Source organism: Falco rusticolus, chromosome 5 (genome assembly GCF_015220075.1).
Source record: "Falco rusticolus isolate bFalRus1 chromosome 5, bFalRus1.pri, whole genome shotgun sequence".
NCBI classification, from domain to species: domain Eukaryota; kingdom Metazoa; phylum Chordata; class Aves; order Falconiformes; family Falconidae; genus Falco; species Falco rusticolus.
This window is the reverse complement of record NC_051191.1, coordinates 49,885,345-50,173,702: the sequence shown is the minus strand read 5'-3', so window position 1 is coordinate 50,173,702 and position 288,358 is coordinate 49,885,345. Positions and strand designations below refer to the sequence as shown.

The 288,358-nt window shown below is 36.2% G+C and overlaps 3 protein-coding genes and 1 long non-coding RNA gene across 19 annotated transcripts; 3 read left to right on the top strand and 1 right to left on the bottom strand.

Moving 5' to 3' along the window:
• The first annotated feature begins 157,376 nt into the window (after nucleotides 1–157,376).
• C5H12orf29 (chromosome 5 C12orf29 homolog) lies at nucleotides 157,377–166,772 on the top strand. Of its 3 annotated transcripts, none has more exons than XM_037388184.1 (7): nucleotides 157,377–157,522; nucleotides 158,558–158,675; nucleotides 159,304–159,399; nucleotides 162,690–162,806; nucleotides 163,191–163,385; nucleotides 164,532–164,701; nucleotides 165,282–166,772. In XM_037388184.1, exons 1-7 carry the CDS (start codon nucleotides 157,433–157,435, stop codon nucleotides 165,468–165,470), a joined length of 975 nt encoding a protein of 324 aa, XP_037244081.1. In that variant the 5' UTR covers nucleotides 157,377–157,432; the 3' UTR covers nucleotides 165,471–166,772. The 3 variants fall into 3 exon arrangements, with proteins under 3 accessions (XP_037244081.1, XP_037244082.1, XP_037244083.1); XM_037388185.1 differs by having other exon boundaries at nucleotides 157,378–157,462; XM_037388186.1 differs by lacking the exon at nucleotides 157,377–157,522 and adding an exon at nucleotides 157,580–157,800.
• Nucleotides 166,209–220,995, bottom strand: CEP290 (centrosomal protein 290). 11 transcript variants are annotated; one of them, XM_037388171.1, is made up of 55 exons: nucleotides 220,892–220,995; nucleotides 218,650–218,713; nucleotides 217,916–218,034; nucleotides 217,699–217,776; nucleotides 216,859–216,928; nucleotides 216,601–216,647; nucleotides 216,085–216,228; nucleotides 215,824–215,877; nucleotides 214,729–214,881; nucleotides 214,178–214,360; nucleotides 213,729–213,818; nucleotides 213,532–213,654; nucleotides 211,619–211,742; nucleotides 210,920–211,092; nucleotides 210,233–210,395; nucleotides 209,468–209,568; nucleotides 209,288–209,375; nucleotides 208,707–208,819; nucleotides 205,612–205,696; nucleotides 204,112–204,254; nucleotides 203,360–203,524; nucleotides 202,252–202,401; nucleotides 201,114–201,229; nucleotides 198,775–198,877; nucleotides 194,567–194,797; nucleotides 193,836–194,009; nucleotides 192,248–192,359; nucleotides 191,114–191,319; nucleotides 189,485–189,636; nucleotides 188,852–188,963; nucleotides 187,678–188,133; nucleotides 185,843–186,007; nucleotides 185,494–185,601; nucleotides 185,272–185,406; nucleotides 184,385–184,651; nucleotides 183,188–183,295; nucleotides 182,395–182,594; nucleotides 181,503–181,716; nucleotides 181,170–181,307; nucleotides 180,862–181,083; nucleotides 180,179–180,292; nucleotides 178,637–178,782; nucleotides 177,590–177,745; nucleotides 176,861–176,984; nucleotides 175,672–176,322; nucleotides 174,508–174,642; nucleotides 174,167–174,253; nucleotides 172,340–172,504; nucleotides 171,880–172,002; nucleotides 171,410–171,570; nucleotides 170,197–170,338; nucleotides 168,442–168,515; nucleotides 168,206–168,309; nucleotides 167,267–167,373; nucleotides 166,209–167,013 (listed from the first exon to the last, which is right to left on the bottom strand). In XM_037388171.1, exons 3-55 carry the CDS (start codon nucleotides 218,015–218,017, stop codon nucleotides 166,825–166,827), a joined length of 8,046 nt encoding a protein of 2,681 aa, XP_037244068.1. In that variant the 5' UTR covers nucleotides 218,018–218,034; nucleotides 218,650–218,713; nucleotides 220,892–220,995; the 3' UTR covers nucleotides 166,209–166,824. The 11 variants fall into 11 exon arrangements, with proteins under 11 accessions (XP_037244068.1, XP_037244069.1, XP_037244067.1 ...); XM_037388172.1 differs by lacking the exon at nucleotides 220,892–220,995 and adding an exon at nucleotides 220,524–220,882; XM_037388170.1 differs by lacking the exon at nucleotides 220,892–220,995 and having other exon boundaries at nucleotides 218,650–220,882.
• Nucleotides 220,996–221,078: 83 nt separating this feature from the next.
• LOC119148251 lies at nucleotides 221,079–224,849 on the top strand. Its single transcript, XR_005104345.1, has 3 exons — nucleotides 221,079–221,196; nucleotides 222,000–222,152; nucleotides 223,768–224,849. It is a non-coding gene; the product is annotated as an uncharacterized LOC119148251 (long non-coding RNA).
• A 3,853-nt stretch (nucleotides 224,850–228,702) lies between these two features.
• Nucleotides 228,703–265,343, top strand: TMTC3 (transmembrane O-mannosyltransferase targeting cadherins 3). Of its 4 annotated transcripts, none has more exons than XR_005104343.1 (16): nucleotides 228,703–228,753; nucleotides 229,592–229,704; nucleotides 230,293–230,509; nucleotides 232,082–232,300; nucleotides 237,037–237,136; nucleotides 237,811–237,926; nucleotides 239,616–239,788; nucleotides 240,640–240,892; nucleotides 246,290–246,438; nucleotides 248,545–248,665; nucleotides 249,252–249,363; nucleotides 250,105–250,208; nucleotides 251,296–251,465; nucleotides 252,229–252,455; nucleotides 253,974–261,251; nucleotides 261,751–265,343. XR_005104343.1 is itself a non-coding variant. In XM_037388181.1 (15 exons), exons 3-15 carry the CDS (start codon nucleotides 230,321–230,323, stop codon nucleotides 254,792–254,794), a joined length of 2,754 nt encoding a protein of 917 aa, XP_037244078.1. In that variant the 5' UTR covers nucleotides 228,703–228,753; nucleotides 229,592–229,704; nucleotides 230,293–230,320; the 3' UTR covers nucleotides 254,795–265,343. The 4 variants fall into 4 exon arrangements, 2 of the variants coding, with proteins under 2 accessions (XP_037244078.1, XP_037244080.1); XR_005104344.1 differs by having other exon boundaries at nucleotides 253,974–261,841; nucleotides 261,985–265,343; XM_037388181.1 differs by having other exon boundaries at nucleotides 253,974–265,343.
• The last annotated feature ends 23,015 nt before the right edge of the window (nucleotides 265,344–288,358 follow it).

Genomic DNA, 288,358 nt, shown 5'->3' with positions numbered 1-288,358 from the left:
GTTTAGACAACACATTAGAAATACTTACATGAAAACACTTAAATTACCAAACCCTAGATATCAGCTCCATTAAATAGTAGATGCTAATACTAGTTAAGGGATTCAGACTGCATTTTATAAGATTTGCATTGTAATAGAGGGAAAACCTCATAAAGAAAACCAGACAGGATGCTTTTTACACTGAAGAACATGGCAAAAAATTCTCATACAACCATTTTACTATACTGCGCTAATATGATAAACTGCTACCAAACTCTTAGGCAGAAAGTTTCAAACAAACCCAAAACAATTGGCTTGGAAATCAGTGATAAAAACCAGTTAATACCTCCAGCAAAAGAATAATTATATTATGAAGAATAAGAATAAAAATAAAAGTAATAAATAAAAAGAGAAAAAATAAAATACAAAAACAAGTATAGCCATACTAATTCAGGCAGGAGGTTCCTTCAGCTCATTAGTCAAAGTATAACAAATTGGAGGGGGTGGGGGCAAGCCATAGAGGAAAATGTGGTAAAAAACCTTCTGTGCTAATCCCCAGTAAATCAAGTTTAGTTTAAAAGTGGAAATATGATAATTAATAATTTTTACATGCTTGTGCCAGCAGCTTAAATACTGCAATCATGAACTGCCTGACAAAGTATTTATTTCCATCGCTTCTGAATTTATTTGTCTCTAATTTAACTGAACAACCTTTTGTGTTCATATTTTAAGAAAAACAGGTTACCTAAGTTAATCTTTTCTGCAATTCATTATTTTATGTATTTAACAGTCTTTTCTCATTCTTCACCTTTCTAAGTTACGTCCTTTACCTTCTTCCTGGGAGAGTTTTGCAATATCATTGGCCACATGTTAAAATTCCCTGCATTCTGTGTAATGATAAAGTATTGTTAAGTGTAAATGTACAGTGTAAATTGGTACAGCATATATTATTTCATATGAAACTATACTGCTGATTTACTTGTCTTTTTAATACTGTTCACATTGTTCTCCTTGTTCCTGTACAGACAATCTTTTTTCTTTTCAGCACCAGAAGAGACGTTATCTGAGCTCTCCCCAGCGGCATCTTGATCATTACCTTGTATTGGTATAGTCACTGTAAACCCATATCAAAGGTAGTGATAGTTCATATTTTTCCTTACAACAGATATTATTTTGCATGCCACCTGGTAACTTTATTTCCATTTTCTTGCTTGATGAAAGTTTTCATAGTTTCCACTTTCTTAACAAATCTAGTAACTATTTTTTTAAAACATAAAATGTACAATATAGATTAATTTATAAAGATATAAATTTAAAAATGTAAAAAAGTATGTTCTGGACACTATATAGTGTAGAGATACTTTCATGCTAAAAAAAAGAGAAATATTAAAGATTTTAAAACTCCTTCCTTCCTAGAAAAATGGCTCACTCAGGATAAGAGATAAAAGAAAGCCAAAGATGTAAAAGAAGCCATATAATACTTGCCTACCTCACAGACAGCTAATATGACAATAATGTAACTACCATTTTCTAAGGGTGAAAGTCATTACCATAAAACAGATTTTATAGCCACGCAAAAAAAGAAAGTGGATAAGTCAGGATATGAAACAGGAATCATGACATTCCAGAGGCAATATATGTATTCAAAAAAGTAATAAGAAATATCTGGATTTAAAAAAAAAATCTTATTTTTCCAAAGTTCCAGTACACATAAACCGACAGAGGATGCTTTTTTCTCCATCAGTAAGCCCACAGGTTTCAGGGAAGCATCTGAACACACAAACCTGAAAGCTCTTCTTCAGATAAACAACTTTAAATTGTCTTAATTTTTCTTGTTAAAAACCCCATACATCCATTTATACATAAAAATTGTAGCAAGTAGAGTAAGACTGAAATTTGTGAGAATAATGCCTGTCTACATAACAACAATTCTCAATTTAGTAAGCATAACTCCTAACCGTATCTGTATCTTCTGGAACATGCTTTCTAAAATTCAGGGACTTGTAGTAATTGTGAGAACTAAAAACACCGTGTTGTATTCATCCTCACCCCTTAACAATCTCTGTAAAATGTCACTTCAGTAATAGTATGTGCAAACTCCTAGTTCTCAATCATTTCATTCATTATACTCTCAAGTAATTAAATTTGTTTTAATCAAGATGGTAAATATACTTTCTAAACTCAGACAGAGTATATTTCAATATTTTGTCTCCATTCATCTGAAGGAATTTGATGTTATCTAATTAAAATTAATTTTGCTACTAAAATAAAATCAAACCATTGGTTATATTAAAAACTAAAACCTTGATTCTGAGAGAAGTATGAACTCATTGTTAAAATTAAATTTCAATTTATATTTAAAGCAATTTAAAAAAATAGCCCTAATATCCAGATGCAATTCCACCACTGATTTCCTAAGTAATCTTGGTAAAACTTGACAACAAACTACCTGATAAAGCAAAACACATATAGCTGACTTTAATATAAGTAAGAAATTGTAAGTCAGTCTCATATTTTCTTAATAAGTCATTCAAATATTGATGTACAGCATCTTGCAAATAAATTGTATAGGGAAAATAATATTTCTAAATATTTTGAGCTATTAGAAGGAGTCTATATCATTAGGAATTATTGATAGTACCTGAAATACAAGATTCTCTCTATAACTAATACAAAGGCAAATGCTGCTGAATATCTTATTCTCCAAATTTATTTGAGGCACTAGCAACACTTTGCCAGCATGAGAGAAATGATAGAATTCGGGGGGGGTGGGGGGGTGGGGGGTGGGTGGGGGTTGGGGGTGTAGAAGAAAAAAAGGAACTGAAATAAAGTACTGAACATATATCACATTTCTACCATAGCACTCTTTGATACTTGGATGAACAAAAGCAGAGTATAGAAACTGTATTTCATTGCATCTAGCATCATTCTCTCTCTCTGTCAGGAAAGGAAAACACGCATTAGCAAAAAGTGGTAGGTATGAAGTCGTATTTTTGAAAACATAAATTGAAAATGCAAAGATATCCTAGTTAAGCAAAAGGTTGATAATGAAGTATTTGGTAGTATTAGAAAGCACAATAGGTGACACCCACAAGGCAAAAATAAATGCTTAACATGTTAGCCCTTTTCTTCAAGGTCAACTGAAGAGTTTATGCTCTGTCACAAAGAAATAAAAAATAATCGAAAGTAGTAGTCTTATTTCCTCATCTCATTTAAAACAAACAAACAAAAAAAGGTCTAAACCTAACACTGTGTTCATGCTAAGGCAAGTATTTTAATAAACTTTCAGTTGATACCTCAAACAAAGGCTTTTGAATCAAAAATAGAGTTGAGTGGACCAAATACTAAATCTTTAAGTGAACTTTTTACTGTAATTGGGAAAATGAAGAGACTATCAGCTTCATCCTGCTTCTGCTTTCTTTTTTTTTTTTAAAAAAAAAAAAGTAAGATCATATGTTGTCAAACTGTCTTCATAACTCACTTTAGTGAATTAGACCTTTTACGATACATTGTGGAACAGGAGTTTTGAAGCTGAGGTACCTTCTGCTGCTTTTAGTACCTTCCATTGTCATGCAAGGTAACCAGTGCTCGACTGGCATGTCTATCCTATATTTTTTAGGATTTATCAGAGAAATTATGAGTCATAAAATTCAGTAAAGACTGGCATGATCATCCTGAATGGCTTTTGGAGAAGTCATCAATGCTGAGACCAGCTTGATAGCTTAGAAGAGCTTGTAGTAGCTGGTCAAGGTAGCTGGACAAAGAGAGTCAACAGTTTATTATTTAAATGCCTCATTTAAGGATGAGTAAAGAATTCTGAGGTTTTCTTGCAGAGATTAAAACCTTCAGTGATCAAAAGCTCTCTAGCTAATGACTGCAGCAAAAGAATAATTATATCATGAAGAATTAACATGAATAAACAAGAATAATATGTTTAGGCTGTACTAGAACTGCAGAACTCATGTCTTCCATGAAAGCAGACAGCACAGTGACTAGCCTTACTGAGAATAGTGGTGAACTAAAAAGTGAAATAAACCTTCTGAACTGACCTCTGTCTTTGAGAAGCGCCTCTGGGACATGGCACTGGGAACCATGAAAGTATCTAAAATCACCATCTGTGGCAGAAGCCAGTTGCTCTCTTACAGAATTAAAAGGCTGGTGCTAGAGAGGCTGAAAAGCACTATTTTAGGAACATTTATTTATTGAAATCTTTATGTATTTCAAAACCAAGTAAGCCAAATCTTATTTGGCTTCTTTGTATTGTCCATAGATAGGACAGGAAACTACAAAAAGAGAAGCAGCACAGACCAGGAATCACTTGGACTGACTGGAGGAAGGAAGGATGTTATGGAATGTATGAATATATACAGATAGGGAACACCTATGCTGACATGTGTGTGCTAACTAATGGTTTAGTTCAGCGCACTTTCTATCTGTTTAGATATCAAAGTTAGACTGTTACATGTTAAAGATTTATTTTCCACTCTTCCCCCTCCCTGCCCTCCTTGGGGAAATGTAACTTTATTATTTATTGAAAACAATGGAATTGTTTAGAACAGGAAATAGTGGTTGACTGTTTTGAAAAAATCTTGCTTACAAATTCAAAGTGCCTACAAAATAAATACTAATAACACTAATACATGGGTGACACATTTATAAACAATAGTTACTGTTATACATCCATAATAATCGTTAGCACTATTGTATGGTATCATGGAGTAAAGAGAAGAATGGTGATTTTTCAGTTTCTTTCTGGAAGGGTAGCAGGTTTTTGCACTTACAAAGGACCTTTGAAGCTATATATCCTGGAATTTAGTTGAAAATAAAAGGGCGTGATTTATTTTTATTTTTATTTCTTAAGCAGGACATTTCTAGCTCATTAACAATATAGCTGTGAATTATTCTTAGATCGTTCTTTCTGTTTACTGAAGAAGATGTAAAGGTTATATCTAACAAATTCCTTCTTGCAATGAGGACAGCAATTTAGTGTTGCACAGGGATAGATGTAAAAAGTACAAATAATTAGAGGTAGTGATACCGAAACCTAACTGCATGAGGCCTGTTTACTTCAAAGAAACTGTGTATCACTACAGTAAGGGGGAGTAAAGGAGAAGGCAGACTGCCAAGTCGAGTTTCTGTTGGATGACAGTCAGTATTCCAATCTAGGAAAAGGCTTCTGTTATTTAAGCAAATTTGACAATGGGCAAATCAGGCTGCAAAGTACTCAGTAAGCGGTACATGTGCCATTATACAGCCATAGCCACTCTCATTATTAAAAGAAGTTTTCCTGGTTCATAAGTTCAAAGACTGCTATAAAATATTTATATGTTTTGGAAAACACCTTGAACTGTGTTTCTTTTGAAAGTATTTTGAAACAGAAATGTTGTGATTCAAATGTTTTTGAATTTTTTTCTAGTACTGAAGTTTCTGTTAAACTTTTTGAGAGTCTATGATGTCTAGAAAATGTGTTGAAGGCAAATCTTACATTAGTGAGACAACAGAGACCAGATAGTAAATCTGTAATTAGTGTCAGAAAAAGAAAAAGGCCAAGACTATGAAATGTAATACTTTCTCGCAGCTTTGCCTGATCACTTTGAAAAATAATGACTGCTGCTCCTCCCCTTTACATCCCAGGGAAAACTGACAATCACTACCATCTGCAACTCCTTCAGAAACAGAAAGAAGCCATAAATCAGGGTGTTCTCCCTTTCCCTTCTCAGCAGGCCATGAAATGTAAGTTTTTCTTCCTGATTTTATTATGTTTAGTCATCTAATTATATGATCTACTGATCAAGCTGCATATTTTACTAATCAACAAGTAGGCTTTCATGAGTTGCTTATTTTAATATTTGAGAACTTACATATTTTACTGATTGAGTTACACAATTCACTGATTCAATTGAATATTTTATTGATCCAGCTTCATAATGTGAAAATCCAGGTAGACACAAAGCTGATTGGCTTTTAGTGATACCATGAGGAATTTTTTTATTTTTAAATGTTTAGATAGAAATACTCTGGGTTTGGACAGATTGTCTCTTCTTGACTACTTCAGAAATTATCCCTGCACATTCTACTGTATCCCCCTGGCAGGATGAAATAGCCAATACTGTTCTGTCAAGCCACTGGTGCCCATGATAACTAGTATGAATGGTAGCTCAGGGAAAATCTTTCTACTTTTTTATGATGGCAGTCTAGCTAATCTGAGGTTAAATTACCCAATAACAAACCAGGTATACCCCAACTGAAGAGATGAAGACCTGAGTAACCATCTGATACTTGTAAATGAAGAAAGGAAGTGGAATGGGACTGAGGCATCTGTACAAGTTCCCTGAAATGGGAGCTGGGGAACAGTCTTTCGAAGCAGAGCTCAAACTTTTATTTTTCTTAGGACATTTATGTATAGGAAACACTTACTTAAAGGATACTGCAATGAGAAAGATGGAGAGAAAGGTCAACACATATTCCCCATCAAACACATTAACCAGAAGGAACTGAAAAGTTTTGAAAAGGCCAACGTCATGAAAGTGCCTACTGGCTTCTATGAGAACAAAGGACTTTGAGAGTCATCATGAAAGCTTTATTGGTATGTACTACCATCCTATGAAAGCTGGAAACAGATAGGAGAGTACAGGCCAAACAGAAAGCTGGGGAGAGAGAAGGAATCTCTGTCCCTTGAAGGATCAAGAGGACTTCTTGCAGGGAAGAGCAATAAGACATTCCACTACAAAAGTCCAAGGTGACTGATTTAGATACTGAGCTACAGCTTGTAAGAAGAAAATAGCAGTGCTAGGCAGTTTTCTGCAAGAAATAGGTGGTAAATCTCTGAAGGCTATGAGCACAGGCAAACAGGAGTATTGTGTGTTGGGGAGTTCAGAATAATTTTTCTGGGTAAATAAGTGGAAGTTTTAATTCTGAATGCTCCTGGTCATGTGCAGAAAGAAGGATTAATGAAAACATTGCAGCTGCATTGTTGCTATACAGCACTAATCATAGTGGGTTATACAGAAATTATATTTTGTAATGCTGCATTTTAGTTCCTAGTCCTGGAATTCTAAATTTGGCATCCTGCTTTCCTACACAAGATTCTATGTTGTTGATTTACCATGCTTTGGGAAATGTATGGAAATGCCTGCATTCTATTTCTACTACTGCTGAACTGCTATGGTATATTTGTTTTTTCTGAGTACTAAACAACCATCATATTTTTAGTTACACACACACATGTATATGTATATCTACCTTAAAATAATTGTGTGGGGACTTTTTTTTTTTCATTTAACCTCTCCCTCATTTCAAAACTCAGTATTTCTTTGTTTTCATAACATCTTGGTCTGAGTACAATAATGCAATACCAGTGTCCATTACCAAAGAAATATTTCTGTTAGCTTTGTTATTAAAAAAAAAAAAAAAAAAAAAAGTAGCAGTAGGCTAAAATGTAATCTATTCCTGACAATACTGAAGCAAATAAACCCCTACATGAATAAAGTATTGGAATCAGGCCCTATGAAAGCTAAGGTTTAATGATTATACGCATAACATTGATACATTTCCTTACACACAGCATTTGAGAGAATAGATTCCATGCTGAGTGTTTCTGAAGTGCTATTTTAGTTGGAGCAAAGCAAAAATTGGTATCTTTTTATGACCCCTACCATTTCCTATGGGAACAAATCCTACCTTTGAGCTAAGTATTAATCTGTGCTCATAATAAGCATCACAAGTGCAAGCAAAGAGGAAAGTCAGTGAAGACTTTAAAAAATCTGTCCTTAGTTTCTTTCCATCCTAATGATAATAAAATAATATGTTGAAAATTTAGAATCATAGAATTGAGTTGGAAGGGCCTTAATGATCAGCTAGTTCCAATCCTTCTGCCATAGGCATGGACAGCTTCCACTAGACCAAGTTGCTTAAATAAATATTTTAATATTAATTAATTTTCAATTTGTACAAAATTCACCATACCACTTGGCATAATAGAGACTGAGGAAATAAATTTTATTTGAAATTCCACTACCAGGGTTTTTTTTCTATAGAAAGATTCTTTGTTTTGAAAGAACTAAGAGCTATGTCGTAGTTGTCAAACCAAGGTTATTGAGGTGATATTGACTATTAAGTAACTGACCATGTGTCACTCAAAAGATATAGGAAATAGGTTCCTATTCAGCATAGGGCTTCATTACTGTAGACATATGTGTATTTATGTAGCTCACACATGTAAATATATCTCACCTTGTATAATTTCATCTTTAAACCTTTTAAAACAAAGACATCACTCTCTTTCCCTTTTGGTTGTCCAGCTGTACGAAAATATTATAAAATAGGATACAATTTTTTCATATAAAGAGTGATTTCATTAAGAAAATCTTTTTACATACAAGCTTATTCTATTCTAACATTTGGCTAGTCAAAGTTAATGGAAAATTTTTGCTGAGTGCAGAAGTGGAAAGAGAATCCTCAGAACACAGTGGAATTCTAAAAATAGTTTCTAAAACAAATCTTTAAAATTTGCTAAAAATACAGGTCTCTAGCAACTGAATTAAAGAAGTCTTAAATGTTTGACAATTTAAGCACTTACAGAATTTATTTCAGAGTCATTATATAGTGGTGATTCAGAAACGACTCTAATCACATTATGTAATAGGAAAGAAAATATTTGCATTAAAGTGTTTATATATAAATCACATATTGATCCATGAAGACAAAGCCAAAAGATCAAAATAACACTGAAAGATACCATTCATTATCTTTCTTTTTTTTTTTCCTCCTGGGGATTATACTTTGAATAGGTTTCAATTAAATAAAGGTAAGGGTAGATCAAATGTATTTAACAATGCATAAAAATAATATAATAATCATGCTTTTTATGTAACTTATTACACAGTTATTAAAAATAGGTTTAATATTTGTTTTGTATCATAAAATCACAAATCCTGAACATACTCAGGAATCACACTGTAATCAAAGACTCAAAAAAAATATTCTTTTTTAATGTGATACAACTATTCTAACATGGAGTTAAAAATGACAATGGCTCTTATTCTAAGGATTTTAAAAATATTTTTGCTTCCTTACATGCTCTCTTAAAAGTGACGTTTTCATTCAAACATGAATTATTTTGCTAGAACCACCACAGGTATAAGTGAAAACTCAAAGTCCAATATAAGAAGCTCAGTTAGAAGACAATTTTAAATTACCTCTGTATAAACAAGATATATTTCCTATTTACTTTTCATTTATGTGCAGAGAAAGAAAGTGAAGGATTCTTATTAAAGACTGCTCCAAAAAGTGATATTATCTCTGTCTCAGCAGGGCTTGCAAGAACCAAAGAAAAACTCACATATTTTGACATAAAAAAGCTATTAATTGAGAAGTGTCCCACTGTTTCATCTATTTTGACAGCATGTAATATATTAATCCACTTTTGTTTATAGATGAAAGTACTCAGCAACCTTCCAAGCCACACTGTTAGAATGTTATGCAATCTGCTCATAAATAACCCTTTCTTTTCCAGTTTCCATATTTCCATCTGAACCAGTCAGTATGGTTCCTGAATTTTTTTTAAAGTAAATAGAGGAGACACAACATTTAGGTATCACCTCAAAAAGCAAAAGTGAGGTTTCAGCCAAGGCCTTTTGCAAGTATTACAGAGCACCAGAAACTGTCCCTTTAATCTTTTCTAACATTAAGTCTGTCTGTGATAGAAGTTCAAAACATGTTGTTGACTTCAGTACCCTTACAATTCTTTTTCATCGCTACAATAGGACCATTTTGACCATTTTGTACCATTATAAGATGAAAAAACACACTATACAGAGAAAGTCCAGGAGAAACAATCCTGGGTGGTCACAGTTCCTCCCAACCGCTATGGAAAGCAAGCCAGCTTCCAGGCTTAGTGTGGAATATTAATGTTTTGCTCCAGATTTAACTCCCCTTTCTTTCTACATCTTTTCTTCAAAAAGCTACCAATAATTTCTCCACACACCTTAAATAAATAGTCCAGTATTATCAACAAGACCACAGTATGAAGGAGGACTGCCAGTAGGATTTCTTGGACAATCACAGAGCCAGACAGTCTGCCTTACCCTGTGATATGTTACATGAATCTTCAGTGTCAGCTTTATTTTGTGAGAAACCACAAACAGATTCCTCCTGCTGACGTGAGCACTTAAAGGTCTGGTCTTCAGTATGGCTGAGATGAAGCTTTCATTGGGAATAACATGGGCATTCAACTGTGGGAGCAGTGTAGATGTTAGTGTCTCTGGATTCCACCTCACTCATGCATCAAAAGAAATGTCATGTTCTGGAAAGTCAGTGAAAGCACCAGGATAATCCTTATGTGTCTGATATTAGGGGAAAGGCAAGCAGATGGCTGATAAATATTATCAGTGCAATTGGTATATTTCAGCATTCTAAGTTAGTTCTAAAATACAAAGTGAATATTGTAAGTTGTTTGGTGGTTAAGATTCATCATGGATAAAGGAAAATAAAATGTAGTCCCTTCTCCTGGTCCAGAGCATTGCTTTAAATCAAAGTCTGATTGTAAAGCTATCTGTCAATGGGTTATAACACTGAACTATAAACAATTCTATAGTTTCTCCCAGAGTAAAATTCTATTTTGTGACTCATCACTTGCTGCTGCTTGTTGTCCTTCTTTCCTACATCATTTTTCCATTTGCATACTCCTGAACCTTTTTTTGAAGTGACTGTGACACTCCTCCAGCCTTGTCGTGATCTGGACTAAAAAAACCAGAAAAATAGCCTTTGTCAGGTTACTTTTTGGTCACTTTAGCAAATTCATTCAGTGCAGGGTCATAAGCTCCCCAGAAGAAAAAGGGTCATGATCAGAAGGGAATACAGAGCAGGGAGTAAAACTTTGGTATTGATAATCTATCAGATTGACAAATGGGACATAATTTTATCCTTATTATTTTCTTCAAAGCTGTTCCACTCCCTGTAAAGCAATTAAATCTCCATCCAGCCAAAGAAAGAGAATGACTATTGCTGGTGCTTATAGTACTCGCTCCATAATTGATCCTTATCGAATACATATTTCAATTTAAATTAATAGATAATTCTACTATCATATGACTTTTCATATTTACCATTCATTGGTCATATCCATTCTCAGACTAGTATGTCCTCTGACCAATTCAAAAGGCCCTCCTGAGTTTGTGCCAAATACCCTCCCCCATATCTCCTGAACTTCCTCAAGATACACCTCCACTTTCCTGGTCTTTAGTTCCTACCTCCTTTCTGTTTTCCCATGCAAATTTCCATATCTTCACACTCATTCTCCTCTTCCCAAACACAGTCAAAATGTCCACATGCCTCGCCTTTTGATACACATCTTGTCCATTCTCTGACGTCTGACTACTGAACCCCAGGATCCTGCATCACCAATAGGCCAGTGCCCCACAGTAACCACATCGCTGCTACCAAGCACAGCCCCACTAAGCACCATGCTGACAGCTGAGCACAATTCCCTTGTTCATAGATTTTTTTCACAACAGTATGCTTGTCTCTTGGTTTTGACTGCCTAAGTTACAACAGGCTCAAGGAGGAAAAGAAATGTAGTTATCCAGACTATTGCAGTCACACTAAGGTGAACAGTTGTAACGTATCCTCTTATCTCAAGCTGTCTTGGCATCTGCAGCACCCTAAGCACAAGGGCTCCTAGGTTAGCAGCAACTACTAAAGTCACAGGCCTCTTGGAAAACTCAAAGGCATACCATGTCTGATTCACTATCTGTTAAATACTGATGATCTAAGATAATGAGGGAATTATCAAATGCTAATGTAACAGTTTTACCATAACTGCTCACGATGACTCAATTCTATAGGAGGTAATAGATATAAATAGCAATGAATATTGTTTGTTTTAAAAAAAAATGACGTGAAGGATTGCAAAGGATATGTGTGAATAAACCTAAGGATTTTTTTCTTTCCCCCTATGGTTCCCAATGTAGCCTTCATTTATTTACATGTTACACATGTTTTACCACTTTCCAGACTTTCTTTAACTAAGTGTTAATACATAAGCATCCTCATAGCCAAAGTTCTTTAGGGACTTAAATTGATTTTTACACACACAAAAAAATGTGTTTCAGAGCTTCTATAAACAATTTATGAAAAACAGCTTATTTAAGAAGCAGGGTTCATGAAGAACTAGGAGAATAAAGAGAAAGTGATGGAAAAAAGATTCATCCTGAACTGGATATATGGTCACCTTTCCCATCTCAGTGCTACTAGTGGATATCCAAAACTCAATACAGCAAGTATATTATCTCAAGTCTTAAAGGGCTCCTGACAAAGAAAAAAGCTCTCTTTCATGAAACACATGGGCTCAGCTGTTACACAGTTAAACGTGTATTGACTTTCTACACCCTGGACTTCGAAACTCTAAATTAAATATTTGATGTTTTTGAGGAAAATAATCTAGACATTCAAAAAGCACCAGCCTGATTATGCAGTAATTTGAGCAATCTAGGCTGTATATGTCTGACACCATCAAGTTCAGTGCTTCATGAGTAAGCCATAGAGTTTACCCTTCAGCATAGCCTGCAAAAATTCTTTCTCCCAACAGGGAAATTGTAAAGGGCATGGGAAAATGAAAAAAAAACTTTCTTCTAGAAGTCCTGTTACTTGCAATAAGGAGGTTAAAGTATGCTCCTACCATGATTGTTATTGTCTTTTTATTCAAAAAGAAAATGCTTATAACGCAGATATAGTAATATTACTTCAGCAGAGGAAGATGAAGTTCTGTAGGGTACTGCATGTGTTTGGGGTGAGGTTCCCTGACAGCACTATGAGAGGCCTCTAACATTTTCCGCTTCAGAGGAATACATTAGTCAGTTGTGGCCTCTGTTTCATGTATTAAAGGGAAAGGGAACACTGACAGTAAGAATAATCTATGTGCAAAGAAAAAGGAAGAGAAGGAAAGATGATACAGGCAGCAATAAAGGTACAACAATTCTAACATGAGTAACGTAAATAACGCAATATATGACTTGTCAAGACTATGCTTTTATATGCCCATCACTGCAACCCACCATTCTTTCCTAGTGCTCATGGCCTTAGTGTTTGATGCATCATAACATTAAGATTATTTGTCAAAGATTTATCTGAGGATTGAGAAAAGAGTGCAGCATTATTTTTTAAACTATATTGGCAGAATGATCTTTCTGTTCTCTATTTGCGCAGCTCCTGACAGAGAGGGCCTCTTGCCTATAAGTGTAGTTCATAGGTGCTATGGCTATACAATAATAAATAACAAAGGAACTGTTACTTTTGGAGTCCCTTTGATTTAATTTCTAGTGATTTTTTATCTTCTGCACTTTTTTCATTGGAGTTGGGAAGAAAAGACCTAAGCCATAAAGCCAAAGATTCCATAACCCCTTAACTGACAGCAAATTTAAAAAAACCCCTGCATTAAATGTTCAGGTTTTATGGAAGGTCGGTTTGGTGGGTTTCAAGAACAGCTACTTCTCAGCTTCCTTAAGACATGAATTTATTTCAGGTAAAAAAGGAAAAATGGCCATTATCAAGACACATTCATGAGATATGACAGTGGTCCTGAAGGAAAACATACATTTGATTAATCCACTCCTCAAAACATTAATATGCATTCAGTAACTAACCTTATGAGTTTAACAGTATGTTTCCCCTTAGTGTATTTTCACGCTTTCCAGGGAATGACTTTAACAATATATCTAACTCAAAATCATAGGCATCAATTCTTTACTTTTCAGAATCTGTCTTTGCATAGAGTTATAAACCACTGAAGGTGAATCCACAATATCAGGAGGCATTATCTTCATACAAGAAAACAATTGCTCATTTCTTGAAAGAAGTGCAATCATTTCAGATGCAATTCCAGCTACCTTCTTCAAAATTTTGAGTTCTAATCCAAAATTCAAAACCCTTTTATAAAAAGACTTTTGGAATAGGTCTGAGAATAATAAGAAATATGTTATAAAAACAAGTTTCTGGGTTTTATCTTGTCACCTGATTTTATACTCTCAAAACCACTGAAGTCTATTCTGGTAGTTAAACTATAAAAAGAATATAAATTAAATGTTTATAGATCATGAAAAGTTTAAATTAATTTATTTAAATTAATTTATTTAAATTAATTTAAATTTTAATCTAAAATTATTACTTCATTGACACTGTTATTGATTCATTATTTCATAACTTGCATATTATAAAAGCTATAAAGAACACTATGGCTGTCTTTTTTTTTTTCTTCCTGATTATTATAATGTAGATATTTTAGAGAATTTTGTTATACAAATTATTTTCACATTACAGATCAGGCAGTAAATCAATAGCATAACTGATGAAGAAACTTTGGTGTTCCAAATTGCTATTCAGGGCACAGTCAGCAGATAATGTTCTTGGATTCAGTAAAGGATCTCTATTAAGTAAAACATTTTAATTTGTGAGTATAGAATAAATAAAATAACAGAAATGCTATATACAAAACCGAAACTGATTCTGTAGCTAGAGTACCTCAGAAAGGAACAGGTGCAAAATTAAGATGTGGATGGCAACTAAAGGACATGCCACAGAGGGGGATGCTGTATAAATTATACAAAAAGTATTGGGCATGAAGGGAAAGGGGTATCTTTTTTATGTTGCTGTATGTTTTATAACCAGATTTGAAGAATAATACAGAAATTTATCAAATGTATTATATTGACTTCTTTAAAGTTTAGTCAGGAAAATTGCAAAGAATAATACCAAATAGAGAATCACATTTTTAGATTACCATGTTACTCCTTTTCCTCAGCAATATGGCACTGGGGCGGGGGGGGGGGGGGGGGGGGGGGGGGGGGGAAGTAATTTCAGGACTGTATTACTACCTTAGGCAGTTTAACCATGAAATAGTTTCCAAACAAGCTCCTGACTAAAGACTGGAAATAAGCCAAGTACTTAAAGCAACATAAGAAAAACAGATCTAAATCTGGGAAAATGCTAAATATCTAAATATCTAGAATAATTTCCATGTTGCTGGATATGAATTGCTGAAGGTTTGTGAGAAGGGAAAAAAGCTAATATGCTGGCTTCAGAAATGTGCATCATAAAAAAGTATGAAATAAATAGTTTGGGTTCAGTATAGCATAAGGAAACAACATCGTTATTAATCACAAGAAAGTGCCAAGAAATTTACACCAGAATTCTTGTTTGTGACAATACTTTTAGATAGTACTCTCCTGGGAAACCATCCAAAGGGTATGTATTAAATGGAACAGTCTGCCAGCACAATAAAAGGAGACAAAACCTTCAGTATTTAGGAAAAAAAAATAACCCTGACACTAGAAACAGTATACAGATGCAGATAAGACAAAAGTTTATGTTAACAGGCATAAGTTATAAAAACAGAAGTGACATGATCACTATACAAAATTTTTTTGAAAATACCCTCCTCCAACTGTTTCTGTAAACAGTAAGACAGGTAACTTTGGTAAATGAAAACAAAAAGGTGAAGAATAGAATGCATGCATTGCCTTTTAAAATCTGTCTCTACAGCACAGTAGCAGAGCAGGCAACTGAAATCAGAGGTCTGTATTTACTTCATCAGATAGGGACTATTAATTTTCAGCAGCTTTTGTAGTGAAAGTCATATGAAAATAAATATATTTCACTAGTTTGACTGCAGAAAAGCATGTTTGTACCATAGGAGAAATTACACTGATCAAAATATCAAATCAAAAACAGTTAATAATTTACTGCTATAATAGTCACTAAAGTTTAAGGAAAGCCAATTCTCTTACATTTGTGAATATCTGTGATTAACTAAAAGCAACTGTGAACTGACCATGTTTTCTGAAACCATGAATTCAGGAGACTTCGTCATCTAAAAATAAAATCACAATGGTCTTTCTTTTTAGTCCAGTTTTAGCAAAAGTTGTATAAACCTAATTAGGCAAACAAGCAAGCTTGTTGATAAATTTACCTGGTGTCCTCCTTCTGCTGCCTGCTGTATTTAAATGTGGTCCCTGGTACTTCCCTTTGCTTCTGAGATATGCCATATTGCTTAGAGACACTGCAATTTTTTTTAAACTTACTGTTTCATTGCACTCTTCTGTAAACACATGTATTAAAAAAACAGTAATTGCAACTATATATATATGTCCTATAAATTTTCACCAGGGCTATTTATTCAGCCTCACAAAAGGTTTGGTAGGGATTCTATGGGGAAATTTATTACCATTCTCAGATAGAAAAAGAAATTTGTAAGAGCTCACATTTCAAGTAGAGTCTTTGTGGTACCTTCCACTCTTATGAAGGATTACCTGCCCTATCATGCTGGATTATTTACAGATAATGCCTGCATAAACAGAGCCTGGAGGACTTCTGTCCTGGTTTCAGCTGGGATAGAGTTAATTTTCTTCCTAGTAGCTAGTATAGTGCTGTATTTTGAATTTAGGATGAGAATAATATTGATAAGACACTGATGTTATTGCTAAGCAGAGTTTACACTAAGTCAAGGACTTTTCAGCTTCTCACCCCACCCCACCAGTGAGTAGGCTGGGGTGCATAAGAAGGTGAGAGGAGACACAGCCAGGACAGCTGACCCAAACTGGCCAAAAGGATATTCCATACCATATGACATGATATAAACTTGGGGCAAAGCTGGCCAGGGACCACTGCTTGGGAATTGGTTGGGCATCAGTCAGAGGGTGGTGAGCAACTGCATTGTGTGTCAGTTGTTCTGTATATTCTAATTCAATGATGATGATGATGTTCCTTTCCTTTTTTGTCCTATTAAACTGTATCTCAACCCACAGATTTTACTTTTTTTTTCTTCTGATTCTCTCCCCCCTCTGACTAGGAGGGGCTATATTGTGTTCAGCTGCCTGCTGGGTTAAACCACAACACACAGGATGTTCTGTCTGAACATCAGGAAACACTTTTTTACTGTGAGGGTGACTGAACACTGGCACAAGTTGCCCAGAGAGGTTGTGGAGTCTCCCTCCTTGGAGGTATTCAAAAGCTGTCTGGACACAGTTCTGGGAATCTGGCTCTGGGTCACCTTGCCTGAGCAGGGGAAGTTGGCCCAGATGATCTCCAGAGGTCCTTTCCAACCTCAACCATTTCTGTAATTCTATGATTCTGTGATACTGGCAACTAAACATATAATAAACCTTTTTTAACATACTTAGCCTAATTTACTAATAAATACTTTGCCTAATTTAGTAATATGTTGTAACTTCTAAAGCTCACCAAAGTGTCACTTGATTCCATCGTTATAAAATACACCAGCACTCTTGTATATATTAATTCCCATAGTTCTCTAACATTTCAATTCACAATTTAGTCTGCTGTTGTTAGTTATTTGTTTACTTTTATAGGTAAAGCTCATGGTTAATTTCTATGCATAGAGAAACCTCTCCCCCAAAATAGTCTCAAAAGTTATTGTGCATAACACACTCCTTTAACACACAACTTTTAGAGAAAAGTATTGGTTCTTCAACTACAATTTCCATTAGTAGTTATATGATATTATTCAACCTTATCTGGGAATTAAGATTCCTAATTTGATCTGAAATTATATGAATGGATAAGATTATTACTACATGGTATTTGAACCATTTCATAGTTTGGGAAACTGAAGTGCCGTTGGATTTGAAGGATTTGGGTGTGATCACAGAAAATCGATGGCAGGGACAGAATAAAGGACTAGTCAATTAATTTCCACGTGAGCTGTGTTTAGTCAAAGACTGCTCATTCATTAGATTTCTCTATACTCTCCCCCTCTATTTCACCACTTGGTAGTCAATGAAAGACCAAAAACTGTAAGTAACCCTAAGCTGAAGAGTAAGTTCATGTAGGAAATCTATACTTCCCAGAAGACAATCAATTAACGTCATTCTTAGAATCACAAGAACTAGGAATCACAGAATCACACAATGGATGAGGTTGGAAGGGACCTCTGGAGGTTATCTGGTCCAAAGTCCCTGCTCAAGCAGGGCCACCTACAGAGAGTTGCTCAGGAACATGTCCAGGAAGCTTTTGCATATTTCCAAGAACGGAGACTTCACAATCTCTCTTAGAAACCTGATCCAGTGCTCAGTCACCTTCACAATAAATGAGGGTTAATGAGTGAACAATTTTCTTAATGTCTAAACTTCACAGAATGACTCTTTCCTGAGCATTTTTAATATTTCACATTGCTTCAAAGAAATGTTACCATTTTTGCCAGTCAGGAAAATTAGTGTAATCTTTTTGTTATCTTAACTCAAAGCTTCTTTTCTGCTAACAGCCAACATAGCTTTTCACTATCTAACATTCTTCTCAAAAGTTTCTCCTATCCCACACACTAACAATTCCAGGACAAGTCTAATTGGATTTCCAAGTCTTAAAGGCACTATTTTTAAGTCTCTAACACTCTTATTATATTTCTAACAGAGGCAAGCATTGCAATTTCAGATGGGAAAGCATCATAGTTCATATAAACAAAATGTTCAAAACACTTTGTAAAACCAATAAAAACTATATCACTATGGATTAATCATTAATATTGGCTAAAAAGCAGTGAGATTCTCAGAAGAGCAATGCTTAGAACTACAAAGGAGAGGACTTGAAAATCTTTTTAAAAGAAACAAAAAGCCTAGGAACATATCAGAACAATTCACTAGTAAAAAGGGGAGGGACTTGCCAAATAATTGATGTCCAGTTACAAAACCAATACTGGCACAGCAATTTTTTGAGATAGCATTTTTTTTTAATTATTGAGCCCAGATATCTAGGCCATGGAGTGGTTTCTCTGTACAACATAGAAAAATATAATTTTTTTTTACAGAAATATAGCAACCCTGACTGTTCACAAAGATGCTTTCTCAAGCAGCTGAGATCAATTGCATTTGTGGCTGTTAGAGTCATGAAAGTGATTGGTTTCCATTATATTTAGAATTTAAAAACCCCAAAGTAACAAATAGTAAGGATTAACTTAATTGAACATAACGTAAATTTCAAATTGTGTCCAGTCATCAGGAAAAGGCACCATGATGGTTCTGTTTGGCTTTTTTGTTTGTTTTGGCAAGGAAGAAATAGTTAGTTCCAGTCCTTTGGTTGAATTCCCATTTAGTAATTAATTACATTCTGTCCACTTAAATGATCTTTGAAATTTCACAGGGAAAGTCAGTCCTCTTTTCTTCCTTAAATTTAACATATTGCTGCTTTTCACTGTTCAAATACCAAACACATGTGAGTAAACAGAATTAATTCTAAATGAAACTGTTTTACAGGGAGTGCCTAGGGATTTCTCTTGAAGGCAATGTTCTAGACATACAGCATGAAACTTTTATCATTAGAAAATAGGAAGGCTTTAATTTCAAAGACATCTTCTTAGTTATGTTCAAACTGTCTTCTAAAATGTATTTACTTGTTTATTAAAAATAGAAAAAAGCTTAAAGTATGAGAAAAAGTAAAAGAAATTTTGATTTTTTACTTTTCTTACTAATCTTTTTTTTCGGTCATATCACAGGCTGACAAAGGTGCAGGTGAACATTAACTTACCTTGTTGGACTAGTTTCAGGCAAGTGCTGCTTTTTAGTTTTTGTCATTCATCAAAAAGAAATCTCTGATTGTCACTAATCTTCTGAGGATCAAAATGTTGGTGAAGTAAATTGAGCTCAACATTAAAACAGACCTGTGAAATTTTATTTTCCTCCCTAAGAGTTCCTTTGAAACTTCAGGAATCTCACTCCTCTACTCAGTTCTGTGTCCCATACTGAGATTAGTGATCTTCTAGATGTCAAAAGATAAATATCTAACGTATAACACATTCCCAATATTAAATAACAGATTAAATCCTTCTCAGCAATGAAAGAAACATGTTTTGAGACTACAGAATTGCAAAACATATTTTTGCTGAGCAGAAAGATTTTGTTCCCTTTCCAAATGGAAAAGAACAATTGTGTACACAAAGGAATAAATTAATAGGAAATCATAGGAATGCTGATGTTCTAAAAAGATACTGAAGTTTAAGCATTATCAGTCCTCAGAATTGCAGTGCTGACAAACCAAATAAATTTTAGAAAACCACCGAGGCCAGATACTACAGTTATTTTATGCCCCAAAATCCTGGGAATCCAGTATTATGACAATTTCAAATTCAAGCCTTGAGAACGTCTTTTTTAAAAGAGCAAGCTATCCCATGGATCTTTACAATACACTTATGCATAAACCTAACCTTATCATCCTTTGAAGTAAAATACTACTGTCATCAAGATCCTTCTAGGACTTGCATGTGTCAGACAATTTTTGCACCCATCAAATCACATGAACTGTTACTTGACTGAAAGACCATGTGATGCTGTCCATTCTTCCCAGGCCTCCTTTTCCACATATTCCACTATTTTCTTTCTATTTTTCTTTTTTTCCTGTTCTTGTCTTCTCTTACGTTATTTAAAACAGAAAGGAATATTCCTAAAAGTGAGTTTTAAGTCCACAGATTGTCCTAGGTAGTATGCAGGTACCCAAATCTAAGAAAGTAATATTTGAAACAGAGTTTTTACCAATAAAGATTCCTAGCCCCTTAGAGTTTTATTACTGTACATAATACAGTTATCTAGTCACAGATGACTAAACAAAACCTCTTCTCACCAACACACTAAGTATTCCTTGCCAATCCAGCAAGTTGTCAGAGATTACCTGAGTCTTGGAATTAAATTCTTTCTCAGACTAAGGCTTTCCAACTCCTTTTCCTAAGAAAAGTTTCATAACTTTCAGCTACAGGCTAGTCTGAGTTTACAAGTTTCGTAGTTTAACTCCAATCAGTGATTAAGCCCTACGCAGCCACTCGCTCACTCCCCCCACAGTGGGATAGGGGAGATGATCAGAAGAGTAAAAGCAAGAAAACTCAGGGGTTGAGATAAAACCGGTTTAATAGGTAAAGCAAAAGCCGCACATGCAAGCAAAGCAAAACAAAGAATTCATTCACCACTTCCCATGGGCAGGCAGGTGTTCAGCCACCTCCAGGAAAGCGGGGCTCCATCATGCGTAACAGATACTGAGGAAGACAAATACCATAATACTGAATGCCCCCCCCTTCTTTCTTCTTCCCTTAGTTTATGCACTCATCATAATGTCATATGGTATGGAATACCTTTTTGGCCAGTTCAGGTCAGCTGTCCTGGCTGTGCCCCCTCCCAGTTTCCCTTCCCCTCCAGCCCTCTCACTGGCAGGGCCCAAGAATTTGGGAAGTCCTTGACCTAGTATAAACATTACACCAAATCCAAAATACATCACTGCATCAGCTACTAAGAAGAAAATTAACTCTATCCCAGCTGAAACCAGGACAACAGGACATGCTCCATTTTTACCAAGTACAACTGTATAATCATGTAGAATTCAAAATTAGGCTCATGAGAAAAAGGTTCATTACTTTCTAGCCCAATGATCCATTTATTCAGAGTGTCAGGGATCCAGGATTTTGCTTCCTTGAGCTTTTTGCCGTTGTACAGTTTTAACAAAGCTGTATTGGTTTCTGAACTAATACTTCTGTGTGGAAAATAGATGATTCCAAAGGTATATATCAGCTGAGTACAGGCTTTAGTTAGTACTGTGAGTATCAAACCGAGGCCAATGCGCCCAAATTCAGTATTGCAGCATGAAATACCACAATGTCTCTGGAGGTCTAAGCTAAGATACCACTGAAACCCAACAGTAAGCTTAGACTCATCCACAAAGAGGATGTAGTCAGGACGTTAGCAAATAATTAGCAGTAACCTGGGCTGCATTAGGCAAAATATTGCAAGCAGGTCAAGGGAGGGGATCCTTTCCCTTTACTCAGAATATGTTAGTCCACATTTGGAGTGCTGGGTCCAGTTCTGGACTCCCAGTACAAGAGAGACACGGGCACACTGGAGAGTCAAGCAAAAGCAAAAATAATGAAGACGAATAGAAGACTAGAGTACCTCTCCTAGGCTGAGAGAGTTGATATTGTTCTGTCTGGAGCACAGAAGGCTCAGGAATCTCATCAATGTGTACAAATACCTGAAAGGAGGATGTACAGAAGGCAGAACTTGGCTTTTTCAGTGGTGCCCAGTATCAGGGCAAGAAGCAAGGGGCACAAAATGAAATGCTAGAGGGTCCTTCTGAACATCAGGAAACACTTTCTACTCTGACACAGGCTGCCCAGAGTGGTTGTGGAGTCTCCACTCTTGGAGATACACAAAAGTGATCTAGACACAGTTCTGGACAATTGGGTCTGGGTAACCTTGCTTGTGCAAGAGGGGGTAGTACCAACCATTCGTTCTAACTTCAACTATTGTGTGAATCTTTGCAAACTTTACCTAATTTAAATAATAACTAACACATTTTTCTGCTTTCATCTTTTGCTTTTTTCCACCATCTAAGAACTAGATTTATTCAAACATTGTTTAAAAAAATGGCCTGCTGATAAAACTCAGAAAACATTCCTAACTCCTGTATGATAACATGGTCATATACTTCATAGATCTTAATGAGATCTGCATCAATAATATATTCTGGCAAATCTTAAGTACAACATATCAGATAATACATTGGAAATCATCTTGACAATTGTTCTAAACGCTTTATTAGTAGTGATAAAAAATACATACCAGACCCCTGTAGCTTTACTGTTTATCTGTAGAATTCCTGTTGGGTAGTACCCACATTACTATTTAACAACACTAAAACACTTATGAACGTCCTTTGTAAATTATAGAGAAGAGAACTCCTCTCTCACACATTCCTTTTGGCCCTTTATGTACTCTCCTCTTTAATCCTTCTCACTTTCCCTTTCTGTTATTCAGTTCACTGCTCACTTTCTTTCACTATAAAATTGTTTCAGATTATTTCTTTCCTTCATGTTCACCAATACCTTTCAGAAAGAGAGAAACATCTGAACTAGATTTTTGTTCATCTGAAATATAACATTTTGGTTTTAGAAAGTGGAATCAGATCATTTTTGATAGTTCTAAATGCTTTTTAGACATGGACTTTAATTGGTTCTTGGCACTTGTTCAGTGTAACAACCTACATAAAATAAATGAAAGTGTAGCATTATAATTTCCAGGTCACTTCATCTGCTTTTCTATATGACATATTGAAACAGTTCACGATATATATTTTTGTATTATCCACAGGATTCTTATATCTTCATTTTTTGCTGAATACTTACATATATACCATTTCACCTAAGAACACCTTACTATTCACTTTTTTTCATTGTATTATACCATTGCAAAGCAATCATGATAGTCTCTCATCCAATGTTATCAAACTGTAAATAGAGATGCTCTACTCAGTTTTTCTCTGCTCATATGACATTCCTCTTGTTCAACTGATGCTTCCATTCTTCCTACTTATTTTCCACACTATTTCCCCTGGGTTCTGCTCAGCTGAATTTTGTATCACACACACTTTACATGGTCTCTCTATTTTCTTACCAAGATAGGAGTCAAAAAAGCCATTCCTGTGCTGAGCAGGAGATATAACACAAAACAGAGTCCATGAGGGAAAGTTCTGATGGGTGAGAACCTACTGCTGCCTGAACTAATAGAGAAGAAGAATGTGTTCAGACAAGCAGAGAAGATAAAATGCAGCAGATTTGTTCAAGGATGAAGTAGCACCAAATTGCTTTGCATCAGCTGAAACAGAACAGAATTGAAGCTGCTGGGAATGAAGTAGCATGGTTGGGCAAAGGAAGTGAAGCCTGATGAGATTAAACACATTTTTTCCCCAACACAAAATGAAAAGGGGTTTCTTTTAGAGCCCTTTCTAAAAGACACAGTGAACTTAGCATTTAAGAAAAATCACTAAAACCCCATTTCTTCACTTCCAGTACTTAATGCAGAGTCGTCATACCTTTAGGAAGATTAAGCAGAAGCCTGACTGCTGCTCATTTTGCTAAATACCATCACCATCATATTTTGTGAAACACTACCACCATCACATTCAGAGTATTTGATGTAATCTGTCCAGTTGAAATAAAGGATTGACCTGGCCTGATTTGACAGCTTATTAAAATTGGCAGTATCATTGATGTGCTATATCCTAAATAGTACTAAAATAGGGACAATTAGATGAAGTTTTCAACAACTGAAGCTTAACAGTGATTCTGCTCTTTCTTTGTTTCTACAAGGCATGTGAAGTCTGTCCCTTCTCTTAGGTGGCTGAATGCCACACCAAAATGAAGTTTTAGTCCTTTCAGCATGAGGGTGTGCTGCAGCACTGGATTTACTAACTCAGAACCACATTAATACAGTGGAATAGTTTTTCATGTAGAATTAGTTGAGAGTTTGCTCACATCCACAAGAGAAAATTCTAATGACAGCACCCATATGGACTAATAGAAATCTAAACCGATAGCCTCCCTTATAATGCAATGTAATGTAAATCACCCAGTTCACAAGCTGTAAAATTTATTTTTTCCTGCATACAGAGAGATCAACTGAAACCATCTAAAATATTTCACAGTGTTTCATAGAACAAGTTAACATAAGTTATGCTAAGTAATAATGCGAAGGGAAACATCATCAAAGGAAGTGTCAATACCTAAGAAAACTCAGCAGCAAGAAACACAGTAACGCCGTTCCTGAACCAGGTCGCCACGCCTACGAAGGCAACAATCTTGGACAAATTACAAGAGTCAAATGTATCTTGGTTGCAAAATAACAGCTTACTAAGATTGCCATATTTGAATGTTTACAGATTAATATTTATATAATAAAATATGGTCTTCACCTTTGAATCATATTCCTCTGATCTGACCTCCTATTAAATCTGAACTTTCAACCTGTAGGGATATACTGTAAATTGCAAACAGCCTTGAAAATTCAAATAAATTTTGTCCTTAAAAAACTTATTTCTGTATTTTTGTGTTGGAACACAAAAATATAGAAAACTTAGATATATAGTTTTTCTGCCACTTTCATGGAAATTGTACTGCATAAATGATTTGTCTTATGCACCATTTGGATAATATTAGTATAATTTGCTGCATTTTTCATTCAAGATTTCCAGCAAATTTCTTTAAACTTGCCCTTTCTCAAACATGTAATTGCTTTGGGACATACTTCCAGAATACCACTTCAGCCTCAGATTACAAAAAGAAGGCAGGTCAACAGTTTTAAAATTATCCATGTTTCTGTTCAGATTTGATTTGGGGGCAAAACATAAGAGTGTGATCTGTCATTAGCTTGCAATTAGAGATGATCATGTCTCAGGGTATTGTGTATTTGAAAAAGCTTTGCCATCAGTGCTTCCTTTCTGGCAGGTGTAACTACTATAAGAAAGGCTATTTGGTTGGGAAAAAATGACAAACAAATTCTATAGCACACAGCTCAAAAGATGATTGTGCTAGCCTTTAGAATACAACAGATCCTAAAGGGGAGAGATTGTAACAGCACATCTTTCTCAGAAGGCTTTCTGGGGAGTTTAACCACCTTAGATAATGAAATCATGGAGTAATTTAAAAAAGTAGTAGTGAGAAGCTGATATTATTTCTTGTTGAACTCATACAGTTCAATCAAAGGCAAAGGTACTTTACTAATAAAAGATATTTCAGTGTGGCTGGTAGCTCAGTAAAAGGCAGAGATAACTGGAAGTTTTTTCACCCAGCTACTGAATGTTTTACACTTGACATTGATTAACCCTCATAAAGTCTTTTCTAGTGTGGTGGGAATTGTTTTGTACTTGAATCATTTAACAGAAGTTCTTAGGTTTAACAGTGTTGGGAAAGAGAAAGCAGAAAAACATCTCTGAATTGCACCAATTGCGATTTGACCATTTTTTAAAAGTCTGCATAAATAGAAGTTCTACCTCATACTACAAGACTCTTCCACATGTTTAAAATTATAAGTAACACTTAAATAACCTCTAGAACTCAAAAAAAGATAGATTATCTACCTGATATTTTTCTCTGAAAAGCACTGTCTATGTACGTAGTCACTCTGTGGTTATGCATTTACGCGATCAAAGTAGTAGTAGATTTTTCTCTATTTTAGCTATACCCATCAGATGTTCTCTTTATTGAAGCAGTGGACCATGCCTTCTTTCTCAATCCCTCTTAACTGAAAACTGCTAAGAATTCTGCAGTAAAGGAAGAGATTGGGTTATGAGTGTGCATATAGGTGATACACTTTAAAGATGAACAGTTACAAATACAGTATTTGTATATCAGAACCCTATCCATACATCCTGCAGAAAAGCTCAGAGTCCCTCCTTAAAAAGCCCCAAGGACAGCCTTCACAAAAACCTGGAGGTTTCAGTACTACTGTGAGGCTTAGCAGAAAGTGTGAACAAAGCTTCAGATGTTTGGGTTTGTCATATCAGTAGCAAATACTCTACAGAGAAGGCACAAAATTGCCAGACATAGCAGAATGTGCCCTCACCCTAATAAAAGTTTCTTTCTTTGTAAAGAAAGATCCATATGGAATCTCACAAATCTTACAAAAGCTCAAGATATAGTCAAATATTCAGTGAGACAGTCTTGTGTCATCACTGAATGCTCTTTAGATAAGGGCCTAGAGATGCCTTCCTCTCAATCTTTTATTGCTAAATATAATGCTATAGATGCTCTACATTACTCCAGGATGACTTGAATAGATTTCAACTCAGAAAACATAGTGCCCTTATGTTAAAAAGAAGGACACTTTTTTATATTTATCCTCTACATTTGAAGGACGAGTACGGGTGCCAATATGAGTACTAATTTGGTTAGATGAAACCAAATTTTCCTGAGTTTCCTGAGCCAGAAGTGGGGAAGGACAACAATTTTTCTTGTTCTCACGGATAAAAAGAACTAAAGATCTGTCCAAAGCAGATCCTCCCCATTTCTCTCTCCTCGGGTTGCTTTTACTAGCCCAATTTCTTCATATTGGCCCAACATATGAGCTCCATGAGCTCGTTAACCTAAAGAAGATGCTTTGTTATGTTTACTCACAAACTTGTTTGATAAGCCCCCCCAAAAAATATATGCATTTACTTCTTATTGGTTACCTGTCTTTCTTAATGGCAGAAGCATCAGTTATGGCAGTTATCTGATAAGGCAGATTTTCTACCACACAGTTTTGGAAGTCAGTGGAGAGACAGAAGCTCCACACGCTTCAATTCACACAGCAGCAGCAACAGCAAGAGACAGCCTCTGCTCCAAGAAGAAAGAACTGGAATAGCACAAAAAATTATCCTCTGAAAAAGTTGGTAGACTTTTTTAAGAAATCGCAAGAAAAAGCTATTTATAACTTAAGACTGCTCAAGTTGCCAAAGAGTTGAGAGGAGATGAAATGGTTTTATGTGGTCTTCTTGCAAAAATGGTCAATGAAATATGTTCCAGCTGAAAAACAATGGTTTATGATGTTTACATATTAGTAGCTGGGTCACAATGTGGGTGCAAATATAAACACTCTAAAAATAACATTCAACTCCAGAAAAATATAAAACATTTCCCCACATTTAAAATTTACTTAGAAGATAAATATTTTTATTTTCTCACAATATGAACACCTTAGATCAAAGACCAACTTTTCTGAGTGGTTTCAAAATGTCTAGTGTGTAAGGATACTAGTATAAATAAAATAGAAGTATTTTTGGTTTGCATGCTGAACAGCAATTGTACAATAATGGATTTAGCATGCCAGTCAATGCACCTCAGGAAGGCAATAAAGAACTGCACAGTTCCCACAAATGCTCTATGGAATTGTTTATACTAGGAGTTACAACAAATTTTCATGTATCCAAAATTTTCAAGGTTTTCAATGAATATCCTGAAGATACTCATTTGAGCATTTTAAAAGAGCAATTTGTACAAATATTTGGTCATTGGCTTTGTCTTGTACTGGACTCGGTAAAGCACTTGGATATATTCACAGTCATGGAGTAGAGACTACTTAAAGATTTGCATAATGAAAAGCCTTGATTAAGAAATAAAACTTTTAACTGCACTGATTCAAGTGTGCTCTCAATCATCATGATTGTGTATCTGTAGGAGCAGTAAAAAATGTACTTCCACCTCTCCAATTTTTTTCCTGTAGTGCCCAGAAATGAATTGGATTCCTCGCTGACATTTGCACATAGGTTTAGCAATCTAGCATGTTTTCACAGCATGACTTTTTTGGGGACTTGCAGTAGAAAATAAGTGTGTGCTCTTCATATTTAGTTTGGACTATTTATCTATCTTTTTTGGAAAGAGACATTTCCTAATTTTATTCTTTTGACCTATGCCATACCAAAGTAATATAATTAGTGTCAATATTTTTATATGGTGGAAAATATAATAGAGCACAGCCAATGTGCATCGTTTAGAAAATAATGTGAACAAAATAGCTTGGCAAATATTTGCATGTAATAGTTTAATATCTCCACCATAAATGTGTCAGCTCAAACTAAAAGTGCATTGTATACTGCTGTGTTGTAAGGACAATGAAATTGAATTCATCTTCATTTTCATTGTCCAAATTTGCAATTAAACTCTGTTGATGTGGTAAATATAAACCTGCTTTGTTGCTTCAATGTGAGGTTGATTATTATATGGAAATGGCCTAGTTTGAGTTTAAATGAGAAATCAAATTGATTAGCATATAATTAGCGATAAACAAGCAGGCTTATATAAAAATCTAACCTCATGCTAGCATTTTCTGTTCGGTTAAGTAGGGCTCAAACTGAGCTTTCCATTTATAAACATAAATTGGACTTAGGAAGCTGAAAATTGCTCTGTCTCCTGGCTTTCAGTGATATGATTCAACATACTTGATACTCTGTCATTGTGTACTGACATTTAGAATGCTGAATACCAACATGTACTTTGACAAAGTCTGCTGAACTTTACATTTGTGATTCAAGTTAAAGCTTCTTGTCTACTACTGAAGAAAAACCTTGATGGCTTAATGGATAAAATGCTGGTCTTTCTCAGTCTACCTTCTAAGCAATGAGCCCAAGTGAAGTGCTGTTTTTGATTAATCCTACAGAAGCAGGACACTGTAGCATACACAACCAGCAATCAGTGTTCAAAGACTTGAGGAATGTTTACACAATGTCCTTATAGAACTATTTTAATGGCTTATAAATTTTTTTTTTAAACAAATGATCACAGACAACATCATTTTAAAGTGTAATCTGAAGTGTATTGAAAAAGAACCAGGAAGATTTTAGACTTTAATTGGAGCCTTTTTTTCCTAACTGTACTTCACCAAAAAAGTATAATTCAATTTAAGAGACATCTCCCATTCAGGCAAAGCTAGGAATGGAGAAATGGTATTTAAATTGTTGCAAAGACTGATCTTGCTTGGTGTTCTAACTGCAGTCAATTTTATATTTGTGACTTGCTTTGGAAAACATTAATTACAAGTGTCTTTGCAGGTTTTATTACAATATATGAAAAGCTTGAAAAATAATTTAAGTCAAAATATTTTCAAATATTATTGTTACTGCTTACCTGGGTCCCACTGGAGTTTGCAGTCCTGTATTTAACAACTATAAAGAGACAAGTAAATCATTCAGTATTTTAACTGGACCATTTTAATTGCTTAGAATTAAGCTAATCCTTTTTATTACATGAATAATTGGAGAGGGATATCTGTTAAGCTGTTCATGTTTTCCTTGAAGGTGTGTCAATCCTCAGCATGTCACACTCTGTTACTAGCCTCCTGTAGATCATCTTATCTTTATTTTTCAAGGGAGTATAACTGCAGCTTTATTTCTCAATCAACTAGCAATAGTACACTGGATTACTACTCAAGATGGAGAGTCACTTATATACCGAGTACGGGTGGACCATTTCCATTACAGGCATTTTACTTGCCAAACACAGTAATGCTATGTTTAATCATATTCAAATACCTTGCTTGTAAATTGAGTTGAAATCAGAATTCTTTCAGAGCGAGAAATGAGAAGCATAAGGGATATTCTTCAAACCTCTCTGCATAAATAAAAAATTAAGATCTCACCCTTGAAAACTTTTGGAGAGGGGAAAATATAGGCCTTAGGATTGATTTAAATGAAAACATAAGATTGTCTTTGCCAGAAAGATTTTTTATTCAAGCTAGATTAGATTACACCCAAATCTTTCTTGTTTTTGCAACAGATTTTTCTGCACCTCCATAGAGCATTTATTCCCTAGTGCCCCAAGAGGCTGCCCAGAGAGCTTATACAATCTCCATCCTTAGAGCTTTTTCCACATCCTGAGATTCCTTCTAGCCTGAATTATCCTGTGCTTTTATGAGGAGGGAATGAAAAGATAAACATAACACATCTTGTCCCCAGAACTGGAAAAATATCTGTCAGAATACACGGATTCTACATGCTCTCAGAAAAAGAGAGATTTTGTATTAACGTTTCTGTGTAACTGTAAATAAATGTGCCTGAAGAATTCCCTACTAATCAAAGACTGACCTGATGACAGGGATAGGATAGACCATTAGCAGTGGGGGAAAAAGCACACAAATGTCTGCCAGCTTTTAAAAAACACCTGTTAAATGAACGACAAAAAATCTGGAGTTTAGTATTTCATTTGAAAATTGCTTTTCAGCATAGTGAGGTAGATCTGACATCTCCTTGCCTGATCACATTGTAGTAGTGCTGTCTATCATAACCAGGCAGCCTGACCTTTTATGTCAGATAAAAAGGCCAAACACGCCAGATTCACTGCTGCCTCTTTTGGAAATGGCACTAACTTCACTGTCAGATCTCAAAGCTGAACCTGCATTTGGACAGTGAAATTCTTGCCTTTTGCTGTGTTTTGTGGTAGTGAAAAGAATGACATTCCCATGTCTTCCAATTATGTATCCCAGAGTTCAGGGTTGAAGACTTCACAAGGTCTTTATAAATTCACATCTATGTAGCAAAAAGTGGGGCAATAAAAGCACTTTTTATATTCAGCAGACAGTACAGGCAGGTCTAGCAAATGAAGCAATTGGAATATGATCTAAATCTCACAGACATGTTCTAACCCTTCTCCATGACTTTTTCTAAACATTTTTTTCCTCACTACTGGCATGTTTTTGAAATATGAGAGGATGGATAGAGGTATTTTTCTGTCATCTGAAGATGTACACTAAAGATATGAAGTTTCTGATTACATAATCATTTTTTGGAAACTTGTCCTAATGTAAAATGATTTACCTCTAAAACTCAATATTTGATGTGAGCTCCTGTTTTGGGGGGTAGGGGTGAGAGTGGGGGGAGGATTGGAGAGAAAGGTAAAATAAGAAAATGAGAAAAAGTCTCTTCCACAAAACTGAGCAGCTATTTCTATCTTTCAGAAAATTAAGACAGAAGATATTTATGTCTGCAACAGGTATAAATACTAAAGGGAATGACAACCTGCTGGAAAAAGTGGATGAAGATGACCTTAAAATTAGGCAGAATGAATTCTTTTCAGCATCTATTACTTGATGTTTCATTTCAGGATTCCATTCAATTTCTTTCTAGCTTTTATAAATAAAAATGCAAGCAGAGGTCCAAGGGAGCCAGGAAATACAAAATAGTTGCAATTTTCAGTACAACAGTCAAATTGACAGTCTGGAGAGAAAAAATAGCCTATGTGCAGCAGGAAATGAAATAAGAAAAGATGTCCTTTTGTGAAACTTGTTTCTTTCTCAGTCTACAGAAGTTTCTGAACAAGGCTGGTAATACAGTGAGGAAAAAAAAAATCTATCTCATCTGAAAGAAGTGAAAATCTTCTTTTCATTGGGAGAATAAATAGCCAGAAAACAACAGTAGACCAATTTATGGTTTTTGCCCACTGTCTTCAAAGTCAGCTTTGATTCTAAAGGACTTCTTTATAATAGAAAATGCTGTGCAATGAGAAAGAATAACCAAGCAGAAGGACTGTGCACAAAATAGCTCAGGACAGCTTGTATCACAGAGAAAAGTATCTAGCACAGGTCTTAAGAGCAGTATCACTAAATCAGCATAGGGTCACACTCATGCTAATAAGCTCTGCCAAGCTCAGCCTGGTCACAGACCCCTGACTACAAAGCTATCAAAGCTGTTGCTAGAGTATTCATTCCATGATACGATGCTTATGTAACTAAAACGTTATTTGGATTTCTTCTGGACCAAGCCCTGAAATCCAGACATAATTTCTTCTTTATTGCTTTTGTAGGTAAAGCTTTGAAACAGAAATTTCACTTACACCACTTCAAGACTCAGACATCTAAGAATCTTCAAAATTAAATAAATTTCCTTGGTATCTGATAATTAAGTGTGTTTAAAAATACATCATATTGTAGATATACGTGACCTACTGTTGCTAAATAAACAAGTATTTTGTTAGTATAAGTGCTTATTGTTCCCTTAGTAATTAATATTTTAGTAGAGCACATGATGAAAGGTGGGTTTTTTTCCCCACAGTCTTGATTTTAACCAATATGTACCCTATTAGCTGGGTTTTAGTATATAGATGCTGCATACACAAGTTCTCCCCAGAATTATGTACTTTAAAAATCCCAATTTTTATTTCATGAATGTAGTTGATCAACAATACTTGCTGATAAAAGCAGTAAGTGGTGTATTTACATATTCAGTAACAATTTCTCCATTGAAGTTGCCTGAGACACACAGCAATGGTATAGGGCATTCCAAGCTGTGTAACCCTTGTTAACTCAGAGTTCTGACATCTCAGTTTTGATGTGTATTTCTGACATGCCTCACGAGGGAGAGGTTAAAGCAATCCAAGCAGACCTGATGTTTTAATTATATTTTAGTACAATAACATAAACATAAAGATTTAGCCAATGTTGATTGAAAAATAAAATGCAAATTCTTTTAAATTATTCCTGAGGAGTTTTGTCATTTCTTTCATTTGCATTGGGGTTTGTTTGTTTGTTTTACACTTCCTTGAAATTATGTTATAATAGCCAAGGAATAAATGACAGTCAAGGAATAAAGGACAGTTAAGAAATTTGTTCTTATTTCTTGTTCAGAATTTTCTGAATAAATCTCTTCATTCTTATTTCAGTGAAAAGTCACAACCTAAGTTTTACAGGTGATTTTGAGTCCTTTTCCTCCCCATCCACCTACAGTTTTCTGTTTCAACAGAAGATGTTTTCAAAGGATGCAGAGCTCAAGAGATCGTATATTGGTAGACTACTGTTGTGTTTCAAACAGTTGTTCTTGAAGTGAGAAAAAGCAAAACAGACCAACTTCTGTCCTGTGTCTGCATTTCATTAGCTATTCTGGGTTCCCAGAACAGAAACAAGACACGGTGTCCCTTTGTCCTCTAAGTCCAGTTTGGAATGACAGTATAATTTAATTACAAAATGCTTGTCACTGGGATGAAATACTCAAGATATAATAGCTGAATAAAAATTCAGCACTTCTACACTTATGACAGCTGATTCATTGCTGCAAATTCTTTAGTAAAGCACTTACAGTATCTTCATATCCAAAAAAAATCTATTCCGGAAATACTTCCCTGATATTTATTATTTCCTCCTCTTCCTGAACTTCCTGTGCAGCCTTTGATATCACTTCCTTGCAAGCAAATACAGAGAAGTGAAGCAATGACAAGTCTCCAGACAAGTCTCCACACCAACCAACTTCAGCACATTGTGCTACCCATTCTAGCTCTTACATTAATTTGTTTGAAACCATGCAATTTCTGTGTGTTTATTTACAGACATTGTGCTCTAGGTTATTTATCTAAGCTTATCCTGCAGGTATAATTATTAATCACACAAGAATAAAGGCAAACTGGATTATATAATTTCCATGAATTGCTGAAATACTTTTGACAAAGGAAACTGATCAGCACTAGCATAAAAACATAGCACATCAGAAGCATGAAGACCCTTGCATACCTAAATAATTTGCTTAAAGGTGGGAATCAGGTGGTATAAATACATTTTGAGTCTCCCCACAGACAATTAAGAAACGTCACCAGAAGAGCTCTGTAGGGGTCTGGGCTGGGGTCTGTACTCATCTGTGCAGCCATGTGTAACATAGTGGAACAGACCAAGGAGCGAAGTCTGCTGGTGAGTCTGTCTCACATTCAGGATAAAGGCAGACTTTAAAGACTTGTCAAAGTATCTTGTAAGACTGACTGACTCAGCAATAAACCATCACATAAAGCTTAAGGTAGACAAATATAAAGTGATTATATGGAATAATTGCAGCTTCACATATTATCTTGGCAAGAGATGCTGAAATGACTGTTATTAACTGAGCAAATGGTCGGGGCAGGGAGGGGGCTGGAGTGGAGGAGTGCAGCTGATGACAGACAGTTCCATGAAAGCAGCAGCTCAGTAGAAGAAACCCTTTTCTAACATTTGATTTGCTATTTTAATAGACAAGAACAATGAGCCAAAGAAAATCTTCATTATTCCACTGTACAGATCCATGAGTTACTCCCACTTTGAACACTGCATGCAGTTATTCTCCTTCATATACAGAAATAATATAGCATGGCTAAACATAAATTTTTCAAAGAAGGGTGGCGAAGATGATCAAAGGTATGGAACATATGTTGAAAATTTTGGTGGTCAAAGAATTTTCAGCTTGGAAAAGAGATGAATTACAGGGTATGTGGTAGAAGTTCAGAAATCACAAAAAGCACGAGGGTGAAGACTGCTCACAGTGTATTACTAGTAAGAGCTTTGTTATCATCCATTTGTAAGACAAATCATTATGTTACTACTTAAGAAGTTAAAAAAAATACACTACATCAATCTGTTGTTTTCCTCTGTGTAATCACACTGCTTCCTATGCACCCTTCCATATTGAAAATGCTCTTCATATTTTGTTACATCGTGCTTCTTTAATTCATGAAACAGAAGGAAAGTTTAGGAATTGTTCATCACAGAAGTGGACACAGAATTGCAGGATGTAATCAGAAATCAGTCAGAGAACCAAAAATCAGAAAAGAGCATCAGTAATGAAAAATTCCATGCTTGCATTTTAATATCATTGTTAAAATTCATGTATTTTCCCAGAAAAATACGGTGTGCATAACGCATTTAACTACTCGTGTGGAAAGAGTTTTCATTGGACAGAAAATAATTTTCTCTAAGGAATTTTGAGGGAAAAGAAAATCAGTCTTTGTATACCATGTATTTCAGAGACAACTGGAATACATTTTTCCAGTAAGGATATTTAGGAGGAAAAGGATTTTTTTGTTGTTGTTGTTCATTTTATTTCAAGTTGGTTGGGTTTTTTTACCTAGTAGACACTATTACCAGTCTGTACTGGAGCCCTTACCATACCCAGGCCTGGAGTCATATTTTCCTATATGATATATAGGATTAAATCTCTTTTTGGAAGGATTTCAGAAAAATACATTATGTACATGAAACAGGAGAGAATAGGTACAAAAGAGGTAACTGAAAATTTTATGAAGTTTTGGTTTTGGTTATTATTGTTAAATCACTTTATGTATCTCAGTAGCATGCTACATATACCATGTAATGCATAAAACTGTATCCTATCATATTTTTTTCATTTTTTTATATTTTTTACAACATTACAGGCAGCTGCTACACAATAAAGACTGAAAGTTGCCATTTTATTTTCTGCTTACCATGCCTTCAGGATTAGGCTGTGTACAGAGACAGGTACAGAAACCTGTAATTTATGATTCCCACTGCAGTTTAGGCAGGAGATAGCTTCCAAACAGATTAGTGTTGTCAGAATTTCAACTATCTGTTCATACCCTGCAGTGGGAAATTAGATATCTATAGGATTTTGCTAGGAGAAATTTACATGGCCAAGGAATTGAGCTTCACACCAGACAAGGATTCTGAGGATCTACATTTTAGATGTTATTGCCTAAATCCCCTTGTAAATCTACATATAATGTTGCACTGTCATAGCGCCCCTGGGATTACAGAAAAATTATATCATGTCAAACTTCTTTACTTTTTCAAATTCCAGCTGTACTATACACCTAAATATGACAGTAAATTTCACCAAAGTTTTATGAAACAGATCATTGATAATAATTGGCAACAGACCATATATACTATAATAACTCTGGGATTTTATTTTTTTTTTTTTCATTTTATTACTTAGTTTAAGAGCACATCCTGGAAAAGATTTTGTCTTACTTAGCAATTATGACAAGAAATGATTTAGGGTCTGCTGTAAAAATCCCAAGAAATGCAATAGTTTTTCTTTGAGAGGGCATACTGACCTGCATGTTAACACCAAATGCTGGTCTTTTTCTATGACTCAGACTTAAAGCTATATTTTAAAGGACATTAAAGTAACTACAACTGTTTATAAAGAAGCAAACAAGAATGTTTAGTGTAAAGAAGCGATGATAGGGTTTACTAGAACAAAACACAACAAAGTCTGTGACTTGTTACAGGATACAGCTTATACATATGCCAATTCAATGCCAATTTGTTGTTGCTATTCAAATTTAAAAATAATTTGCAACATCTCTCTTGTTTAAAATGCCTAAATATTGAAGGATGAAAAGGTAATATGGGTGCTACACCTGACAAGGTACCAAGGTATTGTTAAATCTTGGTACTCTTATTACTACCTGTTAAGAAGAAAAAAAAAACGAGTTCAGGGACAAGTTGTCCAGACGGTATGAGAAGTTTATTTGTAAAAAGGTTATGATGGTTGGTAGAAACATCAGGTATGAAATGTTAAAAAAAAAAAGGGGGGGGGGGGGGGAGGAAGTGTAGAGGGATGAAGCTGGGTTAATTAGTTAATTAGCATTGATAATATACAACTGTGGGTTGGTTTCAGGGGTGGGGGGGGTTGGCCAATGCAGATAAGGTGCAGTTGTGGCTGGTTCTGTTAAGTGGTTGAGAGCCAATGAAGAGAGAGCAGCTGAGGAAGAGAAAGTGAGAGGGAAAGAAGCAAGAGAAGAGAGAGTGGGCCTTGGATGAGGTGAGGAGAAGGCAACAGAGGCACTGTATGAAGTGTATGCTGGTATGAGATGGTAAAAGACCTTGTTGCAGCTGGCTAGTTTGGAGAGTGCTGTGAAAGCTACCCATTGCTGCTCTTCCAAGTGGGCAATGATGAAGTCCAAATGACAAGAAGTCTGAGGGAAATCCAGAGAGAGTTCAGGGCCTTGGGACAACTGGTTGAGGGATCAGGAGCACAAGTACTGTTTTCTTCTGTTGTGCCAGCTGCAGGGTACAATAGTGCAGGTAATCAGATCACACAGATAAATACCTGGCTCTGGGAGTGGGGTCAATGGCTAAATTTGGGGGGGTTTGATCATGGGTTAGTTTACAAGACACCAGGCCTGCTGACAACAGGCAGGGTTCACCTTTCTCAAAGCGGGAGAAGCTGCAGTGGATGACTAAGAATACTTCAGGAGGGGCAGACAAGGAAGGAGTGGTGGTGGGGTAGCTTTGTATGTCAGGGAGTTTCGACTGCCTAGAGCTTAATGATAGCGACAATAGGGTCGCGTGTTTATGGGTAAGAAACAGGGGGAGGGCCACAAGGCAGATATTCTGGTGGGAGTCTGTTATAGACCACCCAACCTGGATGAAGGGGCAGATGAAACATTCTATGAGAGTCTGGGAGAAGTCTCAGGATCACTAGCCCTTATTCTCATGGGGAAACTTAAACCTACTGGATGTCCACTGGAATTACAATACAGTGGATAGGAAACTGTCTAGGAGGTTCCTGGAGTATGTGGAAGACAATGTCCTGACACAGCTGGTAAGCGAGTCAGCCAGGGGAGATGACCTGCTGTTTACAAACAGGGAAGGACTGGTGGGTGACTGGTGGTGGGAGGCTATCTTGAGCGTAGCAATCATGAGATTGATAGTTTTTGATTCTTGGAGAAGAAGGGGAATCAGCAGAACTGCTACCTGGGGCTTCCGGAGGGCTGACTTTGGCCTGTTTAGGAGTGTGGCTGACAGAGCCCTTTGGGACATAGTTTTGAAGGGTCAAGGGGTTCAGGGAGGGTTTCTTCTTCAAGAGGGAAGTCTTAAAGGCACAAGAGCAGGCCGTCCCCCGGTGCTGAAAGATGAGCTGGTGGGGAAGAAGACTGGCCTGGCTGAACAGAGAGCTTTGGCTGGAACTTGGCAGGGAAAACAGGAGAGTGTACCACCTTTGGAAGAAGGGGCAGGCAACTCTGGAGGATTATAAGGATCTTGTGAGGTTGTGCAGGATGACGGTTACAGAGACAAAAGCCCAGTAGAACTCAGGCTGGCCACTGCCATAACAGGTAACAAAAAATGTTTTTAGAAATACATTAGAAACAAAAGGAGGGCCAAGGACAATCTGCATCTTTTGTTGGCTGTGGCAGGGAACATTCAATAAAGCACTACAAGGTAAATAAATCCATTTATAAATGCTGTTCTGGTTTCATAAAATATACCAACAGTCTTAAATGATAATTAGCGTGCAAATAATCAAAAAATCATCCCTGGTGTAGAGTGTGTTTTTTTTAAAAAAATGTCTTAATTAAATTATTTAACATCAATAATAATTAGAAATAGGAAAATGAGATTGTATAGGTTAACAGAGCTGTTTCAGAGTTGCATTGTGCAAATTTCTTTTTTGACTTTTAAAAGGTAGATTTATCTAATTTAAAATTAAATCCATAACTGTTGAAATAGTTAGAAATGCATTCAAAATCAATCCAGTAAGCAATATTTTCTGCAGAAGAAACAGAGAAGAAATCAAAATGCCAGAGGCTTTATTCTAAGGGACAAGAGTAAGAACGACAACCCACAAATACTGAAAGCATGTTAATGTACCAAAAGAAGTTGTTAAGCTCAGGACAACCTAAACTTACAATGCCTGACTAATATTTGTATTATTTGTAATGTACTTCAATGGAACACTCACCAGTAAAGCTCTTGGTGTGATTATTGAACAAGAAGGGAAAAACCTTGAGAACTTGGGTTTTACAGATCAAATAAAGTTATCTTCCCATGAATGATCATTTTACAAATCTATCTGATCACAAAATGAAAGAAACAAAACACTATCTGGTGTAAATATCTGGTGTAAAACAGGTTACCTACTTTGTTTGCTGTCTCTATATTAAAGAGTTCAAACCAACAGCCAGTCTAGAGGGAGCTGGGAAGAATTAGTTGATTTAAAAACCATAAAAATTAACAAAACCCAGTGACAGTTACCATTTCTACTCTAGTGGTATAAGTACACAGGTCCATGTACCTCTTGTACTTTTCCATTCATACCAAGGGATAGTGAGGAATCTGCACTGTATTCTACATTCTTACACCTTTATGCTAAGATTCAAGGTGAGTTTAGTCACCATATTGATGAAGGATCAGTGGCTGTTGTTCCTGACTATGTGAAACAGTATGTATCCCAGACAGTGACGTTGAGCAGATTACAGCTGTGCAAGAGCCTCCAGTAAGTCTGAGATATCCCATTCAAAATTCTGTTCATCTTTGGAAAGCATAATGACAGGCATAATTACATAAATGCTGTCCCTCCACCCCATTTTTATATACACACATTTATGTACTGATATTTCATATGTATCCCAGCATTTGCTTCATTTAGATACTCGTATACATATGGTGGACAAAAAAAAGCTAAGACAAAACAAGAAACAAAAAAACTACAAAAAACTTTCTGATTTCTTTTATAGGGTAATTAAAGAAGAAAACTACATTTAAATACAAGATGAACTCAGATCTTCTGCACTTTAACCAAAACCATAAAACCACTTTGTGATATTTTTAGAATTCAGATGGTCTATCATGTTATCCTTTTGCCTTATACTTTACTCTTACAATATAGAGCATTCTGGAAACAAGAAAGTAAGAAGCACAGTGAGTCAAAAATCTGTATCTATCTCCTTTGCCCACCTATTTGATGATTCAGAGAAGCCTACTGATTCCAGCATTCTCTGCATTTCATTTATTTTAGCCTTTCCGAACCACACAACCATTTTCCTTGATATGCCTATCATCCAGTGTTGTCATCAGATATGTACTTTTACATCTTATACCATATATATATACTATATAGCTTTTTTGGAAGTGGCAAATAAATTGCTATACAAGTTTAGCAGAATGAATGTCAATTAATGTCATCAATTGATCACAACTGTAGGGATCAACCTCTCATGCCTCTAGGAGAAAGGAGCATGAAAACTACTATCATCACTGCTGCTCAGCTCTTCCCTTCTTGAACAAACACCCCAACGCATTGCAGTAGAACAGCAAGAATGAAGATATGTCACAATGGTTGCAAGTTAGACAGACAGCTATATTTAGAACCCCAATGACCACATCAGAGAAAGTAAAATTTAAAGTATCATTAGGAAATAGATTGAAAGGGGGAGGAAATAAAGTACACAAATGTTCAACTTAAGTTGCCAGTGTTCAGATGTTGTAAGACTCTTCAAGTGTCAACCATACATGGTAAATACAGACCCTAGAAGGAGCCACTTAACGCAGACAGATCTATAAGTGATAGAGATATTGAACTTCTACAGGCTGAGTTGCTCCTTATTATATCTCCATTTGCCTTCATAGGGAGGTCAATAGTTGAATCTTGTAAAGAGTTGGATTCAATTTGGAAACAAGTCTGGTAAAACTGACACCACAGTTTTATCATCAGCTAATTAACAGTTTATAATACCTGACTGCTATCCAGTAGTCTTAAGCAAGTCAACCCACTGGCCCTTAAAATTAAATCAAGTAACACTGAAAATGTGTGCTCTCAAATTATTCATGTACCGTTTTTCATTTTCTTAGATGCAACCTGATTCAAACCTCAGCAGGCAGCTAAGCCCTACAGAGCCATTCACTCACTGTCCCTGTGCAGGATGGGGAAAGTATCAGAAGAGTAAGAGCAAGAAAACTCATGGGTTGAGAAAAAGACAGCTTAATAGGTAAAGCAAAAGCTCCACCCACTCACAAAGCAAAGCAAGGAATTCATTCACCACTTCCCATGGGCAGGCAGGTGTTCAGCCACCTTCAGGAAAGCCAGGCTCCATCACGTGTAACAGTTACTTGGGCAGACAAATGTCATCACTCCAAACATCACTCCTTTCCTTCTTCTTCCTCCAGCTTTATCTGCTAAGCAGGACGTCATATGTTATGGAATATCCCTTTGGTCAGCTGGGGTCAGGTGTCCCAGCTGTGCCCCCTCCCAGCTTCTGGTGCACCCTCAGCCACTTGCTGGTGGCACAGTGTGAGAAGCAGGAGAGGCTGTGATGCTGCGTAAGGATGGATCAGCAACAATGCAAATATCATTTTGTTATATTATCAACACTGTTTCCAGCACAAAGCCAAAACACAGCCCCATACTAGCTACTCTGAAGAAAATCAACACTATCCCAGCCAAAACCAGCAGAATTACTAATATGATAGTTGCTAACATGTAATTCCTTTAAACAAATACAAATGTCGTTTGCAGTAATAAGAATGAGTGTGGTTTTATACACAGGAGAATTTCAATGATCAAGGCAGATCTGGATGCATATGAAGCCTTCAGAGAAACAGAAGCCCAGTGAAGAGCAGAGATCCATTATTGTTAAAGACAAGCCAGACATTTAGTTAAACCAAGAGTTTTACTTTGTCAGAATTCAGATAAATGTAATATCAAAGACCTTTAATATTTCAATTCAGTTGTCAACAAAATGCTTTATTAAAAGATCTAATTTATTTTAGCATATTATCTGGACAGAAATGACAGCCATTGTATGCCTTGAACATTTGTACATTTTACTGGCACAGGTAACAGGTAATAAGGGTCTGTTATTACTGCCAGGAAATGGCAAGAATCTTTTCCTGATTTTTTTTTTTTTTTCAGAACTATTTTGGACCTTGAAAGCTCAAACTGATGACATAACACCAGAAATGGCTATAGATGTTCATTTTAATATGATACTTGAAAGAACTGCTCTGTTTTAGCAGTACCTGTCTTCCAATGGCTGTCATATTTTTTGCGTCATAATCAGCAACGTACATAGAAGGCAAGTTTTTGTGAAATAGTGTACTAGAGTTTTTTGGATCTTTAAAGTGAGAATAAATATTTCATCACATATTATCATATCATATGTTTTAAACAATAATATCTGCATGTCAGCACTGAATCATTACCTTGTTGAAATGATTGCAATTGGAACATAAGGCATCCAACTTGTAAATTTTTTATTCAATTTGGCAGCTGGCAGAGATTAATTACTATGACAAGAAAAACAGACTTGAAAATTAACCATTCTCTAACTGAAAAATCTGACATTTCTAAAAGACATATCAATGTTTGCAGCAGGTTTTTCAAAATTGTAATTACATCAAGTATCACATGTTCATTTTGGATGAATATCAGTTCAATTTTCACACTGCAATATAATTTAAAAGTTACTTATTCCATATTAGTATATAACAGAAGCTATAATGTATACTTAGAATTAATATATTTAAAAATAAATATTATTTATTTATTTATAAGTATTGGCAATTTCTACACAGAGAAAAATGATGCACTGTTTACTTGACTGCTGGATAGTCATGCTTGTATTTTTGATTTGTGCATGAGAGTTTTTACCTCCCTAAAGAAGCATTTAAATAATTATATACCTTGGAACCTCACAGAGATGTATACAACCAAGAACTGTGATAGAGAGAAGCTAAGGGTTAGAGATAAATTAAATTATCAGAGTAGAACAGTAAAGTTTATAATATATTTATATTATAAAAAGTTATAATCCTGAATTTACACATAATTAAAAGACTCAACATTTTTATTTCTGATGTTTATGATGCCATTGCTTTTTTTAAAACCTTTTTTTGGTCCATGAATAAAGTTGAGGTAACCTAGATAATATTAAAAGAAAAATGACAGAGCAAGTTAATACTTCATGGTATTTTATATACTTTAGGAATTCAAAAACACTGGCATTTTGAACTATCATAGAAATCATGTAGTCTAGCTTCACTCCTATTCCAGAGAGTAGTTTAAGATTAAGAAAGCCCACCAGGGGACTTGTGCTGAGAATACTTCAAATGGTTAGAGTGCCTAAACTTAAGCTTTTAGCTTGTACCCAACAATATGATTCTAAAGGCAAAGGTTTAAGCAAATAGCAAGACTCATTTAGTATACAAATCTCTTAGGCAGAGCACATCTTGTATTATTGAAACGTAGTTTTTCCATACATTTTCTGGTTTATATGATCTATAAATAGAACGTTGTGATTGTAAAACAGGGAAGTGATGAAATCTTCTGCTATTATTAAATGTTGCACATGATACTCATTAAATCCCTGATCTTTTTCACATACAGTTAGTGAGCTATAATTTGAAATTACACTAGATGACACAATACGGTGAAAAAGGTGTATAGGTGTTTATGGTTCATGTACAGGTTACAGTCTGTTACTACCACAAACATACTGGAAATGTAGGAAAAGAAAACCATTATTTTAAAGAAACCAAAGAAGTAGGTAAGAACTACTGGAAGCCAGGCTGAATTAGGCATTTTGTAACATCTCAAGCAGATTAAAAATGATACCTTAGTCATAAAAACAAAAAGAATAAGAAAGAACTATGGCTATTATGCAATGAGGATGATCATAAACAAGACAAAACCATACATTGTCATGTTGTTGACAAAATTAGATAAATTTCACAAAATCCGGGATGTTTTAAATAATGAAAGATGAATTTCTGGGTTTGTGTCCCCTATTCCCCAAATTTTCTTCTTATTCTGAGCACAACACATTTTTTAGATGAATTCCATATGTACTGCAGACCCCACTAACACCCTCTACACAGTCTGACTCAGTGTAAGCATTAATCCTTTCTGAATAGAGCACCTATGACTGGTAGTTCAACAAGAGGAAAAGTTGACAGCATAGTAAACTTCTTGTTCAGCACTTGGAATCAGCAGTCAAGCAGATCTTTTGAGAACAAATATAATATTGTAGAGAAAATATTTGTATGAGTCAGAAAAATACACTTTTCTATTATATTTTCCTTTTCTATGACTTTTAGACTCAAATAAAAAATGTAGATCAGTGCATTCTTTAAACTTTGTGTTCTACAAACTTTGAGTACTTTTGGCCATCTAGCAGAGTATTTCCTTTCAGTTTTCCACTTAATAGGAAAAAAAGACACAGATACCAGTGCATATACTTGATCATTTCCAACCTTGAAAACACGTTTCTGCTACGTACTACCAGTTCAGCATTTTTCACTCTGCATGACTCCCAACAGTATCTGTCAGTTGAACCAAAAGCATAATTCAAAAGAATGTAGTCAGTGGAAGAGTTAGTTCTTATTCATCAATGCTGATGAATAATGTGTCTTTGGATACATTAATAGAAATCAGTCAAAAAGAGAAAGCAGTGTGAGAACTGCTAGAGGTGAACTAGACATATTTGAGATGGAAACTACTGGAAACTTCAAATTATAGAAATAAGAGCATAAATTGTAAGTTTTATTCTTAAAGGGGCCATAACTGACTCTCCTTGATACATCTAGAACTAGCCAAACAGTCCTAAACAAACACACACGTATAATCTAATTTTTATGCTGAAAGTATAACTTGACCAGGGCTTTTAACCTAATGAGGAAGCTATCTTTGAATAGGTTAAGGACATAAAATGAGTTGGTAACTTCCCTGTCAACACAATAATTCCCTTTATTCCCTTCTCTGAAACATCACTAAAGAAATTCTGTTAAAACTAGAAAAGACAGTCAAACTGTTAACAAAACCTTTCATTTCTGCATATATATATAATTTGTTACAAAAGCTTTTTATTCATGGCTTAGCTTTTCATTTATTTTCTCAGTATGCATACTGCCCATGAATTTTAACACTTTAAATAATCTTTAGGTCATTGATTTCTCAGCCAGTTGATGTAATGCAGCCTGTGTTATTGGCAATTAAAGCACAAAGTGTGTTCAAATCTTCATTTTTGGCACATCACTTTCAAGAGGAGTTATCCAGAACAAGCAGGCCTGTCTACCATGCCTCACCGGCGGCACAAAGAAAGACTGAGAAAGAAAAGACATCACTTTTGTTATTTTGTTCATTGCCTAAATACAGCAAACAATTATTATTTAGCACCTGAGCATTTCAGAACAGGTCTAAACAACTTATTAGCAGGCAGAAAACGATCGTAACAGATGGCATCAATGTAGCCAGCCTATTGACAATTTATTTTCACCATCACAGCTTCCCAAAGACAAAAATCCCAGCTAAGAAGATTCAAGATGCTTTACATTTAGCAGATACACAGCTGTGGCTAAAACTTAAGTTTATCTGCTGGACTAATTTTTACCAAAAAAAAAATATCTTTTAGAGTTGATCAAATAAGGAAAACTATACCAAATCAAATTGTAATTGTGAAGAGAGATTTTGTTTGCATTTTTCTTGTCTTTATAAAAATTATTATGTAAACCTACAAAAGTTTTCTTGACATTTTGGGGAAAAAATTAATAAATTGCTAAAAAGTACATTATTTAAATCAGAAAGAAATCTATGATGATAACCTGGGTTTCCATTGAACACAGAATTTTTTTTAAAAATTGATGGGAATTCTATCAAGATAAAGGCAACTAGATGTTGGATTAATATAAAAGCTAGGTGAGTAGATTTCCATTATAATTAGTGGTAAGCTCAGTACTAATAGATATGTGCTTTCTGGTCAGCTGAGTAGCTGTCTATGTAGAACTGAATTCCACCCAAAGTGTTAATATAATTTGGGTTTTCATTAATATGATATCTTATTTAAAAAATAGGTGAAAGTTAACAGGAGTGAAGTCCTCCCTTTTAAACATCAAAATTAGCATACTAAGTTCAGAGATATTACTTGAATTCACACTATAAGTTAAAAAAAAAATAATCATATAAGCATTGCACAGCATTTACTTATGTCAATTATGTCCCTAACTCACAGCAAACATTTAACTGCACTGAACTTTACATATTATATAGAGAACAATTATATAGAACACCATAAAATATTTGGTCAACTGTTTAAGTACACAAAAATTGCCTCTCTGTAGAAGTGACTCATCAAAACTACGTCCAGCAAACTGAAGTAATAGTTTAAATCTGGGTTTCTGTTCATTAAATCAAAGGGGTTTTTATGGACTAGTCTCTTTTAATGTATCATTACAGGAAGATACCATTATAAAAAATGTGTATTGTAAGTTGTTCACATTTAAATCATGATTATCAATTATCACTGCTGTCCTACTCAATGACACTTTGAAAAAATTCTGTTTCATTCTTTGGATCACATAGATTGCTTACTATAATCTTATCCTCATTCAAATGACCACAAAGCAGAGCTACTTAACTTTCAGAGATGAAGTGACTCACATTTTAAATCGTCGTTTTCAGAATTCTAGTTTTAAATCTGCAAAATTAATATTAAAAACTTTATCCCATCCTGTTAGAACCAGCCACACTTTACCAATTTCTCTTTAGAGATTTTTAAACTTGGAGCATGTAAAGCACTACATTAAATAAAGCAGAGAAGGCCTGAGGCTGGTAACATCACCATGATTAAAATTACATGGGATCCTCCCAGCACAAGGTTATATTTCCAAGTGCTTATACTTTCCCAGACTTCCAGTATTTGAACTGAAATTTCCCACAGTAGTTGTCTACGTCAGTACACTGCTTTATTTATGTCTTTGTATTTTAACATTTTCCTAAGGTGAGGTAAAAAAAATTGTTTTCTTTAAAAGTCCTTGATTTTTTACTCAAATAAAAATGAAGCAAGGAAGCAATGTTAAATCTTTCAAGAACTTTGGCTCTTCAGCCAGAAGTGTTGTTTTGCCATATCAATAAAAAATCTTGATTTTTTCCCCCCATTGTTTCCCAATTATTTTAACTAATCCTGTTTTAATTCCCCAGAGAATGAAGCAGAATGAACAATGTTAAAATCTCTCTTGTGTCTCTCTCTTGAAAACAATCAAGCTACACCTTAAAAAAAATCCAGATATAATTATGTTTACACAGTGAATTAATAGGAAAAAAATTCCAAACAATTGGAATTGTGGTCTCAGACAAATACATTGTTTGAAAATGTCCACAAATACCTATTTGCTAAACAAAAGGTTAGTTCTTTGTAACAGAAGAAAAAAAAATTACAATTAATTACAATATGTCTATTAAAACATTATTAAATTATACAGAGTAACCTCAAACTATTTCTTTGACAGAGAGCTCAATTAACACTTAAAATGTAGGTAGGCCATTCATTATAATCTCTTCACCATACAAGCAAGTTGTCCAAAGTAATTCTGTCTTTGATGAATGGTTTGTTGTAATTTCTACAGAGTTTTGCCACTGCTTATGTGTTATTGTTGAAAGAAAAAGTGGCTGCATGCATTTAAAAATAGAATTTCATTATTAAGACCTGTAACACCAACATAGATTCTCAGACAAACCAGAAAATTTGGTTAACTTGTTCTTATAAAACTATCTCATTTAAATGAACTCTCCAAACATTACTTTTTTTCTCCCTTTTGACCCACAGTATGCTGCTACTGAAAACTATCAATCTTTCATATCCACCTCCTAGAAAAAATCCTCTATTGGTTGTCACCCTATTTTTAATAACATATTTTCTTTAAGCCAAAAGGGAAGTACTTGTTTGTCAGTTGAGTATCTTACTTCCAACCTGAAGAAATTGCATAATCATGTATTGGTTTCTATAGTTTCAGTCCTGTAACAGACTTTGGAAATCTAGACACCATTATGTATACTTAGTTATTGCAGACATACAAAAGCCTTTTGCTCATTTGTCAGTGATTACAGTTTCTGACACAATTTCGGAGAGTTCACCAGATACCTTGAATTCTAACATTGTATTAGATATTAAGGCACAGTATAAAAAATGAAACAAATATCACCTTGGCTTTCCCAGCAAAATCATTCACAGGTTTATCCTAGCAAGTTTGTTTTTTTTTTCCTTTTACTATCTCTATACAAATGTACGCTATATTTCTGTCAGTGTCATTGTGTCAGCTGAAGACCTTGGCTACTGTGATTTTTACACCACGTAACTCACAGTTTGTTCTTATTATCATATGTCTCCAAAAAGAAATTGCATCTGCCAGATCCATCTCTAAGCTTTGCAATGTCATTATGACAATGCCCTGCTATTAGAACATCTTGTCATAAAGCAATAGTCTCTGCCATCTTGTACAGGAGTAACCCTCTATGTCCAGATCACTTCTGACTAAGCAGTTGCATTTAATGGAGAAAGATGTTATACTCTCATATTTTTCACTCCTTACTGTTCCTTTTTCTTCTCTAGCCTTCCACCACCTAGGTACATTTAGATTTAATCAACGGCTCCCAATTAACAAAAGCAGATCTTTCTCAAAATGTTGCTTCAAGGGAGCCCTTACAGTATGTAAGTATAACAAGACTTCACAGATTACAGTCTCACTATCACAAAAAAAAAAAAAAAAAAAAATCTCTGGTTTATTTACTACATGGAATTTATATATAACGGAAATTACATACTGTTATCTCTCAAACTTTCCCAAGTGACTGCATATGCACCCATGACAGTGCTTGCAAAACTCTAGCACAGAAATGCAGACATCAGCTTCAAAACCAAGTTTAGTGACACTAGAAGACACAGAAAGGAGTGTTCTCATTGGACTAACATTTCCAAGCATGTTTTCCTTTGGTAGGGGCATCTCCTTCACTACTTCCTTAACTATCCCATCAGCTGTGTCAAAAACTGTGAATATGGGATATAATTTCAAGTGGAAGCACAGACAATTTTCTCTAAGATGGCAATGTTTTTTAACCACCTGCCCAGAATTGTGATTGGTCTGGTTCAAGAGAATGATTTATTTTATAAAAGTCCACTCTACATAAAATTTGAATGTCAGAGTCCTATTAACTTTCCTTATGCTTCAAGCATTTCTTTATTGCTGCTTACTTTATCCATTGTATCAGAAACAGGTTAAAGCAAAGTATTAACAAAACACATTTTCTGAAACTGAGGTTAAAGAGAAGATAGATTATTATTCCCAGGCTGACATCGACAGTCATAGAGGTGTGGAAAGGAAGAGACTCAGAGTATATTATTTGGGTCCTTTCCACTCCAAAACCCCTTGATATGAAATGAAATCAAATTGTAGGCCAAACTTTTCCTAACTAGCATTCATTACATTCTATAATTCTCCCAGGTAGACAACGTTTCAGCAAAATTAGGGCAATCTTGGTTTTGTTTAAGAATAAAGGAAATAGAAAGGGTGTAGCCATTTTGGCTGTCTAAGAGTGAGGTGAATAAAAAGTTCTGCAATTTTCAAAGAAAGACTTGGAACTGATACCTTCTAAATATGGGTTTCCAGATAAAGATTACAATTTAGGGAAAACAAGTGACCATAAAAAGAACAAAGGCAAAAAAAAAAAAAAAAAGAAAAAAAAAAAGAGGGGAAAAAACCCTCTAACCACCACACAAAAGCCAATTCTTCCATCTCTTCATAAATCATATTCAACATCAACATGAGCCCTGTATCACCTTTTAATGAAAGCATACTATGGTCAGCTGAAGTATTCTTGTGTTTCTAAATATTTTCACTTTGATTTTTTTACATATGTAGCACTGTATTATATTTTAAAAATCCTGCAGTCATTCCCTTCTGCAGAGGGAAGAGCTTGGATCAGATTGCAGCCTATTATAGTAAAATTGATCTTATAAGTACATTTTTCTTGCTTGATTTTATCCATTGCATGAATTCTTCACATGAAAGGAAGTTATTGCTGATTCCTAACAAATTTCAAAATTCCACTCAGTGAGAAAATGTTTTTAAGCACTTATTTAACTGGGCAAATATTGTGACAGCCGATTCTTTCAGCAAACTCAATTCAGTCTCTGCCTACGTGGTTCATCCATTCTTCCAACAGCCCTTCTTTCACACCTATGGTCTCCAGTTCTGGCCATATATCTTCATTAAAGATTAATTGAGATTAAGATACAGAAAGGCTAAGAAAGGTTCGCCCACACAGGTGGACATAGATGTCCACATGCTTCCAGGCAGGCAGATTCAACCCAGGTGTAGCCCAGCAGCTGTGCAGCTGCAGTAGCATTGTTCTTATGCTAATCATACCCTGCCTCTCAGCAGGAGAATGACGTGTATCTTTTAAGTGGAGAATAAATGAAAAAGGCTTGTTTTGCCTAACAAAACAAACAGTGAGGGAGAATATGACTCCTATCTCCAAACACAATGTGTGAGCTAAACATCAGAAAGGAATAAGTTATTTAAACTGAGGGGCACATTTGGCAGAAGAGCAAGTGAGTAGAAACTCATCAGGAATGAATTCAAGCTGCAAATCGGATTTCTATCCAGTAGAAGATGTTTTTTATTTGCTTTCTGGCAGTGCTGCCCACTAATAGTTTTACTAGTTTTATCATAGAAATTCATAAGTTTATGAAAGACCCTCTGAGTTACCTACCTGTTGTAGCAGTGGTTGGACCGAATGACTCAAGTTCTTTGCTCTCATACTCAGTTGACAGATGTATGAATAAATATTTCTGCATTACCCCATATTCTCATATGTGTTTTAATTAGCATACCTTCCTATTTTCATATTATGGATCAAATGTTGAACATACACTGGAAGCCTAAGAGGTGTTCAAAGTAATGCAGTTTAACTGTAACCTGTGTCCCATTCCTACAGAAATGGCCATACGAGCTTTTTATATCCTAATTCATTCATATCATCTATGTAATTTTAAAAATCTTTTACCCATTTTTAGCTAAAAAAGTGCACCATTCAATCAAGCTAACAGTGCACGGTAGAAGTATATATCACTTCCACACAGCCAGAATATCATTTAGCAATGTGCTGATTGGTCAGGTTCAATTGCACTCATATTTAAAGCAAATGTAAGAAAAGTGCATCATCAAACTCTTTACGAAACCAATGCACTATTTAATAAAACTAATCACCTCCAAAGAAACACTGCAATTTGCACTCAAATGCTCCCAAAAATTTTGGCACCAATAGCTTTTTCAAAGAAGAATTCAGATGAGGAGTCTAAATTAGGTGTCCTAAAATGCCCTTGGAAGATCTGCCTGACACATGAAACACTAGAGGATAATTAGGTCTGGATACAATAATTTTAATAATCAAAGCCATTCTCACAGTCTTAATCCAGCTCAGCTCTTTTGGTCATGTTTACTTTTCAACTGCTGCTAGATCTGGTGTTTTCTGAATTCTCATGTAACTCAAGTACTGTGTTTGTAAGTCTTCCACAGTTCTGACATGGTTTAGCCCCAACTAGCAACCAAGCCCCAGACAGCTGCTCACTTACTCCCCCCTGGTGGGACGGTGGAGAGAATCAGAGGAGTAAAAGTGAGAAAACTCATGGATTGAGATAGACAGTTTTATAGGTAAAGCAAAAGCCCTGCATGCAAGCAAAGCAAAGCAAGGCAAGGAATTCACCACTTCCCATGGGCAGGCAGGTGTTCAGCCACCTTCAGGAAAGCCGGGCTCCATCACGTGTAACAGTTACTTGGGCAGACAAATGTCATCACTCCAAACATCACTCCTTTCCTTCTTCTTCCTCCAGCTTTATCTGCTAAGCAGGACGTCATATGTTATGGAATATCCCTTTGGTCAGCTGGGGTCAGGTGTCCCAGCTGTGCCCCCTCCCAGCTTCTGGTGCACCCTCAGCCACTTGCTGGTGGCACAGTGTGAGAAGCAGGAGAGGCTGTGATGCTGCGTAAGGATGGATCAGCAACAATGCAAATATCATTTTGTTATATTATCAACACTGTTTCCAGCACAAAGCCAAAACACAGCCCCATACTAGCTACTCTGAAGAAAATCAACACTATCCCAGCCAAAACCAGCACAAGCTCTTGTTAGACTGGTCCCAAGCCCATGATGCCAATGTGCAACCTCCTTCCCGTGTGATCCATAACTGGAGGTATGAAGCTTCAGTGCACAGGACCAGGAAGGTGGCAAGACAACAGTAAGGACACCAGGTCCCTCTGATGTCCCAAACGGTGTGATACCTCTTTGGCTCAGGGAGTCACACTGTACTTTGGAGGGAAGTATGTTATATAAGCATTGCTTATAATCTATACAAGTAAAGGGTCACCTATATACAATCTATATACAAGTACTCTATGTATACAACTACTAAAATTTATATGTTTGAAAATCCTACATTTAATCTAAACCCAATTGGTCAACCAGATGGTTCTTTATTTAGAAAACAAGGATTTTTTGATAGAGTTACACAAGTACACACATTTCTGGAGGTAACTTTAGAATTTATTTCTCTAATATTTATACTGTCTTGCATTTCCGTTTATAATTACAGGTATCCTTGTAAAATATTTCTGCATTATTTTGTAGCATCTTCCATATAATTTCAAAATTATTCATTGGTGTTCTTTGTAAATATTTTTTCATTCTTCTTTACTTTGTTCTAAATAATAGAATTAAAAAAAATTATATTATAAAATAATGACTAGAATTTTACTGTTATACTGCCATGATAAATTTGAATTTGAGAGAAAATATCTCTAACCATGCTTAGAGATCTGAAAAATGTTTTTTAATCACAATGCTCCCCAAAAATTCAATATACTTCTCATAATTATTTTTATTTTTCTTATTAGTTCTCATGTGTGCTACCAGCACCTACCTGAAGGATATTAAAGTGCATGAATCAATTTTCCATTCGTAACAGGCATGAACACGGTGTTTTGCATCTCTATAAAGAAACAGTGTATTTTTCAGCGTGACAAGAAAATCAAGATGGGGTGTGGTGGTGTGGGTGTGTGTGTGTGAGAAGATGCAACTCTTATTTGTGAAACAAATTTATTATTCTTTATAAAAGGGGTAATAAATCCACTTTCAGTTCCTATGCTTGATTATGTTTTCACAGCAAACCCTGACAGCTGAGATACAGTCATAGCAAAAGTCATTTTTGGTTTCTGTTGTCCAACAATTAAATACTCCCTTTACACCTGGGAAAGACATCTTCTCTGACATACATACAGGTCCCTACTGAGTATGTTCAAATCACAATGTTCATCCCAAATGTGCCAAACTGAAGGTTTTTTACAGTTTTTGTAGAAAATTTCTAGATGGAAAGGTGATGTCCCAGTTCTAATTTGTGTTTCTTACAAAAAATGTGGTGTACTTTCCTTAGACATATTTTTTTTTAAACTTCAGTCCGTCAGCTAAACATAAAAAAATAATAATTCAGATTATTATTAATAATATATTTGGTCTGTAATATTTTATCTCAAATAGCTACAGTTCAGTAAATATTTATAACCTTAACCTTATAATCAAAAGTGTAAAGCAATATTAATAGAAGTGTCAGTAACTGGACAATGAAATTTTTTATTTTGCACTGAATTTCAGTAGCGAAAATGATTTTTTACATAGGAAATGTGTAAAAAAAAGCAAAATGGCTTTAAGCAACCACAGTATGCATTGACTTGCCTTCTAAATTAAGTTGTAAAGTCTTTTGAAGTTTTTCCTAGGCAAAATACAGATAGGATCTACATGTTATTAATTTATTTTCCTTTGTGATGTTTTCTGAATATAACTTCCATTTTTCTATATGGGTAAATATTTGGTGTGTAAAATAGTAATTCAGTGGCTATACAGCGTTCAAGAAGAACTTCAAATTAATTTTCAAGCTATACATTGGTTTATTGCTTCAAAAGTATATGAAGCATTGGATTTCAAGGTAATTTTGTTCCAAAATACGCTAAGCTGTCACACAAAGCTATGTAGCATGATATAATATGGTTAAATTAAACATTACCACTCTGAGCTTATATGAAACTTCAATTACATTTAAAATACAAGTATGTAAAATATTAACTGCATTTTAGCTACTATTTAGACTGTTTTTCTCTCTTCTTCAGAGCAGTATACTTGAAAACTGTCTTACTTGAATTAACTTGGAGTGAGAGTACTTAAACACATAACCTAAAGCAGATGGCTATAAAAATGACTAAAAACCAGTAGAAAGATGTGAATTGCAAGTTTCACCAACAGAGTGTATCAATCATAAAGACATTGCCAAGTATTCACTTTAATAGACTATGTCCATTTGGCCTTTTTTCCAGATTTAAATTAGAACATTACTACATTGGAGACTACACATATTGAGACAGGAGGGGACACTGAGCCCATCCACTGTTCTTCCCTCTCCTGCCAAAAGGTAGTTGGAAAAATCTTTCCTTTTCTTTTCTGATTCTCTGTTTTGTTCTGCTTCACACAGTTCTTGCAGCCAGAGCTCTTCCTGCAGTTTCAGTCTATTGCAGCTAATGGCTTTTGGTTTGAGGAAAAATTCAAATGAAGATTGGCTTAGACCAGTATGGTGAAGTCTTGGCCAGAAGACTGAGTGCTGTTTTTGGCCTTTGGTGGAGTACAGCTTCATGGAAATGGAAGCTGGTAAATGATCAGCATTAGGAGTTTTACAGAAGTTGATAGCATTTTAGGAACATTGACAGAGAATTGTGATGCTGGTTTTCTGAAAGCTAGTTAAAGGTAGAAAGGTTAGTGGTGGAAAGAGAAATTAGAAAGTTTAGGTCAAATAATAATGCAATTCTAATTTAACTCACAATAATAAAATAACTTGCATATATTAAGTTTATCAGCAATTAACATATTAACATATTAACTAATACATCCGAGGCATTTTGCAAATACAGAAGTAAAATGCAAAAGATACAATTAAAGGGATAATTCTTTCAAATTTTCCCAAGACAGCTGTTTGTAGTCCTCATAATACCGTACTCCTGCCAGGACATGCCAAGATGAACAAATTGATTTGATTTTAGCAATCCAGCCTCTACAGGAAAGCTCTGTGATTTCTGCTTGAGCGATCTCCTGACTCTGATTAAGGATAACATCAGTTAATTGGGCCCTATGTTGTCTTTAGTGAGACAAATGTTACAGCAGGCAGCAATTCCAACTTTTGACACTGATTTTTATGGTAGTTGCTGAATCCTGTTTGGATGCAGCCAAGAGAGTATAATTCTGACATAGCTGCGTATTCTGTGCATGTACCTGTTTTACTCTTTATTGTCATCTAAACTTATTCTGTTCTCTCTGTGCTGCTGTTGAAGTCTTCAAAAGAATTTTACTGCTAATATCTGCCAGTCTAACCTAACTTTCATTGACTGTTCTGAAATGTGTTCTACTGTTTCCTAGCAAGATGTATGAAAAAAAGTCTCTTCAGTGGTGGACAAGCCACTCACCAGCTCGGTAAGAACATACGTGGGAAGTCAGTAGTGGCAATACCTGGCTGAATTGCCACAGCTTGTATCTGAACTGCCAAAACCCAAGATATTATTATGAAATCAGAAGGAACCAAAATAACTACTGAACTCAGTGTCTATCACATAAACTTTGAAGGCTTTCAGTGAAAGAGAAAGCACAGTGTGTACTGAACACGATAGTGGGTATAATCTTATCTGCAAATACCTAAAATGATTATAGGTGATTCATGTATATGACAAAAAAGATGCATGTTTCTCCAGTTTTTTGAGCTGGATTTTGAGTTGTATGTGTCGAGACAAGACAAGACACATTATTTTCTCATCTTGTCAGAGAAGAGAAACAAATAAATGTCAGGTACAAAACCAATATAAATCATGTTACTCACACTTGAGGCTGCAAGATATGGAATTGTGCTTATATTGAGATATGAAGTGCCAAGATATGAATGAAATATGGAGTTAGAATCTGCTTTTGCCCAGCACTATGTTTGAGGTAATTCTAAAATATTTCATAAACTGGTGCTTCAAAATTTTAAATATATTCATTCTTTTGAATCAACCAAAAAGTGATTTTTTTAACACTTGAGAAAAAAAAGAGACAGTGGGCCTTATAGCTGCTGTGTAATATAAAATTGTGTCTCAGGGATTTTTTTATTTTTTTTAATGGCCTGCATATTCAGGCAATAAAATTAGATTTGAGTCAGGATTATGAATAAGTTGATTTATTGACTGTTCTGACTGACAACATAAGTCTAATTCCATTACTGAGAGAGTTCTTTATTTTAAGGGCAGAATAGCTATCAACATGTGACAGAAGGCTCACTAATGAAATGTGTTGTGTCACCAATGTCAGTAACTGCCTATTGTAATCTCTGAGATGTATGATTATTTTGACTGTCTTTAAAATTAATAACATGCTGTTTGTCAGCTTGATGGACCCTCAATTAGTATAAGAGATTCACTGAATTTCACTCCTCTTGAGAGAAATTAGGATATCTTAATTAAGAAGAAAATTCGGCATTGTTAGTGTCAAACAATTTTAAATTTTGATATCTTCAGACTCTCAGAGTCAATTTAGGATTCATATGTCCTTCATGGAAGAAAATGTATGTGTAAATTGAATTTCTGCCCCTCTAAATCTTGTAGACACAGATGAGTAAGAAGGAAATCTCATACAGAAATGCACAGGTATCCAAACAACATGGCTACTGACTTCAATAAAATCTTCCATTTGACCTAAATGTATAAAGTAACATCTGCACATGGAGTGATGATGCCCTATTTGTTTTTTAGGGGAAATTAGAGGAGATGAAATGTTCATTAAGGAAATGTAATGGCTGCAAGCCATAAGTAAGCACCAAAAATTAATCCCTTAAACTTGTTTATGTTGTATGTCACATACACAAGACCATATTTTTAGATTTTTATATTTTAGAGGATTTGTTTATTCCTAGCAAACAAAGAGGGCATATAATGTTGTCATTAACACTTCTCATCACTGACTTAGATGTTTTTGTTCCAGTGTATATACACATGCAACAACATCAGCATCCACATCATTGTGTAGACACTCACAGTGCAGACAGGAATTCTCCATATGTTTGTGGAAATAGTTTTTTTTCAATATGCAATAATACAAACAATTTGATCTGTATATGGATTATGATCTCTTTTAAAAATATCTAGCAGATGTGGATGCCATTGTCTAGAATGTGGATGGCCCCTTGCTGCAAGATATTTATGCACACAGCCTTCTACAGAGAAGTTCCCCAGCTCCCACCATCGCCCCCAAATGGATAGCTCAAATAAGCAGCCTAGGCTTAAGTGGGACTTTCACTGGTGGGAAGGAGAGTGAAAGGTTTCGGTCTTTCTCTGGTATTAGCTACTGAGGAATCAGGGAGGTTGGGATTCTGTTCTAGCCTGTCTATGTTCTATGGAGTGTTGTCTCAAATAAGGTCATCCCTCCACTGACTTACTTAAAAATTAAGATTTTTTGTTATATTGGGTGGCAAAGATACTTAAAGTCACAAGCCCTGGAATATGAGACATTCTAATTAAGGGATCAATAGGCTATCTGCTGGCATTGCAACACTGTATAGCTGAACCATTCAAGGAGAGAAGAAAACCTTTCACCATATTGGACCATAATCACCCCAATAAATACTGCTTTCACTATAGGATTAAGAACTATGGTTTTACATTTATGATTAGACATGCATGGTGAATTACCTGAAAGATCTGCTACAATTTGTTTGTACTTGTTATCTTGACAGACCTTGCACTTTTTTCTTATCCAAGCAGGAAAACAACTGGGTACCTGTTCTGCAGAGACAACTAGTTATTGCATGCTGACAGTTCATAAACTCCCTATACTATAGAAAAAAATGACCTCTTACTGATATGGGAATGTTTAGAGAAAAAATTGTGAGCAGAATATGTAGAAATATGCTACCTGTCAGACAAGAGTCTTTCAGGTTTAGAACAGAATACCTAGAGATCGCTCTGTGCTACTTTAATTATATATATATATATATATATAAATGTCTTCTGATGCCCAGATTTGAACAAAGGCCTGTTTTTTTGTTTGTTTATTAAAAAAACACACCCACACGCACAGAAGAAAATACCTAAAATAGATTTCTTTTTTTCTCTGGTGATATGGTACTGATATAGCATGAGTACTGAAGTCACAAATATTATTTGCTGCAGTGCTTCCTGCGGAAGGAGTACCAAAATAGTATGTGCGTAAAGGAAGTAAGAAAATAATATTGTCATGTCATCCACTCCTGTTGAGACTAGCAGACTTCCATGTCAAGTGTATTTGGGCTGCTAAATGATATTTTTTTTTTTTTTAAACATGCACTTTTTCAAAACATGCACCTCCTTTCTCTGAAAAACTAAAAAAAATGTCTTAATTCAAGAAGTTAATTCATACCTAGGTATATTTATATATTTCTTACACAATTATCTGAGTTTACTACAATATTAACTTTAACACATTATAAGTCACTGCTCAGGAGATTATCTGAAAATTTAGTGAAGATGATTGCTGTATGTAAAGGACATTGAACAGCAGTTACCCTTTAGGAGAGATGCATGTATCTGTTTTATGATAAGGAAAGTCAGTTATAAAACATGACTATCTCCTGTTTTAATTCTCATTTTCATTGAAAATTGCCCCTTGCACAGGAAAATAAGCTTTTTAAAGTAGTGATGGGAAAAAGACAAAAAAAAGAAAATAAAGAAACAAAATTAAAAAAATGACTATACTCCATCAAGCATATGCATTCCATTGAAGAAAAAACTCTATAGATAGTCTAAATATATTTTATGGATGTAAATTCTCATACACAAAAAGTATAATAATGCAGAATTTTACATTTAAATGCAGACTATATTGAAACCAAGTGCCACATTATCTGAAAACAGCATTACAATGAGTATTAAGCAATCAGTCATGATAAAGCATACACTAGAAAAAAATGTTAATGGAAGTCTATTTTCTTCTGTGTCCTCAGGCAGACCCTTAGGTCCAACTACAGGCTTTGTGCTCAGAAAGGGGAAGGGATTTCTTGCTCAGCCAACATGCCTCCTGTGGTTTACAATGCCCCAGAGGAGTCTTATGAAGAAAGGTAGCAAGCAGTCATTAGAAAGAATAATGGAGCTAACACCACCTTTCCTGCACTCTAATAGGGAAGGTGCCTTTACAGCAGTCTTTCCCCAGCTCTTCCAAACAATACAGCTTTGTTTTGCCCTCCATTCAGGTCAGCCATTAAGCCACAGACTGTGGCATCAAATCTGTAAGGGTCTGCAGAGCCCCAGAGGACAGTATTTTTCACAAAATAATGTTAGCATATTGGAGGTCATTACACACATATAAACCCCAGAAGATTCATGTAGGTTTTTTATGAAGTCCTCTGGTCTTCATGTTGTGATCTCTCTTCAGTTCTATTATGTTTCAGAAAACAAAAACAAAGCAAAACTCCATAATGGGTTCTCAGATTCTTTCAAAATGCTGAAAATCTTTGTCATCTAGCAATCTGAAGAGTAGTTACATATATTTACTATACTAAAGCTCTTAAGTAGACCACAGAGACCACCCCTTTGTGGAGAGACCTCACCTAGTAAATTCTAGCACCAACTGCTAGTATTTCCACAAAACCCAGGTGTTCTCTCACTGTTCTGAGACTTTCAGAGTCCCTTGATCTCACCTATAAACTTGCTTCTGCTGCTGTGCTATAATTTCCCATGCATCTGTGAAAACGCCAGCAGTATACGTGCAAGAGGGCTATATGCTTTGGAAAGATTCCCAGTGGATCCATCACTCTAACTAAGTGGCATTTCGACCTCGCAGAAGGACATGAAAAAGTAATGTGGAATGACTGTACCTTCATTTTATAACCTGAGGGTTTGCGTAATAATTTAACAGCAGGTTGCTGGAGCTATTTGCTTACTTGTAGAAGGACAGACAGTTAATTGTCACTTTTCCCCCCTCATCTTGCTCTATCTGTTTAAGTTGATTTCTCTCAGATAGTCACTGAAAATTTACATTAAGGTGATTAGATCCTCTAGTCTTTGTTCAGTTAAAACTCATATCCACTTTGACATGGTCATTTAACAGTCCTGTACTGAAATTCAGTATAAGATAAATACATACATCCAAACATAAATGTTTTAGACGGATGTCTCCCAAATTTAACAAAATCATTTTGCTTACAATTGGTTTCAGTGGGACTACATATGGAATGATATACCATTGGCAGCAGATGCAGGTTCTGTGTATTTAAGAGCTTCTACATCACTTCATTAAACTGTCATTATGCAGCATCTTATCTCTAGAGAGTTATTTAATGGGTGCAGACTGTTGTGCATGATGTTTGTTGCTGTCTACCAAAGATAATCTGCAATAAATGTTTCCCTCAGGTTGTATCTGAGAATCTTGTAGGTTATTATTATTTTCAATGTCTCAAAATAATTTTAACAAAAATTATACAACACTATATCCAAAAACTTACATCAATTAATTTAACAAGTTCTAAACCAAATTACTCATCTTGGTTTTAGAAAGACGTGCCTATAGGAAAAAGAAAAAAAGGACCATTTTTGTGTATCCTCAAAATACTGTTAATAATTAAACCACTTCAGAATGGTAATTGCAGTGAGAAAGCTCTGAGGTGCCTCTAGCAGGTAGTGCCCTTCAGGTGCCTAGACTGACCACTGCAAGCCTTGACATTTTTGTCATTCCTCTCCTATTACTTAAAAATCTGTTCGCTCATTTGATAGTGAATTTCTTGACCTTGCTTCAGAGGAGGTTAACTAACATATAATTTTTACAGAAATTCTTCTGTATTTGAGATCTTAGATAATCCTACCCTTGAAAAGTAAATTAACGTGATTATCTAGTAACTGCTCTTTTCCTAACCGTCTTTAGAATTTTGTACCAGAAAGTAGGCTGTGGTCTCTAACAATGCTCCACGACTATCTAGCAATTTTGAAGAAACTAAAGGACAAAAAAAGAAGTTAAATTACTTTTTAAAATCTCAGATTTGGGAAAGACAGTTTAGAAAATTGAGGACTTATTTAATTTCATACTTACTTTTTTATGATCTATTACTAAGTGACATGGGAAAAGAAAAACCAGAACTAATTGGTAGAATGAAAAGTTTATGTTCTTCATACTCCCTACCACAGGTAACAAGATAAAAACTGTTGATGTGAAGCTCAGAAGAAAGCCCACTTGTAGCTGTCTGGTTTTATCTCATGATGTTTATGTCACTGTACCCTGCATAGAGAAAACTACCAACAAATACCTTTCTCCCAGAATTCCTGGTATGACCAAAAAGAATGTAACTATGATTGTTTCTTTCCTGAACTGTAAGTTTTGATTAGAAAGAGATGTTTGTAAGGGCATTACCTAGATTTAAAAAAAGAGGGAAAAAAAGGAAAGGTGTTACCTGAGAAAGGCAGTGTAGCTAGAGTCAGTTAAACTTACTATCTGGCGGCTTGTCAAAAACCTGACATATGACACTAAATGAGAAGATCAGAACTTGCTGACATTGCTGTCTCAGCAACTACAAGAACACACAATTTTGTTCACTTTTGCCTTATTTTCCTGTGTCCATTACACTTTGTATTGGAACTGCTGCCTTGAGAGTAGTCAATCATAATTTTCCCGGGGCATTGTCATATACACAGCAGCCAAGTACACAGAAAACAGTAATAAAGTTAATTTCATTTTAGTCAGTTTAGGAATGCTGCCATACTAGATTAGACCATTTATCCATTTAATCTGGCAGCAGGCTTCTAGCAAGGGGTAATGTCTGTTGTAAAAGAATGTTCTCATGCTGCATAAAGCCAAGTGTGAATTACTACATTCGCATGAGAAACAGTTCTTTCATTCAGTACAATGACTACCCTCTGTCTGAAAGAATGAGATTTTAATATCTTTGGCACAAACTCTGTGGTTCTTCATCAAGGAAAACTAATTTATAATTAGTGTTTGACCTAACAACCAACCAAAACAAATTTCATCGTCTAAAAGTATGAAAGTAAAAGCTGTGTTAATCGCAGAAACATCCTTAGTTACTAATCTAGTTTCTGAGGTGGATGAAATGGCCTCTACCATGCTTTTAGTAAGCTGTAACTCAGAAAAAGCAAGCACATGAAACCATATCAGTTAGATTTGAATAGGTTTGCGAGCAAGAATTCACTACAAAGCATCGAATTTATTCCCCTGAATAAAGAAAACTTCATTTTTCACATGTTTGAGGGAAAACATGTGTTCTATGTTAGGCATAAAGTGGAAACCTGATTGTCAGATTTCTTATTGAAAATAGCAAGAACACTGTCTTCTAATCTCTGCAGTTACTGCTGCCACTCTAATTGAAGGTAAGCAGTTAGCAACAAAAACTTTCTGCCATCAGATGCCCTTTTAATTTCCATCACTAGCCTTCCTACCACCTGCTTCTGGCATTCTTGCTTCTGCTTCCCAGATGACATAGTGAAACAGCTGGATGATGATGACGATGATGTGAAGAGTAAAACAGAAGTATGGGTAACGAGACTCTTTTCCACTTGGTGACTTCACCTGCAGCTTCAAAAGAGCCAGTATTCGGTGGATTCGGGAAAAAATGAGGCAGTACTATGCAATATGATTTTTAATAAGGAACCCAGGCTCTGAAATTGCAACACAAAAATTATATGGGATGGCTGGAAACTACAATGGAAAGACAATCCAGACAGGATTTTTTAAGGGATGTCTTAGTTGGAGAAAATTAGAAATCCTAAAGAGAAAGAGTAAGTTTTATAATCAAGATTTTTTTATAGTTTCGCAGCAATATATTAGATGGATAGGGAAATAAGCAATAATGAAAATAAAAAACTGTTTTCCAAATCCTAGCACTGCATTTATGCTTCTGAGTCACCACTAAAATAATTTTTAACCTACACAATAAAAATTATATCATGAAAAACATTAACAATTTTATCAACTATTTTCTGGCCAAAATAAACCTGAGGATGTATCCAAAACTGTGTACAACGACCTAAAAACTATTAAATTGCATTAGCTTTCTTTATACCAATCAGGATACACCATCTTAGTTGATCTATTTCATATAATGCCAAAAATATTCTTATAAAAATATTGTCAAATTCTAAAATCACTTTCTTTGTGAATGTGCATACAAGCATTAAACTGCCTGTAGCAGTGAACCTGGTATAAAATTTGTGAAAAACATCTCAAAGGCATTGTACTTCTGTAACTTCCTATCAAGTTTTTAAAATTACAAGGTTTGTGAAAGGATATATATGGCATTGTCTGACAGTTTCATCTTATTATAATGATCTTAAAGACATACTATGATTTTCTTTCAGCATAGTTATCAATATATGCCAGATTTCTCTTTGACTTTCTCCTATTCCTATCTAGTTATCTTTCTCCTTATTAAAGTACTGCCTCATGCTTCTTATACATGTAGGGAGTTAATCTTTACTGTTTCAAATAATTTTCCAGGGAAGTGCCATTCTTGAAGTAATGTACATAATCACAACACTCATTAATTTTAAAGGTTTTTACTAGTGCAACTGAACTTTTGAACTCAGATGTTGATTATTTGGAAATTATTTACTGAGGTAATTTAGCTTTACAAAAAGCTACCAGCAGTGTTTGCATAGCAAAGAATTCCTGTAATAGTCTGAACAGTTAGTTTTAATATGAAAAAAATGTATGAAAAACTAGGATGTCAGACCCATAGTTTAACAAGCAGTGTGCTGTCTGATGTTCTCTTTCTTTTTTGTTTTGCTAATACTTTTCAGTTCTTTTTGTAACACTTTTCTGACAGACAGCTTGCTTCTCATTTCTATGCTTGCCCACTCAAAATGACACTTTTTGGTAAACTGGCAATTTAAACACCATTATTATTCTGCATTGAACTGCTGCAGAATGCCAGTCAGGCATTACGATTTTTTTCAGTCCAGCTGTGCTGAGCTACAAGTAGATATGAAGTAATTGACCTTGTTGTTCACTGAATTGTACAATGCTTTGCTACCTACTGTTTTGTGCCACTCACTTCACTTCATGTATCTTCACAAGTCGTGACCTTTATGGTAGGTATTACTCTCCAACATAGACAAAACCCGCCTTTACAAAAGTAAAACATTAACCATGATCAGCACAATGTTTCAGCAACAGGGAGGCTAAGCAAACCTGCAGTACTAAGATTAGAGATTCTAAATGAGATTTTGCCAACAGAGGGAGAGAAAAAAGGAATTACTTCTATGAAAATAAACACTTGAAAATCTCCAGTGGAGAAGTTACTCATTCCTATTCTCTCAGAAAGACATGATTCTTTCTTCTGTAGCTGAGACAACTAGGCATATTGAATGTACTACTTAGGCTAATTAAAAAAAAAGGGGGGTGGGAGAGTCTTTCTGTAAAGAAGAAAGAAAACAAATTTGTTTCCCAAAATTAGAAACATAGATTGTCCAGAGTATTTTCTATTATAAACAAGAAGTGCTTCAGAGTTTTCATGAAGGCAAAAGGTTTTCTAAAAATTACTTGTATTTGGAGTAAATTAAATACATTTTTTAATATTTAGTAGTTTTTATAAGTTATTTTTGAAAAAATGTTTCAAAAGAAATTAATTTAATCATAATATTTTGTTATGAAACAATATAAGTAACAAAGACTAATAAAGCAAACATTATACTGCCATGAAAAGAGAAAAAAAATATTTTCCTATCTTTTCAGGATGGTTCTACAGAGCTTTTTTTTTAAAAAAAATCACCTTGCATGATAATACAAAGAAAATTGTCTTAGACTTCTTTTTATAATCAGTTTTGTTCATCATCTTTATAAACTTCATGTTAAAGGAAAAAAAAATACTTTTCTTGAAGTGTATAGTATTTGTTATTGCCCTTTTCAGGTATGTTCTAATTAATTCTATTGCATTGGAGATTACAGATAAAGTCAATTTAGTCCTTCATGAGGTGTTGAAAGACCCATCTTATACGTCATATGCTAGGCACATTCATGGCTCCTCATTCAAAGAGACTTGAGGGAAAGTCAAATCATACATGTAGCTGAATTTTCTTTTTTATTATTTAAAAAAGAAAGACACCTAAAAAAGAACTAAATATCTACTCTTCAAAGTGACTTTGCAAAATGCATTTTGAGACTGCATACATGCTGGTTATTTTAAAACTGTGTTCATTTGGGTTTTAAAATGGTTTTCCCAAATTTCATCTGATTGAGACTAAGAATGTGCTTCAGGAGGCCCACCAAACTGCTGGCTCATGAAAAATTACAACCAAAGCCATCAAGCCCAATCTCAGTAAAACCTGTGTACAATGAGATTATATTTGTAAAGTCTACATATGGATATTGAAGCATTAGTAGCTTGATAAAAGTGTCAAATAGAACTGTTAAACTTCAAGAATAACTAAGTAATTCATAAGATTATGGAGGTGTGTAGATAACAAGAGTGTAACATAGTAAACACTTAGAAAGTATACGAGGATAACTGTGACTGAATAGAACTCGACTGCTATTTTCAGATGATTTGAGGGTTTTAGGGTAAAACGGTATGATAGGAATGGATGAACAGATAAGATAAGCAGTGATCAAACTACTTTTCTGTGGATTACATTCAATTTTTTTTTTATTATTTTTTTTTTTTAACAAAAAGTGTGTCAACCTGTCTATTCCAGGTGACTGTGCATCAAGCTTTTAGTTTTAGGGGGTTTTTTTAATCTGCTCAGTATAAGCCAAATGTTGCAGAAATCTCTTCTAGGCTCCAATCGGGATGGAGAGAGAAAAAAAATGGAAGGAAAATCCTCCAATCCTTTGGCATTATGGCTTGTTGCAAGAAAAATGAAAGAGGTTTCTCAAGGTCACTCTACAAAAAAACCACCACAACAAAGCAAAAAAAAACCCAAAAAACCACACCCACCCCACCCGCCCAAAAAAAAAAACAAAACAGGAGAGGTAAGTAAAATGGAAAAGGGCTAGCAAAGAATACCATGTTGGATTTTCTACTCATTACAATTTTTGTAAGAGAACCTAAACTATTCATGTGTACTTTCAGAAGGACAGCATGAAGCATATTTCCATACGAAGGAGACCAAGGGACCCCGTTCTGATGTTATAGGTTATTCTTTCTCCACAGACTATCAAATCTCAATACTCACAAGGCAAAATTCAATGCACACAGCATTCCACCTTATGTGAGACTACAAATGAAAAAGCATAAGGCAGATAATTAAAATAGTCCTATTCAAAATCTCTCTTTCAGATGTTCTTATGGAAAGACACAATCCATTTCTCAGTTCATACTTAGATAACATTTCTATGCAGAAACATTCCATAATGTCTAGGGCTCTGCAATACTTTTTGAAAATGGAAGCACATGGTTCAATTTATTTCTGAAGCTCTAATCTATAATCCTGTGTATCTAAATATAAGGCTTAGTAGGAATTAGTAGTTTTATTAGCATAAAAAATCCTTGGCTGCTTATTGTTCTCATCATACATTTTGAATACCAGATAAAACTTTTTTCTCTTTTTTTTGTTTGTTGTTTGTTGGTTTTTAGGTTTTTTTTTTTAAACCAGTCAATTAAAAAGTATGTTTTCTGGGCAAGCACCAATTTTATGAGACACGTTCATTTATTCATCTGGATATGTACCTCACCTCAGTATAAAACCTAGTGGCTTCATTTTGCTTCTTTCCTTGAGGGACCTGAAGGCTCTTAAACCCACATTACTAACTAGACGTTTAGAGCAAAGAATGGAGATACAGCTATTTACTACTCTTGCAAACATAATGTGGTTCCAAAACTGTTTGATATATGACATATTTTATGTCAGCAGCAAAGTGATTCATTACTTTCTGTTAGTAAATCTGTATTTTTGAAAAAACATGGGCACACTGGCACCTGGCCAGTCAGAAGTATTTTTGAGGTCAGAGATAAATTCAGTCTCAAGAGACAAAGATATCACAAAAGTCCCCTTCAAATTGTTAAGGTTTTGTCATAACAAATCCTTTATATCCAAAAAATTAGTGGGATAATTGCCACTAATTTCAGAAAATGTGTATCTGGAATATCTAGGAGTCATTAGAGCTGTTTAGTAAAAGGATACATTTAACTAAATATGTACTGTTCTAAATGGAAGTGTGTATAAATATGATGGGACTTTACTTTTCATATGCTAAGAAATGTCTTCAACTAAAAGATTACTTTTAAGTAATTCCTTATTATTATTAGCACAAGTTTAAAAGATCATCACCCCCCAGACTGTCAAGAGTTAACAGAGCAATTTATTTCATATCTTAGTACACACACACACACACACACCATAAACTAAGAAACTAAGCATTCCCTAATGTTTTACTTATTGTAGTGACCCAGTATAAATGTAACTTTAACTTTGCTTTGGCTTGTTACCACAGGCTATTAATTTTCAAGATGGAAGGAATGTGTTCTCAAAACCAAAGCAGGAAGCCTGGAAAAGGCAGATGATGACGGTTCTGACTAACCACCAAATGCTTATGCTGTTATCTTTTTTTCTTAATTTAATGGAAGCAGGATTGCTTACCTCAAAAAATGTGGCATGTGCTTTGCTTAATAAATGTTAATAAAATGCTTAGACACTCAGAAAAGTTCCATTTAAATGCCAAATATTATGATAAATAGCATTCTTCATTTTATGCAGAACATTATATTCAAAACCTCATTTCTCTATAGTACACTGACATATCCAATTTCTATACTAATAGTATTCGATATGGAATTCATAATTGTTCCACAGAATAAAACAACACATTATTCTTTTTCTTTCAAAATATATCACACATTTTAACAATAATTTTGACGGGACTCAGAGGGTTAGAAACATAACATACTTGACCATCTCCCTTTTATAATTTACCACATCGCAGATTTATCTACTCTGAATAAACAAATCTGACATTCCCAAAGAACGCAGACATGAAAATAAATGAGCCTGAAGTAAGCTGCTGCATAGAATAATAATGTGGCTTCTGAATGATCCTAATCTTTGAAACCAAGGTATTAATTAAATAAAAATAGTGGCATCTCAACATAAATGACAGCACTAAAACTGCCTGGTAATAATAGTCACAAGATGTCCACCATGTTTGTGAATGTGAAGTATATGGTTTCACAGAAACATCAAGTCCTTCTTAATATCATCTGTATAGTGTATTTGTTTGCAAGGTGTTAAAAACTGATAGAGCTTTATGCATTAAACACGTCAATGGGAAAGGTATCAAAGATCACTGTTCAGGTTCCCAGGTTATCTGTTTCACTTGGATCTAAAAGCTTCAGTAGCATTTAGCCAGTGTTTCTGAACAATGTTCTAGTGAAAGAAAGGTTAATAACTTTTTACAATTAATTACCTTGGAAAAAAATTTTGTTTCAGCATTGGCTGCCCTTCCTGAAAATTTCACTCTACTAAATCCCTGGAGAAAATTCTTTTCTGAGAAGGATTCAATAATCTCTGTTTTCAGTATGCTTTCCAATTAATTTCCTAGGAATTATTTCCTTGTAGAAAACATTTTTTCTTTTCTTTGTGTCAATGTAGATGTCCACGTTTGTACTTCAGTGTTTATTATCCACACGTGGAGTATTCAGACTGGAAGCCTTTGGGCAGCAGCATGAGCTCCTCATTCCAGTAAAGAACTAAAAAGGAGGACTCATTCAGACCTCTCTCAGCTCCTTTGCAGCCAGATCATGTAAGCTTGGTTTGGAAATGTGTGCGTGCATGTGCCACAGTGTACAGGGAGCAGGGAGCAGGAGACCCAGAAATGTAAGCACATCTCATTTACAATAAAAGTAATCTTTTTTGTTCTTTGAAAATATATTCCCCTTCAAGCAGTTACTAAGCCTGAGTATTTACAGTCCACATGATGTAAAGATTAAAAACCAAAGGCTGCTTGAGGTAGGAAAGACACTGTAATGACAACCTTATTAACAGGTGATTATGCTCATTCTCAAAACATATGGTTGGATTTCCCAAGAATCCTTCCTGAAGACACTAAAGTAATGGAATGAGACAAACAGAAACACAAACTATGGGTAAATAAAGCAGATTCCCACATATGGGAATAGCTAACTATAAATGTATTGGAGTTAGACAACAGTTTGAGGCATAATAATAGGCCAGCAAGAAGTACTTTATAGGATAATTATGATTTCCAAACAAAACCTAAATAATTTTTCTTCTGAAAACCCTTCTTGGTCATATTAATTTCTGAGTTCTAAGGAGATAATGGCAACAAGGAGTATCTTCCAACACAGTAGACTTCTGCAAAAAATGTTTCATGTGCTGGAGAAAAAAACTGGATTCTGCTAATTAATAAGGAATAAGGGAACACTTACTCGGCACTTTAAAACACACTTCAATAGCTTTGCAATTGAACAATGAAAATCACAGCTGTTTCCTAAAAGGAACAGACATATAAGGCAGAGTAAAGTCAGTGCTGAATTATTCCTGAAAAGCAGTTAATTCTGGCTGCTCAGAGAGAAGGAGGAATACAGAGCATTGCAACAGAAGTTGAAGTACTACTCTAAGAAATATTTCTTCTATAAATCACCTTGCTACTCATAGATGCACTAAAACCTTTCTCCTATTCATCTCCACACTTTTGGAGCATGAAATATTGGGTCAGAATTTTTTGAACAGGTTCGAAGCAGAGGGTGTTGTTTTTCCAGCACAAATATGTCATCCTTCATTAGTAAATATTGTCTAGTGTTCTCAGCCTCCTGTATTATCCAACATACTAACCAGCATGACTTCTGTTAGTCAGCCTGGATGCTGCCTCTGGCACATTTGCAGGCAGAATACCTAGGAGGGCAAGGTTTGTAAGAAGTCATTTTCATTGGCATAAATTATATACATTTTCCTGTGGAAAAGATGAGGTTCTGGGCACTGAAGGCTCCCTCCAGTCATAACCCTACACCCCATAATATATTATCGGCACAGTTAATAAAAAGGTTGCAAGCTTCATACAGAGTTTGCAACACCTCAGGACTGAGGACTGAGGTTTGATAGGTTGGGTCTACCCAAACTTTAGATGAATAGCCCGATTTAGCAGTAAATGCCTTTTTTTTTTTTTTTTTTTTTTTTTACAATTGGCCAGGTGGCTGGCTGTGGTTAATCTGTTTTATTTTGTCTTTATCTTAAATGTCTTTATTTTCTTTATCTTTATATGGCAGTACTACAATGCTTTCATGACTAACATAATGATGCTACTTTGAGAAATATAGTCCTGGTAGGGCAGCTGAGACCTCGGGAAGGGCAGACACAGGGTGTGGCGCAGAGGTACGCACGCACAGGACGAGCAGAGATGAGGCACAGGCTGGCACTGGAGCCATCATGGGTGTAAACAACTCACCCATGGTCAGTTAATGATATGCAAACCTTAAGCTGGACAAAACTGATTTGAGGAATAATAAAAAGAACAATGAAATAGTTACTGACATATTTAAAAGGCGCTGTACATGGTAAGCTCAGATGTAAAGTGAAGCTGCAGGCCAATGAAAACAGGAACAAAGATATAAAAAGCATGCTAGAAAATATAAAAGTGACCCCAAGTGGATCCTAGAGTAGAAAGAAGAAAATATCAACCTGAATTAAGTGAAGACCTGCAAGTACTGACTACTCATCGTAACATCCCCAACCACAAATATCTGAAATAAGACTAACGACTTTAGTACAGAAAAACAGGGGGGTGGGTGAATTGCTAGGAAAAGGCATAGAAATTGAATGTGTGTATAACAATTTTATCTGTATTATTACTATTAATAAGAGGTTTTCTGTATAGAATATTCTTTCTGTCTCTGTAATAATCAGATCTGTAATAATAATGATTCTTGGATTAAGCTGTAAAGATTTGAATTCTTTTCACAGCCTATTCTTGACTTTTTATATAAGGTGTGCTTCCTCTTTGCCCATAAACAAAAGTTGGGCGTAACACAGTCAACATAGATTTTTTGATACATTTTCTGCTTCCAGAATCTCTCCCCTTACTGCCAATCTCCAAGACAAATAAAACCTATAGTAAGGCATCAGGCTAGCCTCCTAGGTAGGGATTTATGGAGAAATCACAATAGCAAGTCAAAACCAAGCAAGCAGAAATCTATCCCATCAGTGAAAAAAAAAAAAAAAAAGCAATGGATATATAAAAAACTAAGAATAAGTATTTATACTTACGCTAAACCCATCTTAGCAGACTATTCTCCTGAAAGGATAATTCCAAAAAAGAGAAAAAACATGTCAAGGTATGAAAGAGGGTTCAGCCTTTAGCCATAGATCCAAATCTGTGAGAACTCAGCAGTCCTGTCCATTTCATGTCTTGCAGTAATGGGTACTGAGTCTCTCTGAAATGACACCTGATACTTAGATTCAGGCAACTAAAGGCTACTTTTACTGACTAGTCAGCAAAAGAGCTTTCTGGAAGCTACCTCTAGGTACAACTGCCGTGACACAGGATGTTCAAGAAACATACATCCTTCTCTAGTGACTGCTGGAAATGGGAGGCATCTCTCAAGGACATCTGAAACAGCATTTGTCGCTGATGTTAAAGCAACTGAACCCTGCCCTGAGTGAGTGCCTTGCAGTGTAAATTGTAAAGTACTCTTTAAAGTACCTACTGCTCATATTCGGCCATCTAAATATGGGTATCTCACTCTTGAACAGAATTTCACTAAGGAAAAGAAGATTTGCTTCAAATTATCTTTGATTTTTTATCTAAGCTAGAACTCCTGTTATTTGTGGATTCATTAATTTCTCTGTACATTCATACCCAAAGGTATGCTCTTACACAGCAGGTAGTAATTCATATTAAAATGATTGACATCTCTACAAATGAAGAAGCATGAAGAAGAACCTTAATGAAATAGCTTCATTTTCAAATGCATTTCTACAGGTTACATTTTAAGTAGTCTGTCATAGGGGCTAAAACAATAGTACAAACAACCAAACTAAAGACATTTTCAACAGATACATTAAAATAAATCCCCAAAACAAACTCCAAAGAAACAACCATTTATTGCATTAAAAAATCCCTCTACATGAACATTTTCTACTGAACAAAGCTTCCCTATAAAATCATCCACGGGAGAAAAAATTGTGCTATAGAAATCAGGATAGGGATGAGCAATAATTATATTGAATGTGTAAGCACATTTTGGAAAACATTTTCTTGTCTTTTAATGTTTTTACAGTCAGTTCAGCAGTTTCAAATATGTAAAACATGTTTTATGATCACTAGAGTTCTCATCCTGAAGCAGCATTTTCCTGATTCAAACAGAAAGAGGATCAGAACTGTTCTAGTAGTGAGGGACTCAATGATTAATTTGCCCTATGTAATGAGGCATTCATCCATCTACTTATTTAATTATAAAAGCGTAATAGACCTGTTGCAATAGAGGTTGCAATATTTTAGAACTACATTAGAGAGTATAATAAATATAATTGTGATGCTTTTGCTGGTACTACAGAAATTAGCATGTTTCCAGAAACATATTTTGAAATATTCTTTCTCCCAAAAGATCAGTTGGAAACAAGATAGAAGGCTTTAAAAAAACACAAGGTTTCAGCTTTATCTTATGAATTCTGATGGAGTTTCTGAAGGCTACTTCAAGTACAAAGGTTAAAAAAACAAAACCAGATTATATTGTATACATGAAAAAGGAGAAACAGAGAAGAGCATGCTTCAAGCAGAACACATAACCTGAATGTGAGGGTTATATCCCCATCTGATTCTGTGTTACTGTGATGCAGAATCTTTTTTTTTTTAAAAAAAATGTTCTTTCACTTTGAAGAGAATGTGATGATACACAATAAAATGTGATGAATATGTGCTGAATTTGTGTTTACGTTCTGGTTCTTAACTTGAGAGGCACTGACTGTTGATGACAGACTCGCCTAGAGAACTACCAGTATTTAGCATGCTGTCTTCTTAGGAATTTGCTTTATATGCATGTATGAAAGATGTAAGTTACCAATGTATTTTACAGGAGCTCAGATTTGTATTTATGGTGGATATGTTTGCAAAAGTATCACAGAGAAGAAATTTAATATAAAGAGGAAGAAATTGAGTGTCTAACACAGATTTGCAATTATGGGATGGGGGGAGTAAGCACATATATGTGTGCCCTTAACCCCAAAACCAAAAGCTTAAGAAGGCAGTAATGCCCTTTTTAGTGGTGATTAATGAATAGAAACTGGAGCTTGGATGCCTCCCTCCTACCTTCTAAACGATAATGCATCCTTACTCTCCAGAGAGCTAATCTCCACTTCACATGGGAAGAAGATATTTGGTACATTGGACCAGACAGAAAACAAACTATGAATCCCACCCTAGAGCTCATTACACTATCATCAATAAAATTACTCTAGAAATATACTCTCCACAAAATATTCTTTTCTCCTGCCAGGGAAGCAAAATGGACTCCAGGTCAAAAGTTAGCAATTCAACAAAAAAAATAAATCTATTGAAGAAAAATACACGTCAGAGACTATCATGTTACTGTTTTACATTAAATATTATCAAACCATCCACAGATATAAGCACACAGTCACTTTCACCCTCACTTGTTTGCATGCATCTCGGTACATGCAACAGAACAGTAACAGCAGCAGATTTATATAATTTGATATGTTACAATCAGTGAATTATTTTAGCTGCACCTTTATCAGAAACATTATGTTATTAAGAGGTGTGTGTTTAATTCAGTTGTCTTGTTCTGTGATGAAATTTTAAAGATTTAACTCTGGTCAAATTCTGCTTTTCCTGTGTCACTGGTAGAAAGGAGCAAAATGGTTTATTTTAAAAGATCTCAGAGTAAGGTTCTACACTGGAGAAATAATTAAGGCATATAGCAGTATCAAGTCTCTCCCATTCATTAGTCAAAATATTTCAGGGCGGGGAGCGGGGTGGGTGGGGAACAAAACCAACACACAAAAAAACCAACCCCAATCCAAAAAAAAATATAGCACCAATTGATGACAGTCCTGCCATTCTTAGTTACGGCAAACCAGCAGACAGCAATACTGATAGATTAAAAACCAAGATATCCACAATTTATTTCAAACCCCTAACTGCAGTAAGCCTGCATAGTCCTTCTAGGTTCATGATCATAATTAAGTTATAGTTAGTATGCTTTACATCGCTGAAGTGTTACACCCAATTCCTTAACATTTTAGTTTCTAGTGGAAGATACTATTTTATTCTAAGTATTTATACCACATATAGATTCTTCACTAATGAAAAGATGAACAAAAGAAGACTCCAAAAATCACAGGAATTCAGACTAGAACAGTCAGATTATGTTAGCTGCAAGGATAATAGACCTCTAGCAGTGAGGTAAGACGTGACTGTCAAAGCGTCTTTAGCTGATTGTCAGGCTTCTAATTATCTCCAGTAGTCTGAAGATTAAAAAAAACAACGAACACTACTGGATTTTCTGTCTCCAAGATTGTTTGCTATGCATAGACATTGATGTTCCATCAACACAAAGTTGACATTATTGCATAAAAAAAAGTTTTTGAGATAAAATATAATTTGGATATGTCTACTTGTCTCATTTATATGTTTTTCCAATTAAAGATAAATATTTTTATATACTCAAAATGTTTTGTTCCAGATTTCAAGCAATCTATCGTAAACTGCAATTTAGGAAAGCTGCAGTTTTATCAGTTGCTTGTCACATTTTTCTAGTGAATTTTCTCTCCAGACAAACTCATCTCCTCTTTTATTTGTAGAAGTTTCTTCTGGTGCCTAAAGACAAAAAACTACACCTCTTATTAGGTAAACATTTTGTTTCAGTGGATACAATATTGATTTAAAAATTAAAACCTCAAGATACAAGAAGTAATCTTTTATTACAGGTAAATATTCATTTATTAATAATTATTTTATTATGGTTTAGTTCTGATTTTAATTGGTTATTTGTGTTAATTGAAAATCTGGAAATAATTTGCCTAATTACAATTCCAGAAGTTTCTTTCCTGTGTTGGTTCATTTAGACATTGCCAGAGAGTAAGCATCAGATTTTGCCTGTTAGTTTCTTGCCTTGGTCCTAAACATGAGTAGACGTTTTATTACTAATCTTGTCAAAAAACTAAAAATCTCAGTTTTATGGAAAATTGTAACATGTCAAAGTTTTCAATTTCTTCTGTGGAATACACTTTAGAAAAGTATTTTGTAAATGGATGAAATTTAAGCATACATAATTTCCAATGCAAATTAAAATCAATGTGTCGTGGTTTACATTGTTGCTGGCATATGAGTGTAAAAATAAATTCAAAGATGTTATAATCTCTTTTAATTCAGCATTTCAATTTCATTTTTAACAGGGAGCTGATAAAAATAAATTTTATTTCTGGCCAAGAATCTGACTGTGGCAAAACATGACAACATAACTTTTCTGATAGCTCTAACAGAGTAACAGTGTGTTGCTGAAAGTAAACTGGCATGCAGTAGGCAGACGGTCTGTATCTAAAATGACTGGTTTTCCATTTCACTTCAATTTGGGCCCACAAAAACTGGCCCACAGTGGGAAAGCAGGCAGAAGTAGAGATGAGATTACACTGGCTGGCAGAAAGGATTCTTTGATGTCCCAGGTGCCAGAGCACCTGAAGCCCTCCAGCCTCCCGGCACAAGCTACCACCACCCTATATACCTCAGTTCAGAAAGTTGGTGGGTGGCGGCTAAAAACGTATTATTATTTCTTGATATGAATAATATTAATTTGTGTGGTGATGAAAAAATAGTATATTACCTTATTTCTAAACTTACCAAATTTTTACTTATGCATATTTGCAACTTACTCATAAAAGAGACATTAATAAAATCATGCACTTCAGAAGTGGTTTTATTTTTCATCAGTGAATAAAATGGCATTAACTACTTTAAAAAGAACTATGCAAAAGGGCAAATAAAAATTACTTAGGGGGTTATTTGAATAAAGTATACTTTATTATGAATATTTCATAATTTGATACATAAATCATTGTAGAAAAGCCTGTGCTGGAAGTTAACTCAGGGGATTTTGCAAAGGTTAAAGCCTAGATAAGTAATGAATGAGGGAAGGAAAAACTGAAAAGCTTTTCTTGGTAAGGTATTGTATCACGACGGATTTTTCATAGAATAGATTTATTAGTATCTTCAAGCAACATTTTGCTAAGGATCTTACTCATTAAAGGGGAAAATGGACCCATGCTGTCATCACCTGCTGTTCCTACAATTAGAAGTATAATAGATTTTTCTTAGTCTAAGGTTTTCCTAGGTGTCTACAAGTGAAAAGTAACTCTCTTTGTCCCAATATTCCTTCCCTATGGCTTCCCACCCCCTACCAAGAAAAAATAATTAAATAAATCAAGATTTCAATAGAGTTTTGCAAATAAATATAGAATTCTTCTGCATTGTTCATATTTTCCAGGTTCATGTAATTGAACTAAGTGGGGGGGTGTAGTGGGTGGGTTAATAAATTAGAGTTCATAACAGAAAGGAACATTTGTCCAAGGTGGTAACATGTTAGAGTTGAGGGAAGTGGTAAAATTTTGATAATTTTGAAAAGTTTGGAATGATACAATGTAAGTCTTGCTGTAAAAAAGGGCTGTGGTTACTGTTTACAAAAACATTCTCAAATATGTGCTGGTTTAAATCATTTTTCACATCATATGTTTTAAACTAAGAAGCATTTTAAATTTATTCAAGATCAGTGATTTACACTACTGAAGTTAACAAGCTTATTTAAGTATGATTATACAATTGTACATTCCAATACATCATTGGTCATTAGAAAAACACAATAACACAGAAACATATGCAAATTGAAGTTCACTTATGGAGCTCTGAGAAAGAAGCGTTATCTTAATTTATAATTATTTTATAAATATTTACTTAAAGGAATATTCTAAAGCATATTTAATTCTCACTTCTACTCTTCTACATATGGAACTGTAACACTCCCAACACTGGCCAAATGTTACTATTGCCAAAACACTATCAAAATACTATTTGGACTGGTATAAAGAATTGGAATGAAACATGAATAACTAAGAAGCTACTAGTTTAATCAAGAGACCTTAATAACATGTCTGGCCACCATAACCAAAACAGGGTTTTTAATGGTAAGCATTGGAAAGATTCTCTGAGTAGGTTTGCTGGGGGTTTCAGTGTACATATACAAACATGGAGCATCACCAGGCAGCAGCACTTTTCAGATTACTCCACACTCAGCAAGAAGTGTCATTCCTGTTGGAGACAGAGGGTGGCTGGATGACTGCAGCAGCTGGAGTGCTGTATGGGCCTGACAGGCTGGCAAAACCTGACAGCCCTTGCTCTGTCATTGACTGCTTAGCAATATGGTGGAGAATAGAGAAACAGAGGTGTAATACTTGAATCATTGACAGCAGAATAACCCGTATCTAGCTCTACATGGAATAATGAAGCAAAAAGAGCTATCAAGCCTCTGCTCACAAGGTTGATGTGGGATTTTATTGTGAAGTTCTTTATTTTACTGGAAGTCTTCAGTACTAAGCATGTCAAAGGAATGCACAACTTGGAAAGAGGGGGAAAGGTGGCTGAAAAAGAACCCTTAACTTACTTTTGCAGGTCAATTACCATATATTGTCACTCTTATTTTTAAAAGCAAACAAATACCATTCCCATAGACTGCAAAAATCAATGCAGATAGAACCGCGACACTTTCCAATGGTCAGAATGTGATCCTCTTCACAATAGCCACAATATGGCCACTCATTTTCTGTAGAAAGAAGAAGATATAGCTGTTTACCTCTGATGCAACATAAGTTAAAATATTGAATTTACATTACTCTCCTGAAACAAACCTGCCAGCTCAGCAGCTCTGGTTTCAGTTGAAGTATTTTGAATTTATCCATCTTAGAAAGAAATCTGAGGCACAGACTAACCAAAATTTGATCATAATAAAGGTAAGGTTGCAGATGGATTTTTAAATTCAAAATAAAAAAGAAAATAAGTGTAAACTTCATATTTATTTCAAACATAGTGATGAAAATGATGGAAAGAAAAATGCAATGTTCAGCAACCATCTTTCTAGAAGAGGAATTGATATGTGCTGGACATCTGTGTATTGAAGAGTTCATTCCCATATCTTTAATATCAGGGGAACTTTATTTGCTGGGTCTTTTTGAGAATTTCAGATTGATCTTTTAGCCACATTTATAGTTTCTCCCTATCAGATACATTACACAATATAAGCAGCTGCAATCCATGAAATTTGTGATTCAGCTGCAGACACACTCCAGGAATTTGCCCTGTTGTTTCCTGGTCTGACAGGCTTAAGCTTACATTCCTTCAGCCTCCCATCTTGTTTGTTACCATCTACAAATTGGCCTTAGCCTTTCCCTTTGTTCTGCTTTCTCTGCCTTGCAATACAGATGTTGATCTTTAGTCTAGGTTTTGGCCAGCCTCTCAACCTACCCATTTGGCTCAGCGTTTAACCACATTTCTTTTCAAGAACTTCAGTTTGCTATCTTCTCAGTTTCCCAGTTTTGGTCTGCCTTATCTTAAGCAGTATGTGTTTTCTGTTATCAGCCAGCCCTGGCTCAGGTCCTTGTCTCACCTGCCTGGTATAGATCCCTCTGTCCGTTTATTCCATGACAGAACAGCACAGAACATACATCAACTTGTTGTGGGCAGTTTTGTTGTTTGTTTTGTTATACCAGAAATTCCACAAGTGCACAGGAATGCAAAGCAGAGAAGAAATTAGAAGGTGCAATGCAAAGCATCCTGTCATCATGATCTCTGGTTATTATGCAAACACAGACGGAAATAGGGAAGAAAAAAATATTTCAATGTATTATATTGTAGAGATTCTGTAGAGGTACACCAAGAAGGTGAGCACTTGGAGTCCTAGTGTGCTGTATACAGAAGGGCTGTCCTACTGAACAGAGCAGATGGTTTCATTAATTTATGATGATTTGTGAGTGTATGTGCACAACACCGTATCACTACATTGTACACGTCATTGTTAGGAATACTTTAGGGAGAAAACACAGCACCTGTGTGTCACTAAGTGTGAATTGGTTTGAGAGTACAAGATAGTACAAAGTAAAATACTACGGTTTCAAAGTTTGATTTTAAGTTTCTCTCAAGGAAACTGCATCAGTTTTCACTCTTGGTAAACAGTTTAGGAGAAGGTCTAAATGGCTTTGTGCTACTTAATTAAATTGTCAGGAAATTTCTGACAGATAATGAGTGTAGTTCAGTACATGATTCAGGAAAGAACACATATAAGCAAATAATTTGATTAACCTGAAATATTGAAAGTATCTTTAATACGGAAGTGTGGTATTGTCTAAAAATCATGATGAAAGAACACAGAGAATTTCTGAGAGAAGACTTCATCAAGGTCAAGGCTGATCCAAGTTGTTTTCTGTACCATTAAGCCACTCAGTTGTCCTTATTAATATTTTTTCTGTATTGTCAATACTATGCATTCATATAATGATTTTCCTAGGTAAAAAATAAAAACTGAATCAGGACAGATGTAAATTCTTTCATGTTGTAGAATATAAGTTTAACATAAAGCTCCAGTTCAAAGGAAATTTGCTATTGCTCAAGCATCTAAGAGTTAATTTATAAAAAATTAATCATTTTATACTTTCTTGAAGAAACCTCTCTCTTCACCAATAAACTATGTTGAGTCTGAAAAAGGGGTTAGCAATTATTTTTGAAAAGAGTTTCTTCTAAATTTCAAATCTAGCCAATGTTTTATTAGCTGATTTCAGATGGTTTGTATTTTGGGGATACAAGCCTCCACTCTCTCAGTAACCTCAGATCCATGGCATTTGAGCACTGTGAGATATATCCAGATTCAGATGTCGTTGGAGGTAAGGAGTCAAATCTGTTTATTCAAAGAGTGCCCTAGTGAATACATTTTGTAGTAACACTTTTTTGTAGTTGTTCTGACATAAATCATCTATTCTCCTCTGGCTCAGCAGGTATTAATCCTATATCCTGCTGTGTAGGTCATTCACGTCAGACAGTGAAGAACTTTGTTCCTACTCCAGCTTTGGATAGAGTGCATGAGGATTGTATAGCTTTCCAGCTCTTAGTGGGTGTCCCATCCAACAGGCTATAGTTTAGTCTCATCTGGGTCCAGAAATATCACCTTAGTGGCATTTCTGTTGGAAGCAGACATAGGAAAGATACAGTTCTTCCTCATTTTTTTCTCCAGTCAGCTCTAAACATGGTCCTCTCACAACTTGAACTGATCCAAGTGATGCTTTACTCAAATAGTGAGTAGAGGCAGAAAATATTCCTTAATTTGTTTGAGTTCTAGGTTTCATGTTTATATTCCAGCAAACCGTGCTCACTTTATTATAAATGCATGTAAATGAATACATGAAGAAGCTCTCAGAGGTTTAGTGATTCATTTATTAAGAATCCTTTCCACAAACACTTACCAGAGGAACATTTTATGTCCATCTAATCATCTAGGTTATAAAACGTGTTCATTAGAAATCATCTTAAGCTATCAGAAATATTAAGAAGTTATGCTGTGTTGTACAATGCAGGTTGAAGCCCTTGCAAATTCAGCCTTTTCCCACAAGATGTTTATATTCATCAGTGCAGACATGCTGAACAGTCAAAGTAGCATATACATTTGCTAATCCAGCTTGATAATGCCAGCATTATTTAGGTTACTCAAGTCATTAGCGACACAAAACAGGAACTGCAAACATGTGGGGTTTTTTTCCACCCTGATTAATTTTCCCAGTACTTAATCTCTGAAGTTTAAGAGATCCTACCTGTTTTCCTTTTCAGTGATTAAAAATACATTTAAATTTTTCATACTGTAAATGCAGCATGTTTCATGCAATATGATGCATTCCATTGCTTATGTGTTGTGACTCCCTTTTTATAATGCAAACTCTGTCATTAAGACCTTAGAGCTCTCTTACATCAGCAGCTCCTAACAGGAATGTAAACCTGTGAGTGTGCTGGAACTGTTCAGTGTGAGTACTAAAATTCCCACTAATGAACAAATTGTGGGGCACACTTCAAACTTTTCAAATGCTTGGGAGGGAAAAAAAGTGAGGGGAGGAGGAGAGGAAAACCTATGACTTCTTAATAATTATTGATGAAGAAATAAGAAAGCAGTCATAAACCACAAATCCAGAAAAAGTATGAAAAGCTAAGAAATAAAAAAAAATGGATAAGAATAGATAAGCAACTTCTGAATGGAATAATTTTCTAAAAGTTGATGTGCTACCAGTACGGAAGTGCTATGTAGCAATTTTACTGCAGTCTCACAGAATATGAAGTTTCTGTAAACTGATTCTCCACTAAGCCTGTTTTAGATTCAAAATCATCTTATTTGTGAAGTCATCCAGTGAAAGCAAAAGGAAGAAAAGGACAAAGAGGATGAGTATTCTTTCTTATATAACCTTAGAATATTGTAAGGACCAGATTTATTTTTTTTTACTCAGAATTGTCTAGAACTGAGCAGCTTCATGTCTAAACCTAAATGGGGCCCAAAACAAAAAGGAAAAATGCTTAAAACAGCTTAAGGAAACCAGTATGGTAGGCACACTGCAAGTATTCCTAACACCAAGCCACAGGACTGGGTTCCTGTCAAAGGAAAGTAACAGATTTTCCTGTCTAAAAAGAAACAGATGGAGCCACTCTCAATTAAAACAAAGGTGATGGTGGTGCTGGCAGTGTTTGCTAGTATTCTAAAAGTTTTTTGAGTACCTGAAATTAAGAGCCCTGGGTTTTCAGCAATACGGAAGCTAAATCCAAATTTCATATATTCTTCAAAATTTCAATGGAGATTATAATATAACCCATCCCATATTGCTAAGATTATACAAGAAAAATGCCAAATTCTTGGGGTGAGGGCATATACAAAACTATATAATGTCTGGAAATAGGATCATATCAAATATGTATGTTTTTTATTATCAGAAAGAACAATGATTACTCACAATTCTAGAAGACATCACATGTATGGAAACAGAAGAAAAGTTTGTTATTTCATTGGTTCTTAGGAAAAAAAGCTTGGTCTTAGAGCGCCTCACATAGACTAATAGTGTAAAATTACTTAGGCCAAAGGGCCATTTTCCTTGTAAACCTGTCCAAGAGCACAAGGACAAATTCTACATTCAGTCTCTCTTTGCAATATCGAGTAAGTTAAGGAACTGAGTTTCTGAAGATAGGATCTCTCTATAGCCTTCCTCCTTTAATTCCTCTCAGTAATTCCTCTCAGGCTTTTAGTCATCTGTTTCATGTTTCCTTTTATATTTTTTTTTTGTTTTCATCTATTGTCTAGAGAGATACTTGATCCTCACCTCCATAGTTTCAAAAAAATAGGGGTTCACAGGGGATAAGGAAATTCTGACCACTTCCTATATGCTGTCACATTCAGCAGCAACCCCAGTTATTCATGAGATTGGACTGTGTCAGACAGACACAAGGAAGGTGCAGCTTGCTTTAAGAGAGCAGAGTTTGACTCTTGCTCACCTGCAACTGGCACTAAATTTTCCATCACCTCCTTTCTGAACCATTGATGTACAAAGTTGCCATAAGGTAGTAGGGTAAAAGCTATATTCAGCCTGTCTGGTTTTTTTTCCCCTGAAATGCATTGAGACACGAGGCTGTAAACGGGGCTGTGGGTGACTGCCCTGGTCAGGAGCCAGGTAAGAGAGTCTGTTACAAGGTCTCAGAAAATGGAACAGGTAAATCTGAAACACAAATATAAAATACCATGTGAACACAAAAATAACACAGTCACAGCAAAAAAAAAACACCCATTATGTTCCTTAGTATAGTAAGGTCAGAGAAGAATAGAGGGTTTGTGCCAGCCCTGAAATAGTAGGTCCAGGGATAAGCAGACCTTTTTGAAAATGCATAAAGTTCAACTGGCAATGGAAGAAATGGGGAGAAAACTGACACTAGTAGGCTTCCCATAAGATGCCAGAGATCCATAGAGACCTGTTGCTTACTTTTACCACCATTCAGGTAAGAAGACTTAATTAGGAATCAAGTGCCATGATCACCTTTGTGTTTTACAGAGAAAAATTGTTGCTGTAAAGGAACTTACAGGCTCTCTATAATGCCTGACTTTAGTAACCACACAAAAGGCCAAAGTCAAACAGCCTCAGTCGCCATGCTGCCTTGGGGCTTAATACGCACTTTATGTAGCTGCTTTCCTTGTACCCTCACTCTCCTCTTCCTCCAGAAGCAGGAGAGAAGCCAGCCTTAACAGCTCTGCTCTGCTGCACAAGCCCCTCAGGGACCTGCGACTGGAGGACCTGAGACTGTAAGTGTGGTTGGCACAAGCTGATTGCACCACACAGAAGTCACCATTAGCATCCAAAAGCTCAAGCACAGTAACAAGCTCAAGCAAATATAGAGGTGATTTAAGATTCTTTATATAATTTTTTCAAATGTTATTTGCTTTTTTATATATATAGACATCATACTGAAAGAAATAAAAAGAAAAAGATTCAAATAGCACATATAGTAAAATACAGGCTGTTAAAATCACTGAAGTTTTTCACCATTGCTGAAGAAATAACTGTTCTGAGAAATACCATTTTCAGCAAAGAGGTTCTTTTCTCCTCACTGACTTGAATGTCTCCATAGACATTTCCACCCAGCATTTGAAGTTTATACAGAGGCAAATACAAATGAAGTTCATATTAGGTGTTTACTATGAAAAACAGTATTCTGCAGGTATCAACCGGTTCAATTTAGCAGCCGAAAAGCAGAACACACCGACCTTATATATGAAGCCTTTTCTGAAAATTCAACTGAAATAATTCTGTCTCTATGCAAAGCTGTTTGCAGAAAGACACATTAGGTTTTCCAGCTGAGATGCATTAATATTTTAGTCAAGTCTTTCATGGCATTTAGTGTAGCATGTATAATGCAGCATTTGAAAAGTTGCCTGACTCTCTTAGGATCATAATTATTTCTGTAATTTTGAAACCTGGTAGGATACGGGTAACTGCAGTAATTATAGGCCAGTTTTCTTAATTAATGCAGTCTGAAAAATACTCACACAATGATTTAGAATTGATCCCTCCCAAAATTAATTCATAAAAAAGAGACACTCAAACAATAATATAAGACTCTTCCTTGACCTCACTAATGATATTTACAATACAAGCAATGAAGTGATATAGTATCATTTAGAGCAAAGGGGCCAAATTCAGGATTTAATAATGTAATATGATTTTACCAGAGTACAACCAGAATTATGTAATGAAAAAAAGAAAACTTTTTTCTGGAAAAATATTTTCCTTCTTAGTTTAAGCTGTTATTGATATCAAAGATATAGATCAGCACAACAGGATTCTGTGGCTTTTTGGTTTATTTGTGACAAATAAAATGAAGTAAACAGAAATTTCTGTTATCCTTGCCAGTCATGATGGATGTAATGTTTTAGAAAATGCTGATACAAAAAAAATCTTAAAGATAACTAAATATTGAGAATAAGGTTTATAATTTTTCATGCTCCCTGCAACACAACTGAAATGGCCTAATCAGTTCAGATCATTAGGCTCAAACCCAAACTCCATTGAAAGTAACAGGAAAAAAAACCCAAACCTTGCAATAATTCCAGAGGAATTAAAACTAATATGTTGTAATGTATTTAAGAACCACTGTGAATATAAATATCACTATTTGCTAGGGAGACTTTTAATATCAGAAGTAGCAGATATCTAGTATTATTAAAGACAAATGTCTATTTAAATATTATAGTAAAGGAGATTGAAAGTAATGATACCACAAAATATCTAGCAAAGCAAAATGTTTTGGTTACTTGCTGACTTTCTTTTGGTATCATTTGCTTAGAAACATAGCAGCTTATCTGATTCTGCATTGATAGATACTATATTGTATTAGAAAGAAAAAGTTCCCAGAAAAGAAAAACAAAAAAGTTCAGAGTCCTTCAGTGTTTTGCAAACCAAGTAACAAAGCCACCAGGATAATGATTAATTTTCTGAATTTTTAAATATCTTTACCCTTTTTTTTATTACAAAGAAGCTTTTTTTTCTATCAACAGGTACCTCTCTTTAGACTCTTGTGGAATCAAGAGCAACAGGTTATGAAAATTTATATAAACTATTATATTGTTAAACAAAAAGATAATAACTATTGATGCAATCCTAGAACAAGCCTAAAAACATGAATACACATCTAGAGATCTGGTATTAGCTAGGACAGATTGGTTCCGCTCTGTTGCATTTCGCACAGTTATGCTAGATGAGTGAATTTAGAGTTCAAAATGCAGCATGCAATTATCCAGAACTAGTAACATACAAATTTGTAATCCTACCACACCAAACAAAGTTTATCACTACTCTACCACCAAAGCTTAGCAGTGGTAAGAATTTTGTCTTTAATTGTAAATTATGGTCTTGGACAATCAACTTCTGGCATGTGCAGACCTCTAGTTGTGTGCCCAGCTCAGGGAAAACTTCCAAGCTGCAAGGGGAGGCAGAACTTCTGACAAAGCTATCCTCAGAGCAGCTCTGTTGTAAGTGCAATATTGAGATCATATCCAGCCAACGATACAGGTTAAAAAATGTCAATGTACTTTCTTATTTGCCAGAACTTGGTTATTTAAGCCAAATCAGTACAAGACATGGCTCCATGTGACATAGCACAAGCCTCCAAGATCCAACTGCCAACTTGGGAGAAGTAGCAAATGACCTATATAATAGCATGCCATATACACATACTGTAATCCAACATATTAACTTTACTTAATTTTGTTCAGCTTGGAGAAAAGAAGACCGAGGGGTGCCCTCATCACAGTCTACAACTTCCTTAAGGGGGGCAGTGGAGGGGGAGGTGCTGATCTCCTTTCTCTGGTGACCAGTGATAGGACTCGAGGAAAGGGAACGAAGCTGCATCAGGGAAAGTTCAGATTGGACATTAGGAAAAGGTTCTTCACTGAGAGGGTAGTTGGTCACTGGAACAGGCTTCCCAGGGAAGTGGTCATGGCCCCAAGCCTGTCAGAGTTCAAGGAACATCTGGACAACACTCTTAATCATATGATTTAATTTTAAGTAGTTCTGCAAGGAGCAGGGAGTTGGACTCAATGATCCTTATGGGTCCCTTCCAACTTGAGATATTCTACGACTCCACTTATGCCCACACAGATCAACTACTTGAACCAACATCACATTAATTCTGTCTGCCTGTTGTAACCATATGTACATCATTTCATGTATTTCAATGGTACCTGGCTGCTTTTCCACAGACCTCATGGTCAGATACCAAAAAAATGAGCATCTTTCCAGGCAAGGCAGGACTCAAAAAACTTTCAGATCCCATAAGAAAGCTGCAAGAAAGAATTTCCCATTATCACTCTTCTATTGCATAGCATTGCTTTACCTCATTTGTGCTTGGTTTCCATCTGGAAATCTTTCTGTGCAGATTTTGAGGAACTGACCTGTTTGCCTTGGATTTCCAATTTGCAAGTTACCTGTATGATACTTATTACATAGCTAATAGCATCAAAACTTTCACCAGCAGCTGCCATTCATCCAGAAATATCTGACATCCAGAAACATATACACTATAGTTGTAGGACATCAAAGCTATGTCTGACATTTTCTTAAAATGTTGGATGTAATGGCCATAATCTGTGCTACATGGTCAATGTGGATACAGAGTATGTATGATGCTTCAAGATGGCACGGGACTTCTTCACACATGATAAACAGCACATTACGGTCATCTAGGAGATCCTAAATCAATATATGGAACCCTAGTCATGCATCAATAGATTTAGAAGGCCTGAAATTAGATATAGTTACATTCCTATAATTCCTTATTCATAGTAATTCCTTGTTCAATTGTAACATACAGATTGCTTCACCACAGAGTGTGGGAACTGTATAATACATTTGAGTTTGGCTAATAATATGGGAACTTGCACTATCATTCCATCATGAACTACAATTATGTAGTATTAAACAAGATTGGTGGGACTGTTTTTAATTATGTCTGTTAAGGGATAGAGGAATAGGTTTACTTGTATTTCTCACTGCCATTTAATCTTGCAGTGAGGGCATTCAGCAGCAAAGAAGAGTATTTGTCCTTCCATATTAGGTATTCAGTGATTTATCTTGAGGAAAATAGAAGAGCTGCCTCCCAGTTCTTTGCCAATGTTTGAAAAAATGCAAGTTTCAAATTAGAAAATGTTCTCCACAATTAGTATTCATATTTTCGTAACAGTCAGATGATCTAATCAAGATCAAGGCCATGAGGCTTTATTACGCAAACTAAAAATATGGAGTCAAGGAAGTAAAGGGAAATCAGTCACAGATCCTGTGCTATTTGCTCCCAGTAGCTCCCTGTATGCTGCCAGCTCCAAGCTGCTGGAAACAAACATTGCAATGCTGCTGTGGTCAGTAACTCAAATGGACTACGCAAGAAGGGTAGTGAGCATATTTAAGCAATTCCTTGGAAGTGTATTAATAAAGAAAAAATCTCGTGCACTAAGATACAGTCTTTGAAATTTCCCAGGCTTGTCAAATCATCTTGACAGAACATCATGCCTTGTTACACTGGCATATTAGGTAAGGGTGAATGCCAAAATAAAAATGCATGACAGGCCAATTATCCTGGCCCGAGTGTCTTCTCAACTCTCAGAATTCCTCCAATATTACCAAATGTTATACTAAATAAGCAGCAAAATTGCACTGTAACTTATGTGCAACCACAGAGGATTTTATAGTTCACATAGGTTAGAATTTATTTCCAAGAGTACCAACTTTGCATCTAATGTCAAAGCCTGACTATGCATTTCAAGTATTGAATGTACATGAAGCATGGGCTGATTAAACTAATTTCAATCGTGATTTTTTTCTGTTAGTAGGAAACTCATAAAATAATTACCAAATAAGGCTCACCTTAGTCATAGCACAGAAAACTCAAAATGTTTTTCAAAAAGGTTTGAATTTGAAAGGTTTCAGTAGGGGTGAGGTGATAAGTGAAGATCTACCAGTAAAGACTAACTTAATTCTAGCTGTCTATAGCATATTTCTGTGACACTTTGAAAGAATTTCCTACATTAATTCCTTCCCCAGCTAGTTCTCAGTCTGAAAAAATAAGTAGTCTCTATTCATCAGCATTTTGCCCTAACATTCTCAGTCATATTTGACAGAGCCAGCTGCATGATGGTGTCTTTTCCTACCTCCAGTGGATGGTTCACAAACCATTCATTTAAGTCAAAGGTTACTACTATCAAATACTTGCCTGCTATAGCTACCTACATTCAAACCTATGCCAGTACTGAAAACGAGACATGTGATGACTCATCCCCATCACCATAGTGATAGTTTTCCATTCCTGCCTTAATAACTGTGGATTTACCATCAGTCCGCTTGCTCTTTAACATAGGAATACAAATAACATGACAACTATGTCTTCTGAAATATAAAGTGTATAATGAACAAACACACCTCAAAATACAAAATACAAAAAACACACAGAGCTACTGAACCCTGAAAGCTTCTTTTATTGATATTCAGATCACATCACTGTTTAAGCAATGTGCAGGCTTAATGAATGCACAAAGATTCAAATGTCAATGATATAAAGTGAAATTATATTTACATGTAAGTAGAATTAGGTATTCAGCTAAGAAATTATTGAGATGATTTGAAGATGAATCACTAGCAACAGCAAGCTACAACAAAACAAGGGAGAATGAGCAATCATCTTTAAGACTGATGATGAAAGAACCATAACTTCCCATGTTCTAATGTTTATAATAAATAAAATGTAAATAGCCATCTCCTTACACTTGCCAATATGTATTTCTTAGTATTACAATTAATGCAAGTAATATTAATAAAAATTACTATGAACTTGCTTAGAGGTATTTGATTCTTGGAAATTTCATTTACCATGTTGGTGGTTTAATTGTTTGAATTCATTCTTTCCATTTCCAATTTGAGAGATATTCTTTGATGTATAATACAAGCAACACTCTCCATGAGACTGACACCTTCAATACTTCTGGAGCAGTTTTTGTCTTAGTAAACACATACATCTGTTCAGAGCTCCAAAATTATTTTTCTTAAAAGCCCTTAGTATGACTGAAAACCTGCACATGAAATTTGATTTATTTTAGATGAAAAATTGTTGAGCAAAGCAAACAAAAAATTGAACACACACAAAGAAATGTTTGTTCTAGGGGTAGCCTATAAGAAAAAATACTACAGTTGTAGCACTTAAGTAATAAGAAGGATTACTGAATTAAATCAGCAAAGCCAGACAGCATTGATATGCTTGCAGAACAGAAAAACTGAACTACAAATTTTTGTTTCAGAAGTCACAGCACCACTGCCACTGTTCTCACCCTTAAATTTCTGTTATTGTGCCTGTTTTCAAACTTTCTTTATTGTAGAGGAATGAAGGCAGTAGGTTGATTGACATTGAAAATATGCAGCTGTGGCCTTGCTTCGAAGGCAGTGGGTTGATTGACATGGACGATGTGCAGCTGTAGCTCGTCTGCCAAAGTGGTTAAATAGCCCTGAGAAAGAGGAGCCTAGAGAAGGTAGAATCTGGATATAGCAGAGACAAGGAGCAGTGTGGTCAGTAGAATCTGACCAGTGATAAAGCTTTTTTGCAGCTTGCTAGTTTTGCTTGTGCTGTGACGTTTATCATTTGTTACAGTCAACAGGAGGGAGAAAAGCAGGAGTTGCATTAATATTCACCTTAACAGCCACCTGGGAAACTTTGGGGTTAGAATTTACAGGAATACTTACAGAATCAGTTTTCCTAGCTCATTTTTTCTACTCAATAAAATAACACCTAAATAGATAATGATTCAGTGCAGTAATTAACTATTTGCCTCAGGTTAAACTAATCTTTAAAGCCTATTAATTTCAGTGACATTTAAAGTTCAGCACATGTTTTAAGTACATTGCTGAACTGGACTTCAAGGTTAGCCTGTTAGTAGGTATTGTGTCTGTGCATCCTGCAACAGCTGCTCAGTCTTTCCTGACTGCTGTCAGATCAGTGTTCTCAAATATCAGGTGTAACAGCATTGTCCAGTGTTTACCTCCATTTTAAGGTTAACAACAGGCAAAATTTCAAGATCAATTACATTGTTCTGTCTTCTAACAGAATCATATATGTATTAAGATACAAAATGAGTTCCTACTGTTCTAATGACTTTTAAATGTTAAATGTGAAATTTTGTCCGAGGTAGTTTCTCTAGCTTATTTCTGGAACACTTGCAATTGTTTTCAATATTTGAAAACAAGAATGATAGTAAAATTGTCACTTCTTCAGAACAGCCTGCCACGGCGAAACTGCCAGTGTTCTTCATTGCAATGAAAAATGCCCTAGTATTTAAAATTATGATTAACAAATTGATACTATTAATTATAACAGTAACAACTGCAGTTCTACTACCTAGGTTATATTCAGAACATATTTCTCACAATGTGCTAGCAAACACTAATATCTAAAAACACCGTCACGGTTTGCATTTCTTAATCAGCTTCACAAAGGAAAACAAAGATCAGTGTGTGACCTGTGTTCCTTTCTGCATTATAATAGCAGAAACCAGTACCAGTATAGGCATATTTCAACTTGGAAATCCAAAGAATGATTTTTTATCTGTAAGATGAATATCTAAGTCAGTCAGTTGGTTTATGGTGAGTTGAGCTCCTGTAAATTCTCTCCACCCAAATCCAAGCAGAGCTCAAACATCAAACTAAGCAGCAGCCATGTGAGAGTGAGGTCTCTTACTCTCCATAGCACAGAGCTCAGTTGTTACTGCAGCAGTTAAAACTATATGCAGGATCAGGTACATTCACGACCACCACCAGAGACTTTAGCAGAACGTGAAGCTCAAAAAGCAAATAGCTCTAATACTTCCAGGCTAAAACGCATGATACAAGCATCTGTCAGGTCCTGCCTTTGGCTCTGAGCTGGTACCAAGACTCCTCCTCCACACTGAATACTCTAAGAGCTGAGCTGGAGACTCTTATACCTTTATAGAAGTTTTCCTGCCCAGTCTCATACTATCACTAGGGACAGTAGGATGCATACTCATTGCTTACTTTCCAAGACTACTTAGAAAGCAAGAAGCTAAGAACTGGGTGTTTGAGCCTGTTCAGCAGAGGAGGTGACTGAAACCACATTTCCTATTTTTCTGGAAAGCACTCTGAACAGAAGACCTTTTATGAAAAAAGCATACAATTCACATATTCTCCATTATAATGGTGTTAAAAGAAGATAGCAAGTTATAGCAATTTCCTTGAAATAATGGCATTGGCAAGCACTGTCAAAGGAATATTCCAGACTGCGAACAGTAAAGCACCCAACCCCCATAAACAGAATTACTTTAAACACACATTTTTCCTTTACATGTCCTATTAAACTTTTCTAAATTTGATTTTTTTGCACTGTTTGAATATTTGTACTTTTTCTCATGTTTCGTGCAATGGCATCTTTGACAGTGATCAGCCCACAGTTTCACATGCTCATGTAGCTTCAAGATGATGTTAATTTGTCTCTTCTTTCAAATACCAGGTGCCAGATGGTTCTCTGGCCATTGTATTCTGATAATCAAGCAATACATATTTTTGCTTTACCTCCCTATGTAAGAGATGTCATAGCAGTATATAGTGATAAATCTGGTAAAGAATGCTAGAGAATGAGCAGTTCTTAGATTCTATCAGCCCTATCAGGTTTGGTCTAAAGGAGCCAGAAGAGACCTGGTATTTTATACTGGTGTTGTGCTTTATTTTCTAATTTTACAAGGCTTTAAGTTGAAGCAGCTGATATTTTAATCAGCTACCATTTCTGGCAGCAGACCTGCTATGCAGAGTAACATTTTTGGTTTACCCTACATCATATCTAAGGAAAAAAGAGACTTGTTCAGAAAGGATTAGCGGTAATTCTCAAGGAAGAAAATCTCAGAAGGCAGGAGCAGTAGCCTAACACACTGAGGAAAATATTTGTCTAGATATGAACTGAAGTTCTCCAATTGCTACAAATTTCAGTGTCAATTACGAAGACTGCACAGAGTGTGGATATAATAACCCAACTTATAAACTAAGAGAGGAAGAAAGCAAACAAGATAGAGGACATCATTTAATAATCAAAAGCCCTCTGAAAAATTATAATTACAAATCCAGAAAAGTATCTTTATTCTGCACATATTCAGCAAAGTTTATTGGGACAGTAGGACTTTCAAAACACTAGAAAAAATTAGGCACACCATTTGTATGGTGTGTAGCTGCACACCAATTGTACATGTAATTAAACCACTGTTTCTGTATTTTTCTTGTAAATAAAACCCAAATTGTCATTATATTGATGCAAAATTCAGGAGAAAAGATGCTAACTTTTTTTTTTCTTGCTTTCCTTCCATTCTGTTATCTCTCATGAGGTTTTTTACACAACTCTAGAAAGGTGAGAAGATAATTTAGTAGTATTTCTGGAGGTTTAGCTTTTTCCCTTCAAAGTGATCTAGAGATGCATGACATGCTAAAGCTAATGTAAAGAATTGTCTCACTTATCGTCTATAGGTAAGTGAGCTACTATACAGACATTTTCAGATCTACTAACCAGATGTCCCTCCACAGTTGCTAGACACCTTTGTCAGATACTTAGACCTATTTCGTAAGTTCCATAGCACAAAGACCTCCTAGTAATATCTGGGGTTCTCAATACCAAATAATCTACTGCTGCTGATCCATTTCAGCAACCAGCTGGAAAAAAGTCAAAACTCATGTCTAATAGATCTAAAAAACAAAGAAACAAAAAAACCCAACCAAGTTATTACAGAATTTTTCCCTGAAAAACACAGAAAAGTACCATCATGAGAAAAGACACCCTCAAAATATGTTTTTTATTTAATACTCATTGCAATCTATTAATTATTGCAAGAGTCAAAACTAAGTTTTGCCTTTTACCAAATATTTCGTTTGCATGGATTTCATAATGATAAGTTTGGCAATGGAGAAGAACGTTCCCCAAAGACCAAAACTGAAAGTATCCAGAATTATACAGCGCAGGCATTCACCTTTGCAAATTTTTATAAGACAAAGAGGTAGCAGTCTATTTCAGATGGTGAAACATACCCTCATTCACAGATTCATTCTGGCAGAGGTGTTGTAACATAGTAAATAGTTCAAAACCAATCTGCTTTCAATATCATGTAGGGCACTACTAATGTGCTGTAGAGCAAGAAACTAGCTGAGGCATTTGCACACCTGCATATTATTTAAGAAAGTTAATCAGAGGATGCTGTTGTAATTTTCCCTCATTCTGCAGTGGTGATATCTAGCCACACACTTCCAACAATTTAAAAGACTGAAAATTAACATAAAAGCTAGCTGAGGTAGCAGAACTGTGAAGGTTTTATTTCACCCTTTTAAAGTCTCTGAAATTACAAAAAAATAAGGTAGGGAAGTAAAAACCTCTTATGGCTTTTTCTGCAGTCCTACCCCACCGTTGGTGACAATACATAGAAATATAGTTAGAGCAAATTTATTTTCAGAGACCTGCAACATGTATCAGTCAACGTCCTGCTGATGCATAAAATCTGAGGTTGCCACTTAGTTACATAAAACTGTCGCTACTGTATAAACTCTGTGTTATGTATTACTTCTTGATATTTGTCAAAGTTGAACACAAAAGCTCTATAGTTCCATATTATTACCAGTGCAGCAGGCAGCTCCAAATTAGAGATGTGGGGCAGATTTTCTCATCATCAGGCAATGATTTTTACATTTCAAGTTATGGCCTGCACCCTGCTGTAACATTACCATTTGAGCATTTCCTAAGACAGAAATTGAAGTACATATTTCTCCACCTTTTCTGTTTCTCTGGATTTCTTAATACATGGGTATTACTTCAATCACCAAATGATTGTGAACCCTCGCAGTCACAACCTGCTGAGGCTGAGCCCTCTATATTTTCCCCTCACTCCAAATTATCATGCAGAACGATAGGCAATGTGCTTGCAGCTGCAGAACCGACATTCCTCTTCAAGGTCTGTAAAGGTGTTAAAAGAACCTGGAGAAGAGTATGGATCTAAGTCCTTGTCTTTATGTCTACAGCAATAAAATCAAAGCAACTGGAGGATGTGTGTAGTACAGTACAAAGATATATAACCTTTATACTTCATCTCTATAATAATGGGCTAGCCAAATCCTCTCACACAAGGTTGATCAGTTTCCTCACAGTACCTGCACAGCAGAGGGAAAGATGTATACTCACTAACTATTCAAGATGATAAGCCATTACCACTTGCATGAGATGCACAGTTTTAAGATTAGAAGAAGAATCTTCCTTTATTTCATTAAGCAATAAACATACTCCTCTGACTTTCTACCCAAGAAAACCAAGGCTACTGCAACCACACAGATCTCCAGAGGATGTATTATTGCAAGCACCTTACAAGATCTTCTCAAGGAAAAATCATAAGTATTCTGGGTCCTTCTAACATTTTTCATTCCTTTATCTCACCTGGCACAAGAAATCCCTATTTAGTGTTTTAATGCTTTCTTATCCAGTATGAAAAGTATTATGTGAGCAAAACAATACTTTCTTTTGATTATCATGTTGATAAAACCCTCTCTTTTATGAAGCATATGATCAAGTCTAAACTCAGACAGGATTCATTCAGTTCATTCAGTTAATCTCTTAGAGTACTCATTCTGGAGACATTCAGTATTGTTATATACACAGGTACTAAACCAAAGCCTTATGAAAAATTTTATAATACCTTGCTCCTTATTTGTTTCTTTATGGAGTTTATTAGTATCATTTTTATAATAACAGAAAAAAAGTTTTCTAAGAGTAGAAACATTTGCTACTGTGATTTCTGTCTCTGAGCTTTCTCAATTCTATGCATGTAAAGGCGCTGTCTAAAGGAAATACCAAGGGCATGCTATTGGTCATCAACAGCAAGTACTAGTTATCAGTGAGAATTCCTCCAGGTCAAAAATCTGCTATACCTAGCAAAAAGTGCACTTTCTTCTTCTTTTCATATGTTCTCAATCTTGTTCTAGAAAATTAAGGGGGGGTGGGCTGTGGGATTTGATGTATTAATCTTTCTATAAAACAATAATGCAACACAGTCACTCATGAAGCTATACTGAAAATACTAACAAAATCAAAGTTTCACATTTTATCTCTTAGGCGTATTTGCATCAAGAATCAATGACAAATATAAAAGTTAGTTATGCTTTTAGCAGACCAGACTATGTACTTTAAATACATGGTGGCTTTCTACTTCATAACTATTTTCAAAATCAGTTTTACAAAGAACCAAAGTAATTCTATAACCAGCTGAAAAAAAGACAACGCTTCACCCCTGTTTGCACTACAACTGTTATCTTTAGGCTACTTGGTAGTGGTTAAAAAATTTCTTTCAAAATAATTGCACTGGTACAAGTCAATAGAAAACCCTATACCTTCTTCAAAGGGAAGTGGAGGTGGGGGTGGGGGTGGGGGGGAGCTGTTTACCAAAACATTCTTCTTATGTCTCACAGAAAAATTTAAAAAAAAAAATCTAGCTTCAGTCTGAGTTATATACTATAAAAGAAGATGGCATAACAAAAAGGAAAGAACATGAGGAAAAACCAGCAAAGTTAAATGACAAAGGCCTTTTTTTAGATAATTTACTAACTTTTGGTACAAAACCAATACATACGATGAAACAGATTATGTTAGATACATGCTTAAATAACGCTTAAAAGCAGTTACATCTCACTCTACAGTGGGAAACACTCCCCCCCCCCAACATTTTAGTTACTTTTCTATTATTTTGAAGCTAATTGTACATTCAAAAATCATATTTTATTATTAGTATTACTATTATTTCATACCACTTTTTGTAGGAGGATGGTTTAGTCTGTATAATTTTACTCAAGTTTGTGTTCTATCACTTAGGGGAACAATTGAAAATGGTACGCAAATATAAAAAAGAAAAAAAATATCCTTCTATTTAAGATTTGGTATTGAAGCAATTTGTAAGTCTGCAGCAACAGTAATTCTCTGGGTTATGAGAAAGGGTATTGAAGCATTAACCTTGAGGTTTGAGAGCAAAATGGAGAACATTAAAAGCAGGGAAGTGATAATGTACATTTAAATTTGTCTTGCATTTCATAAAATTTAACATCTAATTTTAGTATAAATTACACAAATTGCACATACAATTCCATACATATTATACCAACAAACTGCACATGTTATCACAGTTTGAGAATGAAAGAATGGGTAAAAAAATGAGAAAAAAATATGTATGAGATATTTTAGTTTGCTTATAAACATAGATGTCTTTGGAAAATTCAGAAAGAGTTTAGGCCTCAACTAGTGGTTTGAAAGCAATTCTGGCAATTTATCCAAAGGATAACTAGTACCCATTGAAGGCATAATACTCCTCCTAAAGACAGGCCTCCTACAGACAATAATTGTCAGCCCACACCTGTGCTTGAATCAAAACTCTGGGACTAAGCAGCCATCATCTGAAATATGGCAGGGAGGAAAACTCCATTCTGCCATAACATTTAGAGACTTTAAACTTGACTTGACCTATCTCATCAGCTCTGCAGGTATCAGCTCGGTGGCCAGCTGATTCCCTCTCCACATATGCCATTTTACCTTGCAGTGCTGTTATGAGGTTAGCGTAATTCGGAATAGCTGGTGTCCTTTTTGGCTAACAAGGCAGGGTGGAAGTCAGGAAAGACACTGTGCTTTAACATTTATCTATACTGTATAAATAGTGCATGTGCTGTCACAAGTAACTTGAGTGTAACAAATAGTGATTCATTAACTCTTGTTAATCAATGTTAATGTTAGTTCTGGAATTCTCAAAAGTCTATGACAAACAGATCCTCTCATCACAAATTTCCCCTTTGTTGGATGTAATATTCTACATCCCAGACCTTTCCTTAGTAAGAATAGGAATTCATCACAGCACTGACCAGTGAATCTGGGAGTAACAGAACCAAAATTGAGGTTTTCTATAGATTAATGTCTCATGAAGAGTTCTCTAGCATATAAAATGATGCGAGCTTTGACTGAACTTGTTCATAGCTGAAACATTCATGGTATCTCTCACATTTGACATTCAGCAAGAAGTAAAACACTGAAATCTGTCTTCTCTATTTTCACAGGGTTTGGAGAAACTCTCTCCCTTAGGATAATCTGTGAGATTTCAGAAACAAGTGATCATGATTTAACCTCATTTAAAAAACAAAAAAGGTCTCTTGCTGAAATACAGAGACATGGTGCTTTAAAAACTAGTGCTTTCACAAATTCAGCAAACATCATCTGAAAAAAGAAATAAATGTTCTGATACATAGAAATCACTTAAGATTTTTCTACAAGATACACAAAGAGATCACACTAGATTAGAAAAAAATCACACTGGATTAAAAGTGCAGCAAAATGAAAAGCTTACAATGAATGGCAGAAACTATAATAATGTTAATCAGGAACTACAAATTGAAGAAAATTGTCAAAGTAAGCATAGGGACAAAAGAAGAAAATAACACAAACTACATTAACAATGTGAGAAGGGTGTTTTAAATGTACATTTTAAAAAATAGCAGTCTTGATAAATGCATTAATATATTCCACAACATAATGAATGCATAAAACCAGGAAGAACCAGTAATTTTTATTGAATGCTAGAAAAGTTGGGGTGGGAGGGGAAAGCCAAGTCATCAATCATAAGAACATTTTTTAAAAATAGGGTATTTCAGCCCCATAGTCTAAATCAGGAATAATTATCCTGTGCCATTCTAGACACTCATTTCTAAAACTCAGAACTTAAATTAATTTTCTAGCATGGGAAAAAACATGTCTTTGTAGCATCCTTGCTCATGCTTGTAAGGTCCTAGACTGTGATTTGTCTCCCTTAAAATAATTCACCCTGAGTACTACTTTCTCATCTTTGGATGCAAAGACCATTTTGCCATTAATTAAACCCAGTTTCTAGTTATTTGGCTTGTTCATGCAATTTCAGGGGAGTAAAATTAGTATTATACGTTAAACTGATAATATGTAGACTGGCACAATCATTACAGCTTTCCTTCTTGTGCCATCTGGAGGTCATCTTTCTCGATATTTTTATTTTAAATATTTATCTAGTAAACTGATTTACATTACCTGCTACACAGCTATAGCTCTCAGCAACAGCTAATCTTATTCTAGGTATTTTCAGTCACAATATCCTTAGAATATGATCTGCAGGGACTTTTAGACTGTGGAGTTTGAGGGAAGTGAGCAGGACTGACAGCAGAATTGCAATCCTGAGCTTCAGAAAAGCAAGCTTTTTACCTCTTCAGGGACCTGCATGGCAGCACCCCCATGAGCATGCCTCGAGGGGCAAAGGGGTGCAGGAGACCTGGCTGATTTTCAAAAATAGTCTCCTCAGAGCGGAAGAATGGTCCTTTCCAGTGTGCAGAAAGACAAGCAAGCATGCAGAAGTCCAGTGTGTGTGAACATGGAGCTCCTGTCTGAGCAGGTGGAACATAAGGTAGAAGCAGCAGTACAGAGACATTGTCTGCACATGTAAGAACAGAGTCAGGAAAGCTAACGGTCAGCTGAAACTCAAATTACCAAGAGCATATGATAAAAATGAAAGGAAAAGTGTATGCATCAGTAGCAAAAGGAAAGGTAGAGAGAATGTAGTAGAAGAAAAGAGTTCAGTATCACTTAACCCACTTGGACATGCATAGCTCCCAGTTATGGAATGTCCTGATGGGATACATCTAAGGGTGCTCAAGGAACTGGCCAATGTCATTGCAAGTCCATCCTCTACTGTCTTCTAAAGGTGACAGCAGATGGGGAGGTTCTTGTTAACTGGAAAGACTCAAAGGCCACACCCATCTTCAAGAAGAACAAGAGGGAGCCTTACCTCAGTCTCTGGGAAGGCTTTGGAGCAAATCCTCTGACCGTGTAGAAAGCATTTCTGCAGAAAAGGACCTGGAGGTCGCAGCAGAACACAAGCTGAACACAAAGCAGCAGCATGCCTCTGCAGCAAGAGGCCCTAAAGCCTCCTGGGTTGTATCCGCGAGAGCGTGGCTAGCCAGCCCAGGCAAGTGCATCTGGAGTACAGCGTCCAGTTTAGGCCTCTCCAGTACGAGTACAACGTTGGCATAGTGGAACAAGTGCACCATCTTAGGATGGTTGAGGGCTGGAGAACTTGACCTATGAAGAAATGTTGAGAGAGTTCTGCCTTTTCACCCTGAAGAAAGGGCTCAGTCAACGAGAGGGCTTAGTTCTGTCTACAACCACTTAATTGGAGAATACAGTGAAGACAGAACCAGACTTCTCGGGGGCGCACAGCAATAGGAGGAGAGGCAGGAGACACAGCCCTGAGCAACCTGATCTAAATAGACCTGTTTAGAGCAAAAATTTGCAGTAGACAATCTCTGGACAACTCTTCCAAACCAAATTACGATTCCATGATTCTTATGCATACAGAGCAGAGCCGATAAACTTCTATTGCTAGAACTAAACAGTTGTCTGAATTTCCTCTTAGTCCTCTAACAGTCTACATTTTAGATAGTGCTGTCTTCTACATTGCCTTTTGTTAATTACTGAATTCACTAAAGTTTTGCACCAGGGTTGCAGTTGAGATCATAACTTCATTGGAAGTTTAACCTAGCTTAATGCATCCTATTGTACAAGAGGACAAATTCTTATTGACACTAACTGTTCAGCAAATTTAAAAGTACAATTTGAGTAGCTTAATATTGATCTAGAAACTGCTTCCTTCTTACTTTCTGAGATAAGAGCAGTAGTTCTAAATATTCTAATTCCTGTAATAGATTAATTAAGGTAGCAGAGCTGAAAATGTTAATGCTGTGTATTAAATTAAACTTCTTATTAAGAAGCTTTAGGAGATCCCAAATAGGAAGATTTTCCAATCTGGAGGACACAGCCTTTCTCTCAAACTGTTCATAATCTGAACTCAAAATGGCTAAAGAATACCAAAAGACAGAAAAAGTAAGGTGGGATGGAATGATGAAGCTTATAATAAAAGTAGATGTTTCCAGCTGATTTTGTTATGTTTTGCTTATTTGGTGTATTCCTAGGAAGATTAGAAATATATAGGAACATTATCATAAATTCTACTCTCACTTCCACTGTTGTTTTTTTGTATAGGTAGTGAGAACATTGTATCACCTGTATTCTCTTCCATAATCAATATAACGAGTTTCCAAAGGTGATATTTGCATAATTACACATGCAGAGCAACAAAGATAAATTACTACATATCTAGCAGAGAAGTATTCTCTATTCACATCATTGCTCTAAGCTGTTTGGCAGAACTAAATAGGAATGTAGTAGCCCAGATGTTGTTTCAGTGATGGGATCATCTAAATTCACTGTGAATTTAATAGGCAACAGTTCCAGGAGTTATTCTGTACTTATGCCTGTATAGCTAGCAGCTGTACAAGATGACATTTAGAAAGAAGTGGCAAGCTTTAAGGAACTAAAAAGATGAGAAAAAAGAAGATAGTATGTAGGTTCTAGGTAGTGTAAGGGTTCAAAATCCTTAAGTAATTTAGGGGAAGACCTAAAAGAAACTAACACAAAGGGACTTCTATAATGTTCCTCTCTGAAGTTTACAAGTTTGCAAAGAAATTCAGCCAGACACCTGATGGTAGTTAAGCATGTAATCCTTTTGGATGTTAATTCATTACAAAGTCAGCTCAGAAGATTAGAGTGCTGAAGGTTACTCAGTGTAGGCCATCAAAATGAAAAGCCGTATCTAAGAGCCACCGTATCCTCACAGCTACTGCACTATGCTGTTACAGAGTCTTCTAGAAACATATCCTAGGATTCTTTTTACATTTATTATTCCAGTTCCTTCCCAATCAACTGTGAAATAACTTGTCAGTATTTCTGGACACTTTGGAAGGTGATGGAAGAAGATGAGAACTGAAGTAATTTAGTTTATCACTAGCAAGACCAAGTTACCCACGTGTGTGAAACATTCAACCGAGTGTTAGTCATCCTACACATCCCTGCTGTAATTTCTCTGTGTTAAAACCCACATTATTTACTTGCCTTCTCATAAGACTAGTATGTGTTTCAGTTTATACTGTGGCATTATATATGCAAATAATTTAATATGCAAATATATTATTGGCTAAACAGTTCAGCCTTTCCCTTCAGAGCACTGACATTTTTGCATAAATCAATAAAACCGAAACCTGCAAGTGTATATAGATAAGCATACATGTGTATAGTGAATGAAATATTTTACAAGAATTGAACTATTTTTAACCAACTATTTTTGTAAAAACTGTAAGCATAAGAATATTTGTGTGCTTCAAGACATACCTTTTGGGCACACTATTGCCCTAAGCCAGCCTCTGGCCAGAGACCTCAAGCTGTGTCTAACATGGTACTGTATCCAAGCTAATAAGCCCACTGAGTGCTTGCAGTTAAGAATAGGCTACTTTGCAGCATGACCAGATTGAGCTTTCTATTTTTATTTCCTGGAAATATTTTTATAGGCACTCTTTAAGAGTGAAGATGCTACGCTCAAAACCAGTGCCACACACTGGCATCTGATTGAATCTAATCAGATTCCCAACATACCACAGAATACCCACAGGTTAATGTGGTGCGAATAGCCATGCTTTACTGAAATCAAGAAACTGGAACAGTGACAAAGATTCTTCATTAAAAGGGTCATCAAATGAAAACAACAAAAGAAGAAAAATAGATTTTCCCAAGTGCAAATATAACGGAATTAATAATGTTCTCAGAATAATTTTGTTAGGAAAAATAAACCTTAAAACATGCATAAAACTGATGTGTCATTGCATTAAAACATTCTGTTTATATGTAGAGACTTTATGAAATGACAGTCTTCTAGTGTATCTTTTACATGAGTAGACCTCACTAGGAGATTGTAGGGTGCATTTTAGTTCCATGATTGATATTTAGTGACAGAATATGAAGACTATTTCCCCTTTTTATCTCAAAATGTTACTAAAATGAGCAGCAGGTAGGTAAAAGTATTTGCAAACAATAAAAAGATACCCAATATTCTATACCCTTTTGCTCTTAAGGCTTTTCTGTCTCCAATTCTTCCCCTATTGTCTTGTGATCCATTTAACAAGATCTGCACTGGAAACAATTTGCAGTTCAAGGTGAATACCAAGTTTCACCTCATGTGATTCCAGAATCTGTAGGTTATCTCAGTCATATTCATGTATGTGATTCTCACAATCAGCAACTGTGATGCATTTATCCAACACACACATATGAAGTTAAGAAAAATATATATGATTGGACAATGCACCACAGTTCTGACGTACAAGATTATGTTCTCCATCTACTGAACTTACTTCTTGGTCTAACAGTAATCTTCCTAAAAAATAACCCCCCCAAAACAACCAAACAATAAAACCCTACTTAGTTTTCCAAACCAGTTTCAACTATGTGGATAACAACTCCTAAATCCTTTCCTGTTAAAAACATTTCTGTAACTTTGAACTTGGTTTTCTACACTGAAAAGATGATGCATATCATTAAGCTCTTTTTTTTTCTTCCTTGAAGAATGTCATAATTTTTTTTACTTTTCTAAAAAATTTTTTCTCATTGAAATTTAGTATTCCAGTCACTGCAGCTCTTTCAACCTCTAAATGTTAGGATGCATTGCTAGAAAGAAGAAAATCACAAAACACTGAAAATTAAGTTGATTTGTATTAATTCATCTACATAATTCATAGGGAAAAGTGTTCTTTATTAGCTTCTTCACTGAAAAAAGAAATGCCTCATTAATTTTAAACACATCAATCTGAAAATGCTATCCATGTCAGATAGAATAATGACTGACATTACAGAGAGCACAATAAACTGCACAGAAAATACAATCACCCATTATTCACTGTCATGTGAATTTATACTCTTGTGCATAAATACACATGCTTTTTTGTACTATGAAAGCTTTGAAAAGTAGAAATCTTAAAAGTAACTGTGATGTAGATTAGGGGAGAGAGATAAGGAACATAGATTTAGAAATTCATAGAGAGACATAAAACACTGACTTTGCATATCTTTTAAAATAATTGATGTTATCATGTATTCATTCCTTACCCGTGGTCCACAGACCTAGACATCTCTTCACAGAAAGCAATCAAATTGTTCAGGTTTGATTTATTCCTGGTAAATCTATGCTGGCCTGTTCCCACTCACCTCTTTTTCTTGTTTCTGGAAATGACTTCCATGTGCCTGCAATGTTGCATTAAATTACTAGTAATAGTCTGTTAAGTATATCTAGCTGTCTTATTTAATTTCTGGAACCTGATTAATTTCAGAAGTGCATTTTTTCTTGAGTTTGTTACAACTGAAGTTGTCCTTTTACTTTTTGTTTCTTGTTATACATGGTATGGAAATGCCAGAAACAGACTGATTATTTTTCTGATTAGAAGTTTAAACATTTGATCAAATGGAGGGAAGTTGGGGAAACAAATCAACAGTAGTTTCATAATATATGCAGATGTCAGCTAGGTAAGCTGTTTTTTGATGATATCAGCTATCTAAATGGGTATTAAAAGAAGTCTGTCAACATATGTGTTAAAGCACTCCCCCACAACACATTTTTGTAATCCCTATGGAGGCTTGCTCATCGCATCCAACATTAGTAGTCACATTGTGTTACTTGATTCATTGCAACTAATTTAAGTTGAAGGTAAAAACATCAAAGGGAGGTGGAAAAAAACCTGGTCACCCGGGATATGTGAAATATAATAATTCTCAGAGAAGGAAAAAACAACAGAGTGAAATAAGGTTTGTAGAGGGGAAACAAATGAAGTACTATTATGACGTATGTTATTCAGCAGCATATAGAGTTACTTTGGGGCCTTTCCTCTGCAATATCCAAGTAATACAAAGCATGAGTCATTCTTCTTGTCTCAATATCTACCCATTTATTAATTTATACATAAAAAATAATAAATAGGTCAGCCAACCATTCAGCTGATATGAAGGAAGATCACACCTGGAAAGACCTGCCTTACTAAAGACTTTTAAATCGTTACCAGATTTGTATTATCTATTACCTCTCTATTTTTCTATTAACACTTGTTATCACTTCTCTGTAAATATTATTAATGCCTGACAACTGAGGTCTATTCAAAGAAAATTATACTCCTACTGCAGATCTTTCATGTTTCTCAAGTAAAACATGTAATCAGGCTAAATTAGTGTACATAAATTTGAGAGAAAACTATATCTGTCCATACTAGTGGGAGACCAGTTCCAGAAGGGGTCTAAAGGAACTCTGAATTTGTAAGTTTACATCTACCCATCTCACTCTTAGCTGGAGCTTTCCTTGGCTTATCAATATTTTCCCTGTGTTGGGTGGCCTAGAACTGGATGCAGTTTTCTAGATGCAATCCAACAATGAGTATCATAAGCAGTGGCATCTCTCAGATTGAAGTAGTGTGAGACATATTTTTACAGTACCACAGAGGTTTTGGAAGTCAAACACAAGTCTCACATTCAAGGACAAGCCTGCCCTTTCTCACTTATTTCCCCGAAAGGACTTGCAATTCATAAGGACGTCTTCTGGGTTAATATTTCTTTCAAATAGAACACAAAGCTGATGCAAGAAAGTTCAGAAACGTTATAGGACATTTCTGAAGATATAGTTAGCAGACAAGGTATCTACTTTTATGTTTTATTTCTTCCATGTTTCAGTCTCCAAATTCCTGGCCAGACACAATAGTTGGTTACAACAGCTCTGTGCAGAATACACATTGGCCACTCTAAATGGATATGATGCATTGCATTTCACAATTAGTATGATCTTTGATCCTATTTCACAAGAATTTGAGCAACTCCGAAGTGATGAAATTAGCAGGTTCCACAGATTCTATTAAAATATCTTCCCTACCCACTGGCAAAAATGAAAGTAATTCTTGCCCAGCTTTCCTCTCCCATATTACATTTTTCACACACATTAAAGAAAAAATAACGTATGGCATATTCTACAAGTAGCTTGACATTCAGTTTATGATGAGGCAAGTGTGGAAATCTCCAAGCTGAAAAGACTTTTTAAAGCAAATGGTTTTACCAAAGCCAGTTGTATCTGAAATCCACTATTCCCCAGTATTTCAAACTAGGGTGTTAAAATACAAGACATGAAGACTTATTAAAAGATGCAAAGAAACTGCACTAACACGCTAATAGAAAATATACACATAGATATATACCTTTTTCTTACAAAGAGCTTTCACCTTCCCTTAAATCATTTTTGAGACCCTTTCATGGACAGAAATTGAAGCTGGCTGGCTTGTAGTTCCCTCCATCATAATTTTCCTTTTTGAAAAATGAGTCCAACGGTTGTTGGGAATTCCCTCAACCTGTACAGCATTGTAAAAGTAATAGAGATCTCTGACTTGATCAGCTTTCACTGGTGGTTGTTCTTCTGTTTTAACTCTGTGTCTAGGCACAAAAGTTTGGGAGACCTTTTAGTGAATGTAGATGAAAAGGCGGCACTGATTGTCTACACCTTATCTGTGTCCTCTACACCATTAAAAGACTGGCCCATTTCATCATGGACCAGCATTTTCATTTATTCTTTTAATGCTCATGTAGCAGTAGAAGGTCTCCTTGCCTGCAACATCCCTTGCCACTTCAATTCTAACCTAGTTTTGGCTTTTCTGAAACCATCCCTGCAGGCCCAGGCAATGTTTCTAAGTTCCTCCTCTGCAGCCTGTTCTCATTTGAATCTCCAGTATATGTCCTTTATATATTGGAGCTTGGCCATGACCTCTTTGTTCAGCCAAGCTAGCCTCCTGATATACATATGTGCATTTTTCGAAGTATTAGAATGAACTCCTCTTATGCTTGAAGGCGTGCTAACTGTGTATGGGAATCTCAAGGAAAAAAAGGAAGTATAGACATTACCAGGATTATTATCTTACAATTTTTTTTATATACATGTTTCATCACTGCAGGGTTAGGATGAATATTACACAAATGTAAGCTTTTCATCTATTTTTTTTCTGAAACTTACTGCAAACTTAAAACTAGATTACAGGTTTCACCAGGTATAACCCTGTATGCCCTATAGTGTTTGCAGACCCGAACCCAACATCTACAAAATTCACTGAACGTCACTGACTTCAGAGAATGTCATATAGGAAGTATCAGTGATGAATAAATAATACAAATGTTTAAAGCAGGTAAAATATTACAAATTAAAAATTAAATCATAGGAAAGACATTGAAAGATATGTCAGCACTTTTTTACTTCTAATAATCAAATTTATTATTTTTATTTATAACAAGATAGTTTATATACTAGTTGTATAATTCCCTAAGAAAAAATATCGTAAAAAGCAGGATTTTTAACAGTGATAAGATATATATACAAATACTGTTTAGGGAGGGATTTAGAGAGAAATAAAGAATAAATAATATTTTTTTTTTTTTTTTAATCCTGGCCTTTAGCATATTCAGTTCTTCTAAAACTTGGTTTTTAAAAAAATAATTAAATTTTTACAGGTCTTTCCAGAGATACTGAGGGAGTTCAACCCTTCTGTACTATCAATACTCAAGGATCATCTTCATCAAGAAAATCTTTGACTTCTCTTTTTTTTTTTTTTTTGGGCTATCAGTTGTCCGAAATTATTCAATTTCTACATGTTCCAAATCTTTCGGATCATGCAGCAGCAATCAAGGGAACACATGTTTTACATTTAGTAAGCCTGTATTTCATATTAGCTTCTTAGCAACAGGCACTTAGACATTTAACTTTGTGTAGCATCATATCTTAAAATCAGGACTAAAGTTCAATATTCTCAGCATCTGATCTGGTTCAGTTTTTCCCTTAGTAGAACCAAGTTAATGGACCATGGATAAGGTGTTATTTATTGACTTGCTTTCTAATACTCCAGAATTAAAGCAATACTACTTTCAACTAGTAGACAGAATTTCTTCTATCCATTGTCCAAGTAATTTTTTAGTGCTTTTTGATATTGTCTATTTGACAGAATGATGGGTTTGGTTAGTGAAACCATAGTCACAGTATCTAGCTTTCTGAAAATTGCAAATATATTTCATTTACCTTCTTTGGCTCTTTGATTTAAACAGAACTTGCAGACAAGCAGCAGCAACGCATCTAGGTATTTTCTTCAACAAACACCAGTTATTTTGACTACTATTCCTAGAAGATACTTGTGAATATTCAATCAAAAAAATATAGTTAACTGTTGATTTCATCCTTCACTACAGAGTTCTTTGAATAGCTTATTCAGATAAATTAATAGATGCATATCTATCCATCTTTTGTATATTCACATGGAAAGTCTATTATCCAGAATTCACATGTCATAGTTCTTTAAGTTCAATTAATTTAGAATCAGAAACACCCTAATTCATTACATAACCAGTTATTGATTAAACTGGTTAATATTGAGAAGGACTGTTCACCAAATCATTATTACCATTAAAGCAATCGCAATGATAAAATATAAGCCATCTTATGCAGACCCTTCCTTAAAAAGAAAAAAACCCAAACAACTGTATTTCTGATGGGATGATGCCAAACTCGATAGTGAAAAAACTCTCAAAAAAGCCCCACATTAAATTAAAATTTTTTCTAATCATTAGGTATCTTACAATAACAGTATCTCTAAAATGAAGATAGGCTACATTTGTAAAATATGGTAGTGCAGTGAACTCTACTTTTGAGAGCTCACCTATGTGTGATCTTCTCAATTAAAGAGGAAGGACTGGTGTGCATGGCTGGGAAGGTGATGTACACCTAGAGGAAAGAAAAAAAATAGTATATATATATATATATGGGTCTCTACTTCATGCAGCTCAAGCTGTTATGCAGATCATGATTTCACAGGTCAATATTAAAAGGTCTGGACACAATTCAGGTCTGTACTTTTTCTGCACATGATAATAATTCATAAGGCTATTGACTCATTCTCCTTTGTTAGGAGTCCTTAGGAGAATAACTGATGTTAACAACAAGCCACATAGAAATATTTCTGTCTCCATTATGCTACTAACCACCTTCAGTTCCCAGCTCACAGCTCTTCCACAAGACAGCCACTACTACTTACCTCTGCAAACTCTAAGAAACTGGGGAACCGGTGCAAGTCTGTTATATCTGAAATTCAAACCCTTAGGTAACTGACTTAGTTTACAGATATTTCACTACTATGTAACGCAAATGAGGGGAAGGATGGACACAGAGAAAGAGAGAACTAGACAGAGATAAAGTACACTTATAAAGAACATTTAATGACTCCGCAATTCAGATTATAATCAGCTAGTATGGAAACAAAACTACACTTCACACTGAAACAGACTTCAGAAATGAGTTAACTTATTTGAGTCTAAAAAGTTAGATTTCTAATTAATTCAGCACTTAAAAAAGACCCACACAAACACGCAAGTCTAAAACCAATTTTTTCCACAGCTCAGAGAGCCCACATCTGAGCTGTGCCACAGTCAGAGCAAGTGCATAGTTATCTCAGCTCCCAAGCTCTCCTTTGAACTCAGATGTATCAGGGGAACATATCTGAGCTATCTGTTCATATACAGAATGTATATCATCTTCACGGGGAACAAAAAATAGAATTTCCCAGATCAAAACTGCTTCACATAGAAATCTCTAGGTGAAATTTGATTAAATATTTTGAGGTGCTATTAAAAAAGAAAGAAAGCAACAGAGTGACAGAGACTGACAGAGACAGAGTTAGGAGAACAAGTTAGAGCCAGAGAGATGGAGGCAGAGGGGCAACAGAGAGAGAGAGTGGCAGCCCAAGGGACAGATGACTGAAAGAAGATTACATGTGCTGCAGTGATGGGCACAAAGACCTCAGGCAGCCCTGGGACTGCAACACTTGTCCCATGCAGTTAATTGTTGATATCAAGGGAACTGCTGAAAAATAGGAGCCCAGATAAATTAGGGCAGTCTTTAAAGAGGGAGTCTGCTTCCTATTTGTACGTATTTACAGAATATAACCTACAAGCAGATCTTTGCTTTATTTTCCTCAAGTTTTCTCAACTAAAGGCAAAGGGAAAAGATTTACACTTTAAGTTATCCTGTGATCATAAAGGGAACAAGCTGTGCTGAGAAAAAAAGAGAAAAAGAATTGCATTTCCCTGAAAATGTCAGTACTTCCCATCTGAAAGGCCATGACATTCACCTTGTAAGGTACTGCACTCTGGATGGATCACTTCTTTAAACAATTACCTCTGCTAAAAGCAACAATTCAGTTAGTAAGCTGGACCTGAATACTAGAATAAACTCAGATAGCAAATTATCATTACATTAGGAGTAATTTCTGAAACTGTTCTAGAGTTTTCATTTTCTAGAAGGCTGAAGTGGATTGAACAGAGTCCAACTGGACATCCCTGCCTAGCATCAACACAATGTGAACACTCTTCAAAGTGTGTGTGTGTGGGAAAATAGAGTTCCTCAGCATCTGGTGAGCACCTCAGAGAAATAACATGCACAGACAACAGTGACCAACAACATAGCCAATAGGTAAGAGCAGGCAAAACAATTGCTATAGATGTTGGGACAATAACAGCATCCTTTCCAAAGAGACTCATTCAATTCCCCCTTCCCCATTCCCACTTCTTTAGAGCTTGGTTTCAAACAGAGAGGGTAGCAGGATGATCCTGTCTTTGGTAGGCATGATTACTGTGCTTCTTAATCAAACCGTTAGCAAGTCTAAGTATGAAAGTTGCTAAAAAAAAAAGCAAAAAGGCATGACTTTCTAAAAAAAGGAGCTTAATGTCTTTAAAAAAATATAATTAAGGCAACATGAGGGAAGGCCTCTCAATGTAGTCAGATTTCTCTGTTGCTCAAACATGCTGATTTGCAGCTTCCTTAAAATGCAAGAACTAATTTGGTGAATTATGCTATTGTGACAAGTAGACCAGAAATGGATAATTACTACATGGTGCATGTGGTTGTTGTGAGATAATTCTAACCCCTCTCTTGTGGAATATGATAAAACCATGTGCTTCAGTTTCCCCCTGAAAAGAACAACCTAAGATACATGCTCTAATGCTGCAAATCTCAGCCAGGTCATTGCTTGTTAAACACATTAAGTATCATTAGTCTTCCTGGAGGAGAAACCACACACAGCTAACATAAAGAAATACTTAGAGTTAAATTTGTCCTGTGCAGAGAAGGAATTGCCAGAGTTCAACAAAAAAGGCCAGCACAACTGTATGTATTTTTTATTGTCCTCAAACTCCCTCAGAGTATCCCAGCAAGTATTAGGTTTAACAAAGATGGGGAATCAGAATATCTTGTTCAAGAAAATTAATTTACCACTTCCCTTCCATTTTCAGTGTCCTCACTGTTATGTTGAGGGCACTATTTCCAAGGTTTTCTTCCCAAAGATACCTCCTTGCTTTTAAAGTACACAACTTCTACAGTTTACATCTGTAAAAAACTGCCCAGAGCAATCATCAAAGTCTTTATATAGACAGAATTGTTTTTAAAATATGTATAATAAAATAAAAGCAATCTAAAAAAACCAGAGATATCCTTAAATATCCAACTGATATTTAATTCACAGACGTAAAGTCAAATTCTCTATGAACAATACATCTGTACTTTATTGACTAAGCTATCTTTGTTCAGTCACATATTTTATTGTTCTTTCTCCCCAAAGAGATAAGTATTTTAAACTTGTACAGGCCCTTGATGTCTGGCAGGTTTTTTGTTTTGGTTTGGGTTTTTTATGATCACACACAGCTGCCAGTACAATTCAAATTTATGCAAGATTAGACACAATATTACAATAACAGTAGTAAATAATAATAAAAAAATCAGATAGCTGGTTTGATCTTTGTCTTTAATTGTTCATTATCAGTTAATAATGACCTAAATTTGAGACACTGCTTTATCACCCATACATCTGCTGCATCAAACGTTTCAAAATGAACATTTTGAGTTGCCCAGCCTTAGTTGACAAATCTGCTGGTTTCCACAAGTGTGCAACAAACTGGAAAGTTTGTCTTTTCTCAGAAGTTCAAAAGTGGGACATAAATTTAGCCTTTTCACTTCAACTGTTCTGCTGCATACAGAGACAATAGATTCCCCTGCTGTGTTAGTGAAAACAAGGGCTGGGAGCTGCTGTTCAAGATTTCTGCCCAGCTGAGGGGGTGATGAAATTCTGACAAGCCTTTTCTTACCAGTTCAGTGGGGCAATCTCTGGGCAGCAGATAATGAACCTCTGCCAGCACTGCCTGTCAGAAACTGAGCAAATCTCAGTACAGAATAAGAACAAAGGATGGATTAGAAAAGAAATTATCTTTGTAAAGAAAGACACATGATGATAAGAAATGTTAGCTGGAGACATTATTTTCTCAGAAAATATTACCGAGATGCTATGGGAGAGAGGAAAATAGGCAAAAATTCAAAGGCATGTTGTTTCTCCCACAGAACTGAAACTTGGGTTTACATCATTTTTCATTTAATGTGCTCGTTCTGCAAAATATATAGGTTTAAAAACTTAACCTTAGCAAATTATATGTTAGGTAATGGGTAAACTGAAATGTGATGTTCTGTAGCCAGTAGAATATTAAAAAAAGTCCGTTTGGGATCCCAGGCAGCAAAGTCAGAGACATATATTTGAAGTAAAATAACAAAGGGAAACACTGAAACTGCATTCAGACGGTTTTCTCCTCAGCCCTCTCTATCTGTCCAGTGTTTTTGCCCTTTTGAAGAAACACATTTTCCCAGGGGCATCACTGTCTCAGCTGAGAGGTTCAGCTGTGCCCTGTGGGCATTCTGGATATCAGAACTTGCTTCTGAAGTTGTATAGTCAGGTTTTGGCCAAAGACTATGGTGTTTGTCAGGTATTTAAGTTAAGACTGCCTGAGGTACACCCTCCTCAAACTTGTCATATTGCTTTTGAAAGCCTTCACAGAATTGAGCTCTTCAACAAACTGATACTTATGAGCAATATTGTCTCTGTATTATGAAATATTGTGGAGCAGCATTTTAAAATGGTTGTTTGAAAAGGTGTAATACGCATGCATACACAAACTGTAAGTATGTTGGTTTCAGTACTTAAAATTCACAAGACATTGTAGCTGTCAAAAAAAAAAATATTTACTATGTGAGCTGTGTTTGTAACCCCTGAGAACAGTTAGAAGTTTGAATTATCCTGTAAAAGGTCAACAGAATTAATAATTACAGCTATAACTGTGTGAAAAACTAATCATTTTTTTTCTAAACAATAATAAAAATAATCTATAGAAAAGCAAACTAAAGTCTGGCTACTGAATGGAGCAATAATTTATTAAAAAAAAAAAAAAAACAACAAACTTGTCTAAAAAACAGCCACATCCCATAGTTTTTTATGGATCCACATTAATTTTCTGTTCTTCTTCATTGCTTTCTTATTGGGTGTGTGAATTGGTATATAAATTGGTTTATGATAGAAAGTGAGTTATGTGTACTTTATATCATACTGTTCATCTTTTCTCTCTTAGCTATTATTAAAGATCAACAGTTTTCAGACAAGGCAAGCAGAACGCCAGAGAATCAAAACACTGAAAACATGACTTGTCATTCAGATCCAAGACCACTTCAGAACCTCTCTCAAGATATTAGTTTTCCTGCTTAGTGAAGACAGATAATAATTTTAGCCTACTGGGCAGTGAAGAACCCCATGTTATTGTCAAAGGGTTTAAAGATATCCTCCGCCATTTTTTAGTCTAAGTCCAAAAGCAGAAAATCTGAAGTAATACCTTTGAAATTACAGATCTACCCTCCAATCTGCCCATAGCCTGCCCTCGCGTTCCCTCAAAGGCTCTCTCTTAAAGTGACTTCGAGAGTCCAGTCCAACTGACTCCACAAGCAAGCTGATTTGAGTCCCTCTCCTGGCCCTTTCAGGATGTTTTAGATCTAACTAACTCTCCTTTGAAATGTTTAACTGTTGCAACTAGTCATGTAAAAAAAAAGACCTAAATTTTTTTCAGGTGTTTTCAAACAACCTGGAGACCAAGATCTTTATTAATTCCCATTTCCTGACTATCAAAAGGTAGAGTCTGGTTTTGGATGACTTTTTTCCCCTCCCTTTCTAAACAAACGTCCCATATCCTGTGCCTTTACCCCACATCTTGCGTTAGCTTTTATAGCTTCTACAGAAACAACAGTTCCCAGAAAGAAAGGTGGTACTCGGACCAGAAATATTATTTTCTACCTTAAAGTGCCCATGAAGGGGCAATCACTGTATCAAAAATAAACAAACAAACAAGCAATCCATCCCCACTATGGACTCCCAAATTATTTGTAAGGATTCAATCATCTGCAGCTTGGGTGGGACTTACTGCTGTTCACCACTGTAGGACTTAGGGACTAGAAAAGTTTCTGTCAACAGCAGGATGGATCTGCTCACTTTTTCACAACCATTGCAGGTATCCAACAGTAGACACGGAAGGAATAATTATTTCTCCTAGTAAGTAAAAGCAAGCTTTCCAGATTATTCTCTTTTTCAGCTACTGCAAATTAAGAGTAAAGGGGAAGAAAGAAAGAAAAAAGAAGTTGCTACAGAAAATTACAAAACTATGGCCACTGTGCTTTGCTTCTCCTTTGCCTGCTTGTCTCTAAATGCAGATGAAACCATAAGGGAACAAACACCCTTCACACATCACAGAGGAACTTACCTAGTAAAATGCTGATGTAAATCCAAATGCCAAATGGATGATGAGGTAAACAAGAGATCTGATCAGGTAAACAAGAGAACATGTGAAATGTCGCTCTGAGGCTTAAGTAATAGCAGAAGGCAGAATCAGAATTTGTTAAAGAAATGCTGAGGAATTTGACAGAAAATAAAAATTCCTTTACATATTGCTTCAGCTACATTTATAAAATTATTTTTCTCTCTGTTATTAAAAAAATTTATAACTATGTGACCTCCCCTCAGGATTTTTCACGTTTACTCAGAATAGCCCTTAGAACTCATATTGAGTTAGAAGGTATTAAAAAACATAACTAATCCACCAAATCATGCTAGACATTAAGCATTAAATTCTATTACCTCATAAAACACACAAAGTCTGAATGGACTGCAACAAAAATCATTGAGAAACTTTCTAGTTCACAGAAGATCAATCTAAGGGAACATTAAGCACTGGGACAGTAAGTGTTAAACAAATTAATCAAACTTGAAAATTCCCCCAGAAAATGAAGACAAATTCTAGTAGTCTGAAGGGCACTCTCAAGAATTTTATAAACCGATATAATGAAATGAGAAATGGCAGTCCCTTTATAAATGTTTTTTTCATCAAGCAGTTTTATACAGTAAGGATGCAGCACAAGACACACAGTCTAAGCTTTTTGGGTGTATTTATTTTCCATACCTTTTCTGTAGCTTCCCTAAAAATCCATCTGGATGCATTTATTAGCAACATGTCTGTGTTGGCTTACGGGCAATTAAAAAGTTGCCAAATTAAGAGATTTTTGTGTTGCAAATCTTGTTATATTGCAACACATTTTCTTACAAAGTGAAGAGAAATGGAAAAACAGCACAGCAAAGCATACTGTAGTAACAAGAGATGTTAAAAAAATTACGGTGAATAATTACAAAAGATAATGAAAGCTATGATATGTAAGTGAATGCAATTTTAATGCATCACATGTATAGCTCAACATACTTTTGCAAGTCTATATATTGTTCTGTGCCTCTGATACTGAGTAGATGCATGTTTTCAGCTGTAACTAAATAGGGAGCTTGATTATGGCACTGGCTCGTAAGGTTCTGGAACTTAATCGCTCATGGGAAGGAGAAGAAAACAATACCATCAGCCATCATTGGCCCACAAATAACCTCATCTGGAAAAGTCATGAACAGTTAAGCTCAACAGAAAAAGAATTTATTTTTTAAACATTTGAATAGTCAGTTGGAATTTCTAGATAGGGTTTATTAAACAGATAATGATCTAACAACTGGTAATTTGGGGGGGGGGGGGAGAAAGAAAAAAAAAAAGAAGAGGTTTATTTGGAAAAGTGACCTTAATTTTCAGGATGAAGCACAGATTAGCATGTTCTCATCCAGGAAAATAGAAGCAGAAACCGCAAGAATCATATTAGGAGAGAAAGAAAGAAAGAGCACTTTCAGGATATCTTTCTCCACAAGATTGGATTTTAGAAGCCACAAAACTTGAAAAGTTCCAGTCAGAGCCTAGCTGTTATTGAAGTAGAAAGCCACAGGGAGAAGGCTCAGTACTTCCAACCTAAATCTCCACTCTGGAAAAAGGGTTTGCTAGCAAAATATGTTCCTAGGGTGGACAAACAGCATGACGTGTTTCCAAAGTAAAGTCTAACAAACCTGTCTTTCCTTGAGAGCCTACATGACATAGAAGAGCACATATGCCTTCTGGGTGAGGGTAAGGGTTTGGTGAGAGAGAGCACCAAGCCCTGGTGGCTGTAGGGCTGCAAAGGGCCTGCTGAGGAACATGAGGGCTGCCATAAGCTTTCAGTCCTGGTCCCTTCTGTGTAGGAGCCATACACGAAGGTCTGTGTTTGACCAGGACTCTGTCTAAGGTAATGGTTGCAGTTAGTTTTTGGAGAGAGAAAACGCAGAGCCCCAGTCTTTGTGGGGCTGCAAAGGGGCTGCCAAAGGAAGGTGAGGGCTGCCAAAAACTTTCAGACCTGGCCACTGTTTTGTTGGAGCCATAACTGCAGCCGTGTGTTCTCACTTCCACCTTCCCTATAAATGGCACAAGCAGATCAAGATAAGATGTGAAAAAATAATAGCTTTGCATCCTGCACTTAGAATTGGGGCTGCAATTCTTTCCACTTTACCACATACCATTGTAACTCCTGCAACTAAAGCTCTCAGCAAGCTGCCCAGACTTCAGCTCTGTTAAATGAAGGTTTAAAGACTCCCATTAAACTGGGTTACCATTACCAGGTTTTCTCCCACAACATGTCAACATTTCTGTTGCCCTGGTTTTCAAATTCCTCAGCTGTTAGGATTACAGTATCTGTTTTGTTTTGCCTAGGCTATTCCCACTCTGCTCCAAAGATCGGATCTGCTCCAGAGGTCTGGTCTCCTATATGTTCACTAAGTATTCAAGTTCCACCTTATGTTTCCCTCTATTAACCTTTTTGTATTTTGCCTTTTTGGAAGGAATGCTTTTAGACAAAAGCTTTGAGACTTAATTTGAAGACACCAAGAACTGATGAACAGCTCATCTCCTTTGGTGTCGTATCCAGACAAACAACAGATGCCCAAACTTTAGTGTTTTAGCTCAGATTAGAAATAAGCTTTTGAAGATCTCCCAATCATCACTACTCAAAATACACCCATTTGCATTGCAGAAAGGCCTTCTGTCTGAAGCCACACTACAAGATGCATTCTATCAGTGGATCTTCAGGACTTGAAACCTTACTTTCTTCTTTCAACTTTTCTTTGCACATGATGTCTGCATTTTGAGAAAGATCAGATAAGATGGTCAAAGTTTCCCTCTCAAATATATAACAAAAGTTTTCTTTAATTATTACTTTCCTATGAAACATTAGAGACACCACCACACATAAAGCTTGTACCTAGGAAAAGTAATAGATAGATTCAGTATTTGAATAACTCTTTTCATTATTGTTAGACAGACTCCAGAACAAATACAAACCGCATAACGCACCATCAAGAGGAATGTGTTAATTGATCAGGGGTCTTTAACTTCTTATAAATATACTTTTGACAGTAAATTATAGTGACATTGATTAAGCCCAATTCTATATGAAACAGAAATAAATCACAGGAAAATTAGAAAATTCAGGTAATTTTCTGTAAACTTGCCATTTAAAATATTTGTTTATTCTTCAATGGATGATTCAGACTGCTCATTTTCCTAAATCCTTCAGGATATTGTACAAATATGAGGACAAGGAGAGATGTACTGGCTGCTGAAGCAATGTGCCTCTCACATACATTGAGCAGAAACAAAGAGCTGTAATACATATGTTTAGGTTTTATCATTTGCTATCCCTTATAAACAATAATACATCCTTTGGTCAGGCAAACATTAAAAAGACTAGCCACTTTTAAGACTGAGATGTTTCTGTTCAGATAGCAAGGCTAGTTTTATTTTCCTTTCAAGTTCCAGCTCCACAGAAACAACAGTTATTGGTTTATCTTCACTTAATGCATGATCCAATAAAACAGCCCCCACATGGAATTCAAATCAGGTTGGCAGGAATACCGAGAAATCAAACAGAGGTAGTAAGAGATACTAACAGTGCAAACTCTAAATTGAAATAAGAATAGAAATAATCAAGAACTGAAATAGAAAGCAATGATTTCTTCTTCCCCCCTTGCAGGGCAGATATTATGCCCTTAGAAGGATGCTAAGTGCTTATTTCACCACTGGATTTTTTCTGCACTGCTTATGAATTTTTTATGTACTTTTACCCTGTTGGAAGAATAGTCTCAGAACAACTACTCAGATCTGCAGGTGCTCATTGTATGGAGGAATATGAGTCAGATACAAGGCAGAGACAGAAGTGCCTGTTTACAAGGTCCCGTGGTAGCCAGAGAAGTTGTGCTGGAAGGGCTGGCACTGTTACCCTGGGCTCCTCTCAGTTGCATGTTCCAAGTCAGCCAAAACAGCTGCCAAAAAAGTCACCTGCTCCTCCTCCCTTCCTTTCCTATTAAACATGCAAGATCCTGCAGTACCACAGTCCACTGATAGTCTGATGGAAACAGAGAATATTCCCTTTGTACTGATGTTGCTGTTTTGTGCAACCAGAGGACCGTCTGTAAGTGAATTTAATTTGGCTCTTCAGGTCTAAATTACAGGATGTTGGGCAAAGAATGAAGAACAGCTCACAGGAGATTGCAGTCAGGCTCTCAACATATACATTCTCTAGTGATATATAGTACAATACGATCTGATGGACTCTGACCCCTTCTTTTCATTCCATCTATTTTCTCTACTGATTAAGGGTATTGGTCAGACCCATTACACAAGAAATTGTATTCATGATTTCCCCATGATGCTTCAAGAAAATCAAAACAAGGAATACTTAGTAAAAGGTAATTTATATTACTTTAGCAGTAGGTGGAAAATTAGCTCACTTGTGTTCCCAAGGTAACATGTGGCTTTCTTCAAAGGTCCTAACATGCAAGTCAACAATTACTCAAAGAACAAAGCCTACAAAAACTGAAATTAAATGAGCAAAAGGAATAAAGAAGAGGCTTTTAGTTCCAAAATACTCAGCATTTTAGTATAATCAGGGAGAGAAATTATTGGACTAAGGCCTGAAAAACAACAGAAACTCTTTAGGAGAGGACACTTTTGTCCAGAAAGGGCTCTTGCAGGATGAGGACTTTAAATTTTTCTCTTTTGCCATTACCTGTATAAGTTAGGGAAATTAATGGATTTTATATAAATAAATATTTTGGTCTGACTGCTAATGTTATGATTTTATTCTGCTTAATATATGCTGACATTTCCAGAGTTCAAAATTTCATGACATACAAGATATACCTATATAAATAGTCAAATGCAAGCTTGATACACACTGAGAAATTCTTGTTCAATTTTAGTACCCCAGCTAGAGTGAGCAATAAAACTTTTGGGCAAAATAGAGAACATTTTCAAGAAAAGCAATATGAAATAACAGAGCAGTTCACCTGTTATTTGTTTTCATGTTTATCCCATTTTTACTTCCCTCTCTACTGGGCACAGACACATACTATTTATCTAGAAATCATAATTGCAGTACTGCCTTAAAGATCAGATTCCTTTACTATGTTTCCAGTGCAGACATTTAGAAAAGTATGTTCCATGCTTTTAGTGATTTTCAGTTCAAACAATTACATGGTAGGAAAGAGATACAAGTACAGATGCAGGAGTCAGTGCTTTTCTTCACACAAAACTAGGTGTGGGAGAGGTGGGAAATAAAATACAAGCTACGTTTTTAAAGATTTTGGTATTCTTGCCTTACAAAGCTTCTCACCAGTCAGTCTAAAGGGGGTAATTTTAGACATCACAGAAAGTAGACAAGCAATCTCTGCCCTTGAGATACAAATAAAAAACTGTTCTAGAGATTTCACCACATTAGACTGTAGCTGCACTACAGCTGGATTAAATATGTCAAGCCATGTCTGAACAACACTCAGACCGTTTCTAAACAGCATGAAAAATTGAAATGGTAACACTTAGTTCATTAATTATTTATAAATACGTAACAGATGTGATTTTAGGGTATGAACAAAAAATTTCACAGAGGTGAACTGTCTTATCAATCTTCTCATCACAAAACCTTCCATAACCCTCACACCAAGAAAATCTAAGTCTCAGAAGACAACCACAAACTAGAGTTGGTTTACAAGAAATATTACACAAAAAATTCAAACTGCAATGACACTGCAGATGATTATCTGTCTCTTCCAGTTATCCAACTGTCTCTTTTTTCCTGTAAGATCTGCTAATATTAACTAATTTTCATAAATTTTTGAAACAGGTAAATATTTATAGTGTTTGCTATTATTTTGTGAACTAACTACCCAGCTGTTAAATACTTCTCTTGTAGAATTTCTACGCCATTAGAAAGGCAATAAAGTCAACAATAGATACCTTTTACCTCTTTACCTCACACATATGAAGGTTACATATATACATGACAAGGCACACTTTGCCTTTTCCCCACTGATATTTTTACTTCTTTTATATTTTATGAGTTAGATGATAGAAGTCATTAAATTCATATACTAAGATAACCTGCATTTCTGAATCTCATGGAAGAGGAATAATTTTCTGAAAGGTAATCTCTAAGCTCTCTGACTGTCACAGTCCTAACATAAAAGAAGCTTCCCCCCCCCCCCCCCCCCCCAATGAAAATAACATCTTTAAGGAATGCACAAGCAGGTTTTGGGAAATTATATTAGCTTTCACTTTTAGTCCCTAAGATGTAAATTCATATTCTGTGAGAGCAACTTTTAAACTAAATAGCTACTATTTTGAAGTTTACTTCTTAATAGTTCTTTCCAGTTTTCCAGCACTTGAAGAAGAAGCAACATTGACTAGTCAACAGGTCTATGAGAATGTTCCATGAGGTAGGAAAACAGCATCCATTTTCTTTATTTTTTTCTATTCTTTATTTTCTACTTCAAAAAAAAAATAAACAAAAGTTTTACAAAGTAGAAGGGGCAAAGTAGTTGAACAGTGAACTGAAGCAAGAGGTTTCAAAACAAGCCAGCCTGCATTGGTGAGGTGCTGACGCTCAGCTCTGGCAGCTCCATTCACTGCTTCCCCTGCCACTTAAACAGACACCTGGTACACACATATCCCTAAAAAGCACAAAGGCAGTGGAATAACACCACGCCCAGGCCTGCTCTGCCTATTCCATACAGCCAGTCATGTTATGTCTCCTGCACCTCCCAATCCATAGTCATTTTCTGTTCCTTGAAGACAGTACCAAAATGGGTGGCTGGAGGGAGAACCCTGGAACAGTTCAGCTAGCCTGAGTAATGCTGTATTACTGAGCCTGCAAGCGCCACATTATCACCTCAGTAGTCTTCTACTGTCCACCTCCCTCCCTGCCACTGGCCCCATCCACAGCCCGGAATTCCTCCTACCACGGCTCTATAGCCCACGATCCAACACCCTTCTCCTGTGCAGTCCCATACCTCAGAGAGGCCAGAGACAGATGACTAAAGCAGGGTGTCAAGATGAGGGAAGAAGGATGCAGCTGTTTAGTGGGATTGAAGACAAGGATCAAAGTACAATTGTGGGTCAGGAACCGCTTCAGTCTGGAGACAGATATACTAATTGCACCAGAAATTATTACAGAGGTCTTATTCCAGGTGTTCTGTTGTCAAATAAACTCCTTAGATGATATATACTATTTGTATAGAGCACCAAATGAGAAAATGGATATATTTTTTTAAATATCCACCATGAAGTGAAAAGCTAAGGCATACAGTTAAAGTGCAGCCACCATCTCAACCATTCTCATTTTCAAACACAAAGAACAGTTAGGTAGCTGTTTTCTTGAGCTGTGCTCTTGATTGATGGACTACGTGGATTAACAGTCTATTCTTGGTCTCTGGAAATAGAAATGTTTATTTTGCAGTGACTGTGGTTTCTAGCCCTCACAGCTGAAGACTTACGAGTGGTGTTTGTCCCAAATCAAATGCATTCATTTCTTCCCCTCAAATTTCTCACCTTATGGTTCTGTACAACTATTATTCCCTGCCATGTTAAGGAAAGATCACAGCAAAATATTGATAAAATCAATCACACATAGCAGGATGCAAGACAAATAATAAAGATTACTCCCAAATAGTGTAAGTGTTCACATGTAAGTGCTTAGCACTTACCACTACTTTAGATATTTCACATAGGGCTCTTTTCAATATTTTATTTTTTTAGTGTCACTATCAAACATAAGGTTTAGAATTGACAGAAAGAACAGACACCTAGCTAACACATGAACCGTCCTGTAAAAGCATCAATGCAGTGTTAACTGGTCATATCCAGTTAATAAAAGACATGTCAAAGTGTAAACAGAGGGACAAATCCAAATTATTTTTCCCCTCTCTTAAACCTTTTTCTGCTACACTCTAACATAGTCCACCACTCAGCAAAATATAAGTAACAAGCGTTTCTAATGAGCCAGCATGTCATTTTATTTAGACCTCTAAACATACAGTTCAGTACTGACTTGAACACTTCTAAGCTGTCATGAGTACAGCTGGTCATGTAGAAGCCAAAAACTTCATATCCCCAGTCTTCAGCTGTCCTGGCCTGGCCAAAAAATTACATATATGACCTTGAATTAGTATTCAGATAGAAGTTTCTGTTTTGGAAGAATGATTCTTTTTGGTAATTGATCCCATACAGAGCTATGACTGACATACAACCTAATTGCAAAACATTTTATACACACTACTCAGTTTTCATTAAAAAAAAAATAGAAATATGGTGATAATGGACTATCTCAGGATGCAGAAGGAAAAAAAAAAAGAACACTTAGTTTAACTGCATTTAGAAAGCACTCTAAAGCTACATAACTTGTAAAAACCAACGATTTTATCGCATTATGGGTTCTTTGATATAGGCTGTAGTATAAATAATACTTGACAAAAAGATTTCTAACTGCCTACACTTTTCTTCAAAACATTCTATTGTATCTAGTCTTTTAAAATTAACATTCCTATGGTTGTGGGGGCACCTAGTGGCAAACTAAACATGTTTATGTATAAAGTAGCTGATCATCAATTATCAGAAATCTGGTTTATTTTTGGAGAACTATTCTCTTACTTACATAACAAACATTCATCTGTGTATGGTAAATTTCAACACAAAGAAACATCAAGATATAACAACTGAACATATCACACTGGCAATTCCACTGACTCCCCCTCCTCTCCCCTCCCCAAACTGATGTCTACAGGAGCTAACAGATAGACTTTTAAAATAAAACCCTTTTTTATCCTGTATGCCCTGTCAGAGTCCATTACTATCTAAGCAGCTTCTTTTAGGCATTCCACGCAAGAATATTTTAATGTCTAATACAAAACTTACTTATTTAAAGGTATTTTGTGTTGCATTGGATTTTGATTTAGCAGAGGGATATGACAATATAGAAAAATCACAATACAAGCAGACGATAGCAATTCAACATACAGCTGGATCACAATACAAATATGATTTATATTACTGGTTTTAATATGTTCACTGTCATGGCACTGGATATCCCCAGTCACCAGGAGGGAATACTCAAGTGGAATACAGCTCAAGCCCATTGCGGTCTTCAAAGTTCATTCTGTTGGTTGTTCAGCTTTTATACTCTGTTGAGTAACTTATACACTTCCTTCATGCTGGTCTGGCTAGCTCAGGAAAACATACATATTGTTGATTAACTTGGGAGGAAAATCAAATAAAATTTAAAAAAACCCACAGTTACACAACCAGCTGATCCACTCAACTGATACAGCCAGCTGACCTAAAACAAAGCCCACTCTACAGTCTCCTTTGTGTTGACCTAAATTCAGCTGTTTTTTTCAATAGCTGTGGTCACATCTTGCTTTCTTCCCTGAGCTATATGAGCTGACTGCCTGTGCCCACCTCCTGTGAGCAGTCTTACACAGTGCCGGAGTTGCTGATCAATCACACCACCATCTCTTTTTCCTTGCCTCCATCAGAGAGGGACCATGTAGGGACAGATTGCCAATTATGTCAAAACTGTGCTCAGATACAGTGAGGAGGAGACCATCTGGAAAAGTTTCCTCTCCTTCATCCCAAGCTGTGCAACATAATATATGCAATACTTACAAAGGTCAGGAAAAGAGGTTTTTTGCAAAAGTTTCTTAAAATTTAACACCTTGTCCATAATAGCGACAACAACAACAAAATGTATTTTCAGCATAAACTGGTTTTGCTGTTCATCTGTGACGAAGCAATACTCTTGCTGCCTAGATAAGAGCCCATTTTGAATATTCTAAACAATACAAAGGACCTCTGTCTCTATTTGAGGTACCTTCCCCCCCCCCCCCAACTGACATTATCATAAAGTATTTTCTTTTGGCAACCCAATGCAAAATTTCGGCAGAAGTTACTCACTTATTTAGATCTTATACACTATTTCCTCATTTCAAAAATTAAACGTTTTACATGAACAGCAAATGTCACACTGTAGGTTTTATGGTTTGTTTCTTCTATTAAAACTCTACATGCAGCTGTCCAATAAGTCTCCTACATTGTCTTCCTTAAGTTTTTCTCCCTGATCAGTTACCCAGATTCTTCTGCTAAACTGTTTTTACTTTCCTTGTTTCTACCCAAGGCCTATATGAAGAAAAACATCCAGGGCTTCTCCTGGCAAGCAGTCTGGCTAAGCCTTCATTCCACAGCGCTTCTCAGAAAGGCATCATATAAGGCTGTTTTACTTGCTCCTCAGAGTCCTTGGCACCAAATCTGGGCCTGCAGATTATTTGGTGACACATTCTGGATGCCAAAGACACTGACAGTTCAATTATTAACATTTTACCAACACCTTGATTGATTTTACCAACACCAAGAACCTCTAGCCAAAGTGTTACAGCACTAATTCATGAATGCCAGGCTAACTAGGTTTTTGGGGGGTTTGTTTTGGTTTGGTTTTTTGCTTGTTTTACATAGATATATCCAGCAGCGAGTAACACGTTCACTCCATCTCCATTGGACTGCACAGATCCTGAACACTGGCTTCAAGGTTGGTAATACACACTGCAGCTGCTCTCTAGGAAATCCAAGAAACCAAACCAAAACCAAACCAAAACCAAACAGCAGCAGATTTTCCTGTGGGAATACATACAGTTTTATTATGCTTAGGAAAAGAAGTGATAAGATAAACTTAAGAGTCTAAATCCAAATACATACCTGTTTTATGATCCTGCACTAATACCTCCAGGGCTCCAGCTCCAAAAGCCAGAGGCTTCCCCAGCACTCAGTAACCACCCCCCAGCTGCTGCAAAGCTCTAGCCACTCAACCTGCTCCTCACAAGCTAGAAGGAACATTAATCCTACTATGCTCAGTTATGGAGTAGCTATACAACAGTAAGGAGTGAACTGCCCTCTGAATCTCTGGTGTGGTCTTACAGCTTTATCCAGGACCTTTCTAGAATATCTAAGTATGCTCAAGACAGCTCAGAATCACAGTCGGTCTTTTCTAGCCCACATTAGGATAGCATAATTGAGTAAACCTATTAACATAAACAAACACAGGAAGAGATTAGTCAATTAGTCAACCTGATTTTCACTGCTTATACAGCTGTAAGGCAATAATTTCCATGCATGGATGAAATAACTAAGATATGCTTAACCAGAGAGGGACAGCCATAAATGTACAAAATACAAATATTTGTGCGAAGATTAAACTTTAGCTTGTACGTGTAAAGACATTGCATTGCCTTATCTGTGGCAATTAAACTCTTTTATTGTACCACTGTTAGTACTAAAAAGGATAGTACTATTGTCAAAGTGACCTGAAAAATACTTGCTGTACAATTTAAGTATTGGAATGAACTCTTTGCCAGATTATTTGCATCAGAGGTGATATCTTTTCACAATGGCAACAGAAAAGACAAGGATCATTTTTATCTACAATGATGCACAAGTGTGGAAAATCACAGGAAACTGAAAGTTAAAAACAGATGAACAAACTTAGAAAAACTGAATGACATACTACAGAAATGTCAAATGTATCCACAAGACCTCTTTCCAGTATTGCTAAAGAGTATTTTGTCATGTTACATTTTCATCTTTCCTTGCCCATATCTAGATATCTTTTCTCTGTTTAAGTGTCACAACTCCTATACACCCTCTGTATCATATGCATGCTGTGGTCTTACCATTGCGGTACAGAAAGCATACAAGACAAAGTTCACTTTCATCATCCAAATCTAGGATACCGTGATTTCTGAAGACCACAAAGCAAGAAGGATTCCTATTAAGACTTGTTTTCCAGCACTGAAGAGCTGTTCTGCTACATTCATTCGCATGTGAATCAGGTCATGCCCTAAAACGGCCTCGAAGAGATGTTAGAGCTTCACACTTCTCTCTCATAAATATTTGCCTGTATTTATTGTCAGTCCAGAAACTCCAGCTTAAGATCACCCATATCAGAACATACTAAGTACTGTCCAGGGTCAGGCAACTTACCCACCTGGCACAGTACCCTGTCTCAGACAGGGGCAACAGGTGACGTTACTTTGACAGAGGAGACAAGCCTGAACATTTTCTTATGTCTGCTGCTCATTTACTTTACCAGCATCTGCAATTACAATATTCATGACACTAGAGGGTACATCCTTGCCTATTCTTTTATTTTCCATTACCAGAACTCTTTTCAATGAATCTGCTTAATTCTTTTCTGCACCTGATGATACCCTCTGCTTCTACAGCTTCCTGTGGTAGCAACATTCAGAGGCTCACTGCCTAGTGTGTAAGGGATTACTTTACCTGATCAAACCAACCTTTTCTAGTTTCAAGTGCCCTCTCATTCTTGTATTATGGGACTTAGTGAATGACAGGTCCAAATTCACCTTCCTCCTCAGCCTTCTTTAAGCTGAGAGGTCCCAGCCTCTCCCCATTAGGCTGCAGTTCTACCTTCCTGATGGTTCCAGTTGCCTTTTTCTAACTCTTCTTCACTCCTTACAGCACTTCATTTCTGTCTTGGTTTTCATGTCCTTCTTAATGATGTCCAACATCTTGTTGACCATTTTGGTTGCTGCTGCATCCTAAGACAATAATTTCTGAGGACTGTTAAAAATGACTCTAAGATTTCTTTCCTAAATTGTAAACACCAATTCTAAATCTAATATTGTGTCAGCCTGGATGCATTCTTTAGATGCCTTCCCTTAAAGTTGTCAAAACTGAAGTTCAGCTGCCACCTTTTGTTCAGTCATTCAGTTTTCTAACATCCTACTTTGAAGCCCTTGCCACTGCCATCACACTTAGCTGCCCAACTCGGCACCTATTGCACTTTCTGCAATAAGTCTAGCAGTCTTCATTTTGCTGGGGGACTTCTACTTGCATATTGAGCTGAAAATATACTGGGGTTTGGAGTTTATATTAATTTAAATTCTCTTTTGAAGCAATAACTAGGATTGCTCTTCTCTTACCCAGCTGCACACTTATTATGCTAGCTACCAATATACGAGAAATATCCAAGCATATCAAGGCAACAGGAACAGGCTGATCTCAGGTGCTCTGCCCCTTCACCAATACATACACCTAGTGCAAACTACCCTTTTGGTTGCCTGCAAGTCATTAAGCTACTGCCATTTATCTTCACCTGGGCATGGCAAGGCTTCATCCCTTTATAAGGGTCTTTCCAAGCCTGTTCATACCCTTTTTGCATAGCCTTGAGAGGCAGGCATACAGCAAACCTTCAGCTATTTCTTTTAGCAAACTTGCCAATTGCTCGTCTGAAGTGCAAGTCTGCTACCAAAGAAACATCCTCTGCTCCCAGGAGCTAAACACTCCCTGAGATTTCCTGTCCTCCAAACTAAGGACTACTTCCTTTGGCTCTTCCTGAGCAAAGCTGCTGTGCAGACTACCCTGTTAGCTATGTTTTCATCACTCAGCTACTGCTTTTTATCATTGCCTGAACAAGCTTTATATTTCCCTTTAGAGACTTCATTAACTCAGGGGCAGGAGAGCCTAGTTCCAGCTATCACTCACCTTATCTAAACATCTGCCAAAAAATAATCACAGTTTTTCCATTTAAATTAATTATCATTAAACAGTTAATGTAATTAACAGAGATACGGGCAATCTACAGCCAAAAGAGCTGACATTTCAGCTTCCATACTTTCTCAGCTGAGTTAAACATCACCCACAAACAGGCTGCTCCATTTTGAAATATCTTTCAGATGAATGCAGTTCACTCTGCAGTTTATCTATGTGATCTTAAAGTAAGTGTTGAGTGTTTCCTCAGGGTTGATGTTAACCAGTGGCCAGCCTTCAGTCTTTCTTTAGCTTCCCTTCTCCCACCAACATAGGCCTTTTCTATTCAGCAAATATCAGAAGTCCATCAACCTGTAAGTCTATGAGCCTGTGTACCACATTGTCTTTTCCTTAAAGCACCTTTTCCTTCTGGTGCTGTGCATGCATGGAAAAGGCCAGTATCTAAGATGCAGAAAGCAAATGTGCAAAGATTGAAAAGTATTATTTCAGGGAAGAAGAGGGAATGTGAGCTAAGATCCCTTTGATTTAAGCTTGTTGTGGAAGGACAGGTAGAATCACAGGAAACTACTGTCAACAGTACAACCTGGGAGCAGGAAATGAAAAGTCCTAACAAAAGATGCTATCCTAAGAAAGTTTTCTATAAATGTAGACCAATGGAGGTTTATAAAACTGACGCAGACATGTTTTATTAAAAGAGGATAAGAAATAACAGGTTGGCCAAAACATATTCATATCCACAGGAGAAAAGTCTGCAATCAGTCATGAAAAAGATGTGTATGTGTGACAGAGGAAGAACATGCTTCCAGTTCCTTGTTTATAATCTCTTTCTGTCGAGAACTTAGACATCCAGTGGGATAGTTATTGGGTTGCAGAAGAAAACAAAAGGACAAGAGGTGCCTAAATTTGAAACCACCTGACATGTTCCTAGGAAACATTTTATAAAATTAATGTGAGGATTTCTCTTGACTCAATCTGCCACTAAACTTTTTCACCCCACTGAAAAGGTGAAGGTTGGGAAACCCTTAAGTCTTTACTTTGCTGACATTTAACTGCATCCCTACATGTTCTCCTACATATAGTAGTGAGAACTATTCAAAATAGTATGCTTAAACTTGCATATGTGCATACAGTATTAGAATTTATCCCATTGTGTGAAACTTATAAAGTGTAAATGGAATTAGTTTATTCATAGATGTTAAAAGAGCAACACATAACCTTAACTTAAAAATGCCTTAGAAAAAAAAACATCTTATCAAGGATATTTTTTTCATTAATCTAGGTGAAGAGGGAGGCAGGAGGTGAAGCAAAATAAGTGTTGATTTTTTTCCAGTAAATATTACATTTTCAAGGAAAAGTAAAAAAAACAGTTTTCAGTTTTTAAAAATGAGTGTATCTGTAGAATACTTTTTTGTTTGTATTTAACTTATTTTGAAATAAATAAATTTTCAAAATGACATGTTTTTATTTTGTTCAAAAATACCATTTCATCATGAAACGAAACTGTGACAAGCCTTATTAACAAAGGCCTAGATCCTGCAAAGATTTATGTATGTGCTTATAGTTACAATATTTGGCTATTCTCATTGACTTTGATAAATCTTTTCAATATCCAATATTTTCTGTGTCTACACAGAGTATATATTTCAGTGTGTGTGCATAAACTTCCTCTTACATTTTTAAATTTGCTGCCTTTCTGCAATGTTGGTCTTTCCAATTCTGAAGCTGGTTAAGTCTAAGCTTCACTTTGTTTCTCCCCTGTAAAACATTCCTAGAAGATCTTATGTAAATCAGAGAAGTAGCTGGCAAAAAAGGAGCATTTCTCTCACACTGATTATGACCTAAGAATACTACCAATAGCAATACCAGTAGCGTTAAACAAGGCCTTTGTGAGTAAATTCAGCAGTCTAATCATTCTGTCTCAGACTTAAAGCTGCATTCCCCTTAGTCATTATAAAACAAACACAAAACCAAACGCAAAGATTTTTGTCCTTTCTTTTGCAATAAAGTCTGGATCTAAGGAACTTAGTTTCTGCCTTACATTTCAGATATATATTAGCTTTCTTTAAAAAGTTGATTTCATGCAACTCACATGACATTTGTAACAAAAGAACTAGTGTGCTGATTTCCAGGGGTGGGGGGTGGAGGGGGGAAAAAAATATCCCATTTGCTCACTTAAATACACTTTTGGCAAGATTCCTTCACTTAGGGAAAAAAAAAAAAAAAAAGCAAAAAAAAAAGCAGCATGGATACAATAGAGTTCATAATTTATGCAGGGAGTTACAGACACTGTATCTTAGAACTTTATTCATTCATATAGTTTAGTATTAAAGAAAGAACTGGTAACCAACATTTTTTTATAGCTTATTAAATTTTTCACAGTTAGGCTTTAATTTAGAACTCCTCACTATCATGACTTATGACTTCTAAACCAGTCCTCTATTAGATTTCCTCTTTAGCATTGCTATTCCAAATTCATGTTTTATGGTTTGTTCTCAGGATGTACAAACAAAAGACATCATACCATCATATAAGTGAACAAAAGAAGACACAAACATTTGGAAAAAATCTTCAAGTTGAGACTAAACACTTGAGATGAACTAAGATGTCATTTTAAGATTTAATTACATTTATATTTTTTCTAATTCATCTGGCATGCAAATTTATCATCTGTTATGCACAGTACACATAATTTCTCATATGAAACATAAAATACAGACAAAAGTTTCTCCCTTTAAATGTACAAGATCAAAATTATAAAGGTTTAACATTAAGAACATTAATACATTTTAAAGACTCTTTCTTACCAAAGTTCCATTTAAAGACTCTTCATCACTTACTGAGAAGCCTGTCTTTGAAAAGTTTTTAATTGGTCAGTACAATAGCAAAAGTAGTTGAAAATAAGAATAGATATTATACTATAGCATAACTTGTATTCTTTGCTACTCGGGGTATCATTCTGTAGATTATCTTCTCATGATCCTACATAACAGTAATAGCACCTCCCTAAAGATCCACAGAAATGGTTGAATTTTTCTTCTTAGGTAAAGACATTTCTTTCTTTTATATTTTCATATTATATTTTATTTTATTCAAGCTGATTTTTTTCTGGTGCAGCTGTCTTCCTTTGAGACAGAAAGGATATCCTAACTGTGTCATTTTTGCCAGTGAAGCCTTTTTAAGAGAGCAAGGTCTGTTCACTAGCCATTTGTTTTATTAACATTCTTTGTGGGTTATTTAAAGGTGAAGAAATTGTCAGACAGAATCATGGACCTTATTGCAAGTATTGTCAGCCACTGCAATGGATCTCATGACAGTTATCAGTTAAACGAATTTGTAGGAATTTGCACAGCTGCAATGAGTCAGTTGAGCTCAGGTTACAACATGATGATAACTAGATGTTTGTTTTAATCACTGGCTCCACATGCACACTGTGGTATCTGAGCATAAAACTAAGCTGATTGAGAACAGATAAAATTCATTGGCTGACTCCATCAAGATGAGCAGACTCATAGTAGCAGTAGTTACGGTCATACCAGTAGTTCTCAAGATCTTTGATTTATAGACATCTAATTATTTTCAGTGGACATGCAGGCTTAAGTACAGCAAATTAAACAATCTGACAGTTGCCTTGCTTTGTAAGTTACCCATTATATGCTTTGAACATGGTCTCTGATCCCAGTTAGAAAGCATTACTAGTGCCTAGACAGGAAGACATCAAAAAAACTCATTACTTTCTCAGTACTGTAGTTTGGAGACCTAGGATATGCTAAAGAGACTTAACCTCTAAGAAGGTATGATTACAGCTAACATCTGCAGGGAAGAAGAAGAGTCCTAGTTCTTCATTCGCTAAATGAAAAGTTGAAATGGTGTAAACACTCTTTTAAATAGTAAATTACTACACCTCATCTTTTCAAATGATATTGTAAGACTTGGTGGTATAGAAAATCATTCTGCTTCTGTATTCAGGTTTATAACTATTTTGTCTGGAGTATTAATCCACACAGAAATTGTAAGAGAATACAGGAGGAGGGAGCAGAGGAGGTGTGCTTTCTTTTTATTTATTTCAGTAGCATTTGACAATTCACTGGGTCTGTTTCTCTGTACTAGACTGCAGACCATGTCAAGACAGCCTGCAGACAACTCATTTTTTATTTAGGAAATATACGCTTAATGGCTTTAGTGTCTGAAGTCTCATCTGAATCAAATTTTGTGTAGTGCCAGCTTTGGTTTCATTTCATTTGGAATCTGGCAGAAAAGATGTAACAGAGGGGAAAACAACAAAACCCCACATTCCCTCTTTATGTCCTTTCCCCCAGCCACGGTTGAGGCAGACTATGAATTAATTATGAGTCCATATGAAGCCAGTACCTTGGTGACTGAGGTTTTTATGTGTGTTTGATGTTTTATTACAATATTATACTCAGTGATTGTATTTCTCTTGTTTTTGCTTACATTCAGAGTTGCAAAGATCTATGTGCATGTGTTTCTCAGGGTTTTTTTTAAGCAGATGAGTTATCTGAATGTTGTTAATTTCAGTGCTAAATATGTTCATTTGGTACACATTCAAGAAGTTGCTCTGAAAACAATAACAAAAAAAAAAGATATTACCAAAAGGGAATGTTGAATAGCTTATTTAGGTCTAAGAATTGCTATTTCCCTGCAGGTCCAAATGAGCTATGGGAATTAATACTTCCTTTATCTCTGGAAATAAATACAGACCTGTGACATTAATTATGGATGTGTCTTTATGGAAAGTATGGATCAAAAGAGAGTATATACAAATAATTATACAGCAAATGTATTCAGCACTGTCCCAGAAACAGATGCAAATCACATTGTAGCTTCACAAAAGAGCAGTAAATAATTAGAAAGTTACTGTTAAGGAGCAACATGAATCACTGAATAAATGATCGCAGTGCTACTATGTTTATTACAGTACAGTCAAATATCAGAGACCTGTGTCCAAGAACTCAGACGCAGATTACATCCTTAGGATACAAGTCTGTTGATTCAGAAGGGTTTCAACAATCTTGTAAGCAATTGTCTCATGACTCTTCAAAACATCTTCTAAAAGAGGCAACAATAACCTTAAAAGGTCTAAACAAGGAATACTGAGTTTACTTTGGAAATGAAGTCATGTCTCTGCAACACCAGACACGGCTTGGATTGTCCACGATGTCTCACATAATCAGTTCCTCCTATGCAGAGGATACTCCAGCTCTCTGCACAGGGGTTCACCTGATACAGCACAGCTACGTGGCCAAGGCTTAGATCTTCAAAGAACATTGTTGCCAAGCTGAAAGAAAGTTAGTATGCTAAAGCCACTCCAGATAATAAAAGTAAAACCAGAGTGTAGTTGTTGAGATAGTATGCGGCTCAAGGATACAGGAGGAAAAATACTGACATGAAAGGACATAAAGCTTTTAAGCTGTGTATATCCTGTTTTCATTGTGCATATTAAAAGACCTCAAACAAAAGTGACCTAGTGAGCTGGATTACAAATAACACCCTACCACAAGCAGTGTAGGACTTCAAGCCTTTACAAGTCTTTGGGTTTGATGTAAGCCAGAAGTGTAAAATTTGATAGCCTGACATACTAAGGAGGTAAGATGACATGATTTAGACAACCTTTTTGAGCTTAGCTTCATGAACTTAAGTGTCTCTCTAGGAAAGGATAGCTTTGATTTTTAAAGAGAAACACTAATAACATTAGGATGCCTGTATGCTAACAGCAGCATCTTGCCCAGGCTGGCAAGGACTTTGTAAGGAAAGGACCCAGAATATCTGTGTGAATAGCTGCCATGATAATACAGGTTGTGTTTGACAGTGGTCTGAGAAAATTATGCTGTAGAATGCCATAACAGTCTGAAATCAAGAGGATCTTTTGAGCCCTGTTTAAAATATGCCTGTATATTTTTTTCCAAAAGAAGAAAGAGCATGCCAAAAGATTCAGCCCAAAAAGATAACAGCCTAGCCAATGCTTAGTCAGCCTCCATATGGTAGGATCAAATAGGGCAAAATATTTCATATTTTGGAAAAAAAATCCTTCCTTGTTGAAATATTTGATTACATCAAGAAGCTTTGAAATTGCAAATGAGGCACCTACAAATCACAAGTATCAAACCTTTGAATTCAAAAAGTGACTTAGAAGTGAACTAGACAAAGTATGATATGAAGGCCTTTTCAGAAGTGCAGATATTGTTGAGATGGAACAGTAAGTAGCTCAGTGATAGAAGAGTAAAAATACTAACACAAAAATATAAAAAGCTTCAAGAGGCAAAAAAAGAAAGGCAGTGAATAAGACAGCAACTCAACAGCATAAAGGATTAGCCTATACCAAAGAGTAACAGAGGCTAAAACCTCCCCACTTGACAGGCAACTGTTTCATTGGCAGATGCTCCCTTCATTGGACCTGGTGAGAATATCAGTACTTAGCCTCCTAGCTAAGCTCCTAATCTTAGCTACCTGGTGTGCGGTCACCAATAAGCAATTGCTACAGAGCCTCTCTGTGACTGGCAAAAGATCCCAAAGCGGCCCAAAATGGGTGGAAAAAGAGCTCTCAGCAGAGTGTGCTGGTGTCTTGGCTATATCTTATTTTTTCTCCAGCTAAGTTAACCCTGAATTACTTAAAAGAAGATGAGATAGCAAAGCCATATTTTCCACATCCTATTATTTTAACTGTCAGGAAATCACCTAAGAAGAAGGCAGCACCACACTATCACTACCTTCTCCTTGTACAGCAGTCATGATTTGAAAATTCAGTGATTAATTCTTATCCGTCCTTTCAGAGAGTGCTGAAAAGAATTAGAGGACTATTCTCAGGATAAGATTCTGCTTTCTGAATTTCAAGGAGAATCATGTCTTTTGCCAAATCATGGTCTGACTTCAGCACCAAAACTCCACAGAGGAAAGAGAGATTAAATGTTGTACTTACTGTTTCCCATCAAGTCTAGGTGGCATTCAACCAAGCTTGGGATGTTTTTTAATTCACTTTCTGAAGTTCTAGTTCTCCAAACACAGTGTATAAAGATCCTTATCGGCCTTCATAATCCTCTCTGAGACCAATCACCTGCAGTTTAGGATCTGAGTGTGTGAAAGTACAGACACGTGCAAGCAGTTGCTGGATTGGAGCCTGGCCTAATACATATTTTCAGTGATAGAACAACTGTTTTGTTTTGTTAATTTCAAGGACAAGCCATCAACACTAGGGCAAACACATATATAATACACATTAAAATTCATACAGATAAAAACACACTGAGTCATTGAAAACCCTCTTGCTTCAAACAAAAAACCATGAAGGCAATAGTAAAAAAATCAAACAAACAAAAAAAACCCAACAAAAAACAAGCAACAAACCAACCCTCTTTATTCCATGGAAATCTTAAATATTTATTACAAATTGGTAGGATTAAATCACTTGGGGAATCAATAATTAATTAGAGGAAATGGTTCAGGTCTCTTATAAATATCAAAGGCTTTTAATGATTACTTTACAAATCCAGATCAGCACAAGCCATGAAGGCTTTAAACATTGTGGGAGGTGGAAACAAGCTAAGAAGTTGAGAACTATAAAATTTATAAAAAATGAATCAAATATGTTTTGATCTCATACTGCCTTGTTATGAAGGAGATTAAGACTGTAAGTATGATGTAGCATGGATATTCTGATGCTCACTGGAGTTAACAGCAAAGCTTTTCACAGCTTTAATGATCTAGAACCAGGCCTATAGAAAGGTCACAATATTGATAATACACAGTTCAGCATTAATAGCACTTCAGAGCAAGTGAGCTAGCAGTTACCATTGGAAAGTAAACTTTTCAGTCTTACTAAAAACACATTAAAGGTTTCTGAAGTACCGTTTTGTGTGAGCAAATGAGTAAAACTCTACAGAACTAAGTTAAAATGTAAAAATACTTCTTCCCGCTCTGCTCCAGGAGACTGAAAAAACCCCAACAATAAACACCTTACCATGTATTCTTAAAGAAAAGCATATGGTTTCAACCGGACTGTCAATGCTGACCATTTGTAATTATGAAAGAAAGGTGTAAGAAAGGCATTTAAATCAGACAATATTACTTAAACCCTATATCTGACAGTTGTTCTGCAAGGGCAGAATATCCATGAAGAGTCATTTTAACTGTATGCAAAAAGCAGGAAATGTTCCTCTTAATTCATTAGATTGCTGTATAAATGCTGTGAAATTTTCCATTACAGTTCTCGAAACTGTTGTTTTCGTAAAGAAAAACACAACAAAAAATATTAGAGTAGAAAAATGTTGTCCAAGTGTCAATGGTTTTATTAAAGGTAAGCACATGTAAGTCTCATTACTCTTCTGCTGGCAGCAGACAGGGAACAAATTGCAAATGACTAAAGTTCATTGTCAAGTATACTATTTCTTGTATAACATAGGTATGAAAAAAAAATATCCTGTGAAGCTGTACGAGCAGGAATCTATAATATACATTGCTTTGCACCAAAACTAGAGGACTAAGAGATGCTGAAGAGCTAAGGGAAGACTGAGATGCTGAGAGAGAGTGAAGAATTCCTTGAAGGAGACACTTCATGACAAATCTAGCACCCTTCTACTTCATTCTACAAAAAATAGTGTCAGTAGAATAACCACAGCAAATGTCAGCATAGTTTGATTAAACAATCACTCTCCGTTTTTGTGTTGGCCTTTCGTTTTTTGGTTTTTGGTTTTTGGTTGTTTGTTTTTTTTTTTTAATTAGGAGATCACCAGGTTTTATTCAATGGAATTTAATAGTTACATAATCCCAGTGTCTTTATGCTTACAGACTGTGCTTGAACATGCATTCATGTATTTCTATCATCTTAAACCACTGCATCTGAAATTTCCTCCTCTTTCCATTTACTACTCTGCAGTGTTTGTCAGTAACATGAACACAGTTAATTCCAACTCTTGGAACCCAAGCGTGACTACAGAGGGTCATGCTATTAGCCAAGCTAAACACAGAGCTGAACTGAAAAAGTACTTGACACCATTTATGTGGTTATCAATTAAAGACCTTTTAAAGCATGAATATTCTATCTTAACATGAAAGAACAGATTGCACTAAAATAGTTGCAGTATTTCTTGGGAAACAGATGTTATTAATATCTTTACGAATAGAAGTGTTTAAGTAGGGCTGGCAAGCTAGGACTGTTTAAAAGGTGAAGAAAGAAAAGGGAGTTCTGAAGAATATATGGGGGAGAAACAAATCTGCTGTGCATTCGCCTTCTTAAATAAATACCTTATCTACTTCACCATATCCATGCTATCTAACATCATAAGTCCTGCATCACTTTCAGCAGCCTTATAATTATTTAAAAAGGGATCTGCTCAGCTCATCTCTAAAACCTGCTAATCCCCCAGAAACTAATAGTTTATTCATTAATTAATCCATCCTCACTGGCAATATGATACTCAGTATTCACCTTCACCCCTCTTAAAACTCCATTTATTTATGTGCTTGTATCCTTTTGTATCAAGACTACTCATACTAAGCATATTCTTTTTTAAAAAAAGTATATACTTCTGGCTGAGGAGGAAAAAGCTACTTTTGGAATTCAAATGTTTTTATGTTTGTGTGTGTGTTGATCTAACTGGAATATATCCATATACCATTAACTATGATTTGTGTATGTTACACATTCTGCTCACAAGTATTACAATGCAAACAAACTATAGGACTAAGAGGATTTATTTCTAGAGTAGAAAGTACCCAAAACACAGATCCTTTTGCAAGCCTTACAACTGAGACTTCTGCAGCACCAGACTGCAGAACCTAGGCAGTGTTACAAACAACACACATTATTTCCTCTCCTAAATTTATGCACTATATTCCTTCTAAGATTAATGTGAATAACTTCAAAACTCCTCTCTTCTATCATGCACACTCATTCAAACGCTGGCACTTTTACATTTTAATCATCCCTTTTACTGGCCTTCGGTGAAGTTACACAGATTTTTCTCTAATCTTTGTAAATAACAGCCTAGCTGCTACTGTAAAAGCACACATCACTAAGTCAACTGCCAAAGGAATTTGCCAGGCAGGGCAAGAGAGTGTTTTCAAAAGGATTTCTCTAAATTCCAATCCCAAAACAAAGATATTTAAATACAGCTATTGAGATAAATAGTATGCTACAATGACTTTAATTTGAAAGCTGTATCTGTCACTTTCTCCTTCCATTCTTCTTCCAGTTTAGGAAACAAAACTATGTTTCCATTATAAGGTATTTGAAAAGGCCCCTTTGTCTCTGGTTTTGTTCTCCCTCCTCTCTTTCCCAAAGCCCATCAGCCAAAGGGATTATCAACAGCTATCCCCAGAAGACACCAAAATCCTATGTTCCATCTCAAATAAAAAAACCCCACAAGGATCTAACTTTCCTTGTGTTTTCAAGATACTTGCATTGTTTTCCAGACATCCAAGAGCACAAGCCACCAGACTTCTGAAAAGGCAAGTACTCCTCAGATAAATCATATATGGTAGTAAGTTCAGTGTTAAGTATACCTTTGATCTGTGTATACTAAGCAAACCTGACACATCAGACATACTCAGTACACAATAAAGAATCTCTCAGAAACTATGTAGTATATCTATCCCATCTTATGAACACCTCCAACCAGTTCCACAGGCTGAGGGAACAGAAAGGGGCTGGTAACAAGTGAGGTACACTGATACAGTTCATGCAGTGAGGTGCAAAGATACAGAAGTCTGGGCATTTATTTTAATCTGAACAGTTGAGTGTATGTATTACTTTATTCAGTTGCCAAAACATACCTCATTACAAAAGTATGCAATTATGTGTCACTTCTTTGCTTGCAAGAGGAGAAGGCAAAAACATTTATCTCTCCAACATTCCATTACTCCTCAGTAGTTTGAATGTGCACCTAATATTTGGAATTTGTCGACATTCTGTCATGACATAAATAACAAGTTGTTAGTAAATAGGCATGTATAATGTAGGTGAATGCAATTAGCTGCAGTACTTGGCAGAGATTAATTCTGGATATTTATTAGGTGGAAGGAAGAAAGAAGAAGAAGGTAGAAGAAGAAAGAAGAAGAAAGATCATTGACACCAATGAAGGAGAAAAAAGCAGACTAAAAAGTCCACTGCATCAATGCACTTAAGAGGCAGTATTTGCCAGCAGTGTTTCTGGTGGAGCTCACACAAATCTACTATTTCTTGACAGAAAAAGATCACTCTGTTATAGTTACTTCCTGGTTTACAGGAATATGTGGGTTGTGCCTACCTAGTATAACATGAACTAAACCCTATGCTGTATCTGTGTGTGTTTCACCAAAGAGGCTGCATTGTGTGGATTACCTCTTCACTAAACAGTTTTTGTTTTCTTCACTCTGACAGATTTACACTTCTGTTTTCTCTCAATCTGTATTTTACAACAGCTCAAATACAAGCATCTTACTTTTTTCTTTCCCCATAATTCACCAGTGCTAACACTTCTTTTTCCAGCACATCCTTTTGCTCACAGCAGATATCATACAATGAAAGTTAAAGTCAATCTTCTCAAAATCTGAAGTTGAGATTACATAACAGCATTCAGCTTATGACTGATTCATTTGCAGAGCAATGGTTGAAAGCAATATAAGCACAATGACTGCCTGTGAGACCTCAAGAAGCAGAAAGTTGCAAGGCCTGAGATTGTAACCTCATAAATGAGACATCAGAGTCTCACAGGAGAAGATCAGGCAAGACCAGAGAAGACTGGCCACTGAAGTGTCTTTATTGCTGTTGAACTGTTTTCTTTTGGCAAAATGAAAATGGTTTCTTATTTAACCATTGTCACAATGGTGGCAGCAGACGTTTGTGAAAAGTCGAGTAAAGTACAAAAGCACTTTTTTCTCTAGTTCAGTGCAGAGTATTAAGGGCAAAGGACAGTGAGAAAGAATAAGACTTTGATCACTACTTAGCAGCTCAGATGAAGCAATTACAATAGCAGGATTTATTTTAATTCAAAGACATAGAAGTGTAAATAAACAGTTACCTTCTGTTTTATTTTATAGTTACAGTCTATGATAATTTGTTCTAGTTTCTAATCTTTCAGAAAGAAACCAGCTCCCAAAAGAAACAGCAACATAAGCTTCATATTTTTATATTTTTCTTCCATTTTATGCAAAATAATGTTTTGACTTCCAAGAAACTTGTAGAACAAAGGAAGAACAAGAGTATAACAAAATATCAAAGTTCCCATAATTACTATGAAAAAGTATGCGGCCAACTACATGGGGAGAACAAAAAAACTCAAACCTCCTTTGCATAATTCTGCTCCTTCTTCCCAAGTTACAATAAAGTACTGTTATTATTAAGTATCAAGAACCCACAGAAGTCCTCAATCTCAGGGTGCGTTTAGAGAAAAAGCTCTTTAAAAACCTCAGGTTGTTCATCCTTTTCTTTTGCTAACTTTTAACTTTCTAACATATAAAAGGCACTTGTAGGCTAGAAGCTATAGTTGTAACAAACTAGTCCAAACTCTACAGACATAAAATAACACTTATTTGCATCAAATTCACAACACTGTTTTTCTTCCTCCCCTTGACTTGTTCTCCTACAGCTCCTTCACCTGTTAGTACTTGTCTTGTATATCTCAGTCACGCACATACTTTCATTTACTTCTTTCTTCATCTTATTTTAGACTTTTTCTTCTTTTAATTTTCAGGTTTTTTCTCCCTCTTTATTTAACTTACAGTGTGATAAACTCTAGCAGAGCAGCAAGGCTCAAATAGCATTCTAACAAAAGTAGCAGGAACAAAACCTAAATGGGTTATTAAACCCCTGAGTGCAAAGAGGTGATACACACTAGGTAGATGGGAGTGGATTGGAGTTGATAATCACAGAGGTCACCATTAGAATGAGCACCTGCAATGTAGTATGCAATAAGGATGAAGAGAGAAGGATGCTGTCATATTTTACAGACAGAAAGCTAAATGCATAAGGCAATCCATAGTACTAAGAGGAGATACCTGCAGCTTCTGCAATAGGTACAGAAGCTCTGCTGTTTTTCTCACATTTCATGTCTGACTAACCTGATGCATTTTCTCTGTATCTACCTGGCAGCCCAGGTTTCTATACATACTAGAGGACTGTCTAAAGTAGAAGTTGCCAAAGGGTCAAATACTACATAATTTGAGTTATCCAGTGGAGTTTTTCCCCCAAGATGAGTCTTCCTCAACTATTTTGCCTCCAACTTCTGTGATTCATGCTTTGTTTTTCCCTGGCCCACACCTAGCACTATAGTTACCTTGGTTACACTTTGATTAACATGGTTACATGTTTTTTTCCAGTTGTTTTTTTTTCCCCCCCAGAAATCAATCTAAATCTTCATAACTTCTTACTCCTTACAGTTTGCGGGAGGTTACACTGAAACCCCACTTTTTTCTTATCAGCCTAAACAGTACTGTAGGGTACATCAACACCACAGTCCCCGGATCCTGCCTCAGGGAGTGACTCTAAACAGCTGCAGCCTTTTACCTTACCTAGTTTTCTCTTTGTCTAATTTACAGCTCACACTGGAAGGAGAACTCTCCTCTTAAGACCTGGACCAAATCAACCATCCTCCCCAATGCCCCCAGGAATGGTGTAGCTGTTCTACTTTTGTAAGTAAAAATTCTGGGGGCAGCTGAAAGGGGAGAAACTGGGGAGCAGAAAAGCTCACCTAATGAGAACAGAAGTGTCAGCTTACAAGACATAATTTACCCAATTGCTCTCAAACTTCTGCAATTAAATTCCATTCAGCTACAAAAAAAACCCACCAAACTATACAACATAAGCAATGTTTATGCACTCCCCACCCCTGACAGAAGGATGCTGCCAGTTCTCATGCTTCATTAACAAGCTTATCTGCAAAATATTGCTAAGCTATACTGCCTCAGCAATCCTTGGCTCTGCATTTGCCAAGATGCTGTTAATAAATTAATCACTAGAGTGGAATTGGTACAGGAGTCATAAATTTGATCTGATTCCTCCTCATTTTCAATATTGATTTTTCCCTGGGAAACAAAAATAAAAACTAAAAAATTTGATATTTCTGGAGGTCTGGTGGAGTTTTTAGCGTTAGCAGCTCACGACACTGGGCAAGTTGGGTGGGGTTTTTTAGTGGGTTGACCATTAATATTAGGAGATTTTTCAGAGGTAACACTCAGTTATAGCGTATTTATGTCCCTTTGCAAGACCAATATCCAATAGGATGTGTAGTGTCCCTCCTTTAGGAGAAAGAGTTTCTTCTGACACTTGCTCTTAGCCATACTTCCAGGGCATGACTAAGCAAGCAACAATCAGCAGGCTCTCTCCGTGACAATACTCCTCCAGGAAGTAATTGAAAGGTAAATTGGAAATATAACTTGTGTTGCTACTGAGCTATAAATGCATGCAAAGAATCATTCTTACTTCAATGCTTTAGTAGCTGACAAATTTCTTTTATGAGCAAGCACTGGCAAGAAGGATTGAGCAAGGAATCTGACAAAAGACAGCTGCTTAATCTGCCAGAAAAATGAATCTAGTTTAATCCACGTTATTTGTTTTACAAGCAGCAAACTGTTACGCTGCAAAAGCCCAAGAGGCTAAACTGATCTCTCAGCAGTTGCCTACTAGATATAGAAAATCTTCATCCATGAAATCTAGATAATTTGTCAATTTAAATGTTTTCCATGCTGACCACTGTAATATTAAACTTTAAATATTTTTTTGGAAAAAATTATTTTTAAAATGTCCATGTTACAATATATGTTGCATTCCCTGCCCCCGCTGCCCCCCCCCCCCCCCCGCTCGCAATTTGCTCTTTGAATTTGCCTGTGGGAGACAGTCTGTGTTGTTTGGTTGATGTGCTCAACTCACAGCATAGTTTGCATACAGGTGGTACAAAGGCCAATTAAAAGCACCTAATAAAAAAATAAGAAAAGCCCAAAATATTAAGCATGTCCACAGCAGCTGAGAGGTTAGTTTTTCAGGAAGCTTTCAGGACCCTGAAAAATAGGACATTTAAGGAAAGGCCACAGGCAGTTTTATACGACTGGGATTAGCAAATTAAATAAAGGAAGTTAACTTGTGATTTCTCACTCTATTCCATAGCGCTGACCAGTTATGTATCAGATGATTTTTAGGGTGACACTAAGAAACGATTTCTTCTTATATCATACAGTCTGCAGTAAACCCTAGGCTTCTGAGGCACAATTCTTTGAGAAAATGAAGGACATGTTGCCTTCCCCTTAATATTTGCTTCTCTTGTAACTTGCAGCTGGAGTGTGTAATTGTGAGAGCAAGGAGAGTCACACTGATGGCAAAGAGGACAGGTCTCTGTGAGGAAGACATTACTTCTGTGCCTCTCCCAGATGGCTGCTGGTGCAGTGTGCTTAGAGTCCCAGACCAAATTTCAAGCCCTGCTCCTCTGGGAGAAACCTGATTGCAGTACTACTGCCTGCCTGCTTTGCAGGGCTCAGAAAAAGAAGATAATGATTGACATTAGGAAGAATAAGCTGACCTACTAATGCACCTTACAGGACTCTAAATTACCTGGAACCACAGAGGGGAAAAAAGGACTTGGATACTTTTGTGAACAACTCAATAACAGTCTCTGCTCAATACACAGCATCGATCAAAAGAGCAAACAGAATGTTAGGATGCAAACGGAGCGATGTTGAAAACGATATTGAAAGTGAACACCATCATATAAATCAATGAGAGAGCTTCCTCTGAACCACTGTTCTGCACTGATCACTTCATCAAAAAAGGATGTGGCAGGAGGTTTACAGACAGACAACAAAAATGAAGACAGGCTTGGGAAAACATCGATTATGTGGAGAATGAAGTGATTGGGACAGCTCAGCTTTGAGAGGCACTGTTTAGGGTGCCATGAATAATACATTAACTAAACTGAAATTTGGGAGAGCTGGGACTTTTCTGCCTAGTTCCAGTAGAAAATATGAATTTGTCAAAACAGAAGTATTTTGCAGGGATGTCCAATTTTAAAAAAAAATATTTCAAAGGAATCACAGCCAAGTTTTCTACCTGTCAAGGACTTTTCTCCCATCAGAAATATGCATTATTTCCTCCAAGAAGGCTATCCGGGACCCCAAGCTTTCTGTGTCAGATCTGTCATGAGCCTCCTCAGAAACAGGACAACCAATTATTTAGGTTCAAAACTCCAGGGCAAAGCCACCTGAGGGATAACCAGGAATTTGAACCTCAAATTTCCAGTGCTCTGGGAGCTTTGGATACAATAGCACTGTGCTTGTAGAAAGGCAGGAAATCTTAAATCCTCCCAAGCTGAGTCTCTCAGGTTTGCAGAAGTATGGCTTAAGCACATACCATCCTTTGTTGTTCATTTAGCATACCTCTTTTAATAAAGGAAATTGGTAGGCACACAGAGACTGGAATCCAAGGTGAACCAAAGCACGTAGGCACTGCATCTTTCCCAGGAAGCCTTATAAAATAGCAGTGAATCTACACCAATAGTCCTCCAAAGCCCAAAGAGCAACTTAGTGGTAGACCTCTCAGTTTAGGTCTGCTCCTGTGACTTAGATGCTGGACTGGAAGTGCATGACATTTGTAGACTCCAAATAGTTCAGGCATTCCCAGTGAGAAAAGGCTTGGATGATCTCATTCACGTTTCCCATTAACACTATCCATAAGAACAGATAGTTGGAGAATATTGTTGGAGAACGGCTACAGATACCTTGATGATAGCTTTTTCTGCATTCATTTGCATTTACCTTCCTCAAAATGGTCAGTTGCTGAGTAGCAAGGTTGGATGTTTAATGTTATGCAAAGTGATAGCCACCATCTTGAACTGTCATTTCTGAAATGCTGTTGAGCAATGACAAAGTCATGGTGCTAGTTTTTGGCAGAAGGCCTCCACTTTGCCCCTCCACATTCAAAGGTCTTCCTGCTGGTCATCTCCTGCCTGGAGGACAATGTTGCCCCACAAGCTGGACATTGCCTCACCCTCTAGACACAATCACTGATAAAAAAGGAGGACAGCAACTGCACAGACTTGGGGGATATTAACGCATCTTCCTGATCTGTGAGGGCTGGGAGCAGGCCATCAAGGTGTCTGTCCTCTCAGACGTACGCTGCAGGTGTGTGAGTAAGCCTGTCATTCTCTCACCCTTCCCTGGGCCTTTGCTGTGGCCAGCAGACACTGCAACGTTGTCTGTAAGAAACCTGAAAATGGATGGGCAGGAACAGAATTCACACTTCACTGAGGGTGATGGTTATAGGGCCACTGCTGTGCAATCATCATCTATGTGGGGCAGGTGAAAGGACACAGCAGTATACCCATATGAGGTCCACTGTCCTGATGGCAAAGGTTTGTAGGAAAAAACTTCCTTTGAGAATGCTTGGGAACACACCTTTTCCCCAGAGCACTCTAATATGCACAATTAAAGCTTTCTGCCCCTAATCTGGGGAACTCCGTACTTTATCCTTAAATCCAAGAAATGTTTACAATTTCCCAGTTCTCTGACAACAGCCCGTGGAAAGTTGCCCTTGCAGGATTCGTGGGAACACAGGAATAGTGGCATCATAAAATTCCTAAGAACTGAGATAGAAAACTGCTCTGATTTCAGAAATGACAAGGGGGCAGGGGAGGACATGACTTCCACAAAATGAAATATTGAATTATAACTTTTTTTGATATGACAGAATTTTTAACACATATGTATAAATATAAATAAAAATACCAATTGTCTATCTTCAATGTAGTTACTTGTTATAGAAAAAGGGAACATCATTTACTGTACAGCAAAGTCAAGAAGTTGAAACTTGATATTAAAAAAGAATACATTTAGTAAGTCACAAAAATAGCTGTGGAACTCACTGTTTCAATTATATCAGGCAGGAGGAAAATATGTTTGGAAAGAAAATAAAAAAAACTCACTTCAAGCTGTAAGATTGCTACTAAACAAAGAAACTTTCCAATGCATGTACTGCTCATTATTCCCATGCTTTAGAAATGCCTGCAGTTTCCCTGAAGCACCCTCTCTTAGTCATTCATCGAAATGGGTTCTTGAGATAGCTGGATTGGTAATCTGCCTGAAGAAATCAGAGTTTATTATCCTGTAGAGTTTCAGTCAGCACAGATATCCCATGCATGCAGGGACTACAAATTGCAGGCAACTTGTGGATTCTAAGAAAAAGGAGGGACAGGTTATGAATTTACATTACAAGGACGTTACTAAACCAAGCCATGTAACATGGGAAATAGTAGTTTTAGCAACAGTAAAATAATGTACAGTAAAAAAAAAAAATAAAAAAAATCCAAAAAACTTATTTTCATTACATTAGCTCTTCACTACTGTTTGCCTGGAGTTTACATGGGTATTAAGAGATCCGTTTTCTCTAGAGCAGCTCTGATAAGAGTCATATATCAAATTGTTGAGAGATTAATTATATGATTTTATAACCAAAAATCTATTTCCATTATGTATCCTAATAAAAAGTGGTTGCTAGTCTATTAGAGTAGATCTTACGAACTGTTGTTCCTTGCCTTTTAAGTAAAGTTTGTGTGTTCCATCCTAGGGATTTTAAAATAATGGCTTTTAAAACAGCTTTTTCCAGCAAACCAAATGTTGGATCAGTCACGCTGAAATAAGGGGAGGAGAGTCTGCTGTGAATCTCTGAGGTGTGTCACTTTAAAATAGTGCAGTGCACTCTAGGGCAAATAAAATAATACTAAATCAGGAGAGTTCAACTGTTGTGGCTATTTATTCTCCAGCAACCTCAGTTCAAGCCATGCTGATAGTTTTTCTAATGCCTTAAATCAAACAGCAGGTATCTGTGGCCTCAAGGTAAGAAATGCTAAACGTCTGCTGGTTTCCAGACTTGAAACATTGCAGCTGCCTTAACTGAAGGAAATGTTACCGTTAGTGTACCAGGAATCTCAGTGCTACTGTCATGTGGCATTTTCATTAAGGAATACATGATTGTCACTTCACAAAACATTGAACAACTCCCTCTCCCAAAAATCCAATTTAAAGTAATTTGCAAAATATTTTGCAAATTTATCATATTTTTCCATTCCTTACACTGGCCACAGAAATACAGCCACAAACTATTCACTTTTATTCCTTAACAGCCTCAAGACTTCCCTTGACAGCTGGCAGTGACATGAGAAGTCATATCAGTGTCTACTTCAGCAGTTCATTCATCCAAGCTATCCTGGCACTATTCCTGCTGACATGCGCTTTGGCCTATGAGAAAACCTACAGATGTAAACATAATGGAATAAACCATATAATCCCACAAAACAAATATTTATTTTCTGAATGTTAATGGTTTGGTACTTCAGAGCATAAGCTATTCAAGACTTCTGTCTTCCCTTCACCATCAGGTGCTTCTTACGCCAACACAACAAAAGTTTCAGCTGGCACCGGCCAACTGAAAGAGCTTGAACGAGGCATGTTTTATCTAATTTGCAAGTGATTGTCACATTTCCACAATTTATTGTTCCTCCCACAATTCTGTACTATATTTGTCCAGTTTGCAAATTTCACTTCAAAAGTCTTGCTGTTTGCATCCTCATTCATCTCCAAGAGCAATATCAATTTAGCAGGCTGCAATGCATACTGCAACAAAAAAAACTTGGAAGCCACTTTGCTGTGATCAGTCAAAATACACTGTCAGAAAAAATTTAGAATATGAATAATTGTGTTGAAGTCAATAGAATTACCATGGGTCATGTCAGAGTATGTTGTGCTTGGTGCATACTCCTGTAAGGCAGCATAATCTTCCAAGTCTGCTCTGCAGATTCTCCAGGGGGTGGTGGGGGAGAAGGAGTTGTGAAGGTGTAAGAAGCACATTCTATCCTTATAGTGGAAATTCTTTAATAAGCTTTCATCATGCATGAATGACAACAAGGATACCAACCTTTGAAAACATTGCTTTTGTCCAGAGGGAGCAAAACATGTTATAACGCCCCCAAAAGTGTCTTTTGTATATGTGTTCTCAAACCAAGGGTCTTGGATGTTCACCTCTGCTTCTCAAATGGTTCTGTAAATTTTAATATATAGTTCTGCCTAACTGCCTTTTTCTTAGGAAATGAAAAGAAGAAAGAAGCAGCAGGACTTCCCTTGTATTTTAAGCATAATAGTTGTACTCTCAGGCACCTGAAATAACACACACCACACTAGTATGTTTCTACCATCATTTTCACCTGTAAAAAACCTCAGAATTGAAAAGTAAAGACGTTTGAAGTTATCTAAAAGGTTCTGGAAAGGTTAAAGGAAACTCTCAATTTGGGAACACCTCTTTTCAAAGGCTTTCCCTGGGAAGATATGGTGAGGACTATCCAGATCAGGTGGTAACAGAAAATGCCTTCTGGAAAGCCTGTAGCGTAAGAGAGAAATAACGTTACATCATCACTATGTTTTAAGACAAAGAAATACCTATTCAGCGACTTTTAATATAGGTTGTTGTACCTCTCCCCTGAGCTGGCGGTTAGGAAGCATAACAAGCCTGTTGAGCCCTTTGTTCTTAATTCGAAGCCGCCGCAGAGCACTGCAGAGAGGCTTTGGCTCTGGAGAGCTGGAATCGAGCTCATGCCAATGAAGGTTGGCTCCTGGGCGTCGTTGGAGCCCATTCCTGTGAGTGCACTGACCCCTAGTGCCCGCACAGCGAGCTCCGTTAGCCACACGCTGATTTTAAAAAGATCTGTATACATATACACACACACACATACATATATACTTGAAGTATTGCTATACAAGGGAGATGTTATCAAAAATGTCTTCATTAGGAGGAAACTGTCAAAATCCTTCTTTTTTCCCAAGCAATCTCTACAATTCCCATGGAAGTTTTGTTCAGTATTTATTTTAAAACAACCAATTTTTTTCTCATTTGGGTGTTGACTTGAGATGGAATTTGTTACCTTAATTAATAAAACGGCTTATTTAAAATATAAGTGCTACTAAGATTCTGGGAGTTATTAATTTAAATTTAGCCATATAAATTGGTTCAGTAGGATCTCATGTTGGAAGCTTTGCAAACTTTTAGTAAAATACAAGTGGTACCACTGTTAATTAGTTTACTATCTAATATGATTCAAGTACACTAGATGTCTGATGTGCTTTCAGAAGCACCATCTGGAAAAGCATTAGCATATTTTAACATGTATAAGGTGAAAGCAACACATTATTTCTTTCCCCTGCACCTTTCAATTCAGCAGCAGACTGTGTACACGCATACATAATACCACGGCAAGTTCAACTTTTGATCAGTAGCCCCCTGCCTCTGATCTCTGGCTCATTATCTTAGGACTTATTTGCAAGTACTGTTAGTTTAAACAAGTGTGGGAAATCTGTCATGCACTGAGTATGTGAAAACACAGAAATGCAGTCTTTAGGGCCTCACTGCATGAAATGTTGAATTCAAAATGTTGAATTTCCTTTGATTCCTCTTTGGGGCCCCAGTGACAGAGGCAGCGACAGGAAGAAGGGAACTAAGTAGTGTAATAGGGGATGCATCTGTGATCTGGAAAAGATGCACATATTTTTATTATTTTAGTGGATCTTAGTGCCTTTGAAGCTGTGAAAAGGAAATCTTAAATAAGGATTTGATCACACAGAGCACCAACCCCTTTCCGTTCCTCTGATTTCTGTCAAGCGTAGTCAGAACCTCACAGGAACTATTAATATCTTGTCGAGCCATGGATTTATTGTACAACGATGAGGTATTCCTTAGTATCTGTGACTTGCTGAGTTGAGCAGGTGATGACTTGGAACAATATTTGTAACTTCTCTACAGGAAACTCCAGTGAAGAGGGAAGAGATAATGTCCTGAGGCTGTGCTTCCCCAGCAATCCAGGATCAGCCAAGTATTGCCGTCCTGGCCATGTTCTTCTCCTGCATTTCTTTGTCTTTCCCTTGAGCTGGGCCTGACACTTTAGCCTGGTCCTCTGCTGGGAGCATTGGCATGTTAAGGTGCTAGAAAATGTTTTTTCTTTTGGCTTTGGCTTGTGGGTTGGCTTTTCAGGGTGGGGAGGTGGATTAAATTGCACCAGGAGGTGCTAGTCCTTTATGACCCCAGCTGGAAAGGTCAGATTCTATAAAGCACCTCATAAGATGCTGTTTTCTTGAGATCACACTAAAAAGAAAAGGAGGATGGTACAGCTAACCGTACAATATGTCAGATGCTGGGAGCCACAGCTTGTACAGGACCAAATGGGCCTCTGACCACAGCCCAGCAGACCCTGCAGATCCCATTCATGGAAAAGTTGCCCCATTTTGGTCATTTGAGCTCTTACAGGATTTTTCCCAAAGCAGCCCACTCTATTCCTCATTTATACTCTCCAGCAAAAAGGGTGTTCACCTGAGAACTTCTTCTTGCTGCAACGTTACATAAAGGCTTGGCCAGGCAGAAGGCAGTATATAACTGGACACAGTATCCCTCTGAATTCAGATTTTAAATTGACTCAGGCAGACCACACATAAAATGTTGCTGCAAGGCATCCCATGCTACAATTTGAAACTCCAATATCTAATTAGAGGGGGGTTGAACATTTTCAATACTTGTAGTCCTTGATTTTGAAAAGATGTTTCTTGTCTGATTTTTTACATTTTAGAACTCTCAGCTACACCAGATACTCTAGGTTCTTCTATTCATCTCTCAGTGAAGGAAAGAGATGCCTGAATGCATATGTGTTTATAATCACTACAACATTTTTAAGTTTAAATTATAAAAACTAAATTTCAAAACAGAATTAAAAATACACCATTACCACCCAAGGTTTATGTAAGAAATTATGAAGGAGGATAGAGAAACGTGTGACAATTTCTCATAGAATGATAAAACCCATTTCAGCTAGAAGGCACCATGGATGGTCTCTCATCTATCCTCATTTTCTAAACAGTCACAGTGAAGGCAATGCTCCCAGGAAGCAAAACACTTTTCTATTCAGTTACGGGTGCCACCATGGTAATTCCTGGATCCCAGTGTTACAGAAAGAAGTTTGAATGGCTGCCCTCCAAAACTGATTCTGTTCTAAGAACAACCAAAGGTCAGGTAAATGCAAAAATGGAAAAACATCTGAGACAAAGACATATATTCATGTATATGTAACAAATTAGTAAGAGGTTTGTTCCTTCAGGAAGCAATATTAAAGTGTCCTTCTCATCAGCCTTCCTCTCAGCCTTTATCCAATCTTTCATACTGTAGTTTCAAATGTGTGTAAAGATATATTTCAGTTAATTCTGAGAGATTCATTATCCAGTTAATTTCGTTCATAACACAGTCCTGCTGCCCTGCTAAAATGGCAAAATCTCAAGATCAAACTCAGACTGAGGCCCCAAACATCTGGCAAACAGCTAAACCATCTAAGAACTGGGCTTTCTCACCAAAACAGCTACTTTCTAGAATGCATTACTATAGCTGTTTACGTTGAAAATCCTTTGAAACTGCTAAGTACAACTAACAGTATTTATTCATATCAGGAATTGTGCCTTAAAACATCTGTCAAATAAAATAGGGGAAGATTCTGCTTAGTGATTTTTTTCCTCTCTATGGACATCTATTACTATCAGTCTTGGGGTGTACAGCCATAGTCTATAACAATCATGTCAACAGCCAAATTTTTGTAACAGATTAAACTTAATGAATATATTGAAGACCTGAATACGTGACCACACAGAGCATACTTTTGGATTTTTTAATTAGTTTTAAAATGGTAGAGTCTACTTCTTACATCTTATATTTCAAATTTGCAATTTTATCATCTTTGGCTCTTCCAACTGATAATTTCCTTGTTTCAATTTAGACTTTTCTTGTAAATTGAAGTACTCAGTTAATCTCTTTTTCTCTAAGCATGGTTCTTCTAGTCACTTCCATGTCTTCTTGATTCTTTTGACAAAAGATATACAAAATATTTTGTGCAAAATTTATTAGAGTAAAACTATATGGTCTTTCAAAAACATTTTATGTAGTAAACTTTCAACATGAGACACGAGTTAGAAGTTCTAATCCCTGCTTTCAAGACAGCTGTAAAATGCATTGATGGTCCTTAGGGTACCTTGTGACTGTTTTGTAGCCTTTATGACCTCAGCTGATCAGCATTCGGCTGGCACAGATGCCTCACCAGCAGTCCAACAGAGACAGATGACAGTCATATAGTCTCTACTGTGCTTTGTCCAGTGCTACAAGTCAAAACCCACCTCTTGTAGCCACTCACTTTAAAGGCAGTGACATATTTTTCTTTCTTATCAGTACTGTTTTAAAAAATGAGAAATCGGGTTATTTAAACAGGCAAAATTTCGTGTCTGCAAACAAACTATTAATGGCTCTTTCAAACTACACAGCATAGCTCAAGTATCTTGCTGGTTTTGGCTGAGGAAGTTTTAAAAGCACTTTTACATTTTCTCAGTGGGGAGAGATGTCACTGTTTCTAAAAAGACTGAACTGTAAAATTTTCTGTCAAACAATTACCTGAATGGTTGCTTTAAAGTTACAGAATGTTCTTGAACATGTATTTCTTCTCCTCCAAGTTGCTGCATTATAAGATATGGAAGTATATTTGCTTGTAGGAAAAAATATATCCATTGTTTCTCAATTTCAGATACAATTTAGCACAATTTCCTTTAACCTCTTGGTTTATATTCTTTTCTAGTTTTTGTTAGTGAATTGGACCCTGTCTAGTGGAACTTAAGCACCTGATGCCTAAGTACCTAAAGCCTCAGAGCTCAGCTGAAGAAACACTTTGGGGAAACATCTCTATCCTGTTCTCTGAATGTATCTAATTATAAATAAAGACCTATCTTAAAAGATATATTCATGTATTTGTTACTGCTTTCCTTGTCTATGGTCTAAATATATCTAAAAGCTTGCCAGAAAGGGCTTATCAAAACTATTTTAATACCAACATTTTAAATGTAGAAAGAAGAAGAAAAAAATGTGGCCCAATTCTGTTGAACAATTTAGGCTGGTAGCAGCAATCAGCCAAAAACGCATGGCTTCACATGTTTGTATGATTTGAAATAGAGATAATTTTTCCATTCCCATTCTTTATGAGCACATCATCGTACTTAAATCCGTCTTACATAAAAACATGAAATTTACATAAAATAAACAATAATATTCATTTTTATTACAAGAAGCAGGTCATATTTTTGCCCAGCAATTCTTAATGTCTGATGTACTGATTACTCTGGTGTCTTGTTATACTAAGAAGATAACTCTTACTCCTAAAGTGGAATTATATTGTTACTTACTCAGTAAAAAACTAACACAGATTTATTTCAGTCATGCCACTTGGTCAGGAATGAAAGAGAAACATAATAAAGGAGGTAAATATTTATTACTTTGTATTTATTTGAACTTAATTATGTTGGATAAAGTTCAACATTCAAAACAAAAAAAAATCTTTTTAAACTCTCTTTTCTAGGACGCTTAAGGAGGGGTTACTTATTCTAAAATTAGTTGTAGAAAAGTTTGATGTATGACCACATTTTGTCATCTAGACACCTAAGACAGCCAGTGGAGAGCGTGAAGCAGCTCTGAGAAAGTGACTCATCTCACCTTTCTTTGCCATTATCTTATGATGCAGTAAATAGCCCATAAGAATGTCAGTCTCTCTCCATTTACAACAGAGAGCCTAGATGAGAAATTTAAACTATGTTCCTAAACTTAGGATGGTTACACTTAGACTCCATAAATCTTGATCATGAAGAAGAATTCTATGAAAGACCTAAGTTGTGTATCTCAGGAAAGTACACACAGAGTTAATAGACCATTTTGACCTTTGCCATCTATAACTGATGCAGGCAGTCACCGCAGGTGTGACACTATATATGTATAATTCCGGGGGAAAACAGCAACATATTTTTATGCTCTTTGTAATATGCTATCTTTTATTGTCACTACATTAAAAAAGCAGGGAGGAGGGACAAACTATTTAATAGTTTCTCCCTGTAACAGTAATTTTAAAAGTGGTAAACACTGTGCAAGAAGATGAAAAGTACTCACTTTTCTGCAGGTCTTGCTTGGCAGCTTCCAAGGATTTTAGCTGCTTTTCTTGAGGTGAAGACACAGTTCTTGTTGACTGGTGTTTGTGAGGGCACTGACTCCTGTAATAATCTCCTAAACACACCCCAAGAGGGGAAAAAAACCCCAATGATTAATGGCAGCACTGATGTTTAGGAAAGAATGACTAATCTCGTATTTACCAGATCTATAGCATATTTCCTTTATTGCCCTTTCCTCTTCAATATCTGCAGCAGTCTTAGGCATCCCATCAGAAACATCTGTGGGAAATATTTTTAAATTATTACCAGAAAACTAAACAAAGACTTGCAACAATTCTTAATAATCAAATACTATAATTAGGTTCATATTGGTTCACCATTTGTCTTTTTTTTGACTGCAACCTCTGCTTCCGGACAGAAGGAGGATTCCTTAATATTGTAGTCTTATCCTGAAAGTAGCTTTCTTTGAAAAGCTGGACCTTTAGAACCTTAGCTCTGCTTCTTCTTTGAAACAAAACTCCAACAGTGACATACATGGGAACAAAGGAGGTGGTGCCTTCTCCCTGCTTGTTGAACTGACAAAGGCAGTTGCTAGCCAGTATAGAATGTTACATTTCAATGGTTGCCAACCGTTCCTCCAGCTGGTGACATCAGGTGCTATGTGACCTGTCCAGCTTGAATACCTTTCTTTATCTCCACTGCTTCAGTGTAAAGTATGGAAAATTGGACTGTTTCAAAGTCTCCCACCCTAGCGTTTCTTTAGCATAAAATGGAACAAACCATTTGGCTGGGCATAAATAATACCCATATTCTTGCCATAGAAACTGTGCTATTGGAAAAACATCTTTGATACCACAAAGAGAAATCGTACTCTTTGCCTACTTTCTAATCAAAATCCTTGCGCCCAGTTGTTGCATGCGGGTCCAAGATTGGAGCGAGGTTCTGCTTGTATTCTCGGGAACAGAACTAAGACTCAAAATGGATTCAAGAGCCAAGGATCTTTATTTGCCAGACAACAAGTCTGCAAATGCAAAGGAGAAAGAGTAAGAGATAGAGAGAAAGGAAGGATGGAAGGACGGAAGGATGGCTGGACAGAAAGAAAGAAAGAAAAAAAAAAAAAGAAAGAATGAATGAATACAATAGTTCACAGCAATAGCTACCACCCCAGAGCTGTGGCATCCTGATGGTCCAATTTGTTTCCAAGTCTGGTGGGGGAACGGTCTGTCCGATGTTGGTTGGTTTCATTCTTTTATAGGGTTGTCACAAGCTGTTCTGCTTAACCACACCTTCTACCTGGCGATGGTGTGCGTGCCCAATACTGTCAGGTGGTCCTCAGAGGTCTCCAGGCCCCTCGATCCCCCTGACCCTGGGTCTGGGCACCTGCACAGGGGTTTGGGTAAATTTCTCAGGATTAGCTCCCCCTGTTGCTCCGTGGTGCCAGTCAGTAGGTTTCCTGCCTTAACAACGTTGAGATAAACATTTGCTGTGGTGATGGTGTGAGTATCCTGCCATAGCAATGAGACAAACACCTGCCATGGCGATGGTGGTTCTCACCAATGCAGTCTCTTACACCTTTGTGTTTCTCATGGTACTGCTTTCTTTGGATTGAGACATTTGCCGCTTTCTGTTAGTAAAATGTTAGCTGTTAACTGCTTATACTGTTGATGTTCATAGCTTTTTCTCACTTCCATGCAATCCACTGCCACAGCTAAAGCAGAAAGAAGAGTGTACACTTGTGCCCCAAATTAACACCTCTGTACCCATTCAGGTCCCAGGACACCTCTTATGAAAAAATAGCTAGGGGGGGAAATGAAATTTCAGTCCTGGAAAATGGTAAGATATACTGACATCCCCAGGACATGGGGTCAAATTTACAACACTGAGTAACATCAGTGACTTGGAGATGAACACGTCAGAGACCTGCAACCTCATAAGAGCAGGATGCCATCACTTAAAGAGTAATAAGGTTACAGATGAAGCCAAAGAGAAGGGAGGAAGGTAGAAGGAATAATTCAAGAAAGAGGACTACTGGTCCATTGCACACCAGAAGTGCATGTGACTGGTGGTTCCTTAGGGAAAAAAACCAAAACCAAAAAAAGCGTCACCACCACTGGACTGGATGGAGTAATCACCAGAGTACACTTATACTGTACACTATTAGTCTGCCAGTGTGAAAAGTGACAGATGTGTACATGAAAAGCAGGTGCCATTTACTCCATGGGCACAAATGGTGCAAGGCTGGCTCAGCTGTGGTTACATACAAGCTGGGTAAGAAGTACAAAGAGATTGAAACAACTGGAAGTCTTCTAGTTTCTCTAGGAGTCTCTGAATATGCTTGTAACTCAAATATCAGTGGATGACTCAAATGGATTGCAAGGACTAATTGCAAAGGAAAACAACCCATGCCTGACCACTAGTACCTTGGCACTGGAATAAAGTGATTTCTATAGGAATGACTTCACCTAAGTATACCCTGAAACTGCTCACTGGGATCAAGATGGGGAGTACTGGCAAGAGCTGTGAACTGAAAGGAGAATCCAGGAAAGCAGATGATGACCATAAATAATGAACTGTCTATGGGCAGGAGCAGCCATAGGAAGAAACTGTTAACACTGCCAAGATCTGTCCAAACAGGATCTCTTTATAGTGTTCTGGCTAGTGCATAAATGAGGTACAGGAGAAGGTACCATCAGGAAGAACTTATTTTGCATGAAGAGGAAAGAATGGTAGAGACAACCTGTGATGAACTGATCACAGCCCCCATTCCCTGTCTCCCTGCACCACTGAGGGGGAGGAGATAAGAGGAAAATCAGGAGTGAAGTTGAACCCAGCAAGAAGGGAGGGATGGGGAAAGGTGTTTTAAATGGTTAGGGTTTATTTCCCATCACCCTACCTGGATTTGGCTTGTTATCATTTAAGTTAATTTCCCCGAGTCAGGTCTGTTTTGCCAGTGACATTAATGGGTGAGTGATCTCTCCCTGTCTGTCTCTTGACCCACCAGGCTTTTGTTGCCTTTCTCTCCCCTGCACAGCTGAAGAGGGAAGTGATAAGAGTGTAAATAAGATAAGATAAGGGAAGTGATAAGATAAGAAGTGATAAAAGTGAAAATAGCTTTGGTGGGCACCTGGCGTCCAACCAGGGTGAAGCCACCACCGATTCAAAGCCTGTAGAATGAGGCAGAGAGGCTTGGTAAAAACATGATGCTGCTGTCCTGGACCGTGGGGACAGGATATCCACACCCCAAACTTGGGCGTGTGACACCTCCAAAGCAGAGCAGGCAGCCTGAGGAAAGCCTGCCAGGCCAGGGGAATGGCATTGCCAATGGATAACTTTATTGACAATGTGGATGAGGGGATCGAGTGCACCCCCAGTAAGTTTGCAGATGACACTAAGTTGGTGGGAAGAGCTGATCTGCTTGAGGGTAAGAAGGCTCTGCAGAGGGGTTCGGACAGGCTGGACTGATGGGCTGAGGCCGAGTGTATGAGGTTCGACAAGGAGAAGTGCCAGGTCCCACATGCTGGTCACACCAACCCCACGCAGTGCTACAGGCTTGGGGCAGACTGGCTGGAAAGCTGACTGATGGACAAGGACCTGGGGGTGCTGGCTGACAGCTGGGTGAACGTGAGCCAGCAGTGTGCCCAGGTGGCCAAGAAGGCCAACAGCATCCCGGCTTGTAACAGACACAGTGTGGCCAGCAGGACCAGGGAAGTGATTGTCCCCCCTGTACAGGGCACTGGTGAGGCCACACCTCGAATACTGTGTTCAGGTTTTGGGCCTCTCACTACCAGAAAGACATAGATGTGCTGGAGCGTGTCCAAAGACTGGCCACTAAGCTGGTGGAGGGTCTAGAGCGTAAGTCTGATGAGGAGTGGCTGAGGGAACTGGGGTTGTTTCGCCTGGAGGCTGAGGGGGACCTTCTCACTCTCTACAACTACCTGAAAGGAAGTTGTAGTGAGGTGGGAGAAGGTCTTTTCTTCCAGGTAACAAGGGACAGGACAAGAGGGAATGACTTGTGCCAGGGGACGTTTAGATTGGGTATCAGGAAAAATTTCTTCACTGAAAGGATGGTTAAGCATTGGAGCAGGCTCCCCAGGGAGGTGGTGGAATCACCATCTCTGCAGGTGTTTAAAAACCGCGTAGATGCAGTGCCGAGGGATGCGGTTTAGCAGTGGACTTGGCAGTCCTGGGTTAATGGTTGGACCTGATAATCTCAAAGGGCTTTTCCAACCCAAACGAGTCTATGGTTCCATGATTACGGCTAAGGGCCGCCAACGCGGCCGGGTCACCACGCACTGGCCTCAGCCCGGGGTGAGGCGGCCCTGCCACGGCGGGAGCCACCCCTCTGGAAAGCTGAGCTGCCCCCGGCGCGGCCGGGCTGGGCGTTGGAGCGCGGCAGCACCCCCGCCTCGCTGGCGGCTGATGACGAGATTCTTCGGCCGCGGCGCCCCCGCTCCCCACCGCCCCCCCTCCCCTCCCTGCCGCCCCCCCCGGCGCACGGGTGCGCCGCAGGCCTCCCGCCAGGCGGGCGGCGATGACTCCATTTCCCGTCGCGCCCCGCGTTGGCCGGGCGGCGCAGGCGCAGTTCCGGCGGGGCGCGGGGCGCTGAGCCGGCGGCGGGAGCGCGGCCGGGGCCATGAGCCGCCGAGGCGCGGTGCAGCGCAAGGTGCCGTGTCTGTTCGTGACCGAAGTGAAGGAGGAGCCGTCGGCCAAGCGGGAACGCCAGGTTGCAGGGCAGCAGGGAGCCGGCGGGAGACAGACGGGGCCGTGGGGCCGGGGCCGGGCTCAGGCCTAGGCCCGGGATAGAGCTGCCGCACAGTGGGACGGAGGGGAGCGAGGGGGACAGGCAGCAGCACCGAACGTATCGTACCTGCCCGGCCCGGCATGGCGGCGGGGCGGGGGACACCCCAGTGGCGAGAGGTTTCGCCTCAGGCCTTGAGTGAAATGCGCAGTAGAGATTTCCGTAGGACTGTCCTCGCCCCGTCTTAAATGCAGGAAAGAAAGGTAGTCTGGGTGCCGTTCCGGTTCTGTCCCGCTCTTTTCCTGCCATCTGCATCCAGGGGTTCACTCAGGTGTTTACTTTTTCTAAGCGTTGGGAAGAGGCCAAGAGGTCATGGCGAGGAGTGAGGCTGGTCCAACATGACCGCACTGGGAACTTGTGTAAAACCATCCAGCTGTCCCCCTCTGTGAGCCTTGTGGGGAAAAAAGAAGCTTCTCTTTTTTTTCTTCTACTTTTTTCTTTCTGTGATCAAAGAAGTGTTAGGCCTATGACAGAAGAATTCATTTGCAGCTGTAAGACCTGGACTACGTAGTAAGGTGAAAGAGAGCTCAATCAAAGTTATTTCTTCTGAAGATATAAAAGGCAGTGTTATGACAGATTGAGGTGGCATTTTCCTGTCTAGCTCTAGACCTCTAGCTAGATGAATTTCTGTTGCCATTGTAATACAGGAAGGCACAACTCCAAATATTGCAGTGTTGGACTGGAATGCATCTAGTTTATATGCTCTTTTTAAAGGGGAAGGCAAAGTAATTCCTAAACGCTAATTAAGAATGGAAAAGAGGGAGGGAATTAGCAAGCAGGTTGCCTTAGTTCTTTTGTTGTAGAGCATTTTCCAAACTGTCATGTATTGAAGAAACAAGGGTGTATTTGGATTGGATTAGAAATCAGCACTATAATGTGTAGTACTTGACAAGAATCCATATGAGAACAAGGCAGTAACATTGCCATGATGAGGGTTTAAAATACCTGTCTTCTTTTCAGCCATTTAAAGTTTTGGCAACTGAAACTCTAACTGGAAAGGCGTTAGAGGCAGATATATACAATGCAATTCCTACTGAAAAGGTGGACGGAACCTGCTGTTATGTAACTACCTATAAAGGTAATAAGGAAGATCCATATGCAGATTTCTCATGCTGCCTAGAAGCCTTGTTTTACTTAGTTTTCACTTTTATTGTATGATCTATTGGATTAAAGCCGTTGTGAATTGAACGGTTACTAAACATCTCTACCACAAAGTGATAGTAACTGTAAACATAGGAGGTGTTTGTAAAGTAGTTAATAGAGTTTACTCTCTGAAATACCTGAAGTATGGTTTAAGTGAACATGCCAGTCAAGGAACTATTCCAGTTTTTAAGATTTTTTTTATTAGTAAATTTTCCTTCTACATTAGAATTTGTATGATAAAAGGTGTCTAATCTCCTGGGGAAGAATTAAAAGAAGTGTGGAGGTTGGGAGGAAGTGGGAAGATTGTGGTTCATTGGATTGCTGGGCTTCTTGCCTTTACCTGAAATTGGAAGGAATCTCTGTATTACACTAGGCGTGAATCTAGATACGGATTTTTAGATTCCTATCTAGTAATTAATGTATGAATTTTATATAGTGTCTTTGGATCTAAAATTTCTCCCGTGGCAAATGGGAACCCATCTCTTGCCTTTTGTGTTGTTGATTTCAGTACTCTGCAGGGTGTGTTTATCTCAGTAAACTTTTTATCCTTCTGGAAACTCTAGGGCAACCATATCTATGGGCGAGGCTGGATCGAAAACCCAACAAACAAGCTGAAAAAAGATTTAAACGATTCTTGTATTCATTGGAAGATTGCAAAGGTTAGTGAAATTTCTTTCCTTTTTTTTTTGGCAACATGTTATCCAGTTGGAAAAACGGCTCTAGTCTAACAGAGGAAATGTCAGTGATCCTGCTCCAGTTTTTTAATGTCACTCTTAATTTTACTGCAAGAGATTTTTTGAACTTAAATTGATGTGGGAAGGGGATACTAAAAGGATTACAGTTGGTAAGACAGGGGTTGGCATGGCATTTCTGGAGGGTGGCAGTACTAATGAGAACATTTACACTGCGCCTGGGAGCACAGGGGGTTCAGGAGTATATTTGAAATGCTTGTACACCAACACATGCAGTATGAGAAGCAAACTGGAACTGGAAGCGTTGGTCAGTTCCCAGAGCTATGATCTCATTGGTGTTAGTGACATTTGGGGAAATGAGTCCAGTGACTGGATGGAAGGCTACAGGCTGTTCAGGAGGGATAGGTGGGGCAGCAAGGTGGAGGTGTCACGCTCTACATAAGGGAGAGGTTTGATTGTACAGCCCTTACAGTTAGCGATGATGTGGTTGAGGATTAGGCAGATGGAAAACAAAGGAGGTGTTGTAGTGGGTGTCTACTACTGATTACCCAGCCAGGATGTAAGCACTGATGAGTTAGTGTATAGGCAATTAGGATAAATTTCTGCATCAGCAGCCATTGTCTTCATGGGAGATTTGAACTTCCCAGGCATCAACTGGGAATATAATATTGCTGTGATGAGCAGGTCTTGAAAATTCAAGTTTGTAGGAGGTAATTTTGTCACAGGTACTCAGTAAGCCAACTAGGAAAGATGCCTTTCTACACTTCCTATTTGTGAATAGAGAAGGGCTTCTGGGGAATGTGATGATAGGTAGCCACATTGGCCACAGAGATTGTGAAATGGTTGAGTTTTAGATTTTTGGTGTAGTAAGAAACAAGGACAGCAGAGCTGCTACCCTGGACTTAAGAGAGTGAACTTTAAACTATTTAGGGAGCTATTTAGCAGAGTACCCTGGGGATCTGCTTTTGAGGGCTTAGGAGTCCATGAGTGCTGGTCAGTCTTTAAGCACCGCCTTTTAGAAGCACAGGAGCAGGCAGTTCCACTGTGTTGTTAAGTCAGGCAAGCAGGGCAGAAGACCAGCTTGGCTGAACTCCTTGTGGAGCTCTAGGAAAAAAGAATTTATTTGTTCTCTGGAAGCGAGGTCAGGCTTTACAGGAAGATTAAAGCGGCATGGTTCATATATGCAGGGAGAAAACATGAAAGGCCAAAGCTCAATTAGACTTGAAAGTGGCCAGTGTTGTTTCAAATCACAAGGGCTTTTTAAAGTCTGTTAATAGCAGGAAGCAGTCTAAAGAAAACATTGGACTGGTACTTGTTGAAGATGATCATTTAATGAAGATGAAGAAAAAGTGGAGGCATGTTTTGCCTCAGTCTTTAATAATGCTGATAGACCTTGGGCTGCCCAGTCCCATGAATTGGAGGCCCATGGGTGTGGGAACAGGGACTTTCCATTTGTGGACATAGAAATTGTAAAGGACCAGCTGTACCAGCTGAATGTTCACACGTCCATGGGGCCTGATGGGATTCATCCTGGAGTACTTAAAGAGCTAGCGGATGTTATGGCAGGACCCCTCTCAATCATCTGCCAAAGGTTTTGGGATTTGGGAGTTCCCTGCAGTCTGGAAGCTAGCCACTGTTACTTCAATCTGCAAAAAGGGCATGAAGGTAGACCCAGGGAACTACAGATCTGCTAGTCTTACCACAGTTCCTGGAAAAATTATGGAGAAGATGATACTGTTTACTATTCAATAGTGTTTGAAGAATAGCGCAGCCATCAGGCACAGTCAATGTGGGTTCACAAAGGGAAAATCCTGTTTAACTAGTTTAGTATCCTACAATAAGGTCACTGGCTGGGTGGATGTAGATTTTCTGGACTTGAGTAAGGCTTTTGATACTGTCCTTCACAGCATACTTCTGCACAAGTGTTCCCGCTGTGAGATGAGCATGTTCACAGTGCACTGGATGAAGAGCTGGCCGAAGGGCAGAGTTCAGAGGATTATAGTGAATGGTGCTACATCTGGCGGGTGGCCGGTCACCAGCAGTGTTCCTCAGGGTTCAATTCTAGGGCCAGTTCTGTTCAACAATCTGGATGCAGAGGAGTTGAATGCATCATCAGCAAGCACCAAACTGGGAGGTGCTGTTGACTGTCTTGAGGGACAAGATGCCCTGCAGAGGGATCTAGATAGATTGGAGCATTGGGCTATGATTGATGGGATGAAATTTAACAAGTCCCAGTGCTGGATTCTGCACCTGGGCAGAGTAATGCCAGGTGCTAATACAAGTTGGGAGAGGAGAGGCTGGAGAGCAGCCCTGCAGAAAGGGTTCTGGGGGTGCTGGTTGACAGCACACTCAGCATGAGCCACCAGCGTGCCCTGGCAGCCCACAGCGCAAACCGCATCGTGGGGTGCATCAAACACAGCGTGACCAGCCGGCCAAAAGGGGTGATTGTCCCACTGTGCCCAGCACTGGTGTGACCTCACCTGCAGTACCGTGTGCAGTTCTGGGGCCACAGTTTCAGAGGAAAGTGAAAGTCCTTAAATGTGTTCAGAGGAGGGCAACAAAGCTGGGGAAAGGGCTGGAGCAGCTAATAAGGACTTTGGGCTTGTCTAGCTTGGGGGAAAAGGAGGCAGAGGGGTGACCTCACTGCTCTCTGCAGCTTCCTGAGGAGGGGAGGTGGAGAGGGATTGCTGATCTGTTCGCCTTGGTATCCAGTGATAGGACTTGCGGAAATTATTCAAGTCTATGCCACGGAGGTTCAGACTGGATATTAGGAAGTATTTCTTTACAGAAGGGGTAGTGAAAGGATGGAACAGGCTTCCTAGAGAGATGTTTGATGCCCCAAGCCTGTCAGTGTTTAAGAGACATTTGGACAATGCCCTTAACAACAGGCTTTAACTTGGTCAGCTCTGAACTAGTCAGGCAGTTAGACTAGGTGATCATTGCAGGTCACTACCAGTTGAAATAGTCTAGTCTATTCTACTTCTCTTGCTCTATTTAAATATAATGTTGGCTATTTAGGTAGCTATTTTTTTAAATCTTATTTTTTGAACTTTTAAACTACTTAAAGGCTACCGTGCTTCTTTAAACCTTCGTAATTGTAGACTGCCTGACTGTGCCAGATATTGGTGCTTGTACAAACTAGGACTGCTGTCTGTAAACCAAGGTTTAGATTAGTGGCGTTTTAATACTTGCATTGAAAGTTGATCAAAATTGGCTAACAGTTTACTAAAACTTAAATGTCATGTTTATATGTCTAGAATTTGTTTGGAATGTTGAAGAGGATTTCAAGCCTGTTCCAGATACTTGGATTCCAGCAAAGGACATAGAGTTCTCTAATGGCAGTCCTTTGCCCGATGAAAATGGACATATGCCAGGTACCTATGATGCAGCACAGGTAAAATGGGGGTGTGTGTGTGAAGTCCATTTTTCAAGTGAATTAGATTTAGTTCCAGAGATGAAAGTAGTAGTTAACATATTCAGAAAACAATTGGGATGTTATTCATTCACTATACAGAAAGGCTTTGTTTTCTGACACATTAAAAATAATTAGTTTACTGTACAGACTCACAGGGCTTCGGTGGAAGGCACAGTTGCCACGTTACATTCCTCTGCCATTTCTCTGAGATATGACACAGTTTTTTCATGTTACTCGTCTTTGTAATTGACTGTGGGGTTTTTTTCTTAATGCATGTACAGTTCTAGTACACATTTGATAATTTCAGATGTTTACTTCAGCAAAATGCTATGTTTTCCCATAGGTTGGGTACCTGTGGAGAAGAATAGTAAGCAGTATTGCTGGCACTCATCTGTTGTAAATTATGATGCTGAAATAGCGCTGGTATTGAAACACCATGCTGACCCAGGCCTTCTGGAAATCAGTCCGGTGCCATTATCAGAAATTGTAGAACAAACATTGGAGCTTATTGGCACTAATATTAATGCAAATCCATATGGTAAGTTTGTATGGTATGTTTTTAAATACTGTTTTATTTAGTGATATTTTTTACTGAAAATTACGCATTTTATTTGTATAAGTTTTTAAAAAAGTTCTAAGGTAGCAATGTAACCTTTTTAGAACAGACAGCAAGGGCTAGCTCAAGGAAAACTCACACAAAAATACCTCAGAAAATTGAGTTGTCATGAGAGTATTTATGTCTATTAAACCTCTTTCCACTTGTGTATTCTTTAGGACTTACTATAAAACCACTTTGCTTTAGTATTTCAAAAAAATATTCTGACCGGAAAAGTTTTCTTAAATATTACTATTAAAATGCTTTTTTAATTGTTGGTGCCTTTTCTGATTTTCTTTGATTGCTCTTCTAATACTGTTTAGTCCATTAAAGGGGAATTTTATTTTTTTTTTTTAGTCCCTAGAGTTAGTAATGAGTTGCAATTTTTAAATTACGAAATACTAATATTTTTTAAGGAAATGTAATTTAAGCTAAATTTTGGTTGTGAGTTCTCTCTTTAAAAGCCTTATAACAGAACCCAATTAGGTACGAGCACAAGAGAGTTCTAATTTCTGAGGTTTGCTGTTAGGATAACTTGCAAGGATGGATAGGAAAAATACTATGTGGTCTAAGCATTTTCTCAGAATGTAAAGGAACTGCAACAGAAAATTTTAATAGATGTATTCTTAGATGAAGATTTATGTTGAACAGTCAGTGAAGAGGTAATGCATTTGTTAACAGCCTGGTTTAAGTATTCATCTGTATTCATAAGAAAATATGCCAGATTTTCATGAACCAAGATGTTTGTGCCATTGATTGTGATCTGAAGCATGAAGAATGTAGCTAGTAGCTTTATGGTCACTGAAGAGACAAAGGACCACACAAGGACCTTGTCACCACAAGGACAAAGCAGGGAGCTGTACAAATCTCTTATCATACTTATTTTATATAAATAAAAAGTTACATGAGGTGGAGACAGCTACATTTGATACTTAAAAGTATATTTAACTGTTCTCTTAAAAGGGAGGACAATGTTACAGTATCTAAGTTACCTTTACAGAGGGCTTTTAGGATAGGTGTAGTAACAGAAGTGAGGAAAATCTTTATCACATGGAACTAGCAGGAAGATTTTTGTTTCTTTTAATATAGGATTAGGAAGCAAGAAGCAACCTATACATCTTCTTGTACCCCATGGAGCATTTGAAATAAAGAACCCACCTACTTTGAAACAAAATGACATACTGTCTTGGTTTGAAGGCTGCAGCGAGGGTAAAGTTGAAGGAATTGTGTGGCACTGCCATGATGGGTGTTTAATCAAGGTAAATATGTAGATGGACCTGTGGAGAGCACTATAATAATTTATAATATGTGAAGTCTTGTGAGGTATTCACTTTTTGTCTTGTTTGTCAAATTCCTTAGTAGTAAATGTTCTAGCAAATCAGGTGACAGTAGAATTCGTCAAGCCAGTGAGTTGCATCAATGACAACATATTAAAACTTTTTCATTATCTGCATTATGCTAATAACAGAATAATTGAGAACATAATATTTTCTTGCTTCTCTGTATAGGAATCATTCAACATTTTAAAGCCTAATTCTTGTATTTAAAAAAGTAATTTCCTGTAATGTTGACTTACAGAACAAGTATTTTTAGTAAGAATGATTTTTCATGAATTAGCAAGTTCATGTTACTTCTGAAGCTGTGGAGGACACCGTGGTTCTGGTTTGCCTTTTGTGCTTTGTTGTAACTCATATTATTCAGATAACCAATTACTTGTTGTAAGTGCCCTAATGCAGAGGATCCTAGAATTAAAGCACATCCGCCTACGTCCCTCAGGCTGGGAACTGTTGGGCTACTATCTCAAAATCTCTAAACTGATCTTACTTCTTTTTATTTTAGCTCCATCGTCATCATCTTGGTTTACGCTGGCCGCTTGCAGAGACATACCTGAATTCTCAGCCTGTTGTAATTTCTTTTAATACAACTAAGTATGACTCTGACTTTGAACCTAAGAGTTTGTTTCACCATTTCTCAAACTTGGATGGTCAAAGATTTGACAGACTGAAAGATATCAAGTTTGATGCTTGAAATGATTTTTCTCTTTTAATTGTTGTATGTGCTGCATTCCTCTTGTGTCTACCACAGAACTCTTTACAACTAATCTTCTATCTTGGGCAACAGCCTAGGTACTGTACAACTTTACATTTTTCCAATGACTTACTTTACATAACAAGAGATCTGACATCCAGAGTAGAGATCTAGCTTTCCACATGTTTCAGTTATGAAAAATCCGTAACTTTTGAACTCATTTCTGGAAACTGTTATAATTAAGTGTAAGAAGTATGTTGTCTAACACTGGCTGGTCCTTAGCTGATGAATGCAATCAACTGTTAAAGTTCCACAGGTTGCCCTCTATAGTTAATACAACACTGTAATATATATGATTCAGATTTAAGATCTAGTTGGTAACAGTAAAGGACATACTGAAGGTGGGACCAGATTAGTCCTGAACTTTTATGATTTTTAAGTTGTAACAATTTCTTTTTGGGGAAAACTTCACTGTATTATTTGACTGATAAGCTATGGCATTATGCTATTACTTGAAAACCCAATTAAGCTATATCCTGCAGGTACTTCCCCTATTTTGGGACAAAAAGAGTAAATAATAGAAAAGTATACTAGTTCTATTTTGGAGATCCTTCGTAATTAGAGAGAGACATGACTTGGGTTAATAATACCCATTTTCAGACTGCAGCTCAATTAGGAAACTTCATTGGGGCATATTAAGTAAGATGCCATATAAATAATAAAGGTGAGAGTGCATGATTGTTTTGAGTTGGCTTTATTTTATGTGGACTACAAAAGTATACATCCAGCAATACAAAATATACAAAATGAAAAATCACTTATCTACAAAAATACCATTAGTTTGGCTGAAACGCTGTAACTTTATTTTCAATTATTTATTCTTGGATTTTCTAAACGTGAGGTAAGAATAAACAGGCATGTAAGAACAGACATCCAGCATACTGACCCTGAGTCCACAGTTAAGAAGTATGATGGCACAAGGCAGCAAGAACAAATTACATACTCTTATTGATCTGGAACTTAGCACGTTCTAAGAGTTTCTCAGCTTTTACGGTAAGGCCAAGGCTTTAACTCCACCTGACACCTGCGTATTGCCAAAATTACTGTTCTGAATCAAAATGTAATATTGCAAATAAGTTGGGAGAGGTAAAACTCGTATTTTGACTGATGTATATGAATACTGACCATAATCTGTTGACTAATCCAGTGCTGCATTCTTAGGTATGTGCCCAACTATTGTAACTTTAATAGACTTTTGTTTGTCTGTTTTTTATCTTGGAACAATATATCAGTACTATGGAACTGCCCTGGAATTTTATTTTCTGTGTCAATAATGAGGATACTAAACACTAGTCTAATCAACAGAAACTTTGCCTGGACTGTCCACTTGAATGCCAAACTCTTCAGAAAGCTGCTTTAATCTCTCTTCTAAGATAATATTTTTTTTTACTTCTTCATTGTAGTTATATTTCAGGTCCTCTATTTCTTCAAAAAAGGAAGGGTCACGGTTTTCTAGTTCTCTTCTCAGCTTTTTTGTTTCTTCCTATTAAAAAGAATGAAGGAGTACCATCTTTATCCATAATTTAGGAAATACACGTCAATGGCTTTTTTTGCCTTTTTCCTAAGAGAATAAGCTGTACCTACAAACAGCACATTTACTAACAACAAAATTGGCGTCATAAACATCATGTGTAGAAATTGACTTTGTCATTAAATGTTAGTTTAAATATTAAACAGCCTTTTAGCTAGCCATAATTTTGCTCATTATCTTGCCAAGAATGATCCTTGAAACTCACCTTTAGTTGTTGTTTTTCCAGCTCTGAGGCTTTCAGCTGTGTCTGGAGGTCAGCTACTTCTGTCCTTAACTTGCCAATTTTATCCTTCTCTCCAATTTCGTTATGTCCTGCAAAAATAACGATAACTTATTAAAAAAATTGAAGGTAATGAAAATCAATTACATGAATAACCCTGTTACAGTAATTCTGCATCTCCTGAAAGCTGAAACAGTTTAAGTATTGGGATGAACAACCATCAAAAATTCAAGTCATCTGGGCTTTTCTTTAGTTTTTGTACAAATTAGGTGGTGGTGTCTAGTTCCTGTGACAGAATGCAATACTTCACTAGCCAGTCTGTTAGCACACTTCTGAGAAATACACGTACAGTTTCTCGGAATTAAATACAGGCAAATTGGAAATAATGTAGTATTAAGGATCTTGTTAGTTTTATTCATAATTTCAAGAGGGTTAATTCCCCCCGCCCAAGTCATATGGCAGTGTGCTGCTCTGCTTTTCCTATGGGACAGATGCCTGTTAGGTCTTAAATCATTCACAGAGCTGGTATCTGGAAATAGATGCTCATTCTCTGGCAGCTTGGAACCCAAGGCAACAGGGGTAGGCAAGAGGTTCTCAAGGAATGACTGACATCTTACAAGCAGTCTTTTGAGGTTTATAATGCAAATGTGGCATGAACTACATTATCCTCTCAGAATGGGAAAACTGTTACAAAGATTACACTGTCTTGTTCAAGGTAATTATGGAGATTTTTAGTAACACTTCTCTATGAAAAGCTTGTGTAAGTACTCAAAAATCCAAGACCTGAGTCTGCTCCAGTTTACACTACTCTGGTATTAATACAGTTCAAATAACTAGATTTATTATTGTTTTGCACATACATGTTAAATAAAAATAGGGCCAAAATACAGGAAGGTCTTTATTTTAGGTATTGAAAATGATTACCGGCTGCAGGACTTTCACTTGTATATGTGTGTAGGAGGTGCTTATAATCTTCCACCTGGTGAGCTAGTTCTGCTTTTTCTTTCTCTAACTGACTAGTAGTTAGTCTGTAAAAATAAAAGTTTTAGAACAATTTTTAGAAAATATTAAAAAAATATTAGAAAATAAAATTTCCTGATCATTCTTGTTTCATGTATACTGGCTAAGGTTATTTATTTAGCTATTTAAAAGTACGTTACCTTAAAAGTTGAAGCTCCCTGACGAAGCTTTGCTCCGTCCTTTCACCTTCAGGAAGGTGTTTGAGAAGCTCAATCTTGAAAGAAAAATCAAGAAAGTTTTACTATTGAAAACAGTATCCATGGATAATGCAGTTATGATGGAGTTCTCTCTGATACTGGATTAAAAAGATGAATGAAAATAATATTAAGGATGTAACCAAGTACTAGGTTATCACAGAAAAAAAAAACCCGAAGTGTTCCATCTACTGACAGTTTCCACAGAGCTAATTATCCACAGCCTTTTAAAAGTTAGCATAGATCATTGCTACATATTTTATGAAGGGTGAAGAAAAAACGTATTCAAAAGATTTAGAAAGAAAGTTAAGACACATAGCTACATTAGCATAATTTATACATCTGCTTAAGGACATGATATGCGTAAGTCCTTCAGAGTGCTTTAAAAAAGTACTACTGATGTGTTTATTTGCATATCTAGCTGTCCAGGCTCCTTTTTAAACATAATACAAAAAGCCTGTGATTTTGCAATGAAAACCCAAGTGAGTGTATGTTGACAAGAAAATGACCTGCAGTTGTAAGTTAGAATAGGTCCCTGACCAGAGAGGGAGTTAGCTTCTAGAAGTGCCCTTCAGTAGAAGATGCAGGAGCAAAAAATCAGTGTTTTAAATATGAGGCTATATACAGTTTTTTAATGCAGTGACAATTCATGAATTCTCGTAAGGCTACTCTTGGTGATAGGCTTTATTACTATCTAAAATGCTAGGGATTTGGGGTTTTTTCCACAATCAATCTGTGTTTCTTTGAAACATAGTTAACCTTGACAACGTTTTTTCATCACTATTTGAGACATTAAAGAAACTGGGAACTGTGTCACTCCAGAGTAATATCACATAATGAAAGAATTTTATCTGTGTGTTAATTTTTCTCCTAGTATACATTTTACGTTAATAATGCTGACTTTAGAAAGGGGAAAACAGAAAAAAATAACAAAATAGTCATCTATAGGACTCAATTCCAAGTTTATTTATTGAACATATTTGCTTGCTTACATAATACATATGACTTGCTGTGTTGAAAGTTGTGTATTTGATACCTCACACTGAGAAAAGCTGGTACAAGATGCCTGGGGAAGAAAAGCATGCACTTACTAATAAATGAGAAGATGTAAGATAAGCTAGGTGGATAGTCCCAGGGCTACACCTCTGGAGTACTTAAAGGCCAAAATTTGATACATCTTTTCAGAGGTACCTGAGTTTAAAATTCATCAGCTCCTCCATGTGTGAAATAATTTTGTAAGACTTACTAGGGACTGCATGTAAGAGGACATACTGGAAACAGGCATGAAGATGTCCTTTAGGATGGCAAAGTCAATTGCCCCAAAAGATGTGGAAAGAAGATAGAAGTCCCAGTAGCAAACTCACTCTGGAACAAGCTGGAAAGACTTTAAGACCATTTGAAGCATCTGTACCTACAGGCTTTCATGTGATCAATGAAACTATAATTAAAAAACCCTACAGAAAATACAGTAGAAAAAAATTAATTTTCCCCTAAGACTGCAAGTCAAGAATATATATTGATAATATGTGGCAAACCTCATTAACTGGCCAAAATATGTAAATGTACAGTTATGGTGACTCAGACTGAAAAAAACAACTGTAAAAGCATGTCTTCGAGAAAAAAATGGACTTTCCCAACACAGACATTAGAAATAATATTAAGCAATATATTCTCAGAGTCATCTGGCTATATTTTACTTACCTGTTCTTTTACATCTTCCAAGTTTTTATCAGCATCGTGTTCATGTTCTGTTGCTTCCTGAAGCAGCTGTTTAAGGTCAGGAATGCTTTGGGGTTTCTTACCAATCTCCATTTCCATTTCCTTCACCTTAGTTTCATGCATCCTGGTAGTATTTTTATTCAGAAAAAGATAAGAGCAAAAGCTAATACTTTTGCAGAAAGAGAGATTAAAATATCTTTAGGAGATTAAATGCTATAAAATACACCCTAAAATATGTTTGGGGCATTGGCCTTGAAATAATCACTGGTCTTATTTATAAGTGAACTGAAAGAAGCATAATGAAAAATACATTTTTAATCTTGGAATAAAGGCTTATCCAAATGTTAAAGTTTTGTGGATCTTTGTGCCTACACTTCGTTGAAGGGGGACTGGATTCTTTTTATGTAGTTAGACTAGTAGTTAATCTGTAAAAATAAAAGTTTTAGAACAATTTTTAGGAAATATTAAAAAAAAGTCTGAGGTTTTATTTAAAAATCTAGAAACGGTGATTCCCACACTTCATTTTATATATTGGGAAAGATAATTATGCTGGTCTCCAAGTTTTTCTCCCTTCTTCTACAGAATCAACTGGCTGACTGCAACTAACCTTCAGAACACACATGAAGGATCTTTAGCTACACCTACATGTCCTAAGGAGTATAGAAATCCCAGTGGGTCTTCTAACACAACCTTTGCACATTTACATAGTTAAACGTAGATTCAAATGCATCCAAGCTGGAAAATGCAAGTTGCTGGCTTCCAGTCTTTTGTTTCAGATTGTCATCCATGTGGTAAGATAGTAAAATACTTTCTGTGTTCAGGAAAAATGCCGACATTCTACAGAGCACAAGTCCAATACATTTAAGCAGCAAGGCACACAAAATACTTCCTTTACCAGAATTACCCAGAAGTCTACAGCAGATCTGAAGAAGGGAGATAAGTAACTAGCTACTGTATAGAAGTGGCTAACAAGCCCAGTACTTAGGGACACTAGATCTCTGCTGGATTCATTTCAGAGACCTGTATACTGATTCTACATACTAATACAGAATAAGAAAATACAATATGGATAATATAAAACTATCTTCAAAAGAGGAAAGAAAAATTACAAAAATGAAAGTAAAATTTGATTGCTAATATTTAAAGAGGAATTAACACTTGTGTTTATCTTCCTTACTTTGCTCACAATTCCTACCTTGTTACAACGGATTTCCAGCTTTTGCTATCAGCTCTGCCAAACTGGCTCTCAGCCAAATTTAACCTCTTAATGGTTTCCTCCAGCTGTACAGTTAACTTCTCATTTAATATCTCCAAGTTATTCTTCGCTATTCGTAGCTTCTCTCCACTGTCAGCTTCCTATTGTTCAATAAAAACAAAGGTTTATGGAATACTTAACCTCATGTGCAGCACAGGATTATCCATCATGATGGTGACGGGTCAGCACTGATTTAGAGGAAAATGGTGCATCCAAGATCACTAGCACTACAACTTCCAAGTTCTTTCTTGGGCTGATTCTTGGAGGTCTCTTCTCCACATAAAACTAAAAATTCTATCACAGCAGTATCAGTACTTAGAAAAGTGTCCATTCCACATCAACCATTCAGAAATAAAAACAAACAAGCCAGTAACTAATGGAAATAAAGGGATGCATTACAATAATCATACCTTTTTCAGTTCTTTACGCAGCCTCTCATTTTCAGTAATGACTTTTTCCATTCCTTTGGCTTTAGATTCATAATGCATACTCAGCTCGCCCCTCAAATGAAGCTTCATTTTTTCCATTTCAGACTAAATATCAAACAGTTAAAACACATGTACATTGCTTAGTTGAAAATTTCAGATTTCCATTTTTAAAGCACAGCCTAGTTACAGCTACCCAGCACAATGAACATAATGTTTCATCACATATTTAAGGATATCCTTAAGGACAGAATACCTTTACATAAATCATGCATTATGTTATACCAAAATGAAGTTTTGCTTTTCTGTTCTACAGGTTTTGTATTTGGTATTTTTAAAACACTGTTGTGCCAATCAATGTTTCCAACAGGCTTGCTGCTCCATTTCCCTACTAACTTGCATATAAACTGCTATCTAAATATAGGTACTGGAGACAAATCAGTACCTTTAGCCTCTCATTTTCCTGTTCAAGATCAAGTAATTTCTCATTAGAAACCACAGCAGGAGCTTTTTTCAAATCTTCATTTTCTCTTTGGACTCTCTCTACAACCTTTTTCATCAAACCAATTGTTTTTTCCAGTTCTGGAACTGTCTTTCCACTTCTACCAGCCTATACAGAGGGAAGAAAAAAAAGCAGAAAGTAGTACACAGTTCATCTTGACACTCTGAGATACTCCAAATCTTACTTTAATGCTCATTTTTCCACTGCAATTTATATTTATAAAAAAAGAAAGCTGCAGTTAGTCTCAAAATCTGCTCTACTTTACGAACTAAACAGAAACATTAAGGAAATAAATCAAACTACAACAACTTCTAAAGCAATTTGGTTAGCCAACAGACTGTAGAATTGCTTGAATGGTAATACTGTCTGAGTGGGAAAAAAAAATAGCTGGGAGCTTGAGGGAGGAAATGAAGGCCCATTTTTAGCAATCATATTTCTACTGGATTGAAGTGACAGTAGAACTGCATCTTAAAGCATGATTAAATCTTCTCCCTTTCCCAAGGCATATATTCTCCTTGCAGATTGATAAATAAATAAATATGGGAAAAAACCCTCATCATTTCTCCATTTTTCTTCTTTCACCATGTTTGTGGTGAGGTAGAGAAGCTGTTAAAGGGTCTTTAAAAGCATTATTTTCTCATATATTTGTAGCGATGGTTTTCCTCATCAATAATAATTTAAAGATGCTGTTTCTAGCTCTGGGCCCACGAAGTACCTCCTTTTCTTTCCACAGAGGTAAGAGGCACAGTACAGTGGAAAATGGGGAAGATTTTACTCCCTGGAGCCCTACATAAACCTATATAGCAACCAAGTTTTGGAAGTTAAAACTGACTTAATTCCTTCTTCTCTAAAGTAACTGGAGGGATTAGGACATTTGTGTTGGTACACAGCAGAGTTAAAGAAAAACCTCTGTCAGATCTTGGTACCTGAGAAGGGAGGGAGATTCTGAATTTGCTGTCGCCTCAGAACACTTGCATGAAACAGTTTTATAAACTGAATTTCCTTATCCAAAACTACCACTACATAATAGATAGGTAGAAACACAAGCAGTCCATGCAAGGTACAAGTAAAAGAGTGGGAAATAGACAATCTTTTCCAGGCACCCAGCCACAGAACTCATTCTCCTTGTATGCTGAAACAGCTATGAAGGCACTGAGGAGATTTTATTATATCAGCTTCCTTTAAAAGGTCACACAAATAGTTTGACAGGTTAGTGTCAAGGGAGATAGTGGGCACTGCTGAAGCCTTTTTTCCCCTGTAACTTCAGATATATTGTTCTATTAAAATAGCTGACAGCAGCTAGGGTAAAATTTAACTGTGATATCTTGCACAGTACAACAAAAAACACTAACACTAACACTAACAGAAACTTACACTACCACCTGCATCAAATCAATATTCTATCTTTTAAATCATAAAGCTGTAATTGTATAATGCATTTATGTAAATACATGAATATAATTGTCAACAGTAGGGCTGTAACTCCTATTGTTTTGTACAAATATGTTTCTGAAGATAATTTTAATCCAAATGACAAAAAAAGACCATGACAGCACACATCTTAATAATGTAGCTCTAGTCTTTCTAGTGGTCCTATTAATTGAATCTCACTAATTTATTATAGCACTTTGGCAACACAATAAACAAGTAAGAACAATTCCTGTTTGCCTTTGGTTGACTAAAAATAATTTAGCTTTACTAAAACATTGCTTTTTATTGGTATTGTGTTTTCATGTAGTTATGATGAAAACTGCTGTTAACAATACTCACCCCTCTTACACTGCCCAGCTTTTGTTCAACAGCTTCTTTCTCTTTTTTGAGAAGTTCACACATTTCTTTTAGGTCACCTACTTGGTCCTATAAAAACAAAGTAATTAGCAACTTATTTAAATTTGAAATTGAGGTGAACAGTAACAAAATTACAGTTGGTTTACTTTGAAAAATGTAAACAGAAAGCAATTTTCCATCATTTCTACCAGCCATTCAACCTTCTCATCTTCCATAAAACCATGAAAAACTGACAGTATGTACAGAAAAGATCTCCCATTTCTTTTTAAGCAATCCCCTAACCTGTGTCAGGGTAAAGAAGGCTAAAGGTAAAAAGGTGTTACCTTTAGTCTTGGCAAATCTTTATTGGCCTGCTCTAGCTGGAATCTTAGCTCAATGTTTTCAGATGACAGTCTTAAGTTTTCCTTGAAAACTTCTTGTTCTCTTCGATATTGATCATCTGATCCTATTCCTGATGTCTTAAGAAAATGGAGGGGGAAAAAATTATTATTAAGTCGAAATGCACTGATCATTGTACCAGTGATAAACTGATAAAGAGCAACAGAGAATTAGTATTTTTCACAGATATAAAACAGATGACAGTTATATCAACAGTTTTGATCTAATCTGTTCTGATTTTAATTCCTTCTCCTACACTTTCTAAACTTGCTTAAACTGTAGGGGAAGTTTAAAAACTGGTATAAATCAGTAAAAATTCTGTCAAACCAAAATTAACTTTCAAACTACTGGGTAGAAATAAATTCTAAAGTCTAAAAGACAAAAAAGCTGCTGAGTGTAGTAAGCTGTGACATTCTACCTGGGAACACCATCTAATTGTAATAAATACATTAGAATATATCCTTAAATAGTACATATAGCATAAGGAATTTCACTTAAGGCAAACAGATCACAGAGCAAGTCAGGAAGAGTAGTATATAACTCTAATTCTTAAGTCTGTTAGTTCCTACAATCTTAAGTCTCCATCCGTGGAGGCTATTCATTTCTGCTACATAAAGACTGCTTTGCATGCCTTATATAGCCAGTTTGAATCATAAGTATATGGTAAATTACTGTGCCTGACTAGTAAACAGTAAAACCTTTTGATAATATAATAAGCAGCAGTTTTGACTTAGATAATTATGGAATTAACTGTATGATCCATTAATTAATCACTAATAATGATAGGAATAAAGTATTCGCTTCAATAAAGTGTATTTTTTTCCTACTGTAAGTAATAACACATCATAAGTCTCTTAACTAATGCATGTATCACTGGGATTATTTGTAAACTTTTTGGATCAAAACTTTAGAGTCAATAGCAGCTTACTTCTGAGCTGACATGTATGCCTATCATGAAAGTATAAGGTTTGCTTTATGGACCACTTGGGAACTACTTCAATATCCCTCCAGACCACGCATAGGAAAGCACTACATTATCAAAATCAAACTATTCTATTTCTACATCGTGTATACAGAAGAAACGTTAAAGGACTGCTACAGTATCAAACCTCAGGCATTTCACAAAATTCTGGGGTTGTTTCAACCCCCTCTGTACAACTTCGGTAAGTTTCATATTTATCTTCTGCAGTGGGTTGATTCATTTCATTATTCACATTTATTTTTTCTGTTTCATAGCCATTAGCTTGATTAGAAGGTTGCCCTGAATCAGACTGATTGCAGCTCATTCTGTCAGTGTCATGCTCTTCTACACCTTCTTCTTCATCAACATTTGATTGCTTGAGTATTTCTTGCTTCCTCTCCTCTTCTTCAAACTCCTCATTAAGTTTTCCATTTTCAGTTTGGGTTGTATTTTCTTCTTTTTCACTGCAGTTCTCTTCATCAGCTTCAGCTATACTTTTGTTCTTCAGTCCTTCCCTAGAAATATCTGTATCTTTGCATTTCTCACTATCTTCAGGATGCTGCTCAGGAGACACTTCTGTGCTTGCATCCGCAGTAGCATCATGGCCTTCTTTATGCATGATGGATGTTTGCACGTCTGCTTCCTCATCTATGCCACTGCCATCAGTAATGCTATGATTAGTCTGATGTTTGATTTCATCCCTATTTGAAATAAATTTCTTTTGAAGGGAATTCAAAAATTTTTGTTTACCGATACTGATAGGAACAGACTTGGTCAGTTCAGTTTGGTCACATGTACTCTGATTCAAGTTGAAGACAGAATCAAGCATGAAAGAAAAGCAGAAGACAGTAAAACAGAACAGGAAATAAAGAAACCTGGAATGTACTGTTAAATGTATTTCTTGAATGATCAAGATAACCTAATAATGCAATATAATGAACCTTGTAAAAATCAAAACACAACAAAACCACCTAATGTAACTGAAACGCAGCTCAGTATTTTCCCAAACACTCTGTATCTCAAATTTTGAATCAATAGGGAATACAGAAGTAGTCTCTCAGCTGCAGACTTACATATTTAAAAATACATATCCCTTATTTCTCCACATACGCTTGGATGATGAATATTTCAGCTTCTACCTGTAGAACACAGAAACTACGTTTTGGGTTTGTTGTGTTTTTTAAAAAACAGTAAAAACTGAGCATTTCATATATTTTTATAGAAAACTAAAATTTGAAATAAAACCACTAAATGACACAGAATACCAAATGGCTAATAAATATTTTTGTTCAGTAGGTAGAATTCCTCTAGGTAATAAGGTCACATTATTAACTTACCAATGGTCTAGAATATGTGTGTCTCGAACATTGTTTCTGCAATGCATGAAGCTTTTCCTGGAGGTACTGATTTTTGAAATGTAATTCTTCTACAGCATAATCTCGTGGCATTGCTTGCTGTGTTCTACATCAAAAATTTAATCAAGCCAAAACAAACAAATGGCTATTAATGCAGAAAAACATCCCTTAAGGTAAAAAAATCCATGAACACCTGGATTACTAGACTGGGTTTTCTAGGATTACTGGGCTAGTTATTCTAAATCAGTGTTAGCCATATACACTTCCAACTAATCCCTGTGAATTGAAAGCACTTACTTTGGCAAAAGGAATGTTCTTTTGAGACATGTACAGCTTCTATTTTCAGGTACACTACGCACTGTGTTAGTGGATACACTGATTAAGAATACAATCTCTAACCGCAACTTCGCAGTTCCAGTAACTTTCACCAACTCTAACCTGTAATTATAATTTTACATAATAGAAGCCAGATGTTTTTCATATTATTTAGCTTTTTAGAACCATGAACCAATGCTGAACATTCTCTGAACATACACAATTGCTCCCAAGTAACTAAGTTTTCTCATCAGAGACTCAAAGAAGGTTTTTTGAAATTCCCGTTTTTTTCCTTATTGAACCAATTGGTCTGACAGACACCATCTACCTCTTTCCACAATTTTTTTCTCATTTAGATATTTTATTTTTTACAGATTCTTTCAAAATGCCTCTCACCTCATGTAAGCAACTTCATTTTCTAATTCTAGATTCCGTTTTCTTAGTTCTTCCAGTTCCTTTTCAGTCTCTGAGGCTCTTACACCAACAACACGGTCAACAGTGACACCAGTAGTTTTCAGTTTCTTCTGTAGAACAATTTTCTCTTTTTCAGTCCTGCAACATTCAGTAAATTTACATTTAAAGCTTTATTTGCTAACTTGCTTTCTTTAGGAGAAAATATTTCTTGCTGTAAAGAATCTACATTTGCAATTTATTTGCTCACTGAACCACACCCCCTTTTCTGCTTCATAAGGTTACCTTATAGACAGTACAGCTTTACCTAAAAGAACTCAAACCCCAAACCTGGGGGGGGGGGGGGGGGGGGGGGGGGGGGGAAGAACAATATCAGTATTATGCATGTCATAAACCACTTGCTGGTCTTGCCTGTGTTTTATGTGAAATTCATGCAAGACTTGCTAAGAATAAATGCCATTCTGAAGCAGTTTCAAACCACAATTTAACAACAGCTACAATCACTGTAATAGTTCCCTCTCTCTTCTGCATCAGTAAAACCCTGCCATTACTGTACTGAAGTCAACATAACACTTGCAGAGGTTTTGCACGTTTTTTTTTAAAAAAGGCTTCCATCTCACAATCCTAGTACCATCAGTACTGCAGTAGCACTATGTATAACAGTAGCACAGTGTCCAATCCTAGCAATCTGATTAAAATAAAGTGGTGAGAAACAGCCTGTCTTCAGAAAACTTTTTTGTTTCACGGGAATAACAGAACGCTGTATCCAACTATTATAATAAAGGACTTAAAATTATTTTTATTCAGAGGCAGTTTCTTGTAATAAAGGTTGTTGGCTTCTATAAGGGAAATGACACTAGAGGAGTAGCCTGTTGCTTGAAAATTAACTAATCCTGTTAAATGTCAATAGCAATGTAAAATTCTAGGTATCAGTCTTATAAACATAACAAACTTATAACTATTATGTGGCAAACATATTTGGATTTCCCTTATGTCATTATTTTGTAGCTAAATCTATTAAAACCAACTCACTTGGTATAAATTTCCTTCAGTGTGTTCAACTGTTTGGCTAAAGCATCTGCTTCTTTTTCCTTTTCCCTTAGTTTGTTCCGCAATCCTTCCATTCTGATTTGCCATTTTTTACCTTCTTCCCATCTAATTATTTCCTCTTTGGAGGTCTGTGAAACAGATAAAACAAATTATGTGTTTATTTTGAATTTTTTTCTTAAGCAAAATAAGAAAACACATTAGAAAACCAAGAATGACATATTCTTCATTTATCAATTTAAAACATGAAGCCATAGCTGGCATATATTATTTACCATACGGTAAACAGCTGGCCCAGCTGGATAGGTTAAGTACGCTGTACTGACTGGTGTATAAAACTGATGCAGTTTAATGCTATTACCAAATTCTTCCTTAGCATTTAATATCCATTTTACAAAAAAGGAGGGAAACATTTTATGAAAATAGAGGTGCTAGTACATTGTATCCTTTTACTGTGAATTACACGTTAGTAAAGAACAGAGATTAAAGAAAAAAAAGTTTTTCTATGCCAATTTAAAGCAGATCTTTCTTCTGCAGCTCACCAGGTGTTTATTAGCCCCTGCTGCACAGATGCACAATCGGTCATTTTAGTTTATTTTTTCCTATGATAAACAGAAGTTACAATTCAGTAACTGTAAATTATACAGCAGTTAAAACCATACCTATATGACCACAAATGGTTACTGAAAAATCACAGTCAATAATTCCTGTAAGCAATTTTGTTGGTTTTTTTTTTTTTTAAAAAGAACTTTTTCCTTCTCCAGTTAGCCCCTGTACTTTCTTTTCTGTCTTCATTCTAAACAGTTACTGCAATTAAGGGACAGACACAAAGCAAGATCTTGGAAAAAACAAGTCAAGTTTGAGAAAAAGGTCTAGACACTATGCAACAGGCATTTAAAAAGTCTCAAATTAATTGGAAGTATAAATGCAGTCCTAGAATAATATTTAGAATCACAAATAACTTGAATGACATTTTACAAGCATGATATAATATTCCAGTATACCTTATGATTACCGTGACAAACCACTGATTAGTTACTGAAGTAGTAAAGTAACAAGCAAAAACCCAAATGAAACAACTGGTGAAATGAACACACTTCCAATTACTCAGAATGTCTTGCATGTGAAGAACAATCATTTGCACAGACATCATGCTTTTTATAATTCACACTTCTGCTCCCAAGTACTTCGTGGTTTTATCATTGCATTGATTTTGCAAATGCACATTTGACAGTCCTTATGTAATCAATTTCACTGCTACCTATAACATCTTAGTTTTCTAAGATTTGTAATGAACCTTTAACTCTACAAAAGGGGCAGGAAAACATTACTGTACCAGTACTAAGCAACACAAGCAGTAACAAAGAGCATGGGAAATATCAAGAAGTTACAGTCATGAAAGTGCTTTTCTTCTGATCAAGTTTGGTTGGTTGGTGGGGTGTTTTTTTCAGAAGCAATAGGGAGCATTAAACTGCCTAGACCTAGACTGATGATGTCTTTCAAAGCTATGATCTATATATCACATACCTTGTCTTCTCTTACACTTTTTTTTTCTGTTTCTTCACACTTCTCAAGTTCATTTTCCAACTTTTTATTTTTTTTCTGAAGTGCATCTATCAGATTCTCTTCATCAGCTTTGCTCTGAAAAATTACAAACTTTTACAAATTTAAAGTTCACCATTACCTGAATATTTTTCTCCACTCAAAATATAAGGACTCTAATTCCAGTTGCTAGAATTAGTTTACAACCTAAGTGATCTTTTAAAAATTATCTTTCAATTATTAAAAGTTTTGGAATGTAACTTTGCATTCTAAACTGAATAATCAGCAGGTAGCCGAATTAAAAAAAAAATATTAACCAATTCACTGTAAATCCTCTAATTTTCTTCTTAAAGGGGAAATGAGGACAGCCAGGAAGATCACAAAATTCCATTTTTCAAAGAAGCCTTGAAAATGGTAATTCAACTCCTCATATTCTTTCAAACATATTTCAAGGAGTAAGTTACTCTCAGTTTCTTCCTTTTATTTGAAGCATGCTTCCAACGGTAAAATTTCATAGCTCTGATGTAACGCACCTGATGAGCAAACCCAAATTTTTTAAACAAGTTTAAGTCCCGATACCTGCCAAAAGTACTTAATCTTTCCCCCCAAACCAGCACATCTATGCAGAAACTTGACCAAGACTGAACATTTTGAAAAATCACTTTTACCTGAATGATACTGCTTAGCTTCCTAATCCGTTTCTTCAGTTCTTCATTTTCTTTTTCCGTTTCATTTTTTTCTCTCAACATTTTAGCGAAAGCTTTTTTTTTCCCCTGAAGTTCTTGGTTCAACTCATCTCTTTCATGAGACAAAGAACTTTCCCTGGTTTTACTTATTTTAAGGTTATCTGTAAGTTTTGTAATCTGATTATTTAATTCCTCTATCTGTGTCTAAAAGAAAACAAACAAAACAGCAAACCTCATCAGGATTATCAACAATACAACACTGCAGTACAATGATATTACCTAGTACTCACTGTAAGCTCCTTGGTTTGTCTGTCAACAATCTCCTGGACATTCATATCTGCTTCTCTTTGTGATGCAGCAGAAATAATTTGCTGTTCAGCATGAGCAGTCATTTCTGCTCGGAGTTCCAGAAGTGCTTTACTCAAAGCCTAAAAATAATAAATTCAAGTTATTTTAAGTGAAGAAGCTGCAAACAGGAACATTACAAACCAAGAAAAAAGCAACTGTACTATATTATATTATGCAATTATATTCTACCTCCTGCTGTACTATACATAGAATTCTTAAGCATTAAGCAACATTAAACATTTATGTGACACAGGGATTAATTTTTGTTGACTAACTTTCTGCTGCTTCTCTTTTATGGCTAATTGGCTCTTCAGCTGTTCCAACAGGTTTTTCATTGTTGCTGTGGGTGCTCTACTATTTGCTTCTTTTTGGACTTCTAGTTCAGCTTCTACATTTGCTAATGCCTTTTCCTTCCGAGATAACATGTTCCTTAACTCGTTTACTTCATCTTTTAGTTGATCCACATCAACTGTGTGCTTTTCCTGAAGCCTAATGAAAAAATAAGCATTAATAGGGTGTACTGCAATAATTAAGTTAGCAAACTCCAAATAAATAACAAAGGGCATGGTGTTATATTTTTTATTATTGTTAAAGCAAATGACAAACGGATTTGGAAACAGCAAAAGACTGACTCAACAAAGGCAGCCTCCATTTAGTAAGAAAATTCCTCAAAATCATCAGCAAAATGAGGTTAGAGCATTGTTCATTCTAATTCCTGGCCTTTAAAGAAAACATACTTTTTCTCCTTTTAAACAGGGGTTAAATTTTCATGAGTTTAAACTTGTTAGGCAGAAAGTCCAAAGAGATGTACTGGGGGGAAAAAATTCCAAACACAAACCAGCACATATCACAGTAGCTTAAAGATAACTCTCATACCAAGACTCCCTGAATACTTTCTTTTTCACTGAATGGCACAAAGCTAACAACTGAAAGGTGTCTTTCCAATCCACAGTTTTTTCAATATTATCCCTGATGAAGAGCTACAAATTAAAAATAATTTACAATTACCAACCATAGTAACTTTGAGTTAGTTTTTTTCAGCCAAATCTTAAATTCAGTAAAAACATGTTCAATTTGATAGACTAGTCCTGTAGCAACAATACACCATCGATTTGATCCAATCCAAGTGTCTTATGTGCGACTTATGTTAACAGTCTAAAAACTTACTGGGCTCTGATAGTCTCAAACTCCTTGATTTTCATTAAAGTAATTTGTTTTTGTTTCTCCAAATCAGATGACGTTTTCTTTAATTTTCCAACAAGTGAAGCAAGAGAATTATCCTGTTCTGCTACAGTTTGCTCCATTTCAGCTAAGCAGAGAAAACGTTTGCTGTCTGAAACTGATAAAGAAGTCTTTTTCCCTAACTCCTGTAAAACAGAAAAAAAAGCATGTGATAAAACATTTTAAGCTTTAAATCAAAGGTAAACATTACCGATGCGTTTTAAACTCAGTCCTGAATATAACCAAACATTAATATCCAACACGTTTATTTACTGAGATATGATCTTAGTCCACAGAGAAAGAGATCACCCTGGTTTGAAAAGAGCTTTGTGCATCTAATGATTCACAGAATAATCAGTTAAATACAGGTTCCACCTTATCATAAAGTATCAAGAGAAAATTTGTACTGAAATGGGTTAGTTTAACGTAACCACAGACTGAATGGAAAGAACAGAAAACAAAATATATTTCTCTCTCCTAAAAGTCTCCATAAATTAGGATGATGATCTGAAAAATACTTATATATACTGAAGTGGTGACTTTGGTTTTTTACGCTTAACTTTTAAACCATCTCTTGCAAATTCTCTCAATAGTAATACAACAATAACTGTATCAACTAGCCATTTATTTTTCCTGTCATCATTTATCACATACTTTTGACTGCAAAACTGTTCTTTCGAGCAACAATTTTTATAATTTGGGAACAACTTCACTAACCCCACAAATACACATAACTCACCAAAGCAGTCTGTCTGAATTTATTAAGGGAATTGTCCGTATGCACATTTAACTTCTGGTGTAGAACTCTAAGGTCTTCCTCGTGCTTCTTTGCTGTTTCCTCCTGTTCCTGTTAGTTCAAAATAAAAATATAACTCTACTGATGCACACTATTCCAGAAAGTCATGAAACTACAGTACCTTCATGTTGATTGCTCACTCACTGCCTAAGTATTGCTCCACAAACTTTCTTCTAATTCTGGCAGTTTGTAAAATTATTTTCTTCTTGCAATGATCTGTGATTATTTTTTTCCATTTTAACACCACAGGGAAAAAAATCTACTATTGCAGTTTTAAGTTATGTAGGAAGTAGTACAGTGCAACAGGACAAGAGCTGGAAAGCATAACAGTTGTGTTGGTCCCCACCACCTATGACTATCAATACAACAGCGATATCCGTGCTATGTACTTTTCACATCTCTTTACTTCAGACTACAGTGTGATCCTGTGGACTGAATGTCTACTAACAGACAGAGCACAGTACGCTCATTTTTAGACTGCATCTTCTGGTTTAGTTCAAACCAAAAAGACTTAAGATTTCTCCCAGAAGAAATAGCTACACCTATTAACCAAAGCACACCGAGTGAAGACGACAGGAAGTCTCCTTTGGAAATGTGCTCCTGATCCAAACACACTAAAACTGATGCATCTTTAGTCTTGAGTACCTCTTAGACACAAGGCTTAAAACATGCTTTAAGAGCATAAAGAATAAAGGATATAAATTATGCTTAAATAATATAAAGTACGCTTACATACACTGTTTATGATTTAAAATATGCTTTAAGCAGCATATTTTCCATAAATGCATGCCCTTATTGTACCTTCCAAATTCATTGCAAGATGTAGTCCAGAGTTCATTGTTGCAAGTACTGGAAAATCTTATATAAAACACACTGAGACCACTTCGCACAGCAAAATTTTAACTTTCTTCCTGTCACAATATTTTAATTCCTAGACAGACATGATGTACGTTAACTTGACTGAGTGAGCCTCAGATTTTAAGAAGTTAAAAAATTCTACATTAATTTCTACATAAAAAATTACTAATTATCTCTGTTCCCTTAGGTAAGAAACTTTTTAATATTTAACTAGCAATAAGATAAGGAATCAACTAATACAACTTAAAAATGGAAGAATTTTTGTGCAAAAAGTTTAACTACCTCTCTTGCTTTAGCAAGCAAATGTTGGTACTTTTTTAACACTTCCTCCTTTTGATTTAATCTTGCTTGCATATTTGCAATGGTTTGATGAGCAATTTTTATGGCATGATGGTACTCTGGATCATCTTCTTGTTTGCCTATTTTAGCCATTATCTTCTCTGTTTCTGATGCTGTAGGTAATCGAAGTCTTAGTTCATTTATAACTTTTTCTCTTGATAAAACGTTTTGTTCAGCTTTCCACACAGCAGTTTCCTTTTCTTTTAATTTCTACAACAAAAGGCAAATGTTGCATTTCCAGAAAGATTTGTCTAAATGGACTTACAAACACAAAACATTTTGCACTCAGTTCTGGCTGTATGGGATTACTATTAGATTTAAAAAGTCCCAGAATATTATTACTGAGTCTTTATGTATTATTTGCTTGGAACAAGACACTTGAGGAATTCATTTTGTGCTACCGAATTAGGAAGCTGGCAATTTTCAAATTTCTTAAGAACCAGAAAGTATTTTCTGTAACAGCATTTCCATTTAGCAAACCAAAATAAAAGGATTTTGCTAGGCTAATTGTTAAATTCAATGTAAAACTTGCTGAATTTAACTAGCTATAGTCAATTTAATTTTATATAGCAAGGGCATCTTACCCTACTAAATGAACAATCTAAAATACTCAAAAATCTTCCCCAATAATTTGTTCCAATGGAAAAAACCAGTTCATTTTAGTCATGCTGTGATTATATTATTTACATTTTCTCCATGTTAAATACTTCTAAGGGTTTAGACACATCTGAGTGACATTTATTAAAAGGCATTTATTCTATTGAAAAAACACTAAAGGGCTAAAAATTAAAATTTTGCCCCTTTATATGATAATTTATTCATTTAATTACCTCTTCCAGTGATTTGCAGGTTGCCCTAGTTTCCAGGATTGTTCGAATATGCTCCTGAATCTTTCTCAAAGCCAACTCAAGTTGTTGTGGTAGTGGCAAAGTAGGATCTGGAACTGACCCTGTAGCCTCTTCTAACTGCACAGAAAGATTCGTATTCATGTAATCTGACAGCTCTGAAAAACAGGGTTATGAGTCTATTTTTAATTAACGCAGTGCATGTACCTTTACAGCTGTACCAAGTATTTCATTTTGTTGATGGTCATACAGGTCTAATTGGCGCTGCAGTTCTACTTCCCTCTGATCCCAAGCCATCTGCCTTTCTTCATGAAACTGTAACAAAGGTTTGATAAAGATTTATTGAAGGCAATGGGAATTTTATAACCAACTTAAACAGGAAAAAAAAAAAGAGATACCAAACTGTAAAATACTCAAATGTGCTATAAAAAAGAATTATGTAACCAAGATACAAACACCTATATTAAAAATTTTCTAGGAAGAATATTCTTTTTTAAAAATCACTTAATGACATAAGGAATAGGCTGTTTTTCTAATAGCACACAGAAGTACATACCTTGTTTTGCTGTACAATTTCTTCTTCTAGATTACTGATTGTATGTTCATATTCAGAAATTACATTACGCAAATACTTCACCTCTTCCTTATGTTTGACTAACTCTCGATTAAGTTTAAGTTCCTGCAGACGGAGTTCCTCCATCTTCATATGCCTTTCAATTACCTAATAATGAGTGACACACAGTATTACAATTTATGAAGCCCACAGGCCGCCTACATGCAGCTACACTCTGAGGCAGTGTGGCACTTAACAAACCAACAGGAAGAAAGACATTCCACCTTTTTAAGCTTCTTCAGTTCTCTTGAGTGAGGAGGCATGGCGAGAGTATGAAACTGCAAGAGGAATGACTGAGAAGTGCAGCAGACAACTGGAGAGGCTCCCCCTACACTGACTGAAGTGCACTGCAAACCATTTTCAAGTGCCCTACCTAAGCTATACCCTATATATCTGTCCAGACAAACAAAAAAAGCATGCATGAAGTGTTCATATTTTTAAAACAGCCTAAGATTTTCTAAACCATTAAAAATTTATGTCTTCAAAAATGCATATGTAGTAAGAATAACAGAAATATTTATGACAAAATGCTCTAAAAAAAAATTGAAAATTGGTTTAAAACAAAAACATGCCCAGAGCGCTACAACCATTGCTTACAGGCAGACATCTTTAGTTATGACAGATATAACCATATTAGATAATAAACAGTAATCTGGAAGAGAAGTGAGAAAGCCATATTCAAATTTCAAGGGAACATTGTTTACAATAGCAAAATATGACTGAGTAGAGTTACATGAGTATAATAACATTTCTGACCATGCTACCTAAATTATTGCCCCTGCATTTACTTAAAAAAGACACGGATTTGTAGTGAAGATTTCAATGCAAGCTCATGGAGCTTCAGAATGCTACTCTCTTTGTTTAGTTTAATTTCATTCATAATAAATTCATAATTTATTTCAATTTAATATAACTGAATTCATAGTTAACCTCTTCTTCCTATGCCACTTAATTGGGCACAAAAGCAAATTAGAAAATCTGACTAAGCTGATTTACAGTGCAAATAGCTAATGATGTATTACTTTTCTTAAACAGAAACCCACAAAATGACAGCTGTCTGTTGTGGTTTAACCCCAGCCAGCAACCAAGTACCACGCAGCTGTTTGCTCACTCCCCTGGTGGTATGGGAAGGAGAATCAGAAAAAGTTAAACCCCGTGGACTGAAGTAAGAACAGCTCAATAATTGAAATAATAACAACATAAATGACAATAACAACAATAATTGTAATGAAGAGAACAGTTTGAGAGATGAGTAAAACCCAAGGGAAAAAAAAACCCCAAGTGATGCACAATACAGTTGCTCACCACTGGCTGACTGATGCCCATCCAGTCCCCAGGCAGCAATCAGCAGCACCCAGCCAACTCCCCCCCAGTATATGTACACAGCATGACATTCCATGGTATGGAATATCCCTTTGGCTAGTTTGGGTCAGCTGTCCTGGCTATGCTCCCTCACAGCTTCTTGTAGGAAGCAGCCTGGGAGAGCATGTGAAACTTGAAAAGTCCTTGACTTAGCACTACTTAGCAACAGCTAAAACGTCAGCGTGTTATCAACATTATTCTCCTACTAAATCCAAAGCACAGCACTGCACCAGCTACTAAGGAAGAAATTAACTCTATCCCAGCTGAAACCAGGACACTATCATATTCAAACAAAGTGTATTTTGAAATCAGTAAGTTCTACATTAAAACAGACATTTAGGGAACAGGCTGAACTGAAATGTAATTTAAATGTGTATCAGATGAACAAAGTTATTCAAAGTTGTGAAACAGCAAACCTTTTGAGCTCCTCTTGTATCCTTCAATGCATGCAATAATTCTTCTAAACTTTTCAGTTTTAACTCCACCTCTAATGCTCTGTTTTCTGCATTTCGACGCTCCTGCTGGGCATGCTGAACTTCTTCCAGAATCTTCAGTTTGTCGTTCTGTAGCTGAATCATTGTTTTAGAGAATTTTTCTTGCTGTGCTAAAGGCAGAGCACCGCTAAACTGTCGCCGCAAAGACTGAACTGTCTGTTGCAGATGTTTGGCTCGATTTCTTCCTTCCAGTCGGGCAAAATATAAGGCTTGCTCTCTGTCATCAAGTTTCTGGTCTAAACGTAGATTATGGATCTCCACCTTCTGTAGTTTCAATTTAAGCGTTTCCAATTTGCCTAAAGCAACAGATTCGCTACCTTGAAGGGCTATGATCTGTTGATGCAGTTTTGCAATAACTACTTTTTCATCTGACTGTGCCTAAGAACAAAATTTAGAGAACAAATTTATTTTTCATCTTGAATATGTTAATGGAGTGTATATGTAAATATGAACATTTTATTTTATTCCATAGATAAGAGCAACAATTAGCCTCTAAGAGCTTTTAATTTTTCCACTATTATTTCTATAGCCACATTTTAGAATTACACTTTTTCAGATACGGATCTTAAAAATTGTATCTTACTAAAATACCAAGAAATGAAGAAATGTACACCTAAACTTAGAAAATATGGTAACATAAAACCCGACAGAAGTGTTGTATTTAGGGTCTCAAACTACTCAACAACATGAAAAAAAATCCAAATAAATTATTTCAGCTAATAACAAAGAAATATATTAAATCTACCAAAAATCTTCAAGATTACAAATTATTGCTTGTCTTGTAAAAAACGACCAAACTTTCCTGATAATATATTTAAATATTGACCGTGAGCTATTAATCATTTAGGAATAAATATTACCTAAGTATCAGGACCTGTAATAGCTGTACAGCTAGAAATGGAAAAAAATTAAGAAGGGAATAATTAATGGAATACAGAACTCCTGAAAGAATATGTATGTTACATAGACCAGCTTGTTAAGAACCTTCTGAAATGCTTTTCCAGTTTCCTAATTCACTGTAAAATTACTTCATTTCCTTTCACTTCAAGGAAAAAAAAAAATCCAAATTGCAGTGTTAATAAAGGTTTAATTTTACCTGATAGTCTAAAATTTGCATTCTAAGAAATTCTACTTCTTGATCTCTATATTGCTGGCGTGCCTCCAGAGCTTCAACTTGCATCTTTGCCACGTCAGACAGTTCTCTTAACCTTGCGGAGAAAACAAAAACAGTATTGTGTCACTTGAAACCACTGAATAAGCTATTAAGTTTTTCTACACAGAAGATGCTAAGAAAAGATGCTTAGTATGTTTCTCCATATCAAAACATTTGAAGACTTTGTTCTTTACAGCATACTCTTCAGAGTCCTTGATATAAAAATTCTTCTGTACTGCCTCTCAGCTTTTTCACAGGACATTTTCCTGTAAATCATACACAAGTTTGTTAGCAGTAACCTACTCCAGGAAAACAATGCCATGGTTTTTACCTCAACTGCACACCTTTGCCCTCTATTTTTCTGCCACTTCAGGACATAAAAAGTTTCATTTTCAATTCCCATCTCTGCATCCCCAAGCCTAATCACCAATTTTCAGTATCAAAAATCCCTGCAAATATGCCCACAGAATTAATACTTCATGATACATTACTAGTGTATTACATAAGCCTATATAGCCTAAATTTTTGCATGCTTCTGAACATACTGCATTCAAAATTTGTTACTTCACTACTTACTTTGATACTTCAGTCTTGAGCTCCATCTCACGCTTCTCTAGGTCCATGATTTGTCGTCTATCTGCATCACTTACTGCCTTACTTACACTCTTTGACAGTTCATCTCTTAATTCCTGTTCCACTTTCTGTGCCTCAAGGTTGATTTTGGTGAGCTTAAAAAAAAAAGCAAACCCAGAAACAAACAAAATGGTATCCTAAGCACACAACTGCTCCCAACCCTGCAAATAAAAAGAAGCGCCAAAAGTATCTTTTCTTTTCTAGTCATTAAAAAACCACTACTCAGCTGTGTTCAGAAAACATTTTTTTTCCTCTCTGCTTAAACATCTTTTTGTTTGCAGCATTGCATACACAAAGGAACAGATACGAAGGTCAGCACATAACACAATTCTTAATTATACGCGATTTTTAAGTGAATTTTCTTAAAACCATTACTGCAATAAATTGTTCAAACCAAGAAAATAAAAAAAGAGTAAGATTGTAAACTCTTCAGGAAATAAACAGTCTTACTGATATATTTATATACTGGATAGTATCGCAGGATTGGTAACACAAATAGAGGTTATAAGCGTCAAGACTCAGGACAGCATAGTTCTTTAAGTGATACCATTTCAAGCAGCCTGATCTTTCAAGTTGATTATTAAATACCACGTAGCCAATGTTTCAATTCAAACCAAAGAGCATTAAAAAAAGATCGATATCTGGAAAACATTAGGCAACACAGAGAAGACTCAGGAATTAATTTAGTAAATACAGTTGTGGCAAATTAATCTGATAGCACTCCTAATAAAACAACTGACTTCCTAAAGAAAAAAAAAAAGCATGGTGTATGTTGTTATCTGCACTTCACGTATTTGAGACAGTACTATCTGGAAAACTAAGTCATGTTGAAGTAGATTTGTAAGTTTAGAAGATGTCTAGTAGACTTCTTCTAGTTACTAGTTCTTAAACAGGTATCACTTACAACTTTCATTAATTACCTTAGCAAGGCAACAAATGTGTACAACTGCCTATAAATAGATTTGGGCTGCAATTTATAATAAAGTCTCCTACTATTAAATCATTAATTTATATAAAAAACTACAAATATGAATACTGGGGTCAAAAAATCTAAAAAGATTAAGACTGATATGACAGGAATACTAAGCATAATCAGCTTCAATAGCACGTGACTTCTATCCCTTCATTATAGATAACGTTTGGCATGTATGAATAGCCAGCCAGTAACAGTCATGACACAATTGTTTGCAAAAGGGATGCAAAGGTCTAACATTTGTTGAATCATTGGTAAATTAAGGAAAAATTACCATAAAAGGGATCATATGAATTAGATACATGACATAACAGGTCAAGAACAGACTTTTTTCTAGCAGTCTGCTGAAAAAACAGCAAACTATTTGTCAAGATGCTCATCGTGTATTTTACAGAGATTAACTAATGTTTGAAATGAACTACTGACAAATTACATTTTTTACAAATGTCCTGTGCATGCAAAATTGCAGCTCTTAAAGAACAGTATTTTGTATATAAGCTTATTTGCCAGTTGTGATACAAAATAATTAATACTTTTTGAAAAGCTCAAAAATATGCTTTTAAGATGTATCAAATTATGTTAAATCTCAACAGACTTACCTCAGCAAATTTTGTTTCTAATTCAAAATTACGTTCTTCTATTTGCTTTACGGTATTCCTTAAATGTTCATACATTCGTTGCAAATGTTCTGCTCTCTGTCTTTCATTTAGTTCCTTCATTTCCAACATTGTTATTTTCTTAGAAATGGACAAAATCTCATTGTTGGTTATTGCTTTTGTGGCCTTGTCCATGGCATTATCATCCTCTACATTAAAAAATATTTGGATTAGGGAATACACAACCTGATTCAACTACGAAAATTATTTGCACCATGAAAGAGAACACAAATTTTGCTTTATCTCTGTTCAGGTAAATTTATCAAAACACCTGTATTACTTTTTTAAACTGGAGGCATGGTTATCTTGCCTTATTACATGTTTGAAAAGTATCTGATTTTGATAAAATATTATCATCAGTTCTGAATGGGTATATCTGCAACCATGATTATTGAGACTGATACTATTTTCAATGTAGTCTTTCACTTTATCCTTAATTTAGATGGTAAATAAATTTTCAGGAAATTTAATTTAAAATCTGTAAAAGAAACAGATGTGGATGTGTTCTTCTTGAATAACAGGAATGTAAACTGTACACGAAACCCCAACTTCAAGAAAAAATACTTTTGTTACAGAGCATGAAACCAGGAAATAAAATAATTTTCCTGACAACCTAAGTAGTACTTTGACTGACTGACACTCGAGTTAGAACATACTGTATCTTATTAAAAATAAACAAATAAATAAATAAATAAAAATAATAATAATAAGGTAATGTTCCTTTAGAAGTTCCAGCTTTTAAACCCTTGACCCAGTAACCCAAGAAAAGTCAATGTTGGCACAGTTTCCAGAGGGAATGACCAAATTTTGTTTTGGTCAAGCAGATAAGTAAAATGAAACAAACAAAAAAAACACTCAAAAAACCCCAACCCAACCAAAAAACACCAAACAAAAAACCACCCCACTCCAAACCAAAACCCCTCAAAAAATTAAGATCACTTACGAAAAATACAAAATAGTTTTGACCTTTTTTGTTGCTGTTTTAAGATACATCAATTTTAAAATGTTTTAAAATATTACTTTTACACAGGACATACCATTTGATTTTTAATGTTGCAATATAACTTTCATACTTGCCTAGTTTAGTCATCTGTTCCCAAGCCTGTTCTACAGTGTGAAGTTTCTCTTTTGTGATCTCCAGTTCCTTGTTCAATAAATTTATCTGTGCTTTCAAGGATTCATTCTCATGCTGTATGACAAAAAAGTTGCAACATAACAGCAAAATATTTATCTGTAGCAGATGTTTAATATATATAAAATATTTTAAATTAACAGATTTTACCTATGCACAATCCATAATCTACATATATGGTAACAGAAGAGCATTAAAGTTCTCACCCAGGTGTAAAAATGCTAGGTCTTTGCTCTCTATGTTGTATCTTACTGTCAGCTAGTATTACTGTGACTATTTATTACCATTGACTGTCATTCCTAAAGTGTGTAGAATTAGATGAAGAAGTTTATGTTTGTCATATTAAACACTTTATTAACAGTAGGAAAGAAAGAAGTACTCTTGGAGGATATTTCATCCCGTACAGGATACTTCATCTTGCACATAAATATACATGCTGCTTCTAGTTCTTTCAGGCATCTAATATGATGCCTAAACATTTTGTAAATCTTCCTTCACTCCTCCAAATAGAAACACAAATTTCCACATTAATCAGTAAAATAAATTGAATACTTAATATTAATTTTCAATTTCTAGTTTTGTAAACACACTTTTAGTTTGCTATTGATAAATGATTCTCTAGCTCTATGAAATTGCTGAAATAGGCAATGCAAGTTTTCATACACACATTTCACAAACAGAGAAGGAATCATTCATTCTTCAGCTAACACAAATGCACCTACCTGTTCCATGCAGACAAATTTAATACTTAGTAAGTTTACCCACCACATGTATTTAATCCTTCTCAACCACAGAAACCCAAGAGATAAGAACATGACATAAACTTTGACTACTCATTAAACTACTACTTTCTTGGACTGTTATTTCTGACATGAATGAGAAGTGGGAGGTAGTAACATATATTTGAAGCCAGCTTCACAGTTCTTGAAAAGAAACTCATTTCTACTTGAGAATAAAGTATTCAAAAATTTCTACTTGAGAATAAAGTATTCAAAGGAATAGTTACATATTTGCAGTCCCTATGACGTTTTGCAAACACACTGTGAACTATCTTTGGCTATTTACTTTTTTATGGAAGTACAATGTCAAAGGTTTACTGCCTTTTGGAACTGAATATCTAGTTCTTGTAAATCTGGAATTAGTAAGAGCACTTACACTGAGAGAAAGCTTTGAAAGTGTTTACACTCATTCTACTTTCCTTATGACCTCCAAAACTGAAGATGATAGTAAATATTCCTTCTGCCAGCCGTGTTTTGGAAATCAAAGAATTAAAAGTACTTTGTGTGGGAACCAATGAAAAAAATTAACAACCCAAACCACCAAAACAATTAAACAAAATGCTTTTAGGTATGCCCATTGAAATAGCATCAGTAAGACTGGCTCCAGCATCTCATACCCACTATGGAAACTGTTATAAACAGCAGTTCTAGTGCTGGGACTTCTGTTCTATTAAGTGAGAACAACCCCCAATCTAGACGAATGTATAATGAGGGGGTTTTTTGCTTTAGGGTTCAAACATAATGCAAACATTACCTCCATGTGTTCCATGTTTGTTGTCCGTTGGACGAGCAAGTTATCTTTTTGTAACACATCTCTGTATTTAGCAGTTAATGCATTATACTGTTTATTAGCCAGTTCTAGTTCAGACAATGGCACACTACTATCCAACACTTTTTGCAGAGCTGCAATCTTAAAGCTTGCCGTTTCCTATGAAAATAATCAACACAATGGGTTACTAAGATCTGCTACATCTTTAAGTAGAAAGATTAAAATTACTCCATGGAAAACCAATACCACTTAATATAATGCTTTAGAACGCGATACTGGTTTATTTTAGTAAATTACTGTCCATCTTTACAAAATGCTTGCAATAAAATTTCAATTTCTCTGGTATTTCAACTCTCTGGGTAATTTTATAAATAGCTACCGCTTAATCGTAAGATGCTGTCAAAAAAATATTTTATAAGGATGAGTTAATACAGGCCCTAGCAACCTGCACGGCCAAAAAGTAAGATTTGGTTTCATATAATATTGTCAACAAAGAAAAAACTTGCTGAAGCAACTTCAGAAGGGGAAAACTGACCGGTTTCATATTATGACGCTTATTTAAATACAAAGAATGTTTTTGACAAAATTTATAACAGCATTTAACAAGCATTGGGATAATACATTCAAGAAACCAGTACTGCTTCCATTTAAGAAAAGTATACTCACTGCCAAATTGTAAAAATAAAAATGCGTACTATTACTACTATAAACTTTACCTTGAATCGTTGCAAGTTTCCAATCTTCCCTATAACTGCAGTCTCCATATGTGTTATTTCATCCTTTAATTTCTCATTTTCTTTCCTAAGATGACGTTCCATTTCAAGTAAAGTGGTATACTGCCTTGTTAGTGACCTTTCATTAACACGTAAAACAGTTATTTTCCTACTATTTTCTGCAAGTACTTTTTTTGTTTCATCAGGATCCAGCTGAAGTGCACCGAGTAAATTCTGTAAAATAATTTAACAAGAACCTTGTACAGAAATAAGGTAAAATTCAACTACACAGACAAGTTTTCTTGTACATTTTTTAATCTAGGTGTAAAAATTCCATTAAACTGTCCAAAATATTTTTTTGTAATAAAAAATACACACACACTCAACATATGCATAAGAATACAATATTCTATTATAAGAAAAGAACAAAGTTAAATCTTCAAAATCATTAGTTTCTGAGGAATAGAAGCTAAATACAGCTGACTGACGTTTTCAAAATTTAGAACAAAAATAATTCTTTGCATTCACCGGCACCAGTCTTCCTCCCTTTTACTAGAATCAAAACAAATGTATTGGAACAATTTTCAAAACCAAACAGAATCCCTCTGGTTCCTAACAAACACTAATGATGTCCTACTTTGAGGACCAAAACAGTATTTGTGAAGTAACCATAGGACCCCTCCTACAGAAACATGTGATTGTGTATATGTGTGCACACACATGTCTGCATGGCATGTGTAAAACTGAGAAGGGGCAGGGTAGGGAGAGGTGGGGAGGGAAATACAGCAACTCAGGTCACAGAAAGCATGTGAGCTTTAACTTCGCTGTTGCACACACCAGCCTGCCAAAGAGAAAGAGAGTAGAAATTGGAGCTGTAAATCCCCATGTTCCCATGAACATAATGAAGAAAAGTGAGCAGGTAGCTATCAAAATATCCAGAGTCCTGGAGACCTGAAGCCATGAAAAAGATCTGCTTCTGTGGCAACTAGCAAAGATTTGGTTTTTCTGATCGACAAGTCTATTTTTCTTAAGGTTTTAAGAGCAAGCAACACGTTTTAATTGAAAATCCACAGTGAATTAATTTCAGAGAAAAGTTTAATCTAAAACTGTTCACTTAATTCTTACTGAAATTACATACTAACAAAAAATAATATTAAATAACAGTACATATTTCTTATTTTTGGATAGGATATGTTTCTGGAAACAAAAGCTATTGGTAAACAGTAATTTCTTACCAGATCTCAACAATACTTTGATAGCACCACTAATATCATATAACCCTTATCATATTTTAAATATATTTAAAAAACAAATCCCAGAAATATCTTAATCCTGCTACATACACCTAGTGCCCTGGCATGTACAGGACAACCAGATGATCAGGCCCAGTCAGCATGGGTTTATGAAAAGCAGGTCCTGCTTGACTAACCTGATCTTCTATGACAGGGTGATCCACTTAGTGGATGAGTGAAAGCCTATGGATATTGTCTACCTAGACAATAAAAATAAATAAATAAGAATAAATAAATTAAGCCTTTGACACAGTTTCCCACAGATTTCTCCTGGAGAAACTGGCAGCTCCTGGCTTGGACAGAGGTACTGAATAAAAAGCTGGCTGGATGGCCAAGCTCAAAGAGTTGTGGTGAATGGAGTTAAATCCAGTTGACAGTCGGTCACAAGTGGTGTTCCCCGGGGTTCAGTATTGAGGCCAGTTCTGCTTTACGTCTTTATCAATGATCTGGATGAGGGGATTGAGTGCATCCTCAGTAAGTCTGCAGAAGCCACCACGCTGGGCAGGAGTGCTGATCTACTTGAGGGCAGGAAGGCTCTGCAGAGGGATGTGGACGAGCTGGACTGATGGGCGAGGTCAACTGTATGCAGTTTACCAGGGAGAAGTGCTGGGTCCTGCATTTGGGTCACACCAACGCCACACAATGCTACAGGCTTGGGGCAGACTGGCTGGAAAGCTGACTGATGGACAAGGACCTGGGGGTGCTGGCTGACAGCTGGGTGAACGTGAGCCAGCAGTGTGCCCAGGTGGCCAAGAAGGCCAACAGCATCCCGGCTTGTATCAGACACAGTGTGGCCAGCAGGACCAGGGAAGTGATTGCCTGCCTGTGCCTGAGCACACTGGTGAGGCCACATCTCCAGTACTGCGTTTGGTTTTGTGTCCCTCACTACCAGAAAGACATAGATGTGCTGGAGCGTGTCCAAAGACTGGCCACTAAGCTGGTGGAGGGTCTAGAGCACAAGTCTCATCACGAGTAGCTGAAGGAACTGGCATTGTTTAGCCTGGAGAAAAGAAGGTTTAGGGGAGACCATGCCGCCCTCAACAACTACCTCAAAGAATGTAGTGAGGTGAGTATTGGTCTCCTCCCAAGTAACAAGTGACCAGACAAGAGAAAATGGCCTCAAGTTGTGCCAGGGGAGGTTTAGATTGGAGATTAGGAAAAATTTCTTCACTGAAAGGGTTGTCAAGCATTGGAACAGGCCGGCCAGAGACATGGTTGAGTCACCATCCCTAGAGATATTTAAAAGACATGTAGACATGGCATTTAGGGACATGGTTTAGTAGTGGACTTGGCAGTGCTAGATTAACGGTTGGACTAGATAATCTTAAGGGTCTTTTCCAACCTAAATGATTCCATGCTACAATCTACTCCTGTGACTTGAAATGAAGAATAAGACACTGAACAAATTAAGTAAGATATCTCTCTCTCTCATACAGTAGAAACACCTGAAAAACAATTTCAGTTTCACTTTTCTGGAAATATATCTAGACTTAATTGCCTCAGGATACAATTATTTTGCAAATCAATCACAGTTATGAATAAGATTATAAGCAGGACTACGTACCACTACAGTTACCCCTCAGCAGAAGTAAAGGGTTATAAGTCAACTGTCTAAACTTAGGCATGCAGTGTCATTTTCAGCACCTTGTGATATCCTTACCCTGTGTCTGCTTCTCTAAAATGACACATGTCCCATAAACCTTCTGTCATATTTGGCAGCTTTTGGTACCAGCCCAAAGACACCTGAAGCCATCTGAAATCGTGCTATGTCTGTGATCAGATACCTGCATCAATTCCAGGAACTTTTAAGTATCACCTTCTTAAGAAGTTATTTTTCACTTTTCTTAATAGAATATTGAATTCAAGTCTTGGTGGAAGTAAATCAAAATAGAAAGATGAATTCTGTTTCCTGTTTTTGCGAAACACTGATACATATACATGAACAGGTATATATAAATAAGATGTCATTCCAAGTAATAACCTTAATTTTTAGTATAAATTAATGTGTTTTCCATGGGTGTGCCTGCATAGCTCCTCCTCCCAAACAGCCTGAATAACAACTGCTGTTGAGAGCATATGAGTGTAAATAGTGGGTGTAAACAGAATACCTGTGACTGATTGAGAGGGCATTTGCTCAAAACTGATAATCTTGAAGAGGAAGATGACCATCACACAGGTTGAATAGTAACCATAAAATTAGAGACTTAAAGAAGTACTCAGCTTGAAAATTAGTATAAAGCATGAAAACATCCAGCAGCAGGGGCAGAGAGAGTTACAATGTAGCACTTTTAATCTAGTTCAGGTTCAGACGTTTCCCCACTGTCTGTGCACATGTGAGCGTTTCCTCCCTGCTGCACACCTCAAGCCTGCACGCTCCAGGTAAGGGACTGGCAGTACCAAGTGCAACAAGTAGGGACCCACAAGCTGGGTGTGTGTATGTGACCTCCTGGGGTGGTTTCTCACCAGTGCATGGATTAGCAGACTGCAGGGAGGCACACAGGTATGCGTAACACCAGAGCAGCCCCACATCTACACAGCACCCTGAAGCACGCTCAAGAGGTGTGTGCTGTTAACCTGAAGGGGCCAGGGAACAAATATAACCGTGTGAATGTGGATGTGTGGAATGAGAAAATTCCTGAATACTGTTTAGAGATTTTTAGGTCTATAGTAACATCTTGTGTGTGCCTTAATATTGTGATTTACCTTTTTTGTTGTTGATACTGATTCTGAATGTATAGTTCACTGATTGCTAGTTATTTACATTCCATTAATAAATCAATAAACTGCTTCCTTTCTGCTTTGATTTCTTTGAGCATTCTTCCCAGCAACACTTTCCCCATCTAAGACATTACAGTATTGTATTAAAAACTCTGCCCTATGTACTAAAACCTTTTTGAAAAATGAAACAAAATTACTTACAGAATATGCCTTTACTTTTGTAGCATCCTGTTCCTTTTGCTCTTCTAGCTTTTTCATTTCCTCTTTCATATCTTCTGATTCTTTCTGCCATCTTTCCTTTTGACTAAAATGGTAATTAAATACTTTCATTAAGAACCATGAAAGATGATGATTTTTAAAACTGTAACTGAAACAGCAACCCTGAAATACTACAAACCAAGATACTTCTGTTTCGCAGTAACGTAATCTGAAAAATACATTAGAATTTGTAGGTGGATTACTGAAAAACTATCCCCTGTTCAGGCTACAGCTGGTTTAATGATTAAAGTAATTCCTACATTAAAGTGTCATATCTCTTCTTCACATGTGTACTGAAGTGCAGAGATACTCCCCAAAAATATACACAAATGGGATTTAATCTGGTTTAAACTAAACACCTGTATTTCAAATTAATTAATTACTTGCACATGTCTTTGTAAAAATCTGCGAAACTTAAAACTTTGCAAATAAAAATGTTTCCACTTTTAAGTACCTCTCTGGAAGCTCCAGTTCTCCCTTCTATAGGGAGACAAAAATCATACTACTGGCATTTACCATGCTATGAGCCTGGAAATGGGCCTTTTCATTTTGAAGCACACTCAGCCCAGCAGATTTCAGCAGGTATTCACAATTGTGCCCAGTAATTTGGCTGGTAACATTTACAGCTAGATAAAACGGTTTGGCAAATAATCAATGACTCCTCCTATAACTGTTTCCTTTGCATGAAGTACATGCACATTCATTAGCTAAGAAAGACAACCTGCAAGAGGAACAAGGTTTCTACAGTTCCTGACAGAATATAAATCAATATTGATGTATTTTTAATGAATCATACAGAACGGCACAGTATCATAAGGAAAATATTACTCGCTCATCCTCTGCGAATTCCCCACAGCACAGTAGCTGGCTTTTAGTTTAAAAGATGCCGGTTCAAATTTCCCTCAGAAAGTGGACAGAATTAAACTTAGGTTTCCCATATCCAAATTCTGCCTTAGAGGTCAAATTTCTAAACAAAAGTGCAGTCAACAGCTGTAATATGAATTCAATTTTTTCAATGGTTTTGGAACTCCTTTTCTTCTATTACATTCATTACATTTTATTTCAGATGTGTAAAGGACACTATTTCCCACCCTAGTTTTTCTATAACAGAACAATAAAAACATTTAAAAACCCCCACCAAACAAAAACATCAAAAGATTCTGCTTTGTTTTGGCTCAAACTACCCTCTTCTAACCACTTTTATTTACTTATTTGAAAACAAAAAAGCCCTATGAACTGTTTATACATGCCTAATAAGGAACTTCCTATAGACTGTACAGGATATTTTAGGCTAATTTTAAACAAACAATCAAGGGGTTTTCAGAAGTATTTTCTCTTGAAAGAGGATATCTTAATTTCTTCCATAATGGAAGAACAGGGAGGAAAAGGAAAGAAAATACTTTGAAAGTGAGTCTTTATGGGATGCCAAGTCAAAGAATCTCCTTCCCCAACTTCAATCTGTAACAGGTTTGGAGAAGAAGCCTTGAATCACCTCATCATTGGAGATAACTAATCTGGTAGTAAATGAGGCAGTACATTACAGCCTTTAGTATTTTCAAAAAGCTAACCTTTAATGCCTGATACAGAGATAATGTTATCTGGGAAGCCTTAACAGATTCTAAGAACAAACAGAAAGTCATAAAAGATAAAAAACCCTTACTCTGCAACCAATCCAGTGACTGTTCATTCCAATTCAAAGACAGAGAGGATACAACTAAGAATCTGTTAATTGAAGAACCCAAATCACCATATTCATCTCTATGCTCCTAACAGATGAAAATCCTTTTTTGAGCATAATAATAATTTTATAGAAATTAGATTCAATCAAGCACATAAAGGAACTAAGATTCTGAAAGAAAACCAACTACGAAGTCCCGCCAATCTGAAATTTTGAAACAGAGATCTCTGACTGTATTTGGGTAACAGTTTTCTTTTATTTCCCCTCAGAAGAACTGTTGGGACCCATACCTGAAAGCAAAAGAAAATGAGACTGAAAAGTCCATAATACCAGGTTCTAATAAAATACCAGATATCAAATGCAGAAAGCACAATGCAATCCTCAATATAAAGTCTGCAATATGAAGAGTCCAGCAGAAAAATTTTTTGCAAGTTTTCTGAATTTTTACAGGACTAAAGAAAATATATGGAGTCCATATCCAAGAGCAGTGGCATTTAAGATGCTTGACCAAAAAACTACTTCAACACAGCAGCAAATCTTGTATTTGAAAACTGTTAACCATTTAGATAGCTGAACTTTCATAAATCAGAAAACAGAACAGTACCTCTGATATTCTTTATACAGCAAGCCTTGTTGATGACGAACTACTGCAAATTTTCGTTTGTAGTCCTCTACTGCATCTTCTAATTGTTTAAGCAATTGTTCTTTATTTTCCAGTTCCTAATGATTATTTTCCAAACAAAAATATCGAAGTGATTAATACAGGTTTTAAACATGAAAGGTTTAATCAAAATCCCAGTTCTCCCTTGTGTTTTTCATGATGGATGCTTCTGTCATGAACTGTGTGAACTGCAGATATGAAATGTGTATTTTCTTTAGAAGCATCAGATAAAAATAGGTCCAATAATCTTTGGCATTCATACAAATAGGTGTGAAATAGTGCATAATTACACTGTGGATTACAGCCCTCAAAGTTCAAAAACACCACAACACACTGCTAATCCACAAAGAATACTAATTGACTGTCTAACTGGAAAGCGGTATTTCTTTTCATGTTCCCAAATACTCACTACTTTATAATCATATACAGTTGAAAAATATTCTCTAATCAACAGAAGTGATCAAAGACAAAGACAGAATAAAGTAATTTAGTAATAATAAAAAGCTAAGTTCTTTTTACTCCAGTTCTCAAACAGTCAGCTATTCTTTACTGTGTGCTTGTCTGCTATGCTTCTTATAGGAGCCACTGGCTTTGTTTTCAATGTATTTATGTCTCTTTTTTTACAAATGGTGATGTATTTTTGACAAATAATGGAAATCAAATTCATACGGTAAATAGAGACCTTTGCTGTATAGAGAAAAAAACGTTCAGAATAGGATCTGCACATGCAGACTCAGGTGTGGAATCCAGACAGGACTGAGAGAGAATTTCTCATAAAAAGAGTGCAAATGCAGAAGTAGAAGGAAGAGTGGGCAAATATTTAGATGAAAATTCAAATTTAAAACAAAAAAACCTGAATTGTTGTCAAAAATATTAATTAAGTATTACCTTCCAGGTCTACAACACAGCAAAATACTTACAGCTTTAAAAAGCCAGAATAGCCCAAAGAGTTTACTGAATGTCAGAACTTCAAAGTAATTTTGTTGAGTTTGCCTATGTCCATACATGGCATGGTAAAACATTTTGGAGGAATTAGCTACATGTTACAAATATTCTTGATATCAAGGAGTAAATAAGCTACCTGTATAAGATGTATTAAATATTCATTCAGAGAATTAATCACATTAACACTTGAAGGAACCATTCCTTCTGGAAGATTCACTGCTTGGAAGACAATATTGGCACCTTCTGACTGACGTAATAAGCAAATTTCATTTTTCAGCTGTGCAATCTGAAGACACAAAAGCATAAATAAGTAGCTCTTGCTGTTTAATTAAAAAAAATGATAGTAAATATGTTGTTTTCCTCTATGACATCAGTTATTAACAACCTAATTCATTTCCGTTTATATTCTAAAGCATTCAAACACTCTTTAAAGTAATCTTTTTAAAGTACTGTGATTCCATAAATCATCAAATACATAACAGCAATATGAGATATATAAATATATCTCAAATGACTCCAGCAGTCAGAGCATATTCACTTATCTGAAAATTCACCAGTTTTATTCCAAGTTGTTTAGAACACAGAGCATTTCTGTTCCTTTTTAAAAGATGAAGTTTTGGAAAGAATTATTGCAGTTGTTATTTGATGGGTTTATTCTAAACGAATCTTTGCCTTTTCATTTAACTTCTTAAAAGCTCTATGGTTCTCAACTCTAACAGTACATAAAACATTATTCTAGAACATTAGTTACTCGCAAGTCTTTTTGCATCACCAAAACTGTTCTAAAAGGCAAATTTAAATGTGGCTTCTTGTAAGACAAAATTCCATTCCTCATTCCACAGAATCAATTGTACAAGTCAGAACAAGATACAGGATTTTAGAGAACAATTAATCATTCTAGAACACTTCATCTCTGTTACTTATTTATAAATAACAAATGCAAGACTACTGGCTTTTTGAAGAAATGTGAGCTTTTTTGGGCACAGCTGTCCTGAAAAGACGGGCACAACTGGTGTTTAACATTACAGGATACTCCAATGATAAAGTACCATTAAGAGGAGTAAGATTTGAACTTCATGTGGATCGATTGATAGATCTGATACATAAATTTAATTAAGATTTGTATAATTACACTGTTCACATAAGCTAAATCAAATATCTTATAGACTGTGTGGTTTTGTTCTAAATTATCAGAGCAGACACTTCTCAAGTACAAAATAAATTATATAAAATAAACTGTATACCTTTTCATTTGCATTTGTCAGCTGATTAGAGAAATCTGTTGCCTCCTTCTGAGTCTGTTTAAGTACCTGTCTTAATTCTTCATTTCGTCCTGTAAGCTGGTCAACCTGAGCTTTCAAGTGCACACTAGCATCAAAGGTTCCCTCTGAATTCTTTAACTCCATTGCCTATTGCAGTAAACGTTTAATTAGCAAAACAGGGACAAGGTACAGAAAAGCTTTTTTTTTTTTCATAATAAACTGAAGCACTCAAGTTTAGACTACATGAAATTAGCAAAAAGCATGAAATTATAATGTTGTAAAATCTACTTATCAGTTTCCTGATGGTGTATTTGACATAGACTGTGATTTAAATGGTTAAATTTTCCTCTAAACCCACTAATTTTTTTGTAAGATGTTTGAATAATGAATTTTTCTTAAACATTTTACGCAGGTTTCATAGAGATAAAAGACACGCAAACAAACTTTTACCTTAAGCTTTATGACTGGGACAATAAACTTGCCAAAGACAGTTTTATACTATCCAGCTGAAGGTTGTGGTTTGGTTTTGTTGAATTTTTATTGGAATTCTCCTAATGCTGTATAGTTTTAGTTTGCATTTTTAAACAAGTATCACACTAGGTACTCCTATTGTAACTAAGGAAGTATATGTATAAGGAAGCTACTATTTAACTATACAAACCCAACGACTGAGGAGGGGAAAAAAAGGCTGTAAATCCTAGAATGCCAAATAATAGTTCAGAAAGCAAGCTTACATTAACTAAACGATCCAGGCTAGGGATTATTAAGGCTGTTTCTCCTGCCTTCACATTAGGATCCTTCTGCATTTCCTTGACAGCTTGCAGTATTTCTTTCATTCCTTGTTCAAGTTGTTTATTTTCTTTTGATAATTCTTTTACTGTAATAAAATTTTTAAATGTGTCTAAAAGCATTGAAAAAAACTAGTTACAGTTTCCTAGGACATTTCATAATAATACTTGTTGATTTGATATATAAAAAGAATGTTCATGTTATAGATAGACATAACAAATTAGGAAGGTAAAAGTAGAGCTGCTAGTAACATCTGCAGTGTATTTCACTGGAGAAATACCAACAAAAAAAAAATGAAATACTTCATGGGAATACATCTGACTTTTTTGAACCTTCCAAGCTCAAATGTTTCCTGCCACTTTTTTCACTTCTTTAGTAGCCCGACTGGCTTTCACAAATCCAGAAACATGGCTATCTTGGAAATGTTTGGGTAGAACAATGAAGTATATGGGAATTGCCTGGAACTCCTGCTGCAGACTGGGAAAAAAGAGCACATTTAAATTATGTAGCTGTAATTAAGACTCCCAAAATACCCAATTTTCCTGCCACCAATAGTTTCTTAGTGGAACGCCAGAGTTTCCAGCACAGAACAAGTCTGGAAACTTACAAAACCCAAAACGACAAACCTGTAAGGATGTTCTCTGCACCTTACAATCTGGCTAACTGTCCTGAACGCTCAAGACTGAAACAAAATTTGAAGCAGTTTGAGCAGTTTCAACAAATATATCTTAAAAACTCAAAAAAAAAATGTTTAGAACTCACATTCTCTGGGAAAAAAAGATGCTTCTCTAGAGAAATTATATTATTTTTATTTCAGCTAACATACATATATATGTAAGCAGCAAATGGGTTTAATTCCACAGTACCTCCTTGGAAGCAGAAAAATACTACAATTACACAAGTAGATTGTATAATTGTTATAACTGGGATTGCTCACAGACTTCAAGCCCTTATTAGGTCTGATTCAGGAAGGAAAAATATGAGAGATCCTAGTTTAATGTACTTAGAATTAATAAATTCTGTTTCATGTACTATCCCTAATTTAAGTTTAAAATTAGCAACATAATGTATGTATTAATACATACATACACAAAGATACACATAATAAAAACACAAAGTAAAAAAATAAAAGTCATTAGCGAGAATTCAAAGAAATTCCAATTCGATAAATGCCATTTACATTCATTGTTTTGTAATCATTGTGTTAACACCTGGACCAATTCACAACCATAATTTCCGCAGTTTGGAAGTATATTAGAATGACTGTATAATAACCTTCTACGTACACAGAAAATTCAATTATTGTGAAAGATAACAAAGTAAACTGCCTTTAAAACAGAAACTGTCAGGTGTTTGTGGTCACAATCACAGAAACAGAATAACTAAATAAGCTATCTGCAGGTACCTGATAATATTCCCTGGTTTTAAAACAGGTTGCAACTTACATTTAGATTGAAATTTGGCTATTACAGTCCTGTTGTTCTCCAGATCTCTCTCTCTCACACTTAATTCATTTTCAAGATACTCATTCTAAAAAAAAGAACAAAGACAACTGAAAAATTGTAATTAGGAATTTTAGTATTAGAATTTTTATTACGTCTCAGTGTTTAAGTTGAGGATCAACGCTTGAAAAGATTGCTAATCCATATATATTCAACAGTGAAATCACACAGTATGTAAACCACAATGAGGTGTTATATAGAAGGCAACAATCAAAGAAATAGCTTCATCTTCACAGCAATAAAATTATCAGGAAAATATTATTTAAATCATGAATAAACTTTATATAAATACTTAACCTGTTTTGTTTTTTAAAAAACCTTGTATTACCTGCACAGCCTGGCTTCTGCATTTTTTAGGATTTAATTCTGTATAACTATTTAGCATACTCTTGATCAGCAATTATCTGCTCATTCTCAAAAAAACCCCAACAGTAAGTAATTAGTATAGGATTTTATCTCCATTTTTATATATAAAAAATATTTCAAAGACTTATGTTCCAAAATATAAAAACTCCCACTTCTTTTCTACCAAAAATGCAATTAGTAAGCATTATTAATTCCACAGCTTGGCTAACACAGTATTTTAAGAGAAATCACAACAGCAAAGCATACTCCTGTAGAATGGAAAAACTGCTGTATGATTGAAAAAAGCCTCATGTGTATAAATTTATACTTTCCATTGATCACTGACATAGCTCAAAAGGCTCGACAGAAATGCCGTGAGTTCCAAAACTTTTCAGTTAAAGAGAGGAAAGATCTATTTGTTTATCTATATAGTTTTGTAACCATGGTGTTTCCTTATCACATTCTTAGATGTTTCTCCCAGACAAAAAATACAGATCTGAATTTTAGCAATCTAATGTTCTAGTCCCAGCCTTTTTTCAAATTTGTAGTATGTCTTCATGAAAATTTCCTCGTCCACCTATGAATCTCGTGCCTGAAATGCAGCAGCAACAGAGACGGATTCACTACAAGAATTACACAAGGTGTATCCCATATAATACTGTCTAGGGAAACGTATTCTTGGGCCATGCAGCAGTTGTAACAACACTCTGGTAAAGACCAAAGGTCTGCAAGACTTTGAAGGACTGGTTTGATCCATGCCCTAAATGCCCTCTGCTATACAGAAAACTAACATAGCATTTTGGGGTCCAAATTTAGGAGGCTACCAGTGAATAGTTTTTTATATGATTTATCATGTGAATAAAAGAAACCACAGCAAGTATTCTGAAATCAACCTGTTCTTTCACTGATTATAAGTTCTCAAAAACCCTCTGGAGAACCTAAAAATTTTATCACTAGAGATAATTTTTAATAAATAATAGATTTTTTCACCAGAAATATTTTTTCTGTAAACAGATACAGATTATCTTTGTTAGTTGGCAGGGAAACGGATAAAAGGATAGAAGAACCAACTCAGGAACTTTTTAGACGTTTCCCAGAAGGAAAGGCTTTTCTCACTCCAAAAGTCTAACTTTATACCATCTGATCTCTCCAGAGGTAGGAAACATCCTCTAGTCAAATAACATCTGCATCTTTTAACAGAAATGTCATCTTCTATCATTCATACCAACGGATTGTTTCAGTCCCTACTTCATTCAACTAACACTTGGAAATCATCACCTGTATTTCTCTGTATTTATTTAAAATAATTTAAAAAAATAAACCTTGAACTATGTCATTTAAAATACAGTTGCAACAATTTGTATGAGATGCAAGGCAGTTGCACTAATAAGAAAAGTGGTAAGAACTTTGTTTACACAGACATATCTAAGGTCTTAGAATAAACTGTTCTCTCTTTGTACCTATCCATGTGTGTGTGGAAAAGCATTGTGCAAACTTCTTCCACCGACAGAATGAAAATATATGCCTAGATTTTTCAATACTGTGTCAACAAATAAACTGAAAATTAATGACCTGGCACTTTTTTATTAGAAGAAAAAATGCCTAATTCTATTAGAACTATCCTATAGCTTTAATTAATAAACATGAAAGTAAACTAACAGATTTTTATTGTTTGAATTTATTTTCTAAACAACTGCAATAGATGTAAACACACACATACCATAAAAGTGTATCACTTGTGACCTAAGAAGGTCTAATTCTCTCCTCAACTGCTCTATGCAATTTTCAACAGGATCTACCTGACCTGAGTGTTCTAGTTGTTCCTTTCAAGTCCACTTTTCAAAGGTTTTACTTGCAACAATTCTGTTAGGCATTTCTTCCCTTCTCTGTCTTCTTGAAAGGTAGTTAAATCAGAAAACTCTACTTGCAAATACTCCTGTTATCCTTCAATGTCATTATTTGCATTTTGTGTGTTACTGGCTTTCAAAAAGCAGATGCGCAAGGAATCTAGAGTTTTTGCTAAGAGAGAGTCCTGGGCAAAAATTTTCCTGACCTGTCTGGTCTGAATTAAAAGTTATGGACACTTGATTCTGAAAAGATGGTTTGCTTCTATACTTTTGATTATTTGCCTCTGAGGTCTGACACACTGATAAGGAGAAAACAAACCTGTATAGTCTGATTTTAAGTCTTTTGACATCTCTCTATTGTCAGTATAATCTGTTATCCTTGATGTCTGTGTAAATTAGAACTCTGGTGACATAAAAATCTCTTTTATACTAAGAGTTTCAGAATTACAGTTGTCATTAACTAGTTGCCACTTTGTCACAGGTTTTGAACCTAAATGAACCCAAGTATTTCTATTTGTTTCCAAGTGATCTAAATTCTTAAGTATGCCAGAAGTTATTCTAGGTAGATTTCCCACAGCTATATCTTTCTCTGACTTTGAAGTCTAATGGGTGTTTCTCTATCTGCAAGTGTGTTTCTCCCTTCCGCATTACGTAAGTTGCTACCCTATATTCACAAAAAATACATAAAATTCAACTAATCTTCTAAAAAAAGACATTTTTTTACTTTTAAAAGCAGTTAATAAAATCACCTAGAAAAATATTTGTACAGATACTTGCAAAGTAACTTTATCTTTATTTTGAAAGAGAAATACAAGAAACGTTTATGAACTTGCTTTATGAACCGACCTTTGCTTTTACTTCAGCAATATCATGTCTGTTCAAGAAACTCAACTTCCTCTTATTCATTCCCTTCTCTTCAGTAAAGCCATCAGTTATCTGCACATCACCAGCATCCAAACCTAATTACAAGTAAGCGTACAAGTAATATATTATGTTTTTTTTAAAAGGTCACCAAGCAAGGTTACATATTCCTTCTAGTATACCCAAGTTCTAGTTTTCTACCTGCAAAGTAAGAAGTAAACCTTCCCATCTGAGCACATTATGCTTCCCTGGGTGGCACAGAATTGAAATTTTAAAATTTTTGAAACACATACATCGTATAGATGTACTGGAAATCTTGGTGAGATTGTCCTGCATCTAAGAACTGCAAGCCAATGACACAACTCTTAGTGATACAAGCCATAACAGTCAAAAAGCTACTGGAGTGTGAGACTACGGAAATGTAAACCCACTCACCTGCTCCTATTGATTCAGAGAAATGTATGTAGCCTTATGACTTAAACAATTGAGTAAATATAACACAGCTTTATTTGTAAGTATAGACAGCATGTTTTTGAAAGGACAGTTTGTAAAAAAAATAATCCTACCTATCATTGCAACTCTTCTTCCTTTCTCCTGAGCCAACTTACGGACCTGTTTTTTCAGTTCAAGTCTTTCCTCTTCCAGTCTTTCAATCTGCATATTATTATTCACTGATCAGTATTTTGTTTTGTTGAAATACATTTTTATTATGTGGATCTTATACAAAAATGGAATGTATCACTTGCCTCTTGCAAAAGAATCTGGTTTTCAACTCTGTATTGCTGCTGCTTCAGTGCTTTGCTGTTTCTGAATTCATTTAAATCAATCATTGTCTTTGGCTCAAGACCTAAAACACAGTATATGCTGTATAAATATTCAATACAGAGGAACATTAACATTATTTATCATTAGGATGCAATTAATTTAAATAAGAAAGTAACTAATCAGGCAGAATTAAAAAATGTTGATAGTTGAATATATATTTCTCTATATACGTACAAATATCTTATACTGCATATAATAAGACTAGAAGAAAGCATAATTTTACTTCAGTAAAATCAAAACCCAAAATGCAATAAAATGCCACCTAAAAACTTAACTACATTTATGTTTAGATTCTTCTATCTAAAAAAAGCCTGCCCAAAGTTTTCTTTGTTTTTCAAGGTAGCAATACAACTTCAGTATGTTGTGGTTTCCAAATACCATATTATTAAATTAATTAAGCAGTGTACAGTCAAAAAGGAATAAAAACCAAAAAAAGCACTACAAAGCCTATTCTAATTTCTTCAGTCAAAGCAACCTGTAACCCAAGTTCAGTCATGTACATTCAAGTACATATGTACAAGCATGTACATACATGCAGTCTGTCCTAACTAACTAAAACTACTTACTAATACTAGAATATACAAAATTATTTCCAAGTAGTTCCTTGGTATAGTAAAAGATTTCCCTGATATGTTATTTCAATTCTTACACAATAAATAAATAAAAACATAACTGATATAGCGTACCTAAGCGCTCTCTGAGTTCTTCATTTTCATCAAGAAAATCACTTATTTTAAGTTCAAGTTTATTGACTTCCTGAATTAATGTTTCAATCTCATGATCTCTTATTTTGATTTGCTTTTTTAAATCTTTTATTTCAGCAACAGCCTCTTCTAAACCATATATTCCCTGTAAATACCCAAATGGAAAGTAAAAACAAAAGAACCAACACAAGATGTAAGAAAGTAAATTGTAATTCTATCTTTCATCATTACACAGACATGAAAAAATGTTTTTCAACCTGTATCACTCTTCTCTACTATGCTTAATGGTAAAAGTTATTGAATAAAAAGCAGATCCCACAAGTCTGTTTTTTGACTGCAGAGGAGTCAATATTTCAAAATTCACTCCTTTTACTACATGCTCCACACCCTGAGTGTTCAATTACGTTTCAATGGACTTCAGAAGCGTCTATGAATATGTTAAAACTGTTTTAACAACTTTTAAAAATTGTCAAATATGGCTAACAAATAGCATGCAGTCAGTGACCACTGTATGTTATTCTGAAAGATCAGAGAGCAAAAAAACCCACCCCTAGCACCAGAAGTTATTAATTTAATTTCTAATTAGAACACAGTCAAAAAAAATTGAAGGACAAAATGATCTTCTAAAAACATCATGAGATACCCTGCCAACTCTGACAAATTGTTTACCAGTTCATAGTCTCTCATTCGTTTCAGAGTCTCAACAAGCTCTTTGTCCTTTTCTCTAGCATCTGCTTCTGCTAATTCTGCAGATTTCTCAGCTTCCTTAGTTCTCTCTTCTAGCATTTTTAACTTTTCTTGCATATCCCCAATATGATTCTGCTGAGCAAGAGATGAGTGACCTGGAAAGAAATATCTTGATCTATTTACAATTCAGTTAGGAACTCTTGCTATCAGCCATTAAGCAAGAAAAAAAAACACTCCAGGTGATGTTATAAAGGAGATCTTAATTTTCTGCGCTTTTTCATTAAGTAATTACCGAAGTCTACATATAAGAGCTTTTTTTTTCACCCCCAATTGCTCATTCAAACAACATTTAGAATAAACGCACGTAAGAGACATAAGAATTTCTTTTGAATTGCATGCTACTACTCATTTGCAATTCTTGATAGAGCTGAGACCATAACGCTCTAACCTTTACAGACCAGATAGTTTTAACAGGCATTGTATTACCCATAAAACCCACTGACATACTGTGAATAAATTTAAACTCTTCACAAATGTTTAAAAAATGGAAATGAACAAAAAAATTAGAGACTAATATTACTCAAATACTGCGATTTTTTTTACTAGAGAATAAAGAATGCACAGTAAATTTGTGGTTTCTTATTTTCCGTTCCATAGACATTAAAATAAAATGGTCATTACCTTTATCTTTTTGGAGATCATTTTTTAATTCCTCAATAACAAATGCATTTTGTTCCATTTCTTTGGTATACTGTTCGACTTGCTCAGTAAGCAATTTTATCTGAGCATCTCGCTCTTGCACACCCTGCACGCAAACAAAAAGAAACTCCATTAAAGAATTCTTTATTCACATGCAAAGTACCAATATAGAACACCATACAGTAAATGAAGAAATTGAAGGTAGCTAATACAAAACAATCTATAGAACATTAAATATATTGTACTTACAACATAGAGTTCAGATATTATCTAGAAGTTGGGTAAATAAATGCAAAGCAAGAAAAATAAAAGAAAGAGTAAAAATACAGCATTAAAGCACAAACAAGCACTATTGTAGTACATCAGTTTTAAATGGAACAGTTCTCTAAGAGTCAGCCAATGTATGATGAGAAGTCTTAGATGATCGCAGTTTCTTATGTCTGTCTCATAAACAATTGCCAGTGGGAACTGAGAGATACAATTTCAAGATTGGGAGGACTAACAATCCTTCATACGTGACAGCTGTGCTATGGACCACCTTTCATCAAGTCATCCAACTTTTAAAAATTCATATCACACCTTGTTTTGCATGCATATGCATCTAGCAGTACACACAGACTGTGAAAGTGACTTCTCTTTCTATTATAATATTTCTGCACTTATACATGAACTCTAGAAATATCACAGAGCGCTTAATGTTATTTTTTCTGTGATAAACGAACACAGAGGAAAAAGATAAAAAAGAGACTTGGGGAAAAGTTTCAGAAAGTAATTATAATGTAAAAATCTCAAGAGTTGCTGACCTTACTTTACACCAATGTTATGAAAAACCATAGCTCAGGCTTTCTTACAGGACAAATATAACCACATTTCAAATCTAAAGGTAAAAAGCTTGGCAAGTTGAAAGGAACTAAATAAAACCCTTTAGAATGTAAACATACACTGAAATATAACAAGCTCTGCATTTTGCCTTAAAACACAGTGCAGTAGCTTGATTTAAGTGCCTGCTGTAAAAATATGTTCATTTCCACAAAACTGTTTAAGATGTTATGCTAATGACAGTCATCCAAAAAAGCAACCTCTACAGCCATTTAGTCAGCTACAACCTTTACAACTGCTTATCAAACTTACTTTCAGCTGCCACTGCCTTCTGCTCATCAGAGGCTGATTTGTACTTAGGTTTATTTTTCTGTGAGAAGCTTTTTGTTCCTAAGTTTTGGAAGACTGCATAAACAGATCTCATACTGCTCAATCTACAAGGGCTCAACATGTAACAAATGTCATGGCACATTTGTTTAAAAAACTTGAAGCAAGGCAAGAAAACATTCTAGTATCATACAATGTGCTTTCCATAATATATATTTCAGGGTTCCTAATGGGCCACATTATTTATTTATTCTTTTTATATTTTTCAAGAAAGTCTGGGAATTCAAAATCATAAAGAACTACGTAATTTTGCATTAACATGAGCAATACTTAAATTCAGCTAGCTCTATCATGGGCTGTACCACAGACTTAATACTATGGCACCAGGTAAGGCAAAGTAACACAGAAAATTAAACACTAGGTAAGGCTCTTCCTCGACTAACAAATCTAGAGGACAGAAACTAAGCTATATTTTTAAAACATTAAATTATGGATGCCTAGCTGGTAAAGCAACCACTCTACTAATAGTTAGAAAAGATAAATATGAAAGTAACAGAACCAACCACCAAGAGCGCTGATCATACACAAAGCAAGAGATGTTTCCTTTGTGCATTGTCTATTAAGCTAGCTTTGTAGGGGAATAAATCAACCTTTCTCATAATTCTCAAACTGAAGTAATACATATTCTGTCACTAGCATGTTCAGTGAATGGTAATTTATACATGTGTGATTTCTCACATAGACTGTACCTGCTGAAGGGCCAGTATACTGTTTCTGTCTACATCAAGTTGAGCCATTTTCATTTTCTCTTTCAAGTTAAACAATGTTTGCTGATACTCCAGGAGTTCATCATCTTTTGAAGCTAAGATTTTCTGAGAAGAAGATAAAATACCATCAGAACACATGAAATAATCCCTAAAAATAATTAAAAAGTATTAAAAAGTACCTTCCATTCTTCAACTTTTGCATTTACAGCTGCCATGAGTGGATCGTCCTCCTCATTCTTTGCTTTCAGTTGGTCTGAAAGCTCCTGAATCTAGAAATGCCATTTAGATGAACATCATATCACAGAAATGTTTTGCTTAACCAATGTATATGTACAAACACACCACATAAAGCACATGCAACCTAACAGATTAGCATTACAGCAGCAAGGGAAGATCATGACTCTTAAGAACAGAGTATGACTAACTTTTTGTACAAAAAAAATTATGATCTGCAGTCAGATTTTAAAATTTGCAGCAGCTATAAAGATCACACTACTTTTAGAGTGTGCTGTTTCAGCAGAGCATGTGTTTTTAACTGGGTGTGTTGAATGTTTTTTGATTTAAGCTAAAATATATAATACAGTATAAATAAAAAAAAATACTTCCAAGAATATGAATCAGTTCTTACTTGAAATTTGTACTGTTCTTTCTCTTTTCTTAACTGATCCATAACAATATCAGATTGCTGCACTATTAGTTTCATTTTGTTATATTCATCAGTCATCTTCTCCATTTCTTGCACTGATTCCTCAAGATTCTTCCTCATTTCTTGGTTTTGAATGTCTAACTCCTCATTAGCTTCAGTCAAATTCTGTAAAATAGAAGAAAAAGCTGCTTTTAAAAAGTGCACATCTTAACACCTGAATAAGCACTAATTGATAGTTACCTTAAATTTAAGACTTGAAAAGTCCTACATGAAATTAGCACAGAAGAGAGTATTTTGTGTCTAATCATCAATTTCAACAAAACCTAACAGCAAATAAAAGACACATCTCCCATTGCCAGTAACTTCATTACCTTTGCCAGATTCACAAATGTGAAGTATATGTATCACAGAACCCAACTGCATTATGAATTCCCTGACTCCACATGACTCAATCTGTAAATTGACATAGGTTTTTGAAAAACAGTATTGTTAATAACAGTCTAATAAATGCCAATAGCATACATAGATTTTACCTGAATTTCATCCAAATACTGGACAAGCTCAAAGTTCTTTTTGGACAACTGTGATCTGTAATCAGAATCCTCTTCTCTTCGTAATAGAATTGTTTCTTTTTGAGAATCTATTTGTCTCTGATAGTCAACTAGATCCTGACGCAATTGTTCATTCTGCACAGAAAGCAATCCAAACTTAAGTCTGTTTTGAAGAGTTGAAGACAAAGTTGTTGCTCTTCTAGCAAGCTAACACAAAGAGCTAAGACAGTCAAAACCCATCCAAACTCCTATAGTCTCCTTTTAAAAAAACTTAAAGCCTCACCTTTTTCTTTATGCTTTTTTTCTTCAGATTAAAAAGGAGAGAACAAAGCATGAAAAGTATTAGAAATTATCTTTGCTTCAGGAAGACTAAATAGGAATCAACATAGAGAGGAAATAAACCAGTTTTCTTTATACCTGTGCATGCACATACATACATACACATACACAAAAAGGCATTTTGAGGAATGATTCTCGAGGTTTCCCCCCCAGGACACGTATTTAACTTTTGCTGTCTATTTTATTCTCTTCAGACGCCAAGAATACAGATATTAAATGCCCCAAAACATGCATTTTCTTCCAAAAACAGTTAGAAAAAAGTGTTTCAAGAGAATGATTAAAAAAGTCTAGCAATAAAGAATGTTAACTCTACCTCTGCAGTTATTGTTACATTAACTTTTGACTTTTTATAATTTTAATCAATCGGGCAACCTTTGCAAAAGCAGCAAGCATAATCTGAACCCCATCTAATATCCACCAGATCTTTTGTCAATAGTATTTAAGAAAAAACCCAAAAAATTCAAACACAAAATCCAGATAAAATTAATGCACTGTAGGACTATGTAAATTCAAAAGTAGACATCTCCTGACGTCAATTAACTAAGTTTCTTTGGAGCAGATGTACTATATATTTGCTAAATGTGATTAAAATTCCATATTCTTTTTGTAGTAGTAACCAGGAAATGTTCCAAGATAGAATTAAACGTTATGCCACACCAAATATAAATACAGAAAGCTAATAATATATTTATAAATAAAGTAAATAATACAGGAAAACAGCAATAATTCTTTACTAACCTCTCTCCTTAATTTGATGTTTTCATTTTCGGCATCTTCATTTCGAAGAGCAAGCTAAAACAACATGGAAAACCTTTATATGTATCCTAACATCACATACTATGAAAACGAAGAACTCCAGAAACAAAACAGAAAATGAATGCACAGCAGTCCTATTTCAATTGTGTGTTTTTTAACTGCAGAGGATCTTTTCAGAACGTCAACTTCTCAAAAGATGTGCCAGAACAGCTTTTAGAGATGCCAAGCTGAAGTTCTTCTTACCTGTTCATTCACTTTCTTCTCTTTTTCTAATTCTTTTTCTGTATCTGTTAACTGTCTCTCTTTTTGTTCTAATTGTTTTTCCAGTTGGCGGATCTCATCACGCAAAAAACGAGTGTCACGACCACCAGCAGATCTTTGTGCCATCTTAAAAATGTTAAAATAACATAAATATAGTACAGTTCTTCAAAACAGAAAGAACTAAAAAAGCAAAGCAGATGCTAAGACTAATGTTTCTAACATTCAGGAAAAGCAATAGGAAAGGCTCACTAGCTTCTTTCAACATAACCGAGATACGTCTAAAAATAAATGGGATTTATTCAAGTATAAAAAAAAAATCATTGTATATACAGCTTTTTTGCAAACCTGAGGCTGATGAATATTCAAAAGCAAAAAAAAATATTAGCTAAAATGTAGGGCTGTTACATCTCTTTACTAGCTTAAAACACTAGTCTAAAAAAAAATTAAAACCCCACCACCAAATAGCACTCTATAAACTAGCAAAATTTTAAAACGTACCTCCAATTCATTCTGAAGTTTCATCACCTTTGTTTTAAATTGATTTTCTGTTAAAATAGAACTGATATAGTGAATTACCCAATAACATAAAAAGTACATAAAACAACAGTGGTTAACCTTAGTCTTTAAATATTTGGCTTCATTGAAGCAACTGACTTCACAACAGTTGGTATTTTGTTCAGTTTCTTAAACTTCAAAAAACCAATTAAAAACACATTTAACAAATAATTTAGGAACAGCATAGAAACGCTTGCCTACCACATTTGGCTTGCTCTTCCCCTGCTTTTTCAACTTCTTCTAGTGCCAGCTCTACCTCCTGAGCTTTCATCTGGGAAAAAAAGTATAGTAAACAAAGAAAAAATATTTACTACTAATGTAAATTAAGAGAATGTTCCATAGACCTCATGTTTAAAATGACAAAAATAATTTAGAAAAGAACATCAATCTTCTTTCTTTAAACAAATGAAACTACTCCCATTTTTCCTCATGCTGACAGTTAAGTTCAGATTGTTGAAATATCTTTTTTATTAATTTGTTCTCCAAGGCTACCTTAACATTCAAAAGCATACTGCTGAAAATTAAAAACAGTAAAAAAGCCTCTCTAAAACCAATGTGCTAACCTATGCTGCTGTTATTTCTCACTTTCAGTACAGTTATGAGTACATACAAGAAAGTGTGATAGATTGATCAGATTAATTTTAGGACAGTGGTGTTTCTTCATTCATGGTGACATTTTAATTTACTCTAAAACATCAGCCTACCACAAAAACTTCTATTAAAGTTAAAATAATTACCAGGAACTTACAATATCTAACCAATGCTTGAAATACTTGTTCACATTTTCTATCTATAAAATTAAGGTTCCTCAACTATGTAACTATGTTAGTCCTATTCACTTGACTTCCCGCTGCTACATGGCATAATCCCAACAGCTACAGATAATTAGGTGCAAGCACACACTTAGCATAGAAATGCTTCTACAAGTAACCACTGTGCAGGAAAAGAGGAAAAAAAAAGACTAATGATACTTTCATTTAAACAAAAAAACCCCAAACAAATGGATCTGCAGAACTGTAGAAAGTGAGGATTAATACAAACCTTCAATAGCGACTGAGTAATTTTAAAAAGGTGTATCAGGTGTTCCAAAGTTTCAGTTTTTAAGTCTTTCCCATCAACCTAAGGAAAAAGACAACAGTGGGTTTATACAAGTATCAATGAAATCCACAAAATAATTCATTTTGTATGTGAAGGACCAGAGACAGTTTAGGGAAGAAGGTGTAACAAAACCCTTATCTTCTGTTTTCTCCCTGAGCACCTTGGACACAGTCTCCAGCAATCTATCTGCTCGTTCCTCTTGATGAGGCAAAGCATCTGGATCAACTTTCATAAGCTTCTTCCAATCTAAAATGGGTGCCATACTGATTTTATTTTCCCCTGGAAAGAAAATTAAAATAACAATTATCAGACATTATCACTGCCAATCAATTTTACATCAAATGATTTAAGGGAGACTGGCTACTGAACCACACAAGATAATTCTAATAACTATCAATTTTCTAACACTGATTAACACTGTGTTCATATTTTACTCTACTGCAAACAAGGAGACTACAGTAAAACCATTTTTTCTTCAAGTTAAAAATTACATCATACATACTCCACGAATATGGGACGCTAACAGTGAAGATCAGGACGCATGTAAAACATCTATTTTAACTTTTAATAGCCTTTTTTTTCCTCCCTACCTCTCAATGCAGTATTTTTATGTTAATGAACAAACAAACCAGGTGCTCTCTGGACCAGCCCTTGTAGGATAAACATCTCCTTGTAGTCAGAAAATCATTTCTAGTATTTAAAATACAATCAACATCTGCATTAGTTTCATACTATGAACATCCATTTCTTGACATTAATTTCTAAAATAAACTCTTGTATTAAATAACCTTTCCTTTTGTTTACAATACTTGAACTGATAAAGGATAGTAAACAACCTCAAAACTGACAAAAAACTGATCAGAAAGCCGTGCAAAGTTTTGTTCTACTGCTTACCTGTAAGCAATAGGTTGCTGTGGACCACGGTGGCTTCTCATATACCTGGAAGTCAATGCAGTACCTGAAAAAAACAGAAGGGACTGGAAGTCTTGGATCATTCTGTTCTCTGGAGCTGTCTCTAGCCTTTATTATCATTATTTCAGAAATTAGATTCTACCAAGTTTAAAATATAACATTTTTAATCTACTTATTGACCTAAATTATAAATATGGCATAAATAGTTAAGAAAATTAAGAAAGAAAGAAAACTAACTAGAATATTAAAATCATCGTTATTCAAAAAACTAATGACACAGCTGGGATATGTATTTTATAGAAAAAAAATCAAGCTCAGTCAATAACCGTAACAATGCTCTATGTGGAAAATGATATTTTGAGATCTGTTCCATTGTCCACCTTGCTTATCATTCAGCTATTTAAAGACTCAACAACTGAAACTTCCTTTCTTAATGAAAGGCTGAACTGGTATTACAAAAAATACACCTATCAGTCTGAGAGAAGAGCTGTAAAACTCTGAAATCCTTCTGTAGCTTAAGGGAGGATAAAAATCAACATTTACTCATCTTTTCTGAACATGTAACCTGTTTGAGAGCTCCCCTGTATTTACCATTCCTTCAGTGTTGGCTAAATATTTTAGAAAACATGCGTTCCATATAAGCCATGACTTTGTAAAGTTGACATCACATATACATTTTTGCTTTTCTGCGCTTTGTTGTAGATGGCAAAGGAAAATATGAGAAAATCACATACAGGTGCATACTGATCTTGGCAGTTCTTCAGTTAATTGAATACTACTTGGTTTCATTAACATATTTAAGGATTGTTTTTTAAAAAACACTATTATTTCTTACAGTAATTATTTCTTAAACAACGCGATGTAGAAATTATGGGTATGAAATGCTCAACAATGAAAAATATTCTGAAAGCAAATGCACAACCTTACTACTGTCAATCTTTTCCTACCTTCCATCTTCCAAATCCTTCTCTTAACTTATAATGTCTTAAGAAAGTATTAATCCTAAATTTTTATCCAAAATTAAGAGATATTTGTACATAGAATAATCCAACTTGTTGGGAGACCAGCTATAGTAAGGTGTAAGGGGGACAACCTAAGCATACAGTATGTTCCACAGTATGTGCATACTTGAGGACAATAAGAACTTATTTAATCGAAGAGTTTTCCATCATAAAATTAGCTGATCCCTTGCCCTCAGCTAGAATCTGTGCTTTTGGTTGACTGATGATCTGTGTGCTGAAATAGATGGGCATTTGATGATAGTTATCACAAGATTTTCTTGACTTAGTCAAAGGAGCAAACATACATAAAATGGCCAGATCTTACAAAGATCGACGAGGGCGGACAGAAAAGGTGGTCCGGTGGGCATGGTCAAGCACTATCAGAACAATAACATCCTTTGCTGTCGACAGGGAACAACGTAACGAGGCAGCTATGCTACAACGATGATACCTTACCACCACAGCGAAATTCAGCACCAGTAGGAATAGCTGTTCTTTTCCCATAAAGGTGTGTATAACGTGTAGCACAGAATCACATATATTTAAACAAGGCTTAGTCATGCGGGAGATGTGATTTGCTAACTCCACATTAGTTTACCAGGACTAACCCAGTTTAAGCTACTTCTGATTTTAAACTGACGTGACCCAGACCAGCTTTCATCTACTGGCTCGACAGAGCACTAGAGCTTAACTACAAAGCCCCAGTCAAAGCGGCATCTTTCGCAGGGGCCCTATTTCCTTCCCTTTGCATATTCCAGCCCCGGGAAGGACGTAGTGACACTCCGCAGCCCCTCCGGGGTGCTGCCGAGAGACAATTTTGCCTCTGTTTCGCCTGACTCCGCTGAATTCACAAACCAGAATGTTTTGCGTCCGCCTCGCAGCGGGGCACCGCTGAGGCAGCACTCCAGAGCGGGCACCGCTGCAACGGCCTCCACCGGACGCTTCTGCCCGGGGCCCGCCGGCCCGACTGCCCGCTCTCCACGGCGCTCCCCGGGGAACGCGGGCCGCCCCTCCTCCGACAGCCGTCGCAGTCTCCTTCCCCAGCGCACCCCCCGCCCCTCGACCTCACCGCTCCCCGAGGGCGGCGGCAGCGGCCGCCGCTGGGCAACGCCACCAAACTCTCCCGCCGGCTCCGCTCCAGGACCCGGGTACTTGCCCCGCGCGGAGAAAGTCAACGCTCCCGGGCACGACCACCCCCGCGGCGCCAGCCGGGCGCTGCCCACCTCAAGGCACTGCCCGGCCACGCAGGGCAGGGACGGGCGGGGCGCAGCGTGACCCCGCGACCGGAACAGCCCCGGGCCGCAGCCCCGCGCCGCTGCGGGCGGACTGCGTGTCCCAGCGTGCCACGCGGCTCCTCCGGGACCATAGCTCCCGGCATGCCTCGGGGCCCGATGACCCGGCGGGACGGTTCCCGACAGCCTTTGCTGGCCGCGGGGCGGGGGTGCGGGGCGCTGTGCGCATGCGCCGTGCCTGGCGGCGGCCCGAACGGTGGGCGATAGCGGCGAAGCTGCTTCTTCCGCAGTCTCAGGTAGGGCGAGCAGTGGCGGGTTGGGGGCTCGTCCGTCACAGACGGGATCTGGGGGACTGGGAGGCTTGGGTCTGGCGTAGCCCGCTTAGTTTTCCGCTGCGGCGGGTGGTTCTTTCTGCCGTGGCTGGGCCTGCCGGGCCTCACCCGCGGGCCCTCCGCGCCTGCTGAGCGCCGGGTCGCGCTGCGGCCTCGGTCCCTGGCCGTGCTTCCGCGCCGCTGGAGCGGTTACGGACCCGCACGCCGGCTCGCCCCGCTCCCATCCTTGGGCTTCCTGATGGCTGCCGCTTCCCTGGCCCCCTCCGCCCCCACCCTGGCTTGGCCTTTCCTGGCTCCCCCGGCGGTGGGCAGCGTGCTCTTCCCCCTCTGACCGGCCGACGGGAGGATTGCGACACTGCTCAGATAGGCGTGTGCTTTATAGGTAAATGTGTAATAGTCGAGGCCCAGGAGGTAGCATGCAGAGCAGTATAGGAAAAGATCACATCTATAAGTTACTGGGATCTCTTGAGTACTGGTGGCCAGCGAGTAAGTCTGGGCGTTTGTAGTGGTTTGATGGCCCCAAAAGTTTAGGATCTTACGTTTTAGCTAAATGGATGTGAACACATCACTTTAAATAAAAAAGGAAAACCAGCAACCGTTCAAGGCATGTCTTTGAATACATTCAGTAGCTCTGGAGAGCTGAAAAAGATTTGTTTTTTTCTTTCATAATGGAAAGGCAATGGTGATTATATTGTCATCTTTGGACTTTTGCCTTTTCCTGGATTATTCATTGTTTTGTGGTTGTTTTTTTTTTATCTTTTGATTAGTGTTGATATTTAATGAAGACTGACAAGATGCAAGCTTGGCAGTCCTTACAGTTATGCAACTTGTTCCAGTCTTGACATAACTCTTCATTCTTGAACTGAAAGTAAAGACTTTTGTACCTTCAGCCAGAGACTGGTTAATTGCAGCTCTATCAGGTAAGAAAAGCGAACTGTGTAGTTAGGGAAGGGAAAGAGACTGGCTTATATTTAATGAATGGGAAATGTTGCTAAAAACAAAAAACGATAAGGTTAAGTGTAAAACAGTGTTTCTTAGCAGGAGGCACTTTTATAGGTGGAATGGGTGATCCATAGAGAGTAATGCTGCCCTGCTGCAAGATTTCAGGAAATGGGTACACCTTTGAAATGGAAAATAAAACAATCCATTGATTTTAGGATGTTTTTGAATAGGAACTTTTTTTAAAAAAAATCTTCTTCCATCAGGTCAACAAACTGTTAAGGCCAGTATAGCTATTTAATGTGCTTCAGCATTTTTTTGACTGTTCTGTTACAGAATCAACAGAAAAGACACCATTGTATATACTGGTAGTGAAGCCAAATGTAGGTTATAATTGTGTCGAGCAGCTTGTAAAGAAGATTGATGCAGAACTAAAAGTGATTTTGAGGTGGGCATGAAAATTTCCAAAGTGAAAAGAAGTATTAACACTACACAAAATGAGAAAAGGTTTAAAATACAGAATGCCTTTGAGTAAGTGAACTAGTTTTTCCTTTATTCTGCATCACATCTAATGGCATGACAAACTGTTTAAGTGGATTTTCTTTTAGCAGGAATACATGCTTGTAGTTCTGAGGCCAAAGAACATTGTAGCTCCGTAGTACATAGCTTGACCTACCCTGTTAGACATCCACGTTAAATGGCAGCTTTGATAACTGTGCCAGAAGTATGCCATTTCAAAGACCTAATATGAAAACTGCAATAGGAAAGACTTAATGGAATGTTATTAAAAATACCACAAGAAGTCGCATACAAACAAAGCATACTAATAAGGACATGCATAGCAGAGTCTAAAGGCTGCCTTTTCAGCTTATGCCACCCATGTAGCTTTTGGTCATTTATTCTTTGGAGTTAACAAACACGCAGTTTTTGCTGTTGTATTTCTAGGTTGATCAGCATTATTTTAGACACTATTTTTGCATCAGTGTCCTATGCAGACACTAATCATGTTTTATGTAGTTATTCTAAAGATAAAAGGTATTATTTGTTACTGTTTGAATGTAGCAAAAAAAAAAAAAAAAGCCCAAAACCCAACAAAAAAAACCCCTAAAGGTTTGGCTTTGAAGTGTGACATCCTGTTAATCATTTTAAGCTATAAAATACAAACCATACCTATGTGGCTTGTTTTTCAACTGACTGTTGCACCAGTTGTATTGAACAAATTGAAGCTAAACGATCAGCTAAACCAGTATTTTCTCTTGCCCATTTGTAAATTGGTTTATGTTTTGGTCCTTCTTTGTACCAGAGTACTCTAAAATGTCCGGAGTGTTAGTTCAGCTGCTTGGTTGCCAGCAAGCTCATCACAGTCTTGCCCCTGGGTAATCTTTCCTCTGGCCTGCAACGAGTGCTCTTGACTCTATGTCAGAGCTGCCATTCCTCATCTAGTTGATCTTTCAGAACTGTATGAAGAGAAAGCTGGTAGCCATTTCTTTGCTGGGGAATGAAGAGTACTTCAGTTTAATCCCATTCCTCTTTATCCTGTAGTATTTGCCGGGGACGATTGCCACAATAAAATTTTCTTGTTACATTCTGCTCTAGGATCTTGGCAAGATGAAAGGAGAATCCAGGCATGTTTCGCATTCTTCCTCCTCTCATTTTCCTAAATAGTGCTTGCCTTCTCCTATATGAGATTCAAGCCAAATCATTTAAATCTCAGCTGTGCATCTAAGTGGTTTCATACTGGAGTTGTGCTTTGGAGTGACATTTTTAAGAGACGATTAAATTTAAAGTCTGTGTTGGAGAGGGACAACAAACAAAATTATGATCTCTTTCTGTCATTAAACACTCATATCAAGTCAGGAGAAAGTGTGTTCCATTTAGCCAAAAATAAAAATACTCTTTCTAAGGGTAGAAAGTAGGTAAGACAAATTAGGATATTAGCAGAGCTTCAGAAGCTGTATTAAAATGCCATTTTTAAGTGACTACTACTGGGTTTGGTAACACGTGGTGTGTATCTCTGCTGATATTCATAAACTCAGCCACCAGCTCTTGGATGAACTTGTTGCTCACCTCTGTAAAAATAAAAATAAATCTAGGAGGGTTTTAACAGTTCTTTGTTTTATTCCACCTTGGATAATGTGAAGGTTTTCTGTGTGAACTATAAATACATTTTAAACAGTTAAGGACCTTCAGTGGTTATCAAAGTACATGTCTCCAGAGTAAATGAGATGCACGACTATTTTTTGGCAGCTCCTTTGTGTGTGTCTGTCTCTTCACTGGCTTTAGAACTCCAAACAGGAGAGTGGGAAGCCCACATTTTATGATTAGGTATGAGCATAAATGCTCATTAGTTGGTTTTCAAAGCTTTTCAAGGAGCTGCCTGATCCATATGCAAATTGCCTGTGTTTTCTTACCAGCAGCCTAATTAATCTAACACAAAATTGAGTGAGTTCCTTGAGATTTACATAATGATTTTGCTTCACATTGCACAGGCAAAGTGCTGTTTATTAAAGTGACGCTGTGGAGTTACAGACTGTTGCCTCACTGATTCTTGTTACATCGTAATCTCTAGAGAGCAATTGCAGTTAGATTATGGTTGAAAATGCTAGTATCTTGGTATGACTGAAAAGTGTCAGGTGTATTTTTAATATCTATGAATATTTAATGAAGTGTGAATGAAAATATATTAAAAATATGAGATTAAAAAATTAATCTTTAGATCGTCGTAACTAATGTTCTGTTATGGACAGTGAATAAGGTGAATATTTTAAAAGGTTTTCTGACAGCTTGAACTGACTTTTAAAATACTGACTTGTATCAAAAGCTGTAAGTATCAATAATATGTCAGTTAGGCTGGATATTTTTGGGAGTAGTAAGAGCTTTCATACAAAAGCTGGAACAGGTTGAAACATTGCAATTGTGACATCTGTTTGAGACTAATTTTAATGATCACATTTGTTCCTGTCAGTTTCTTGCAATCCTGAGCAGGATTAGGTGGATTGTGCAAGCTTTTTCCCATACAAAAGTGCCATGGTTCTCAAATTCTCTATTACTACTACTACTCCTCCTCATGTCTTTTTTCTAAAGAAGAAAGAAATGACTTGCATAGAACATTTTCTTTGAAGTGGGGCTGATTGGAACAGAAGTTGTTATTAATGCCTTTCAGAGTGTAAAAATGCCATTACCCAGTAGAAGAAAAAAATTAAATGTCTGTTTATGTTTCTAAAATTAGATAGTAAGATGTTCTAATCAACCCAAGAATATGTTCTCCTGCAGTGGTCTGTTGTTGATGTAAGGTGGTAGATAGCATGCTTTTTTTAGTTGATAGCTAATTATGAAGTGCTAAATAGCTGTTGCATGTTTAGGGGTTGCAGCTGTATTCTTACCTATATATATACCCTAATTTTTCATAAATTCATATAGTAAGAAAATGTCTTCCACGCTCCCAAATATCCCAGATGAGGATACTCTTAGAACATCATTATGTAATTTTTGTGTGGAATTTTTTTGTGCAGACTACTGTATTTTGCAATATGTGGTGCTAAACCTTCTCTAGTGTCATGGATATGGTAATGATTGTAGAGAAATAGTTTTCTGGGTTTGGGTGTTGGGGGGTTTTTTTGTAATTTTTTTTGTTGTTATATCTTATATATAATTCTTGAAGGAGAAGACTGGATGAACTGGTAGAGGGTTCTCGATAATTTTGAAGAGGAAAACTACATGCCTTACAAGCCAAGCCTACTTGAGAGCTGTGGTTCTTGTCTGTCGTTTCCACTTAATGTCTCTGTATACGTACAAAAACAGTACAGTGCAAAACGCAGATTTATGTGCCAAACAGCTTGAGAAAATTAGACTAACAATTGGGTGTTTTGCAGAGCTTGGGCATTCCGTTTTTCCACAATCGGCTCTCAAGGTTGTGCAGTTTCTGTCTCACAGGGCTTATCTTGTTGTTTATTGTTTTCAGCTACATATTCTTCACAACATGGTCAGATATTGTTGTAAATTAAAACATCCAACAGAAATCTTGGTAATGAAGTACGTGTCTCTCCTGATTTTATCCAGTCAAATAGGGGCTCTGTGGCTGTTCCATAGACCACAGACTGGCAGTCATACAACCTGAGGGATGGTTAAATTATTTGATGAGCAGTCTTACAAGCTGTGAAAGTAGAAGGTAGATGAGATAAAAAAAATGACTTGAGGGACAGTCAATCTGTTTACATGTGTTAGAGCAACCAGTGATGTGGTTCTTCATCACAGCAAGCCTGTGTTCACAAACAAGTTGTTCAGCAGTGTTTTACAGGTATTTATCAATACATCCATCGCTAGGAGTGGTGAAGTACTGGCACTTGCAAGACCGTACTTGGCATTAATAGCAAATTTCAACATGTCTATTGGGCAAGAAGGGGAGGGAGTATGAACACTCGCTTGAGGTGCCCTGTCATACCAATGCTTCAGCAGCCTCTTGGGCATCTTTGATCTGTGAGATTCTCAGTCTTGCGTAGTCTTCCTTACTTTCCCACATGGAACTGATAACAGATTAGTTGGCATGAAAAGTGAGTTGGCTGCCAAATAGTAATTGCTGTATTCCACTGAGGTTAATGGCAGACATACTTTTTACTGGCTTACCAACTACAGATGAACTTTTTATAAGCCTCCCTCTGTTTTAGTCTTGCATTCTCAACGTGCTGATCAATCATTCAAGGTTTGAAGCCTGGAGTTTGGTGGTGGACCCAGCTATAGTGGCAGATAGGAAGTAGTAGTTGTGATGGTGAGCCTTCCTCAAAATCTGCCTTGTTATGCTAACATAAAGGACTGTAAAATCATCTTTTCCATATTTATGCTTCAATTCAGCAAGAACGTTAAACTACCCTGTAATCAGGCCAGGTGAAAGAAGTAATTTTCCTAACTTTATGTATCTTTACAGTATATTTAAGGAAAGTAAGACTTTAGAATGGCAGTATGCAAGTCCGAAGTAATAAAGTATCTGTGATACAGTTTTGTGCGATCTACAGATTGTGCATGGCCTTGCATTTCCAGTTTTTCTCTTTGTGTTTGCCTTGGAAGCAGTTTGCTGGAAAATGAGGGCTGTTCCAGATTTCCATTGTGCCTGTCTGTTGCCTGTCTGTTGCCAAGACCTCCTAGTACTTCTGCACAACACAATAATTTGAGAGGGATGTGGTCTGATGCACTTGAGATTACCAAGCTTGGCATGGTTCAAGCAGTGTGTTGTGTGACTTGCTGCTACAACCAGAACAATGCATTTTGTTGCATGTGTTCATTCCTTATAGTAAATTTAGGAAGCTCTTCAGAATTGCCTAGTGTGTCTGTGGCTCAAATACTTGTCCTGAAAGACCAAATTACAGCCATGTATTTGCCAAGATTTGCAGTCCTATCTGTGATTGAAATGTGCGTGTAAAGGAGTGATGTGATGGTAAAGGTGAATTTCTTCTGGTGTTCCGAACAGATTTCTCTGATGGTGGGCTAGCCACTTGACTTAGGATGTAGCTAAAATCTTGATTTCTTTATGCCTAACAGTTTTCTCATTCAAATGAAAACAGTGCTTTGCCTACAGTGGTATGTAGGGAAAAGTAGTTCTGTCAAGGAACAGCATGGTCAGCAGTGGTGTAAAATTAGACTTCTGGGTAGAAGAAATACTAGTAATTCAGAAAGGAAAAAAAAGGCTTGTGAAAGCATCGAGATTGCTTAGGATAAAGGGATAAGTAACTGTCTTGACATATATTCTGTGTAAAGTAAAAACCTACAAAAAGTAGTTGAGGAGCTAGCAATTAAAGTTAGGAATTCCCTTTTGATAGGAGGCTAAGCTTAGGAATCTCTTTTTTTTCCCTAGTTGCGTAGCAGCAATGTTTCTGAAATAGAGGTGTTAAAGAATTACCTCAGTGTTACTCTTTGATACCTAAAGCAGTATCTGCAAGGGCTTGTAGCTTCAACCAATACAGTAAATTCGTTGAAAACCTACTCACCCTGTGATGCTTTTTCTTACGGTTGGTTCTGTCTGGCAATATTGTCTTGCCCTATTAGCTTTTGGAACACAGTATTTAGAAAGTGTAGGCTTCTATTTTGGAAAAACATTACATGTTTATCATATGTCCTTTTTGGATACCACTGCTTTTCAGTAGAACTGGTGAACTTCAAGAAGTAGGAAGCACACTGTTCAGAAGCTGTTGCAAACAAGGAATTTCAAACTGTTTCTAGCAGGGTGAGAAACAGCAGTTTCTTCTCTTCCACATTCTTGGTGGAGCCTGGGGGAACTAAAAAACTTCGGTGAGCTGAAGTTCAAAAGTCTGCTGTCTTTTCATGTATTCCTGCAGTACACTTTGTTTTCTTAATAAGATTTTGTTGGCTGCCAAGAAGACCATAAATATGTTCAGACTTAATCTTGGCTTAATCTTAGTTTTAAAGTACTCTGATTCTGATTTAGCTTGGCAAAAAGATGTAGCAGCATCATTTAACATTTACCTTTGTGGGTTTTTCTCCTTTTCTTTGTAGTTGCAAAGGTGGTGACAGCTCTGAAAAAGTTCCCAAGTACTATTAAGAGAAAAAGAAAAAGCCCTTTGCTACCGTTATGTGAGTAACACTGAATGGATTGGTTTGATTCCTTTTAAATGATCTTTGTCCTGGTTTTTGGTTTTAACTGTACCTGCATCTTGTTACAGTGGTATTTCTTCCTGTACTACTGCTCCTTTACCACTAGTTGTGATAGGTGATTGTTACACTCTCAGGCCCAGGCTACAAACCACAACTCAGGTTACCTATCTGGATGAAGTATCTCTATGGCCGATTTGTAAAGGGTAGTATACTTAAATCTGAACACAGTTTAAAAAAACCCAACAAACTGAAGCAAAAAAAAAATAAAATCACCAGCCTTTCAGTGTTTAGGGCAATAAACCAGACTATAGCTTCCAAATAACTCATCAGCTTTGATATGTGAATCCTGATAGACATAAGGCTGGTGTTTTTACATATTTATGGATCCACATTATCTGGCTATTATTAGTTGTTCTGTGTCCCTATAGATGTTACCCCTCTTTAGTTTTGGGGAAAATATTATATATTTTTGTTCAATCATCTCTCCTTCTTACAACTAAGTCAGTGTTCAGCTGGCTGTAGTTTTTCAGTATCTTTGGCCCCAACAACTGGCAGTAATCCATGCTGTGACAATCAGTGGTCAAAAAGAATGGCTTTGACCTGTAATTACCTTCTTATCTTCCAAGGTGTAACAGGGTTTTCGAACAACCCAATATATAGTAATTGCACCTTTTGATCAGGTCACCTATATAGTATTTTTAAATAATCATAAAACTTCTGTGTAATAATTTGTAGGGCTTAGGCAGTTTTTGCAAGGTGAGAGAAAATAAGATAGAGTTCATTTGTAGGGTCTTTTTTGCATGCTACTTTTCTTTAGACGGGACTCTCATGAACATTTAGTGACAGAGCAGTTGGCAGAATTGAAAAAAAAGAAGACCTTTTAATGAACTTCTGTGAAGAGTGCAAATGAGCAAAGTGTGAGCTTCGATGGTAAGTTTAACTCTTTATTGTTACTAATGTCCTTCTTTACCTGTTCTTGAACACCTCTATTTATGAAGTTCTTAAAGTTTCCTGCTTTTTCTTCAAAATGTTTGAAATTTGGGTTTTTAATTGTTTTTGAAATTTGTTGAGAAACACCTTTAAAATTAAAAATAATGAATAATTAACACATGGCCTGCCATTTTGATAACTTAGTGTTCTGTGTCAGTATGTTAAATTACTCTGGGTTCTAGAGAACTTAATTTTCATGGTTTTCCAGTTTTTGCAGCATTCACTTGAACCACATAGCTGTCTGCTAAAAACTATATCACAATTTATCATCTGGGTTTTTTAGTAAAACATGCAATGTAGCAGTGTATCCAGCTTGTGTGAAGGCTTTTCAGGAGTGAGACTTTTTAATAGGAGTATTTCTTTTAAACACAAAGTTGTGTAAGATGGATAAGACCTGAGGAAAGTTTCCCATCTTACTGATTTTTAGATATGTGGCGTCATTAGCTTCTAAAATATTAGATGTCTTAAATTGACTTTATTTATCAAGTTTAATCATTAAAACTACTCAAGTTTCTGTCCATATTTCAGCTTTTGTCCATGAAAACTCCTCGAGAAGATGGCTGATGTAAGCCTGAAAGAAGCAGCACTAATAGTTGGTGTGGTGTCAGCCTGCTACTGGAACAGTCTCTTTTGTGGCTTTGTTTTTGATGATGTTTCAGCAATTTTGGATAATAAAGATTTGCATCCTTCTACTCCATTAAGAAATCTGTTTCAAAATGACTTCTGGGGCACTCCAATGTCTGAGGTAAACTGCTTGCAAAACACTTTGAGGCATTTCGGAACTCAGGGGGTCTTAACACTTCTTTTCCCTAATGTGGTTTTAACAGGATAGTTTGTTTCTGATGGAATTTGGTGTTAGTGTTTTGTACTGTAAGCTCAGGAACAGATGTCATTTATATTCTTTCCCTTTGTTCAATAGAAAAACTTGTAAGAAAATGAAGTCATCTATCACGCTGCAAGATGTGTTAACTAATTCCAATATTGAAATTGTACAACTCTGTCCATTTTCCCTTCTCCTGTAAAAGCTAGACAATGACATACAAGGGTATTTATTTCTAATTGCATTCTGGAAGGAAGGATAACAGTCTTAGACAACTAAGGTAGGAGCTAAAGAATCAGTATTGAGCCCAATAAATTTGAGTAGGTTGGCTTCTGTGAATTCAGAGTTTTTGGTTTGTAGCCCATGTAGGGTGATTGTTTTTATCTGGAAAGCTCTATTGGCATTAAAGACATTGATAAACATCATTAAATGGCAACGGCTTAAGGATTTACATATAGTTCAGAAAGTTACACGTGGTGCCATTGCTGAACAAATAAATAAAAATTCTCTAACAGTCACAGGGTTTTTGCCTATCAAGGCATTCGACCTTGCACTCGTCTTCTGTCTGTAATATACAGAGTTAATTCCTTGTGAGATACTAATTGCTAGCCCTACAAATAGACTTCGATACATAATTTTTTGTATAACCCTGTAATGAAAGCTTCCAGAAGTTTTTTTCAGATGTCATAGAGTCCTGTAGTTACTGAGAGTAAGTGGGTTCCTAAATTCCTCCCAGTAAAATTTCAACAGAAATGCTCTAACCATTTGGAGTGGGAGAAGGCAATCTCATTCAGTGTGGATTTTGCATTTAAAACCAGCTGAATGTCAGGTTAATTTTAACTAAATTAAGTCGGATTAATTTGATTGTTCATGCCTTTTAAAATATTTTTTTTCCTATATTGTGCTGTTGTTTGTCTGTATGTGCAGTTTGGTTCCCTGTGTCGTCCCCCCCCTCTCCTGCCTCCCATTTTTTTCTCTTAATTTTCTTCCTCTGTTTTATGGATGTATTCAGCAAAATATCAACAGACTGTGGGTTGCCAAATGCATTTTGGAACAGGAAGATGGGTTTAAGTGTATTTTTTAAAAGGGTTTGTGGATGGAGTAACTGGCAACATAGATATATTGACTGGTAGACATACTGAAAATATGTAGATAATACATTTCGCTGAGTTCACTGGATTTTTATTTTATAAAATACTGAGCTAAAACATGAAATGGCAGAGTAATCAAAATACTTGAACAACACATTAAAACAATGTGGAAGTAGGAAAAGTAGTCATAATTAACTTCTCTGTTTAATATTTTATTTTTAAGTCAAGTTTTCTTTTAATTCGCTAGATTAGGGTTTTTTAGTAGTGATTTTCAGTTTATTTGAAAGGTAGATGCCTCAAAGTAGAGTGGGGAATCTTGTGTACATAGATTTTTAGAAAGATATTTTGAAGTAAAAGTCCCTTTGTAAGTTGGTAATGACTGATTGATTTATTTATTTTCTTTTAGGAGAGGAGTCATAAATCTTATCGTCCCCTTACAGTTCTTACGTTTCGCTTAAACTACTTGTTCAGCGAGTTAAATGCTGTTTCTTACCATTTCCTAAATCTGGTCTTTCATGTGGTGGTTTGTGTAGTCTTCCTCAAGGTCTGTAAGCTTTTTCTGGACAACAGGAGCAGCGTAGTTGCATCCTTGCTCTTTGCAGTGCACCCTATACATACTGAAGCGGTAGGTATAGTTGTGATGTGCTTAATTTGATCAAGCTGTATTAACCTTGTTTCATGGGTTTTGTACATGTTGATATATCGTAACTCCAAAAAGTGTGTGATTTTACTTGTACTTACTCTGCCCTTTGCAATGATAGGTGGAGATGGCAAGTTTCAGTGCTTGGGAGGTTTGGTATTCCATGCAGCTATTGAAAAATAATCAAAGAAACATTAATTTAGTTATTTAGTAACTTAGGTCTCTGCTATGAACATGGGCTTTTATGGTGGTAGCTACGTTAGCTTATATAGATATTTGTGTTCTGTGATGATCATATTTTGCAAATACTATAAATGCCTCTTAAAATTAATTTTCAGAATCGCTAAGCACAGCCCTTTAGCTAATCACCAGGTCTGTTCTGTCCACTATGTCAACATAGCTACCTCAGCAGGACTTCTTCTAGGATTGTTGCTATGCTACATCCAGCTTAGGGCCGTTCTGTTTCATCCTTCCCTTTTTGAACATATCCAATGTCAGAAAAAGGAAGTACATTTCTCCCCTCTCATATTCACCTTCCCTTTGATTCTGAAGTTTTTCGCTTCTATGAAAAGCATTCTTTCTGCAAGCTGCCTGTCTGATTATATACTTTTAATGGTCAACCAGGCTTGCAGTGTTGTGGAGTAAATGGAGTCTTGTGATCGCTATTAATTAAATTTGTTTCCATCAGAAACACTGATAAAGCAGATCTGTGGAATTCTCTGCTGTTACTTCTATGCCACTTAGATTGGCTTTTGTAGATTGTAGTTCACAGGTGTTAAAAAGCCCATTTTCAGTCTCTCTTTTGTTTTTTTTCTTAGTGTTAGCTGATTTTCAGAAAACTGAAAATATTTAAACATTCTGCTGCTTTGGAGGTGTCCCATTTCTTTTTTTTTATTTTTAAATGTGTTTTTTTGGGGAGGGAATATCCCATTTTATTATTTTTTTAAAACAATATGTTTTTGGGGGGAGGGAGGCGGGGATGTCTTCTGATTCTAAGAAAATGAGACGGATTTGCTCTTATTTTTTGCCATACTTTTGCGGGGGGCTGATTTGTTTGTGTAGAGAGTTCACATCTCTCTCTCCTCTAAAGACACAAATCCCTGTCAGTAGCAATCCACTCGCCTGCATCTGTGTACTTCGAGCAAATCTTTGTAGGAATTAAGTTCATGGGGTTTATAATTGGCTGCTATTTGAGCTACTAATAAGTCCTTGCTAGAAGAAGTTAGTGGCACTTTTAAAAATACAGAAGCTAAACCCCTAAGAATGTTTGCTTGCTGTTCTGCTTGAAAGCACAAACCTCCATAGGATCTTGGGTAAAATATGGGTTAAAAAATATAATGTCTTAATTTAACCTGGTTTTCAGTTTCTTTGAAAAACACATGTTTTAAATTTCAAAGTCTGGCTTTTTCCTCTTGTAGTAAACGTGGTAGTATCTTTACAGGAGCATTAGCAAGTTGCTCGTGACTTATTAGTGGTTCGTGGCTTAGATCATACTTTGTAATTTTATCACTTTCATTCCAAATATGATGATTCTTTATCATGCTTGAACTGTTAGATTCCATATCAGATAACAGTAACACAGTTTCTTTAGTACTATGCAACACAGTTAGCAAAAATTATCACACAAATTCTACAAAACAAAAGCATATTGTGTAAGGCATTGTATTACAAATTTACCAAGTACAGTTATGAAGCAATTTGGTAGTAAGTGCGTAATTCTTGATATTAGCCACATGAGGGCACTTTAAGACTACTCCAGTGATGGAACTCGGTGCTGTATTTAAAACACTTGGAGACTCTGAGATTTAAATGCAATTGTAATTGCATACCCCTGCTGTTGTACTTAGGTGCTCAGTGAAGAATCGGTTAAGGGGTTTTCTTCCTCATTGCCCCACCTTTTCAATTTAATCTTTCTGCTTTTGAGAACTAGTGCATTTTATCCTTGCAAGTTTGCATTGAGAATTCTGCCTAACATGCAACCAAGAAAGAATTGTTATGAGTTGGCAGTTGACACTTATGCACATGTATAAAAGGCAAAATAACTGAAAGTTTCTGTACATGGAAAAGAGGAGGTAAGAATGAGCTATATTTTAGACCTGGGTACTTGGGTGCCGGCTAAAACTCCAAAACAGATCTCATTCCCAGCTTTTATATGATTTGATGGTACCTTTTGTGTCTTTAATGAAGTTTATCTAATATGCATTCCTCCTAAATAGTCTCCTACTTATTACTCCACTACACAAGAGTTTGGAAGAGCAGATGCAATACATAAACATTTCAAACCGTACCTGTCTTTTTCTGAGAAATGGATTTTTCCTAGAAAACGTAGCAGAGCAGGATAAATAGAAAATAATTTTCTGCCTGACTTCAGAGAGAAGCTGGGCTCTTGCAGTGGTAATACATCATTTTCCGAGGAAGAATTTTGGAGGAAATGGGTTGAATAATGTCATCATAGTTTCATTTGTCCTTGTCTTTAGAATTACAGTTCAGTCTTTGTACCTACTTTGCTACTGTTCTGGCCAGAGGCATGCTGACCATCTTTACAGTTACAGGATATCACCTAACCTGGTGAATGCTGGGATTTTCTCTCATAAGTCACCTTTGTATCCAGAAATAGTATCTTTATTTTGGTGGCAGGGGACTGTGGAGGCATATCAGCACACTTGCTTTGCTAATGATCTCTTTCAGTTGATCTACAAAGTTATCTTTAATTTCTGCCTTAATGCTGGACAATTTTGAGATCCACACCAGGAATCCTTGAAACATCTTAAGACATTTTTGAAACAAACATCTGTATACTGTCCAAAATGTTAACACAAACTCTGATGTCCTATCAGTTGTGAAACATGCTTTGTCTGCGCATTCTTCAGGGAGTGCTTCAGTAAAGGTATGCTACTCCCAACGGAAGCACCAGAGCACGAAATCAAATTCAGATTTGAATACTTTCCTTTCCTTTACACTGTGACCTTGGATATTGAGTTACTTTCTCTTTTTGTGCTGTGCTGGATCAATTATGCTTGACCAGGAATGTACCTAGCAATAAAAACTTCTTGCTGGCTCCAGATGACTGAAAAGACAGTTTTCAGCATCTTCATAATCAAATGGTGAGCTATGAGGTTTCCTTAGCTAAATATGACTGTCTGCCTTGGTATAGCATGCCATTTTTCAGCCAGCTTACTTGCAAAAATTTGGATACAATCAGGTGTTACAGAGGAGGACAAATGAGGAAGAAAGGCAGTCCTAAATGGTACTGTGGTCAGCACAGTGGCTACTATAGTAACCGTTAACTTTTGTTACGTTTGTTACATAGTAACAATTATTTAGGTTGGAAAAGACTTTCAAAATCATGTAGTCCAACCGTTAACCTAGCACTGCCAAGTCCACCACTAAACCATGTCCCTAAGTGCCACGTCTATACATCTTTTAAATACCTCCAGAGACAGTGACTCAACCACTTCCCTGGGCAGCCTGTGCCAATGCTTGAGAACACTTTCAATGAAGATTTTTTTCCTAATATCCAATCTAAACCTCCTCTGGTGCAACTTGAGGACATTTTCTCTTGTTCTTTCGCTTGTTACTTAGAAGAAGAGACCAATGCCACCAATGCCCACCTGGCTGCAAGCTTCTTTCAGGAAATACCTATTTACATCAGCATATTAACCAGTGGCATATACAGAGTTAATTTTTTTGGGGGTGCATTTTCCTGTGAATTATACCAGGGTGAGGATTTATTCTCTTTATATATATATATATACACACACACATATAATTCTCTTTGCCATAGGCTCTGTAACTTCTGTAGCACAGTAAATATAATGACTTATTCTGCAACTGGTTTACACAGGTGTTTCTGGTAGTGGTCAGTGTCTTACAAAAAACCTAGTGATATGTCTTCCATTTCTGGTTATTTGTTGTAATTCAGTGTTTTTTGAAAACAGCTCCTGAAGTGGAAATTAATCTGTATGTCATTGGGGATTCCAAAACAGCCTTCTACCCTGTGGATTTTAGCACTTCTCCAAATTTTCATAAAATCCATTCCGCTCTGTCTTGTTACCAGAGAGGGTGCTACCTGCGATTTTACTATTGCCAGCCAAATTGTCATTCAGAAAATTGGTAGTCCTATAGTAAAGCCAGAGTCATTCTTTAACTCCACTACACAGAGTCTGCCATTCAATTTATTTGTAACTGTTGACTGTTCACCTAAGAGCTCCCACAGCACCAGTCAAGGGAATGCTTCTTTCAGATTCAGATCTGTTCAGTCCGTCAGAAAACTTACGAACAAAAATAACAATCACAGTTTTTGTATGCCACTGTGTGCAGGATGTATATGTGCAAAAGTCCTTGTCAGGCTTCACTTAGAGCCCCTATTGATGAAAGCTGTTTTCTTCCAAGTATGATGAAGAAAGCAGCTATCGTGCCCAAATTCTGCCTCAAATGCTGTTTGTGCCTATTGTTACTAAAGATAAAAGAACGTACTGCATTTCTCAGTTGTCTCATTAATGGTGATACTTAGGGGCACATCAGCCACAGCTGGCCACCAGCCACCTGTATTATTCCATTCTTGAATTCAGTACTGATTGAACTGAAAGCAGCCTTATTCTTAGCCTTTTTTGCTCAGTTTACAGGTCTTGTTTATGCATATCCTGACAGTATATCAGTCAAGCTATTCTAGTACTGGAATAGTCACTAGAAGAATAATCTAGATTTCCCTTCTTTTTCAGGTAACTGGAGTTGTGGGCAGAGCAGAGCTTTTATCATCTATCTTTTTCCTAGCTGCTTTTTTGTCATATACAAAATCTAAAGGGCCAGATAATACCATAGGTAAATATTTGACAAATATATACATAATAATTTCTGTATTGCTGATAAAAGAGCTCTTAAAATGGTAATATGGGTGTGTACAAAAAACCCCTTCAGCTGCAAGATACCCATGTAATAGTACTTTCCATTGTAAATAGTTTTTTTTATTTTTCCTTCTTTAAGACATAAGGACTTTCAGTTGTTTTGAAACACCTAGAGCATGGTACTCTTGCACTGACTTATATTAATGCATGTATATGGAAGTATGCTGAGATGCCTCAGATGGTTACAAGTAAGCTTTAATGTTTCAGCAGAGGCTTGCCTCTTTTCCAAAGTCAAATTGACTTTGTGAAAAATCATGGCTCCCCATAAAATATTCCATTTGAAGAAGTGTTCTGGTGAATTAGGAAAGATTGGGGTTTTTGTTTCCCTATCATAGATTAGGTTTTTGCCTTTCATTTAGTTCTTTCAATTTAAGGGAGGCAATTTTAGAACTGATACATGTAATTATTTTCTGTGGAGTAAAACTGGTAGTCTTGCCTTTAATAATGAGTGGCATACTGACTAAGTTTATAAAAGATAGCATGCTCAAATGTGAAGAGCCAAAGTATTCACTTTGTAGGCTAATTTATTTTATTAAATGCTTGGGTTTTTTGTGAGATAGAACATTTCAATAATGTCTTCTTTATTTGCAGTGTGGACTCCAATTGCAGTGACTGTGTTTCTAGTAGCTGTTGCAACACTGTGTAAAGAACAAGGAATAACAGTGGTGGGGATATGCTGTGTGTATGAAGTATTTATTGCTCAAGGGGTAAGCTGTTGAAAAATAAATTGGATTTCTTCTCAGGAATTCTGTAATGAGACATTAACTACTTTGAAGCATCATATTTCAGTACTGCTTTTTGTCAGTTCAAGTTAATGTAGTTCTGTTAGATTTTTTTGGATTTTTTTCTTTTTTTTTCTGATTCAACTAACGCTTAACGTATGTGGTTCATGGTGAGGGATTCCAATGTCCTTTACATGCCATGCAGAGATACTACCAAATATACTCGATAAAGAATTGACATGTCTTAATGCAAACCTAAGGTTTTAGTTGACTGATTTCTGAAGACTGGCATGTAACAGCCTTGATTAAAGTCAGAAGTGCATAAACATGGGGGATTATGTGTTTTTGAATTCGTGTAGTAAAAATAGAGAATGTTGTATACAAATGCATTTCATTACATTCTACTGAATAACTGGACATTTTGGAGTAGTCTTATTTGAATCAGTAATAGCCTTATGACTTTTTTTGTACTAAGAATACCTTTAAATTTAATTTCAGATCTGATAGATTTTGCCTTAAGCATTGATTATTCTTTAAGTTAATAGTAACTTTTGTTCAGAGAAACAAGATGTTCCTGCAATGAAATAATTTTTGGCTTTTAAGCAGTCAAACTATATGCCATTTAAAAATTTATGCCTAAGCAAATTTTCTAGTTCACTATTCCTTAATTACTTGAATGAATGTTTTGCAAAAACTGTACCAGTAAAAGCCAAAGGACTGTCTGTCTGGGGGATACATATTCAAGGCCAAAATACCAAAATCACATTTTTCTTTTGCTTATAGAAATATGTGTTTGTAATGATTTCCTTTGCAAGTGTAGTGAATAAACATATAATTTTCAAACTGGATTTCTAAGGAAATCACCAGCATGTGACTGTGCTTTTCAGTCCACTCTTCCTTTTTTTTTAGTAACTCTTGATCTTATCCTCAATTTCATGAAACTTTAATACGTTTGTGTTAGTCAACTGAGTAGAAAACATAAAATCCAAACTTAGACTTCTTCTGAGGGCACAAGTGTAGCATGAGTTAGGAGTGTGACCAGTTCTCAAAAGCCAATCAGTATCTGTAGTTTAGCCAACCATATATGTGAAGCAATAAATAATCTCCAGCACAAGATACAGGCAAAGAGGTACATGGGGAAGAAATCAGGGTTTGTAATGGGGACTTGTGCAAGATCGTCATGTTCGTGAGGCAGGGAGAGATGGATTACTGCAGTAGAGGCATAAAATAGAAAACCAGTGTTAATCAGAAAGTGAACAGTATTTCTGCTGTTTGTAAGGAATTTTGTTTATTGAACAGGTTTTCAGAGGCGCTGATAATTCTAAAAGTAGTGATTTCCCATCTTCAAATTGTATTTTGTGGCATACTTGATTTGTGGAAGTCTCTGAAGATGATACAGATTTTTTTAATCTGTCAGTGCAAAATACAGAATTACAGGCATACAAGTTCAGCTATGATAGTGTTAGCAAGAATACTTGAATAGAGTTATTTTTGTTAGAATTATGGGGGGTTTTGGGGGGGATTGTCATGAAAGCCCTGAGAAGCTGAGTTAAGTAGCTATTGGGAGCAGGCATTTAGAGTAAACCAAGGGAAAAAATAAAAAAGGGTAACTAATATTTATCTAAGGGATTAATAAGTACACTGTCTGATTATAAACACTTCTTTCCTTTGCAGTACACCTTGCCAGTGTTGTTGGACACAGCTGTACAGATTCTTCAAGGGAAGGGCAGTATTCCTTTCTCTATGCTGCAAACACTGTTGAAGCTCATAGTCCTAATGTTCAGTACACTGCTGCTTGTAGTTGTTAGAGTCCAGGTTATCCAGTCTCAACTTCCAGTGTTTACAAGGTAATAATAAAGTGTCTTTTATTAACAGACACTGATAAATAAGATGTGACTTAATATCTGAGGTCTGAATGAAATGGCCAAAAATACATACTATGTTTATGACCTTATTTTCATATTGGTAAGCAAAGACTGTACAATATTGCATTTTTTGTGAAATTGATAAATGGTGTGTTTCGGTACCCATTGACAAGAATGTCCTAAATATTGAAGCATCTGGGCAGGTACTCAGCTTTACAAACTTACAGTTGTTAGTTCATCTTACTAGTTCAGAAATTGAATGTCTTATTACCAAAATATTTTTTATTTGCTGTGTGTTTGAACCTTGCCTGAATACTCCAAACCTCTTAGTAAATTCTTCCTCTTTTACATACAAAATATTTTTTTGGTTTTATGTATGTACCATGCAGAAAGCATGGTTGTCTTCAGATACAGCAGTTGAAGATAAGTGTATATGATCAATATTACACCTCAAAAATTACAAATTATCATAAAAATGTGTGAGCAATATAGAAATACAAGAATCTAATATTTTCCCTGAAAAATGAGTCAAACTATTAAAAACATGACCAAGGACCACTGAACCCAACTTTTAAGTGTAAATCGTTCTGTTTCTTCAAACTTCTGTTGATTATATCCCAAACCAGTTTCTTAAACTTGGAGGAGGCTCCATCCTGCGCTGAGATGAAGCATCATACGTGGTTCCCAAGTTAGATGCCTGACAAATGCAGGGGGATTAGGATATTGAACATGTCTGTAACAGCTAGGTCTAGCTCTGGTTGCTGAGCACAAAGTGGATCAAGACCATATCTTTTTCCATTAAAAGCTCTTTTTTCTCCTTTCTTTTGCTTTAGGTTTGATAACCCAGCTGCTGTTAGTCCATCTCCAGCAAGACAGCTGACTTTCAACTATCTCCTTCCTGTAAATGCTTGGCTTCTTCTCAACCCCTCAGAATTATGCTGTGACTGGACAATGGGAACTATTCCTCTTGTGGAGTCTTTGTTAGATGTTAGAAATGTTGCCACCCTTACATTCTTCTGCTTTCTGGGATCTTTGATTGTCTTCAGTCTCAGATATCCTGGGGATTCCTCCAAGACTGTATTGATGGTATGAATGATGCATTGGTTTTGGCCTTGTTTTTTTAAGAGTGTGTGTGGCTCAGGTTGGTCACATGTCCAATCTGCTGTGACCTGGAGATACTACATGCATCTCCTTTTGGGCTAGAAAGAGCACATAAGAAAGAGGAAAGTTGTAGCAACAAAACAGTGAAATTGCAATTAAGCATATGATTCTGTCAAGGTTGAGATGGAGAAGAATAGACAAGAGATGAGAATAAATATGCCCCTTGTTCCGTATTTGCAAACTGTATTGCAGCCTTTCTCGGGTATTCAGAACTGAACTAGCAATAGGGAGTTTTCAGTACAACTTAAATGTATTTTAAGGATCAGAATGCATTTCTGTCCTGCAAACTCTCTGCCTTTATTAAATGTCAGTAGTCATGCTGCGTATTTAGCAAGTGACTAGATTTTCTTTCTCATAGGTATAAAAGAAAAGGCCACATTTTGGCATTAAGGAGTGTAAGTTTTCCTCTGTTGTTTTAGTAAAGGCACTTTTCTCTAAGGTCTATCTGTAAAGAATATTTTGGAGGAAATGAAAAGGAGCAAATGAGCTAGTATTTTTCATCCAAACCCAGTCATATTTTTGATTGCTTCCATTGCCAATTTTCACAAGATGAATCATTAGCTGAGACCATGATTTTTGTTAAGTCAGTGGTGCAATTATGTGTACAACAAACCTGCATGCATAGATCTTCGTCTGCTTCAGAAATAATGTACTTTTTTAATATGTAACTCAGCCAACAAAAGTTTCAGATGGGTGGGAATACTTACACACAACTTAATATTAAGGACTTCTTTGCTAATCAGCTGACAAACTTCGATTCACTTCAAAGAGACCAAACATCATAGTTCTGACATGTTTTTTCTTGATGTGTCACTGGAGCGAGGCAATTTGTTTCACTAGAAAATCTGCGAAAATTATCTTTAGTATTGCTGACAAAGCCTCTTGTCCTGAATTTGGAAATTGTGTATGAAGAAATTCAGGTAGCTTATTGGTGTAATAAATGTGCAAGGTGACATGCCTAGAAAAAAATGTTATATTTTTACAGCACTTTAAAAATGTGAAGGAGTAGTTTAATTTTCCTTCTTACATAAGCTGAAACAATTTTTCTCCAATGTACTGATAGCAGTAGAGGTGTGTGTGGGGAGTGGTTCACTTTTTTCCATAGGACAGCTCTTGAACTTTAAGGCTCTTTATTTCCCTACATTTCTGTTTACTCCTTACCCAGTAAAGCTCAGAAGAGGAGAGAATTAATGGGATTGTCAACATACATTGTTATAAGTCAGTGTTTGAGGGTGGTATTTTTATGTTTGTTTTTATTATTGCAAGTGGTTTTTTGTAGAAAGGGTCTTCTGAGATAGTTTACTCAAGTGTGTGAGCCTCAGTGTCACTTAACACAGTATAATCCTTGTTCAATGAAAGTTGTTTCCTTTAATATATACCCATGTTGTGTGTATAACCTTCAGTACGATGCTGATTTTTTTTATAGGCATAATATCTTAAGTGCCTGGAAGCTAATTTCTTAGGAAATGAGAATGCAATATTTTATATTAAAAATTGTGAAGTACTATAACATGCAATAATACTGTAGGCCAAAGCCTATTTCTGCCTTCCAGTAAGCCATTAATGTCCTGTGTAGACTGGATAGTCTGCTGAGGGGGTGAGAATAATTTTTCTTACAGTTTCTCAGTCTGACTTACTAGAGAAATCACAGCACGGTCTTTAAAGTGAAAAAACTTTTTTCCACACTTGGTTCTAGTTCTGCCAATAAAAGCCTAAATTTATGCTAGTCAAAATAAACTACTACCCTGGCTGGTATGAATTCTGTGTCCTATCCATATTGCTGGTACATGGTGTTAGTACAATGGTGGCTGCATCACAGGTGTTACCATGATTTTCTGCACTGTTTGATGTTTCACACTCTAATGAATGTCACTCTAAAGATGTCAAAAAAGGCTTTGGAAGGAGCTTCTGCCATTAGAAATCTCTAGCATGTTTTGGCTTTTCCTCTAGCTCAAGGAGATCCTGAGATGTCATGCTGAAGCCTGATCTAGGGGCAAAGTCTCAAGTTATGAGATCAGAAAAGGTACAACTTTAGACCTGCTGCAGAATTAAAGATGTTTATTTGGACTTTGCAAAAAAAATGCAGAAGAGGGGTTTCCAAAATGCAAAAGGGAAGGGAGGTTGCAAGTATGTCTGAATATGTCTTATCTGTATTTGCTGATGTGGATATCGATTTGGTGCTGTCTGCTTGAGGGACAAGACAGAGGGGAGGGGATTCCTTCTCCCACTTCTTCAAGGGCCATTGAACATTCCACAGTTCTCCCCAAGTACAGTCTCGCAGGATTAACTCATTACTGGGGATGCAAGAGTTGAAGGACTCATTTTCAGTCAGTTTTCATCTGTTTGATGCCAGTCATCTCCAGGAAAAATAGCTCGGTAAGTGGGTACATTGTGTTTCATTTTGTCTTATTTAATTTTTGCCATAGGTTCTAAAATTGTCTTTTCAAAATAACAGAACTAGGAAAGGACAAAAGAGATAATTGTTCTTTTTTATCAACTGACAAATAACAAAAAACGGGATTGTATATTGTGAATCATGCTTTGGCAAGTTGATGTCATGTTGCTGCTTGAAGTAATTCAATTATTCTTAGATTAGTAAAGGACATGCCCTGGAAATAACGTATGAGCAGTTAAATTCTCTTCTATTTTCTGTTTACTTTATCCCTGTGAACGGTCAGATAACTTGACTGTCAAAGTAAGTGACCTTTATAAATAGGTTACACTATTCATATTAAAAACGTTGAGTACTAAGAATAGTACTGATCTGGAATTACTTTGGTGGGTTTTCAGTAGGTTTCAGAATCAAGCTGTGGTCATGGCCTTTGTTTGCTCACGGAATTCCTTGGGTATAGACATTCCTTTTTTGGTTGGTAAAATTTAGCAAAAGCTTCTTAGTATCTTGGTATTTGCTAAAGTGTCCCAAACAAGGGTGCTTTACGCCCCTTTTGATAAGACAGCACTTGGTGCTGCTCAGCTGCAAACTTTGCTGGCTTGTTACTGTGCAAATGTCAGGAACAGACAGGTGTTCTTAGGCTTCTCTGACAAGTTTTTAACTCTTGAGTGTTGTGCCAAGACATCAATACTTCTAAATTTAACATTTCTCTACTCTCTATGCTTACACCTCACTCAGGCTTAGAAGTGTTTCCTTGTGAACTTTTGACTGCTAACTTAGCAGTTCATGTACTCTTCATAGTTTATAGTTGTATTTAGTTTTATTGTATGCTTTTTTCTTTGTGTGCACTTTAATGATTTTTGTCTTTTGTTCTTTTTCAGTTGCCATGACCAGGATGTTTTTTGAATACAGCCTTGTTTTTTGAATGCAGCCTCTGCATCTTCTGAAAGACTATGATAAAAGAAAAAATAAACAAACAGAAGAAAATTCTTTTTTATCTGTACTAGGACTTCAACTTTATTGCCCAAGAAATGGTATCTGAAGGACAGTACTAAGGGGAGACAAAAGGATCTAAAGAGAAGTTCTGCAAAACGTTGTGTAAACATTTGTCATGAGGAGTTGCACAGACCAGAATGTGCAAAAACATTTTTATTAAATGTCTAGATCATAAGCACTTAATGGAGACCAAACACTTGCTGTATCAGCTGCAAATCCTTTCCACTCAAACCTACTGGAAGGAATTGGCTTTCGCTATACATACGTTTACCACATGGGGCTGTGGGACCGATGTCCTTACTGTATTAAAAAAACCCAAACAAAACTAAACCAGAAAAACCCTGAATTTTTTTAACAATAATATAACCCAGATTTTTTTAAAATCTTAAGAGATAACTTCTTCAAATCAGTTTATTAAAAGATTTCATAAGTTAATTCATTTAAGCCTATGTCCAAGCCTTATATACATTATAAAGCTAAATACACTTTATTCACATTGCAATAAAACCATTTGCAAAATAGCACCTTGTTTGCTAAAGCACACTTTGAATGTGCTTATGTACATTTGCTTTTGTACTCTCAAATGCATTTGGCTACTCGAACCAGAATGAAATACAGAATGATACCCTCACTTCTGATAATCCACCCCTGAAAGTGGAAGGAAAGGGAAGGCATTTGCTATAACTAAATTAAAAACTGGCTTGGGGATAGAATGAGGAATCCTGCACTTCAAAGTAGATTCCAGAAATTTATTGAGAGATCTATGTTGAGACTTTTGCAGATTGATAGGTGCTCTAGAAGGAGCATATACTATAAAAATGTGAAGGAGGAAGTGCTTGTGCTTTCTTCAAGGCTCAATTATGTATTTGTTTTTGTATAGCTTAATGAATTGTCGTGAGTCAGCTGAGCCGTGTTAATATTCTTGGCCCCTTGAAATATGAGCCAACTCCTTACTTGAATTTTTAAATCATTGTTATATTTACATATATATATGAAATCCTAGATTGACTTTCAAACTGGCTAATTAACTATTTTAGCTTGGGAAAGGCAGTTAAAGTTATGCTTAAATCTAGACAGAATGTGAAAGCCAGTTATATTGACAATTTCTAGAAAATTCCTCTTTTTTTATTCAAAAGAAACAATCCATTTCTGTAGGGGTTTTGTTTTATGTAAGTTGGAGGCCAGATATCTTGAAGTCATTTAAGTCTTTTCTGGTACTAGAGATTGTAAAGCTGCTATTTAACATTCACCCAGGAGTTAAAGGAAATGGTTATGTCCGTTTCCTTTGCAGCGGATAGATTTCTGTCTTAATAAAAACACACATTTGTTTAAGATGTCTTGTCACCAACCTACGAGCTGCAATTATGCAGTTCTTAAGTTCTTTGTCATTTAAAATATTTCAGGGTACCCTTAGTGCACTGTCTAAAAGACTGATGTTTATTCGGTGGCTGATTCTGTTTTTTATGTTTGTTGTTCACGTTTTCTACAGAAACTAAAAATGGACTTTATTGTATTGTAAAAATAACTTTTATACATCATATAAGCTGGTATAATTTTTTAATTGTTACAAAATATAATACCCAAGGTTCTTAGACTGTCATAGTTTTGTATGTGGAACTTTATTAAAATATTGTTTTGAATTTGATTCTTCAATCCTAGTGTTTCGTCATACAGCTGCTCTTTTCTGTAGTATAGAAAAGCAAATACATTTGTAGGCTCTTATGGAACAGTGTCATTTGCAGGTTAAAACTTGTCGTGTTTGGAGTGGTCTCAATGTAAAACAACTTAATTTTTAAAAGAAAAAAACCAAAACCCCAAAGATCTACTATGTATGTCTCTCTTCGATATTTTGTAATTGCTTCATAATGTATTTCTTGGGTACGGTTTGTCACTGCCTAATCTTGATTACTGAATCATTTGCGTTTCTTTTCTAGGCACTCTGCTTAATAGTGCTACCATTCATTCCTGCATCAAACCTCTTTTTTCCTGTTGGATTCGTAGTAGCAGAACGAGTGTTGTACGTTCCTAGCATGGGATTCTGCATTTTAGTAGCACACGGATGGAAGAAATTATCGAATAAAAGGTAAGGTGGTGTTACCTACAACTGGTTTAACTCATATCTCATGATTTCATAAAAGATAACTATATAACTGCAAGCTTTTCCAGTAGAGCTTTTACTAGTATGAATTTATTGCTTAATAGCCCTTGATCTGTTTCAAGTTCTTAATGAGCACAGAGTAATGACCAAGAAACCATTTGGTAGTCATGTGAACAAATGACAAGAAGGAGGTTCTTAGGATACCAGTGGATTATTCTGAGAGTTTTATAACATTTATTTTATATATATATATACATACAGGTATACAGATATATTTTAGGTATATTTTATTTTAGACATATGTATATAAGCATATATATATAAAGTCAGACTGCACCAAACCTTTTTAGAATGTGGTATAATTTACATTATACATAGCTACAAAATAGACTTTACCTGTGCGCCTAGTAGTATAACCCATCTTTTTTCTGTAAAGAAACACAAATATTTTCTGTATTAATTTTAGACATTTTCAAGGATTAGGCAAAAAAATTTCTTGGCCAGATTTGATTTGTAATTTATTCAAAGGTGATTACTGACTGAAATTTACATAATGTGTGTATATCAGTCTGCAGCATATTAAAATCTTTTACTAATTAAATTTTTAGGTGCCACGCTAGGAGTGGACGTCAGAGCCATTCAGTATTTGTTAAACTAAATAATTTTTTGGTTAATAGTTTCTCCATAGGAAATTCTGCTCTAAAAGCATGTTTTGCACCCACCTTTGTTTTTTCTGTTATTTTCTACATTGATCTGCACATACGTCCCTCTGACCTGGATGCATTTGGTCTGCAACTTCATCCAGAAGTGATGTGAAAGAAAGCTAGGAACCAGGAGAGGATGGCTGGGGAGAAAAATCAGGCAGCAGAATCATTTACTACAAAAATATTGGGAATCCATACTCTAAAAAGTCTTATGAGAGAGAGAGGGCTTCTTGCTTTAGAAGTATGTGGAAAGAAAAAATTCTCATAGGGCTGGAGGGAATGTAATTACTGTATATGCCAGTTCTCTCTGACTGCTTTGCTAATATTTTAGAATTTCTGTCTTATTCTGCTGTTCTACTTTTTATTTTTTAATATTTTTTTTTTAAACTAAACATGGTAGTCTTAAGTCTGTGCAGCATTTTGTATATCTTAAAAATGGAGGCAGGGGGAACAGGAATTTTCAGGTTTTATCAAACCCCTGTGAAGTACATAGTGGTGTGAACAGCTGTTGCATAAGTCAGGTATAAGAAATAGCTGGCAATGGTGAACAGCTGTATGCTCAAGGACAAGATTTAAAAAAAATATATATTCAGTCTTGTAGGAAGGCTACTGGTTGTTTAACATGTTTTTTCATAATTAGATTTCAGAGACCAAATGACCAGTGTGTTAGAGAGTAAGGGATTTTTTTTGTATCTGTGGTGGTTAAAGTCAGTCATGTTTAAACTTGAGAAAAATAAACTGCACAAAATCTAGAAGATTGTTCCTGACAATATTGCAGAGAGTGACTTCTGCCCCAACTAGCAGCTTTAAAAATAAAATTGCTACAAAGACAGTAAACACTTCTCCTATGTAGATATTACAGTAGCACTAAGATTTTATTTGCTTATGGAAGATTGGGTAGTCTCCACAGCAGACTTGTGTTAAGATGTGTTCTGCAGTGTGGGAAAGATTTGTGGTCTGTGTAGTAAAGAATTTGTGTGGAATTGTCTGATATGAGATGAAAGAACGGGATGATACTTTAGTTACCTTTTCCATTTTTCTAACATTCTGTACAGTGTTTTGAAGAACCTCACTGTTTGTGAGGTTCATAATCATGTTCATTGCCTTAAATTACAGATAAGCTGTAACAGAAGTATAATTTTTGTACGTTTTTTGTTTATATTATGTGGATTGCATTTGTTTTTAAGTGAATTATATAATGATAATAGAAAAACAGGTAAGTAACAAAATTAACTTGAAATTGAACATTATTTCCTTCCAGATGTAGGAGTGCACCATTCACAAATACGGTCCTCAGTTTATTTTCCTCCTAGCATATAAGATATTCTAGTATAAATTGAAATTGTTTGTATGCTTGTAGTAAATCTTTGTTTGTTTTATTTTGTAGCGTGCTAAGGAAAATTTCTTGGGTTTGTTTGGCTGTGGTACTATTCACTCATGCCTTAAAAACACTGCACAGAAACTGGGATTGGGAGTCAGAGTACACATTGTTTATGTCAGCTTTAAAGGTAACTGTATTCTATTTAAAAAGAATAATGAAAAATTTGTGCTGATGTTCTCAAAAAGCTGCAGTAGAGCATGATAAAAATGGAGAGAAACAATGCTTTTTTGCCACTTATTTCTACATTGACAGTTTTAACATCTAATTAGTTGCTTTTGGGAATGCTTTAAAAGCAATGTGATGCATGCATGGGAATTCATCTGCAAGGAATAGTAATTTTTTATTGCATTAAAGCTTTTGAATGTATTGTCTTATATGGATGAAAGCATGATGTGCTTCAGTACAAAAATCTACAAAAAGTTTGATGCATAGAATAATTTCTTCAATGTGCATATGACATGATAGAATAGTTTGTACAACATCCCATAACAATTATAATGAATTTTAAAATATTTGGTATTTCTAGGAGCAAATAACCGAAATAAATGCATGTTGAGCAACAAGTTCAGTGTACTAATTCTGTATACATATAGCAGCTTGATGAAATCTGACACTTGCTGTGCATTTTTACATCTTTAAGACAGTTAAAAGGAAATCAGTTGTTAGGTAATTTCAACTTAATACCTTATGCATTGGTATCTTTCCGGTTTTAGGTAAATAAGAATAATGCAAAACTATGGAACAATGTGGGACATGCGTTAGAAAATGAAAAGAATTTTGAAAGAGCTCTGCAGTTCTTCATACAAGCCACACAAGTGCAACCAGGTAAAAGCTTTGACTAGCTGCCATTAAGTGGTGTCACTGCACTCCTGGTATTGCAGTACGCTTAGCTTACTTAAAAAAAATTTATCAATGACCTGTTTTTCTGCAACTGAACATCAAACAGTGTCATACACTAAATTAATTGATCCATAGTTTTTGGAAATAAACTCAAAAAAAGTCCTCCAGAAAAGTTTCTGTCTATTAAAAGATGCAAAGGCTTTCAATTTAAAACTATTGTTTGGAACACATTCTTTCTGAACTAACTTGAACTGTAATTTTTTATGAAACATAATTATTACTTAGTTTTCTTATTTAAAAACTAAGGAGGTGATTTTAAAAAATAAAAGAATCTAGATAGTATCAAAGTGCACATTTACTCCTGTTGTACATTATGTGGCAAAATAAGTTCTACATTGTGCTGGACAATCCTTCCTTTTTCCTTTTAGAAGCCTAATAAATAATCTTCAATTTATGTGCCTCTACTATAGTAAGAGGTTAAAGATAGATACACAGAAATGACCTCCAGTTTTTTACCATTTCCCAAGTAACTTTATAATCCGTCTTTGATTCGTGGTTAAATTATTAGCTTCATAATTAAGATGAAAATTAATATAGAATTGGGTTTTGTTGTTGTTGGTCTTTATGCAGTACCTGTACTTCAGGCTAATCTGAAGGCATAGGTATTTATCTTCATGATACTCAGTGCATTGAAGTACTTGAAATTTCATTGTTTTCTTTATTAAGATGACATTGGTGCCCACATGAATGTAGGAAGAACTTACAAAAACTTAAACAAAACTAAAGAAGCCGAAGAATCATATATGATTGCGAAATCATTGATGCCACAGGTAATTAGTAACTTTATTTTATCTACCACCACAGGAGGGAACTCTTTCCTGTTGCTGTATACTTTAAAGATTTTAGAGTTTTTTTAAAACATACCTATTAGAAGAGTAGGTCGTATACAGTCGTGGCTGTTGAAAATATGCTAACTGGGAAGTTCTTCGATTTAAATTACTTCTTATCCTGCTGTGTGATTATTATTAATTTTTTTGCCTGTTTACGTTGAGTTTTTTTCTGAAATTGAGGATATAAAAGAAAGATGACTGAGTTTCTGATCCCTCAAGAGAAAGATTAAATACAGCATTGGAGGTGGGATAAGGTAGCTGCAGCAGCAACAAAAATGTCTTTGCCTGAACATACTTGTAGAAACATTTGCCTTGTTACCTTCACCATTTGTTAAGTTACATTTGTACCTAAGAAATACTACTTATTCTAGCTCTTTAGGAGAAAAAGAGTGAAATATTAGAGGTATTATGAAGGACATATGAAGGTAACAAAAGCCATGGGTAAAATGAGACTGACAACAAAAATCAACACCCCTGTGAGCAGGAATACCATATTAAAAAGTTTGTGTTGTGAAACAGTTTGAAGATTCTAGTTGGATAAAGTACAAACAGTACAGTGGTTGCAGTGTCATAGTATTTTTGTCATTCATGACTACTTTTCATCTGCTGTATCAGTGGCTGGTAAAATCTTTTTTTAGGCTGGAGGGTTAAAAGCAGGAATGAAAATGTCAGAATGTCAGTTAGGCTTTAGGAAGTACTCTTAGTCTGAATGGGGAAAGTTTTGCAAGGTCTGTTTTGGTTTCTAATGGCTATCAGCATGAGCCCTGTAACATAGTAGCAGAGCTTAATTAACTGATATCTTAAAGGTGGTATCAAAGTCATCTATGCGGTCATAGAATTAAAAACATTCTGTGTATATTTTGGTATAATTTTCTGTGAAAGAAGAATTGCTATTTGTAACCATTAAGAGCCTGCACACTAATGTCAAATGATACCCTAGAACAAATGTGGCAGAGTGAAGAGGAGATCTATGCTGTTTTTCATATTTTCATTCATCTGTGTTTGGTACATATATTCATTTTGACAGATTATTCCAGGTAAAAAGTATGCAGCAAGAGTTGCTCCTAACCATCTGAATGTTTATATCAATCTTGCAAATTTAATTCGAGCAAATGAATCTCGCCTTGAAGAAGCAGATCAATTATATCGACAAGCAATTAGTATGAGGCCGGATTTCAAGCAGGCTTACATCAGCAGGTATCTTTTCTAATTTTAGAGATACATAATTTTGAATAAACATTCATGTGTTTGCAGCGCTATGAACAGTATTTAGTTCATACAGTTGAATTAGCTGCTGGAATTGATTCATTTCCAAATGAGAACATGAAGATTTGGGGCAATAATCACTTATTCATTACATGCACTGTTGTTTTAAATTCCTACTTCAAATGATGTTTCCACATAGCCTGTCTATTCAAACACGGTGTATCAAAACACTTTCATTAGATTTCTCTATGAATCTCAAACTCAAATTTCTAAGCTCCTACTTCAATTCTGAACTAAAAAGCTTTTGGTTAGTCTGAATCATGGCACTGTCTTTATCCTTCTTTGTTAAAAGGTGGTCCAGAAAATGTAGGACTTAACTAAAAAGCACATAATAAAGCTAAATAGATTGAGAGTAATGTGGCTGTGGGCACTGAGGCTTCTATTCAGTATTTTGTTAGTTGTGATTCCAGGGAGGTGCAAAGATGCCTAAACTGAGACAGTATCAGGAACCCTGTATCACTTCTGTTTTATCTTTTGTCCTGCATATGCATTTGTATACAGACGTTTTGAGAGCAGAAAGCTTTGGGAGTGGTATGTAAAGAAGGTCCTATATTGTTTTGTGTTTAAAATAAACAAGAAAAAATGCTGTTATTTTACATCTACTACTACAAGAAGGCAAACTTCTAAAAAAGCAGTCAATTACTTTCATATTAGTATGAATAAAAGTTGACTGTTAAATCTGATTCTTCAACAGGGGAGAATTACTTTTAAAAATGAACAAACCTCTGAAAGCTAAGGAAGCTTATCTTAGAGCTCTAGAACTAGACAGAACCAATGCAGACCTGTGGTACAACTTGGCGATTGTTTACATTGAACTGAAAGATCCAACAGAAGCCCTGAAGAATTTCAACCGAGCACTAGAACTCAACCCAATGCATAAACTGGCATTATTCAACTCAGCGTTGCTAATGCAGGAATCTGGTATGTTAGTCATCCCTTAAAAATGTTGAGTATTCGTATTTATAGGATGCATACTATTTACATTTTTTTAATGAACTGTTCTAGTTTTGGAAAGCAGAAGTTCATAGCATCATCAAAGAAAAAACTATTTATTGTAATTTATTAGTGGTGTATGGAATTTGTGTAAAGCATACATATACCTTAGCTGATCAGCATCTTTAATACAAGTGCTATTTTACAATATAACATCTTAGACATATAAAGGATAGTGTTACACAAACATCTTCAAACTTGTGCCTATATAATTTAAAAATGTTTCGTATTTAGTAAAATGTGTGTAGTATCTATGTTTTGCTTTTATATTGATACATTTCATTCTTGTCTAAAAAAATATAGCTGACTTCTGTGGGCCTTAAATGCAGTCCGAGGAAATGCTAATGTTTTCATAGGTTCTTCTGTAATACTGCTAATTAGGGTGAATGAAGTTGGATTTTCATCATGAGTTTATTTTTTCCTGTGTGTAGCTTCTAGCTGTATGGGTAAGTGTGAGCCTTGTTTGAATTCAGGCTGTTGCAGAGAATTTGGCAAGTGACTAAGGAAGGTTTGTTTCCTTTTTGTTGGGATAGTAAACTACCCTTAAGAAAGTGATAGTATGAAGTGTGATTTGAGCTTATGCAAATGGATTGTTCTCCATCTCTTCTCACATTATAAGTTAGGTAGTACAAGAAATGCCTTGTTTCTTGTCTGTAGAAGCGCAAAGGGCTTCAAACAAGCAGAAGCATTAGCTATCTAGTATTCAGTTAATCATACTGGAAGGTGCAGCACTGTTTCAGGCGGTGAAAGCAGATGCTAAAATTAGCTCCCTGCTTCCCTATCCCTTAGTAAGTCTGTGCTTGGAATTCCTTACTAAAATATGTTTGCTGGAGTATTCAGAAAAATAACACAGACTACCAGCTAGTCTAGCTAATCCTGGTATTATCAGGTAAGATTTTACTACATCTTTTTCAAACTTTGATGCAAATTAAATATGGGAGTTACATATTTTATTGTTTTGGTGTTAAAAGGTATTTTAGTCTGGCTACATCTGAAGTTACCCTATGTGATCTGTCTTTTAAACTGTCTAACAAAATGAGATTTTCCACTCCTAAGTTTGCCTCTGTGAGAGCTGGTTTGTCAGAACTGACATCTTTTCTGCATTCCATTTGCTCAACCATGCATGAAAATAATTTCTCTTAAACTTGTAGAGACACCTTTTGCATCTGTTATACTAAAGCTAAATATAATTCAACAGATTAATAGAATAATGATGCTGAATTTGGCTACAAGTCAACTGTAAGTGGTTTCATTCTGTAAAAAAGGTAATGTCATTTACTTTTCCTGTTACACAGCAATGAAAAAATGTAGCATTTTAAACTCTTCACTTTTACAGTTGCGTAAAAGATGTTACATTTCAATTTGTATAAAAATTAGCCTTTTACAGGCCTGGTCTAAAAATTATTCAGAGTAAATCTAGAATCAAATGTGTTTTCTGTCATTTAGGTGATGCTCGGCTTAGACCTGAAGCTAAGCAACGACTGTTACATTATGTGAAAGAAGAACCACAGGATGCAAATGGCTACTTCAACTTGGGTATGCTGGCAATGGATGACAAAAAAGATATGGAAGCAGAGGCATGGATGAAAAAAGCCATAAGGTTGCAGCCAAACTTCCGAAGTGCTTTGTTCAATTTGGCGCTGCTTTATTCTCAGACAGCAAAAGAATTAATGGCTTTGCCTGTCCTGGAAGAGCTACTGAGATACTACCCTGATCATACCAAAGGTCTGATTTTGAAAGGAGATATCCTTATGAACCAAAAGAAGGATATCACTGGAGCAAAAACATGTTTTGAAAAAATTTTGGAACTGGATCCCAACAATGTACAAGGAAAACATAATCTTTGTGTTGTTTACTTTGAAGAACGAGACTTAATAAAAGCAGAAAAATGTTTGGTTGAAACTCTAGCACTGGCACCTCATGAAGAGTATATTCAGCGTCATCTAAACATAGTTAGAAGTAAAATTGCATCACTCAGTGCTACGGAACAGTCATCACTTCCACCAGATGTGACTGCAACAGCAGGTGCAGAAGAAAAACAAAAATCATTTCAGAATTTGAAAGAAGAAAAAAATGGGCAGAAAACCACCCAAACAACAGTAGATAACAATAAAGGGCACTCAAAAAATAAGAAACGAACAGAGAAAACCAATATGGACAAAGAAACTCCCAAAAAATCTACAAAAGAAATCAAAGACATTGAGAAAAAGAGAGTTGCTGCCTTGAAGAGACTAGAAGAGATTGAACGTATATTAAATGGTGAATAGTCTTTATCATGTCACAATAGAAAAAGGGGAGAATACTATTTTTAATTATTGTTTAATATGTGATCCAATTGGAAGCTGTTCTCAGTACTTTGAAAACAGAAATAATGTTGACTGCATATCACTTAGCAAGCAGCAAAAGGCATTACAATGCTTTATGTGAGAAAACTGCAATTTTGAAATGTGGGGGATGGGTGGGAATCAAAGGGTAAAGGGTTGAGAATAATCTTAAATGCAGAATCCCGATTGTTAGAAAGCAGCACTCATAAAAATCATTGATAGTCAGGGATATTCAGTAATGCTACTTGCGAAGAATCAGTGTAAGAACTGAATGGAGAATTAATGGAATAAGCCAGACACTACTGCTTTCACCCGTATAAATCTGTTTGTAATAACATACTCTACATTTCAGTTGACACATTGTCAGTTTAAATCTTTATAGAGCTCATAATATGAAAAAGAATATTTCTTTCCATTATTTGTTTCTGGAACGTAACAGAAAGTCATCAAAATGCCACTGGTTGTAGTATAGCAGGATGCAACAACACACTAAAATTTTCAGTTGCATTCTCAATATGGAATGATACAACTACTTTTTAGCTGTTCTTTACTTACAATACTAATGGTTTGTACTGTTTTACCTGATAGAAATTTCATGGTGCTCTTAAGATCTTTAGACTATGCTTTTACTTTTGAAGGAAATGTGTGTTTTTAATTCAACTGTCGATCATCTGGTTGTTTTTAAAAATTATATAAAAAAGGGTGGTTTTCTGACTTTTTCCCCAGTTCATTGGATGCTGATAAATGCACTTTTGGTACAGTAACCAGTATGCTATGCAGTAGTCCTTGTTGACTTTGTATCAATGGCTGTGGATTGACTCCTTGGTGTAGTAAATTCTTATTTGTTTATAGCAAACTGGCTTTACTGTTTCTGTCTTTGGAACAGTATTTCTGTTCTCATGACTTCTTACAACACTAATATAAGTAATGATTGCTGAAGGCAGTGTGATAATAAGTAAACCACTGAAATCAGCAGTGTTTAACACAAGGAAGTGTAGATAGTATCCTTCCAAATACTAAGTTCTATTGTTTTGATCCTTTGTCATGGGTGTGTGGTTTTTATTAAATATTTATTTTAACAACTAAAATATTTCCATTTACACTTTTCCGCTAATGCATTGTTGTTTTAATTTCTTACATTAAATGAAAAATCCTTGCAATTTCCGTGTTGCTTTTGTCCTTGTGCAATGCATATATTTTTGTTTAAATACGCTATGGATTACCTAAACCCAGTGTTTTCCTTAATTGTGAGAAAGAAAAGAAGTGTAAGAGCTGGGTTCAGTCATTAATTAATTAATCATTAAATCTAACTCTTAGTCTTCATGTTTTGTCTTATTTTGTGATGTAGAAGTATTCCTTAGCAACTCTACTGTTTAAACTTAATCCTTTCCATAACTGCCCAACTTTCTGCCTCAGGCAGTAATCCAGCTGCAGGATGTAATTTATCCCTGTGGGAGGGATTTTACAGGGCTGAAGGCCTTGCATGGACCTTTTCTTTGTTATCTATCAGTTGTAATGTTACCACATTTGCTTGCATGGTAGTAACTGGGGAGGGGAAAGGGAAGTGGGTTTTTAGAAACATGATTTAAAGCTGCAGACAGGAACAGGTACGTGGTGTGCAGCTGCTCTTTGGGCAAAAGTTTTAAGTGCTGCTTGTAATGAAAGTGCTCCCGGGAATCTGTTGACCACACCTTGAAAAACACTGTTTTATCTTGTCTGTGAATAACTGGGATACTTGTAGCTAAAATAGCTGGTATGTTGTAGAAGCTTTAACTTGCATGTTAAATCTTCCCTCCAAACCTTTGTTTTGTGAAAGAGTTAGTCTTTGTTCTGGGCAATACAAAGGAACGTTCATTTGAAAGTGAAAGGAACTAAGTAGTAAGAAAAATTACTTTCTGATGGAGCAGGCCAGAATTCTCCTTTCTTTTATATCAAGAGCTCCCAGAAACTCATTGCCACAGCACTTTCATTCAGTCTGTAAATTGAAGAGGGGAGGAAAGGCACATTCTCTGCAGTTGAGCCTCTGTCATGCTGCTCTCATCTTGACGATCCAAGTATTTTTCCTTATGGACTAGGAAAAATTGTTAACATTAATTGATGCTGAGGGGGGAGGATGCCATCACGCTTAATTAACTGAAATCATCAGACTGGTGTAAACTGAAGGATTCTGGAGGTAACTCAGTTATTAGGCATTATGCCCCTTTTGTCTCCTTTAAAGAAATTTTAGTGAAAACAAGTATTTTGACTAATGTCAGTGTGCTGTGTTTGGTCTGTTAAGATGTGTCAACCGTTTTAGAATCATACTCATGGGAAAAATGGTTCAGTATGTTGAAGTGGCATAACTTCTGAAAAGTTATCAGAATAGTATTTGCTCATAGGAAGGCTGTCAGAGGAAATAATTTTAACTCTTTTCTATCTGCAAACAGACAAAGCCATTGGCAGGTGGTTTTCCCCTTTCAATTCAGCCCGTCTTTTCTCCTCTCCCTGCCATCCTCATGTGCAAGAATACCATATATGCCGTCCCTCTTCAGAACTCCCGATTTCACTGATGTGCACGAACTGGGAATTTCTAAGGATGGGACCAGCATACTGAAATAATTTGTAGCCCTATTCTCATACAATGCAATTGCTGAAAAAAACCTGAAGAGATGTCTTGTATCATCTTTGCATACATACACAAACTGTTCAAATTTACATATACAGCTGTAATAAGCATTTTGAAGCATTATACACATTTGTGCATATAATTCTAGTGCAGACTCATGCATTTTTCATTAATTTTTGGATCTTTTGCAGGTGAATATGGTCATAAAAGAGAGGTAAATGTGTAAATAAAGATTAGTTGGGTATGTATGCGTGTAGTTGGAACAACTGCATGCTTATGGGTAGTGCAGTTGCAGAAGGACAATGTGTGCGATTGTAGATTAGAGGATGGAATTTTTTTGGTTTTACACATGAAACATAAGACTTGGTTTTCTAAGTATTGCAAGTATTCTGTATTTTCTGAGTATTCTTTGCATTGCAACCATACATGCAGGATATATGTCTCTCTTGCCGATGGCCAGAAGAAACTATATACCCATCAACAAACAAAAAGCAATGATGACAAAACAGAAACAAAACAAAATGCAAAAAACCCCCAAACCAAACCAAAAACAAAAAAAAATCACAGAACTTTCTGCATAATTACCCTGAAATGGGAACAACATAATAAGCTATACAACTTCCTTGGGCTAGGAAGCAGTTCCAGAAAAACATCTATAGTCTTCCCTGGCACAGTGTCGTACTTTCAAAGATTGCTATAAGGAAAATTCAACATTTTAGATACCATGTACTCTGAACTAAGGAATTCTTTTTAAAATAATATAATGTTACTATTCCAGCATAATGCAAACTGCTAGCTGCTACATCTTCACCAGTGTAAGAAATATCATATAAGAAAAAAAAAAGTGAGTAAAAAGTCCTGTTCAGCTGGTGTCTTCCCAGTGCTTATAGAACTGAGAACTCTTGATAAATGTCCATACAGAAGCACTAATTTTCATTACAGTGAGTTTAGAGGTTACATGCTTAGTTGGGTGAGTTCAGCCTTTTTCAGATTGGACAGAAACAGAGAAAGAAATTAAATGTTTGTGAGGCTTTGCATGCCAGACGACAGCCTGGTATTGTGGAAAAATGTATACATACTTGCCAAAATTGTAGTTACTCTTAAGTCAACGTAGCAGACATAGGTGTATTTGATATAGTTTTGTAGGGTGATACAGCTTACAAGATCTATATGAGGTAATGAATTCTCTGTCTTTTCTACGCTGTAACTGTAACAAATATGAAACCTTGAAGGATTCCAAGTAGAAGTGAGCATTAAAATAAAGCATGTCGTTCAGATTCCCTACACCTATTCAGCATATATGTTTGTTCCTTACATTTAATTATCAGGGTATTGTCTTTTAAAATACGCATAGCAAGGTATTTTTAATTATGTGTGTATTCATCTACGCACAATGAGAGTAGGTGGAGGAGGAAAATACAACAATTACAGGATGTCTTGCAAACAGTAGAAGTCATAAATCTTGATTTTTAAAATACCATCTTGAACATACGCTCACATTTATTTCATCTGCAATTGTTAACCCAGTCCTGCACTTGTGTTGTATGTGCTCAGCAATGCTGTAGCGCTGACTGCCCAGTACAGGGGGCTCAAATGAGACTTGACAACTGGTACTTAAAGAATGGGGGATTAGTTCCTCTCTCTCCTCAGGCTCAAGCTGAATAATTGAGGCTGGCTTGCTTGTTTGTGCGCGCTGCTCATTTCATCTACAGGGATTTCAGACACTAGGGATGACTATCTCAGTTTGCAAGATACAGTAATTTCTCTGTCTAATGTGTGCTTTCTCATTAACAGAAAAAGATAGCATGATGGTATTGGGCATACCTGAAAGCTGTAGAGGAATTATAGGAAATGTTAAGTGTTAGTGAAATCTAGTAAGATAGGTATGTAATAACTGCTGTGGTCTGAAGTTATGCAAAAATATGGTAAGTCTTATTCAGTTAAAAAAAACAAAGAGAGCAAATGATAAAAGAAGTTTAAAAGGAGCTTGCAAAACAGCCTTTCTACCCTTTTGAACAAGTTTCAGACAGGTCTGGAATGCTGGGTTTTCTTCAGCCTCTATATGTAAACATTTATCACCAGTATAAATAGCTACAAACAAATAAATAGAGACAAAGGTATGTGAAAGCTGAAAATTCATCAAATTCAAATACTGTGCAGGAACATAAAAGATGATGAATGGGTAGTATTGCTTTAGATGTATTTATATGAGAGGGTTTGCATGAAGTTAAAAGTATGAGCTGTAATGAGTGTTTGTTATTTGGAAGTCATACAACATTTCTGCCTCTTACTTCAGCAAATATAGTCAAGGTCTTAGTGCAAATATTTAGGTTTAAATTTACCTTTCCAGGCATATTCCTTCAGCTGTTTTTATAGATACTGCAGAAGAACTAATTTGCTAGAATGTTAATGAAAAGCAAAAATAAGGAGCACAAATAAATTTTGAGAATAATTTCCTTCTGATCAATGTACATGAAAAAGTATATATTTGAACAAAAATATGTCTTGCACAAGGATAAAAGCTACACTGAAATGGCAAAGATTAAGAAATTAAAATGATGCATAAGAATTTTCCAAGGATTTTCCAATTATTTGCACTGGTTTATCTTGTGATAAAAATAACAAATGGAACCCTCTTTCCATTGACTTTACCTTTTGATTATCTTGCTGTCTGTAAGAATGAAAAAACCATAAACCAGAAAGCAACTGAAATGCAAGAAGACAACTAGGTTTTTTTGTTTTAAAGGTAAATACCAAACACTGTATCTTAGGCTTTCTAGTGTCCGGGTGTCCTAAGAGACTTCTGACTAATGAGGAAATACAGCAAACTTAACTCATCAATTATTGACCCTCTTGACTTCAGAGTTTAAACACCATTTCATAAGGTTGTTTTTACTAGTATAGTGTTCCTTCTTCATCTCTAGACAAAATGTTATAAAGGGATTGAAGGTGAGACTGAATTTCAGTAGCACAGTTTCTGCATTTCTTAAATACATTTAGGTTTTCTTTCTTTTATTCTCTTGTGTTGGATTTTTTTGTTTCTGTGGCAGTGGTACTTTCTCACACTGGCAGTGTTCCAGGACAAAAGGCTTTAAAGAGGAAAAAGGAGAGAAGCTAACTGAAGGGATTTAGGTCTTTGTATATACATTACTAATAAGCCTCTTCAGTGTTCTGTTTTTTACTTTTGACTTAAATATATATTTATAAAATATGTATGTATTTAAATTGCATAAGCAAGTCTTTGCTAAAGAACTGGAACACAATTATTTCAAAATTCACTAGGAAAAGTGTTCATTTCGCTTTATTATTGAAAACTATTATTAGTGCTACTTGGAACGACTATGCAGAAAAATACCTACCACCAGGCAGTAATGACCCGAGTTACTGCTTCAGATTATTACCTGGTATGAAGCAATTGCATAAATCACACAAATGATCAGCTAAGTGCAGAGGCCTACATAAATAAATCTATAGAGTTGTATAATATGTAGAACATAATGCCACATAACTGAATTTTGCTGTTTTATCTTTAAATGATTGGGTTTATTTATTGCTCAAGATCTGGCAGGGTTTTGAGAACGTAGTAGTTTCTGCTTCCAGGGGCAGCAACTCTGCAGACTGTTGTTCATCTGCTGTCCATTAGCACTTCAGAGGTGAAGGCTGTTATCTTTGTACTTGACCTCTTGGTAAATGTCTTGTTAAAAGGAGGAGCAGAGGGTGGAGTCAACAAGCTAAACTGGAACAAGATTTCAAGATCCTTTGATTTTGATTGTATCAAAACCAGCTGATCTGTGGGTAAGGATGAAGTTAGCTATCATTGTTCTATATTTCTGTCTTACATTGAGCAATTTAGAGTCAGTCTTCCTTGTAGTCCCAGTAGCAACTTTGGTACAGTTAGGGCTAGTAAAAACAGAAATCTTAAGCAGCAATCCAGCCCAAGTTCTCCATATGACAGGATAAATTACGGTGCTGTGAATAACACTGCTGGAAGATGTGGCCTCTGACCTCAAAATCTTATCATCATAGAAGTATGTGATGATCTAAACTAGGAAATAAATTAAAATGACGTTTCCATTATATATTGGGGACTAATAATGAAGTATCTAAGGTCTTAGAAAGCTTTTGAATTCTACTGAAATATGATGATCTTTATAATAACATCCCTCCAGGACTGCAGTTTTCTTCTTAAGAATTTACTGCTTTTCTGCGACTGCATAGTTGGAGGAAAAATGGCAATTTGCTTTTAAATGTTAATGACAAATCCCATACTCACAAATTTTTAATTTTAATTCAGGGTAATTATATGCATACATCCTGAAGAACCAGTATGTAGAATTGCAACGAATACCGAAAGCCCTGCCAAGGCAACATTTGGAATATTGCAGGTACAACATGACTGGGAAAGGTTAAGGTGGGGGGGAATCATCCAAGATTTTTGAACACAAAGATACAACCAGTTTACTGGGTGCTTGAGTACATGCTAGAGAAATATCACCTCCAACTTGGTTTTCACTTGTCTTTTTCTAAGCATCCTCTTTCAGAGACTGGAAGTGGGTTACAGAGTCTAATTCGGTGCAGCTGCTCTTAGAAGGAATTCCACTGTGTGCCGAAGGTGATTGAGGCTGTAGCATATGATGTGTGAAGAGAGGCTGAAGAATTTGATTTTGTTTTGCCTGAAGAGGCATATAGGGACTTCTTACTGGAGTCTTCAACCCTGTAGGTATTTGCACAGCTGGAGCCAGATTCTCCTTGGTGATGCATGGCAAAAGGTGGTGGACACGAGCTCCAGCAGGGGAAATGATAATTCAATGCAAAAAAATAATTCTTCTCAGCATTCCCATTTGCAGATGATCACACTATTCAGAGGTACGTCACCCCTTTGGCATATTGCCTGCTTCAGGCTTTTCAGCAGTCATGTCCCGTGAGAACAGGACGTTACTGCCCAACCACTTTGGTTGAAGCAAGTCATTTTACTGTGGCAGATACCGTTTGGGCTAACTCCAGGCATACGCAGTAGAATTCGAAAAGGTACAGAGAAGTAGAAGAGCAACTGAATTATTGCAAAGGTATTGCAAAGGTCATGCATTACTTATGCAAGGGTTTTACAGGGTAGAAGAGATCCAGTAAAGAATCATGCAATTTACAGTAAAGGTGAACAGGAAGTGACTTTTCTTTATTTCTTTTAATACCAGGATGGGGGACTTAAGTGAATGAAGACTTTGTTGGTAAAAAGGATGTCTTCACAAATTGTGTCTTGCAATAAACAATCACATTTAATTACGTTGTGGTTGCTGAGGTATAAAAGATCCCAATAACCAAACAGTTACACTGATGAAATTGAAGATGTATGAAATATCATTAAACACAGATAAATAGATGCAACTTCTGGTTTAGAAAGATCCTTGTGTGCAAACTCCCAAAACCTGGTATGATATACAGAGAGAAAAAACCACCATGTACCTGCACGATTCCTAAACTTTATCCTAAGCTCTTCCCCTAAACATTTGGCAGTAGACCCAGTCAGAGACTCCGTAGCAAGCTAAATGAACTTTGTCATAAGAAATATTATTCTTAACTTCAAAATCATTAGAGGAAAAAGTAGAAAAGTTTTGATTGGAGTAACATAGAATGAACAATTATGTATTGTAACCCCAGGTTTGGATATATAAATATAGATGAAGATCTTATCTGTAATGTTTTTGAACAGATAAATGTTATGGGTTCTTCAGCTTTGCAGATACAGGTAGGGAACAAATGCTAAGAATATGGTAAGGCATGGATATTTGTATGTACGCTGGCCAGCAAACTGTTAGTTGGATAGGCTGTGAACCTGAAAAAGGTGACATTAATTGAAATGAGTTTTGATAAATTGTGGAGTATTTGAGAGGATCTGGGAGTAAAAAAAAAACACCACAAAACAAAAAAAACAGTTTTGAGGAAAAAAGCTTCAGAGTGATTTATCTTAAATTAAATGGAAAAAATAAGTAAGCCTGTTATTCAAGTCTGGTTTTGCAAAGGGCAGATTTTTATACACAAATGTGCTAAGATAATTAAAAGGACAAATTAAATATAGAGAAAGGTAGAAGTAAAATACGATAAAGTTCTCTATGTAGATTGAGGTGCTATTTTATAGTTGAATTTACAGGTGAAGATAGCATTTGATACCATCTTTCTGAAATTCAGCTCTGGAGAAACTAATTTCAACTACAAATTACAAGAATTAATGGAGTTATTGGAGGGTGGATAAAAGCTATCCAAAAGGGAAAGAGCAACAGGCAGCCCTGCAGTATCTGGTAGCACAGTAGTTACTAGTGATGTTCCTAAAAGAACTTGGCACTGAACTTTAATAAGGTCAATAATGGCCCTGGTAGAAATACAGTAAAAATGGTGATTGTATCTGTTGACAATATAAATCTGTAAACACTGTAAATGCAGGGTAGGGTATTGAATAAAAATCATTTGTTAGGACTGGATTAGTAGAAATGGGATGAAATTCAGTAATATAAGATGATGCACCCTGGCACGGATATCAAACTTCTGTAGAGAGCTAGAAGTTTGCAAAGAACTAAGGTGGAAATGCAGTTGGCTGTTCTGCATAACAACAAGGTTATAAATTGCTGAAGTCATTTAGCCAAAAAACGAGCTGACTGTTGAAAAGATAACTCCAGTAGAAATAGAGGTATTCTTACTACAAGACACTGGTGATGCTCATCTGGAATACTTACTTTGTTTTTATTACACATGTCCAAGATCAGTAAAATAAAAATCAAACAATTTACACAAAATCTCTCTGGATGGGTAGGAAAAGCAGGGGGTTTATCTTCTGCAAAGAGCTAGAGCTTGTTATCTGAGGCTAAACAAATGTGGTTATCAAAATATTCAGTAGGAGGATAAAAACTGGAAGAAAAATTGCAATTTAGTCTAAAAGCAATGTTTGTATGAGAACAAAAAGGGAGAAAACAATTATCAATAAACTTGGGCTGGAAATGAGGCAAAAGGTCCAGTCTCTACTAGAACAACATGTTTAGGGACTATCTTTAAAGGAGAAGCTGGGGGGTGGGGGTGGCGGGGAGGCAGGGAAAAAATGTTATTTTAAGCTAAGGCTGTGAAACAGTTTTCAAAAAACCTGTAATAATAAAGAGCTACATTTTGTGACCCAGGATGTTCATTCTAATTTTGTGCTTCCTGAAAACACTCTGAGGTAAGAAATGGTAGGAATTTCCATCCCATTTTCTGTTTATTTTAGAGTGTATGTTTAAATTGGAGATACTCTTGTGAAAGTAACAATGCCTATAGAAGACTGATGGTTTTTGCATATGAAATCTTTCTGCACAGAACAATGCAACATTAGGTTATATGTTTTCAGTGGTTATAATTTTACTGAGATCTTGATGCAGCAGTGAAAATAAGTTGTCTAAACCTGCATGTTTTATTTTCTTCCTGAATTATTTTGCCATCTTACTCCTTTGAATTAAGAAGCTCCCACTGCAGGTTAAACAAAGGAACTTTTAAAGAGCCAGCTGAATGATGTTGAGACAAATCCCTTGATGTATCGTCATGTGTGGTGAATTACTAGTGTAGTACATGGGGGAGGGAGTACACGAAGTGACTGAAAGTTTGCAGTAGAATTCAGTTTTTCTGAAGATGCAAATAGTGCCTTTTTATACATGTATTGGAGATGGTAGTGAAAGCCTTACAAAACATTGGAGTGAATCAGTATTGTGGGTAACATGAAGTTAGGGAAGAATAAGCTATGCAGATCTCTCCCTTTCTTTTCTTGTTTCTATGCCCTCTAGCTTGTAGGCCAGGATAACGCGATTTGCTACATGTCGATAATAACAGTCAAAATTAAAAACTGTTTATAAATAAAAAAGAATGGAAAATGCATTATTTTGTACTATCTATTGTATTATATTATATATGTACCAATTTGTATTACATTCCTGTTTTTTAATGTGATATATAGTTCTGACTTTCAATCTATATGAAAAGTAAATCATAGGCACAGGATTGTCTTCTAAAGGCATTTTAACTGGTTAAGGTAATAAAAAAATACAGAACAGAGGTAGGAACTACTTTATTCGGTTATTCAGGAAATATGGAAAAAGTGGTTGATGAAATAATTTGTTAAATTTAAAGAAATAGAAAAAATATTTCAGATGCATCTTTTACATGTAAAAAAAAACAAACCAAAACAAAAGCAAAACCAAAGCAATGAATCAATTATAAGATCACAATGAAGCAATGACAATACCAAAGAACACAGAGAATGTATGCTTAAAAATAAGATTAGGTCCTTGAGTTTCCAGGGTTTCTTTTTTATAATTATTGAAGAGATTTTTTGGAAAATTTAGTCTGATCCTCATCCAAACTTCTTGTGTGTCTTCCTTTTGTTTCTGAGAGCATGACAATCTAAGGGATATAATTGCATTATGCTAAAATGAATAATAATTGTGTAATTCAGAAAAAAGCCAAATGTAAACCTAATTATCATAATTTGTCATTTTATTTCCCATTGGTTAACAGGTTCTTCCAGCAGAAGTCATATATTTGAAATGCCAGGTGAGGGTCTATCTTGACATTTTCTAAGAGGCATAAACGCATTTTTATATTTATACTGAATCAATGTTATATAGTCTTTATTAAAATTTTAGCCGTGTCAATTTTTATTTAAAAGTGTTTCCTGCTTGTATTGCAGTAAAGGTTTGACGCTGTAATGCTAAAAGCTTTGCTCACCAATGTGCCTTGGCACATGCATGAGAAGATAGGTGCAGGCAGCCCTGACCACCTGCTCTGCTGCTGCTCTGGGGTGGCTGATCTCAAAGCAGGGTAAATCTCTGCAGGGTTGCGCCTAATTTAAGACATTTATTCTGAGCAGCAGAGGTTTAATCCAAAACCTAGGAGCATGTCCTAATCCTCATTCATCAGTGCTTTTTCAATGTTGAAACACTTTTTTTCAGAGTTTACTTCTCGCCCCATGTCTCTATCCACTGTGCTGGTAGCCCAACTAGCATGCTTCTGTCTTCGAAAGAAAGGATACAGACAGTTTATCATCCATCCCTGTTCAAACAACTATGAAAAGTAGATGTAGTGCTTTCTCAGATTTACCTTAAACAAAACCAGTTTACCAGACAGTTAATTTAAAAATCAAAGCAAAACCAAGGCTTTTTCTATTTTCTATGCTGTTATAGCTTTTCCCACATATTTCCTTCCCTTCCCCACTTAAAGGGCATGAGATTTGTTCTTCTCCCACCTGCAGTCTTTCCAGAAAGACTTGACTGACTTCAAAACTTTCACTTCCAAGAAGATACATGCTTTCACCTATTTCTGAGCAGCATGTGAGGTCCTTAAATGCCTGGCTGCTGCGTGAAGGGTTCAAGGTTGAAATGCAGCTCCTCAGTAACCCTACCACTCTGTCCTCTCATGCTGAGGTTTTCCTCATGTGCACAAGACTCACTTCCACAGCAACCAAAGCTTCTGCTTGTCGAGGTCTCCTGTGGCATAGGTTTCTGTTACTACACACATGCACAGCCCCAAGTCATTAAGGCACTGAAGCGCTCAGTCGTCAGCCTTCAGGCCATGGGCACACTTGAGCTTGTGTTCCTAAGGAGACTTGCTCCCTTTCCCATTTTTAAAATGTATCGGGAATATCCAGCCTTGCACAAAACATAGATCATGAAAAAGAGGTTTAACCTTTTTTTGGTATTTTGCTGTTTTTTGGTATTTACTGTACTGTACAATCTTAGCTCATGCACTTTCAGCACTGAGATCAGTTTTCATCAGCAAGCTATGAGCAGTAGCAAAACAACTGAAAGGAAGAAAGAAGCTGCGATACAATACCAAAATCAACCTTTAGTTTAATGGAGCATCTGGAACATACTGACTTTGTTGATTCTTACTTATTGGTGATACAGAATTCAACTAAGTGCTGTTAAAGGCATATAAATTTTACGTTTTCTATGGATAATTTTTAAACAAGACTACAGTTAGCTTTTAATGCTACAAGCTTTTTAATTGTAGCATTTAGGCAAGACGTGCTATAGTTATGGAGAAGTAAACTTTGGTCATCTCTTTTTTGCAGGAGGTTGGATTAATTCTTTTTCTGACATTATGAAACTAGTCTGTTGGAAGATGTCTGTGAATGGCACATTCATAAAATGTCATAGAAGTAATAACTAAGACTTCAGGGCTGGTTTTGTGTGTGTTCAAATTTATTTGGATATATTTAGACTTTTTCCTTTTCTTAAATAGTAAAGTAGATGTTCTTAAGAGGTGCGTGTAGCTTACTTGTCTTTGTGTTGCATCCCTTAAAGTTGTGTAGGTGAGGAGTGACCGCTCCTGCCCTACTCTCAGTAGTCCCAACTCCCAAACCAGTTTCAGGGAATATTTTTAGCAGACCAGCTGGCACTGATCTTGTTGGCATGGTTTGCCTTTTCCCCCCTCTTTTTTTCTTTAGGCTATGTATTTGTACTCATTTGTGGGACAAAATTACCTGGTGCTTACCATCAAAATGCTTCTTTCTGTGCCACTGTCTGACAACTAATAGTAGACCCTGAGAGCAGGGTGTAGCCAAACCTAGTGCATATAAATGACATTTGTAACAGAGAACCTGGCTCATACTGCACTTTTACAGGAAACACTCGTTGCATGACAGGATTTCTTTTGATTCAGCTCCCAACAGATGTGAAATTCCAAGTTTTGCTGGTGAGGCTCTTTTTTGATAAATATTTATCTTCTGCATCGCTACGGACCGTGTATGTCTACCCTCTTTGAGTAGAAATTCAGAAATGATAGAACATTAGTTTCATTCTTCAAAAGGTTTTGCTATATGAATTTGAAAAATATCTATTTTTTTGGCCTGTTCTCATCCTCTTTCAACTTTTGGATAGAGCAACCTTTTATTTCAACTAACTTTATTACATTTTTTTGTAAGTGGATCCAAATCTTACTTGAGCAAATATAGGACTTTGTTTTCAGATCTTGCTTTTTCTACAGATTCTGTATGTGGTATCCTTCATTTAATTTTGCCTTTGTCTTAAATGCTCTGGTCTGATTTTTCTTCTAGAAGTACTTTTCAAAATTGTTGAACTCTTATTTATTATAATGTATTTTGTTGTTGGGTACTGAAAAAATTAAGTATATCAAACATCAAAAGCCATCCAGCTGGATTTTTGCTCTCTTCTCTGCATTCTGCAGATTTTGCATCAGGTGTAAAGCCATTGAGAGTTGTTGACTCAAGCTAATGATTTCCACTTAAAATAGACAATGAATTTGGTAGACTTGTGAGATAATGTGAAATGCCTGTACAGGCCATTTAATCAAATAATGTACTTAATATTAATGTTACACAGAATCAGAACTTAGTATTTACATTTTTTATAAAGCATTTTCTAATGTTCTGCTAACAGAATCTGTGCATTGACTGAAATACTGATCAGAAGTTTTAACTGAAAAGCAACACTGAAATTAATACCAGTAGCAGTAAATATGCATTTCATCTGCTCATTTTTTGTGGTATGTGCATATGTCAGGTCTGTCTTACTCATCTAAAAAGTGCAGATAGAGTTTAGGCAACTTTTTCAATACCATCCACTGTACATGTAGTCTTGCCTGATTTTTCCTGGCATTCTTCTGTGGTGCTTTTAAGCATGACAAGTATTCTACACAGGGTTATTTTTTTTAGGGAAACAAAATACATTCTTTATAAAATCTTAATTAATGGCAAGGGGCAAGCAGGCATAATTTTCTGATATCAGAAGATTATGTTCAAAACAAAAAAAACGTTGAAACACGTTGATGAATTTGGTGTTCCCCATTCATCTGGTGTGAGGCATACAAACACAAATCCTCAGTCTGGTATGAAATGATGTTAACTATTGCTCAGATACTAGTTTGAGACACTAGCTTTGAGGTCATGTTCCAAGGATAGTGTCTGTCTGCAAGGTATAAAGGGGAGCAGACCTCTAATTTTCCCCAGTCTCAGCTGGGTGCAGAGCTAGGCTCTTCTTATTACTTGCTCTGCTCTAGTGCCATGGCCCACGTGTGGACATCCTCACTCAAGGTATTCTTTAACCTGTCATGGCCTTTTCCCCTTTCACCAACAAACTTACATTTCAGCCCTGCAAGGTTTAAAACGTTAGGACCTGTAAACAGAGGGAATGGAAGGGATAGGAAAAAAATGTCTACCTCTTTTACCAGCATTGTTCTACTTGTCTGGTAAGAAAGTATTAGTTGAATCATGGTGAATTGGTTGGTTAGTACATTCACTTAACACGAAGTAGACCATTGTTTGCTTCCAAGGAATGCTTCAGTATTTCATATTAAGCAATCATTGCATCAGAGATCACAAATCACATTTTGCTCATGCCTCTCGATGAGTAATTCATTGATGCAGTGCATTAATCAGATTGTGTTAACATTGTTAGGATAAATTACTTTCTAAGAAATTTCAAGGGAAAATGGTATTAAAACCACTAACCAGTTTCTCTAAACTTTATATTCTAAAGGATGCAGGAATTTTTCTGGTTTGTAGAAGGGTCACTGGGGAGCGTACATTTTAGTGAATGATGAATTAGGCCCACAATAAACACAAAACCAGTAATCTGCAAATAGTTCTCATGAAAGCTACTTCTTGTAGGCCACAATTTAAAAAGATATGTAGGAACCCTCATGAACTAAGCATGTAAATAGTTATATTAACCTCAGGAAGTTTACAGATATTTTCAATACAGGGAACATACTGAGCTTGGAACATCCGAAAAATACGATGCAGAATTACAGGCAGGCTGAAAATAAAAGTTTTAAGTTCTTGTTTCTAAGATTCCAATTTTCTTTCTATGTTTTTATTGAAATTTTAAAGTGAAACTTTCTGAAATTCCAAAACCTTTACTGAAACTGAAGAAGGAGGTTTCAAATGCCAATCACTTCAGTTTGATAATTTGAATTAAATTTATTTTGGTTTTTGTCAAAAGCTTTTTGATTGTCTCAAAATAATTTCTAGTACTCTGCAAGCATAATCTATAGTTTGCCAACAAAAGAATGTCGGTTCCAATTACATCACTACATCAGTGCTACCTTTTATTTTTTCTGAGCACAGTTGATCATCTCTATAAATTTAATGATTAAAATCACTGAAAAATAAATGTCCACACATATTTTCACATATTTGATTATGTCTTTTTGCATATCTTAGGTATATCTATTTTACAATATGTATGGTATTTAAAAAGAAAACACAAACCACAACAAAAAAATTTGGTTGGAACTCTATTCAGTGTGACTTCTCAAATGAGCAGGGTTTTTCCAGGAATACTTGAATAGCCACAGTTGAAGCTATTAAGGATATGTGAGTTACACAGAGTCATAGAAAGTAATCTCTAAGGACTCCTGAAACAGTAACTACTGTAGTCTTTTTTCCTAAGGCAGAATCAATAATGTATAAGCTGTTGGTAGCAATTTTTCTAGCCTGTGCTTAAACATGCACAATGGGCACATTATACAACCTCCTTTGGTTATTTGTTGTGGTGCTTAATTGCCTTTACAGACAGGTCAATCGTAATAAAAGCTGTCTGTTGTTCTTGGAGCAGTTTAACTTACTGCTCAACTTCAGGGTAGTCTGGAGTGGACATAAAGAGCAGTTTGCTCTTCTCCACTTCCTTGGTGTCTGAAGGAAAGGAGGAAGGTGCCTCCAGATGGGAAGGGGATGGCTGTCACCAGCACACCTGTGGGAGGCTGGAGGTGACGAACTCCGCACAGCCGAGCGCTGATCCCAGAGGTGTTTGAAAGGGGAGCCAGCGCTGTCTGTGCGGGTGGGCCTCGGCCTCTGGGGATACAGCCATAACTACAGGGTGAGTCATCTAGGCCAGCGGCTGGGGCTGTGTAATGATACCTCAGAATAATAAATTCATTTACTAAGAAAACGTGAGGACTTCACTACTTCCAGTATGTTGAGCCTCTAAATTCTCACAGGAGGCTGTGTTGTGCTTTGCACATAATGACGTTCCAGAGATGAGCAGCCTGACAACAGAGCTGAGACTGTTTTGCATTACATATTAATTATGGGGTAGGTGGGGGTTTCTTTTTATTTTTAGAGAGTGAAAGATAAATTTGGCTTTTCCAAGTTTTGAAATAAAAGTGGTTTTTAAATTATTGGTCTTAAACACTGTACTTTATTAAATACAGTTACAAATATTCTTATTTTGGGGTGTTGGGATTTTATTTTTCCTTTTATTTTCTATGTATTTCACCGTCTTCTCACCTGCTGCTTCTCTCTGTAAATTCTGGTGATTGAATGTATTGGGAAAAGGAGTAATCACATGAAATATGAGGGATTTAATCAGAAATCTGTCTGATGATTTTGTTAAAAAAAATCCTATGCTGTAAATTAATAATAATTTTTAAAAGCTGAGAATATGTGTTTTTCTGAACAGTATTTTAATCTGATTTAAAACACTAGAATTTCTTATTTCATGGAATCCATTCTCTTGGACATATAAAAGATATATGGTGTTTATCAGAAGAGCTACGCTCTGACATAACTTTTAGTTAGCAAAATGACAAAAAAGAAATCATAGATACCAGCACAGATGAGAGGAAGAAAAAGACTTTAAATCATCTTTTCACATTCAAATGATGGCTTACCAAATATTACAAGAACAGAATAAAAGAAAGTGGGATGGAAATATGAAGGAAGAGATATGAGGGAAACTTATTTTCAGGATTTTGACTAATTATTACCAAAACCATATGTCTTAAAAATCATTAAAACAACCAAAAGCACTTTACTTATTATTGGTTCATTTTGTAAGAAAGGACATCAGTTATTATTCTTGACATTGCTAAATTCTTTATCTCCTGCACTCAGTGATCTTTATTAAGCTTTTTAGCAAAACATGACTATTTTTACAATAATAAATGTTTCCGAATGAAGAAACATTACAGTTCTTTTGGTTGGATGGTTGGTTGTTCTCCAGGAAAGAAAAATTTAATTAAGATTTTTTCCTTAAAATAAGTACTTAAGGATTTGTGAAGACCAAAAGCAATATGATTATAGGAAACAAAGAATTTATAAGCTTAAAGACTATTCTTTGTTTTTTAATTTAGTTGTTACTGTAAGATATTATACAGAGGAACAGATGGATGAAGTCACCTAGCCAAAGCTCTGTCAAAGGCAGGTTGCAAAGCCATGTTTCTGTGCTGATATATACTTTATCTTTTCTCCTCCAAAAATATTTCATTTCTTAATGACCATTACCTAAGTGTTAAAATTGAGCCTCTTCTTACAAAACTTTAATTAAATTGAGTTAATATTTAATTAAATACTGAACAATTTAATATTTTTTATTAACCTGTAGTTAGTTGCTATACTGCTTTATAATTTCATTATTGGGCCTGGCTGTAAATGAAATAAAGCTCTGTTTCACTCAGAAAAAATTAAAAAACTTAACAGCACAGGAATTTTTTTAGAATAATGGTAGTAGTAGTAAGTAGTAATACTATTATTTCAAATATAATAGTAATTTTCTCTCAGGAAGTTGTCTAGAAGTTGTGTTAGCATGGTCCCATTACTGTCAATGTGAGAGAACGGATATTTTTAGAGAATGGAGAATAAAGTAATTGCAGAAATTGAAGAATGTCTAATGATTTCCCCTTTAAAGCAAAAAATTCTTTATATGGGACAACTGAAATGGAAATATAGATTTAATGTGAAAATTAATCCAAATCATTTAGATGGCATGACTTATATTTTGAAAATAAATACAGTCATGCCACAGCTACATTGCTTATTCACAAGCAGTTACGTAGACAAGTGTATGTATGTACGTGAATGTATTTATTAGGTGTAATAATATGGCAACTGGCAAATCAAAAATGGCTAAATGAAATTCAGGTTTCATTATTTGCAGAAGTTAATTAAAATCTTGGCAAGATTTTTTTCTTTGATGTTCTATACCTAATTGTTTTAAGAATGAATACTTTTGATAAACTTCCTAGAATTGTATTTGATATTTTTAAAGACGCAGTTAGTTTAGTTTGTACCTAGTTCTCTGTTCCGAAAGCTAACATTGCCTTTGTTGTTTAAACACAAAGCATGCCCCTGTTGTCACTTCCAATTTGAATTTGAGCTGGTCTTAAAATTAAAACATTTTGAATTCTAGGACAAATAGGGCTTTCATGACTCCATCAGAGCATCATCTTTACTTTGTATTTTATCCACCTATATGCACCTCTGTTCATATATCGTTATTAGATTGCACAAGGATGCTCTTAAAATTTAGGAACTATCAGAAATAAACTTGCCTCTGCAATATTATGTCAACCCCCTTGTGTACTTTTCAAGTTTTAATTATATTTTTAACCTTTAATCCAAAGTTGTGCTTACAATCAACTTTACAAATATTTCTTTTCACTTTCCATAATCATTCACTCAGACATAAAAAGATGGAGCTGAAACAGAAAGCATAATAGAAGGTGTAACTGGCTGAGTTAAGAATTTGTCTAAGATGTTCAAGTTAACTCACACACTTATTTCATACTTTAACCATGTACTTTAGCTATTCCTCTGGAACATTTTTCCACTTATGGAGATCTTGACACTAAACAAGGACTAATTCAAGAAGGAAAACCTTAGCATATATATTTCTCTTGAGTAAAAACTTTTCTTCTAGTGAAACATAATCCAGTTATATATAAATGTATATGTGTGCATATTCATGTGTGTGTTATGAGTTTGTGAACTGCAAATATAGATATAGAAACATTTTTTAAGAACAAAGAAGGGAGTAGTTTATATGAATCATGGCACTAAGACTTAAACATTGGCACTGATTTTATTGGAAGTTGTAAGAGATGGCTAACAGGTCATGGCTGGCCAATTGAAAGGGAAGAGGCAGCTTTATTTTTGACTGTCATGTATCTTGGAACACTGACAGGGTTCAAAGTTTTAGTTAACTCGGGCAGAAGGGACTAGTGTGTTTGAATATGATAATTTGTCAAACACAAGAAGTACTGACCAAGGCCTTTGGAAGACAAAATTATGACTTGGATCTGACCAAGTACAGATATTTTCAAGGTAGAACTATCATGCACTAGCTGAAGTCTGAAGTGACTGTCTAGACAGGTAAGTGGTGGATTGTGGCCAAATGTATTTGGTTTCTGTGGCAAGGTATTGGCAGTGGTGGTGGGACTGCAGGGGTGGCATCTGTGAGAAGACACCAGAAGCTGCTCCCATATGGGACAGAGCCAGCTCCAAGACAGACCCACTGCTGGCCAAAGCTGAGCCAGTTGGTGATGTTGTTAACACCTCTGTGATAACGTATTTAAGAAACATTAAAAGCACTGCATAACAGCAGCAGAGAGAAAGGAGTGAGAATACGTGACAGCAGCAACTCTGCAGACACTGAGGTCACTGCAGAAGGAGTGGGAGCAGGTGCTCCAGGTGCCAAAGCAGAGATTCCCCTATAGCCCATGGTGAAGATCATGGTGAGGCAGGCTGTGCCTCTGCAGCCCATGGAGGTCCATGGTGGAGTAGATATCAACCCACCACACCTTTATTTATACAATCTCTGAGAGGTTTACTTTCCCCCAGTCTTGTTATTCGCAACACCTGACATTGTAGACAATTACAGCAGGATGGATTACTGAAGATTTGGAATTAATCCCTAAAATAAAAACCCCAAATCAGATGTTTTCAGACCATGGAAATCATAATGAATGAAGGAATACAGGAGAGGCAACAATCTTATCTACTGATAGACTAAAGAATTAAAACAATAGAAGCTGTAGGGTGCACATCCCTCCTAAAGGAACATATGAAATATGTACATTGGTGAATAACAAATTTAAAGTGATGTATCGTAATGCAAAGTAAAAGAGCTGCTGTTACTGGACTGGCTATGCACCAAGGTTTGTGCTTGCTATTGTCAGGAGGATATCCTCATCAAGGGTTCAGAGGTCCAAAACAATTAAGTAGTTTAAAAATGTCTCCTTGAGAACAAAGAAACTCTTACCAGAGAACAAAAGGTAGCTGGAAGAGATTAACTCGGGATGTGTATATGTAGATCACAGCTCAGCTGATATCACCACAAAGGTGTCTGCCCTAACTGGCAAGGAGAGTGTACATTGGAATGACAGATTATGCCTGGAAATTTTTATTCAGTTTTATTGCTTAACCCAGCATTTTGTGAATGCTCTTGAGGAGTGCTTCCCCATGCACATGCAATGCAGATAAAGACACTGAGAAAACGAAAACTTACACAAGTTCAAATTCTCAGTCCAGCTGAAGTACAAAATGTAGTTCTCCGCAGGTACTTCTAGGGAGGCGTGCAATTCCATTCCAAAGACCAAATTTAGAGATTTAGGTATTTTGATCACTAACGAAAATTGGAAGTATACTTCATCCCAATATATTTATTACTGTACTTTGAAACCTTCACTGAAAATGGCTATATATATGTTGGACAACCTGGCCTTTGAGAAAATGGAAGAGAGCAGGCCTGATTTATCTTCCTTACTTTTTGCTTGTTAGGATTTGGTCATATTACTCCTACTCTGTTTCAGTACCTCTAAATACATAAAGTTACATATAATGGGTTTGAATAGATGCATAGAAGAAAGTTTCATGTCTTTAACTAAGACTGGTTGAAACTCATTATAAACCACGTGCTGATGTTGTTTAAAAAGGATAGAAAATGAAAGTAGGTTGGAGACATGATTTTTAAGAAATTTGCAAAAAGTGCAAATAAGCAAACTACAAAGTTATTTTTTACAGTGGCATGTTTTAACCTAAACCAAACAGAGAATATAACTGGTATCAGATGAAAAAGGACGTGAACTGTCCAATCTACTGGTCAGTTGAATATACTCTGACGAATGATTGAAACTATCAGAACAGGTTGAATAGGATAACATGCTTCCAGCCCTTAGCACCAAATAATGACAGAATGGTTGATGTTGGAAGGGACATCTGAAGATCATCTAGTTAAGTCCCCTCCTCAAGAAGGGTCAGCTAGAGCAGGTTACCCAGGGCTGTGTCCAGTCTTTTGTATCTTTGAACTAGATATACTTTGAGTATCTCCAAGGATAGAGACTCCACAACATGCCTGGGCAACTTGGTCCAGTGTTCAACCACCCTCACAGTGCAAAAAATTCTCCATCTGTTGAAGTGGAAATTCCAGTATCTCACTTTGTGGCCTTTAGCTGATTATAATGAATAAAAGTACAATTTCATTGTCTTCCCCCTCCCACCCCGCCAATATTTGTACACATTGGTTAAGACTTGCCCGAGCCTTCTCTTCCCCATGCTGAACAGTCCCAGCTCTTTCAGACTCTCTTTGTATGTCATATCCTCCTTTAATTATTTTCATGGCCCTGCATGGGACTCACTCCAACTAGTCCACATCTCTCGTACTGGGAAACCTAGAACTGGGAGTTGCACTCTAAGTATGGCCTCACTAGTGCTGAGCAGAGGGGAAGTATCACCTCCTTGCTGGCAGCACTTGCTGGCAATACTTTGCCTAATGCAGCTCAGGAGGCTTTTGGCCTTCTTTCCTACAAGGGTGCATTGCTGCCTCATGTCTAATTTCTTGTCCATCAGGACCCCCACAGCTTTCTCTGCAAAGCTGCTTTCTAGCTAGTTGTCCCCCAGCTTGTACTGGTGTCTAGGTTTATTCCTCCCCAGGTGCAGGATTTAACATTTGCTTTTGTTGAATTTCATGAGGTTTCTGTTGGCCCGTTTGTCCAGCTTGCCCGGGTCCCCCTGGATCGCAGCACAACATTTCTGGTGCATCAGCCACGGCTCCCAGTTTTGCATCATCAGCAAACTTGCTGAGGGTATGTATACTCTGCCCTGTTGTCCAGGTCATTAATGAAGATGTTAAACAGAATTTGTCCAAGTATTGGCTCCTGGGGTGCACCACTAGTGACTTTCCTCCAATGTACTTCATGCTGCTGATCCCAAACCTTTGAGCCTAGCAGTTCAGCTAGTTTTCAGTCCATCTGCCTAGGCCATAGTTCATCAGTTTGTCATTAATGGTACTATAGAAGAGTGTCAAAAGCCTTAATGTAGTCAAGAGAAACAACATCCACTGAGCTACCAAGTCAGTCATCTCATTGTAGAAGGCTACCAGGTAGGTAAGGCATCATTACCCCTTCATAAATATGTACTGGATACTCTCCATCCTCTTCTTGTCCTTCATGTGCCTGGAAATGGTTTCCAGGAGGATTTACTCTGCCATGCTCCCAGACAAGGACTGAGGTGAGGCTGACAAGCCTACAGTTCCCTGAGTCCCCTTTTTTTGCCCTTCCTTAAGTAGCATTTGCTTTCTTCCAGTCTTCAGGAAGCCATGACCCTTCAAAGATAATGGAGAGTGGTCTCACAGTGATATCTGCCAGCTCCCACAGGACTCATGGGTTCATCCCATCAGGCCACATGGACTTAAGTAGGTGCAGTTTGTTTAAGTGCTCCCTAAACTGTTGTTCCTCCACCAACGGTAAGTTGTCTTTGACCCTGATTTTCTCACCTGCCTCAGGGAGCTGAGATTACTGAAAATTGTCTAACTAGTAAAGACCAAGCCAAAGATGACATTGCATATCTCAGCCTTTTCTATGTCCTTTGTCACTGAGTGTGCCACCCCTTTCAGCTGTGGGAATGTTTTCCCTTGTCTTAATTTTGCTGCTTACCTATCTGTAGAAACCTTTCATGTTGCCTTTCATGCCCCTTATTAGATTTAACTCCTTCTGGGCATTTCCTAATGCCATCCCTACACAACTGGACAGTGTCTTTTTATTCCTTCCATGTGACCTGACCCTAATTCCACTTCTTGTATGTTTCCTTTTTAAGTCTGGACTTTTTAAGCAACTCCTTGCTTACCTACGAAGGCTTCCTGCCACCCTTGCTTGACTTCTTACTCATCAGGATGGACCATTAGTTTTGTAGGAGGTGATCCCTGAAAATCACCTAGCTCTTCTGGAACCCTCTTCTCTGCAGGACTATATACCATAGGAGTCTTCCAAGAAGATCCCTGTGCAGGCCAGAAGAATACAGAAGTTCTCTGGAATAGTTTGCTTGACAGCCTCCAGATACCAATTCCCAAATTATCTGAAAAAGCTGCACTTCTCTGTACCGCAGTTAATACCATACAGCACTGAGGATTCTTTGTTGGTGTTGGAGAGATGTCGCAAGCTTGTACCGTCTCTCTGCATGCCATGTTCCTATTCTGATCCCCCCCACCCCACACGATACTAGTTTCATCTGTAAAAACAGCAATGTTGAGGAAACTTTGTACTTTATATATACACTAAACTGTGAGTAAATAAAGAAAATATGTATAAACAGGAATTATTAATTTACATTATATTATTTTCCCTCTACTACATGAAGAGTAGATGTGTATTAGTTCTGGGTTTTTTCAGCCATGGTATATTCACAGGGGTCTATTTGTTGAGAGATGTGGGCATGATTCAGGCAGTTTACAGTGAAATACGGATTTTGATATGTAACTGCTATTCCTTATAACCCAGTGACATAGGCTGGTGGAAAAAAATAACCAGACTAATAAATGCATACTGAAGAAGAATGCAGTCAGACACCGATCCGTATTTAGCATGGTTGCTATGGAATAGCACAGATTAACATGCTATGAACTGCTGACATGTTATTCAAGGACTGGGAATCTGAGAAAATAGAAGTGAACAGATAAGACTTCAAAAAAGCCTGTCCAGGTATTGTATTTCAGAAGAAGGGTGCAGGGGATACATATGGTAGGAGTCAATGATTGCTCGACATTGTGAAACATTAAGGGAGTTGTTACACATCAACTCTAGTTGGACACATAGTGGCAAAGACTCATTGACATGTTTTATACGTTCAGTTGGTGAGGATAAGGAACATTTATTCTGCACTTTTTCCTGGGAAGAAACATCAATTTAAGACATGTAAGTCCCAGGACATGGTACTGTTAGAACAAATGAACTTGTCATTTCTCAGCAGTACTCATAACCAAAGAAGATTTTCAAGTCCAAATGGAAGAATACGGTATCTTAAAGGATAACTGGACAATTTCAGAAGTACTTAAACCTCTGTATTATTAAACCAACTGCTCTTCGTTGTTGGTGCTACGCTAGCCTGGCAAGCGAAGATACACTATTGGAAACTATCTTCAAAGCAGCTTAGCTTTGGAGACAGGATGCCTTGGACAGGGTTGCAGACATTGGCATTTTGTTAAAAAGTTTCATTTACCTCCTCTCTGAAAATTACAACAACTTTGTCAAATTTAACTAATCCCAACAGTTCCCTTCTTCCAATGTGATACATCTTGGGTTTGGTTGGCCAGCCCTGTCATTCAAAGAACAGTCACTAATTCAAGCACTGTGAGACCTTCACAGCAATATGTTTTTGTGGATAAATATGCACATCCATATTGTCTGTGTTAAAATCAATTCCTGGTATAAAAAATTAATGGTGTATGTTGTATTATTCATTAGGAAAAAGATTTCCCTGGCAATCGTTTCTCTTTAAGTAGGTGATCTATGATGTAAAAAAAAAATATCAGAAGAATATAGTGACTGCACGATCTAAGCATACATTGGTCTCTTAGTCACATGTTACTTTTTGGTCATATATTCCCGATAAGCTGCAAAATTCAAATAAGCTGTATTTCACATGATTACTTGGAGGGAAAAGGCCAACTTTTATATTGTTAGATCTTGATATATTCTTTTCTCCTTTGGCTTAAATTGTGTATGTACATCTATCATGCATAAACCAGAAACATTTAAACTCCTTGGACATTTCAGACACATCACTAGATCTTACATAGTAGAAATATCATGTCCCCTCCAGAAACTGCTTACATTGTCACCTGAATTTGTGTCTTATTATTTTGTAGAAAAAAAATGGGGAAAAGACTCTAATTACGTAATTTTGCAAAGGAGAGCAAAGAGAAATACTTTCATGAATGTTCATTGCAAACGTTTTTGTATGATGCTGCTTCTCTTATCTTTTCACTTATACAAGCAGCAAGAGATTTCTGGTGCCTTCACATCAGGAAACAATGGGTAGAGGAAGTATTAAGTAACAGAGGTTTATTTTAGGTCAGAAAAGTCAGCCATAACAGTAACATATGCATGTATATGACACTCAATAACATATCTACTGACAATTATTTTTCTTTCAATGTATGTTACTTTTTAGGCAGAACTAATTATTTTTATTTCCCATAATAACATTTTCTGTCCATATGAGCTCTTCTGCTGTGTGAAAGATCATATGGATAAGTTGTAGGCTGGGAATCTGAAATGCCAAAAAGACCGAGTAGCTACTTTGAAGCAATCTACGCTTAAATTTAGTTAGCGAGACTTGTAACAAACATTTTAAAGTAATTAATATAAAAAATATTCCAAAGACAGAGCACATATTAATGTGATAGTTGAAATACTATTGCATTGCTTCTATCTTAAATTTATGCATGCGGTATTCCCCTTGAATTTGTGTTTCTTTGAAATATTTGTGATTCTTGTTGGATAAACACTCCTGTTGACAGAGTATGTAAGTGTAAGTGTTATACTAGCAACACAGTTTTCAGTCTATCTAGACTGTCTGAGCTGTACCTAGGCAACCTCTTGTCAAATTTGGCATCTCACAGTGGTTTCAAAGGACTTTAATAGCATGAGGTTTAGAAAATATTAGCAGTAACATGCTTTTCCATATTAATTCTAGTTTATGAAAGGAATTTCTGCACACACACGCTCCCTCACCCCCACCCCATCCCCCAAGTTGATTTGGAACTAAACTAATAAATCTGAAAGTTATAACCATTTATTTCTGGCAGGAAAACAAGTGAGTGTTAAATAAGTGCTACTAGGTTTTTATTTAGCTTGAAAGTTTGTGGACTAGCTAGTCCTTTAGCTAGAAATTCTAGTACTTCTCAATAAATTAGGGGAACCCCATGGCAGAAAGGGTAGATTATTATATTTGAAAGATTCCTGGCAAATTGCAAAAGGGAAAAGTAAATGCACTATAGACATTATATAAGTATGCATGTATTATGTGTGTGTATATATAGTATTCCCTCCCATACATATATATGCAATGCCCATAACACATTGACTATATATTGACTGTATACATGCATACAAATGTATATATGTGTGTGTATATACACATATAACAAAATAAAATTGATTATTTTGAAATAAATAAATAAATCCAAAGCGTGAGCTGCAAGCTTACTTTAATTGAATTTGTTGATTTCTGCTTTTGGCTGATAATGAAAATGTAATTCAAAACAATTGGATGTGCAGAGCCATAGCGACTCAGTAAGTTGTAGTCCACTTCAGAGGTGTAGAGGATAAGGGAAATGAAAGCAATGGGGTGCTTCCCCAGTACAGCAGTTCGACTAGCAATGCCAGGTTATGGACTTCCTTCCTCTCTCTGTCTTTGGCTATTTATTTCTGTTCCTGCAGCGAAGATCAATTCTTCCACCTCCTAAGCCTCTAAGCTGCTTTGTACTTAACTAAGAGAAAGACATTATCCACGAAATGAGGTAAATCAAGAATATCAATGTGCCACTCATACCTAGCTGCCTTTTCATGTGTGTACTGCCTCTAGGAATCCCAGGGTTTTCCTGGCCATATAGGCAAGAATAAAGACTAATGAAAACACAGCTATTGTCCATCATTCAGTCTCCTGGAAAAGTCCAGATATTCATGGTAATATCACTTGTAGTCTGCAGTTCAATACCTTGCATTTCAGCATATCTCTCTGAGTGTAAATGATAGGAGCTGGGTGCCTTAGGCAGCCTGTGTCAGTGCGTTTGGTTCTGTACTGTGTCTGCACTTCACCTAACAGCATACTCTGCTTGGTTTTTCTGTAAATCTTTTATGTCCTGTCCATATTCTGTGATGTTGTCTTTGGAAAGGAGTAACTGAGGCATGTCTGACCATCCCAACATACTGAGTGCTTCTTTAGTCTAGAGAGTGCACATAATAGAAAGTCAAAAGACCATATTTAAAGGGATACCAGATTAGCTAATAGACCGGACTGAAAAGTAGAGAAAACAGATTGCCAAACTGTTCTAACTGCTAGGGTTTACAAACACGGTAAGTGAGCTGTGGACATTTACACCTTGCCTAATAGAAATGGAAGAGTCACAGATCACATTTGCAACAACAGCTATATGTGCCTGAGAGCTGCTTTAGTTCATTACATATTATTATAGCAAAGCTGTTCTGCTCTGGGACCAAGAATCAAAAGAATGTAATATTTATATGCCATGGATACTTTAAGCTAGGAAATATACATTGAACAATTTGCATAGAAAAAGAACAAGAAAAGAGAAAGGGGAAAAGACAGAAGCCATAAAATGTGGTTTCATTTCCTTCAGATTTTTTGCACCATTACTTCTCAACCCAAGGGGTCAGGATATATTTTGAGTTTACTAGTTCCAAGGAAAGGAACATCTCACACCTGTCTACACATACTCAACTTGCATTTCTCAGTTGTATTTGTTCTTTGGCTTATGATCATCTTGTTTTGTTTGGTTTGGTTTTTTTATGTTTGACCCATACATCCAGTTTGCTGTCCTCCTCTGCTATCTCCCATGATAAACCCCAAAATTTTCTTCACCTCCTAAATCAGTGTGTTTGCATTGCATACTGTCAAGCATCATTTTTATATTTGATTTAGTATACAGTATGCTAATAATTGGTCAAGCCCATTGATACGATACCTCAAAATATACTCACACATCCTGGCTGCATCTTTACTGAATATCAGGGCACTTTCCCCACCAATATTCCCTTCCCGTCTTTGACGCATTTCTTCAAGCAATAATATTCCTTAATTTCTTTTTTCTATTGTGAATAAGATTCTAATTAAGTAGAGCCTTTCTGGTGTTGGTTCAGCATTTGGACTGTACAACACTGAATATTCAATTTTTCTCATTGTATTAAAACATTTTCACTAAGGACAACTTCTAAATTTTTCAAACTTGCTTTTAATTTTACTGCTGAATATAGTATGAAAATTTTCTCCACTTTTATAAGGGTGGTGTCACAGGGAAAATGCTTTCTAAAAAGATACATACAGAAGCTACCTTTTTTGTTTTTCCTAAAGTATCTTTCTCTAGTGAAGAGGTAAAAATCTTGATTTCATATTCTATTTTTATAGATATTACTTCATCTGTTCAATTTAGAAACCACAAAGGGCAGACATCAAAGGATACACTCAATACAGAAGAAAAACACTAAAAAAAAAGTTTGTTTCATTCGGATAGTTTTTTCTATTTACATATGGGTCTCCTTTGATAAGAGACCTACACTTCAGTCTATCTTTGATTTGAGCTTAAAATCTATTTTTCTAAAAATATAAAGTTCTTATTTGCTTTATTATTTAATGCTATTTACTCTTCCCTGAACCTTTATCAATAATGTAAAAAAGGGAAAAAACATTGCTGTTTTAAATTCAAATGCTTAAATGACAGGCCTATTGTGAAATATCCAGGGTCAATTGATGTCACTTCATGTTACACTCCTATACTGTAGACTTTGCATCTGTGGCAGTTATCTCAGTCCCCCTTTAGCCAATGGAAGGGAGCAAACACTTCTTGTGTGCAATTATGTCTCCATTAGGATGAGATAAATTGGCACCAAGAAAAAAAATAACCTACTTTGCTTCAATGTGTATCTGTCTTCTCTGATATTTTTCTCACTATTTTGCCTCCCTGGTTATTACATTTTCAGAAACTTTTTCAAAGTCACAGTGTTTCTCAATAGTGGTTCAGGAGATCCAAGTCAATTGAATCTGACACAAAGTTGGTGATTGACAGCATGTATGTTCTCCCCCAAGAGCCAGTGAAGAGCTGCATGGCTGAAGACTAATCATACATTTGTGTGAGAGGTATTCTTAACATTAAATTCTTAAATAAGTATGTTTCAACGGATGGAGGCATTTTATACTGAATTGTAGATGGCTATAGACTGGAGGGAGAAGTTTTACTCCTGCCTCAACAAATCATTAGTAGGTGAGTCACGTGCAGAGACACTGGAATCTTCATACAGGTGACACTGTCCCCTTGTGTAGCAGAAATATTGCCAGAATGATCTCCAGAAAATGTTAAAGGTGATATGCTTTGGGAAGAAAGAATTGAATGTGACTACGATCATTAGATTTTTCCTAGAAAGCTACCATGTTTTACTAGAGAAAAATGTTTTACTGGATGGTATCAGAGAGCTGCATCAGTTAAATGCATGTGGAGAGCCAGCTGTGTTTAAGCGAAGGGAAAGAAACTATGAACATTTATTTTTGTGAGGATATTCACTATCACATTACCTCTTATATCCACAAGGATTTTTTTATAAAGATCTGTAACTGCCATCTTTATTTTGTCTATTATAAAACCAAACGAAAAATCCCAAACTTACATTCTAGTGTCCAGTGATAAATAACTAAGAAAGCTGCCTTGTGATGCAAGAACATGTTTGTATAACTAACATACTGAGGTCCTTTGTCCTCTTATGTCCTAACATAGGAGTCATAGTAACCTTACTTCTTCTTTAACAAGGCTAATTTAAACTTTCAATAATGTTTTAGGTATGTGAACTCATGATAGAGACTGAAAGGAAGAAGTCAGACCCCCTGGAGATTCCAAAACAATAAATAGAAGTGAGGAACTGCTTCAAAAGCATACTTCTTTTTATGTGTGCATGTAATTAGTGGTTATAGATATTATTTTGTTTCATCAAAGCCCCTGAAGTGTGCCAGCACAGCAGATGTAGTAAGAAAAACCTAAATCCAGAATTCTTATTAGGCAGGTGCAAGATCTGTGATGCCCCTGAACACCATTGATGCTGTGTTCACAACTTTATAATGAAGGAAAAGAGATGATGTAGAGCATGTGAAGTGGAAAGAAAGGCTGGTGTGCTGCAGGGCTTCACAGCAGGTGGTGAAGAGGTGGGTTTATAGCTAAGCATTAGAGGCTTCAGAGCCACTAATAGATTTTAGGGGAGAGGAACTGAAAGGCAGGACTAGCAGTGCATCTTTTTTTCAGTAAATATGATACTTTTGTTTTGTTATTTGAGAAAGACTTGCCTTTATGAGACATACTGCATTCACATTCAAGAACTGGACACATAAAGCTACCATACTTCAAGTAACAAAAAAGGTCTGATTCCAGCACTACATATGATAAGTAATTATTGGTTTCTGATCTGTTTGATTTTAGGTGAATACACACTTTCATCCACTGAATTTATCTTTTTCTGGGTTGCCTGTCTGATTAATTAGATCAGATACTGATGGGAGATAGGAATTTTACATACAATAATCTTAAGTGTATAATATTTTTTAAGAAATTAAAATTTTGTACATGGCAGTTGTAAACGTTATTCGCAGTTGCAGGAAATTACTTGAATGGAGATATCTGTACAATATTTTAGGAAGGGAAAAGTTCAGTGAGGGTATACAGTATAAAGCACTGGAAAATAATGTTTCCCTCTCTCTGCCCTTGGCTGCATGTTCCCTCTTCCCACTCCTCGGTCAGGTTAAGATGCATTGCATCCACATGGCGTTCCCCTTTCCTAGGGACTGGTGATGGGACCCTGCTAGCGTGGAGTTTTTCTGAGCGAATGAAGTAGCTCTTATTAATGCATTGCCTTGGAAACTGCATGCACAGTGAAACACTCCAAATCTTATTATTGCCAGAAGGAAACTCATTCTGTATATATAGAGCTATGATTTTTTTTTGTAAGTCTAATTTGGTAGGCTAATAAAAATAAAGCAGAGAGTTATAATGATACTAACACAATACTGCCATTTAATTGTACTACCATTCACAGTCCAAATTAATATGGGAAAGTCTCTGCAATATAGGTAATTACGTAGAAAAGAATTAGTCCCTGCTTAACACCAGAGAAAGTATGTTCCATCACTTTCCAGTGATGTTCCAGGTTCTTAAGGTTGTTGGCCCATCTTTCTCAAGCAGAAGAGACGGGAAAGGGTGCCAGCTTCTGTCCCCACTTCTGTATTAGGGGTTTGATGCTTCTGGAGAAAAGGGAAGGGGTTCCTTCCTCTTTGTCTTGGGGTCTGCTTGTGTGTATGTTTATCCATTTACTTAATTGTATGTGAGCGTTATCTTAATTTGCTATTTTCAGTTGCTTAGTGTTCTGTTCTCTTTGTATGTCTAAACTGATTTAAGAAGATTGTATTCCTGTAGTGACCACTGACTGACCATTGTGATTTTTGTTTAGTTCAGGTACCACTCTGTGTTTACACTCTTGCAAGCCATATTTCCTTTTGTGATTATAGATAGCTCAGCCTACAAAGAATAAATTATTCTTTCTCACTACAAACTAAAGCTAACTGAAACCAAACCTGACTGCTAGGTAATAGCTATTGTAGCTAAACCAAGCTAAAATCAACTTAGGCCATAGGCTAGCTCAGGCAAATCTGGAGCTTCTATGCTGCCAGGTTAACACGAAGCCTGTGGACTTTCAGTCATAATGGTAAAATACCATATTTACTGGACTCAAACATCTTTACCTCTCTCAGCTTCCCCAGCCAGGTCTGTCCAGCTCGGGAAACTCTTAATCATTCCGGGCTCCACAGAGAATGCGCTGCATGTCTTCAGATCCTCATCCCTGAGAAAATGTTCTTGACCTCATAGGGACTGGAAGATTGGCTACCACCCTGGGACTTATTTCCTGAAGTGCATATAGCACTTGTCTGTGCTGGTGCTCAGAGAGCACCAACAGAAGCCATGTCAGGACCCTGATGAGTATGGCAGGGCTGAAGAGACCATGAGCAAGTGTCATGCCTACAATTTACTTTCTGCCTTAAGCCTCTTAAGCTTTATCTCTGCCAGTGCCATTCTACCTGTCAGGTGCTTTTGCAATTAGAAATGGCTATGTCTTCCCACAGCAGTGGGTGTTACTATTCCTGTTAAGCAAATGTTGGAACACTCTGTAGAATTGATTCATGGGGATAAGCAGAGCTATGAATTCTGCTGTGGATAAAGAAAACAAAAGTTACTTCTTAATTCATGCTTTTTCTTTCCCAAGCTACGTTTTTTTGTAGAAGTTTAAGCACCTCAGGTTTCTTGGCCCAGTGGCGTTTCCTTGCTTCTTGTCCTCTGCTTTGTACATACAGCATATTGGCATGGTCACATCCAGCCACACCTTATGTCCACAGTGGTCACCTTCCTTTAATTCTGTGGTTCCTCTTTTAAAGAACATGTGACAGGGACTTCTGCCCTAGTTAGGAATAATCATCTACAGTGTACTCATAAAACACAGCAAAAACTCAAATGCTTCTCTTTTTCCTGTAATATTTATCTAACATAGAAAGAATTATCTTGTAAGATGTGTGTTAAACTTATGGGTGTGGGGCCAAAACATAGTCAGCTTTGTTAGGGACAGCAACCCATATAAAAATGTTAAGGCATTGACATGTGGTTTCTTCAAATCAAAAAGTAAGCTTGTTTTCATTAACTATTCAATCTTGTAAGTGTTTGCATTTCAGTTTAGGAAAATTAATAAGAAAACCAGGAAGTCTTACAGAGTTTTGAGGACACACTAGTTCACATAAAGCTCAGAACTTGCAACCACCTCTGTATTTCATCTTGGTCAGTTAATTATACATTTTATAAAGGAAAATAAATGACTAATAGAGGAAGAATCACCTTGAGTGTTGAGTGGAAAGTGATTACTGTGCAGTAATTTGATATACCTTGTTCAGGTTTTAGGTGAAAGGTATTTTAATGTGAGAAAACTAAGCTAGTATTTGCCAACAGTTACTCATGACTTCTCCTCCTTTTACTGAAAGGGAAGCAAAATGCAATCTATAATGAATCTTTTCATACTTTCTTTCCTGGTGGATCCGCAAAGAAAACCCTGTGAAAACTAGTATA

Excerpts from the sequence above, each read along its gene's own strand:
- C5H12orf29 (XM_037388184.1), top strand. The coding sequence starts at position 157,433 with ATGAGCCGCCGAGGCGCGGTGCAGCGCAAGGTGCCGTGTCTGTTCGTG. Across the intron at positions 162,807-163,190 it reads TGAAAATGGACATATGCCAG|GTTGGGTACCTGTGGAGAAG; the intron begins GTACCTATGATG and ends GTTTTCCCATAG. Across the intron at positions 164,702-165,281 it reads ATGATGGGTGTTTAATCAAG|CTCCATCGTCATCATCTTGG; the intron begins GTAAATATGTAG and ends TTTTTATTTTAG.
- TMTC3 (XM_037388181.1), top strand. The coding sequence starts at position 230,321 with ATGGCTGATGTAAGCCTGAAAGAAGCAGCACTAATAGTTGGTGTGGTG. Across the intron at positions 240,893-246,289 it reads CCTCCAAGACTGTATTGATG|GCACTCTGCTTAATAGTGCT; the intron begins GTATGAATGATG and ends TTTCTTTTCTAG. Across the intron at positions 246,439-248,544 it reads AAGAAATTATCGAATAAAAG|CGTGCTAAGGAAAATTTCTT; the intron begins GTAAGGTGGTGT and ends TTTATTTTGTAG.
- CEP290 (XM_037388171.1), bottom strand. The coding sequence starts at position 218,017 with ATGGCACCCATTTTAGATTGGAAGAAGCTTATGAAAGTTGATCCAGAT. Across the intron at positions 185,602-185,842 it reads AAATTGTACAGCAAAACAAG|TTTCATGAAGAAAGGCAGAT; the intron begins GTATGTACTTCT and ends CCTTTGTTACAG. Across the intron at positions 167,014-167,266 it reads TGGAAAAACAACAACTAAAG|GAAGAAACAAAAAAGCTGAG; the intron begins GTGAGTTTCAAG and ends TCTTTTTAATAG.